This window comes from Aythya fuligula, chromosome 24, assembly GCF_009819795.1.
Source record: "Aythya fuligula isolate bAytFul2 chromosome 24, bAytFul2.pri, whole genome shotgun sequence".
NCBI classification, from domain to species: Eukaryota; Metazoa; Chordata; class Aves; order Anseriformes; family Anatidae; genus Aythya; species Aythya fuligula.
In genome coordinates, this window is record NC_045582.1 from 5,095,142 (window position 1) to 5,342,548 (window position 247,407).

General features: G+C 46.1%; 7 protein-coding genes across 11 annotated transcripts; 4 read left to right on the forward strand and 3 right to left on the reverse strand.

Moving 5' to 3' along the window:
- The first annotated feature begins 5,677 nt into the window (after window positions 1–5,677).
- On the forward strand, window positions 5,678–54,418 carry WNT3 (Wnt family member 3). The gene is made up of 4 exons (XM_032202838.1): window positions 5,678–5,757; window positions 42,492–42,733; window positions 52,693–52,958; window positions 53,939–54,418. Exons 1-4 carry the CDS (start codon window positions 5,678–5,680, stop codon window positions 54,416–54,418), a joined length of 1,068 nt encoding a protein of 355 aa, XP_032058729.1.
- A 3,747-nt stretch (window positions 54,419–58,165) lies between these two features.
- On the reverse strand, window positions 58,166–139,818 carry NSF (N-ethylmaleimide sensitive factor, vesicle fusing ATPase). The gene is made up of 21 exons (XM_032202592.1): window positions 139,756–139,818; window positions 127,432–127,517; window positions 121,913–122,012; window positions 119,041–119,080; window positions 114,903–115,069; window positions 113,640–113,747; window positions 112,926–113,001; window positions 107,362–107,517; window positions 94,490–94,689; window positions 92,421–92,586; window positions 91,831–91,905; window positions 88,671–88,858; window positions 85,301–85,396; window positions 84,686–84,842; window positions 83,376–83,509; window positions 81,201–81,267; window positions 80,930–81,009; window positions 71,941–72,075; window positions 71,058–71,171; window positions 60,179–60,234; window positions 58,166–59,693 (listed from the first exon to the last, which is right to left on the reverse strand). The coding sequence occupies exons 1-21, from the start codon at window positions 139,765–139,767 to the stop codon at window positions 59,684–59,686; spliced, it is 2,223 nt and encodes a 740-aa protein (XP_032058483.1). The 5' UTR covers window positions 139,768–139,818; the 3' UTR covers window positions 58,166–59,683.
- An 8,920-nt stretch (window positions 139,819–148,738) lies between these two features.
- MEIOC (meiosis specific with coiled-coil domain) lies at window positions 148,739–162,196 on the forward strand. The gene is made up of 6 exons (XM_032202559.1): window positions 148,739–148,902; window positions 149,029–149,133; window positions 150,573–152,430; window positions 154,022–154,156; window positions 158,064–158,244; window positions 161,539–162,196. The coding sequence occupies exons 1-6, from the start codon at window positions 148,739–148,741 to the stop codon at window positions 161,760–161,762; spliced, it is 2,667 nt and encodes an 888-aa protein (XP_032058450.1). The 3' UTR covers window positions 161,763–162,196.
- A 4,644-nt stretch (window positions 162,197–166,840) lies between these two features.
- Window positions 166,841–177,690, reverse strand: CCDC43 (coiled-coil domain containing 43). The gene is made up of 5 exons (XM_032202560.1): window positions 177,490–177,690; window positions 171,885–171,972; window positions 169,596–169,731; window positions 168,862–168,920; window positions 166,841–167,133 (listed from the first exon to the last, which is right to left on the reverse strand). Exons 1-5 carry the CDS (start codon window positions 177,688–177,690, stop codon window positions 166,946–166,948), a joined length of 672 nt encoding a protein of 223 aa, XP_032058451.1. The 3' UTR covers window positions 166,841–166,945.
- Window positions 177,691–178,005: 315 nt separating this feature from the next.
- DBF4B (DBF4 zinc finger B) lies at window positions 178,006–189,777 on the forward strand. The gene is made up of 13 exons (XM_032202561.1): window positions 178,006–178,119; window positions 179,954–180,177; window positions 180,277–180,311; window positions 181,350–181,400; window positions 181,993–182,094; window positions 183,023–183,093; window positions 183,658–183,694; window positions 185,676–185,721; window positions 186,546–186,662; window positions 186,882–187,008; window positions 187,695–187,804; window positions 188,382–188,886; window positions 189,481–189,777. The coding sequence occupies exons 1-13, from the start codon at window positions 178,006–178,008 to the stop codon at window positions 189,775–189,777; spliced, it is 1,836 nt and encodes a 611-aa protein (XP_032058452.1).
- A 3,346-nt stretch (window positions 189,778–193,123) lies between these two features.
- ADAM11 (ADAM metallopeptidase domain 11) lies at window positions 193,124–205,639 on the forward strand. The gene is made up of 26 exons (XM_032202660.1): window positions 193,124–193,262; window positions 193,882–194,066; window positions 196,835–196,911; window positions 197,411–197,477; window positions 198,068–198,153; window positions 198,252–198,318; window positions 198,459–198,507; window positions 198,629–198,696; window positions 198,967–199,041; window positions 199,122–199,193; window positions 199,275–199,441; window positions 199,525–199,609; window positions 199,684–199,774; window positions 199,854–199,905; window positions 200,037–200,136; window positions 200,464–200,535; window positions 200,611–200,703; window positions 200,801–200,881; window positions 200,970–201,020; window positions 201,566–201,629; window positions 201,802–201,901; window positions 201,981–202,100; window positions 202,183–202,351; window positions 202,420–202,534; window positions 202,690–202,780; window positions 203,198–205,639. The coding sequence occupies exons 1-26, from the start codon at window positions 193,205–193,207 to the stop codon at window positions 203,241–203,243; spliced, it is 2,301 nt and encodes a 766-aa protein (XP_032058551.1). The 5' UTR covers window positions 193,124–193,204; the 3' UTR covers window positions 203,244–205,639.
- An 11,961-nt stretch (window positions 205,640–217,600) lies between these two features.
- On the reverse strand, window positions 217,601–244,539 carry GJC1 (gap junction protein gamma 1). Of its 5 annotated transcripts, none has more exons than XM_032202784.1 (4): window positions 244,467–244,539; window positions 225,884–225,997; window positions 221,957–222,025; window positions 217,601–221,814 (listed from the first exon to the last, which is right to left on the reverse strand). In XM_032202784.1, the coding sequence occupies exon 4, from the start codon at window positions 221,793–221,795 to the stop codon at window positions 220,614–220,616; it is 1,182 nt and encodes a 393-aa protein (XP_032058675.1). In that variant the 5' UTR covers window positions 221,796–221,814; window positions 221,957–222,025; window positions 225,884–225,997; window positions 244,467–244,539; the 3' UTR covers window positions 217,601–220,613. The 5 variants fall into 5 exon arrangements, with proteins under 5 accessions (XP_032058675.1, XP_032058671.1, XP_032058673.1 ...); XM_032202780.1 differs by having other exon boundaries at window positions 221,950–222,025; XM_032202782.1 differs by lacking the exon at window positions 244,467–244,539 and adding an exon at window positions 244,114–244,156 and having other exon boundaries at window positions 221,950–222,025.
- Between the last annotated feature and the right edge of the window lie 2,868 nt (window positions 244,540–247,407).

The following is a 247,407-nucleotide window of genomic DNA, read 5'->3' on the forward strand; positions in this document are numbered from 1 at the left end:
GTTTCTAAACAAACAAAGCAAAACAAAACAAAAGCCAACACAGAAGTCTCAGTCTCTGGGTCATGAGACCTTGAGGGATATCTCAGTGAAAGTTTGGTACAAAAGAGCTTCTAGCATCTCTGGGATACAGAAAATATTGATCAAGTAATGTAGGATTTCTGTAACATGGCTTATGAAGAGTGTGAAAAAATGAAGGGAGTAAGGTAAGGGCATTTTCAGAAATAATAGTCATAAATTATTGCTAAAACACTAAAAACAATGGTGAGTTGTTTTCCTAAACTAAGAGCTTTCCATCACCATCCTTTCAGCAGCCATCAGACCTTCAGCTAAAGTCTGGCTTTTCCCTGCTTTATGCCTGTGTCTTCAGCAAAGAGAACTTTCCAGAAAAACATCAAGCAGCAACAACATTGTGCTGCTCACCTGAACAGGTAAAGATCCATCTTCCTATTGCAGTGGATGCAAGTACCCTGTTACCTTTCTTGTAGGCACCTAACAGCTTTACACATCACCTGCAGGCAGGGCTCCATTGGATGTAGCAGACAGGCAAACATGAAAGGCAGCCTTTCTGCAGCTCTGCATAAACCTTAGGCTTACTTGGAGATAGACTTAAACTTTGCCATTTGTGTCTCTAAACATAGAGATGAGGCACCTAACAGGATTGAGTGGTATGCTAGGTGGGTCCATGAAGTATCAGGATCCTGGAGCATGTTCCCCACATCACTGGTGATGGAATATGTTGAGAAGATACATGGAATTAGGCAAAAATGTTCCTGTCCAAAGACCAGAAGTCATGTAATATCTGTGGAGGTCCTTCTTTAGGCAAATCTGCTCATGATGCTGTTTCTTGTTGAGGAAAGGACATGCTGCCTTGGTGTGTCCAGCTAACATTAAATGTGAATATGAAGAACTGGAAGCAGCAAAGGAGGACAGTTTGTTAGAGCCTGAGGAAACATAAGGATCTAAAAGAGAAGCAATGTGGCCATGAAAACTGAGAAAAAAGTCAGTATTACCGATCAGCAGTAAACACTACCCTCAGAAACACATAGGATTTGAGCAGTTTAAAATGGAAGGGACTCAGATGGTTCATTCATGGTTTGGGGAAGGATTTCTTCAGCTCTTACATACTTTCCAATAAGGATTTACTTTAGGACTGAGGACTAGAGCCATCAAAAAACTAATTTGCTATTTTACCTAAATTTTAGATACTAAGACCAAAATATGGGTCTTCAAAACAACAAATTCAGAGGTTTCTGGGACTTGAGACCCCCCAAAGGTCCATGGTACTGAGGAACACTCCTTCTCAGTTTCTATTTCTGGCTATGCCCCGAACTGCCCAAATATGCAATTCAACTTCTAGCATCCAGGTAAGGCACCCTCCAGCACTGAAACAGAGCTGATATGGAAATCTAGCACTCCGGTGCCATTGCTTAGTGCTGCACCATGGATCACAGGTCTCTTATGTTCTCTGCCTTCCCCAACACACAGAATTAGGCATCTGAATCCCCTCCATCAGCATCAAGCACAGGTCATCCATCTCTTAATGTGTGGTTTGAGTCAGCCTGTTCACATCACATTGACCATGGGGTAATTCCACCAAGGGCAGCTGCACCATAGCAGGAAAGGTTTTAGTTCCTGGGTCTCACACTCATTGGTGGTTCGGTACATTGAAACACATAGTGAGAGCAAATCCAGGAGACTCCATGGTCCCGTCACCTTCCCAAGGCTCTTCATTTCTTTCTGCTGGTAGATTCTGACAGAAAAAAAAAGAAGAGAAGCTAAGAGAAGGAAAAGTTACAAAAGTTATAGCACCATTCTGGGTTATGCCAAGGGGAAAGACAAGTGTGTTTTCAATGCCATTAGAACGCTACTTTTCTGGACTGTTATTAGAAGAAACCAGAGGATCCCCTTCAGTGCCTCGGTACCTACAGCAGGCAAATTTGCAGTGGGTTGTACCACAGCATTAGCACAATACAGAAGGCCATTCATATTGATGTTATAAAGGCAACAGGAATTTTATTGAGGAATGCCTCAAGAAATGCCAGTAGACAAACCTCTGGATGCCTCTTTTTTTTTCTTTTTTTTTTTTTTCTTCTTTTCTTCTTTTTGAGCATACTGAAACTGGTCTGAAAGAATCAATATTGCCAAACCAGACAGACCAATGTGATTGAAGAGACCTCAATAAAAATAAAACTGTCACTCAGCAGCACATGGAGATACCTGTGAGTAAAAGTTTGAAATTGTACCCTTTGGGATAACTGCCATTTACTCTTAGAAAATACATTTCAAATTAATGTTTGATGTAGAAGTTAGAAGTATTTGTTCGGGTTAGTATGAAAAATCCCCGGGATAATTTTAGCATGTTCATATTGGATTTTCACTTTACAGCAGAAAAGACTGAAAGTAAGTCTGTTCGCTTCACAGACAACATATTCTTCACCCGTGTGAGATGGATCATACTCCTTGGTGAGAAATGACTGCCATTTTAACATTTCATGGAACTAAACTAGTCAACTGTAGACTTCTTTTTTTTTTCTTCATTTTTCTACTCATTTCAGTAGGAGCAAATAGGACTCACATGTGTAAAGGCACGGGGCCAACAGGGACCTTCAGCTCTCAAAATCTCACAGGATCTCCAAGCCAAAGCACACTCAAAACACATATTCCCTTTTGGGAGGACATCATGATTTCCTCCTGAGGCTGAGCAAACAGTTCAAGATTTTCAGAGAGAATTAAAAAAAAAAAAAAAAAAAGAGAGAGAGAGCAGTGGAAGAAGTTAAAAGGCAGGGAGGACCAGCAACTCACATGAATCTTCACCAGATACCTGTCAGAGTCTAAAGAGAGCTTTCCCTTGGCTTCAGTGCACTTGGAATCAAATCTTAACCAATATGCTATTCGTCTTTCAAAAACAGCCTGTGGCCACATTGATGTGATGCTGGGCAGTTACTGGGGTGTGGGTGGGTGCCATCTCTGCCGTTGTAATACAGCATTGCCTGAGGCAACACTGACATCTCTGTCCAATGCACAACTTTTCTGAGTAAACAGCAAATAAAGTCTCCAGGTTTGGGGTCATAGATTACTTCCTACAGTTGGTTGTCTGCAGAAGAATCACTTCATGGTTTGTTATTTGCTTGATTTATAAACTGTAGTGTCAGGAAGTGAATAACGAGCCCTTTTTGTTTTTTCACAGTGTCCGATGGACAGAAATTTCCCAGCCACCAAGACCTCGTTGGTAGGGAAATCCTGTTTCTCTGTTGTCTCTCCAAGTGTCCACACATGCTCTAACCAGTCACTCCATTCAGATTTCAAAAGCTTTCTCCAGTTGCATGTCTGCAGTATTTGGGATTTTTTCCCCCATGGGATGCCAATTACCTGTAGTATCACCTGAGATATCACTTTAGTCTCTCCTTTTTCCACCTCTTCAACAATTTGACATTTTAATTACTGAAGTGCTTTTATTCAGTACTTTCAATCATTATTCTGTTTGAGGAGCTCCAAAAAATTCACCAATAGAGGGGCAAATTTGTGCTGCAATTTATGGTCTGTTGTTGTCAGATAAATCTTTATAGGCTCATTAGTGGTAATTCACCCACTCCATGGCTGTATCAGTTACAGTAAATTAGAAGTATCTGTGATGGTTCTCTGGCACTGGGACCAGAGGGACAGAAACACAGGACCACCTTCACGCATCACACTGAACTTACTTGAAGCCCAGAAAAGGTGGGCTACATCTTAAGTATCTGCTGGGGAAAAGTTCCTGATCCCCAAAGCTGTGACAAAAATTTGTTCAGGACAGTAGTAGTAGGTCAGACTCATGCCAGGGTCAATGCTTCAGATCTAAAAACCTGGACAGTAGATTAAACCTGTCTATTTCCAAATGCCTGTTTGAAAATCATTGTTTAATTAAACACAAGTGACTGTATTCAGTAAAACATAGCTGGGTGTCAGGTAAGAGATTTTCCAGGACAAACTACACCTAATAAATCATTTGGGACTTGAAATTTCACAAGAGGAATGAGCCTGCTTTGACATCTCTATATACAGGGGGTCATAGAGGGCTGGTAAAGCTGTTGTACTGAGCCTGGAGAAGCTTGGCCTGATAGTGCTTGCTGCAGATGCAGGGACTGATGAAGAGGTGAGCAGAGAGAAGACAGCTATGGGATGTCCTTTCTTGGGTGAATGATGGTCAAGAAACTGACTACCACTTAGGAGAACAGCTTGGGACTACCTCGGTGTCCAAATATACTAAAATCTCTAAGTGGGTATCAAGAAACACAGTAGGATGAGGCAGGTGCATCCCAGTAATCAAATAGCAACAAATAATGCATTTGCACTCAGAGCCTTAATAGCAGGAGAAGCTCTATAACATTCAAAACCATGAGATGCATTGGGCTGCCCAAGATCTTGGACCTGTTACAGCCATTGCTCTGCACAAAATTTGCAGAGGCTCCTAAAGCAGCTAATCTACATGTGGTTATAAACTGGGCAGCTTCATTGCCTGCAACATGACTGCTGAGGATGCTCAGTGAGCAAAAACACCTTTTTTTGAATTCTCCCTTGTTTCTGTTGAGTTAAGCCCTAGATCTGCTACCCTGAAACAATAGCTCCTGTAAAAACAGCCTCCCTACATAATAATAAGGTTGTTCAAGGAAAATCTTTGCTGAATCTATTTGGAACATGCAACATCTTTAGAGAACTGACATTGCTTGTGGTTATTTTTTGTTTATTTTTACTTTTATCGCATGCATGTATTTTTTATGGTTAATATTTTCATCTTTCTGCATCCAGGGATGCACTTCACAGGAAACTGAATAATGGGACATCTTCCCTTCTGTTTCCTCCGCTCTCATCATGACATGGCATTTTTTTCTCAAAAGAAATCCGGACTGCCACTGCCTCCCTCCTCCATCCATCCCACCCACACACTTTGAAAATCCTGGGCAATGCAGATTTCATTTAAAGTTTACAACCAGTTTTGTCCATGTGACTCAGATCAACATATTGACATGCCATCAGAGGGTTATTTTGCTTCTTTGGTGCTCCTGCAAGGGTTAATGTTCACATCCCTCTCCATCTAAAGAATAAGTTGCCTATCTCACCCCCACCGTGAAATTAAGCGCAATCACAATCACCCTTCATCCTTACCTTGCAAAGTCTTGGCATGCCAAGTCAGAAGCAAAGTCTGTGCATCCTGAGTTGCTAAATGAACTTAAAAACATATATTAAAAAATTAAAAATTAAAAAAAGGAAAACACCCACCAACAATCTCACTGCCTCAGTAAGGTCTCTTGCGAAGATGGTTTGTCTGTGGAAGCGAGGGCTAGGAACAAAGTTGTGGGGTGGAGGGGGAGGAGAACATGATTGACAGCCCTGAGCTGAGACTCATCCCTTACCTTGGGCCATGCGGTCTGATTGGCTGCCTGCTGACATCCCCAAGCCCTGCACTTTTTAATAGACGCTTTTGGATGATCTACAGGGAAAAGGCTTGGAGAGGTGTGTTTCTGACAAGCCAGAAAGTCATCCGCACTTCAAGGGACTTTGTTTAACTCTTTTTTTTCTTTTTTTCTTTTCCTTTTTTTTTTTTTTTTTTTTTCCTGGAAGGGGGGCTGTTCTTCATTTTCACACTTAATGTTTTTCTGAAAACTTCGCTGAGATTTTCCCCTTGCACCAGCCTGGACTAATGGATTACCACCTGCTTGGATTAATTTTATCTTTTCTCTTCAGTGGCACAAAGGTCTTAGCCGGTTACCCAATTTGGTGGTAAGATTTCTTCCCCCCTTCCCTCTTTCTATGATTGATTAATGAATTAATTAATTATTAGCTATGGGATTTTTGTGTATGCGTGTTCCTTCCTTTTCAACCTTAGCACTGCTGAGCTGGCCATGATTGCATGTTTGATTCTAAGCATAATTTCTTCAGATTTGACTGGTAATTAATGAAAAGTTTGGGGATTATTTTTAAAGGGCAATGTCTTCGTTTCCTTTTGCTCAAATGGAGTCTTCCCCACCACTCTTAATTTCTCCATTTTCGTCACAGTAGAAATAGGCATTTGTTTTAAATGTTAAGGGATGTGTTTTTATTTTCTTGTGCAATATAATTTTTGTCTGTTGCATGACTGTTTAGCAGGTATTTTCTTCCTTTCCATTAAACTATGATCAATGTTTATTAAAAAAAAATAATTCTATTTTCTCTTCGGCTGCTGCAGTTTTTGGACTTCTTTCTCTTCTTTTGTTGTATTCTGTTATGTGAATTTAGTCCAGCAAATAAGCTGAGAACACAAATGGCACCTGAGAAAATATTCATTAGCAAAATTCCTCAAAGATGGGTTTTATTCTTTCTAATTATGGAAATGTCACTTATTTTCTTGCACTAACAATAAAAATAACAATAATAAAATAATTGGTTATATCTTATAATGTGGCTGTTAAATTATCTGAGTTGCTTATTTTAAAAAATAAATAAAACAATATAAATAACTATATAAACAAAAGGTAATTGGGAGCAGTTTAAAATGAGAAAAATAGGGAATACAACATTTGAGGTCATTTAAACACAGCAGACAGCAAGTTGCATAACAGAGTATTTCAGATAATTTCTGTCTTTATCATGTACGATTTCTCATTGGAATATATCTCATTAAGTTTTGTGTGTGCCAGGTAGGGTCTATAAGCCTAAAGATCCGTAGGGCAAAGAGGGAGATGTTGAAATTGGCACAACTGAGATTCTTCAGTTATTTTCGCCTTTCCAGAAAAGTCTTTTTTTTTTTTTTTTTATTACTGAATTAGATCCTTTCAGTGCCAACATGGAGATGGCAAGAAGTAGGCGGGAGTGAACTTGGAAATGGACTGCCATATCTGGGAATATTTAGAAATGTGAAAGGAAAGCTAATTTTTTAAATAATCTGCTTATTATTGTGGACTTTGAGAATGAAAATGTGCAGTTCCAGAAGAGAAAGACTAAGCATACAATGAGAAGTCTTCGCTCAGGAAGCGTTTAAAAGCTATGCAGGTTCATGAAATGGCTAAATCACAGCATGTTTTCCCAAAGAATTAAATGATTTCCTCGCCCTGAGCGTGGCTGCTTAACTTCAAGGCTTAAGCCTGGGGCAGGGGAGCCTACTGAAATAAAGACCACATCACTTTGATTCCTGGTATCTCTTTTTTCCTTAATCTGGGGACCAGCGTGTCTGAGTGGGGGTGTGCGGTGGGTTGTAGCACAGGTCAAAATTGCGTGGCTGGATCTAAAGGCAACAATCTGCTACTGGAAACTGGATGGTGCAATGGTTCCTGGCACTGGCGTCAGCCCTCCAGGGTTTTACTGGTCCCTGACCTGCCTCAGGCTCAGATACAAATTAGGATTTAACACCTGAATTGGGAGGAATTTGACTCTCAGAGAGAGGAACCCAAATCTCCTTGACAAAAAGGTCTGATTTTCCCTGTGAAGTGAAAATGTTCCCATCACCAAAATGCTTTTCCCTGTTTTCAGGAGAAGACACTGCAGACAGGTGTCTGCACTATGTGCCTTCCCCCAAACCACAGAAGTTCACCCAAAATGAACAATACAGAGGACACGTAAGATTGCTGGTCATGGATGGAAATACCGAGGGCATGGCAAGCAGTGTCCATGGGAAAGGTGGGAGTCAAACAAACTACTCACAGAATTTTGTTCAATAAATCTGCATCTGGCATATCTGGGGCAATTCTGGCAATATCCAAAGTGCTGAAGCATTTTTATTGCACTAAAATGGTGTGGTGAAATGCCCTGTATAGGGCCGAAGGATAAGGGAGAGGCTATGAGAAACAGCAAAGGGTTTTCAAGGTTTCTTGAAGGCTGAAGGAGCAGGAGAGAAATACTGGGGGCCATGGTTTCCTGATTGATCAGGCAGAGACAATGCTTCTTACAGCACGCAAAATTTAAAAGTCTTCTTCTGTCTCACCAAAGGTTTAAATGTCTGCCCTGTGGAGATGAGTTTTTATGTACTGTGTGCTCTAGCATACTGTGATATATAGTGTGAAAAAACACGTGCTTTTCAGGTTGTCTTTTCAATCCACCGCTCTTCAGGCAAGCATAGAGCAGCCTTTGGGGGATGAATCCCATTTGTGGGGTTCAACATGCCCCAAGACACAGGAAGGGAAGCAAAGATGGGAAATGGATCAGCCCAGTCCCCTGCACTGGGTTCCCACAGGTGTCCAAGCCAGGCAGGACAGGACATCATTAGTGCTTTCTTATCCTTGTATAAATCCATCTCTGCTTAATCCGAGATGTTCGGGAATGCTGTGCTGCTTGCAGGATCCCGAAACTGCTGACAGTGCCCAGTCATGCTAGGGCAACCTTTCTAGGTATATTTCTCCTGTATGGGAAATATTTCTGCAGCAAAATCAAAATGGATAATTTCTGCTTTGGGGCATAAATGGGGAAAAAATATTCCTGTAGTGAGGAGGAAGTGTCTGAACATGCTAAAGAAGAAGAAGTGCAATAAGAACAGGGTCGTGGCACCTCCTAAATGGGCTCAGGGATGGCTGTAATAATCCCACTGCTCCACAGTGCAGTCAGATGATGCAGGCAAGCAGGAGAGCAGTGACAGTGTGATAGAAGGGGTAAAAGCAAAAAGACGAATCTGCAGAGGATTTTTATTTTCACTGAGTGCTCAGGAAAGGATCTGTCCCCTCTGGTCATACTATCTAGAGAGTGCACAGTTCAACAGCAACCTTTCAGCTCACATGCCATCATGTTAGAGAGTGGATCCTGTCCCCGGCCTCAGTGGTGAAATGCTACATGCCAGGCAGAGAGATTTGGCATGGGAAGCATGTGGGTGAAGTCTGAAAAGGTGTTATGCAAAATAAATGACTTTGTGGTGCATTCCCAGGTCTGCAGTGCCCAGGCCTGCTGGTAGCAGCGGGATGTTGGAGCTGCTGGGCTGTAAAGCCAACAGGGACAGGGCCTGGAGTTCACAGCCCGTGGTGTTCAGTCACCTGTCCCTTAACAACCAGAATTCTTCCAGACTATGCCTGAGCAAGATCCAGGGGTAGTACAGACCGTAGAAGTAGTTTTCAGTGAGCAGGGGCTGCTATTTTGCCATAGGGCCAACTTTTCACATGCCTTTATCCTATTACAGCAGTGAAAAGGAACAAATGGGGCACAGATGGGAAAAGGTTGTCTATGTGCTACCTTTGAGAATGCTGACATGAGGAACTGAAGCCAGTAAAAGCTTCCACAGATATGTGTCCAATGCTTGCACTGTCTGGGTTACCGCTGCTAAAAGGGAGACAAAGAAGGAAAAGATGGAGAGATGTGGTGAAGCCATGGAGAGCCAGGACTGTTGTCCTTCCTGGCCATGCAGTAATGGCACAAATGGAAGAAAAGTGAGCACCGAGGCCAGGGCTGGCACATGAGCTCCACAGCCAGCAGCCTTGGGTCATGCCAACAGACCTCTTCGGTGCCAGCTGACAGGAAGATGGTGACACCAATCACACCTGCAGTCAGTTTTTTAATCCCAAATGCTCTGCTAACAGCAGGGATAACAGCATATGTGTGAGATGGGGAGGATCAAGGTATGACAGACTTGTCAATGAAGCATATAGACAGAATGACAGCTGTACCAAAAGTTTTCTGGTAATGCCCTGAAAAATTTAGATGAAGGGGAAAATATGTCCCCTGCCCAGAGCTCTGTCAGTGCAGTCTGACAGAGATATTGAGGCCCAAGAAACAGCTAGAAAGTGCTGCCAGAATGCTAATATGTGTGCAGGGGCTGAAGAAGACAATCAGGGAGACAACTCCACCCATGAATTGAGAAAAAAAAAAAAAAAAAAAAAAAAAAAAAAAAAACAACAACACCAAATGCTCTCCTCTTCCATCAGCATCATTCACCTTTGAATGGGGCAAGAATTCTCAAAACATTTGGCATGTGACTAGCCTGGGGAAAGGAGCCAGATTTGGAGCCAGTGGTGAAAACAGGAGGTAAAGAAATCAGCCCCAGTCCTCTCAGAGCTCCTGAGGACACAAAATCAATAGGTCACTGCCCATAGCTGTGGCTCTCACCTACATATACCTACATATTCCCATCCAGTATTTTTTTGCCTCTAAGTAGATCATTTGGCAATTGGCAGAATCACTTTGTCCATGATATGTTATTAAATTTTATTTCCATCCTTTAGACACATTTCCAAGAGAGTCTCGAGGCTTTGGCAGCTCTCTGAGGAGCCCGGTGGCCTTGGGCCCCTAGAAAAAGGCAGACAGAAACTTAAAATCATGTTCTCACCAGTCCCACAGTAGCTCCTCATTAGGAAAAACACATGTGAAAAGCATTTGCGTGTAGATGCAGTTTGAGGTGACATGTAGCGTGTCTTCTTTAGCTTTCAGTGTCTTACCTTTTTGGAATGAACGGGAGACTTCACACTCCTGACAGTCTCTGAAGGTTCATACATTTATATCCTGTAGCCTGTGGGTTATATGCATGCAGCCCTTAAAGCTTTGTTCAAAAGGAATACTTAAAATTGCATTGCAGAATCCACTACAAGAGTGGATTTCCTGATGCAAATCCAGCTGCTGCAGCACTACAAAGGAAATAGAAGACCCCCACATATAATCTTCCCATGGCTTAAAATCCATCCAGTTCTGGGGGAAAATGAATAAGGTAATAATGGAAAGTGTCAGTGACAGAGCTGATGGCACTTATCCTGCAAGCCCAGCGGTGCTGTTCCCACTCCTGTTCTGGCACCTGAAACCAAAGTCCCTCCACCAGCAGCTTGCACTAGCACACAAAGCTCAGAACTGGAAGAGTTGAGGCATAACCTTGTGCCACCTTCTGCTGTGTTAACACTGCCCAGCAGGGAGAGGTAGGCAGCTGGTGGGTAACACTGCAGACTGTTTCCCCTAGGTGTGTCAAAGCTTGGCTGCCAGAGCTCTAGGTGAAGCTACTCCAGGACTGCAGTGAGGCCAGAGCTAATAGGAGAGACACTGGGGTGATGCGTGGCTGCTCATGAAAACAGCTGTAAGCAACTAAGTGGACACAAGTGACAAAGATCTTATGGTTTTAAAGGCTTTCCTCAGCATTTTTTTGCAAACAGGCATGACCCAGAGGTATCCATATCACCACCCAGACAAACAGCATGATTAGTCCATGATACATAGTGAGAGCTTTCCAGGATTGTAGAATCATAATCATAGAATATCCTGAGTTTGAAGGTATCTGCAAGGACCATCAAGTCCAACTAGTCCAACTCCTGGGTCTGCACAGGACCACCCAAATATCAGACAATATATCTGAGTTTTGTCCAAACACTCAAGCAGAAATTCAGGCTTACCAGCTGTGCTGTACTGCCAGCACACTTGGGCAACCCCATACGTTGCCAGAAGAGAGATTCTGAGGATATACTGCCTTGTGAACTTCAACACATTTAAAGCCTTTGCAAAGTTTTATCATGGTCAGCGTCTCTTGTCAGTTTTCTGTCTCACCTATATTACACAGTGCAGTGCACTGGAGTCCTGAGTACAGTAACAGCTTCAAAATGCTACTAGAACACAATAGTAAGGAGCAATAAGAAAGGCATGAATTTCCCTAAACATCAGGAAGTCTCATTCTCTTGAAAACTAGCCATTCAGCTGGAGTGTCCCAGCCCCAGGGATCCACTCTGTCCTGCAGGGCCAACATGAGCTTGGAGCCAGATGGCTCCAACACGTGGAGAAATGCTCTGACTCACATATATTGACTTAAAAGTGTCTCTGCCCTTAAGTCAGGGATCTCTTAACATTCTTGTAACTAAATTTAGAAGCAAATTTAAATGGTCACAAATAACATTTAAGAAGCAGTTTAATTGCAAGCCGATTGCTTTTCATTTGAATCATTCATTAAAAGCAGTACATGACAAAATTAAGCACCTGCCTAAGAGAACCTCTGGAAAAACACTGGAAATTCAGGGGTGAATTCTGGCTCCTTGGTACTGGTAGCTCAGGGCTGCCTGTGGGGTGCTGTAGAATTCACATGGCAGCCATTCTACATTCTTGTCTTGTCTTCTCAGCTCTCATCTTGATGTGACCACTCACCTTGATGTGGTCAGGTAGACATGTCACACCTCTCCAACACAGTTGTATGCATGCAGGCAGGGAACCAAATGAGTAAGAGCAGTGGTGAAAAGGACCAGCAGCAATGTGAACTCACAGTTTTGCTTATCCCAAGCAAAATGAACTGTGTGATGAGCTACATTGGGAGAAAGAGTGTGGCCAGCAGGTGGAGGAAAGCTGTTAGCCTCTGCCTGGCACTTGAGGGGCCTGCACCTGTAATGCTGTGTAGAGACTTGGCCACCCAGTTCAAGAGGCATGTAGAGAAACTAAAGACTGATCAGTGGATGCTTCCAGGATGATGAGGATCTAGGGCACATCGCTCACCAGGGAAGATGGTGGGATCTGGGCTCATTTACTGTGGCCAAGAGGATACTGAGGGCTATTCAGTAGCAGCCTATGGTTTCTTAAAGGGCTGTTACAAACATGATGGAGACAGTCTTTTCCCGCTAGTGTCAGATGATATATCAAGGGACAATTGCTGGACATGAGGAGACCCTCCTTGCTTGAAAGGGTGGTGCAAACCTGGGCCAGCTGATCGTGGAGGTGAGGAGGCTCCATCTTTGGACATTTGCAGGACCTGGCTGCAGCAAGCCCCACCACTCTGGGCTGGTGCAGGGGAGGGTCCTGCTCTGAGCAGATGCTTGGACTAAAAGCAGGTGTTTTAAACTAAAAGAGAGTAGGTTTAGATTAGATGTAAAAAATAAATTATTTACTATGAGGGTGGTGAGACGTTGGAACAGGTTGCCCAGAGAAGTTGTGTATGTCCCATCCCTGGAAGTGTTTAAGGCCAGGTTGGATGGAACTTCGAGAAACCTGGTCTAGTGGAAGGTGACCCTGCCCATGGCAGGAAGGTGACCCTGCCCATGGCAGGGGTTGGAATTAGGTGATATATAAGGTCCCTTCCAATACATACCAATCTATGATTATATGATTCTATGACTAGAGACCTCCAGGGATTCTTCCAATCATCATTTCTCAGTCTATGATACACCCTTTTCCAGGGATAAGAGCAGTGCTACAAAACATGCGGTATTAGACAGTTCTTGTAATATGGAGTCCCCACTATATGTGGTGGTGGGCAGGAGGGGTTTCATTGGGATCCTGGACACATTTAAGCAAACTCAGCCATGTTACAGCTCAAAGCTTTCAATGACAACATACAGCCCAACACCTGTGTCAAGGAGAAACCTGATGGCCAGTCATGCCACCCCTGCTATGCACTACACATCTTCTGTGCCCAGGTATGTGTCATTACAGGTCTTTAGCTAACGTTTTCTCACTAGTTTGATTTTGGGCCTGTAGATCTCAAGCTGCTGCACTTCAGTCACTGCTTTACTGGCTCTGTAAGACCAGGAGAGATGCAAGAATGCCTTCAGCCCTTCCTTTCTTCCTGCAGGCACAATACACAGAGCCTGCAAAGGATTTGACTCTAGGTCACTCAATTGCTTCTGACTTTTACATTACACTTTCATAATTCAGGTATTGCTCTGCGGGTACTTGATTTCCACTGCTGTCATGTAGGTCCATTGAACACTACCCACAAAGCAGGGACATTAACCAGCAGGTAGAAAGCTATCTCCCATCTGACACTGGTGATAGGGTCTCAGTGATGCTCATTGGGCCCTCCCACTGCTAAGTAAACAGTTTAACTTAAACCAGTGTTTGGATTTTGTAGGAAAAGGCAGGAGAAGATCCAAGCAGTAACTTATGAGGAACATCAAAGAAAACTTTAAATATAAAATATTAAAGAATGAAGAACTGCCATGTGTAATGAAAATAAGTAGAAATAATGCACAACACTTTCCATTATCTCTGTTGTGTATTCAACTGGAAAATTCGTTCAACTGAAAAATGTCTTCATCTGATGTGTGCTATACATCTCAATTTCTAGCGATCATCAGCAGACAGGCCAGTCATCTAGAAACGCATCTCACCTAATGTTTACGCAGAAGCTGTTAGTCGATTTGCCAGCAGAAATCTCAATACGAACAAGAGTGCAGTACTCCTTTTGCATCGTGAGAATGAAGCTGCTTTAATCAGCGCATACTTAATGTACATAAATTCTGGTCAGTTGGGTTAGCAGTGGTATTAGTGTCCAGCTGCTAACTCTCTTAGCGTTGTAGATCTGATTTGTCCAAACAAAGTAGAGTTTATGGTAATTTGTCTCAACTTGAAGATGTTTAGAAATTTTTGCTAGGCCTTCATGAAGCATCCCAGTCTAGTCTGGTAGGTTGCTGGCAGCTGGTAGTTGCTGTCCTCATGCAAGTTGTTGTCTTCAAGTGTTTGGCTGGTTTTTGTATCTGACAGTGTGTCAGTGCACACTTTTGAACATTAAAATAGAAAGAATTCTGTGTTCAGAGTTCAGCCAGGCAGCAAAGTGTTTGACAAAAGTGAAGGCCTTCTTGTGCATCCAAAAAATACTTTCATATTGCTGCTATCATTTTTACACTATGAAACTCATGGTGAAGGTTTCTGAAGACGGATTCTGAGCTGATTTTATGTGTGTCCATATGGATACCATCATGTCTCAAGACATACAGTCAAACTTGGGAAATAAGAATCTTGTATGCTGGCATTCGTTCTATAATCACACTCTTACTCTCAGTTTCCTAAAGGCAATGACTCTAAATGAAGCTTGTAATGGAAACTGTGCCCAGTGTGGCATAGATCTGAAGAGTTATAAATTACTTGTGAAAATACTTATCTATGGCAAAAGTGCAATGGGATTTATCTTCCACAAAGATAGGATCCTACTGTATGCAAATCATCAAGGCACAATTTGCTGCTGTAGGAAAGATGTTGCCTCTCTATAAAGAAGACCTCAAATTAACCTACTTTAGATCTGATCTTGGGAAGGATGAAATCATCTTACTGCTCTCTGTCTATGGACAGAGCGACTCAATTTATGCAATCTAAATACCTATTCTCCACTGGCTGTTGCTGGGATGAGACAAACCTGATGTAAATCAGCTGCTGCACATGTCTATAATCTCATTCATTATCAGTTCCCAGTATCACTCAGTGGATCTATCCGTGATTTTCCTAAAGGATCTGAAATGGGAAGTATTAGTCAGAAAGTTGGCTGTATGTTTAATTTGCATATCCCATATACACACAGATTAGCTTATGTCTCTTAGTCAAAATTTAATTTTAGCCTCCTGCTGGCAGATGCAATTTAATTTTTTTGATGACCTAAGATTCATTTCGTATCTACAAATGGAAGTGGTTTAATATTACTAAAGTTTGGAGGTTAATATTAGAGTAATACTGAACATAATGAAATGCTTCTGATATGGGGGTATCAGGCTATATTATTTAAGCCTGTTTCCTGGAATTTTCAGGCTAAAGGCTACATCCAGAGTGCAACATGGTGAAAATCACTTCCTAGTACCAACCATGGGGCAAAGGCTAAGAAAAATTTTGCTATGATTAATGTGCCTCTTTAACACTACACATGCTCTGACTGCACATGAGTTTACACATTTTTGTTGATAAAATACATTTGTTATTAATAATAATAATAATGCATATCTATCTCCACTGTCACCAAAGAAAAAACTGTGAGCCACCTTTGGCTGAAAGGGCTTGAAAAAAACAGAATATTTACCCTGTAACAAAAGTGTTCATCTCCAGGACTGTTAGTGCAGTTGCTTTGCCATCTCTGAAGACATGAAAGAACTATGATTTGCTAAGCAAATTTTTCTATAGAAAAGGAGAGAAACTCTTTCTAATTCCTTTTCTAAAGATAGGTTTCCTGATTTGCTAATTTGTCTTTTTCACAGTTCTCTGAACCTTTCTGGTTTTAATTAATCTTACAAATGTAATCAAGTTTAACTGGCATCTTTCCCAGTACTTGGACCTTTTATTTTTGAAAGAGAGATACTTTTCCTGAGCCACTGTAGTATTGCTTTGGCTCAGACACCAGAGATCTTCCTCTTCCATTTCAACAAATAGATTCTTCAAGTTTAAAACAGAAGAGGTTAGTGTTAGCTGATAAATTCTTGATTTTTTTTTCTGCTCTGATCCCATTTCTATGTCTCGTAAACATCCAGTTTTCTTGCAATTACTTTCTAGCAATTGTGAAGAATAATAGTTAACAAATTTGCAGTGATCCTTGAAAACTGTCACAGGGGGCATTTCACAACTCCATCGTGGTCCCATTGGGTACCACTGAACTCCTCACTCCTTATCCCTCTCATCCTGCTGGAGACATCTGCAGCTACATCTTAGCTGCCTTACTGACAAGGGCACATTTATATCATGCTACAATTTTGTGATTCTGTGATTTTTGAATTGCAGAAGTCTAAAACGAGATGAGAGCTTGTTTTCCTCCTTGGACTATGGTGGCAGACCAGGACAATGGTCTCAGCTGAAATGTCTGCAAGTTCATCAGATGACTCTCATCATCTGCATGTGCAATGTATCTGGGTCACGACCTACCTGCAAACCTCACACAAATATTTATATTATTGTAGGAGATATTGTTTCAGCTTCAGCCAATAGTTCAGATATCCCATACCTCAGCTGTGTCGTGATCAGATACATGGTATCTTGTACTAAGGAACTACATGGTAAAGTAGGAATAGCTAGATAACAGGAAGAGACAATGATGATAATGCTATAATCTAAACGCTAAAAGGTCTGGTTCTTGAAGTTCTTGAAAATCGACCCTTCATATCCGGAGGAAAAAACAAGTCCTCCCAGATGTTCAGAAATAACATTTGCTACATTAACTTTGCTGCCTTTAAACACAGTTGTTACCAGAAGCAAGGTAGACATGGCATTGCCATGGTGGTGTCTTCCACCATACCGCTAGTACTAATGCGCTTACCTGCACTGCAATAATTACTTTTATTTAGTCTAACCCACATGTCCTGGGTCAGAGGTTTATGGACACATCCTTAACAATGATCAGTACAGCATCTGTTGTCTTACGGCCTCCAGATTTTGTGTCTTTGGTGTCCAACCCTACCTGTGTTCTAATTGTGCTTCTCTCTTACTGCATGCATTCAGCCATTTCTTGAGTAATATCAGGCTTCAGGATTCTTAGTAATAATCAACAGCCCATTTCTGCCTGACATTATGCACTGTATAACAAAATAAGAAGTTCCTATCTTCCACCAAGTTTTCCAGGGTATTCTGAACTCAGTTAAGCACAATACACCTGACCTTGGCCAGAAAGAATGCCAGGTCCCCAGTGATTAAAAAGAACAAATTTCTGGGTGAAGTTTCTCAGCAAGAATCAGACCTTTAAGAACAGATATCATTTTTCAGATTGATTCTTTCCAATTGGTTTCCTGACCATAAAATGTATGCAAGATGTAAACAGTGATGTGACAAAGCTTGCAGATGTAACACATTACTCTGGGTGGTCCAACATAAAGGTGACCACAGAAGGCAGGAATGGATGGCACTCATTGGATGATAAAATACCAGATTAATTGTCAATGACTGTGAAGTAATGAAAACTGGGATAAGGATCCCTAATCTGCACAACACAGATAGAGGTTAAACTTTCTATTACAACCATCTTGGAAATTATGTCCATTATTATGCAATTATGTAATGAACAGTTCTCTGCAATTGCTAGTTCAGTGCTCAATAATTAACGTGCAGAGTTGTAAACCATCTACAAGCTTTGCACCTTGCTGCTCAGCTTTCTATGAACATGTTTGTCAATTGACAGCAGGTCTGTTAGGAGCTGTTGCTGGATTTTTTCTCAAAACAGAAAGTATCAGCATGTCATTATTTCAGTCCATTATTGCATCCTGAGGTCTGTTTGCAGTCTGATCATTGCATTTTCCAAAAATGGTTTATGAAATGAGAAAATCACAGAGACAAGCCAACAGCAACAAGCAAGCAAAAGGGTTGAATTGCTTCAGAAGATGAGACAATATTTACCTTAGATTCTTAGCTTGGGGGAAGACAATTATGAATGAATACCATACAGGCCGTGCAGATCTTGAATGATGACAATTGTGTGCCTAAGAAAAGAAGGTTATTTCTTGGGATACAAGAACCAAAGTTTGCTAAAGAAATTATCAGCCCTTGGGTTTAAACCTTCAGGGAGGAGTGCGTAGTTAGATTGTGGAACTTGTACCCAGGCAGTGCTTTGAGGGCTACATATATCATGGGGTAAGAAATGACTTAGAGAAAATTACTGAGAATCACATCACTGGTAGCCCTTAAACATAATAGTCCAGTAATTAGCTTCAGCTCAGGAAATCCAAGGATTTCCTGAATCCAGAAAAACAGGACTGCTGGAACCTTCAGATATACATAGCAAAGATAACTTGCTAAGGAAAACAGGATACTGGTAGCTTGACCTTTGAAGCAGACCCAGTGTGTTGACTGGTTCAATATATTCTGCAATATTAGGGCATCTTTCTAGAAAACAGCACCCCTCTTCTCTGAGTGCTGCCGTCTTCTCCATGGGAGGAGAGTGGCTGAGGTTTCATTTATCACAACAATAAACCACAAGGACTAATGGTAGATCTGGCTTTCAAAAGATTCAGCTGGGCTTTCCCACACTTCATCTGACATAAAACACTTTAAGAGCGAGTTCATCCAGATGTGACAGAGTTAGGTGCCTTAGTCCCAGCTATATTGCACTGGATGAGCCCACAGCACTTGCTGTCTCCTCGTAGGTCAGGGCATATCCTTCTTGGGGTAACCTCAGGCCATTCATAAGAGTACAATCACCCCTGTTATCTTCAATCCCTGTCTCAGGGCTCACTGAAGAAGTCTCCAAAAAGAAGTAACACAAGCATACAGCTTAGATCACATCCCAAACTGTGGGACAGTTGGGTGGATATGGTAATTCCCATCCACAGTGTTAAATGGGATATTCTTGTAGTATCTGATCATTGGGCAAATGCTTTCTGATGCTGACATTGGTGCCTCACAGTGGGTGATTTCCAGAGAGTTGGTACTAACCACTTAATGAAGTCAACCACTGCCAAGGCCTCTCTAAAACAACACCCCAATTGGAGGCATGCAGAGAGGGATTGGCTGACCAACAGGGGATAGCCAGAATCCCTGCAGACCTAGCTTGAGAAGTCTCTTTTCCTTCCCTTGATTTCTGTGAGACTCCCTTCGGGAATGACTGTCCCACCACCTCCTCTTCCCTGGTAGGAAACACAGCCTTCCAATGGCACCATTCTGGGAGAAGATGCAGAAGGGAAGGCAAATTTGAGTCGTGGTCTCTCCCATTGCTGCAAATGCTTTTCAGACAGGACTGGCAGTGTGAGTGTTGGAAGAGGCAGCAGCAGCACCAACAAATGATGTGGTCTTAGTCACAGGCAGTCTATATGCAGAGCCACAGCCCTGGCAGTTTGGAGTGAGTGGATCTCCAGATGAATTTCAGCATCTCACTCTTTGGAGAAAAGATTCTGCAGTGCTGAAAAATCTTGCTGTGTTTATTGCAGGCACAGCCTGGAAGCCAAAGATTTGCATATGCAAATTATATGCATTTATGTAAATTACGGAGTGAATAATATTATCACAGCCCATGCAGAATACGTTCTCTCCCATGGCGAATCACTTGATTGTGTTTTCTAAACTGAGAGTGACATTGCTTTGACCAGGCATTACTGAACATAACATTTATATCTGATACACAGAACATAAAGGATCCCAGTTCCTGGACACACACCCTTGTCAGCAACTTTATTCAGGCTGCATTCATTAGGAAGAGAAGCAGATTCTAACTCCCAGGCCCTACCCCCCTTCCTCCAATCCTTCTAGCATTTGCTGGCAAATAAGTCAGAGCTGAACCTTGTGAGATGCCAAAACAAAGGGGTGGAGGCAGATGCCAAATCACTTTCAAGCCCATGACAGAGCCCTGAGTCACCCAAACTGGAGCAGCTCTCCCAAAATGGGCTCATCTTACAAAACTGCTGTTGCTGCAGCAACACTAATCCACACACCAGTAGGCAGAGAGATAATGCGAGGGATGCAACTGCAGATTCATTTGCTTAACGCCATGCTCAGACAAGAGGAAATGATAGTAATCTGGAGGGATCTGCTTGCTCTGTTATGAAGCACTTTGTTGTGGGGACTCCTCCAGCAAAGAGCCTCTGACATTAGAGGGAACTGGGCTTGGCACAAGCAAAGGGCTCAGGTCTGACCCTGCTCCCTGTACCTTGGCTGGGCAACCCCATGAGCTGATTTAGGTCGTGGTTTGCCAGAGTCCCCTTCTCTGTCCAGGCTAGGAGAGGACTTCTCCGCAAGGCTACTTGAGACCCTGACATTTCAGCTGGACATCGTGCCCCATGGCCTGAGGAGCACTCAGGTCCTGCCCCCAGTTCCTCCATAGCAATCACTCATGTCACCACCAAGCTCTGTGGCCAGCAGTGCTACCGAAATGACCCTCTGCAAACCCTCCTTCTCCTGGCTCCAAACCAGGGACCACCTTGTTCCCACACTGCAGTAAAGAAGGTATTTCCAGGGCCAGGCAACAGTGCTGGTACCATCACCAAAGCCTGGTAAGTGGGGTAATATGAAAAACATTTGCAAATTTGCATGTAGGCTGATGTGGGTCTGTTGAGGAAATACATCTGGAGGTTGCACAAGCTTTGGCAGATAACTGTACTTATTGCTGTTTGCTCACTCACCTCATGATCAAGCAGCAGAGGAAAGCTGAGTGTCCCACCAACTGGACTCAAATTGGCCTTTGCCAGGGCTCTGACTTGACCAGCTCAGAAAGCATTATAAAACCTCAGGAGAAAGCTGCAGTCCCCCTACAAGAAGGAAAAAGGACCACAAGAACAAAGAGTGGTCGGCAGGGTGTTAATGTAGAAGCACCAAGGATGAGAGATGTGGAGGTCAGGATCATGCAGAAGAAGACTGGCTTCAAGGGAGTAAAGACAACTTGGGAGACTGTAAAGAGGGTTGGTAGTAGAAAAGGACATTGGACCAAGCTGTTTCTTCAAGGACATGGGCAGGACAGCTGAGGATAGAGTACATCCACTGACTTCTGGAGAGAAAAACAGAGCTGGGGAGACAGTGGGAGCTTTAAAGGGAGGCAACATGGCTCAGGTGACAAACAAGAGCTGCATGAATACCAGGAGGCAGGTTATAAAGAAACAAACAAAAACTTTCAGTGCCTTGAATAGGTCTTGGAGGCAGAGAAGGGGGGAACGGGATGGTTGGAAACAGGAAAGCAAAGGTGCAGGTGACGTGAGAAGAGGAGGGATAGTTAAGGCAAGAGTAGGAGGCAAGAGGACTGCAATGAGTAACAGATCAAAGGAACGGAGGCAACACCAGGAGTAGGAGGACTGAATGTGACTGAGTGAAGTGTATGCAAAGGAAAGATATCTGTGGAATCAGAGGCTCTCCCATTAAAAAGAGAATGGATTTTAGGGTTGGATTTTCAACAGGTGATGTCAGGTGATAACTCCCCAACTGGAAACAAGAGGATTTCTAGGACAGGTGTTAAAAAAGCATGGTTTATTTCAATTTTGGTTCAGCCTTACATAATTTTGTAACTTTGTGATTTTGCCTTGGCAGTTCCCATCTGTGTTGACAGTGCCAGACTGAAGAGGACACAGGGAGAAAAGAGGAGAAATGAGAGATAGAGAGGAGGGTGAGAAGGAATGCCTTAGCAGGTTGGGTTATGCTGTCTCTGGACAAACAGAACAGATGCCAGTTCCTGCTTCCAGCAATCTAAGAAAATTCAAACAGGCAAATGAGTGGGAGTGCTTGCAAGAGTCATTGCCATTGTGGCAATGGCATTCAAACCACTTGGTACATCCTGTTTTTTGTCCTGTCTTCCCCTGCCATATGTCTCTCCATCCTCCCCTCACAATGTAATAAATCCCAGGACTTTTTCAGTAAGTTTTGTCCCAGCAGCCCCATGACAATGCTTTCAATCCATCAGCATTAAATCCATGGTGTCTTGCTGCTGGACTAAATATTTAGTCACAAAACCACAGAACAGCTCAGGTTGTAAATGGCTTCTGGAGACAAGGTAGCCCAACCCTCCTGCTCAAAATAGAGTCAAATAGAAAACAGAGCAGGTTACCCAGGATTGTGTCCAGCTGACACAATGAATATGTCCCAAGGAGGGACACTCCATGATCTCCCTAGGTAACTTGTCCCAGTGTTCAACCACCCATACAGTAAGAGTTTTCTTCTGTTCAGACAGAATTTCATGTGTTTCAATTTGTCCTCATTGTCTCTTGTCCTGTTACTAGACACTCAGAGAAGCCCAGCTGTATCTTCTCTCTGCCATCAGGTATTTATACATTGACAAGAACCCCCCAGAGCCTTCTCTACCCTAGATACACAGTTCCAGCTTTCACAGACTCTCCTCATGTGTCAGGTGCTCCAGTCCATTAACCAGCATAGTGGCCTCAAAACATCTTTGCTCCTCCATCAGCTGCACAGTTGTTTCGTTGTTCCACACAGAGTAATGAGAAGATAATTTAAATGCTCTTTATTCTTCTTACCTGCCCACACAATGTCTAGAACTGTAAGGCAGAGCTAAGCGTTCACCTGCTGGACTCTTTTAACTCCATCCATTCTGTGCCTCACCCTCTGAATCTGCTCTCATCTTAATAGAAAAGTCTTTTGTTGCTCAGAAGCTCAACTGTCACTTCACTTACCTAAATAAGTTACCTGCATAGCATTTGTGCATGCAGATAGAGGAACTGTGGTGATACAGGTAATGGTACACAACTCATGCATGGGTGACTCTGTTCACTGAGCATTGAGCATTCACGTATTTCTGTTATAGTCAAACCCACCCTGAGCAATGAGAAATGAACAGAAGTCCGTGACATTCAAGGATTCCAAAACAGCTTTTCTGAATTTTTCTGTAAACAGTGTGCAGGGCTCTGGTTTTGCAGGGCACTGCTATGGGTAAGGTACGTGTTCCTGTGCTAGCTTGTGTGAGAAACATCTCTGTGGCTTTTTAAACAGCATATTGGCTTTTCCTACTTACCTTTTAAAAAACACCCTTCGTGGTTTTTGCTTGCACCCTCATACAGCGTTTGTGGAAATCAAAAGTCAGTAAAAGCCATATAAGACAGATATGTAGGCACAATTTAAAGCCCTGTGTCTAGACTACATGTCTAGACTGTGGTCCAGAGAACCTCATCCAGAAGCAAACAGGTAAAACAGGTCAGTGCATCATGTTCTAAAAGCACATCATTTTCTCCATTTGTTACAAAGGGAGCCTAAGTGGCTAGCTTAGATGGAGATGTTCCTAATGGGGACACCTAAGGGTTAGTTCCCTCAGCCAGACATCTGTTCAGTCTAAATTGATCATTGAGGCATCACTGAAGGTGAGTTATCATCCAGTCACAGGTACTTTTTTTGGAGTGCAATGAAAAGCACCCTCCCACAGGTGCCTGTTCTTTATTGACCAGAGGAGGAACTAGCACAACCAGCTGCAGCTTTGACAACTAATATTTAGATATCTACAGCTCAGAGACAAGTGTCTGTCACTAAGAACTTCACAGCCACACTGAGCAAGCAAGCATATCAGCCTTGTGGAGTGCTCAGTGACTAATCATATCATAGAATAATTTAGGTTAAAAGAATCATCTGTAGGTCTCTTACCTGGAGGTGCTACACAAAGCAGCCCCCTGATCATCATGGTGGACTCTACTGGACTCCCATCTATATGTCTATATCTTTCTTGTTCTAGGGAGCCCAAAATTATCTCCAGATAAGACTCACGTGCTAAGCACAGGCAAATAACCACATCCGTTGACTTCCTAGTTGCTTTCTTGCTAATGCAGGCCCAGGATGTGGGGTGACCTTTTTTTCACGGGAGGACACACTGTTGACTCCTGCTCTACTTACTGCCCACGGGGATACACCAGTTCTTTTCTGAAAAGCTGCGTTATAGTGAATCAACACCCATTCTGTCCTGTTGCATGGGGCCATCCCACCCTGGAAGCAGGGCTTTGCATCTGCTTTCTCTAAGCCCCATAAGGTTCCTGTAAGCACATTTCTCAGCCTGTTGAGAATACTCTTTCAAAGACCAGCCCTGCCCTCCAGCATACCATAGTCAGCTGCCAGTTAGATTTTGAGCCACTAGCCTTTGAACCCAGTGGCACAGCCACCTTACAGTCTATCTCTCTAGTCCATATTTCACCATTTTTGCAATAGAGATGCTATGGGAGATAATCTCAAAGAGCTTAATAAAGCTTCAGTAAATGTTATTCACTGCTCTTCCCTCACCACAGAGCCAGTCACCTCATCACAGAGCTGTTAGATTGGTGAGGCACAATTTTCTTATGGTAGATCCATGCTGGATGTTCCCAATTATATTCTTGTCTGTGATGCGTCTGGACAGGGATTCCAAGAAGATTTGCTCTGTAATCTTCTGCAACCTATGCTGTAGTTTCCCACATGTGACTGCTGAAGGTGGTTCTATTGATATGCCAATTTTGTTCCACGTTTGCAAGATGTAATATCAATCATATTTAGGATCACCCAACAGAAAGACCAAGGGTCAGCTACATCTTGGAGGGGGCTGTTTATGACCTGATCAAATATGCTGAACCCTTGAAGTGTATTTAGAACTGTTGACTCATGTTCAACTTGTTGTTGACCACAACATCCATATTCCTTTTCACATGGCTACTCTCTAGCCTCTCATCTCCTAGTCTGTACATATACCCAGGGTTGCCCCATCCCAGAATCCAGGATGCAGTCCTTTCTCTTGTTAAACTTCATATGGCTGGTGACTTCCCAGCCCTGTAGTCCGCCAAAATTTCTGTGCAAGGCCTCTCTGCTCTTGAGGGAGTCAACAGCTCCTCCTAATTTAGTGTCATCTGCAAACTTATTTAGTATGCATTCAAGTCTTGCACTCAGGTAATTTATAACACTGAAGAAAACTGGCCCCAAAATAGAGCCCTGAGGAACCCTGCTAGTGACCAGCCACCAGCCTGATGTAACTCAATTTACTCTATCCCTTTGAACTTGACCCAGCAGCCAATTGTTCACTCATCATATTATGTACTTGTCTAGCTGTATGCATGGACATTTTGTCCAGAAGGAAACTTTGAGAGATAGAATCAAAAGCCTTACCAAAATTAAAAAAAAAAAAAAAAAAAAAACAAAAAACACCGCATCTACTGACTAACTAAATGGGTAGCGTTGTTGTAAAAGAAAAGTGAGTTCATTAAGAAGGACTTGCCCCTTGTGAACTCATGGTGGCTGTGACTAATGACTGTTGTCTTTCAATAACTCCCAGAATAATTTTCTCCATATTTTTACCAGGCACTGAAGTGAAACTACAGGCCTGTAATTTCCAGTGTCTTCTTTCTTATCCTTCTTGAAAATTGGAACAACATTTACCAGCTTCCAGTTGACTGGGACCTCTCCAGATTCCCACGACTGTTGAAAAACAACTGAGAGATCTTGCAACAACATCAGCCAGCTCTTTCAGTACCCTAGTATGAATCCCATCAGGCCCCATAGACTTATGTGCATTATCCCTGGAAAGAATAATGCACAAGTGCTGCAGCTGTTGGGCAGGTGCCTATGGAGGTAGGAAAGCTTCACCCTTGGAGGCCTAGTGTTAGTGGTTATCCTGCTTCACATCACAGGTTGGGCCAGAGCTTCCAGAAGTCTGTTACTGCCATCCTGTTGTGTTTTTTCACAACAGGTATTGCTCTCCTTGCCCAGCATATTAATCAGAAGCTCAGTTCTCCTCACACACATTTCCCTGTCCAGACTAATGGATAGAGTAAATATGGCCAGGTACATGGCATCCACCTTTTAACATAAGAAATATTTGTTGTTTTAACCAAACATGACTCAGAGAACCCAAAGCTGAGGGGCTATGGGATGTTATCAAGCTGCATTATAACAGTGGGACTATGTGATCAAACTGCTCTAATCTGTTAATCTAGAATTTTCTGGATGTTTTAGTATTCTTTGCTGGAAGTTATTTTAAACCATTTACCAAATGCAATCATAATCTGGCAATCCTACTTTACAGATAGATACAACCTGACAATGACTCACTGTAACAGATGAATTAATATTGCTGTAGCCTTACTGGTTTTATAACCACATTCTTCCAGCATTGGTAGTTCTTGCTTTTCCATTAGCCAGTTTGCTTCACATTCTCCTCTCTCCTTTTGGCAATGAAATATCCAGCAACACACTTTTTTCTGCCTCCAAAAAGAACTGATGGCAGTGAAGAGCTCTTCTTAGCCTGTGTGATTGAAACTCCTGTGCATGTCATTTAAACACTGCCAGTATCTTAATCTTCCTTCCGTTTGACACAAGCATCTGAACTTAATTGATTTTTTAACTATCATCACTAGATTTCCAACCACATCTACACCACTATCTCTGGTGCACCTTTGTGCCAGGCCCCTGTAAGAAGGTAAATGCTTTTGAAGACTTGCTAGCTTGAAATGATGGTTGCTACTTATTAATTCCATGTGACTAGAGACAGTGTTTGTGTCTGTACAATAAGAAACGATCCTGGGGAACATAAATTATTATTATTTTGTTCACTTTGGACTCTTTTCACTCAAAAAAAAAAAAATAGTTTAGCAGAAGCTGCAGGTCTTCCTTCTGAGGACATAACTTTGCCACAGTCTTCTCAACCACAATGTCTTGTGTTCCTCATCTTCTTGTCAGAAATTAATGTCAGCACATACAGGTGTCTGGACTGCTCTCATGAAAGTCACGTCAACTCACTCCCAGCCACGCACTCCTAGCTCCATGCTACACAACTGTTCACATGAGCTAAGAGGAGGCAACCAAAGTCCCGATCTAGGAAATATCTTAGTCTCCGACAAAAAGGGCTTTGTCTACATGGGAAAAGTGTGGAAGCTGCTTTACAAACTGGGTGTGCAGGGCATGAGCCATGCTTGTAGCACAGCTATAGCAAATGCCTGAGAAGTATGCTTTCTCCACACATTTGCTCTCCAAAGCAAATTATCCCCAGTAAGGATGGGGAACTAAAAGATGCAAAGGCTATGCAGAAAGTCTGAACTAGATCAGTTAACCGATACAAGTTTGGTCCAGGGACACTCTTCTCAGAGATGTTGCAGTTGCTACAGGGCCCAGCTTGAGATGCAGGTCTGCTCTGGGCCCTGCAGCAGGGCTCTCTGCTTTTGAGCTATCATGACTCAAAACCCAACTGAGACTATTAAGAAGGTGCTCAGAAGACAGACACTGCAGGACATGGGGGGGAACTGGCCAGTCTCCTAGCGTGGTGGGAGCAGACCCCAGTTTCCCCTGGTGTTTGCTCACTGTGGATGCTTCTGCAACACGCCAGGCAGAGCACATGAAAAATGCTTAAAGCTAACTGCTTTACAAAGCTTGTTTGGATAAAAAAAGGAATGAAGCAGATCCAGCAGAGGAGGTAGGACAAAGAAAAATCCACAGGGGACAGAGGAACATTCCTCAGTGCTCTTTGAGGAAAACACTTCAGCATCACATGCCATTGGCATGTACTGGGAGGATGTTCAGTATAGCCATTATGGGGAACACAACATCCTCCTCTGTCCCCTGCACTACGGACTCTGGGATTCATGTGTGATCTGTAGTTGTCATGTTATTTCCTATGTCCCTCCATGTGTAATAACTTAATGACATTTTACCAAAAGCTAATGGAGGAATTAACTTCAGTTTAGAGGGGAAATAAGGGATAAGTCCCCCTCACACTACATCTGTATCCAAGCTTCTCTAATGCTGCCCAAGACCATTCACTTTATTTTGCTGCTTCTGACAGCACAGCCACTATAGATCAGCACAGATGACCATTATGGCATAAATCCCACCAAAACACAGACCATCTGGGCTTTCCCTTTTTATGAAGTTGTAAGACAGAAAAGTAAAAAATAAATTAAAAAAAAAATAATAAATCCTTTTTTTGCAAAACCAGGCAGGTCTGTGTGCTGCAACCACTGAATTTGATCTTTTTACCCCAAGGGTGAGAGATTCATTTGTATTGGCTCAAACTGTTCTTTTCAGAAAAGGACAAGCTGGATCTGAAGACATCCAGTTATAGAATCTGCAACAAGTGTTTGACATTCATCTTTTTCTTTGACTTGTGCCTTTGCATTTTACTGGTCTGAATTCCTACTCGCCAGGCATTGTCTTGCCCTCTTCTGCTGGACAGAAAGTCTTAATCTTCCCGTTCTTCTCACTGTAACTAAATAATCTCTCACAAGTCTTTCCAATAGACCAATCAAACTGTCAACATAAGCCACTGCCTCAGCTCACTGCTATTGCTCTTTTGTCCCCTCTCCATGTTTAACATCCCATTTAGAACAAGGAGGAGGCATAAAACACTCTGGTTTCTGCAGTAATGGCTGCTGCTTCATTTGCTCTTGACTGGATAAGAGAGCATATACTTGGCCAGAACTCAATGAAGGCAACAGAAGTACAAAACCATCCTTAGCATGTCCAGGAGAGAAGCTGTAGGCAACCTTCAGAGCCTGGGAGCTGAGTAATCCAATTTCATAAACATGACACTGCCGTCTTCCCCCTTGGATGTCTTATTTAGCTTTACTGAACGTAAAAGGAGATGGTTGCATTCTCATAGAGATACCATTATACAAGGCTATGACTTACAGTCTACACAAGCTTCAACGAAGTACTGCACTGACTTCTATACAAGCCATCTGCTGTTAGATGTCACATTTGATATGACAATATCAATAGTACATTTACATTGCAATTTTGAGTAGATGGTCTTGTAGCAATGGGTGTAGCAGAAAGAGTGACCTTTTGTGAAAGCTGCAAATCAGGCATCAGCTGTATCTGCCCTGTCCCTGGGTTGCTGCCTACAGGTTTGGTCAGTGCCAGCAAGTCATGATGCCTTAGACCCTGTTTCTGGCTCATTACTCATCTTAGAGCCAGCCACTTCCTATCGCAGTTCATCCTACCTCCTGTCTTGGTAGCAGAGAGAGGTTTTGTCACGACAAGGAAAAAGCAGAGTGCCACAGCAGGCAGCTGGGCAATCACAGCCACATGATGACCATCACTAGGGTCATTCTTGAAGAACCTTGATATCTGGCACCTTCTACTACCCTTTCAATAGATATTTCTGAGCTTTCCATGTTCCAAATATCATTGCACTACCTAAGAGATGAATATGGAAGTTCAGATTAGGTGTCCTCCAGAGGTTTTGCATTTCTTCAGCCTCATTCAGCTGACTTCTACCTAGACAGTAGGTACCTCATACAGCAAAGTCAGTCTAACAATTTACCCCTCTCAGAAGGGGGCAGAACCAATGCTCCATCTCTCCCCTTTGTCAACACCTGGTGCTCCCTGCCAGCCATTCTCCCACCCTTTCACTTGTGGTAGGTCTCTCCTCTCTTCTGATCAAAGAAAAACAAAATTACTTTCTAAGTCATCAGAACTCAGCACAATTGAAAGTAAAGTAATTGGCAGAGGGAACACCTGGGTAGGCAAGGCAGGTAAGTCATCCTATTTTATTTTATTGCAGTTCAGCTACAACTTCTACAGTGAACGCTGCATGACATATTGGCAGAGGAGATTCAGGGGTGTGGGTGTTGGGTGGGAAGTTCATACATGCAAGTGCAGCTCATCCTATGCCCACAGGAGAAAAGGATCTAGGAACAAAATGGAATAAAAACAAGATTGAACTCAGTTCATGTGGCAAAAATCTCACTGCAGATCTGCCCTTGTTCAGGCCTTAGAGGTCTGCCCTTGGTGATTCTCCTCTATAGCTGGTCATCACTCAGAAAAACCCTTGGGCATTGAATTATTTGGGCCTCAAGGACAACTTCATTTGACCGAATTTGAAACGTCATTCCGTAAGTCTCTGTGTAGTCAGTGGGGCTGAGTATAATTTATCTTCCCTACAGTAACTTCACACCACCAGATTAACCGTGCCCCATTGGTGCCCGCTTTTCTACACCCAGTAAGACTGGGTGCAGCCACATGGAGTTTAAAGTGCAGAAGTGAACCTGGTCTCAGTGACAGAGAAAACAGGAGGTCCCATCAGTTTGGTGTGAGCGACAGCCAGGTTAGGAAGAAAGATAAATCGATGTGTTGTGAAACTTTGACCCTGCATAACAGCACCCAGCATGTCCTGGCCCTTGCACCCATCTCATCATCCAGATGAATCTTCACATGCCAAATTATTTCTGGTCTTAGTCTAGACCTGTTTGTACTGACACTATTTGAACTTCCCTAAAGGCTTTCGTATCAAAGAACTTATGCTCTTCTGAAACCTGGTAGCAATCAGTGTAAGGGCCCATGGACCTGACAGTCCCTGCCAGACCAGACCAAGGAGCACACAAATGGTAGCACTGAATTTCAGCTATCTTCAGGTTAATTCCTGTATATTTCAGAGCTGGGTGTTCATTTTTGACAGGGCTGTCTAAAGAAGGATGCTTCTCGCAGATGAGAGCTGCCACCTCCATCCTGTCAGAAGGCATGAGATATAAACCTCTGCAAATAGACTGGTGTGTGAATTCTGTGTCCAACTAGCAACAGAGTTCATGCATGTTTAAATCTGAAGTTGTTTTCTCCTTGTCAAAATACAGTCTACTAGTTTGCTTTGGCAGCAAACACAGGGAACAGGCAGGTACCACTGAAATGCTGACCAAAAGTGAGATTCTGCTGCAGTTATTTTAGAGGTATTCATCATCTTGTGTCCTCATACAGCTGTTGAGGCATAGGGATTTGCAACCTATACAATTGTCCCAGGAGCTGTGCTCTCCCTTCCTTCTCCTTCTCTGTCCCAAACTGTGTTTCCTTCTCATGCAGCCTCTGCCAGCACACTCCTGCCTCACTCCCAGATATAACAGCTGTGCCTTTGAGGGTATAGATACTTTCCATTCTGCCTTTAAATCTGAGCTTGTTACAGGCCAAGGATAGCAGTGCTGGTGGGAAGGGACCCTCAGGGTCTCCAGTCCAATTTTCTGTGGGGCAGGGCCATCCCCAGCATCATCCCAAGGCAGCTGGGGTCTTGTCCAGCTGAACCCTACAAACCCCTTAGGATGGAGATCCCCCCCCAAGGGTAACAGCACCCTCCAGCAAGGGGAATTTTTCCTAATGCCAATCTGAACTTCAAAACTCAGCTTGTTATATCACCCAGTACCATGGGAAGAGTTTGGCTCCATCACATTTGCAACTTCCCCACATACAGTTGTAGGCCTTTTAGACACCCTTCAGCCTTCTCTTGTCCTTCCTAAACTAGCTCAGTTCCCTCCTTATCTCCTGCTGCACAACATGCTCTCAACCCCTGACTATCATGATCTTATCTGTTGGAGACCAACCACTTTCTTTACTTCTCTAGTTCACCTAAAAGGACCTAAAACTGCATGCAGAGTTCCCAGTCTGGTGTCACCAACACCAAGAGAGTACCCTCAATTTCCCTCGATGTGTTAAACCCACACTGACAAAGCCCAGTAAGTGGTTTGCCTTGTTGGTGTCACAAGCAACCGCTGATTTGGGTACAAACCAGACATGTTGAGCCATTTCAGTGGTAGGAACTATGAGTGAACTCAGAAACAAACGACTCCCACAATCTTTACATCTTTTAATCAACTGTTTAAAAAATGATTTAGTGCTGCAAGGATTTTAACCCTCAAATGGCTGAACCACCATGGTGATTTTTTTCAGCTGGATGCCTCCACCTTCTTTTCTGCACTTGCTCTTCCATTCAACCCCAAAATTCACAATCTTTGAGTGAGAGCTCTGCCACTCCTTGCATCTGTTCCAATTGCTTGCAAGTCATTGCCTCCTCCCAGGCCCACCAGAGTGGATCTCCTCAGAGTGCTGTGCATCAAGCATGTTAGGAAATTCACTCTGTGCCCATACCCTGCCCAAAAAGGATTGATGCCTATGGCATCAGACAGTACCACCCTGGGTATTTACCATCCCTCCAGATAATGGCCAACTGCAATGGACAGTGTGGGATGGCAGGAGCAGTTCACAGTAAGTTTCAAATGTGCAATAATTTTGGTTCACATCTGGCATTGTTGGGACCACCATAGGCTGTTACATCGTGGAGCTGTGTGAACCAGCCAGCACACAGCTACTTGGTGACACTGCTTAGTGGTCCTAAAAGTCCTTACAGCAAGGCTAGCAGCATCAAAAAAAAAAAAAAAAAAAAAAAAAAAAAAAAAAAAAAAGGTCACAGGTATTTCCATTTGAATACATGACTCTCCAAACACCACCCAGTGGCATTTTTATCTTGCCCAAATGATGTTGGCCAATTAGCAGTTTCAGAGCACAAGGCTTCCTCTAGTACATTTTGTTCAAGCCAGATGCAGAGGGAGACAGGTTGCCTTGCATCCAGGAGCTACACAGCCAAGTGCTCACCAGGGGTTGGCTCCTACATTTGGAGGTGATCTAGATGGAGACTGTGGTGTGACTGTAAGTCAGTCTTTTCTACCAAAGATGGTCCATGATGTGCAACAGACTTCCATTGTCTGAGAGGAGGAACATGAATGTGAAAAAAGTCCTAACCTCAAAATTAGAGCAGACCAGTCTTCAGTGGGAAAACACCTGATTCCCAGAGCTTGCATACTGAGAAGCTACTTTATAAGGAGATGGTCCCCTCCTAGAATTAGTGTCCTATCTCCAGGACATTGACCTCACACAGAAGTTTTCATCTTCTTGGCAGAAGTGGGATTCAGTCATCTTTCACATGCCACACACTCACCCCAAACCAAATGTGTCAGTGGAAGAGCGCATTGTTGCTGCTCAATGCATGGGAGCTCAGCCAGGTCCTCGTGCTTACATCCTCTGACTGCCTGTAAAATAATCCAGCAGACAGAAGCTGAGGATTAGCGCATTCCTACCTTGTGATTAGCAAGGGACATTATCTGCAAAATGCAGGCATTTGAGATGGTAAATACTATGCAGATTATTTGGTAGGTCAGTGGGTTATTGAAGAAAATATATTTGGAGATTAAGTGTTGAAATAACTGACCACACCATCAATGTGTAACTTTTACTTTCAGCTAAGAAACCATTTCATGATATAAACCCTCAATGAATGTTTGGCTTCTGAGTGAAGCATCTTCCTTGCACCCCTATATGCCCTTAAGCTTCACTAAGCCTGTGAGTGTGGATGCAACTTATGAGGGGCAAGAGGGAAACCACATCTCACTCACATCAGTGACTTTTTTTAGAATAGAGGAAGAAAAGAAAAAACAAACAAACAAACAAACAAAAAACAAACATAGGACTGCGCTTTTTAGGAGGGATGCTTTATTGTTACAGGGCATCATTTGGCAATTTCTTCTAATGATTGAAAATGTACAGTAGGAACTACACAAAATGGTGGTTGATGTTGAATGTAAACATGAATATGAACACTCACAGAGGTCTACCAGAACTGAGCATAGCAAGCTCCTCCCCTGCTACCTCCTTCCAATGCTCATCTTGATGTTTCCTTCAGTCTCATCCTACCTTTTTCCTTCTCTGGCTTTCCCTTCTTTAAATATAACTATACCCATTGCCATTCTTCTCGTTCTTATCTCTCTGGGATTAAATATTCAGAGGTTAAAGTAATCCTGAAGTCTGCCTACATGGCGAGCCTTCTCCTGCCTTCTCTTCCATCCGTCCACTCACTGGCACTTCATTCATATTGCCTGAATTGGCCCCTTTTCCCTAGTGCATAATATACTTTTTTTGTGCTGTACTGTTTCTGTCAACCCACTCTTTATCAGACCCATCACCCTACTCTGATGCTTTCTGAGCCCTTAGGAAACTGGCTGGGGACCCCTCCCATCTCATAGAAATCAGAAAAATTTGTCTTCTTTATGTGTTGGTGTTGGGGCTGAGTTCACCCATCCGTCCAACTTTGAGTGGTCCAGACCTTTCCAATGCAGGACTTTGAAAGCACACTTCCCTTGGTCTTTCCTTTCCTGACAGATTTGAGGATGAGACAATTTAGCAATCAGCATTAACATAATGCAGCAGTTCATGTTCAGCCCAGCAATGCTCTAGTCTGGGCTCTCTCCTGGGTCACTGGAGTACTCCCCAGATGACTGCTGCTAACAGCTGCAAATCCACAAGCTTGGGAGTGCAGGGGGATCTTCCTCCCCAAATTTTACATGTCTGCAGTCAGGCTTGGTATTCGGCCCTTTCAGCCAGGCAGACCCACACATCTAGTCAGAGGAATCACACTCTCCATCTCTCTTCAGAGGCTGCTGCTGGCCCAGGTATATTCTTCTGTATGAAGCCAGCCTCCGGTGACCTTGAGGCAAGTTTTGTGACATAAGTAGCATTTAATTTTTTCTTCACTCTTTTCCTTCTTGTGCACTGCTTGACTTTCCAAGATCTGGCAGTAGCTCCTAGGATCACAGAGCAGGCAGAACAGTTAGTTTGGCCTCTTCTGTATCTGTCAGCAGATGCCAGTGGATTGAGTTAGTGTCCCACAGCCCAAGCTTTTCCAGCTTGCTTCCTGTTAGGCATAACATCAACAGATGACAGTTCACTAGTGCCCCTCTGTGATTTGGCAGCTCTTCATACCTAGCAGGACCTGATCCCCTAGCCTCTTGCAAAAGATATTTCACCATCTTGGACATTATTTCCAAAACACACAGATGACGGACAGGATGGAAACATGCTCACAGCAAGCCCAGGTGTGAATTCAGAGTGCATCAACCTCTGCACACTTCAGCAACAACACACTCATGTGCTTCATGCTGCAAGATTCTTGGAGAGTAGCCAGAGGCCTTGCAATTCTTTCTTTAGTGAAATTGTGGTACTTTGCCCCACTTAGAGAAGCCCCTAAACTAGTGCCATTGTCATGTGTTAGTCAACTCTAAGAATGGCTTTATTGAGCTTGGCTGCTTTGTTACTTGTGATACTTTTGAATAATAGGTCACAGGGAAATTAGACCATCACTCCAGAATGACCAGGCTATTTGGTATTCGGCCAACATGAGGAAGGCTTTTTGTTTGATTTTGTGTAGATATAGTCTGTGATGTGTTTCAGTTTCAACATCAGTGTTGATGGCAAACTAAAATAAAATACTAGCCCTTCCTTCTACTTTCTCAAACCCTAAGCAGCCTTCTTTTTAGCATCTCTGTAGCACCTGAGAAATCATCATTCTGATATCTCAAAATACAAGCACATGCATCAACGATACCTCTCTCAGAGGATCATAATCATTAAGAGCTTTCCCCTTGCCTTCTTCTAGAAATAATCGACATTTCTCTGTGAATGGAGCACGTTGCCAAATTTCTAACCAGCAGGTGCTATGAAACATATGCCCCTAAACAACATGGGCTGGCCACCCCTAGCCTCTGCTTAATCCTCCCATGGGTCACTTTCCCAGCACTGGGAAAGTCTCTCTGTCCTGCAATGCTTGGTGGAAGGATTAAGCCCTCCTTGAAGAGGATCTCCGTAGCTGTAAATAGTAGACAATGACTTCATAGAGCACGACTTAGTTTTATGGACAATAAACAAAAGTCATGTATGAGGGACCTAGAGGGATTGATACAATCCGGGATGTTCCTTTGGGAGAGCTCCCAGATGGATACTTAGCCTATTTCTAAGCAACCATGGCTTTGGGAGAAACTCTAAGTGAACATTTGCTTTTGTAAAGGTTTTATAAAGGTTTCTGGTCCTCAGGTGTGACTAAATTAAGGCAGAATCTTAATCGGGCAGAAACTGGCCTTGTGGGCTGCTTGATTTTGTGCAGATCATGCAGTTCATACAAGCTAGTTAATGAGGCAATTTGAAAACACACCAAGTGGAAAAAAGCCCTCGTGTTCAAAAGTTCACATCACTCTACCGTGTAATGTCTACAGAGCATTTCAAGGGCTGTAATACAGCAAAACTACATCCATGCTCATGCCCATGAGGCTTGCCCTCATCTGGGGGATCAGCTTCCAATGCTTAGGCAGTTGAATATCTCTCTCTCATATTAATTTTCGGTCTGCTTTTTATAGCTTAGCAACGACTGCAAAGTTTGGTGGAAAGTCTGCGGTAATTGTGATATCTCATACCAGGGACAGAAGGGCCCACTCAAGGCATGTTCAGCACAGATTAAGTAGCAGGTGATTTGTGAACAAAGACGTGGGATCATTAATAATATCCAGTTCTCTAGCAAAATATAGTGTTCCGTATTCAAATTCTGTCGTCTTTTCATCTGATCTGCCTATTCAGTCAAGACTTGGCATTTCTCAAGCTCATATATATATTGCATGTTTTTACTTGCAAAAATATCCCTCATGCTGCTCTTGATCTTTAGACAAACCCCAAAATTTGTGTCTTACTCTATTCACAAAGAGCTGTAGTCAGCAATCTGCAAGAATTAAAATATTTGAATATTATACCAGACATAATAGCCCCTCTAAGGTCAGGCAGCAGAACAGAATTAGCAGCTTGGAAGCACTTTGTATATAAGGGCACCTCTGACAAAGTCATCTGCTGGAATAAGACCCATGAGCTAGGCTGAGCTAGTCAGACAGTTAAAAATGTACCAAAATTAAACCAACAAGGTCTGGATGTCTGGCTGGAAAATTTTTGTTTAACATGCAATGTTGTAACATCAGCTTGCAGTGATTTTGTACAACCCTTTCTTACCTGGAAAGCAAGTGTGTGATGATGCCCCTGCTAGGAAAGGCAAAATACCTTAATTGGCAGCTAGGAAGGGCTCACGCAGCACTAAATACGGAGAAAGAGACAGAATGAAAACTGCTGTCTCCTAGTGTGCATTTCAATGTATCATCCCGACATCACTAAGCACTGTAAAATGGTAGGATGCCAGACTGTACAATTGTCCATTTTAAGCAGAACATGGCCCAGAACTGGAAAATGACAAAATACATCTGAAAATGGCACAAAGAAAAATCCTTCAGGCAGAGAAAGGTTTTCTCTTAGCAGGTGGCAAACAAGAAACCTGAACTGTGATCTGCTTTTGTCCTGCTGATTCCTAGTTCTCCCAGTGTGTTACATATATTGCAGGGATCCATACTGGGGCACTGAAAGGATGGTAGAGGGCACAAGAAGACATTTGCTTTGTAATGTTATGCTGCAGTGGCTTTAGTTGCTGTGGGAGGGCGGTTTAAAAGAGCCTACTTTCTACCAGGTCCTTGGTGCCCTCAAGGACTGTTTCTAGCCATGGATCTCAAAGAGTTTAGGAAAAGCACTTATTATTTAATCAGTTCTGAGACAGAGAGAAAAGGTGGCTATGCTATGTCCCCGAGCACTCACACAGCAGACCCATGAACTTGGCTCTTTGTGCAGGTCAGCTCAGGCTCCAGGATAGGAGGCAGCCAAATAAAGTCTGAGCTTCCAGGCACATAGCACTTACAAATGTATGTCCCATAGGCCCAGTGATTGCTGTGACCTCACTTCAGCACTGAAATCACCACCACCGGCATCATCTGTGATGTTCACTACCATGTATTTCTGCATGGCCCTTTAAGTCTGCTGAGAGCTCCCAGGATGAAAACACAAGTTCCTTTTACTGAGTTAGTTAAGGGAAGTGTCACAGTGTTGTACAGGATCCCCAGAGCATGTCTACATTTCCATGGGAGATCTATCAGAGGAGACAAGGAAGGGTTGCAATGTTGGGAGTGTCCAGCTCCTTAGGACAAGACGCACCCTTGGAGACATGCAGTTCTATGGCCCAAAGCTTTCCTGCCCAGCTGGCCAGAGGGCTGGTGAGGTCTACAATATGGTGGGAAAAAAATGGAAAAAAGTGCAATGTAGATTCAGCTGTGTTCAGCTGCTGAGTTTGGAGCTAGAAAGAGCTCCTTTACAGCACATTGCAGCAGCAAAACCCAGCTCTGACAGACAGCCTGTGGGGCAATGTGCGGTCCTGAGGGCCCTGGGTAATGCAGCTTCCACTCTCTTGCAGAGAGAAAAGAAGAAAATAAATGTCCTAGCAGCTTTTGCTATTGCTAGCAGAAAACCTTTCTTAGTGTTCATCCTAAAAATTCCATAACGTAGAAATTCCAAACATTGCAAACATAAAAAACTTATATGTTTTGGTGCAATTCTAATCTGATCAAATCCTGCTCCTGTCAAATACTATTAGGTTAAATTTTTCTCATTACCATGTCCAACCAGTGACCCAAACAGATGAGTTTGTCAGTCATCTCTGTAGGAAGGATGAAGCTGAGAGGTGGGCACATTATCTTCCACACTGAGGCAGTGCAAAGACATGAGTCACCTCTTCAAGGACGCACCTATCCACAAGGGTCTGCACAAGCCCATCTCCTTCCAGGGCTTCAAAAGTTCATCCCTAACCAATGGGAGTCATGGAGGGTCAACTCGAGGCTGCTGGTTCCACTGCTCTGCTCACTCTAGTGCTATTGGACGGGAACAAAAGGAGTCACTGGCCTGACAGACAGTGTCGGGACTCCTGAGAGATTTAAGGGATTAAGCAAAGAAAGAAAAAAGGGATTTCCCATGTGTTTGCCATAGGCACTTATGCTCCTTGTGTTGTGCACTGTGCTCACACGCACACACACAAAAGCCTACCTTTATGTGCACATCTGTCCACTCACACTTGTACACGAAGGGATGAAAGGGAGTCCCCCGGACAGGCAGAACTGTCTGGCTTTTATGGCTTCTGCCCTCGAGCATGCAAAATGTCTGGGTTGTGAGTTGATGCTGGGAAAATACACAAGGCTATTTCCCTTTGATGCAATGGGAACTAGAGAAATGTAGGCTCTGATAGCAAGGAAGGCTGCCAGCATGGAAAGAAAGACAGGAAAGTATGGGGTCTGTTTCCCAGAATGATTGCATTGAGTTTACGTGGAAAGGATTTGGTAGCAGGGGGGCTGCAGGGGTGGCCTCTGTGAGAAGAGTCCAGCAGCTGCACCATGTTAGATAAGGGCCAGCTCCAGCCAGCTCCAAAGGGACCTGCTGCTGGCCAGAGCCAAGCCAATGAGTGTTCTTGGCTGTGCCTCTGTGAGAGCAAATTTAATAATATAAATAAATAAATAAATAAATAAATGCTGTACAACAGCAGCTGGGGGATAGGAGTGAGAAAAGGTCAAGAGAAACAGACCTACAGCCACCAAGGTCAGTGCAGCAGGAGGGCAGGAGGTGCTCCATGCACAGAGCAGAAGATCCCCTGTGGTGTGTGGAGAGGCCCCTGGTGGAGCAGGCTGTCCCCCTGCAGCCCATGGGTCTCACATGGAGCCCCATGCTGCAGCCCGTCGAGGAGCCCCCGGTGGAGCAGGTGGATGTGGCCTGGAGGAGGCTGCGGCCCATGGAGAGCCCCCACAGGAACAGGCCCCAGGCCAGAGCTGCAGCCCATGGAGAGGAGCCCATGCAGGAACAGGGGATCTGAGGGGAGCTGCCATCCACGGGGGACCCAGGTTGGAACAGTTTGCTCCTGATGGATGGACCCGGTGGTATGGAGCCATGTGGGAGCTGTTCTTGAAGAGCTGCTGCCTGTGGGAAGCCCACACAAAACCAGTTCAGGAAGGACGAAATCTTGTGGGAGGGACCCCACGTTGGAGCAGGGGCAGAGAGTGACCATGGAGGCGTGGCAGATTTGAAGCATATAGACTAACCACAACCCCCATTCTCCGTACCCCTGCACCGCATATGGGGAGGATGTAGAAGCGGGTGGATGGGGCAAAGGTGTTTTTAGTTTGCCTTTTGTTTCTCACTACTCTCATCTGTCATTAGTTGGCAATAAATTTCATTAATCTCCCTATTCTGAGACTGTTTTTCCCATGATGATAATTGGTGAGTGATCTCCCTGTCCTTATCTCAACCCATGAGACTTTTTTCATTGTATTTTCTTGTCCTGTTATTTTGAGGAGAGAGAGTGAGAGAGCAATGTGGTGGAGGTGAGCTGCCCACTGGTGTTAAAGCACCCCAAAGATCAAATTTACGATCCAAATAAGAAATTAGGGCAAGATTTTTGTTGGTGAGCAGCAGCACCAGTAGCCTGCACACATGAAATGGGGTGGAGCCCATGGCCAGCACACCAGGGCAACCCAACACCACTGCTGCAAGAAACCTCTGCCACAGGCAAAGCCTTGTGAGCTCTGACACTAAATACAGAATTCACCTCTAACACTGTATAAAACAGTGCAGGGAATCTCTGAACAGATGAATCCATCGGCGAGAGCAGATGTCTGGGGGAAGGCAACTCAAGCACCCTGCTTGTTTCCATCATTGCTGGCTCTGCTGGATGGATGATGAGGTTAAGATTATTTACAACTGTTGCTTAGAGCTGACAGGTCTTCCCAGCAATGCTGTCTTCCCTGATCAAATTTCAGTTGGTGGGAGCTGGAAGCACAAAGCAGCTCTGGGAACCAGTCCTCGTGCATGGCCCATTATACTGTGCTGCCTCCCAACGGTATCTTCATGCCCCTCTGTCGTGTGTCCTTCTGCTGCGTGTTGGAGATGACGTCAGAAAATTATATCCTGTGCTCTGCCCTGAAGTGTTGGCAGCTGCAGAACTGTCCTGCTGTGGGGTTGCTGAGCAGGGGAGGTGCAGGAGAAATGGGCCAAAGTGACTTCTCTCCATAGCTGGTACCCTGGGATTTCCTTTTCATCCTACAATCTTTAGGGTGCAATTAATGCAACCACTTACGGGTGTCAAATCAGCAACAAGGGCTCTCCCAGAGCCATTTATTATCCAATATTGTTCCCAGCAAACCAACTTTTACTGCACCTGCTTATCCTACAACAAGTTTTGATGAAGATCCCCATGTTTCTATGGGATGTGCCTCAGGCCTAGGCATCCTCCAGGGAAAAGTGAGATGTGGGGTGAGGAAAACAGCAGAAGACACTCAGCTCATTGGGGGCAGGAGTCTCTGCCATTTCCATCTGTTTGTTTAACATGCAAAGTAATGACCCTGGGAATTGGCTGAGAATTCTACAGCATATTGATCAAGTGCAATCTCAGCATTTGAGCTGGATATCAGGATATATTAGTGCAAATAGCCTCTCTGGCTGCCATGACCAATTTGGGACTAACTGATGAGTCATTTGCAACCTCTTGAAAAGTGATGTTTGGCAGTTGTTGAAATAAGCACATTTGCTTTAACATGAGCATTTCAGGACAAGCATAGTCAACCACAGGTCCCATAAGGCAGTGGTATCTCTATCCTTGGTTGTTTTCAAATTCTAGAAGGACAAGGCCCTGAGAAACAAAATCTAGCTTTAAAACTGGCTTTGCTTTGGGCAGGAGATTGGACTGGAGACCTCCTGAGGTCTCTGCCAACGTGAATTAATCTGTGGTTATAAAATGATTGATTAGCTCACAAGCATTCTTCAGGTATGAGTGGGCAGGAAAGAAAAAAATATTGGGAGTAATGGTTCATACCCCAGTTTGTGATGCCATTCAAAGGGACCTCTACTGACTGGGCAATGGAACAGGAATGTCATGTAACAGGAATATTGTGCAGTTCAACCAAGGAATCTGGGGAGAAATAACCCCATGCAGCAATGCAGAGTGAGGGCAGGCCAACTACAAAGCAGTGTGCAGAAAAAGATACTTCATCTGGCATCCTCTATTCAACTCTCAACTCCCCAATACAAGAGAGATATGGACATATTAAGTCAAAGCTCTTTGGTATTTGCCCATGATAACATCTGGACTGAGATTTCTGTACTGGAAGCAACTGAGTGCTTCATGTTTCTCCTTTACAGAGCCACCTGCTCATTCACAGGTTTTACCACATGTTCTGGATATACACTGAAGGGGGCTTGGATGCTGAGCAGCAGTAGCTGCAGGACTATCCTTGTTTTTGTGTAATAGCAGGTATCTTTTTCAGCAAATATGTCTTCACCCTGCATTGATCATTTCTGGACAAATAAACAATCTGATCCACATGTTTTCTGCTTGGGACCCGACAGCTCCTTAGACCAGTAGGAAAATACCTGGTCCAATCTGCTGTCCAGCACCTTCACCATGCATCTCCAGCCTCCTGTCTGGCTCACAGCTGCAGCTAGAGGCTGATGTCCGTCAGGGTGGAACCATAGTGGTTCAACATCTTCTGGGACCATTGAGAGGCTCGACCACATGACATTGACATGCCTGACTCCAGACCAGCCTCTCTCCAGTATGTGGTGATGAACTCAGCATTAGACAGGACACTTTCCACACTGGCCAAATTTTAGAAACCCTCACGTCTGTGTCTCCTGACAGCCCAGCCTCCCCTTGGTACAGCTCCCTGCAGGGCACTTGTCAGATCCATCCGCCCCTTGGGGAAGTCTCAGATACTTGGGACCACTGTGAATGGCTTTAGGTGCTTCCATGTAGGGAGCTGAATCCCTCCCTCTGTGTCCACAAAGAATGATAAATTAATGCATGCACTTCTGCAGCCCAGGGTATCTTCAGGTGTGAAAGTCCTTCTGTGCTATGCAGTAAGAAGTCTCTTGTTTTCTTACAAAATCCCTCTTTTTCAAGTCTCACTCTCCCTGGATTATTGGATCATTCCGACGCATCAAATTCCCCTGGGGACTGATGCAGGGGCAGGAAGAATGATGCCACATGGTTTCCCACCCCTCACATTGTTCTCTCTCCTTTGCAGGTCCCTCGCATTAGGCCAGCAGTACAGCTCCCTGGGGTCCCAGCCCATCCTCTGCGGCTCCATCCCTGGCCTCGTCCCAAAGCAGCTCCGCTTCTGCCGGAACTACATAGAAATCATGCCCAGCGTGGCAGAGGGGGTGAAGCTGGGCATCCAGGAGTGCCAGCACCAGTTCCGAGGCCGCCGCTGGAACTGCACCACCATTGATGACAGCCTGGCAATCTTTGGGCCTGTCCTGGACAAAGGTAAACAGCAAAGTCGTGGGCTTGGGGGAGATGCAACTGCCATGGCAGAGAGAGCTGTCTCCTTTCCATTTGGTTTTCAGCCAAAACACACCCTGAACATCCTGCTGGGAACACGTTGAGACTGTTGGAAAAGATTCTGATGTCTTAGCTTTCAACCCTAATTTCTCCAGTTTCTTTCTTCCATAGAACAAAATGATTTTCCCTCTCCTCTCTCCAAACACAAGTGCTTGCTCCTCCTCATCATTTCCTCCTGAAAGGCCACCTTTCCAGATGCACAGATTGGGAACACTGGAAACATGTTGATGAGGCACAATAAGGTTGGAAATCCCAGTGAGGTCTGGGCGTTACACTGAGAAAAGTGAGATATTGGGCACCAAGATAGCTAGGCACCTATCTAGCTGCAGAAAAATGCAGTCTGAAAGGAGACTTCTGGAAGACTTTGTTGTGAGAACCAAACTAGAAATGTCTTTCTGAAGGTGACTGCTCAAATGCAAGAGGGGAGGTATGAAAGCCAGGATGTCCATCGCATGCCTTCTCTTGACTCCATACTGAGGGACAAGCGACATTGTCAGCTTGGTTTCATAGCTTCGTAAATACAACCAAAATCATTTCTAAAGTTTAGCTTCATTGGTGTCAATACACCCTGAATTACTACAATTCAGTGAAGTCCATATATTCAAAGAATTCATGTATTCAAATAAATTATTCTTACAGTGCTACTTTGGAAAGGGGAACCTCATGGTACAGCCTTTTAAGAAGCTGGAGAAATTAGGGTTGAAAGCTAGGACTTTAGACTACTTCCTAATAGCCTCCTGCAGTGTCACATAACTGTGAATCTTTACTACAAACTTACAATGTTCTGCATGTAAATAGTTTATGTTTTTTTTTTTCAAGATTCAACCTTCCAATAACAGTGCAGTTTCCTGCAATATCAGTAGCATATTTCAAAGAAAATGACTCATCTGGATTAAAATAAGAATCTTTATTGAAATGAGGATTGTGAAGTCACATTAGAGTGCTAATAGGGACCACGAGATTCAATTTCTATGTGCTTTACCAGGATGATTTTGGGATAACTGCTATATTAACAATCAAGCAATTTGTCACCAAGGCTTGTCACACTCAAACTTGCTACCTAATAAATACATGTCCTAAACTTCAGCACTTACAAGATCAGAAATTCTTAACTTCCCCTAAAACTACCATAAAAATTTTAAGCATGTTATGAAAGAACTATTATAGCATTCAGGCACTGAAAAATCTCTCACCACCATTTCTGTCATCGTTAAAGCACTAAAAATTTGGATTTGAACCATCCTCCCTTTAATGAGCAAACTGAACTTTGAATTTATGAAGAATATTTTAAGATTCTTTCAGCTGCAGGGACTAGAGCAAAACCTCATATGCTAACATGCCTCGACATTTCCATGCAGTCCAAGCTGACAAAATAAAATATCACCTATAGCTCTGAAACTCTTCTGACAGAAGAAAAAATATTGAGCATATTTGCTATACAGCTTTCCCAATCAACCCATAATGTATCAATAGTCTTCTAGATTGTATTGCTAGGAATTAGCTTGAAAAACATATTAATTCTCACGTCTTACTAACATGTAAGTAGAACAGTTAAAAATAAACAATATCATCCAGAAATCATGATACATCAAAGTCCAAGCCACTTGATTGTGGTTATTATTTACATTTTTAAAATGTGCTAATGTCTTTTCACTGCTGCCTTGATAATTAATGAGCAGAGAAGGGTTTGGATTCATTTCATCTATGTACCAATGAGTAACCTTAAGTAGTACTTAGCAGTTCCCAAGGTTTGCAGCATGAGTAGCTGTAGGGAAAAATGCAATGTTTTCAGCCATTTTTCTCAGCTGAATTAAGAGCTAATGTTGGCAATAAAAATGTTTCTGTCCTGCCAATAGAACACATTGGCTGTGATGAACCTGGGGACCAACATTGCTTGTCCCTGCTGAGGGGGCCGTGGAAGAGGTTGCTGGACACATCTGGTTTGTTCATAACATCACTGTCTCCTGGGCTGTAGTCCCACCTTCCCTAGCTGCAGAAACAACAAAATCAAGAGTTGTAAGCCCATAACCCAGAATCAAGATCTACAACCCCCACCTGTGTGTTTTACACCCAGCCAGACCCTGAGCACCTGTAGTGATTATCGCCGCATTCAACTTGTTGGCTTTCAGGTAACCACAGTCCTAGCCAGGACACACAGAGGGGTGTAGCCCCACAAATTAAGAACCATTAATTAATAGTAAAGCTCAAACTAAGATCACAATAATTATTGCAGTTTGCACTGCACACTAGACCAATAGACATCAAATAAAAGCCCAAAATAGCCCATATTTAAGCTATGATAGCTATCTGGATGGAATCACTTCTAAGTATCAGAGTGACATTTAGGTTAATCTCATTTATTTCTCCCTTTGGTAGACTGAAAAAAAATTGGTATTATAGAAAAAAAAAAACTTCAAAGGTGTATTTCTCACTATAGTAGCACAGAAAATCATGTCTAATACAGGTTGAAAAGAAATTGGGGATAATTCCATTTTAAAGGAACTATGAAAATATTAATTACAGTTGCTTCCATTTGATCAAACTTAGTCTAAAGAGCAGAACAGTGCAGGAAAACAAGGGAGCCATGTGCTGCAGCTCAGCTGCACAGACCCCTCTTATGGCACACAGGTTGAAGCCTCCTCTTGGTTGCTCTTGCCTTTGCCTCCCTCTGGGCACATCATTCAAGCGCTGGCATCCATCCTTGAAACAGTCAGGGGGATTCCTGCCCCTGCATCTTCTCACAGCCTCGCATCACATCCCCATTTCACTTCTCATTCCAGCTGAACCATAGGACTCTAATCTCCTTCTGCAGTCTCTTGTGTGGCTTCACACAAATTCATTGCCATTACAGCACAGCAGAAACCTTGGGGGCTGAAATGATCCTGTTCATGGGCTGCTGAGCACCAACCTCTGCTGAGGGCTCTGCCTTGAACAACCTGGTTTCCACCCATGTGCCACTGCCCTACCCAAAATTCCAGCTCACAGGGGCAGCAGTAGCTGGCAAGCCTTAGATTTCCTCAGGCCACTGATTATCTTCCTTAGAGTTTTCTTTTTTGCATGTCTTTTTTTTCTAACCTGGGCCACAAAAAAGAAAAAGAAAAAGAAAAAGAAAAAGAAAAAGAAAAAGAAAAAGAAAAAGAAAAAGAAAAAGAAAAAGAAAAAGAAAAAGAAAAAGAAGAAAAGAAAAGAAAAGAAAAGAAAAGAAAAGAAAAGAAAAGAAAAGAAAAGAAAAGAAAAGAAAAGAAAAGAAAAGAAAAGAAAAGAAAGGAAAAGAAAAGAAAAGAAAAGAAAAGAAAAGAAAAGAAAAGAAAAGAAAAGAAAAGAAAAGAAAAGAAAAGAAAAGAAAAGAAAAGAAAAGAAAAGAAAAGAAAAGAAAAGAAAAGAAAAGAAAAGAAAAGAAAAGAAAAAGAAAAAGAAAAAAAACAACCCCAGAATCTGGGGTAAGATGGTAAGATCATGTTTTTACAAGCAAATTCTCCAGCATGATTTATACTGCAGGTGTGCAGTCTGGGGCAGCTTTAGGACAAAGAGGGAAGAAAAACCTGATTCCCTCTCTCTCTTTTCTCTCTCTCTTTTTTTCTTAAAATAAGGTCAGTTTTTGTTAAAAGACAATGTCTGTTCTAGCCAAGTCCTACACCAAAGCCAAGGCTGAGCCAACAGCCACGTGACTCACTGCCATGCTGGGACAGCAAGCAATAATTCCCTGTGTTAGCGATGAAATCTGGGATTTTGGCTGAAGCACAGTGCCCAAAAGGAGCCTCTTGTGAGCGCAAGGGGCGGGATGGCACCACAGGCACCTGGTGACCATCTCCAGGACAGATGAGAGGCTGCGGGCAGGGCTGGGCCTGCAGGACCAAGCTCAGCAGGAGCCTCAGCGGCCTCGCCTGCTTCTCCACCTCTTGCACACCAGGGGATCCGCTCTTCCCCCATCTCCTCATGAAGCAGCCGCCCTTTGCTCGCTCTCTGTCTCCAGGAGGATGCCGACAGCTCTCCAGAGGGTGCTCCTCAGCTCTGAGGCAGGCTCAAGCCTGCTGTGGGTTCCACCGGTCCTTCGCTTGCCGTGCGCGGCCGTGAGGAGCGTGACGGCGGCCGGGCCAGGTGCAGAAAAGCAGCTGGGCCCGGGCTGCCTTCGGGGTCCTTGTGCGTTCGGCTAAGCCCCTGACACGAGCTGTGAAAAGGCAGGCAGACCGCACCAAGATAACCCATGGCTTTTCTCAGCCATGACACTTGCAGTCATTTGCATCTAAACAGGGGTGTGTGGGATCAGGGGCCGTCTTGATATAAACTCAACAGCTTAAAGGGAGGGGGAGGGAAAGGAGAGAGGGAGAGAGAAAAATAAGCTTATACTGATGAGAAAGAGCTAAGCTTCCTCCCCTACTGTGAGGCAGGGCGAGCGATACCATCCCAGCACTGCAGTCGTTTCAAATTGCTGCACCATTCACACGCCCTTTAGCCATTCTGATCCGGTGGCGGGGGGCTGGGGAGAGCCATCAATAGGGATTTCCCAGCCCGGCTGGCGGGATTGGAGGGTGACGGCAGGACAGGGGAACATTGCCCCGTTGCTACGAGGTGCTCCTGGGGAATGCCAGTGCTCTGTGCCGTGGGTACGCTGGCCGGCGGAAACATTCTGCATTATGCTGGTAATACAGTGTGACACCGCGGGAACAATGGCAAATTGAGTGTCCCAGCAGGTAACGGGCCTGGCTGGGAGACAGTCGCAGTGGTGCACTGTCAAGATCGCTCTAATCCTCCCTCGCGAGCCCCTCCCCTGGTTCTGGGAACTCTGCTCCCTCATTTCATCTCTGGGAAATTCTCCCGGCTCCTCGCCCAGACCCAGGGGAGAATTTCTAGGCGACGCATTTGTGTTTGCAGCTCGCTCCCTGCCACCCCCTCCCTGCCCCAACACCATTTGCAGGGGCTGGCTTGGAGGGGTTGGGGTCGGTGGCCATCGAGTGGCCCCTGGTGCATGCTGTGCCACTGCCCGGTGAGCACGGTGCAGCCCAGCTGAGCTCATGGGGACTGTCCACAGTGCCGACACAGCCACTGTCACACAGCCCGCTGTCCCAGTGACATGCTCTTTAACGAGAGACCTTCGAAACACGCAGTGGCTCTTCAGCCTGTGCCCGTTGCTTTCCCCTACCCTCAGGGTGCAAAGCAAAGCCACGTCAGCAAGCAGAGTGGTTGGTGTCCTCCCCCTCTGTCCTCAAGCTGTCCTGGTTTGAGGCCAGAAGGGCTCACGAGCTCATCTAATCTGATCTGCTTTAGATCACAGGCCACCCAAATAGCCTTTGTCAGGCTGAAAAATTTGAGTTAGATCAGTGATTTTCAACCTGTGGCCCACAGCCCCCAGTGGTCCCCCTATGAGCAGCAATAAAAAATAACTAAGGAAAACAGGCTTTGCCTTGACAGACAGAGGCTGGACCTGTACTGGCATATTGGAGGCAGGAATGTCAAGGAGAGAAGAATTTCAGTAAAAAAAAGTGAAAACTATGGCACAATCCCACCAGCAAAGACAGGATTGAGCAGCCCTGATTTAGGACTATGTTTGGCATCATTGATAAGAGTTCCCAACGTCAGATCAGAGACATGTTTCTTTGTCTGGCACATACCCATGAGTTGCCTCTTTCTAGTGCCTACAAGAGGTGAAATTAGATTTGCTTGAGAGGTTTGATTTTTGGATGCTCCAGGAGCTAGATTGCACCTCAGCAGTGAAAACTACAGGCCAAGGAGCAAAAACTGGCACAACCAATACCTCCCCAGGGCAGGAGGCAAGAGCATGACCCCTGCTCTGGGAAGACGGGACGGTGTCCAGAGTCTTGAGTCAGGGAAAAATTCTGTTTTCATCCCACATCCATTGAATACTGCCCTGATAACTTAGGCAAGTTACACCCATGAGTTACCTGGAAATGTCTCCTGCAGTGTACCCGAGGCACCATGCACCAGAAGCAGTACTTGGAATATCCCAGTCACTGACTATCCACCTTGATCACAACTCCACTCTCCTGTACATTGGGCCACTCGGTCTCTGAGCTGCTTAGATAGCATCCAAACATCCCTATTGCTTCCCTTTCCTACCCCACACAATGCAGAAGATAGGGCTAGAAGCTATATTTGAGGACAAGATGAAATGTAAATGAGCAGAAGGAAAGACACTTTGAAGGAGATAAAAAGAATTTATGAAAAAGTGCTAAATTAGCTGCATAAATTCACAGAGGAAGAAGACAAAGGCCTTGTGCAGAGAGTGCAAGCAGAGAAAATGGCCATCAAGGGCTGCCGAATTTTGCCTTGGGCCATTCCAGCTTTCTCAGGAAGAGAAAGGCACTTCCACTATATCCATTGGAGATGTTTTGAGACAACCTTATCCCAGAGGGAGAAGCTCTCATCTTTATGAGATGCCATGGGTGGTTAAAGCACACCAGTGTCATTCACCAGGGTGCTGTACCTATGCAGACTTTGACCCACTAGGAAGTAAGGTTCAACCATAGATGCTTTGAACCAGTGTGACCAAAAAATGTCCCTAAGGAAAAAAATTGAGAATGAGATATTACTTCCAAAATGCAAAAACATCTCTAGCAGAGCCCCGTAGCTGAGCATCCAGGTCACTAAAGCAAGACCCCAGACTCTCAAGTCCAGGGAGCAAAGTTTCATGTCACAGTCCTCAGCTGGGCACAACCATTTGCTTCTCCTCACTATGCCGGAGAGAGGAATCAAACACAGGAATAAATGCAGAGATGGGTAGACAGTCTGATGAGTGAGCAGGCAACATGTTATGGAAAAAATAAACAAATGTTGAAACATAGTAAAATGTCAGGTTTGCTCTGAAAAAAAATACCATGAAATAAATGCAAGAACCATAAAAGGCTACTTGAAGTAAAAACCAATGTGAGCTCAGGAACAAAGGATCTAAATTGACTGGGCTTAAAAAAAAAACTGATTCAGGTTGAAAATTCAAAGAAGTTAGACCTTTGCCTGCTTTAAAAGGGCTATCAGTCAGAGCACCAGCATGAGGTGGCATTAAATTCAAAGAACACATGGTAGGAAAATGCCACCATTTATTTGTACACTTAAGAGCAGACAAGGGCATCCCCTTTTCCATTGTCTAAAGCTAGATCTAGGTCTTCAGTGTTTTTGGTGGCCTCTCCCTGTTCTCTTCATTCATTCTTCAGACAACGCACTCACCTCTGCCTCAGCAGCACAGTTGCATGAGGGATGCAGGGAAGTCAGTCCTGAAGTTCTCCATGACCAGGTCTTGACTGAATAGCTGTGAGATCTCTTTTCCAGAAAATGCTCTGCAGTTTGGACCAAGAACAGACAAAGAGAACCTCAACAGGGCTATATTCATTTATAGTATTTTTTCTTTGGTGCTTCTAACATCTCGTAAGTTTTGTCTGGTAGCAGGAAGCTAGGAAAATCTGTCTTGATTGCTTCATGCCAGCTACTGCTTTGGGTGTGCTATTCGGGAGAGCCACCCACACTGCCATCTAAGGGGTGCACTTCAATATTGGGCTTTGCTCATTTCTGCCCAGAACAACTCATCGTAATCAGATTGTCCTCATGTTTCTGGAACCCATCACTGGGTGAGGAAGGAATGGCTGTGATGCTCAGACAGTGCAGTGCAGCATGCAGGACTGCTGGAGAGGTTTCAGAGCACAAAGAATGGCAGCAGCTTCTTGGCTTCAGGCACCTGATGTGAGCTTGCAGGCTTCAGGCACAGAGCAGGCAGTTTTGGTGCTGGGGGCCCAGAGCTGAACACAGGACTCCAGGTGGGATCTCACGAGAGCAGAGCAGAGGGGCACAATCCCCTCCCTCGCCCTGCTGCCCACGCTGCTTTTGGTGCAGCCAGGGTACGGGTGGCTTTCTGGGCTGCAAGCACACATTGCCAGCTCACATCGAGCTTCTCGTCCACCAACACACCCCAGCTCCTTGTCCTCAGGGCTGCTCTCAATCCATTCTCCACCCAGCCTGTGGTTGTGCTTGGGATTGCCCCAACCAAAGTGCAGGGCCACGGGTTCACACAGCCCCATCTCTCAGGCCTGTCCAGGTCCCTCTGGATGGCATCCATCCCTTCCCTCCAGTGTGTCAGCCGCACCACACAGACTGGTGTCATTGGCAAACTTGCTGAGGGTGTGCTCAATCTCACTGTGCAGTTCTGAGCCAACAAGCTGAAGCATCAAGTCAATGTAAACATTTTTATGGGTTTTGGTGTCTTTCCCATACCCATGTGCATTTTGGCTGCTGTCATCCAAAGTCCACGTCCTTTCTGGATTAAGACCCCACAGAACAACCGGAGAAGGGGAGGTCTTGAAAGTCCCCCTGCCGTGGCAACGGTTGGAAGAGGTGATGGACAGAGATGCTACAGTTCATTAAACCCCCTGCACCTTCATCTTCATGTGGATTCCGGGTATATCTTTGTTCTTCTGAAACATTTCCTCTCTCTTAGCACAGAGAATCTACACATGCTGCCCTTCCTAGCTCCCAGCTCACTCGGGCATCCTGGACATTTTATTTAACCTTTTATTCAGCATTCAGTGCTTTCAGGAGTTCTCTAGCTTTGTCCCTGTCAAAATTTATTCACTGTGACTGCGTACATGGAGAATGCCAATAGTTACAGACTCAGAATTTCGCCTCCTTTGTCACACTTGAGCTTCATCTGCTTTGATTTCCTCCAGGATTGTTTACTAATTAATGAGCAACTGCAAGGTTTTCTTCACACCCTCAGCTGGTTTTAGTCTACTACAGAGCCAGGTGGGTTAAATGTGTGTAGGTGAACAGTTAACCACTCTACAAAGGCATTTCAGCCTGGAAAGATACTCTGACACGTGAAGCTGAAGCAGAAGTGACTCAGCCAGGCCCAGCATCTCATCTTGAGCTCTCAGCCTGCCCCGTCCTGTTGTCTGTCCCCCACCAGGAGGTGAAAAAACCTCTGCTGTTACTCTCATGGCAGGCTGGACACCTCGACAGTCTCTTGCTGCCTGCAAAAGGTCAGAAGGGACCTCATCCAGGAACTCATTTTCTGGGTGAGAAAGTCCAAGCTTAATTCTGAAATATAAGTTAAAATGGGGACAGTGTATCCAAGCCACAGTGTGTGAGGAGGGCCCCAGTCTGCAGCCCCACAGTCTGTCTTTGCTCACAGCTGCTTGGGCTGGTGTGCAGCATCTCTGGGACAGCTTTGGTGCCATCATGCATGGAATTCAGTGGTGACAGGAAGGTTTTTTGGTGGCTAATAGCATCCACTGCTGTACGGTCACTTCGTTTAGTCTAGATTAATTTAACTATAATCACTAGTGCTTAGGCTTTGTTCATCTATTCTGTATCATCTGTATCTGCCTTTTCTCCATTTCAGCATGTAGAGAAGTTACTTCATCTCTCCTTGGGCGAATTCCAGGCACTGAGTCCCTTAGTCCTCTTTGGGTTTCCAGACCAGAAACAATCCCAGAATGGAATAACAGAATGGTTTGGGTTGGAAGGGACCCTAAAGCTCAAGTTCCCACCCACTGGGAACTGGTATTAGGCAGTTTATTAGTGGCAGGGAGACCTCCCACTAGACCAGGGTATTTATTAATTACTCCAGTAACTCTTTCATGAGGCCCTTTAAGCTCTCACGGTCATTTTGTTTAAGCAGGGTCCCCTGTGCTGGATCACATACCTCACTTGTGATACACAGAGCTGGAGCCACGCTTCTCTCCTAACTGCTGCTCCTGCCTACGTGTTTCAAAAAGCAATGCCAGCCAGCAGCACTGTATTCAAAAATATTCATTGCAAAATGAGTAAAATAGTGTTTAGTGACTTAATGAGATTTGGAAGACACTGGAGAATGTTGGGAAGGAAAAAAAAAAAAAAGTGCTACCATGACAGATAATCCCATGGGCTCTCTTTATTCCCAGCCACGCGAGAGTCTGCCTTTGTCCATGCTATCGCATCAGCCGGTGTGGCCTTCGCTGTGACCCGCTCCTGTGCCGAGGGCACGTCCACGATCTGCGGCTGTGATTCCCACCACAAAGGGCCTCCAGGAGACGGCTGGAAATGGGGGGGATGCAGCGAGGATGCCGACTTTGGTGTACTGGTGTCCCGGGAATTCGCAGATGCTCGAGAGAACCGGCCAGACGCCCGCTCGGCCATGAACAGACACAATAACGAGGCCGGCAGGACGGTGAGTGCTCGGCGGGCCCAGTGGAGGCCATCCATGCCTGCAAGGATGGCCCAGTCTGGCTCCAGAACTGGACCGCAACAGTGCCCAAGCAGGAGCTTTCTAGGGGTGTTTCCAGGGCACAGCATTTCCACTCTCTGTAGGTGCAGGTTTCTTAACCTGAAGGTGGAGGTTAAGGAGAGCTAAAGCACACCTCATGCCCAGCACAACCAGCCCCAGCCTGGGGACTCGGGCTGTAAGCAGGCACCTGTGCCGCTGTCTGCTCGAGGCCATTTGCAAACTGAGTGTGTTTTAACCACATTAGCTTGAGACCTTGCTTAGAGCAAACTCTCGAGATCACTGTTCCATAATACAGTAGACAGAAGTGGAAGGGCAAGAGCTCAAATCTCTAACTTGTGTTAAATGATTTGAGTTTCCTGTTTAAAAAATAAAAAATAAATTAAAAAAGAAAAAAAAAAACAGGTCTAACAATTTCAATAAAAATCAGTGATCATGTTGCACCACATGGATGAGATTTCTGGGGAAGAGAGTGTATAATTACCCTAGATTCACAATTTCATTCCTTTTCTAGTGCAAACCAGTACACTCAGGGCAAAAAATGAAGGGTTGTTAGCAAAGCCATGACAAGGGGGTCAGTCCACATCTGGGTGTCAGAGACATCCTCCAGCCCTCAACTGCTCTGGGTTCTCATTGTCCAACATATAGGACAGGGAGGATCCCAACACTTCTCTTGAAAGGATCAGACTTTGGCATTAGATTGAGGATTAGAGAAGCTGCCCACCTTAGCAGTGTTTTTTCCAGTGCTACATATCTAGCTAGAGATATTTCTGCCACGTGCCAGAGCTCCCATGCATTAACTGCTACCCTACACCTTCCAGACCAAGCTCAGATGTTTGAATCCAGGTAGCAGAGGCGGGTGATTCAAAACCAGCTCGCGGCACTGTAATCCACTGCTGACTGCCTGTTTTCTCTCCCCTGGACAGACCATTCTGGACCACATGCACCTGAAGTGCAAGTGCCATGGTCTCTCGGGAAGCTGCGAAGTCAAGACCTGCTGGTGGGCCCAGCCTGACTTTCGGGCCATTGGTGACTACCTGAAGGATAAATATGACAGTGCTTCTGAGATGGTGGTTGAAAAGCACCGGGAATCTCGGGGATGGGTAGAAACTCTTAGGGCCAAGTATGCTCTTTTCAAGCCACCGACAGAGCGGGATCTGGTCTACTATGAGAACTCCCCCAATTTTTGCGAGCCCAACCCAGAGACAGGATCCTTTGGGACAAGGGACAGAACATGCAACGTCACCTCGCATGGGATCGACGGCTGTGATTTGCTGTGCTGTGGTCGTGGCCATAACACCAGAACTGAGAAACGGAAGGAGAAGTGTCACTGCATCTTCCACTGGTGCTGCTACGTGAGTTGCCAGGAGTGCATACGTGTCTATGACGTCCACACCTGCAAGTAAACACAGGCAGGTTTCCAACTGTTGGGAGGTTGCTACAGAGCAGGGCCAGGGGGTCACCAGCCCTGGGATCAGCCTCTACATGGTGGCCTCACACTTCAGAGGATGGCACAAAAAAATCCTAGTGCTCTTGGCCAATTTGGTCGGAGCAGACACCCTCCTACCACCAGCCGCAGCGCTGCCGAGAGGACTCACAGCATCACCCAGCCTCACCCACACAAGACACTTCGAGGCTAGACCCGACACCGCAGACACATGAGATCACTTATCTGCTGACTTTTCTCATGCTGCTTGGCATGAGAGGCTGTCTGGGGAGAAGCAGGGGCAGAGCAGAGACACAACAGGCCCGCACAGCCACGGCCATCGGTGTGCTGTAACGCAACACGCACAGCTTTCAGCTCTGACCTCCTCTGCAGGTCTGGCCCACCTAGATGTTCATGCAGGGTTTCAAGTGGAAATGAATTTAACACAGTGAAAGGAGAACAACTCCATGTTCCCCCACCTGCTGGCATGGGCTGGCCTGGCCTCAGCAGCTGTGGCGAGGAGCAGGGAAGGAGCCAACCCCCAGCAGCCAGGCCCCTTCTTTCCAGCTCTAGGTTATGCTGGAGAAACAAACCTGAGTACACACACAGCCTTACAGCCAGTCTCCCCTTCACTCGCTCTGCTCCCCATGCTCCAAAGCCACCTCCCCAAATTCCCCTGAGGAGCACAGCAGGAAACCAGAATCCAGAGATGCTCCTCCAGCATTTGGCCCAAGTCCCAGGGAAGAGCAGGGCCCGTGTGGTAAAGCTGCAATCTCTCACGCAGGGTCACACCACTGCTCCAGCGTGCTCTTTGCCGTGCAGCTGCTGAGAAGATTTTTAAGGTTTTGCTGCCATGTTTCCAGGGCAGCCAAAGATGTGATCTGGGCAGGTGCACACCGCTGATGCACCCATTTACCAGGCATTCCCTAGTATGACTTTTTATGTTCCAGAGTGAGCTCAGAGCACCTCTCTGATAACAGGGTGTCTGCCAGGCTAGCTGCTACACCAGCTTTCAGCATGAACAATGGATGAGGAGACAGAAGCTATAGCAAGAAGAAATGCCTGCCCAAGCCTTCTTGCCTTCTCCCATCTGACAGACTTGTTCAAACCACTTCATCCAGCATGAGAGGCAAGGGCAGATGGGGAAGGGAGACTTTTATCCATCTGCATAGAATAGTCACAATCCCAGGCACAGCCTCTCCTTCCCTTGGGATTTAAGTTATCAGCAACTCATTCATGATGGGACCACGTCAAGCACAGAGGCTCCATGCCATTAGCAGGGATTTGGGCCCCACGTGTGGCCGCACACATCCCATAACCCATCCCAGTGCAGAAGAACCAGCATTTGTCCCTCTTCCCACTCACCAGTGCTCCTTGACCCCATTGTCCCTTGCTTTGGGCTCATGTTTTCATAGTGTATTGACATTGAAATTAAAAAACAAAACAAAACAAAAATTCTCTTTTTCCTGGCAGGCTCTTCCAATATAAGGGGACCCACATAACCATGTTCCCATGCCAATTCTCATGTGTCAGTGGTTTAACACAGAAGTTGCAAAAAATGTCTAAAACTCTATAGCTGTGTCTTCTACTCCACTCATTTCTTTGTCCACAGGAAGGAGTAGTAGATTGTCCTGCAAAGAGCAATAAAATGATGGAAGACCCCTCATATAGAGAGCACAGTACATGGCCCTGACACTCACACCTGTGATCGGACCAAAATTCTTAGTCCCTCCTCTGTAGAGCATGATGAAGAGCTACTGGGTTTGAACGCCCTGATAAGCATTAGTTTTCTAAAATTAAAGATCACAGCAGAGCTCTAAGAAACCTCCACGTTCCAGAAATCAGCCATCTTCTGACATGCATTCTATTTAACGTATATATTAAATTCTACGTCTGGAAAGACTCCAAGTACCTGACTTTAAACAAAACTCCTTTTGTGTTGGTTTTTTGTTGTTGTTGTTTTTGTTTTTAATCGAGAAAAGGTATTTAATATTAAATAGAACATTTATTGCCTTGTAATTATTTTACTGTAGCCAGGTATTCTAGCACTGAATGGAAGATCTTTTTCCATCAATCTGCTGTATCCAAAGTTTTGTATAAAGTTGTAGAGGTTGATTTTTTTTTATTTTATATTCAGAAAAATTCTCTTTTTATAAGCATTATTTATTATACAATGTATATACTTGAGTTAACTAAGATTATATATTATATAAATATATATATTTGGAGAAAAATATATTTCAACTTGCATTTTTTTGTGGTACATCATTAAAGAGAAGGTTAAAAATAAAATGCACTTGCCAGCTCGTATGGTTTGCCTTTTAAGGTGCTTTAGATTCTGCCTAATGACATCCACAGGAGTGGTGGCTGCTCACCCTGTTACACACAGGGACAGTCACATGAATGCAAGACAATGATGGCAAAATACAGCCAGTGACGAGATTTTAGAGCTGACTACTAAGGTCTTTATTTATAGAGGGACTTCCCATAATCCCATAATGCGCATACACCACTAGGTTACTAGATTAAAATAGCCTTTAACCTTCAAATTTTCCCCCCACTAAAGCAGTTGCAGGCTGTCACTGAATCACCTTTAGGACAGACTGATACCCACAGTTTGTCACTTACTTAAAACATCTTTTCCTGTGCATGAATAATTGTGTGGGTGTTTCTACAACATCTCCCACACCTTATTAGTACTTTTAAGTGCATGCAATTTTCAAAAGCAGCGGCCTAAATTCCCTATTTTAAGGCTTAAAAAAAGATGATAATAAATCTGTATTTCTATACTGATCCCCAATTTATAAACAAAGCAAACACATTCACCTTCTTGCAGTGTGCTATTTGCTTCTTGCATAGTGCTGCTTGTGGATTACCAATTCCTAGCCCTGTTTCACTGCACCACACTGGACACAGCACAATTCTGTGAGGGCCACCTCCTCCAGCACAGCAGCAGTGATACCTTCGGAATTACACAAGCATCAGCAAGGCACGGTTACAATCCACACAACTGGGAAGTCTGCCCTTGTCAGGCTTTTTGCGCTTAACAGCTTTATGAGTGGAAGCTTTGTCCATCATCCCATCCCTTTCCCCACACCATTCTCCCTCTCAAAAAGACACCCCAACACTTCCAAACATTTTTGCCTTTGCCTAGCAGCTCAGTTTGTAAGACAGTCACATTTCTGCAAGGTTCATGGGGAAAAAAAAAATGCCACAACATCAGGATAAGGTAGGCAATGAAGAATTTGGCCAGTACTGTTCAAAGCAATGTAGTTCTCACAGTAAAGCCACTCTTGCCCAGGCACAGCATCTAAAACAAAATGTGATAGGACTCATTCTCTTTCGCCACCTGCAGGAAACTCCTTAGATGGAGACCCACACAACAGGTTGTGCCCATCAGTTCTTCCTGGTTTTCCAACGTGGCCTTCTTCAAGTGATAAATCACACATGTACACATACATGCATCTTTGGGATTTCCTCAGCAGTGCAAGGTTCAGAAAACTAAAACGGACTGATTGGTTTAAAATGGTCTTCTTGGCCAACTCCTTTAGGACTACCTGTGGTCAAGCTATCCAGACTTTGGGATCTATTCAGTCCATCGATACTCAGGCACAAACTCTTTAGCATCCCTCTGGCAGCAGCAGCCCTGGAATCATTTTCTTATCTTCATCAGCGCTCTACATATACACCTCTGTTTGACTAACGCCAAAGACACAGATGTCCCCCAGACCATCACAAATAGTTGTGCTTTTTTATTGAATCCAGTAATGTGCAGTTGAACAAGATATTTATTCATCAATTCTGGACATAGACGCAATAAGGTTTACATCATTTACTCTGAAATATAAGTTAATGTGTTCTGCTAGAACTAGCAGAAGAAAGAAAGGAACAAAAAGTCACAAGATCGTACACAAAATGAGAGGAATAATAATCACTGGGACTCACAATGTCATCACAATACAACAGCACTGCCAAAGGAAAAGAAACTAGAGTGGAGTGACTAAAATACTTCGATTGCTTTAAGTATGCAATAAGGACTTGAGTACCTTCACCTTTGGGCCTTAAAGAATGTAAAGCACCCTCCTTCCCTGGGAACACCTCTTTGGGTACAAGCTGCTAGTGCTGAGCAGCATGTCTAGTCAAGTTAAGGAAACTACACTGACTAAGATCTCATAAATGGCTTTGATTTCATGCCCCACCAAATTGAGGTATGTTCCATGAACCTTATTAAACGTGTGGAGCCAAAGAACCAGAGGGGAGTATCCTCACGCAGTCATCAGCAGCAGCACCTCATTGATGCAAGATGACTATTGGGGAAAGACCACATAGCAAAGTTTGATACATTCCTTTGTTTCAGTGCAAAAAACATGGCAATACACATCTCGTGCATCCACAGAGCTTGGCTTCCTCTTCATTTCTAAGGAGGAATTTCATCCTTTGGTAACATGGCAGAAAAGTGGGATAATAAGGAGACCTGCAAATGCCCAAACTGCCATCTACACTGCACAAATGAGCTTTCAGGTTATAATCGGCATCTCTAAAACTGTTTTTGATTTAACTAGCTTTAATGCCTTAAAATACTGGATTTGAAAGTTTCCTCTACTCTGATCAACATACTTTCCTGCCATCTTCCAGTCCTTAATATCAGTAGCCAGTCTCTCTCTCATCAGGCCACAAAATACCTGGGCCTGAAAATGGGTAAAAATGGATATTAGCATGTAGGAAATTCTAGAGCTCAATTATTGTGGTCATTGACTTTGGGTTAGCAGCCTCAGTGTTCAGTGAGGCATACAACGACAAAGAAAAATGCTGAAGAGAGTGTTCATCAAATCAGAACAACAGAGTAGTACTTTAATAAGCCTTCAACACAGACTACTGGGTTTTACTAGAAGTCACATTTTCTTTCCCTATCTTAGTAAGTGGATGATGGACACAAGTGAGCATTAACTTCAAAACTTACAGAACATTTCCCTCATGCTAAAATCAAATGAGAATGCAGCCTTGCCTGCACAGAGACAGAAGCAGTGTTCTAGAAGACACTTCCACATGACATCTGTATATTAAAGACAAAGAATAAAGATACTGTATTGCACTAAACATGCAAATTCCACATTGGGTTCTTGTAAACAGGGGAGCATTTCACTTTGTCCAGTGTGTTGAACACAGAAGAGTAAAGATCCCAGTGTATATTCTCCAGGTTGGTCACTTTTCCAGCTGTTGATCTTGCACTTGGTCCATCTTCAGTTTAGGGAACTCTAGCAAAAGAAAACAAATCCATCAAGAAAGCATGCACATGTATAAAAGCACCACTCACTCACATGTAGCCAGGACAGATACTGTTGTAAGTTTCCCCAGCACAGATACTGCCCTACATGCATTAGAAGACAAAGTTCCAGATTTGAGATAAACAGATGGATTTCAATTCTAGCAGAATCTCTTTTGATTTAACTTAAATTGTTGTCCAGTCTCTCATTTAAACTTTAGAAGTCACACGTAAATTAAGAAAAGTGAAGAATTCAGGCATGCACATTCTCACATTCTCAAAAAGTCTTCAGAACCTCCCTCTCCCAAAAAAACTGGCATACAGCAGTAAGAACTTATATATAGTTCTGTAAATACAGGAGGGGCCAACACTGATATCAGATATACTCTTGTGCAGTTTACCCTTAACAGGAAGCAGCAGCCTTGTTTCTGCACAGACAATAGAGTTTTAATCAATGCTTTAACATAAGGTACTTACGTTCCTTCTTCTCTCAAAAGAGCCAAGAACTTTTTCACTCGGTACTCAGGATCCATCTACATACCAAACAAGACAGATCTTCATTAGTATATGAAGCAAGCTACCCCAGGCAGCCACAAAGACAACTACAAACGTGCATGAGTCCGGTTGCCCATGCTTTATCCTGGCCAGAGATAAGCCTGCTTTTCCAGAAGTTCTACAGGTAAGCAGTCAAGACAGAGCACTGTATCAAGAGACAAAACTGATCAGCACAAGCATAGCATGGTCATGCTGGAAATGTACACAACCATTTCTATTAGGTATTTCTGTTTTAATTGCAATCTTCACAGTAGTTTCATCCCAGCTTCATGCTGAGCAGAAGAAAAGGATCCTGGGGTGCTGACTGATACTCACCTGAACATGAGCCAGCAGTGTGCACAGGTGGCCAAGAAGGCCGATGGCATCCTGGCTTGTAACAGGAATAGTGCAGCCAGTAGGGCCAGGGAGGTGATCATCCCCCTGTACTCTGCTCTGGTGAGGCTGCACCTCGAGTACTGTGTTCAGGTTTGGGCCCCTCACTACAGGAAAGACTTCGAGACTCTGGAGCACGTCCAGAGCAGGGCTACGAAGCTGGTGAAGGGCCTGGAACACAAATCCTGTGAGGAGTGGCTGAGGAAACTGGGGGTGTTTGGTCTGGAAAAGAGGAGGCTCAGGGCAGACCTTGTTGCTCTCTACTACTCCTGAAAGGAAGGTGTGGGGAGCTGGGGGTCAGCCACTTCTCGCAGACAACTAGTGACAGGACTAGAGGGAATGGCTTCAAGTTGTGCCAGGGGAGGTTTAGTTTGGGAATTAGGAGACATTTCTTCTCAGAAAGAGCAGTCAGGCATTGGAACGGGTTGCCCAGGGAAGTGGTGGAGTCACCGTCCCTGGGGGTGTTCAAGGAAAGGTTGGACCTGATGTTTAACGACATCAGGTGACAGTGGTGGTAGGGCGATGGTTGGACCAGATGATCTTGGAGGGCTTTTACAACCTTAATGACTCTATGATCCCTCACAGAGGATTCTAGCTTGACTAAGCACAAGCCAGGCATACACTAAGTCTGCTTCTATCTGCCCTTTGGCAGAGATGCGGCAGTATAAATTAAAGTCAGAAGCAGAAGGAACTGAAGATGCACCCTCTTTTCCTCTGCCTTCCTTCCTCCTTACAGCTCCAGCAGCAAAGCACTAGAGAGGAGCTGTACATGGTGGGTTAGCATGTTAGGGAAAGCTGAATAACTGCACGAGGCTTTCAGAACTTGCAGTACCAATTTTGTGCTGTGGCTGCATCAACCAGGAACACCCCTGTCCTGGTTTCAGCTAGGATAGAGTTAATTTTCCTCTGAGTAGCTGGTAGGGTGCTATGTCTTGCAGTAGGATGAGAAGAGTGCTGATAACACGCCGATGTTTTAATTGTTGCAGAGCAGTGCTTACACCAAGCCAAGGACATCTCAGCTTCTCGCTCTGTCCTGCCAGCGGGCAGGCTGGGGGTGCAGCAGGAGCTGAGAGGGGACAGACCCAGGACAGCTGACCCAAACTGGCCAAAGGGGTATTCCATACCATTCTGGGGTCATGCTAAACAATATGTAGGGGTGGCTAGCTGGGACCGGGGGGCCGGCTGCTCGGGGATAGGCTGGGCATTGGTCAGCGGGTGGTGAGCAATTGCATTGTGCATCACTTGTTTTGTACACATTAGTAGTAGTAGTACTATTATCATTATTATTATTATTTTCTTTTCTATCCTAATCCCCCATGCCAGAGAGGGAGGGTGAATGAACGGCTGTGTGGTACTTAGCTGCTGGCTGGGTTAAACCACAACAACCCCCTAAAGATCAATCCTGCCTTTCCCCAGTTGTTTCTATCTCCATGCTGGGAAAGTGGGAAAAAAGGCTGCAAAGAAGGTAGAGATCTAAGCTGCCATCAGAAGACAGTCTGTGACTGCACCAGTCCTTTGTGCTGACGCATAGGCTTGATGATCTTCTCTGAAGTAGAAGACCATCACTGACTGCCCCAAGATACAAAAACGAAAAACATGGAACAAACCTGAGGAATCACAGAATCCTATTTTTGTTTTTGAAGATTACAGAAATTGTACTGAAGATTTCACTCTGAAATCCCTCCTTCGTCGAGGTCAGGTTACCGTGAGTTAGCACTATAAACATTTGGAAGTTGTAAACTTGGGACTCAGAGTATCTTCATGTTCACAGAATCATAGAAGGTCTTGGGTTAGAAGGGACCTTAAAGATCATCTAGTTCCAACCTCCCTGCAGGTCTCACAAAGAGCAGCACAGAGAGGAGACAATCCCCTCCCTCCACCTGCTGGCCACTTTTTTTGTTGATGCAGCCCAGGATGCATTTGGATTTCTGTTCTGTAAGTTCACAAGGCTGGCTCATTGTCAAGCTTTTCATCCACCAGAACCCCCAAGTCCATCTCTGCAGGGCTGCTCTCATGCAGAGCATGATCACAGTCTGTGCTCATGTCTGGGATTGCCCTGACCCAGGTGCAGCACCTTGCACTTGGACTTGTTGAACCTCACGAGGCTCACAAGGACTCACTTCTCAAGCTCGTCTAGCTCCCTCTGGATGGCATCCCTTCCTTCTGCTGTATCAACTGCACCACTCAGCTTGGCGTCAACAGCAAACTTGAATGAGGATGCACTCGGTTCCACTGTCTACATCACTGATATTAAATAGGGGTCTGCCTTGGTACAGGTGCTGAGGGACAACAGTATTGTATTGCAGCAGTTCATTTGGCCTAGAAGCTCCAAGTTCTGTTTATATTTGTATATTCTATCTTCAGCAACCCTTTGCATCTTTTATACACTGCCAGAAATAAAGTGGGTTCATTCTTAAAACAGTCAGTGAATAGTACTATCAAGTTGACTTGTTATGACCTTTTCCAACTCTACCACTTGGTAATAAATGAGCAAATGCTCTACTAGAAAGTAAAAGCAGGACTTATCCCAGGGAAAAATAAAAATAAATAAACAAATAAACAAATAGGAAAAAATACAACAGGCAAACACTTTGAGTGTGTACCCTGGCCTCCCACAAAAGATGCAGAAGAGGGGAATTTAGCTCCTACATCACGTTATATCCCTAAAGGAAAATTTCCATCAATTCCAGATGTGCATAAGCCATCTATTTAAAGCCATGACCACTGCAATTGAGGGCAATACAAATATCTTTAAAAACAACCTGGAAGAAAATAAATCCTAAAATAACAGCAGTATTACCGGTGATGCAGGCAGGAAAGAAACAGCTAAGGAGAATTTCTGCTTTCTGCTAAGAAAAGCTAAAAATCTGTAACTTCCTATCGTTTTGAAGTATCTCAGCAAGGTCAATACCAGCTATGAATTATTTTTAGATCAGAAAAATAAATTCACTGAAACAAGTTGATTTAATGGAACTTACTGAGGATCACTGAGCTACTAAGTTGGGTTTTTAACACGCAATGTTCAGGATTCTAGAAGAAATGAAAGGCTGCCCTACTACCTAAAGCAATGTTTGAAATGTGTGCTACACGGGCATTAAGAAAGGTACCGTTGTGCCACATAACCAGAAAGATGGTGTCTGTAGTATCCCTTCTGGCCTAACTCTTCTCTGCCATCTCTCCCAGCTGACACTTGGCCACAAAGGGAAAGCACATCCATCACTACTTCTGTTCTCTTGTTTCTGTCACAACTGAAGTGTGAGCCACATGAGCCACACATCCCGAACACGCGTTACCTGCAAAACCCCTTTCTCTGGAGGAATCCACATGTATAATCCCAGACTGTAAGACTAAGCCTGACTTTCACCTGGCCTTAGATCATCTCCATCCAAATGACTCTGGCCTGACCAAGTAGCTGGCCCTGCTTAAGCAGGAGGCTGCACCATGTAACGCCCGGAGGTCCCTTCCAACCCCATCTATCCTGTGATCCTGTGACAGCTGAACCACTTCTCTTGTTTTAGTTCTGAATATTTCCAGAATGGCTAACACTGACAGAGGTGTGACCACATCTCCAGGTGTCCACCCAAACCAAGCGCCATTTACTGCTGAAGCACAGACTAACTGGGACAGCATGATGGGCTGAAAATGGCTAAACTGCTGGGCTCAAAGGGTTGTGATCAGTGGCATCAAGTCCAGCTGGAAGCCAGTCACTAGTAGTAAATCCCGGGCACCTGTGTGGGATCCAATACTGCTTAACCTCTTTATTAGTGAGGGGGATCTGGGGACAGAGTGCACCCTCAGCAAGTTTGCAGAGGGCAAAACAGAGAGCTGTGACTGATGCACCTGGTGGTGGTGCTTTCATTCAGGGAGACCTCAACAGCACAGAGATACCGACTGCCACGAATGCCATGCAGTTCAACAGAGGGAAACACAAAGTCCTGCTCCTGAGCAGGATAACCCCACGCATCAGTAGAGGCTGGTGGACAAGGGGCTAGAAAGTGGCTTTGAGCAAAGGCCCTGAGGGCTCTGAAGGAAGCTGAAGATGAACCAGCACCAGGTCCTTGCAACAAAGATGGCCAAGAGCATCCTGGGCTATGTCAGGAAGGGCCTTGCTACCAGACCAAAGGGAGATGGTTCTTTCCCCTACTCAACACTGGTAAGACAATACCTGGAGCACAGTGCCCAGTTCAGCACTTCCTAGTACAAGAGTGATAGGGACATAGTGGACAGAGTTCAGCAAGGGGCCACAAGGATGACTTGAGCATCTGTCATAAAAGGACAGGCTGTTAGAGCTAGGATTGGTTACCCTGGAGAAAAGAAGGCTTGGGACTGGGATCCTGAGGGTAAATCTTATCAACGTGCAGAAAGACAAGGCAGGAAGGAGTAGAGAAGGCAGACTCTTCTGAGTGGTGCCTGTTGACGGGACAAGATATCACAGATACAAACTGAACTACAGGAAATTCCGTGTAAACATAAGAGAAAGCTTTTTACTTTGAGGGTGATTCAGTACTGTCAAGGACTGCCTGCAGAGGTTACGGAGTGCCCATCCTTAGAGATATTCAAGACCCAACTGGGCACAGCCCTGAGAACCCTATTTTAGTTGATCATGCTTACAGCAGGGTGTTGGATTAGACAAAGATGGGAAAAAAAAACACTATAGTGGGAATCAGGTTCAATTAGCAGAGCACAGATGTTTAGTACCTAACTGCTCTCAGCAGCATCCACTCAAAGGGCAGAAGGCCACAAACGGTCCCTCCTAGAGAACCAGACAGCACCAGCACAGTGATGGATAGCTGGGAGCTTGGTAAAGCACTCCATACAAGTTCTGGAGAGGAAGATCAAAACTGGCTGAAACCTGAAGTTACACAAAGAGCCAAAGCAAACCTGGGAGCCAGAGCTGCCAAGACCAAGCTTAAACAAAAAGTTTTACCTGAGAATGTGTACTCTCTCAACCAATTTAAAGACAGGTGGAAAAAGGAAATACTTTGAGAAGGATGAATTATATCTGATCTTTGACGAGAAGTAGAGGAGAAGTAGAGAAGTAGAGGAGAAGTAGAGAAGTAGAGGAGAAGTAGAGAAGTAGAGAAGTGCATGTGAGAAGGATCCCTGACCTTCTCAGGTAAGACCTATAGCATTTTTGTAGATACTGGCAGTAAAGATCAATAGAATCAATAGAATATCCTGAGTTGGAAGGGACCCATAAGGATCATCAAGTCCAACTCCTGGCACCACACAGGTCTGCCCAGAAGTTTAGACTATGTGACTAAGTGCACAGTCCAATCACTTTTTAAATTCAGACAGGCTTGGTGCAGTGACTACGTCCCTGGGGAGCCTGTTCCAGTGTGCAACCACCCTCTCGGTGAAGACCCTCTTCCTGATGTCCAGCCTAAACTTCCCCTGCCTCAGCTTAACACCATTCCTGTGGGTCCTATCATTGGTGTTTACAGAGAATAGGTCACCTGCCTCTCCACTCCCCCTCATGAGGAAGTTGTAGGCTGTGATGAGGTCTCCCCTCAGCCTCCTCCAGGCTGAACAGGGCCAATGTCCTCAGCCACTCCTCATACGTCTTCCCCTCTAAGCCCTTCACCATCTTCATCACCCTCCTCTGGACACTCTCCAACAGTTTAATGTCCTTCTTGTACTGTGGTGACCAGAACTGCACACAGTACTCGAGGTGAGGCCACACCAGCGCAGAGTAGAGCAGGACAATCACCTCCCTCGACCAACTAGCGATGCTGTGCTTGATGCATCCCAGGATACGGTTGGCCCTCCTGGCTGCCAGGGCACACTGCTGGCTCATATTCAACTTGCTGTCAACCACAACCCCCAGATCCCTCTCTGCGGGGCTGCTCTCCAGCATCTCATCGCCCAGTCTGCCAGCCCAGTATAGCCAGCATTGCCCCATCCCAGGGGCAACCTACATCCCATTTACCCCTACGTCCCATTTACCACAACCCTTTGAGCCCTGCCCATCAGCCAATTGCTCACCCACTGTATGATGTTTTTGTTTAGCTGTATGCTGGACATTTAGTCCAGTAGGATCCTACGGGAAACCGTGTCAAAAGCCTTGCTGAAGTCCAAAAAGATCACATCAACGTGTCCACTTCTAAAAGAAAGGACTTCTTCAGAGGAGTAACCCAAGTGGCAGCCCACCAAGTCCTCAGATTTGACTTCTCACATGATCTAAACTCTCAGATTATCCATGAGAAAACTAGAAGAGCTGGGCAAATGAACTGTGAAGAATTGCCTTGCTTGCAATACTCAAGAAAAAAAAAAAAAAAAAAAAACACAAAATTTATCATTCATGTTGGAGCCACAAGGGCCTGGCTCCTATATACTGTTGAGGTAATAGAGGCTGGTGAGATGAACATGAAGGTCTGAATTCAGTGCTGACCCTGCTTTGATCTAGATGATGTCCTGAGGCCCCTTCCAACCAGAACGATACTGTGATTCTAAGTATTCTGCAAATAAGTGAAACCAGAGAAAGGCAGCTTTGATGGTTGGAGGAACAATTCTCTACTTAGATACCTGTACCCCATACAGAACCATCGCTGAGCAACAAAATTTGTATAAGCATCAAAAATATTTTGGCTACCAGTGCCAACAGCCTAGTGCATAAAACAGCGTGTGAAGAGTCAAGACACTTACTACAGGGGCCACAAAACCAGACAGTTTACGGAGTAAAGAGAAAACCTTTCACATCTCTACCTTACCTGAGGAACCGTGAACACTGAGATGGAGCAAGGTACGACTTTTGGCCACCAACAAAAAGCCCGAAGCTGACAGAAAGACCTCACACAGAACCTTCAAAGGCCATGGCTCAATCCAAGATGACTTATCTCAGTGACCGACACAGGGGTCAAGAGTACTATCTACCTGCAAAGAAGATGCAGGTAGATAGTGCAAAGTTAGGAATCCATGGAATAGTCAGATGAACCCTCAAAACTTAAAAGCTGGAAACGACAACAAAGGACCGATCCAATAGTTGTTAAAAAAACACATCAACATAATCTGAGATGGGTCTATAAAAATGAATCTTTTTATTACTAGAATATGTGTGCTAAGGCCATCAGCTTCAGATTTGCCAATGCCACTGCTCCATCTTCCTAGTCAAAGATACTGCCCCCTCAACTCATTTCACTCAGACACAAGAAAGTGGCTATGGTAAAACACTTTGTCCATCATCTGTACTAACAGAGCTTCTACAGAATCTTTTGGGAAGAACAGTATCCATCTACCTACACAATATCTTGTCCAAAAGACTAAAGCATGGATCTGAAAGGCAACAAAGACAAACCTGATCAAACAGCTAATTCAAAAAACACAGACATGAAAGCAAAAGGTTTAGCTGTCCTGAGAGGAGCAGAAGATGGTGTCAGAGTGCAAAGGGGACACAGGTTCAGGACTCTTGAGCAGAGCCTCTAGTGACCTGTGAAAGGAGAAATGCTCCTATCAAACAGGGTGAAAGGTTTTCTAGAAGAACAGAGTGAAGAACAGCTCTGTGACACAACCCATAGAGGTCTCAAAGAGGTGGTAAGAAAACGGCTGCTCCTTCTTGGTAAATCACCATTTTCAGGACATGCCTGGGAGTCCTTAGAGGAAAAGGAAACTGGAGAGACTTCATAAATCTTCAGTCATGAGAAGAAGAGATACTCCAGCAAGATGTGCATGCCCTTGGGTAGCACAGTACTCCTGTAAAGCTATCACAAAATGCAAACTCTTAATAGGTCTCAGTATATTGTTTAGTATAACATACACTGTATTTTATGATGCTTTTCAAAATAAATTCCCATGTATGTTAAAATCATCTAAGCTGTTTGTCTGTAATGCAAGTTTTATTTCTGCTAAACAGAAAGTACCAAATCAGGAGATGCTTGAGGTTCAGAAAGGGGCTTTCTGGAGAGCTGCCTGGCTCAGTCAGGTTGCTACTCTGAGAAGGAGCAAGACCTGACAATTTAATCCAAGAGCAACAAGATGGGCAGGCAAAATAAGCAGACAGAACCAGTCCTCTAGCTGTGGAAAATGAAGGCTCATGTATGCAGCAGCACCCCAGGGTAAGGTTGCAGGGTTAGGCCAGAATGTAGCTATAGTGGCACCCGATAGCACTATGAAGAGGTCCATGTACAGCAGCCAAGGACACTTCTAAACTAAACTTTTCTGGATTCGCATGGCAGACCATGAGTGTATCCATTGATCAAACACTTCTTTTGAACAAGAACTGAACATCATTCCAGGACTCACAGTGTAAACAAGATGACCAAACTATATGACACTAAATGCAAACAGTTCAACATTAAAGTAAACAGCGAAGTAAAACATTAGCACAGTTTGAAGGAAATTAAGCTGCCAAAAAGTGCGGGTTTACAAGGTTTGTAAACAAGGTAACAAAGCAACCCAAGGCATCAAAGCAATGCAGTGGTTTATGATACTCCAAGAGAAGATATTGATACTGAGAGAAGTTGAGCAAGATTTGACTTTTAAACAAACTGGAAGTCATTTAAACAGTGTAAGAATATCTACATATAGAACACGTTAGGTTTACGAGTCTAGTAAAACAAAAACACAAATTCAGTGACCACAGAGAAGGAAGGAAGGAAGACTATTTTTGCAAAGAATTCATTCACCATGGGACCTAATCACTTGCATTTTGAGAAACATTGTCCATCACTTGGAATTATTAAGGATCTTAGGTTTCTCATCTTTCTCTTTCTAAAACGCTGTGTTCTAGCTCAGTGAAAAATTAAGTATCTCATTTAATAAAGTTCTCCTTTCCTGGAAAAGCAAACCAAATCGGGTATTACCGTGGTAATATTCTTCTATTTAGTGACATACCTGTACCGCTTTCCTTACTAATAGCAGTTCTTAAGATGGAGACACGTAAACAGCTCAGATCTTTCACAACAGAACGTCTTTGTATTTAACCTCCTTGTACTATTCACCAAAATTGAATGTAGTAACAGAAGTCACGTCACTACCAACCACCCTTGTATAGTAAACACAGGTGGGTTACCAGCCACCTATGCTGGCAGTAACAGCCCTTCCTTTTGTACTTCTTCCACGTTTCAGGAGTGGCATGAACACGGGAGTTCTGCCCATCTCCTCCCAGCCTGACTGGTCATAGGCTCGTCTACAAAATTGTTACCTGGTTCAAAAAAAAAACGCACAACACCAGTTTACCTGTCTGCACTGCCCAGGGCCTGAAGACTCCCTGTCTACAGTGTCCTAGGTGTGCAGCCACAGGGTGATGCTGTGAACAAGTCTGGGGTAAGCATCTCCACCCACACATCAGATACACAACTGTCCACAGTTTACATAACCTTCACCTTCACTTTTGACAAAAACAAACACTTAAGGTCAGAGCAGCAAAAGAAAACGTCCTGCGTCAGAAGAAGGAATCCATTGTCAAGGCTAAGTGAAATGGACTGCAAGAGAGCCAGGCAGTCCCTGAGGCCTGCACCCCTTAAATACATTTAATACATGTGAGCAATGACTTACTGACTTGCCTGTAGGTATGGAATTAAAAGCCAAGGAAGAAGAGGAAAAAGTAATCTAGATAAATGACTTTATTCCCTGAGGTGACATCTAGTCAGAGCATATCCTTAGTGCTGTGCAAGTTTTAACAGAATTGTGAATAGTGAACAGAGGGATACATGACTTATATGCTGCTAAACTACATGCCTCTTAGCTTATGCTCAGCCTCTCCTAGGAAGATCTAAGGACAGTTCACTCAGCTGCGCTAAATCCATTTGATGTGAAAAGAGAGCGTGTGAGGGGGGGGGAGGACTCAGAAGGGCGCTGAAATGTCAGCCGCAGAGGATTAGGGCTGCATGCTACACCCTCTCATTTTTAGCATGCATATACTGTCGAGCACGAGCTTGATGGCTGGCTTGCAGGCATAGATGATGGGTGCGGGGGAGGGTTAAGAGCTACATATTTCTACCCTCTGCAATTATTTTCTTTAAAGTGCTGAAAGTGGAAAATAAAGAGAAGAGCAGCTGAACAGCCTGACAGATTTATCTTCTTCAGGGAAAGAGCACATACACCTGCACAGGCACCTTTTTCTTAAAAAAGAAAAAAAAGAAAAAAAAACACAACACTAAGTGATTGCTATCTGCAAGCTTAGCATGCTGGGTGTAGAGAAGAAATTTCACAAAAGGTAAATTAATCCAATCCCTCTAGTTGCCAGATGCTCTCCTCTGAAATGCAGTTCTAAACAGCCTATAGGCACTGTGGTTTTTAAAGATCTCTCCATGGACCAAGACCTGGATATTTCTTTGTTCTGAAAATTTCTTCTCACCGAAGGTCTTTTCTCCAAAAAGACCTTTCTCCAAAGGTTCCCACCACAAAGATGAAATAGGAGTCTGCAGACAAGTGGGAACCCCTGAGACTGCTATATTTACCCCACTCCTTCCTGGACCAGAAAAATTCTTACTTGTAATGACATTTCTATCAGCATCAGCAGCTTCTTGATACCAATCCAAACAGACTTCCCTTTGACGTTCTGTGCAATGGTGCTGCGTTCCTTGTCTTTGAAGTTACCCAGGAGCTGGAAAAATAAATAAGTCAGGATACCGTCATTAGGAATAATGCTACCTAACTCAGGACAAAGCAAACAAGAAGCTAGTGTGCATTTTCTAGCTTAGAAGGACAATTTGTTGCGATGTCTTCAGACAAGGCAAAACACTTAAATTCTTTTATTCCACAATTGTTCTTTTCATAGCATCTTTTATCAGCCAGTTACTTATTTGCTTTTATGATTCATTCCAGGATTTCTCCAGATTAGAGTCCAGGAGGAACACAGTGGCTCAAGTCACAGTAAGTTTCCAAACCTGTTGCAAGAGTGGCTTTATCTGTCAGGCTTTGGTGATATTATCACAGTGGTAACAGGTTGCACAAAAGATTTGCCTGTTAAACTTATTTTAACAGCCTTCAATTTTCACTACAATTTCCACTATGGCATGGAATAAGCCATTTAGAGCGCAGATTTACAAAGAATCTGTATCTTCAGCACCAATCACCTTCATTTGACTTTCCTGTTCATGAAAGCTTAGCACCTTCCACTTTAAGTATCCCAAAGATATTCGCTAACCACTTCCATATCCTTCAAATCTTTCAATCCACTCCACAAACTTTTTTCCTAGATCTACTGTTCTCTCATTCTGCCTTCATTTTTCATATGAAAAAGTAATTCAGAGAAGCTTTATACTTGTTATGACACAGTTAAGTGGGACAGCATTCCAAAATGCAGATCTACTGGAAAATCATTCATTTCCAGCAAGTTTTGAGATTGTTTGTCATCCATTAACTTTTCTCACCTCCAAAGCCTCCATCAGCTGTTCCCCTGTTGCAATGTTGGGCACATGGATTGTGGTACTGAAAGCATTCAACATTTCCATTTCCTGCAGGACATCTTTGCGACTGGTAGTTCCAATGATGAGAAGCTTGCGACCCTGTCCACACAACAGAGTAAGTATCACAAAAGGAGAAACAAAAGAATAGAGGAACCAACCTTGGAAAGCTTCAGCTAACAACAAATGAAAAATAGAAAGTGACCATTTAAAAATACCACTTAAAATAAAATTAATAGCATTACACCTCTCAGTAAGTGAAAGTTGTCAACATCCATCATACAAGACTAGGATCAGATTCCAGAAGTCTGGCGTAATTGCACCAATGGAGTCCAAAAATTAAGATACACAGAATCCTCCAATACTCACAGCTTTCCTATCTTACCTTTTCTGCTAAATTTGTCATTATAAATAGCTGAATCCTCATTAAATTTAAAAGCATGATTAAAGCTCCACTCCCAAAAGCTCAATTACAGACAACTTCTTAGAGGATCATCCTCTCTTCCCCCCCCCCCCCCCCCTTTTTCATTTTTATTTTTAAAGAAATCCTGTGGGTTTAGTGACATTCTCTGGCACTGTACTGACAGTTCCAATGTTTTTACAACTCACACTTTAATAGCAAAGCTTGCCATGAGTTCAGAAGATTTCTCATTGCCAGTGTGGTTGTATAAAAGGACAGCAGAATGTCTGGCTGCCTCCATGCTCAAACCAAGAGAGCACACCAATTCCAAGCTGGCCTGTGCAATAACAGGGTTTATAAATAACAGAGTTAGGGAACAAAGAACAGAAAACATCAACCGCCAATAAAAATCAACTTTTGCTTGTCCATCCTGCATATGCCATGTGAATGTTACCACACAGTGCTCAGACACTGACCGGTGATGGCTGATGGAAGGCTCTCATTATTGTATCAGCTTTGATCAGTCCAACTCAGCAAACAAAAAGCCCACAGACTATGACGATGCCTGGCTGGCCCAGTATCCTTCTCATTTGCTGTACAGAAGTTCAGCTGGTGCTCAGACCCAAAGAGCAAAGTTCTAGATTTGACTTTAGGCCACAAAACATCTGTTCAGTGATCGTTAAAAAAAAGACAACAGAAAAACACCAACAAAAATTATCCCTACAGAGCAGTCAAACTGCTTTGCCAGTTTGGTAGGTTCACAAATTCCTTTGACAAAGGGTGAAAACCTGTTTAAACTTAATACAACTTTGATGAAGACCAGGCATCTTCACAGCCAGACAAATGCTTTTTCCCAACTGCCATTGTATGTCACTGACCTTTTGTGTTTGGGCAGATTACGCTCCTGCTTTGGGTGATGGACAATACAAAAGCCCCAGAACCAGTAACTAACTCAAGTGCTCACTTCAAGTTTATTTTTTAGCTCAAGACAGCACAAGGAAGAAATGTCTGGCAGGTTGAAACCAGAGCATGCCCCAGGTCACAAGCTTTGCACAAAGGCACGGTCAGGGGAACACTGCGCTAACACTGCTGTGCAGAAATCGCTGCCTACACTTCAGGAGGTACTGCACTCACGATTCAGACACCTCTTCACACGGGAACAACCTGAGAAACCTAATGGGGAAAAACAGCCAATTTGTGAGCTGACGAGAGAAATAGCAGGTTTAAAACTGGGGAGCAGAGCAAGCAGAATAAGGTCTGAGTGTTCAAAAATACCTGTAGGGTGCCCTGAGCATATGACATCCACAGAAAGCGTGGCAAAGTACAACAGTTCAGCAGGCTGCTGCTTCTCCTCTGTTCTGCAGGTCTAAAGCTTTAAAACTGCATGTTTTGTTTCCTTTTTTATGGCCATTCTATAGCCAGGGAAACATTTTTAAAGAAAAATATTTTATCACTTTTACAAACTGGAGCCAGGTCTGAGCAATTCATTAAGATCATGAATGCAAAGATGACAAAACTATGCCCTCAGTGGAGAGTAAGCAAATGGGATTTGAATCTATGCTGCTACAAGGAGCATAAACCGAGGAATTACAAAACCCCCACTGGGTTCTTATTTTAATCTGAAGAAGTTAGACTGAGAAGAATAAATGATGCTCAGCAACAGACAAGCTTTTCACTTACACACACTGAAAATTTCAGTGGTCTTCATCTTTGGAAGGGGTTGGTAAAACAGACTTTAAACGCAGGCTTGGAAGCTGTGTGAAATGAGTTCTCCAAGGACACTAAAATCCTCATCTGATTGTGCGCCACAGAAGTGTGATAACAAACACTACGGAGTGCCTCTGACATTTGCTCTGAAGTTACCACCCAAGGAAAAGGTTAAAAGGTGCCTTCCACTTGCTAAGATATACTTGGGATAACAGCACATGTGACAGCAGAACTGATGCATGTTTAAAATCTTCCACGAGAGGAATGCAGAAACAGAGCTTATCAGCAGATTTGATGGAGACAGTTTCATCTCAATTCTGATTTACTTTGCCTTCATGGCTCTTCTATAGCACACTACCCTCCATGTTTTTGTTCGATTTATAAATAATACTGACATATCTGATGTACGTGTCAGTAAAAATTATAAGCCCCATTAGGAGAAATCCTAGAATCCTAGAATGGGTAGGGTTGGAAAGGACCCTAAAGCCCATCTTATTCCAACCCCTGCCCTGGGCAGGGACCCCCACCACCAGCCCAGGCTGCACCCAGCCCCATCCAGCCTGGCCTTGAGCACCTCCAAGGATGGGGCACCCACAGCTTCTCTGGGCAGCCTGGGCCTCACCACCCTCACAGTAAATAATTTCTGCCTAAATCTTGCTATCTTATTAAAATAAAATGTAAAAAGACATATGTATGCTGTTATGCACCTTCAAACAGTTTCCTCATTATACAGGTAAGTTACCAAGATACAAAGGAAGTCAGAGAGACTCTAGAACAGAACCCAGACCTCCGAAAGATGCACCAGCCCACTCTTGCAAAACTACACCACCAAGACTATCTGCTTTACAAACTACAGCAGTTGTTTTTGTTTTGTTTTTGTTTGTCTTGTTGTTGTTGTTTGGTTGGTTTTGTAAGTTTTTTACTGCATGTGAAACCTACACAACTCTTACAATCCAGAACAGCTTGGGTAAGGGACATATTAATAACAGTTTCTCATGGACTATGAGCACTGTATTTGAAAAACAAAAACAAACACCACAATAAATCCTCAGCTGCACTCAAGCAAGGCAGTTTCTGTTCCCAAAGTACAGCTAATAGCACATGCACTGTTCATGGCACAGCAGATAAGACATTGGTCAAGGAAGTAACAAGCTTGCACATTAACTACGTGAAGGATGCTACCTGAGCAACTTCTACATTGAAGAAATACATACTTGATAACACCAAAAATGGAGTCTCCATAGAAACTTCACTAGAGACTAAAAGGTCTCACCAGAAGAAGACTAACATTTAGAAAACAGAAGACATTTCTGTACAAAATGTAATCAGTGAGGCAAATTCCACCTACTCTAACTCCATGTTTCTACATATGATTTCATTTTCTATACTTCCTTTTCGTTAACAAAGCCCAGATGACACTTAACCTCCTCCCAGAGCAGCTCTGTGCTCACACAGCAATCTGTTTTCTAAACAACTAGTTCAGCTGTAGAAAACCAAACTTGCTATGGCCACATTTATTCACATGAATCCCAAACTTGCTGTAAACCAGGCCAGAGGACAATTACTGGACACACAAAAATGACTCTGAGCGACTTATTACAGTTTAGGAAAGCCACTGGAATCAGTCATTGTGGCAAGTTCTGTGGAAGTGTCAGCTCATAGCTAAGCATTACTCAAAGTGCAAACACTTAAAAACTGTTAAAATGGGAAAAGAGAAAAACAGAAGTCATTATTCTACAGTGTGAATCCACAGTGCTCTTACTGCAGAGACGGTATGCAATCCTTGTCATTTCAAATAGCACTGAGCTGGAGAAATTAGAGGAAAGCAATGAAGATACACAGAAACATGGAATAACTTCCATAAATAGACTCTTGGTAAATTAACAGGGGAAGAGGGTAAACAGAAAGGTCCGTAAAATCAGCGGCGCTGCAGTGGAGGAGATGAGGGAGTAAAACTGCTCTTTCTCACCATAAAAACTACACAGCACTACATGAAATTATCATGCATTTGTTTTAAAGCAAACAAAAGGATACTCACTTTCACCATACAGTTCTGTTCAATGTAAACAATACCTACACTAAGAACACAAAAGCTTAACAAGGTTCAAAAGTAACAGGACAAGCTAGGAGAGGGCTGATCCCTCAGCAGGTTTCACATGACTGTTAGGAACCACACTCAAGACCCACAAGTGACTGAATGGTAGAAAACTCATTAGAACAGAGGGCTGAACCGCAAAACTGTACTTCAAGTTTTTAACTGTTCCACGCAAAGCATTCATTTTCCCTGCTTTCTTGAAAAGACACGCACTTCAACCTGCTACCTCTGAACTTCAACCACTGGAAAACCATTTACCGTCAAACAAGCGTAATCTCTGCTGTACCAATTACTAAAAGAAAATTAAGTGTCAGGAGTCCCTTGTACTTTCCAAAGTTTCAGGCAACTTGCTCAGCAAACAACTGGAAAACCTACAAGTCAGAAATGTTTTGCCCCAGGCATTGCCACGAAAGCATGCAAAGCCATAAGGCCAAGTTGTCAAAAGCTGACCTCAGCCAATTACTCTGCAGTGACAACCCACCACCATGTATCAGTGGATTTATTCTTGCTATTAAGATGCACTGCTAAATTGCCCCTGTTTTCAGAAACTTAAATTTTTTTGATCCTTAATTTCTGCAACAGCCATCGCAAAGGCCATACGCCATGTTTGGCCTGTAAAAGATCAGGATTCGAGGTGAACCTCCAAAGATTAGGCATAGCTACCACATAAGAAGGAACTTGGTTTTTCAACAGCTTAAGATCATTTTATTTCAGACTCATTATCAGGACAGTTTTAGGACTAGTTCCTCCATTAATGGAGATTAGATACAAGCACACCACCGAAGTCTGGATTCCTCACACCTGTTTTTAGACAATAGAGGTGCCTCAGTTGGAAGCCCAGGCTCCCTCCACACTAAGGAGACATAGATGTGCAACTTGCCCCCACTGCATTCTAGAAGTGGGGTAACCCCAGATTTCACCTCTCTCTACTACACGGATTTTATCTGACTAAAGGACATAACCATAACCAGACAACTACAGCGTTCAAAGTTCAAAAAAGGGAGTAGTTTTCAATGACTACATTTTCAAGCATTATGAGATTGATTCTTCTTAGCACTCACTTCCTAAGAGGCACCATATTATTGTATTGACTACCTAAGACAAACTAGATCATAAATGAATTTCATAGACTGCTACAAGCAAATGAAGTCCCAGCGTGTCAGCAGAGTCTCAAATTACATCATTTCAGCACATCTCACCAGCCCCAGGCAAAGGGAGCTTAAAATACTCTACAGCCAAGTGCTGGTGGATACTGAAGTGCCTCTGTTGGATAGTCATTGGCTGCTCACTCAACTTTGGCCCCTTCTATATTTTTAAGTATATGTTTTGAGATTCTTCACACGTAATGGGAGAAAATGCAGTTCCCCAGGTTTACAGGTGTAAGCGTAACATCTCTATTGATTGGAGTTGCTTCCAATTCATACCAAGTGACGTGGAATCGGGAATGTATGTGGGATTATATCAAACAAGGAGATTATTTTCCTCTTTCCCCCATCAACTTTCATAAATCTGCAAAAGCCTCCTGTGTCCCGGAGAGGAAAGGGTCTGGGGGCCTCTGGGAACAGTGGAAGGGCATCCACAAGAGTGTTCGAGAGCATCTCGCTAAGCCAGACATTTCATAACACTGCACAAATTGTACGTCCAGCTTAGCGCGGGGATGCTGCAATGGTCTTTCACCCTTTGAGCCAATTGTTAGCTTTTCACAGGAACCAGCAGGGAAGCACATGTGAAACCTCTGTGGGGCTGGTGAGCGTCTCCATGCCTTGTGTGACTCTGCATGTAGATGAAGCAGCTTCGGCTTTCGGAGCTGCTGCTGCTTAGTTCTCAGAGAAGTCCTTTTCTCCCGCTTGGCTCCCCGCTGCGACAGTCCTTTTCAGTTTTTCTATCCCCCCCAGCCTCTTCTCCTGCACAACACAGTGAAACTTGATTGAAATAAAGACCCAAGAGAACATGGTTTATTTTCTTCTCTTCAGTCCATTTTAGAAAAGCTTTTTAATTGGTTTAAAAAAAGATACTAAACAAAATGCAATGTTTTTCAGTCTTCTTGAACAAGTAATAGATACCACTATTTAAGCATTGCTCAGAGGAACTAGCAGTCATGAGCAGTGACTGGGAATTTAAAGCAAAATGACAAACGTTTCTAATTTATTTTTTTTTTAAAGTCTAACATGTTTACTCCCAAAACTTCTGCAAAGTACAAACAAGCTAGAAAAACAGAAGGTTTGAGAATGTGCCCTTCACACACTGCGTTAAAATAATACAGTTGCAATAAGAGGAGGGAAATCTGGGAAGCAGCTTTCATAAACCAATTTAACAGAGACATATACCTCAATGCATAATTAATAAGGTATCATCCCAGAAATGCTCTTCTTACACACATAGCCTACAGTAATTGTAGGAAGCTGCTTGCACATTAAGTATACTCTGCAAGTGATGTGACAACACTGTGTGAATACATAATCTGGGCCACAAAGATGGGAGCAGCAAAGCTGCACTGCCGGAATGCTCTCTGCTTCCCACTCATTCCTTGCTTGCACTTTCAACTGCTTTGTCATTCCCATTCTTAAGCTTTTCAAATCACCTGCGTTCGTATTTTGGGCCCCTGCAACTACTGACAGAAAAGGAAGCCAGGTACTGCCTCCCCAGCACGTTGCCAACAATTTCTCCCAGCACTGGGACACGTATGGTGTATGGTATGAGCCAGGACACTGTTTTTACAAGGAATGAGGAATGAACCTAAACCATGACCCCAATCCCACAGAGATTTGCGTCGGTTTGACCTCATGGAGCAGGTTAGTACCACTGATGCTACTCATGTACATTTAAAGCATTTATCTGCATCTCAAATTACAACCAAAACCCTTGAAACCAGCCATTCCTTCCAAATAAATTGCTCCCCAAGGGAACTAGTGATCTCAGAGGGAACTTCGAAGGGCAATGATTAACCAGCAGTATTATCTCCCTTGTGGGTTTCTCATTTGAGCTTAAAAGCCTTAAGAGTCTCCTTACCCACATTCAATCTTTTTCACAGTAAAGGTTCACAGCAGAGAACTCTTGGCCTTTTCCTGCATGAATCCACATCTTATACACAGTTGTGTTTGGTGTTTTTTTTTTTTTTTTTAAATGAAAGAAATAATCCCCAGATGACATGATTATCACAGAGAGCTCACAGGAAACAAACATGCTAGAAAGAGCCCTATGATCAGAACAGCAAAAGTAGGTCAGCATAAAAGGCCCTTCTAACCTCATGTCCGAATTTCTACAGTAGCCAATAGTGGACACTTAAAAGAAAAGAAAAAAAAGCATCAATCAAACAGTGACATTTCCTCAGAAAACTCTTTACCCTCCAACAATTTATGGCTTAAGTCACCATAATATTGGCTGTCAACCCAAAGTCTTCCAGCCTTGAGGGCATTTCAAACATTGCAAAGTACAAATCTCTAGCAACATGCATAAACTTGGCAAATATCTGAGAGCTTCAAGCCCGGCATCCTGCTTTCGGGGAGACTTGGGTGCCAACAAAAGTGCAACTAAGCAGCAAAATACATTCAGAGGACAGTGATAAAATGCAAAGCCTAATATTATAAATTCCTTGGACTACTGAGCCAAATCATGTTCTATTTTTTCCTGCTGATCTATGGGAATAATCATTTCCTAGTACTATGGGAATACCTAGCAATAGGTTAACGATTACATGAGATTACAGCTATCAAAAACAGGGTTGTGCAGCTGCACACAGCCAGCCTTTCTGTTCCAACTTACATGATAACAGAATCCAAGTTTGATATCAGAGGCTTCACATGGCACAGACAGCTCACTGGGAGAAATCTTTGTTCTCCCAGGTTGACAGCCACAAGGGGAACTTCAGGGTCTGTGGCATTACAATTTAGTTCAAAGTTCTAGATTTGAAAGGTCTTTTCACCAAACTATCTAATGAAAACAATACTCATGCATACATAACTGTTTCCAAGATATTAAAAATGACAAAAAAAAAAAAAAAAAAAAAAGAGTTCAGCCAGGCTGTGTTTCTCTACTTTTACCTGACACCAACTTTCAAGGTTTTCCTGTTAGCATGTTACTTATTCATGCAGATACTTTCACAAACAGCACAGAATTCTAGTGAATGACAGGAAAAATGGCAAACAAAAAAGAAGCGTCCCTCCATGCTCGTCTCATTCAGTGCAAGCTTCAGAAACATTATTGCTTCTGATTTTCTTAAATCTTGTCAAGTCAGAAAAGTACAAATTGACAGGGCCAGAAAGAGATGTAAAATCTGGAGCCTTACTCACCTTTTTTTAATTAACACCTGATAATTTCAAGTTAAGAACAAATTAAAACCCTAGCATCCCCAATCATACATTACTCAGAAATCAATTCTGAATAAGAAGGGAGCACATGCTTGAGCCAGGGATCAATTTGGAGTGTACTGCTCCTTAGTGAAATCAGAAAGATCACTGCTTGCATGTTTGAAGTTTACATGCTAAAGGTTTAACCTGTTTCCTTTGTTAGTATTTCTAGGGCTAACTCCGTAAGATTCACCCTTAAATAATTAGATAATTAATGATGAATCCTTTGTGGTTATCCTAGAAATGTCTAACTGAATGAACAGCAGCAGGCTAGGATTAACTTGTCTGAATCAGAGACAATAGCACTAATACCACTGGCAGCACAGCAGTTATCAGCAAGACACAAAGCCCTCCACTGTCAAAATTATTACAGGAATAAGGCATCTCCCTCCTCGATTACTTTCTTACCTGAGGGGGGGCCTTCTTTAGCAGTACAAGAAGGGCTTGCAATACCAGATTAGAGAACCGTGGTCCAATTGGAACGTAATCTGAAATGAAAAATGCATTTTAATGCCCATTAAGCAGTTGCACATATAAACCACTTGACTGTAACAGAAAGCAGTTCAAAGCTCCTAAAGTAAACAGTTCCAAACCACTTCTGGTTTGTGATATTTCAATACTGCAAATATTTCAGTATTTCTGCACAACGGACAACACACTCCCCATTGTCCTAACTCACCTAGGAGTCTCTCAATGTCATCCACAACAACACAGCTTAGCTGGGACTTGTACGCATCATCAAAGATCTAATAAAAACAGCAAAATGACTCACTGTTAAATCTCATCGGCAAAACTACAATAGTCACAATTGGAACTGTTGATTTGTTTTTAACTAAGCACAGCAATATTTAGAAGAATAAACAGAGAATAAAGAACATAAATACCACAAGACTAGACTCTACCTGCATTTAATAAAGCACTGACAATCTCAAATTCAGAGATGAGCTTTGTTTATTTACCCAATACATTTTGCAAAAAAGCCAGCTGCTGCTGCATTTGATTGTAAAGAATAGACAAAACAGAACACCCTTCCTTTGGTTTTTGGAGCTGGGGCAATACTGAGAATATAACAATACACACACAGACAAAAAAAACCCACCGCCACGATCATAATGCAATTATGAAGTTTTTATATACAGGCTGGATATTGGTTATAACAAGACCTAGTGATTAAGCCTCCATATCACCCTTTATAGAGCAGCAACTGCAAAGATTGGATTTAAACTACGAGTAGCACTAAGGACTTCAGTGGTATTGCAAGCCTACCTCCAGCATACCCTGGATTCAAGTGAAATCCAGAATGATCCTTTTAGAATCTAAATTACAAACTGGGCTTCCAGCTGTGAGCACACTGCTTCTCTTAAAAACTATGCAATCTTGCAATGGGTTATTTCTTTATTCTTAGAGTAACATATCTCATTTACCTGCCTAATCCAGTATAATTCAGCCAGAAGAGTAAATTGCTTCTGTAAATGAAATTTCTTTTCTTCCATTTGACTACTTGAAACAATCTAAGTTGTTCAATTTGTCTGCATTTCCCCTGCTCTCCAAGTTGTTAAACCTCTAATTTAAACTAACTTTGTCACCTCAAAACTGTTCCTAGTTTAATTCAGGCAGGATCTGCTCCTTCCAAGTGCAACCCTGAGCCTTTCCTATCTTCATCTTTGGAGACAAAGCTCCAGGCTTGCTCATCACTGCTCAGATGTTTTGTTCCATTTTTAGTTATGACTATATATCAGACCTGACTGGGCCAGAACCTTGACATTTTCCCTTCCAGAACCAAATAATCCATGCACAAACCACCCTGAGACTTTATTCAAAGCAATCACATGAAATCTCCTCAGCTGGGACAAAGCAAGCAAACATTTTTTTTTGAAGACACATGAGCAAAAGGCCTGTGAGCTATAAATTTATACATGCTACTTTCAGCAAGATCCTTGCCTTCTTTCAGGTCTACCCTGTCAGGCACCCTGAAAACATCCAGAACAAATGTGATTCTTTCTATCTAAAGAGCTTCCTTTGATCTTTCAGTGCCTGGAACACAATTATCAAAGCAGCTAATTAACTCAATGGCAACATGCACAGGTAGCATCTTCAAAGGTGCCACTTCTTTGCTTTCTGTTCAGCAGCAGGAGTTTAACCAGAACCCTCTGCATTCATTTATTAGCAGATTATTAATTAGGAAAATAAATTCCAAACACACAATGAACATTTCTTTGTGATCACATATGGAATTACAACTGACCACAAGCAATACCAAAAAAAAAAGTTTTCCTGCAGCTAGAATAATCTATAATACTAGTGATTCTGCCATGGAACTTCAACTGAAGAGACTTCTATTGAATTAAATATAAAGAGAAGACTACTGTAGAATCTAAAGCATTTGGACACTACACACAACAACTGACTTTACTCTTCCAGAATTCCACAGTGCACTTGCTGAGTATTTGGGTGGCCTAGTACGTTATTACAGAAGGCTTTCAGAAGATGGGGAATAGCACTGCTTTAACACAACACTGTTTTTACACAAAGCAATATATCCATTTACATTTTTTCACAACATCTGTTTGGTGATACATAGAGCTTACTGAACTGCTGTAATTTTGTTTAACAGTCACTGGCCAGTGTTTGCTGGGTTTTTCAAAAGGGTTTCTAAAGAAACTAAGTGTCATGGGATGAGTCACTGAGTGTCAGTGCCCCAAAAACATTCATTTAGTTTTATAAACAAACGTGTATAGGAATTTAGGACCTACAGAGGAAAGAAAGCACAATCTCAAGGAATATTCACTTTTCAATCTACTACAGCACACAGAATTGAATTGTCATCAAACAAAAGAGGAGGGTGCAGAAGTACCTTCTTCATAGCCTGGCACTTGGCTGTTTCAGAAAATCCAATCATCTTATCAGGAGAACAGATCTTGATAAAGGGGAAGTTGGATTCCTCAGCTATTTTTGCTGCTAAAGCAGTCTTCCCACTGTGGGGGGGACCTGATCCAAAGGAAAAACAAAATTAAAAAAAATCAAAGGAGAAAACAGTTCTGGTAAGGCTCAGCATGGATGATATTTTAAATATGATTATGATTTTTTTCACAGGTATTTGCAGTGTGAAGTGTCCTTTTCTTCTACTTGCAGAGGGAACGCTCCCTCATCTGGAGGACTGGATTGCAGAAAGAAGGAAATTAATGCAACTATTTGAGCACATGCAGTCTGATTTGCCATGAAACAAACACAAAAGAGAATGAGACATATTTTATAGAAGAGGGCACTGCAGCAAAATTAGTATGTGTTTGTATTTTGCAGAATCTTTCTGAACCACTTTCATGCCCCTTAGAGATATGTTTTCTGGAGGTACCATGGTAAACAAGCAAACAGCATGAATGCCAAGTAAATATTGACAAAGACAACTTATAATTTGTCTGAATTCACACTAGGATAATTCAAAGACCAAAACACATCTGAATCTATACACTGAGTACAAATCAATCTGGAATACAGTAAGGTATTGCATACAAGCAATATGTTGAAATATGCTGACCACAAACACAGAATTATTCAGGGGAAGCTATTCAGGGTTTAATTTCAAAGCAACAAACCACTAAGCAATAGAAGCAATCCAAACTTTTAGACTTCAGGAAAAAGAAAGAGGGAAGTAGTAAATAACGTACACTTTAATATCTGCAACAGAGATATTGAACTAGCTTCCTAGACTCTTCATAGTCAACAACAGTGCTGATGGAGGGCAATCCTCCTCTAACAGTACACACCTAAAAGTGGCCAGATGAACTGTTATTTGAACTCAGTTGATAACACTGTTGAGATCTCCAATGACTTGAAATCGAATAGTGATACCTAACTCAGCTAAAGATGTTTGAACTGTAAAACATCCACATTTAGATCAACCGCATACACTCACTTTTCTGTTGTTCCAAGACCAGGACTTAGATCATCCCCTCAAATTTCATGCTGAGAAGCCAGTGTTAATATCTAAACTAATTTCACCCAATATAGAGAAGGAAATTAATTCTATTTTTCCTCCTATATGTTACTTCTACATGCAGTTGCAGGATATAACAGCCACCATGTGGGCAACAGATAAAAATTATTTACACAAGTTTCTTTCTTTTTAAATACTTATTTATTTATTTATTTATTTTATAACTTTACCTTCTAGAAGAACGCTAACAAGTGGAGTACGGTCACTGTTCTTGGTCTGTTGAACAAGCAGCTCCCCATCATCCAATACCCTTGTTACTGGATCACCCCACTTAATAATACCATTCATGATATAACTCGCATAGTCTTCCTGGTTGGTTCCAAATGCCTATATTAAGAGAGGCAGCATTTATTTTACATGTATCCTCAGCACATATTCTAATCAGTGCAAGTCACCAATGTGTTTTGAATCTATGTCATTTAAATTCTCAAAATTTAAATTCTCAAAAACGGGGCTTAAGTCTCCTGTTACAGTCCGCATGAAAGCTGACATCAATTGACTGAAGTAGCATAAAAGGGAGAGTGTACATACAACAAGGAGAAGAAACTGTGCTGCTTTATTTGTTCTATTGCTTTTTAAGATTCTTGCATAGAAGAAAAGGTATAAAATAGAGCCTTACTGTTGCAGGCAGAGAGCAGCTCCCTGCTTTCCTTCCTACAACACAGGATACAATACTTCAGACCACAGTGAATTACAGCACATCTGATCCCAGAAGGAAGTTGCTCTCTTGCATCATTAACTGTTCTGCGTAACTCTATCACCCAAGTCGCATGCTGCCTACTCACCGGTTTGATGTCGTTCTCCAAAGACGCAAAGAAGTCTCCTCTTGTCACACGCAAGCTTTCTGCCTTCTCCATATCCACTTCCACTTTGTTGCTGGCCTGAAGAGGGCAACAAAACACAGTGAAGTGCAGCACTACTGCACCTGACCCCTTAGCAGCTTCCATCCAAGGATTCAACCCCATAGATGGTATGCAACAACAAAAATGCTTTTTAAAAGTTGTTGAACATCTGCTGAGTACCACCGGAGCAATCATCACCTTCAGATCCACAGCCATCCGCCGGCCCCCAAAAGTCATTGAGTAACAATTGTTACATCCCACTGGGTGAAAAGTGAAGAGCATGGCCATGATCCCACTGCTCAGAGAAGCAACCCCAGATATGAACAGGACAGAAGCTCTGCACCATCCTTGCTGCTGCCTTACCTCTTTAAACCATCTGTCAGTGAAGCAGACACTAGTGCCGATATGGGACTAATCTCACTTAAATTTAGATTTCTGTAATGTAGAGGAGTTATGTAGGTTCCCCTTTAGAGTAAGGAACCACTCCCCCCCGGCCTTTAGAGGCTATAGAAATATTTCTTTATTGCACAGTCCAGGTGCTAGCTAGGAAGGTGGTGAAGCCTCTTCCATTTTGTGATTTTTTTTCAGAAAGACAAATTCAGGTTTGGTTAAACCCAACTCTAAATTTGCCCACTCCATTTTTGACAACTTCAAACGATTCACTTTCCTCTCCCTACATGAAAGTCTTTAAGGGGATTGGTAAATATTAGACTTCTTACTAGTTTGTCTTTATTTGCTTCAGTCCAACCAAAGCTGTGAATGTTCCCAAGGCAGCACTATCAGCAGCATTACTTGGAATAAACAAGCTACATTTGTTTACTAATTTGTTTACTAAGTAAGCTACAAAGCTCAGCTCACATTGCTCTCCTTTTTGGGCAGTTTGGGAACAGCAGCAGCATTTAAAACCTAGTGACTGGAAACAAACATACAGAAGACAAAGCACTACTGCGATCTTTTCTTGTAAATCATTTCTAGTACCCTCTAGTTGTGACTGAGGAGATAGCTCAAAGCTGCTCAGACTGGAGCTAGAAGAGGTTTTCAAGAATTAAAAACATATTGAGAGTAGCCTTTAAAGCTGTAGGCTTCATTCGGATGTATTACTGACTATGGCTGCAGCTCTACAATATGGAGCAGCTCCACTTACTAGGATTATTTCTAGATCTGCAAGTATATTGATTGCCTTGGGCAACAATCAGGAATTACATAGATTTGAAGCAACTTTTCCACTAAGTGTCGTACAAACACTGGTTATTACAGACTAATCCTATCGGTGCAGTCTGCTGAGAATCCTGAGTGGAGTTACAGATATCAGAAAGAGGATTAGTCACAAAAGGAGGGCAGAAGTTGGTCTCAGAAAAGCAATTCATCTAACTGCTAAGTGGCAAAGCAGAAACATTTTTTTTTTAAACATATAAAGTAAATCGGAGATGAGGCAAAAGATCTAAATTCTCCTATGCTTGACTTACTGCTGTCTTGAAAGTCCTTTCATAATTTCTGTACTTCAAACTATACCATAAGAAATTCCTCTAGATTCCAAAACAACTTTCGTTGAAACTTACCTGCATCTTTCCACACTACATGCTTTTACCTGAGAGCATGATGGCCCTACATGATCTCTCTGTTCAGGAGGTAAAAACTTGGGATTTCAAGGCATTTCTCAGAAGGCAGAGAAACCTCTATCGCCTTTTCCTAAGACCAAGGTGATGGAAAAGTCAAATAATATTCCCTCTCAAACACATCTAAAAGACATTATCTTCTGACTAGCATGATCTACAAGAACAGGGACTGCACTTGAGCATGTGAAGGAAACACATTATGCTTATCTTGTAGAGTAACAAAAGCAGCTTCTAAACAGCAACTTCAGTAACCCAGACTGGCCTAAAAAATATTTGTAACCCAAGAACAGCTGAAATGATAGAGCCCCTCCTCACAAAAACGCTCACCCAGCAGAAACAGAGGATGCTAAGAATATAGAGGATCTTTAGTGCACGTTAATCACTCTTCTGTTTTGCAGAGGGAAGCAAATGTACTCAAAACGCTATTAATATATTCCTCAAGTTGTACACGTACAAATAGGAAGCTTCCTTTCTTTCCTAACCTTTAATGGATTGTACATTTTAATTTTTAACATTGAAGTATTTTGAAAGGTTATCAGAAGAACTTAAATGATTCAGAAGGATAATTCCATTTGATTTTCAAACGCTATTTGTTTTGTGGCTTCCACACAAGTGCTTCTGAAATCTAGGTCAGGCATGTGATGTATATTTTAAGTTTTGCAGTACTCATAGGAGAGAATGAAAGACCTTAGTGTATCATTTGGCTGAAGATGTCTTCATAATAAACAGTAAGATTATCCAAAAATACTGTCAAACTGTTTGAGAAGAAAAACAAGTGTGGTTGCTTGACATATGGAATACACATATTAATACATAGTAATAGTACACATAGTACATATAGTAATACGTACATTACTAAGATGTTAATCACATACACACCTAAAGGAGGAGACAGCTCTTTTATATTCATTATTGCTCTTGTCTCCTCTCCCACAGCAAAAGTTGGCACTGCAGGGATCATATCAAAATGCTAATAGTCCCAAAATTCACCCAAAATTCAAGCAAAGAAAATGCATCAATTCTAAGTTAAACTAATTATTAAACGGAAAACACTTTGCTTTTAAATGGATGAAAATATAAGGGGATGAAAATACCTCCAGATGTGATTTCTTTTTTGAGACAGAACACAAGAAAATGAGAAACTGTTCATGTTTGTGCTTTTGGTTATAGGAAACAAATTTTCTTGGCTATATAAAACATAAGCAGAAAGAACAAGAGCTCCCAATAGATATAAATGTCAAAGCAACCAAATTATTTTTCTTGCTGAAATGAAAGCATAATTTGTTTTCTTCATATCTTAGGCTGAACAGACTTTTTATTTAAAAAAAATCAGTGCTGGGCAACTAATGTCAAAGGCTCTCTTCTGCAGTAATTCACACCAATTCTTGGCCGCTGGCGAGGTTACATCCTTCAGCCTCTTTCTTCATGAACTAATCATCTCATATTTCAACACCATCGAATACTGTGTTCTTCATCTGGATTAATATAACCTGACATTTCATGGTCCTTATAACTTCTTTCTACTTAAAGATACACTGACCTCCCATAATCAGCAAAGGATGGAAAAAAGCAAGGCAATCTTCCTCTAGAATGGAGGGAGCTGAGATGACATTATCCATTTGGAAGTAAACATACAATAAAAGACTCTACATATTTTCTCTTTTTCCTTCCCCTCAACATGAGATGATAGGACTGACCTTGATATGTCTGTTCATAGCAGTAGACTGAGCAGCTCGAACTAAGCCTTCTAATTCAGCACCACTGAAGTTCTTAGTCTCAACTGCCAGCTCTGCAATGTCCACATCTTCAGCCAGCAGCTGATGTTCCCGCATCCGTACTGTGTGGATATGGAGAATTTGAAATCTACCCTTCTCGTCCGGCAAACCTGAGATTTTAAACACAGCGCATCCCAGTCAGTGTCTCAGCACAGCAGCTGCAGCAAAACCTTACCTCTCTTCAATGGTCCTGCTTCCAAAGGCTCTTTCTCAATATAAGCAATTCATTCATAAGTAGGATATTTTTAAAAAAATGTTTGAAAGTATGCAGTTTGCCCTTGGCATCACCCCCACACTACACAGAGAAACAGCCTAAATTTAATTTCCTTCAAGTTCATTGCTCTCAGGCTTCCATACCAGGAATTCACCGTACACAAGAGCAATCTGGTCAGCCTGGCATCCTTAAACGCAGTTCCACCTTGCAATTTTCATAAAATCTTAATTTTCTCAGATATAAGTGATTATTTCCCAGATTGCATCTTAGCAACATAGTGTTTTTCTTTAAAGTAAGGTGTCCATCTGGCACAACATTCTCTTGGTAAAACCACACTATACTTCAGCTCATTTTCCTCCAGAGCCTTTATTACAAGGATCCGATGTTCTAGGGAAGTCTTGCTCAGACTGCAATTTATTTAATTTAACTTTGTCAGCTAAAGATGCAAGTAATACACCTGCAACACAATAAATAAATAAATAACACAATAAATAAATAATAACTCTTACCTGGTTTTAGTAAAAACAGTTGCTCCTACACATTTGTTTTTAAGCACGAGATTGCACAAAGGCAACCACTATTATATATACAGTTCTTCATCCCTAAAACACACTTTCTTTGCTGAGACTTCCCTTCAATTCCTTGTAGCTGTGTCATTTTGTAAAGACTGTAAATGATAATTTTTGCTAGTGCTAGTTCTTTCTCATGATTATTCGTCAGCTTGGCCACTAACAACTCCATGCACTGCTCTACTCTTCTTTGTCCAAGTTTCCTTTTTTGCATACTATGCCAGGAATAGGCACAAGTCTCTTAATATTTTTTTTCCCGCATCCAACTGAATACCTTAGTCTCATAAGCCTTCTAAATTTTAGAAACCATCTGTGCTGCCTGTGCTCCACAAGATTTTAAGTCTTAGCTAGTGCTCCAGTTGCTTCTCTAGTCCTCACATCTCTGAGATATACGCACAATACTGCCTAATACAAACTATTTCCTGCAGTGATCAAATTCAGAGTAATTAGCATTAACTCTGGAGCATCGGCATCAGTTTACTGCCTAGGTTACCTCTGCGGCTGCCTTCATAGTCATCAGCTTCTCTTCTTTTGCCTAAAATCTTCACTTTTCAGCTATCACAAAATCTCTTTGTGTTTCTGGATCTTTGAAAGAGTGATGTTACCCTTTAAGGATAAGAAAAAAAATCCCTAGCAAACACTTAACATTACACTGAAAGTTCCATTTCAAGAGTTTCCCAACATTTTAGACCAATAATTACAAACTCTTATCTTCCCATGTAGTATGTCATATGATTTTTAGGGTTATATGGACATTTCCATCTAATCTTCCGCAACTGAAAGGAAACTCGCCTTAGCAATGTTAATGGCCTTCTTTGCCTGCGATTCTCATACGGTTCACTACATTTTGAGATTTTATTTATTTTTACCTTTAGACTATTCAGTGCATAGGTCAGAGTACAGAAAATATTTCATAACATTTGTGTGTATGAAGTTCACAGGAAAATGTTTTATGGACTCTTTCAAATCACAAATCTAAAACTGTGCTTCCAACCTTTAAACACCCTTCAAGACTTCATCTTCACTAATGAGACTTTGTCTGTAAGATCAGAAGTTAAGACTTGTTTTCCTGAATCTAAGCTGATGCAGGCTTAATTTCTTAAAAAAAAAAAAAAAAAAAAAAAACAAAAAAAAAAAAAAACACATAGGTTATAATAAATAATCTATTAATTTGGAGTCGGTATCAAGTAAACGTGTACAATTAAAAAAGTCCCTTCTAAATTACTAACAGATATTAACCTTTTCCAAATCACTAAAATAAATGGCTAAGAGCGCTCTTTCGCATGTTTTTAGTTCTGTTGTTGCAAGCAATCTAGACCTTCTGGAATAAGCAAGTCTGAAACGTTTAGCCAATGCTATTTAACATTTGCAGTTACTAAGGTTAAATTCACCATTATCACTTTATACAAATAGAAGGATGTTTCTCTAAGTCAAGAACTGCTCTCACACATTACAAGATCAACAGTTCTGCAGTTTCCACCTAGGAGTGGTCCAGTGCTTTCTTTGTTCCTTTCATTAGTGCAAGAGATTCAGGGTCCTGCCTGCCCATCCCTACCCAATTCTGCTGGACAGAATCTGATACTGCTTAATAGCAAGCTGAATACAACTCAGCAGTGAACTCAGGTGGCCAAGGCCAACAGCATCCCAGCTTGCATCAGAACTAGTGAAGCCAGTAGGACCAGGGAGGTGATCATCCCCCCATACACGGCTCTGGTGAGGCTGCACCTCAAACACTGTGTTCAGTTTTGGGCCTCTCACTAGAAGGACACTGAGGTGCTGGAGTATGCCTAAAGAAGGGCAACGAAGCTGGTGAACAGTCGTATGAGGAGTGGCTGAGGGGGCTGGGGTTGTTTAGCCTGGAGAAGCAGAGGCTCATTGCTCTCTTACAAGTACCTCAAAGGAGGCTGCCGCATGTTGGGCGTTGGTCTCTTCTCCCAACACTAGGACAAGAAGAAAGTCTGAAATTCCACCTGGGGAGGCTTAGGTTGTATATTAGGAAAAAAATTCTTCACCGAAGGGGTTGTAAAGCATTGGAACAGGCTACCCAGGAATGTAGTTGAATCACCATCCCTGGAGGTATTTAAAAGACTCACAGATGTGTTTCTGAGGGCCATAGTTTAGTGATAGACTTGTTATTGCTAGGTCAACAGTTGGCCTTGATGATCTTAGAGGTCTTTTCCAACCTAAATGATTCTATGATCAGGTCAATGGCTTATCAATTGGTAAATCTAAAGTGGTATTTTAATTTGCTGACTAAGTTAATGTGAGCTTATGTATTGACATATACTAGTTTGCTTACCAATCTCCATTTTCACCTCAAGTCTCCCTGGTCTCAGCAGAGCTTCATCAATCAGGTCAGGTCTGTTGGTCATTCCTAAGTGCAAAATTAAAACTGAAATAAGCATTAACTCAGCTAACTAAATCGGCCTCCATCTCCTGAATATGCTCCCTAAAGCTAACACGAGACCTCAGAGTCTCAGAAAAACAAACAGGACAGACATTTTGAGAAATATTGGAAAAAGCCATGCCCTAAAGTAGAGTCAGGGCAATAGGGATCAAACCTACCCAAGTCCTGGCATCACAACAACTCAAAAAGATAGCTAAAAAAGCCCCAGTCCTTCATATGTCAATATAACAGTGCATACTATTCTTTGCAAGTTTTCTTAATCAAACACTTGCTATTAAAAGTGAAATGAGAAAAATCTTTAAAACAGTAATATCAGTCAATTACATCTCCCTTTAAATATGCCACTGTTGCTTGTCAAATAACAGTCATTCAGATGAGTCCAAACACATCCAATACCAGCAATGGTAAGTTAGCTGACCTGCAGCAAACAAAACAGCATTTTTCAACCTGACCCCATAATAAGAAAGACAGCATTATCATACCAATCACTAGGATGTTATTGAGTTGTTCTACTCCATCAATTTTAGACAGCAACTGGTTTACAACAGTATCGTGGACTCCAGTGCTACCCGCCATGCTTCCTCTCTGCTTGCAGATTGCATCAATTTCATCAAAAATGATGATATGAACACCGCTGTTTGCTCCAAGCTATTGGAGAGAAAAACATGTCAGGAATGCCATGTCACCATTGAAAGCAATCCAAACAAAACAGTAATTTCTCAATAAGATCAGACAGAGATACAAAACATTGATATCTGCAAGTGGTTTTAGTATCACATGCTATGCATCAGACCCCTTTTCAGAATATCATCTTGCTGTCTTGTTGGTGGGCTTTGTCCTAACACAAGATTTCACAGCTGACAGTCCTAAGAGAAGCAGTGTTTCAGTGGACAGGAGTAGAATGAACATGAAAAGCACAAGCCCAAAAGGCAGAAGACACAGCTCAAAGGTCACAGGACTTGGTATCTGTGGAAGCCAGCTGAAAAAGAGATGAAGAACAAAATACATCTGTGGAAGGATGCGCCCAATGTTGGAAATAGCCCAGGTCACAAAGTTAGGAAATACACATCTTGCCACAGTAACTGTGTTCTTAGTATTTTCAAGGAGTCCATTTGTTCAGTGCCAATCAGGAATAGAACTGCTTCTTCCCAGGTTCACTCAAAGGTGAAGCAGTTGCAGCTGGTAAAAGAACAGGATACTTTTTGTGACCATATTATGAAGCTTTTCCCCTTCAAATTCTACCTCTACAACAGCTATTGTGGACAGTGGAGACCATGCTAATAATGGGTAAATGTGCTGTCACTGGCAATCTGCCCCAGACACAAGTCATTACAATACCAACCTTTTTGAGACCTTTTTAATCTCACAACTTGTCATCAAGACCATCCCCTCCAGCCAATATAAAGTCTATTTTAACAGGTGTGTTATTGCAAAGGAAAAGCAGCTCACAGCTTTCAGTTATATCGCAACAACCAGAGAAAAGGAGATTGTTTACATCTGTATGTGTTCCCATGTAAAGCTCAGATTAATTTTCTTCTGCAAAAGATTTATTAAGTAATTTCAGAACCTGCAGCACTGTCTGACATAAAATTAAGGTATACAGTCTCCTTTGCTAATGTTTTCTGAACAGACATCACTATTTAGTAGCAATTTACCTGAAAATATAGCTTCTTTACCATATTTAGTAGCAATTTACCTGAAAATATAGCTTCTTTACCATAAAATCTTAATCACAATTAAGTGACAGGAAAAATTACTAAAGCACAAAGGAAAAAAAGTTTTTACACATTCAAAGACTAGGATTCTCATTGCCAGCTCAATCGATTGATTAAAAAACAGTTTGGAAAAAAAAACAAAATCTTTGTTTCCAGTTCCACTTTCAAAGATCCATACTCTGGTTCTGAGACAATATTCTTATCCATTAGTTTTCTGCTGAGAAAAATTAAGGGTGTATTGATTATAATTCTTATTATAATACTAAAATGTACACTTAATATTATTATAATGTACCTACACTATAATCCTGTAAACCAAAAACTTGAAGACATGAGAACTTACTTGAAATTTGTCCTAGTTTATGCACCACCTGAACCTACTAGCAAAACTCCAAATGGACTGTTTCAAAAAAATAAAAAAAGACAGAAGAAAAGCAAAAAATGGAGCAAAATGTTTATGACCCTATTTTTAAGCACTTTCTGAGCAGCTGACACATTGTATAATACAAAACACAGCAGGATGGGCCCTACTGTATTATCTTAAAATAACTCCACATGGAAGTTAAACAAACTGTCTATCTTCGGCATAGCTAATAGGAAGACCAGCTACCTTTTCAGGTGCTAATGGTTTAGGTTTTATTTTTCTTCCAACTGAAATTGTGTGAATCCGTAGAATACTAATATTCAGTGACTTGCAAGGAGTAACTATAATCACAAGTGAAGCAGTGACTCAATCTTTTAATGCAAGCAGCAATTTTCTGATTATAAACTTCCTTTCCAGTCATTCTTTAAGGCACATTCATCCTGACCATGCTATTTATCTATGTTTGCATTACCCTTCTTTGTTCTTCTTCTGCATCAGCAAACAGCTTGCGGATGTTGGCCTCAGACTCGCCCACGTATTTATTGAGGATTTCTGGACCATTGACCACCTTTGGTTCTCTGGCATTCAGCATCTTGCCAATCTGTCTCGCCATAAGTGTTTTACCACAGCCTGGAGGTCCATATAACAGAATGCCTTTCACATGCTTGCAGCCTAGAACAAGAGGGAAGAAGTTTAGAAAGCAGGCTTACAAAGGAAAGAGCAATACAGTAAAGAGGGAATTGCTGCTTACAATAAGGATGCTTTTACAGTGACCTTGCAGAGATGGGCATTAGCCTGAGCTCTGCATCATATCATCTTTAGCAGTGAAATACAAACATAGAATTGACAGACTGGATCAAACTCATTCCACCAATCTGGCAACGGCCAACAAAAAATAACCCAAAGCTCATAACAGCACAAATGCTCACCCTATATATTAAGCATGCTAAATTAAGAGCTAAGGATTGAGAGCCTGAACTATAACTGCTTGTCAGCAGAATGCTCAATAAACAGGTGCCTGCTAAGCAGGTGAACAATATACTTCTCAGTTCAACAAAACCCCAGAGTAGGTTCTAGGATGATCATCATCCCCGGGTAGTGAGGGGCTGCAGAAACTTTTTTTTTTTAAAAAAAAAACATCACCTATACACCATGAACACCAAGGAAAGATGCATTAACAATTTAGGACAATTAAATTAAATTAACAATTTAGGACATCTGATTCATTTCTCTCTTCTCCTACAGGGGCACAAAACACATATGAGCAGCATTCCTTTACAGAAGAGATTCAGCTGAGTTTAATTTTCAGATATGTAAGGAAAATGAAGCATCAGATCAAAGTTACTCAACTGATGCTGAACTCTCAACATAGATGTAAGTAAAGCAGATTAATCTGATTCATGAATCAGAAAAGCATGGGATATCATGTAATAATGCCTAACTTTTTAACCCTGCATTGGGCTTAAAGGAGTCTAGGTTTTTAGAACAAGTATTGAGAAAACTGAAAAAGGCTTCTAGGAACTATTAGAACCATTAGAGGCCAAAAAAAAAAAAAAAAAAAAAGAGAACTTGACATGTAACTAGAAGACCTGAAAAACTCCAGTATTCTTACACTACTCTTACAGCTGAATACTATTCTTACAGTTGAGTATTTTATGCTCTGCCTTATACTATGCTAAGAAGTTCATGGTACCAACACGTCTGCTATGAAACTGGTTTTAGTCATTTAATGGGACTACCAGCATTTAGACAAGATCTAGCCAGACAGAAAAAAACAAATGCATCAAAACAAAACTTTATTTTTCCTCCTGGAAGCAATCCAAAGGGACTAACTAGCATTGGAAAATCCTGAAACAAGAAAGCAATGATGATGTACAAGCACCGTATTTTAAATACTGAGCACCAGACCCCTCTAATAAACAGAAAGCCACAGCTTTATAGCAAAGGCATCTAACTATGAAAACAGAAAAGAAAAACAGACATCATCTAGAGAAATGAAGACATGGGAGCTATACATGTATGTTGCCCAAATTAAAAGGCATGTAGAAGACTGAGTTAGTAGAAGAGCAAGTTTGGATGTTGTCTGGTCAGACAGTGGTAAGGAAAAAGAAGAGAGATATATGTAACTTATTTTGTCTAGATCTTAGTATTTCCAATAGACCTCTATGTTTCGATTTTCTTATTATTTTTACCCAAAACTACAAGTAAAATTATTTTGAACTTTCAGGACACAGCAAGTGTTTTAATGATTTATTTCTTCCTAGCACAGGAAGAAGTGTTAGGTCCTCACTGTCTTTCCCATGGGCATAGAAGAGATAAAGGTGTGCATGCAGAGAGTGAAACAGCCTGCGTGGATACCTGGTATTCTGGGATACTTCTGGATTATTCATGGATACCTGGATATTCTGACTGCAGACCACCCTCTCGTGTTTTAGATCCCTAGCCAGACACAGCACCAACACACTGGCAGAGCCTTCCTCCAGAGTCATCCTCACCTGCCAGACCCACAGGACATCCCAAGGAAAAAGACCTGGAGGAAGCTGTATCCACTGTCACCTATGGTTGGAATCTGCCCAGAGCAGCTTTCATCAGCAAGAAATCCCCACTTTGAACACAAGTGTTTAATTACAGGGCAAGGAATCCAGTGGCACCTTCTCCTTTGCTCTTGCTTCATCCAATTTCTGTGCAAAAACCCTACATGTGTTCTGGACAACGTGTGAGGAATACAAGATATCAGTATGTTTGAAGACAAAAAACTATGTTTCCTTTCAAGAAGATTAGATTTATCTAAAACTTAGAAACTTTCAAGTACTAATTGTTTGTGGAAAAAACACACTTATTAGTGAAAACAGTTCCATACTGTAGACAACACTCATAAGGCATTAATTTTTAGATTGCATTCTTGCCATTTGACTTTTTAAAGCATGTAAAACATGCAACAAGTGCCCTGCAGTGCTTAAGATACACATTAACAGCAAAAAAAAAAAAAAAAAAAAAAGCAAACTGATGGCCCAGAGCTCAGACTTAGGGGACCTGAGTGCAGTTTCTAGCATCATCAAAAACTTAACGAGCTTGGGCCCATCAAGTTGTCATTCACACGGAATAACTATTCCCTCCTGCTTTCCATCTCATCTTAATTACATGCTAAGTTCCCCCCATGCTGCATACCTCACTAGCAAAGTCCTCACTGCTTCTCAGACCTCACAGCAACATCCTGCATTTAAAGAATGAGTGCTTTTCTCCTTCATTAACTTACCAATGCTCAAGTGTGATTTAATTGCATTAACTCACGAATCTTAGAGCGATAAAGAATTAATTTCAATCTGAATAACTGCTCAATACAAAATGTTTTCTATTATCTGCATGCGCTACTCACTCTTTCAGGTTGTTCATACATGAAAATAAAGCCTCAAGAGAACATCACTACGAAGAGCTTCTGATCCCTACCAAAACCTCCAAAAGAGACCCTGCTGCACCAGATAAGCACAATAATAAAGCTAAAAGATTTCTCTGTGCTTCTCTGCGCAGAAAAAAAAAAAAAAAAAAAGATCTGGTTAAGAAGAATTCATCAGTCAAATTTCAGGGAATCTTGAAGTCAAAAACTACAAACACCACATACTGTCAGCAAAGACCAGTTTCACACAGGAATGAATGAGGCATAGATAAATTAAAAGCTATTCCTGTCAAATCAATGTCATGAAAGGTATTGTTAACATGTTTTGTGGAGGAACATGATCACCTATGTAGCCAAATAGCACAAAGCAGGATTTTGATGATGAGTGAAGCTTTTAAAGGAAATCCTAAGCAAAGGCAGTCACTGGTGCTCAGAAAGCTCCAATGTGCTCAAAGAGGAGAGGCCATCAGAAGGCTACCAACAAGTTGGGGCACGTGCACACAAACAGTCCTGGGAGCACCCTTACTCAAGGTAGAAAAATTGTACTGTACAATCTCATTTTTCCCTAGTATAACTTTAAAAAAAAAAAAAAAAAAGCACAATGCTACAGAGAATGGACTGCTCTAAATTTTTTTTTCTAGTTCTCTCAGTTAAGAAACTCTCCTAGAAAGACATACAACCTCCAAGAAGCATCTCTTCTACAGCTTTCTTTTACTTTCTTCTTCTAAGAAAGAACTTCTTATAGAGCCCAAATATTCTCTTTGTCTGCATGTACTAATACGGTCTTAGCGAAGGGCTCTAGCTGGATGACTCTGGGGAAACCAGACAGCCTTTGGACAAGCTTGCTTGGAAAGCCTCCTTGGATTTTCCCCTCTTCTTATTCCAACTTACTTATCCTGAGGAAGTGTTAACTTTTACCTGATAAGTTAAAAAAAAAAATAAATTAAAAATGAGTTGCTGAAAGGACAGAAACTGTTGTGGAAACAGTAAAGAAAGAAGGCTTCTCAAAGTTAGGCTGCAGCTTCAGCACTTAAATCCTCAGGCTGTGCTCGGTCATTAGCCACTCACCCCACCTGAGCAAAAAGAGCAGCCCTGGGACCCAGCAGGACCCCAGGGACAATGTAATAGTTACCTGACAAAGACAAGCCCAGCCCGTTTTGGTCCCTCCACACTTACTTTTCAGCAAATCACACATGGGTGATTCCCCACATCAGAACGTGGATGATATCACTAACCATCTGCCTAAGGCTTGGTTCACACTGGGCTCACACTGCTAGGGACCTCCAAGAGCCAGGTCTTGCTCAGGTGGAAAAGCATTCCTGAAACTGAAGTAATTAGTTCCTCTTCAAACGAAATTGTCACAAGCTACTCCAGTAGAGATGTTCCTGTATAGCTATGTTCACCTGGCTAAAATTGAAGCTTTAAACACAAGCAGGACTTTATTAAAATAGACAGGTGATGACAAACTACAAATGTTACGTCTCAAATCACAGCGGGATCCTATGCCCCACACAAGAATTTTGATTAAGTTTATCTTCACTCTGCTGATCTCACCAATGCAGCCAAATGTCAATATTATTATGAGTATCTTATAAACACAAATTATTAGCAGTGCAGACATCTAACTCATTAAGCTCACCATTCGGACTTAAAAATCAAAGGTCATTCCTGTAATGGGATACTTAATTATGCGATTGAATGTCATAACGTTAGAGGCTGAATAAACAGGATAAGGGGAACTAAACTGTACCCATATGAGAAGTCTTCCACATAAAATATAAGGGGAAAATCTTAAAAACTGGTAAGAGCATTACTGAGAGAAATTAAATACTATTTTGAACCAGAATGTCATTTACCCGGAGACAGGATGAAGTTTACTTGTTCGACTCTCACTACTCATTCTTTTAAAAGATCAGAAGAAATGTTTAAGTATAACAGGGATTTTCTACTTGGGACTGTAATTCCCCTTTTAATTAAAATCAAAGCATTCTGGTGTGATTGTATCATTCAGATGCACCTATCAGAAACCTACATCGATAGCAAAGTACTGATCCTGAATACATCAGGGAGAGATGCTTATCTTTGTACATTAATCTTCAGGCAGGTTAGAGTAAGATCACGGTCCCCAGACTTCACCTGCCACATGGACAAGATTTTCCAACTCTTGGGTGGAATTTCCCCCTCCTCTCAACCTGTAAGCCCAACATTATTTCAGCCTACATCATTGCCTACAGTTAATCTTCCTGTAGGATTTACGTGCTACTGACAAGTAGCAAGACTGAAGTAACTTGTTTCTGCTTTCATTTCAAAGACGAGACAGGCAAGGGGCTACACCTGACACAGAAGCTTTTATTTTAAGTGGACTCTCAATAGCCAGTTGCTTGACATAAGTCATTTGCCACTGTAAAGAGAGGACAACAAAGCCAGTAAGTTCTTCCTAGATCTTTGAAAGGAGTCCTTCACCTTTCTCATCATGTCTTGTTTGGCTGTGAGAAGTTTAATACTTACATGTATAAAGAGGCAATAACTAGATTTACAACAATGGCAGGACATTTATCAATTTCTGATGGAATGTGATAAAAAAGAAAATAAATCAGCTTTAGAGAAGTTTCCAACAGAATGCCTTTGGCTACACAAACAAAATCATGACTCTCTGAAAAAGGGATTTTGATAAGAATATGTACAAAACAAACCCATCTTAAAAAGAAGTCATATCTGCAACCAAAAAAATAAAAGCAAATGCCTCTGCCTCTCTGAGAGCAGAGCTGCAACAATGATGTCAATTGAAGATAAAGATTATGCAGAGTCCTTGGACAGATTGCTGAACGCAACAGCTAAGGTTTACAGTCAGATCCCACCTGCATGTTAATAGCCATAAATCTCGTCGGCATTTTCTACTTTTTGGAAAAAAGCTGGATCATTTCTGTCTACTTCAAGTCAACATGAAGGAATTTGCAAATACCTTTTGGAATACTTACCCACAGAGCACCTCTGAGTAAACAAGTACCAACATAACAGGGTCACTGGGATGTCCCAAGGCCTGGTTTTCCAGCCAGAGCAAAATTGCACTTGCCAAGCTGCGGTGACACGTGCTAAGGGACACCACAACTGCAGCCATACAAAGTAAGTGCAAGAGTCCTTATAGCTCAGTGTCTGGGGATGACCATAGTCATCAATACAAAATAGCATAAATTCTTTGTGGCAGTTTCAGTGAAGCATCCCCTTCCTTTGTTCCAAGTCTGCCATCTCTGGGCGTCATTCCACATATCCAAATCCCCAGGTTGGAAAAGCAAACACCCACTGGTCTCTTTGCAAGGCTGAAGATCTCCAAGCCAACTGATTCCATGTTTACAAGGTTTTCTGAGCCCATTATCATAGAATCACAAAATCACAGAATGTTTTGGACTGGAAGGGACCTTAGAGCTCATCCAGTTCCAAGTCCCGACGATGGGCAGGGACCCCTCTCGCCAGCACAGGCTGCCCCCAACCCCATCCAGCCTGGCCTTGGGCACCTCCAGGGATGGGGCACCCACAGCTCCTCTGGGCAGCTTAGGCCAGGGCCTCACCACTCTCAGAGGGAAGAATTCCTTCCTTATATCTAACCTAAATCTACCCTTTTTTAGTTTAAAGCCATTACTCCTTGCTTTATCACCACACTCCCTGACGAGTTGTCCCTTCCCAGCTGTCCTGCAGCCCCCTTCAGGCCCTGACAGCTCCCTGGGAGCTCTCCCCGGGGCCTTCCCCTCCCCAGGCCGAACCCCCCCCAGCTCTCAGCCTGGCCCCACAGCGGAGCTGCCCCAGCTCCTGAGCATCCTCACGGCCTGCCCCGGACCCTCTCCAACAGCTCCATGTCCTGCTGGTGCTGGGGGCCCAGAGATGAACGCAGGGCTCCAGGGGGGCCCTCATGAGAGTGGAGCAGAGGGGCACAATCCCCTCCCTTGTTCTGCTGCCCACACTGCTTTTGGTGCAGCAGGCCAGCGTACAGCTGGCTTTCTAGGCAGCAAGCACACATTGCCGGCTTATGTTGAACTTCTCATCCACCAGCACCCCCAGGTCCTTCTCCTCAGAGCTGCTCTCAATCCATTCAACACCCAGCCTGTGGTTGTGCTTGGGACTGCCCCAGCCCAAACGTAGGACCCCAAGATTCCTGAAGCATCCCAATGATGCCCTGGCTCCAGCATTTTTCCAGTTCTACTGCATCCATTCTGAGACGCAGACAAGAAATGCATCCAGAAATTCAAAATGTGAACAAATTATGGATTTATACTGTGACATATTGTTGTGATTTTTTTTAATTGCTCTTAATTCCTGAATTCAGGTAGGATTTGACTGACCCCCTACTGAGCTTTGAGCAATTATTTTTGGAGTTCCGCTAACCAGATTCAGCCACGATGGCTGCATGGAGCCACGTGTTTTGATGTGAGGTGAGCACTTATCTCACAATCACATCAGGAGAAGAAGTCACAAAGCGTTGGTCCAACTCCCAAATAAGAAAAGCCAATAACAGACAATGCTCAGTTCAAACTGCAAAACACTTCCTACTTGAGTGCTGACTTCATGTCGCATGGCAGCCAACACTAGTGTCAGTGACAGGCAGGCAGGGTCTAAGCACCAAATAGGCAGATAACCAGAACATGCCCACAGGAGCACTTGATACTTACAGGTTATACCTGGGCAAGAACTTCACCCAGGAGCACTGTGAAGCAGCAAGTGAAATCATCTTAAAGTCACTGAGAACCTGTACAGCATGGATAAGATGCTGGGGCGGGGGAAGGAAGTAAGTGTCACCCTTAACGCTACAAAGGGAAAGAAGAGCTGGGGAAAGAAAAGATGTCGTGGGGCTGGGCTAAACAATTTTGAGAGATCCCTTCCAACTTCAAATATTTTCTCATTTTGTTGTATAGACCTATAACTAACTTAATTCCTAGAGAATTCTGGTATGATGTCCTTCTAAGTAGGTAGAAGAAAACAAAGATAAGAGCAATAGCCAAAAAGAATTTATTAGATTGGTCTAAAGACAACTTCCCTCTAGTTAAGCATATGAAGTCACGCGGAGGGTTTGAAGGGGAAAAAAAAAAAAGAGCAAAATGAGGGGAGATCTAAACCTTTATAAAACTATAAAAAGGTCTTACACATCTTCATAAGCATGTATGAAAGACACTGTCTGAATGAAGTTAAAGGTAGATGAAAAGTGGATAAAAAAAACAAAACAACAACTTTGAAGCACAAAGAGAAAGGATCCCTCCTGGATTTACTACTATACAATGTTTTTATTACACTGAAAGGCAAGATTAATTTTTTTTTTTCTCTTTTTAAATGTAACTCAATGCACAAGTTTCTACATTTGGGTAGGAATAATAACCTGCATGTTGCAAAACGAAACATGTCATCATACTGAGGATTATACATAAGAATATACACCAAGGCACAGAGAAAACCTGCCAATCCACCCAGAATTCATGAGCACCTCTGACAGTTACTGAGCCCTGCTTGGGTCATCACACTGCCAAGCAGTGAAGAATGACCCAGGGAACAGAAATAACAATGATCAGTGACCTACAGATTGCGACTATGAGAAAGGGTTTCAAAATCTAGGTGCTAGTCTTCAGAATACTGAAGAGAAACGGACAAGTACGTAAAAGTCCCCTCCAAAAACCTAACAAAAACATTTCATATCTACCATATATAATAAACAGCTGCAAGGCTGAGTATAAGCAATTGGAAAGTTTTGACAGTAAGGATACTCCTAAGCAGTGGAATAGGGTGCATTAGGAAGTTAGGGTATTTTTACCATCAGTTACATGTTAGACTTGCCTGACTGTGATTTTTCATAACAAATATCCTATTTTAAAAATAGACTGCATGAGATCCTTCCCAGTGCTATTTTTCTCTTATAGCATCTGAGTACTTCAAGAACATTAGTGCATTAATTTTAAAGATACCTTAAAAGACACATCTCCAAGTCACAGTGCTTCATTAATGCCTTACTTTACCATAGCGAGCTGTACCTCACATGGAGCACTGAGACTGACCAATCCTAAGGGGTCAGAGCACAAGCTGGTTACCAGGAAATAAAAATCACCTCTAAAAAGTCTGATTGAACCTATTTATTGGTGGTAACAGGAGAGCACAGAGAATTTGGGTTCCATTTCAATTTCTCACAAAGAATGCAGTTTGTAACACCAAACATTTCTGTACCTGTTACTAAACTGTAACAACCTGTGCAGCTGAAATCTAATTTTTCTAGGGCCACTGATGTGCTATGTAAGTCATAAAAAACACTCCTCTGCTAAAAGACCATGTTTCAAATATATGGGGACACTGGAGCGTTCTTTAGAAAGGAAAACAGAGTCCAGCACTGGCAGTTTCTTTCAGGTCTGAGAAAACGTTTTTGGTCTTGTTGATATTCAGTGCCTGGAGATATACATTTCAAAAATTTTATCTAAATGGTTGAAGTTGAAGGAAGAAAAAAAAGGTCTGTTACAGTTTTAAAAAGACAAGAATGATTATAACATGTATTCAGCAACATAATAGTTATCAAATAATAAGGAGGGGCTCTAGCTTGAATGAGAGGATGCTTTTAACAGCAATAAAAGAAAAACCAAAATCAGTCTTAAGGGAACTAAATGGGGATCAATCAATTGTAAGGCTGCTGTTCACAATGTAGTTGTGTGGCTTTACTTTGAGTTAAACATCATAGAGAACCAGAAAGGGCTCAAGAAACAGGGGCAGTTCCCCACAGATACTGCTTTTTAGGCCTGTCCTTTTCCCCTCTCCTACCAGCACGCTGTTTTGACTTGAGTAACTTTGGTACCCTTTGTGCAGTTACACATAAGCACAACAGAAAGCCCTTCAAGATGTGTGAAGTGAACACACAAGTAATTCATACATTAAGTTACCTTTGTTACAAAGACTTCCACCTTACCTCTATCGGCTCCCTGCAAGTATTAGTTTCCTGCCTTAAAAGCATCATCCCTACAATACTGAAGCCTCCAGGATGGCACTGAAAAGGAGCATTCCTTTTGTTTCAAGGTACTTTCTCAGTTCTCATCCAGGTAAGAATTTATTTCCATTTGGCAGTCACATGGTTATTAAGAGCCTAGTACTAAGTAAAAAGATAACTACACCAACTATGTTCATAATACTAAAGAATCTCCAGCAAATTGAATTGTAGCCTTAAAAAAAAAAAAGCACTCAGCTTAAACTGATGAAGTCCTACTGTGATGTCCCTTACCCCTCCGGCTGCCATCTGTGTGGCTGTGTCCCAGCAAGCCAACCAGGGAACCGAATGCTGACTGCTCACACACGCACGCTTTTTTTCTTGCTTTCAAATGTTTTAGCTCTTTACAGAGGCATACAAGCCCGCCACAACAGAGGTGATGGATATGAACATGGGAAAGGCGTGGGTAGCAAAAAGGAAATTGCCCCTTTCCAGGGCAGCAGGGAGCTATGGAAATGTTTAATGACCAGCTGAGGTTGATCTTGGATATCTTTTCTTGGATAAACCAGAGATTGTAGCATCAGAGTAGCATTTACACCCTCGGATGATATGGTTAACTAACATTGATTTATATGCTGCAAACCCAGAACATTCCTTGGAAGTTAGATAAACCACACACAAATTGCAAGCAATTTTTGAAGGGTCTATACTGCCTCTGTGTAGTTACAGGACAGAAATATTTATTGCGTTTGGCATGGAAGTTGCAGTCTGTAAGCACTGGGCAAAAAACAGAAGTGGGTGAGCACCAGAGCACCAGATAGCAGGCGAATTCTTTCTTTTCCTTTCCCAATAAATTATATACAAAGGTGAACAGCTGTCACACTGACATTTCAGATCTGAAATATAGTTAAGAGCAAGTTATAACTAAGGCAAAGAAAATGAATGTCAGAAAGTTCTGTTATTTCAAATTTCAGATAAGCTCTTTAGCCCTAGGGTTAATCGGAGAGCTAGAGAGTTCTGTTTGGAGTTTAACTTCTTACCAGAAAAATTTTTCTTTACATAGTATGTGTGTAAACACGCACAAGTAAGGGTATATGTATTTATATAAATAATATGGCACACCTTTAATTCATTGCCCAGGGTAATCAAAATACTAGTGGTCCTTCAGAGAGGTTTCTTCTTCCTGTATTAAGCAACCCCAATTAATGAGAGGAACCATCTGAGCAGCACACCCTGCAAAGCTGCTCCACAACCTCATGTAGCCAGCAAGGTTTCTGACCTTTGCAAGTGCTACATGTTAGAGATGCAGGTCCTTCATGGCAAAGCTAGCTGCTGTGTGCTATTACCAAACAGTGCCCAGCTGTCAGGCTGATTCAACCACCAATAACACCAAGCAAATGCAATCAAACCTTGACACATCCCTGCTTAGCATGCTGCCAGATTGCATTCAGCCATGGAAGTTGAATAATGGATGTTATAACAAAACGAAAACAAGCTCTAATTATCTCTAGTCTAGTAGTGCATTTCTCATTACAGTCAAATGACACCAATGAGAATTCCAAGTCTTTACCTCCACGTATAGTCAAAGATTCTGCACTGCTGCTATGAACATACATGTAGCTGCTTCAGAAGGTCAAAATACTTCAAGTGAGGGGATGCTGGTCCACCCGAAGGCCAGCTGCCAGCAACATTTCTGAACAGGACAGTGTCCCAGTAAAAGAGCTTTTCTTTCCATAGCTAACACCACTTCCCTCTGCAGAGCAGATAAATACCAACAAATTCAAGCTGTTGCTGTCTTCAAGCTGTGGCAGAGACATCATGATTTGATCACAGCCACAAAAAAAAAAAAAAAAAAAAGCACAATCAGCCCACAGAAGTCCTTAACAGATCAATATGAAGTAAAAAAAGCAGTAGAGAGAATCATGCACTAACTGGATTTAGCCTACAGGGTTTCTTCAATGTTTCTCCTTAAGTGTTTAAACCACTAAGAAAAGACCTAACACACCTCACAGAGAAGTTTACTTTAACATTAATTCCACAAACACTGGAAGCGGACACACTTGATACAGCCACACACAAACAGGACATATCTTCTGATCAAAATCTGTTTTGTAATCAAAATCATGATTGCTTCATTTGTGGGGAGAGAGAAGGTGGATCAAGAAATATAAACATACTTAGAAATTATGTAGCTCCGAATTCCACGTTTAAATATGATCCCACAAAGATTATTTTCAGAGAATGAAGACTAGCTATACCATCCCTAGCTACTTTATGGGACAAAATAAGATACTTGCAGCTGCATATTGCTTAATAAAATTACTTTTAAAATCAGTACCATTTATCTGCCTGCCAGCACATGTTTACAAAGTAATGGGACTGCCTTTTCTACCCTAGACCCAAAAAGGCTATATTTAAGAATCTGTGCTTTTATTTCACAAACTCCAAGACGTGCCATGGCCTGTGCATCCTCTGCAGAATTTCAAATCAGACCAATCCAAGATCACACAGGACACTCTGTTTATTGGGCTAATGCTGTGAGAAGGACATAAGTTCATAGTGCAATTGCCAGAACAATAGATACTATACATAAGGCAGGATCATTAAGGACAGAATTTCCTTTGATTTGTACAGAAAGCCCATTGCCAGTAAGTTAGAAATGGGAGCATTCAATCTCATTGCTATGAATAAATGAAGCATGCAGAAGAATAGGCAGTGTTTGGGTTCCAACAGAAAAGTATTCAGTTAAACCATATATTTCATTTGCTCAGACATTTCATGTACAGTGTTGAGCATTCAAGTTGCTTCTTTGTCCCCCTTTTTTAGCCAAGTAACAGGAGTACGAAAGACATTCAGGAGCAACAGTGGAAGAAAAGGCTTTGTTAGTCTTTTAGATCTCTAAGTAACTGCCACGTTATAGCATAAGGTTGTTAGTTGATTTCCAGTCTTTCCAAACCAGAAATGGGTCTGCATCCTCTACCCCAGACATATTTCTCTCTATCATACTTACCCATTTGCTCTACAATTTCAGGTGGAAACACTCGTGAAGCAAAAGCTCGTCGGAAAATATCTGAGAATTCTTTGTCAAGGCCACCAATTCCCATTTTCTCAAAATTCCAGTCTGGGTTGATGATCGACTGACGGTTCTCCTTGGTCTTTGATTTACCTGTAAAAAAAAAAAAAAAAAAAGAAACCATTTCAAACATGTGGCATAGCAGAATTACATTAAATAAAAATACAAACACCAGAAAGGCTCCACCAGGTCAGACCTGTGTGCAGGTAAACCAATGTTCCCTTGCAGACATTAGTTTGGAGGACTCATTGTAACAAGCATGCTGAACCAGCTGCTCAGCTTGCTTGGTGCACGATTTCCCCAGCCTTTACCTGTTCCTGTTCAGGGACTTCAAGCCAGGAATTGTTCCTATTCATTTAATAATCCTCAATGGATTTCTCTGCCACAAATTTATCTAGGCCCCTTTAAACCTATGTAAACTCTGAACACCCTGCAGCATTTGGTTCACTCTCTTTCAGGCCACTTCAGGTAGCATCAGACTTGTCCTGAGTTCTCCTCGGTTGTACCTTTTCCAGACACAACAGTCCTAACTCACTCTTCAGTCCTTACACAGTTGCTGCTCCACACTTGAGCATCCGTGTTGCTCTCCTCCCTGCTCTCTTCTCTATTTCTGCTACATCCTTTGAGAGACAAGCAGACCCAAACTGTGCACACTGAGAATCGTCTGCATTTTAAATATAGATGCAAAATTATGCTACGCTTTGTTCACATTTCTTGATTATTAGAGGTAATACTTCTTAACATCTATGCTTAATAATTCTTAACAAGAGCCAGGCAGCTTCCGAGCACAGACCCAGCATTTCCTTCAATCTTTCATACCTGGGATCTTGGCCTTAAGTAGCAATTATATTTGACTGAAGTTAGGAATGTTTTTCCTCCCACGCATCACTTTATGTTTATTTATATTGAATTTCCTCTGCCATTTTATTTCTTAGTCATTCAGCCCCACAGGAGCAAGCTTTGCCACCTCATTACTCAGCCTTTATTCCAGCTTATTTAATAATTATAATGAAAAGCAAAGGCTCCAGCAGAGATTCATGCTGAACTCCACTGGCACTGGCTATTTACCTCTAGCTTTTCATTGTTCATCCATTTCTGTTTAGTTTCTTTTCAAAAAAAACTTCGATAAGGAATCGCTGAAAGAGTTTTGAAAAACAAGCAGACCATGTCAGCCCCTATTCCTGTAACAAATTCCAGTAGGATCATGAGGTAGGACTTCCCTTACAGGAAGATAGGCTGACCCTTCCAAGGGTATCACCTTTACATAGATACCAGTGAATTTGATTCTTTGTTATAGTTTGGGTTGATTTTTTTTTCCTGTGCGGATTTCAGGTTTAAGATTTGTAGCTTTCCAGACCTTTTGCGGAATCTTTCTGAATTCTCCTCTGCTCTCAAGAGACCCCACCAGGAGCAGAGTGCTTAGCTCTGGGACCCCCAGAAAGATGTGGAGGTGCTGGAGTGGGTGCAGAGAAGACCATGAGGATGCTCAGTGGCTGGAACAGCTCCATGGTGCAGCCAGGCTGAGGGCATTGGGGTTGTTCAGCCTGGAGAGGAGAAGACTCTGGGGAAAGCTTACAGGGGCCCTCCAGTGCCTGAAGAGGGTTTACAGGAAAGCTGTGGAAGAGGGACTTTTTGCTTTTTGTGTGGTGACAGGACAAGGGGGAATGGTTTTAAGCTAAAAGAGGGCAGATTTAGGCTAGCTATTAGGAAGAAATTCTTTACTATGAGGGCGGTGAGGCCCTGTCCCAGGCTGCCCGGAGGAGCTGTGGGTGCTCCATCCCTGGCAGTACCCAAGGCCAGGCTGAATGGGGCTGGGGACAGCCTGTGCTGGCGAGAGGGGTCCCTGCCCAGGGCAGGGATTGGAATTAGGTGGTCTTTAAGGTCCCTTCCAAACCAAACCTTTCTAGGATTCTATGACTGACAGCACTTGCCATCTTCCAGTCCTTGGACACCAGAGCAATTTTAAGCAAGGTTCCACAAAACTATTACAAGTTCAGCTATTTCACCTTTGAGTTCCTGTACAACTCAGGAGAATAAAAGCCAGTCCTGGCAAATTACCACTGCTCATTTTCCCCATTTGTTTGATTACCTCTGCTAGAGATGGTTCAAATTGAGCCAGATTCCCTAAGCACAGGTTTAGCAATCTCTGTGCAATATTCTAACAGCCTTCCTTTCCCTTTTGTTGACAAAATCCACCTAAGTTTTAGTCTTAGAGAGCTCCCTGCTCCCTTTTCAGAGAAGCTTAAAAGTAATTTAGGATGTAGACAATAAGCACAAATACTACAATAAGAGTACAGCTGAGATGCTACCAGACAGATCCACGTAGACTTGCCTTAAATTTATGTGAGGAGAATTTATAAACAAGCACTGATGCTCACATGAGTGAGATCAACATGTATGAATGGCTTTTAGCTACATCACTTTGCTTAGCTACCAGAGAAGCAAACAGCAATATTAAAAGCCCAGGGAAGAATCAAAGATTCTCAAAATATTCCTTAATTCTTGCTGACATTGAACGTCATGTATTTTCTGGGAGATGCACAGTGCTTTACAGGATTGACTCTGGGAACAAAGCATCCCCTAATTTTACGCATCTAAAAGTGCAGTAAGCACACTAAGCAGAAGTTCCATGTTAGCTGAACTAGACCAATAATAACCTTGGTCTAAATACACCTAGAAGAAACACTTCAATACTTAGCTCAACAAAATAAACGAGAGTATGCCTCTAATACAGTAGGGACAACATTTTACCAGCTCTAACATCCAGCACTAACACACAGAACCATGCAGGACAGCAGTGATCATTTGATTCACTGATTGCTATATATTTACCATCTCACTGCTCCACTGCAGTCTTCAGACTAGACCCCTCAGCCAGGCACGTTACTTTTCCTCCAGAACTTGGCCTACACTCCCCCCTTCTGGCTGCATCTGATCACAATAAAATTCTTGTAGATTGAACTAAAACATCATCATTTGTTGGGTTTATAACACAATTTCATGCTACAAACAGGAAACTGAATTAGCATTATTTTTTTTTAAACAATCACAATTCTTATCTGCTGAAGAAAATAAAGGCCATTAATGAAAGCAGTCCTCAATGACACTTATTTTTATCTCCTCTCCCAGAATTTAATTATTCACAACTTTACAATTCTCCAGAGACTAACAAAGCACATTAAGTAGCTCTACCTCAGATCAATGAGGAGATTACATAAAGTAGCAATCAGAAGGAAGTAAATTGAGGCATAAGCAACTCTTTTGTCTTGTCTGCAGGCAATGGAATAAAATCACAGTGAAGGTTTCCTATTTCCAATCAATTAACACTCCCACAGGACCACTCTTCACACCTATCCAGGCTAGGAAGAAGATCGCAGGTCATTTTATGGCTTTGAATATTGACCAAATAAAATACCACTGCTTGCTCTGATGTAATAAATTGGATTATGTTAATATTCACCTCCAGCTGTCCAATCAAAACATGGTCAAAACTAAATGGGCTGTAACCATGTAACTGCAGGCATGAAATAGCTGTTCATGCAAACTTCATTCAGTGCTCTTAGAACCTGTATCCTTGTTAATATGCTTAATTAGTCATTTACAACCCCATCCCACAGGTCTCTAGTGCTTGTTTTATTTTCTCCAGTATAGATAACTGGCTGTGCTTTCAGATAAAAATGTCCACGTAAGATGTGAGGTTACAGAACAGCTTCATGTCTTCCCCCTTCTGCAACAACTGTAGCTTATTAAGCAGACAACTACAGAGCACAAAGTCACAGCCTCACACTTGAGGAAAGATAATACTTCAGTGCAGGGTCAAAACTGCCTTTGCCACAGCTCCCGCAATGCTGAATGAGTTAAATTCTCTTGTCCTAAGTGTCCAAATACTCAAAGGTACTGAGTACTCACAGTCAAGCAGAGCTGTTCTTTGAACACAAACCTACTACAAAAACCCTAATTATTGGACAAGTCACTGAGCTGCCTGGGTTCACCGAGTCCTCACTCACAGCACCCTTCATCTGCTGCAAGGGCCCTGCCACATATCCGTGGAAGAGCAGCAGCAAAAACAAAAGATTCCTTAGTTCATGGGCTCTAGTAAAAGGAAATTTAGAGGAAAAGAAAATAAGAAAAAATATACATATTCCTGTACTGAGCAGGCATTCTTATCATACTCAGCAAGGAATACCTAGAGCCATCTTACCACCAAGAGAAGCATTTGTAACTACAGGCTTACTAAGTATTGTCGACTTCATAACACAGATAGGAAAAGGAACAGCCAGACTAAGTGTCTACCTGTTCTGCAGGGCAGCTACCATGACCCCAGGGAGTGCACACAGCCACATGCAGGGAAGATGCCCTCACTGCCCACTCTGTGGTCCAGGTCCCCTAACATTCAAGCTGGTGGGTCTGTGGGAAAGCACCAGACTCCTCTCTAGCTCTACGTGAGTTTCTTTCTAAATGAATGTAAGAAGGATGCACCAATTATTCCCTATTTGTTGGCCAGTAAAATCTGAAATTGTACACAAAGATTTGTTTTCCCGAGACCTTAGAACGTGCTTCTTAAAACAAGAAGTTCATAGTTTTAATTAATCTATGTTTTGTTAACGTGCAAGCGGTTAATATAAATCTCACATAATAAAAATGCTGTGCTTTATTTTGCAGCTGTCATCAATTTCTGAAGAGCAGGATTTTCAGAAGTCAAGAAAAATGAAGTGCTCTTCCGAAGCTACCTTCTAGCATCTTTTTAAGGTTCTCCTTGGAGAAGGGATCTCATTAGTGATGGGACTGTCAGAAGCTCTGCACTCATTCTGAAATGTTTGCTTCTCGTTCAAAAAAAAGTTTTCACTTTCCCTTTTCTCTACTGTTTAAAGTTAAACAGGTGTTGGCTTGTTAGTGTTCCTAAAAATATAATTCTCTGATGTTTAAAACCGTTAAAACATTTCAACTAGCTGCTGTATTTCACTGGAAGTCCTGGTCCATGATGCCTCTCTAATCCACCCTTATGAGTCCAGAGCAGTCAGGCTTACCTCCTCTCTTCTGATGTAATTTGTTATCGTCTGTCTCTCAACAATGGACACCTTTCTCCTTGCATCACCGTGTATTTCAGATACGCCATGGCAATAAGCATGGCAAGAGGCCTGCAGAACTGCCCTAGCCCCTCAGCCAGCTGTGGAGCTACACAGTGGGCTGACAGTGGCTTCCATACAGTCCCTGCTAGAAGAAGCGGTCTGTAGGAAGGACAGCGCCTTCTCAGCGCAGTGGGTTCCCATAGGCACCTGGCCATGTACTAACTGCATTCTAAAGGATCTGTGAAAGGCTCCTAGGGGATCAAGTACAATCATCTGCTACAAGACATTTTAAGATGCAGTTTTCAATATATTAGGTCAACTCATATAATAGGAAGAAACAAACTTTTGGTATACAAGTCCTTGAGGCCTGAAAAGCAGCAAACTTCAAGCAGTACAAGCAGTACTTGTCTCTTTGGATAAAGATGCACTTACCGATCAAATTGAGAGAGGAGTTCTCAGCTTTTTCAAAGGCCACTTGACTATTTCCAAGAACCAAACCAATCTCAATCTGAAAAAAGGGAAAAAAAAAACAAATAGTTAAATTTAAGCTATTAGACTCAACTTCAGATTCTTCTTCAGTATCTCCATGCAGATCTCAGCAGGAGAGAAACAGCTGAAAGAGATCTAGTACAAGAGTTTTTGGAAGGAACATGAAATACCAACACATCCTCTAAAAGCAATTTTATTAAATATTATTTAACTCTGAATGCAGTAGTTCATTGGGTACAAGTTGGCTTTTTTAAGTTATTTATTTAGTTCATAACCAACTGTATTATTTCAGCAAGGTCTAGCAAGAGAAAAAAATACGTGCACAGTGTACAAAAGAAAAATCAAAACTCAACAAAAAGAGTTGTTCTTCTCAAGAGAGAAGGTTTCCATAAATTAGCATATAATGTCCAAAAGATACTCGTATCTCACCCAGCTCTGCACTTTAGTGGGTGCAACTCTAAGCTCCCAACTACACAAGCACACGAGACTGCATGAAACTGAAGACAATTATCTTCTCCAAGGAAAAAGCAGCAGCCAGATGGAACCAAAATAACTTCTCCACATGTGAGTAACCTCAGTTCCTCATTGTAGCAACACCTGCTCCATACTTGAGCCTCTGCAAACCCTAGGGAATGAACATGAATCCTGCGTCCCTACCTTTTGTTTTTTACTTGCTCCAGACTCTCCTTTGAGGATGCTGGGATCCATACCTTCCATGTCCTTTACCACCAGGCCAAAAAGTTTGTCATTAAAATTGAACACAAGCTGTGGAAAGAAGAAACAGCAGTTGATTTTAAGTAATTAAAATGCTAATAAGATTTTGACAAAGCTGCTAAGATATGAAGAGAAAAAAGCTTGAGGACAAAGCTTACCACCCCACAAATTCTACTTCTTTTTATTCTGTAAAGGTTGGGCATACTGAACATGTCCTTTTCATGTCCCATACTTACGGATTACAGAACAAAACAAGCACACCATGAAGTCAAGTGGATAAATACAAAGAATTGCCTTCTTCCAAGAAAAAACTTCTTTTCTTTTCTTTGCTGCAAGAACAAATAAGCTCAAATCTTTTTGATGTTTCATTTTTCAGTTTGACAAGAATACCTCAAAAACAGTGCTAGAGTGGAACTGGACAGAATTAACTTTAAGACAAGTAACAGAATGAACATTATGAGAAGTGGGGTCCCATCACATAGAAAAGAGCATGCTGTCTCCTTGCCTCCAAGGTTACATTTCCAACTGATTTAAGATTCAGGCCCTGCATGTTGCAAACTACTGTCACAGGAAGCCCTCAATCTGTCCTAAGAATGTGACAAACCAGAGGCTATCGCAGAAGTTCTTAGGGGCAGAAACCCATCTATTACAGAGCTGAGAGGCTCTATTATAGGAACGTCAGTTTTCAGAAATCCCTAAGTCAAATGTTTCACGCCTATCTTACCACTGGAAGCTGTAGAGCAGTAATGAATGTTACAATAAAATACACTGCACACCAAAGATGCTATGGAGAATTAATTAAAGATGGCATTCATTTCTGATTTTGTATATAAGGAAGACAAAAGTTACTTCTCGAAAGATTCCAGGAGCTGCCATGCTTATAGCCAAACAGGCTAAGGTGCAGAGAGAACCCAGGTTTCTCAAGCCTCCCGATTTTCCTCACAAAGATACATTTATTTAGGTAAGAAAAAGGCAGATTTTAAACCACTCTGCTTCTGCTTTCAGTGAAAATCATGATTGTTCAATGTTTAAGAAGATACCAATTACACAGTAAACAATTTCTGCTTCTTAGCTGACCTCTGCAGCTGAAGTCTAATTACTTAGATACTCTTCAGTATTTTATACCATTGCTTATACAAGCACTTAATGTTACTTAAGATCTTTTTAGCCTTTAAAAGAAAGAACAGAACCATAAGAAAATCACACCTGCTGGCCTATTGAGAAGGCTTGGCTGTTGAACTGCTGGATGAATTCTGCAGCCATCTTGTCTGTGTCATAGGGGTTGGAGTCAATGTTCTTCTTCTGCAGAAAATCTATCTCAACCGTCATCGTGCCAATACACTGCTTCGCCTTGTCGAAAGTATATAAGGAAACTGTAAAAATAAAAATATATAAAAATATTAAAAAAACACATTTCATAAAGCAAGGTCTCCCCAGGTCTCCCCACAATCTATTAAATATGCTATATGTTTAGCAGTGTATATTCTTCCATTCTGAATGATTATTTCATAAAAGTGAATATCCCATTTCAGATAGAAAATCTCATTTCTCTTGCATCCTTCTTCTACTACAGGAGCAAAACCACAGCAAATTTATCTTTACTGAGAATCCCTGCGTTTCTTTAAAGTCTCTAATAATGTCCTTTGAAACAGCTCAAGCACAAGCCTTGGGGATAAGGACAATGAAAGCAAGTTCACACACACCGTAGAACCACAATAGCTTCCCCTCAGCATGTAAGACTTTGGAAGATATCTTCAGAAAGCCCAAAGGAAGCGTGTCTTACCTGAAAAAGCAACAACCAGAGGTCATAATTGTTTTCCAGTAGCAAGAGATTGACTATCTTGTCTGCAGACTAGGTGGCAGAAAGTTAAATTGTATTACTGCACTTGAACCTGCAGATAAATTAGCAGGCTTCTACAGCCCAGAATGAGGCACCACCCAGCCTTCCTCTCTGACACAGGGAACAACTCCTGCCCAAGGCACACTTGGGCCCATCCTAGCTTTCACCAGGACACCTCTGGCAATCCAGAACCAACTGAACAGCCCTTGGATGTAGGCAGAAAGCAAAGTGACAAAGTTACTTTGCTGCCATTGCCAACTGCCTCCAGTCCCCGCAGCTCTCAAGTTACATCAGGTCAAAACCAGGAGGACACTTGGGACCATTGCTGCTGGAGGAAGAAGGATAAAAGTAAAGAACACAGCTCACGTCAGGGCTACTGCCTCAACAGAGGCAATTAGAAAGGCAGCATCTCACAAAGCAGGCACTCCTAATAACTCACAAAGGACGGAAGCAGTTTCTCCAGAACACTGAAGTACATTACAGGCTTGCTTTGAATCTGGAGAATAAAGTCCTGCCTGCTACAGAAGTCACAGCTAAAGTAAAGCAGTAGGAGGCGAATAAGGGACATGCACCTCTTGCAGGGCTTGCTGTACCCCATCACGCCTCTCAGCAACAGAATGGTTCCAGTCAAATCCTGCAGACTTCTGGGAAGATGGCAGGTTAATACCCGCACCCACCATGCTATGAGACAGGACACACTCATATAGGGAAGGAAAAGAACCTGCCTCTTGCTTAAGATGAAACCAGAAGACACATCGGTCATCACAGCATGCACGTTTAACAGCCTTCCTGGCACACAAGGCCATCTGGAAATGAGCTACCAAAGGAGCTACCTTCTGGGAAACTGGGTGAAGAAGAAACACTAAAACTCCTTCCTGAACTGAGGTATCTTTAATAGCTTGGTAAGGGATATGGCAGCAGGGCAATCACATAAGCTGCTGCTAAAGAGGGAGAGCCGTGGGTCCTGTGAGGGAGCGCGGGGGGCTTTCCCTTCAGGTCACTGCAGGGCGCTGACTTCCCTTCACCCACCTCACCTCACCCCACAGCTTTGTCAGAAAAAAAAAAGTTTCAGGACAGAACACCCCAGAACCGAGGTGTCAGCAGGCCAGGGGCAGTCCTCACAGCGAGGGTTGAGCGCTGGGGAGGCCTGGGACAGAGGAGAACCCCACTGCGGCCCTGTCAGCACCTCCAGCACAGGAGCTGGCAAAGCCGAGCTGCACTAAAGACAAATGCCAGCCCCCACCTGAGGGGCTCAGCACTGAGTCCCCTTTCCCCAAAGACGCTGTTTTGAGATCTGCTCACCTGGGAAGCCCGGGGGGCTCAGCAGCACCATCCCACTAAACACAGGACTGCACCTTAAAGCACAGCTCTCACCTCATCGGGGGAACAAGACAGAAAGGGAGCCCTGGGGAGTCACTCGTTTTCTGAATGTCTCCCTATCTGCAGAACAGCTTTATGGATCCTTTACACTCAGCTACTCAGCAGGCAGTCACGTGACATTCAGTCACCCTGCTTGAAATTACTTCAGTTTTTTTAAAAAACAGAACACATTCCCACAAGGTTTGTAAGTTTCTAGCAGGATCTTGTACAAGTCCAATCACAAATCTGTTCTAACAACTGATCGTGCTAAATATTAGTGTTCATTTTCCCAAATAATTTTCATATCGAAAAGCATTTATCTGTAAGCCAGCTGGCACACATTACTGATCAACAAACAAATAAGGGTGAGAAAGAAGTTAATCCTGAGTCTGCCCCCAACCTCAAGAAAATAAAAGAGGGGTGATTCTTCAGTGTAAAAAAAAATACTAACTTAGCTACCAAAAGAAAAAAACCACCACACAACTTCAAAGCAAGACCTATGAGGCATGTTGTACACAGAGGCAAACAGACCCACTCCAGCTTGTCACTCCAGAAAGGGATTGACAGAGTTCATACTGCTCACCCAAGTAATGATCCATCCCTATGACCTCGCTGAGACCAAAGAAGCTGGGAAACTGACTGGAGTGAGGCTGGGTGAGCCTCCCAAACTGCTTCACATCCACAGCTTTACCAGAGTAAACTGTGTGCAAGTGAAGGACAGAGCATGCAAGCTGAGAGATACAAATCAGCCTCTTTGAACATTAGCAAAGAGGCATCAGGCTCCATTAAAACCTGAGCAGCGGAATACAAATCTTCAGTTTGCATGAACTCAAGATGCAGCCCTTTCCCTTCATCACAACACAGAATCCTTCACTTCTTGTCAAAACTGGCATAATGGCATCCTTGAGCAGAAAGGCATTTACTGCTTAACATGTTCAAAAGGGGAGTGACAGCAAGAAGCTATAGATTTCAGCCTTCCTGTGGATGGTCTGTCCATGAGCTGAGCATCAAACACAGACACGCAGACAATACCAATCAGGCACCAAGCAAACACAAAACAATGAAAAGACTCAGGGCTCTCAAAAGCACTGTTCTGCAGCACTGGCCTGTGGGTGGCATACCTTAAGCGTAACTTGCATGAGGAGACATCCTCTTTTTATTTTATTTTTAAAAAAGCAGCTGCACTCTGCAGCTGAATTTGCATATGTATTCTCACAGAGTCATTTATATTTCTGGTACACTGAAGTACCTTTGACCTGAAAGGCATTTGTTTAATAAAGTGCCTAAGCATACAGGAACTATGCACACTGGTCTCAATTTTGCAGCCTCGTGATCAAGAAACACTGAAGAGAACACAGAAGTGTAAATGCCACCCTCATCACTGACTGGCAGAAAACACTCATGCCTCCCACATTCCTGCAAGAGCTCAGGTAAAACAGGAAGGCAAGAAACTCTGTAAATGAGTATGTACAAACACCAACATTCAAATGACTCTCTGCATGAAAAATACACTGCTCTTACTAGAGTCGCCTGACAGGCACACCGTGGTCTTTTCCTGCACAGGGTCATGGTTTCCTGCACTCCAGCAAGCTTGACATTGACATTAAGAAAACCAGCATTATCTTTTGAGATTATATTCATATGTTGATGATCTGGAGGCTCTCCCTTAAGCAATATTCCTGTCAGTACCAGTGAAAACATCAGTGCTATTCACAAATCTCATCATGCCAGCAAATCCAGAGCAGACTGCTGGCCTTTGACAGCTCTTAAAACTTCCCCATTCTCAAAAGTTTAGGTGCAAAGAATATCCTCAACTATAACATCAGCTTTCTGCTAGCTGGTAAGTGTTCTCCAAAGCCACAAGGGCAGACTACCCAGCATACATGTTCAATGTTCACATCTGTGGGGACACTGACGTTCCATACAGAGGTAAACTGGCAGATGTCTGAAGGTAAGTCAAAATACTTGTCTAGGTTTTGCAAATTTTAAGAGACAGGAAGCCTGCAGACACAGGGGCAATTCCCTCTGACCAACGAGGGCCACATGTTACTTGAAGAAGGGTCAAAGGTCTGGGATTTTCTACCTCAGTTTCACTTCAGTATGGAAGCACAGAATCCATTATGATCATGCTGCGGTCTGACTTACCGTCTATCTCTTGTCCAATGGAAAGTCCAGCCCATTTTCTCTGTAAGAACAAGACAAACTTCAGAAACCTTGTCTTTCAACAGAACACATCTACTCAAAGCCAGCATCCTTACTTAACAAAACAGCTCCCACCTCCCCACCATGAGAACCCTAAGGAGAAAAAAGGACAGAACCAGACCTTATAAAGACCCTCAAATTAACAGGAAACAAGTCAAAATAAAGGAATCATTTCTATTAATAATCCTATTTTCTGATCTTGGGAGGTGATCGTGTCCCATTTCTTTCATATTATTAATCACACCACTGTCTTGGATGTTAAAGTTATCATATAGGATGTTTTAGAGTTTTCTGTGGGTTATTTTTGTTGTTGTTGAGGGCTTTTTTGGTTGGTTGGTGTTTGTTGGTTTTTTTTTTGTTTGTTTTATTTGTTTTTTTGACATTCTTCTTCTTTCCTGCTAAAACTCCATTGATGATCAATCATAGAAGAGGTAGCACAACAGGCAAGAAAGGCTACTTGTGAATTATTTTAAAAGCTTACACATAAAGAGTAGTTGCAGGAAATTGTTACAATGTGAAGTTATAACTTTAAAAAATTATTTTTTTTCAGAGAACTAGTAAGAATGGAGCTGTCCAAAATCATTAGCTTCCTTCAAACTCCTTTAAAAAGATTTGTGCAGTGCAGAACTACATGAGAATTGGGAAATGGTTCAGTAACTACGTGACATGAAAATCCATGACCTTTATAATGCCAGAAGTTATTGTTCAATAATTGCAAAAATGGTATTTTTGCAATGCTTCTTGTGATACAGGCTGGCTAGTGTGTATTTACAATCCACATTCCAAACGATGCAGTATTCACTATCTCTTAAATATCTCAACCTTAGAGAGGCACGAATCACAAAAGTATGTAGGTATCATTACACAAGGCTCTGCTAACATTGCGTTTGAAATGTTGTTCTTCATGGTCATTTATGTTTGACTTTTCATCCTGGAAGGAACAAGTGTGGTAGAAGGCGTACAATGACCTTTTTTTAAAAACAAAACAAAACGAAACAAAACACTCCCCCATGCTTCCTCTCCAATATGTTCACGGTTCAAAACTGGAGTTAGGCTTAAGGAAGTAATTCCCTTGGCTAACAGGGATCAACCTGTTAGAACCAAAGCCCAGAACAGGAAGTTTTATGTGCTGGTATTCCTGAGAAAGTAAAACCAAACTATGCTTCCATACTTAATCACATTCTTTACAGCATTTAACTGCATGGCCAGTAAGAATTCCTCCCTTCCTCTTAACACTCCAGTTCTTCAGCAAAAGATACCCTAAACTCACCTCTACCTAAAATACCAGGGACCACCAGCACAAAAACGGTGGGCCAGCACACCAGTACTCCCATGATTCTTGGGCTTTGCTTGAACCCTCCAAGTTAAGGCTATCAACAGCTTTTGGAACAGGAAGGAAAGCCAAGTTCAGCTAGAATGATTGTTTTGGATATCTCTGTGGCAAGAGATACAGCTCAATCCCTGTGTTCATCTTTCTGCTAGGAAGTCTGTCATTACCGCACTGCCCTTCATCTTTTGCTCTCTCCAGTATACAAAATTTTCCATGGTTTACTATTTCAGCTTGAGAGTTTGGTTTATTACAATCTGAAGGTGGTCAAGAACTTCATGTACATAACAAATGCAGACCAGACTTCCTTGGGGTTCTCAGAGCCTCAGTGTCCATTACGTGACCCTCCACGAATACATGAGATGGGACTTGAGGTAAATTTGCATTTTGTGTAACATTGGCTGCAGTTATCCAAAGCTTTAACAAATCCTGGAAGTTAAACCCCAGCACTAAGAACACTCAAACAGAATATACATCTACCAGCAGCTGTAACGCCTACTAGCAGAGGTGCTTTTTAGGGGCAAGCAAAATACCTATACCTTAGCAGAACTTTCTCAGATCAACAATAACTACCAGAATCTAAGAAAAAAATCAATTCTAGACTACAAATACTTTTATTTCAACTCTGTGATACAAATAACTTCTACTGATAGCTGGTTTTCAGTTTTGGCATCATAAATCTTAACTGGACATATGGTAACTTAACATTCTCTGCACCCACTCATCCGGACAAATTTGAATTTGAACAACACGTCAAAAAGCAAAAAGTGGTTTTGGGGCCTATGCCAAGTCATCTGTTGAGGAACAAAGTCTGTCTGCAGCACAGACACTCAGCAGAGACCCAGCTTCTAGACTAGTTACCAGCAGACAAATACAAAAGCATTAAGCTAGTGACCGTGTTTGTTGCTGTTCTGTATTATGCAACTCACTGTGTAAGTCAGTTGATGGCTACAAGATTAATTTTTCTACTTAGAAGTTAATTGTATCAATTATTTATCTAAGCATCATTTAGCATGCAGTAACTTGACTTAATTAAGAAAGAGGTGAATAGTTAAATCTATTTTATGCATTTAATTGCACATCTCCTCTAGAAATCCTAACACTCAACATAGTCAAAAAAACTTCCTGCAGGTCTTTGAAAGAAAAACACAGCAAAGAAAACCCTCTAAAACAAAAGAAAACCAGAGAACAATTCAAAACCAATAGAAGACATTGCTTATGCTTTTCTTTTTGAAAGTTTCTGGTGGGTTTTAAAAAGATTAAATTATACCTTTTCCAGTATTTTCCAGAATATGCTAAACATACAAATGAATATAAACAAGCTCGCTTCAGCTATAGTAAATGCCTCTTTGAACTTTTGCTTTCAGAAATCAAATTTGCAGTACACATTTATGGAGGCATCTCCCTCCAATTAGTCTAGCTCTCTTCAATCCAAAATGCAAAAGACGCTTATTCTACAGGAAAACAGTAAGTCAAACCAGGCAGTACCTGGGGCAAGCTGAATGCGATGCTGCCAGGAACAACAGAGGGATGGGTTCTCAGCGTGAAAACGTATTTGTGGTTGGGAGAAGTCTTCACAACAACATGTCTAGAAGAGAGAACAATATTTTACTCCAATATATATCCCTGTGCATTCTCCCGGTGCTAGGAGAATTCAAAAGAGATGAGCCAGCTTATGCCTGGTCCTGTAACAGGAAAAAAAATAAAGGCTAATAATTACTATTTAAATTCCCCCACCAGTAGCCTTTTACTTCAGGAATTGCTCTGTATAAACATGACAGAACCAAAATATAACCACAAAGACAAAGGCTGCTATATTTAAAATCAACACCAGGTTCACATCTAAAGCATAACACCAAAACAGTAAGATTTTACCCCAACACAAGTTAATATATATATCCCAGCTGAAATTTTCATATGAAATAGATGCAAAGCCTATAAAAGGATCTTAGTACATCAGTTAGAAGTTTGATCGCTGAAAAAAAAATAGAAGCAAGTCCTGTACTAAAGTAAAATCCAATAGGCACTGAGGCTGTCCCTCCCATTTGCTAGGACCTACAGATCCTTGCACAGGACCTGAAGACCAGAAGCACTACTGGTAAAACAGAATACAAACAAACCACCAGAAGCAGACACAGAGGCAACAACTGCACATGCCTGTCTGTCACTCTCAAAGGCTAAGCCATCAGGAAGGGAAATACCCAAAACCCATGCCTGATAGCTCTTACCATATGATAGGCAGACTTCCTTTTGGCACACGAAAGTAAAAGGAAAGGAAGGTGGGATTTGTGCGCGCTGGCAGCAGGGGCGATGGCCGAATCAGGTTTGTTCCTTGCAGCCACCTGCAGTTCGACGACCCACAGGAGGCACAAGGCCACTGACTGCTGTGACCTTTGGTGTCCCCTCTTCCTGAGCCTCTTATCCATGGTTAGAGGCAGAGGGCTAGACAGATCACACTAACAGCCAAAGCCTGTGCTCCCAGCCATCCTCCAGTGAACATGCTACACACACACACACGCTCCACACATCTTTGTTTCCACACACAGTGACTCCAGCACCGTCCAAAAGCAGATCTGCACATACATACGTTGGCTACACTGCACATGCACGACAGCTTCAGCCACGTGGAGAAAGTACGCAGTCCTCTGAGACTAGAGCAAACGAGGGGCCTGCAGACCAGGATGACCAGCCATCACTAGCTTTAGTGTGCACACCAGGCAGCTCGCGAAACCTTGCAGGAATTTCTGCACTGGTGGCACAACAGGGTAAGAAAGCATTAGAAATGCAGCAGTAGGTTTGTGCCTGCTCCACCAGGCAGACAAGTGATTTGGTTCTTTACTGGTTCTGGCCCTAAGTCACCCACTGGTACCCCATCCGCAGCAGTAGAGATGTGCACCCTTCCCCATTTCCTCCTGCCCCAAGCTTAAACCCAGAAACCTGTTAGGTAGTTTGGTTCTTTACAATCTCAGCAAGGGAGAAAAAGGCATTTAAGGTGGCTTCGTGGTGATCAGAGGACTGGAAGGCCTTCAGAGGACTGGAAGAAAGTAGATGTTACTCCTATCCTGAAGAATGGCAAGGAGGAGGATCCAAGGAACTAGAAGGCTGGTCAGCCTCACCCTACACCTGGGAAGATGATGGAGCAACTAATCCTGGAAACCAAATGTCCTGAAAGGCAAGAAAGCAGCTGGGTGTAGTCACCATGAATTTACAAAGGAGAAATCTGTCCTCACCAGCTTCAGACCAGGCACCGGCCGTGTACCCCAGGTGCCCGTACCAGGGCCAACACCGTCTCAAAGCTACCTTAAACCTGGGTGACAGGACAGAGTATCCCCCTAGCGGGTCTGTGGATGGCACAAAACCAGGAGGACAGCCTGACCCATCTGGTGGCTGTGCTCCCACTCAGCTGGGCTTCGTCTGGAGACGTGGGCTGACACAAACACCACGGAGTCCAACCAAAGGAAACGCAAAGTCCTGCAGCAGCACGGAGTGGGGCCAACTGGCCAGGAAGCGGCTTTGCAGGCAAGGGGCTGGGATCCTGGCACACAGGCTGAGCACGAGCCAGCACCGTGCCCTTGCAGCACCGATGACCGCCAGCAGGTTGGGCTGCTGTAGGAAGAGTGCTGCCAGCAGGCCAAGGGCAACCATCCTTCCAGACCATATGTTGCTCCAAGGGCAGTTTTGTTTTAAATTTGTAATAGGAAATAGATACTACATTCAGCCCTGGGGCCTCCAGCACAAGGAGGACATGGACCTACCAGAATGACTCCAGAGGACGGCCATGAAGATGAGCAAAGGGCTGAGCACTTGTGCTGCAGAGACAGGGTGATGGCATTGGGGGTGTGCAGCCTGCAGAAGGGAAGGCTCCAGGGAGAGCTTATGGCAGCCTTCTGCACCTAAAGGGGGCTGGGGAGGGACCCTTTTTCAGGGAGTGTGGTGACAGAACAAGGAAGAATGGCTATAAACTTAAAAAGAGGAGATTCAGATTAGATATAAGGAAGAACTTATTTCCTATGAGGGCAGTGAGGCCCTGGCCCTCACAAAAACCTCTCCCAGCACACTGGACAGCACAGCCTGACGGAGGTCAAGCAGACGTCCAGAAAGGGGAACAAAAAAACACGGGAAAAAAGAAAAAATCTATCAGCTTTCTGGAAAAAAAATAATATATATATATATAGCCAAATAATAAGATTAGAAAAGGTCAAATCCTGACAGACTCTTCAAGAACAGCCACGTCTCTTCTCAGCAACAGCAGAAGCAGAGAGTTTCCCACAGACTGCAAACAACTGAAGTATTAAGAACGTTCAAAATATGGCAACAGCAGGAAAATGAAAATGCACTTTCCAACATTGATGTTCACCAGGAAGAAGCTTGGAGAGCTCACAGAGACTCGTGGGGGAAATCTACACCTCTTTAACAGCTTCTGCTTATAACCTAATAAAAGGAGTAATGAGTCACCAGGGCCTGCTATTTCCCAAGAGCTCTGATGGATGAAATTGCTGCTCTAATTCACAGGCAAAGCTTTGCCTGAAACCATCAGCACCAAAGCACAACTGTAATGCAGGTTCTTAAGGGCTCCCAGGGAATACCTCCACTCAGTAAGCCTGCTAGCCAGGCTGAGCAAGCCAACAGAAACTGTAACAGGTACCAACTAATGGACACGCAGGTTAATATTATGGTGGTGAAGAAAGAACAAGGCTCTTGTACGGGAGAGGATACCTTGCACATCTTTGTAAAGAACCCGATGAACATCTTAAGAATTCAGTAAGTATCTGCCCATGTTGTTACAGGCATCCTTTTCGGGTGGATGATGGAAACCCATGCAAATTATCCAGCAAGGTTCTTCAACCCAGATAACTAAACAGGCATGAGATAATAGGAATGGTTTCCCCATATAAAAGACAGGAATAAAGGTAAGAATAGTCAGTTGCCAATGGGAAAAAAAAAAAAGCCATTCACATAAAACACCCTGGCCTCCTCCCAGACTGCTGTCCCATTCACTGTCCGGTTGCTTTCAGCATCTGCTTCTCTCTCCAAAATACTTCTGGAGTCCTCAGGAGAGAAGTATGTCACAGTAACATCAGACAGTGCTACTTACCAAACCAGCAATGTAACTACAGCAATGCATCGCATCCCGTGAACTCCTGCATCATAAAATCATGATTCATACTTCCCCAAAACACAGGGTGTGGAAAATGAAGCGTGAAAATATCTACAGTGGCATGCTGGGGATAAACCATCTCACTGATCTAAGGTCAGGGTCTCTAGACCACGAGCACCAAACCTAAGTGTGAAAACAAAGCCCTTCGTGTAGCTGTTAGCAAAAAATAAAATAATAATAAATAATCTCTGCAGCCAGTCATGGTTAGGGCAATACAAACCCAAACTGCTGACAGCACGCACAGTACTGCAGCAGATCTTAAGGATGGTCTTGCCCAGTATATCTGCAATGCAGCAGAATGACTACATCTTTCAGTAGTAGCTGAATGCTGAGATGTTTCTCTGTACTCTAGTCTTATACTTTTCCAAACAATTTATAGCATCTGTTCACAACCAAACATATGCTGCTTTCTTCATAAGCTCCAATTTCTAGAAATAGGCAGCTCTCCTGGGGAGAATCAGCTCAGCCAGAACTGTGGCCAGCCTGCTTACCAAGCAAGTCTCAGGATACCACTGCCTGCACGCTTGGATAATGAGAGTGGGTTCTCAGACTGAAAGGAAAACAGCTGGCTGCTGCAGGCCTGGAAGCTGGGTCCTTCTAGGACATCCACACTTCAGGAAATTAAGATTTTTATAATGTATGAGGTACAATGCTCAGTTCAAGTATTTTTCCAAGTGCATTACTTTGAAAAAGAAAATCTACTTGAGGAAAAACATCATTTGAAGAGAGCAACACACCGCTATCTTCGAGCAGATGCCTTTGCCTGCTTCCAACTAAAAGTTTTGCTGTTTTGGGAGTGAAGTGGTTTGTGTTCGTTTGACACTACAGGTGGGGTTGTGCAACCACAGTTCTGTTGAGCAGCAGGAGGCCAGGCCAGCTCCGTGCAATGCAGGAGCTCTCCAGGGTAGGAGCGCAGCTGACTGACAGCACAGAGGCAAGGCTGCAAACGCAGGGCCCCTGTGCTCCCTGCAGTTCACAGCCACTCATTTTCCGCCCTTAGCAGAATTTATCTGGGCCAGGTATTTTATGCTAAAGCCCAAAGCATATCATAATCATTTGTTAAACATTGTTTCCCATTTTAAAAATCCAAGCCCTTTAGCCTCCTACTATGTGTGATGCTCTCTCTTTCAGCTGATACTAATTACTTGTCTGCAATCTGCATTCGGAAGTCCTTTAGAGAGCCACCTCGCTGCTGCAGCAAAGCAAGGGAACTGAGTAATTCAAATTGGCTTCCTTCAATGCAAAGCCCTTCTGTACATTCCATGCTGAAAAATTAATGTGTTTTCTGCCTTTCTCAGAAAAGTAAAGCCCAGACTCAGCTTCTATCACTCACACAGACTCGTAATTAAAGTATCCAAATTGCTGTGCCCACACTCTGGTTGTCTTGCCCTGTTATTGTGTATGCAAACCCCTAGAATAAGAGATGGTTTCTGCTGACACTACTCAGTATCCCCGTATGATGAGGAAGCAGGAAGATGCCCCTAGTAACACAATTAAACAATAGTCTATTTGAATATTACCCGTTAGCTCAAATATTCTAACTATGTAACAGCAACAACAACAAAAAAAGTCTACAAAGGCCTGAATTCCTTCACTAAGAAGTGTTTATAGTTACTTAAGCAGCTCCATTTCCCAAGCTGGAAACATTTCACAGAAAATGACATTTTTAATATCTCCGTTGCTGATAAAGAGGCACATCCAAAGTTTTGTTTTCTAAAGGTACAGAACTTTTGTCAATTAACATACTGTATTTACGTTCCCAAACGTGAAATTCCATTTCACCTCCACCCAAATTATGAAAACAATCCCTTTTTGGTTAAAAGTTGAAAGAGCAATGCCGCACACTTACTGTCCAGATGGGAAGTCCTTCTCATTCACCACAGCACAGTTTGTTACTGACAGCTCATCGGTGGGACACCTCGCTGCTTGCATAGACTATGAGAAAGAGAGGGAAGGGGAAAAAAAAAATAAAGTAAATATCACCATTGTATTTTTCTCCTTTACTAAGGCAAGTGTCAAAGCTTCTGCAAACCCATAAAACACAAACTGGTCTCACGAGTACTGACATACTGTGAGGGCATAGTCCACCACCACTGATAAGTTCCTCTTTCTCTTCATGGTTTCTCCAAATTCATCCGACTGACAAAGAGGGTTGTAACCAAGACCTTTGCAGTACAGCCTAGTATACCCAATATTTCAGGAAAAATAACAAAAAACTACCTAGGAGAAAGCCTGCAAGGCAAATGATGTTAACTTGTTAATGAACCCTGGTGTTCATGGAACTTCCATGAACTTTGCAGCCTGCCTGAAGGTAGCAAAGTGCTCTCTGGCAGATGTTTCTTGCCAGGTAACACCACCCTGGGGCTTTCTGAAAGCTGGTACAACACAGCAGCTGCTGGCAGAGCCCTACAAGCCTGGGTAACCCCATCTCACACTGCTGTGCTGGGTTAGAGGTGCACAACATGGGGAAAAGAGGGCAGAATGAAGATGCTACTTTCCTGCTTCCCTCACATTACTCAGCAAACTAAGATCCAAGACCTCCATGCTGGAGGTGCAGCACAGGGCATCGCTGAAAGACTGCAGGAAGGCTTAGTTCTGAGCCAGCTGCTCCCCAGCTCCACTCAATCTCCATAAAACTCTTCTACAAATGCATCAAGATGCAAATGATATTTCCTACTCTATAAGAAACATTACAGATCAGTAATAAATAGAAGAAAATTAAGTTAGGCTGCCAGCTCCAGCCTATCGCTACTTAAATATTATTGCAACAAATTTTGTGGGGGTGTATACCCCCCAGCCGTTTTTGTTTAAGTCAAAGGAGCAGTCCTATTTCAAGAGACTATGTTCAGCTTTTTCCTCTACTTTTACAAGGGGATCAGCAGCTAAAATAACCTGATAGCCAATATTCTGCTGCCCCATCCCAAGAAAGCACCTCAGCAGGGTGGCCAAGGAGCACCAAAGAGAAACCTCACCCCCTTCCTACATCCCCAGCCCCATTTGCTTCTGCAGAATTATGCCAGAGAACAATGGCTGAAAGATCAAAATTGAGCTCAAAATGCCTCTAGAAATAGAAGAAACGATGGGAAGAGTGAGATCTCTATTGTTAGCTACAGAGTGAAATTTTTAATGCAGAGCAAACCTAAATTTGACTGCCCAGGATGTCTTTTTTTTTTTTTTTTTTTTTTTTTTTTTTTTTTTTTTTTTAATTAGAGCCCAACTATTTGCCAAATACAAATTTGCAGCCAGGGCAACAGAAACCATTTGCCAGTGACAACTTGCTGCTAAGGGCAATCTGAAATGGGTTTTCTCTCAAGATACCCTTAAATTCACACACACGTGCCTTGCTGATTCCCCACGCATTGCCATCCTGCTCAGCCTTCACCCCCACAGTCCTCTGAGCCACTTGAGAACTGAATCACAAAAAATTCTTCTCCACGTGTATTGGAGCAAGCATACCCTGCAACAGATCAGCTTTTTATGTAACAACGCAACTCTTCTAGAGCATTTGCTATTTAGAAATGAATTAATTCATTATTTTTACTGAGTAATGCCTAGTTGCCCTTGACATATGTGACAACAGAAAATAAATCTGTTTTCAGCCTTTAAATCATTTTATCTACCAGAATCTCAAGTGTAGTAAGAGACTTTAATTAAATATTCTTGTAATAAAAAATCGTGGATATCAGTGGACTTCTGAAATACACACCCTGCCTGTTAAGGCTCGTCAACTGCAAAAGCATTCACTGCTTTATCAGTTCACCTTTCATTTGTGAGGGGACTATTTTCCGAAGAACATGCCCTGATAAATGCATTAGGTAGGATATTTCTGGAGAAAACCATCCACAGAGCTCCTGGATTAAGCCTTTTTACAGCACTAGTACTCAAATGCGTTTTTAATCCTCGCTGACAAACTGCTTCCTACACGAACCACGAGCGCCTGGCAGAGCTGCCACTCCTCTGCGTTATTTCTGTCCGCCTCTGGGAACGTGCAAGCTTTGCTTTAAGGACCTGCATAAATATAAAGGAACGCATTTCAAATCCAGCACCAAGTGTTCCTTTCCCCAGCAGGACAACACGATAGATGTTGATGCGTGGTGAACCCTAGCTTCTTCTGCAGCAGTACCAGCACAGCCCATGGCAGCCATCCCAGCGCCTCCTCCTGCGCTTGGCACAAGCCCGTTTCTCCCTTAGCACCGACCAACATCTCCTGCTGTACCTAGCAGCTTCGCGGTGCTCCCAGCTCTGCAGTTCGTACTCTCCAGAAGCTACAAAACGATTTCAGAAAACTTCAATATGTTAATGATACACAAGCGTTTTTAGCACCACGCAGCTCGCGCAAGAAAAGGATGTCACTCGACCGAAGCAGGTTTTCCTGAGTGTCCAAGGGACAATTTGAGGAAATCCGGCCATGTAGAAGACAACTAAACCAAAAAGTACCCAGAGAGGACAGAGGAACACACAGTTCCAGAGGCCTCCTCTTACCTCCCAACTCATATCCTCAGCACCATTACAGGGGCACTTGTCTGTCCAGCAATTGAGCAAGGATGTGGGCACTGGCAGCTCCTGTGTATGGTTTCTGGCATAAAGGCACAAGTCCAGGGAGTTACAGGAGCTGCTGGAGCCCAGCGGGCTGCCCTGTGCTATAGTGGCAGCACTGTAAGGGAACACTTGGAGCTCTCACAGTTTGGGTGCCCCCAGCACAAACTGAAGGCCGTGCCTTTCCCCAGCACCGCACAGCAGCAAACAGAGGGAGCAAAATCCCTGCAAGTATGTTTAGGAAACCTTCAAGTATATTTACACAAACCCTGTTTAAGCTAGTTAGTAGGTTACTGCTAGAAACTAGTCAAGACAACACGAATCTCAGTTCCAGCAAGGCACCAGAGCTGATCTTGCAGCAGACAGCAAACGGCACCTGCTGCACACCACGGCTGTCACCACTGGCTTGAAGGTGACCCACATACATCTTCCCAGGTCCTGTGCCCACAGCAGACACTTATCAGGCTTAAAGGAGCAAGAGAAGTCTTCTCTGCCTCCAGCTGCTGCTCTGATTTATCCAGGGAGAGGACTCCAAGGACAGGGAAGCTCCATGGAGGTGACTCCAGTTCGAGGCAGTGCCTCCTTCCTGAAGCATCCACCACCCCCTCCGGTACTGCAGTACCGGCCGCCAAACCATACCTATGCAGAGCTCTACTCCAGTAACACCCCTGTTTGCCAAGAGAAAAATGTGACTGCACAATGCATTGATAAATCTTACGCTGAAAGACAGACACAAAGGACCTCACCCTCAGATTTCTGACACAGCAGCAATGTTGCCTCTATTCCTCTGCCATTGATGCTAGCCATAAAGATGCAGCACTGGGAGGCTCAATGATCCTGACATGTTTTACTTTTATAAAGTAAAACTTACCCCAAAGAACAAATAGCTTTCTAACCCAAGTGAATACCACGATGTCTGATCTTTCAGAGCCTGGTTTTCAAAGTTGCACTGATTGCAGTTTTCCTCGAGTAAAACGTGACACTGAGCTGTCCTTGTCTTTTGGGAGAGCTCAGCCCAGAAAGCAATGTGAAGTTATTTGGGTATTTTTATGCATAGATAAAAATGCCTCTTCTCATCCTGAATTGCAAGACTAGCATCCTAAGCAAAAACAAAGCACTGCACTAACTGGGAAAGAGAATGAATAATAAGATCTCTGGAATATTACAGAAGAGTAGCGTGGGTGAGCACAGAGCACAAAAAATATGGTTAATATTTGTGAATTGTTAAGGCTGATGATAGAGGAAGCTAAAGAAAAACATGCTTCCCATTACTCAGACCCCACAGGAGGTAAGTTGGTGGTACACAATAGCAGTGAGCTACTACCTGGCAGTTGTTGGCAAATAAGAGCGAAAACGTTAAATGCTAAGGCAAAGATGCTCTTCATGTGAAACAGCTTAACTCATTTAATGTTCTAATCCTAACCAGGGGATTATGAAACAGCTTCTGAAGCTGAGGCAGGTTTTGCTCTCTGCACTAGTTGTTTATATGACAAATATTGTTAAAGCATTGTATGTTTAAAATCTTTTGTGCAAAAACGTATGCACATAGAGGTCTGCACGTATATCTGTGTGTACATACACGTCATAGCTGCCATGCAGATGTTGGCAAACAAGTGCTAGGCAATGTCAAACAGCTCTGAGTAATAGAAAGTGAAGTTTCCTCTGCATCTGTGTACAAATGGGGATTGCCTGTTGCAAAAAGCATCTCAGCTCTCCCATGCCAGCTGTTAGGTGCCAAAGTACCTTCAGGCCTCTGGTCCAGAGCAGAGGCATGGACGAAGAAAGCCAAGTGCCCACTTACCAGGGCAGAAGCGGGTGCACTCCTGCCTGCGTGGGACCACGGCTGACTGAGGCAGCGGGGCTGGAAGGGAAACGCTCACTCACCACTGCAAATAAAATCTGTTGAATATCAAAACGGAAACTGAAGATACTAAAGGAGCTCTGAAGAAAAACGAGAACTGAGATGCTGCAACGTAAAACCCTACAGCAATATGTAAGACTATGCTCCTGATGGAAAGCAGGTGTGCATGAGGCATCGCCCAATGCAGTTTGTATCAAAAGATCCAACGCATCAAGTGGCAACAGAATCCAAGGAAAGAAAACAACAAAGCAATGAACATTAAAATTGCAAACAGCAGGAGCCTGCTGCACACAGATGACGAGCACCAGCACTAGCATGCAGAAAGATGAGCTGAGGCAGAGCTGGGTCAGCAATAGCCTGGGAGAAGGAGACAAATTAAGCTCTTCCAGCACAGAAGGCTGGAAGAGGATTATAACTACTTTCTCTCTAAATACACACATACCATAGAGCTAAATAACAGAGACGAAAAATGACTCTACCCTAAAGGACAGAAGAAATAGGTATAGAATGATACCAACGCTACCACTGCTAACCACTGGCAGTTAAGAAAGGGTTCCTAACCAGCAGAGGAAGGCAGCACTGTAATAGCCTGTAGCAGGAAGCAGTACAGACAAAACTAAAATTATGTGAAAATTATGAAAGGGATGACAATATGATGCCTACAACAGGGAGTACACTCAGCAACAGATGCCCTAAATGCTGTGTTTCTAAAATTAAAAATTAAAAAAAAAAAAAAAAAAAAAAACAACTCTAAAGGAGTTAATAACTAGTTTAAGGTTTTTCTGGACATCCAGAAAAATCCTCTGAAAAAGCTCCCAGAGTTCTGCAGCCCTGCTTGCACAAGAAGAGAACAAACACCTACAAATGTCCATTTGGAAAAAAAGAGTCACCTTGGCATGACAGCTTCCTTTTCTGATCTACAGCCGCGCAAAGAGCCCTGCAGCGCCCAGCGGGTCACGCATGGGGTCCCCCAGGACAGACAGCCCTGAGGCGGCTCAGCACCGTCCTTCCCATCTGCTCCTTGTGACTGCTAGGTTAGTTGGCTGGAAGCTTTTGTTCAGATCTGGAAGGAGCTGCATTCTCCCTCTGTGACAAGCTCATAAACATCGATCTTCTCCTATTAAAAGAGGAATGATTGCATTAGGGGCGGCAGCAATACAGACCCCAACGAGCCTTCTTCTGTATACAGATACACAACACACACATTTAACACATTTTCCATTTGCTTCATCTAACAGCAGATGCCTGCTTCCCTCACGGGCCTGAGCAGCAATACAGAGATTACTTCCATCTTACCACCTGAAAGCCATTTTATTAGCACAAAGGCACCTATCTTAGCAATTAGGGGATTTTTTTTTATTTTTTATTTTTTAGTAGGGTGGTGACTTCTGCTTACTTTTTGTTTGCGTAGTTTACAGCCAGGTGATGTCAGTTCTGCAGGGAGCTCTGTTAGTCCAGTGCTATTTTATTGGGTGCAGTTAAGAACCTGAATGTAGCTTTGGGGATTTGGCTATACTACTGCCAGTACTTTGCAGTGTTATCAAAACCAAAAAACATAGTTACAAGACTAAAAGGTTTCCCTGGTCAAAAGGCACATGAGAAAAAGTGTGCTAAAGGAGAACTACAAGATAACAGTATAGTGTCTATAATCTAATTAAACAGGTTGTTCTGCCCCACAAAGATGTCTTTCTCCGTATCAGTTCTTCACAGTATTATCAGAAAATATATCTGTACCCGTGCTGCTCTACCATATAATCAGAAAGCTGTTCCCTGAGCGTGAAAGCACCAGCTCCACTTTCCAATTAAGAAATAATGACCCAGAATACCTGCATTTGTAATTAACACCTCCATTTTTGGAGTTGATGTTGCCTCACATTTCTTCCAAGAGCCAAGCAATCAACTATTTAATTACAGGGAATTGCTACTTGTCATGTTTCATCTAAACTTCTTTGAAAAACCCTTAAAAGAACAAAACTTTACACAACCATAAGATATTAGCCTAGGATGCACGTCAGAGAACTGACATGCTAGCTGGGAAGACACCTGCTGGATGCAAATTCCTTCCATTTATTTAGAAAAATTACTCAATGGCAACAAAGACAAGACTAAAAATATTCTCTTGAACTTGGGATTTGCCCTGTGACAGCCTGAGATGCTGCCATCCCTTGCTTATTTCCAACTCAGCCTGTCAGTGATTCGCTGTATCCAGCACTGACCTATCCAGGATGCTGACAACTGTACCAAGTGCTCCCCAATTACAAGCAGCTCGCTTCTACAGAAAAAGCAAGTAACTTCACACAACTCTAGGGCATAACTTACTCCAGATTTTTTCTGATAGAAGGTCACTGCCTTATTGCGGCCCAGGAGACTGCAGAAACGGGTTCTGTCTTTTTATGCTGCAAATACTTAACCCTTCTGAACTACCTGCCCTACATACATACGAAAGAGCACGCCAGCACTGGAACAGGGCACAAGAGTGCAAGAAGAGTGATAAATTCAGCCTTGATTTAACAAGCAGTCGTACCAGTTGGCTCCAGCCCAGAGGAACAGGATACTGTGCTGACGGCTTTTCTATTAACCATAGTGGCAGTGTTCCTTGCTTGAATTTTTCTGTTCACAGCTCTTCTCCAACACAACTCTCCAACTCCTGAAAGTCAAGAAACTTGTGGAAATGGCCAGTAAGGAAAACTTCACAAAATCAGGTCTCTGCCAGAGAACAGCCTGGATTTGAGACAACATCCTGACGGATATGCCTGGCAAATGGCTGCATCACAGAGACCACACTCTGAACTTGGTCTCTCCAAAATATTTCAGTTACTACCTTGTCACTATCTGTCACAGCATTCAGGGGTCAGCTAACAGTCACTGCATCAGCTCTCCTAAAGCTTGTCCCCTCAGAGTGCGTTTGGCCAGCAGCCACCAACTCCCACCTGGATCAGAAAAAGACGAAGACCTACCATAAAAAGCTGTATTTTACTTTTCAGATTTCTAGTACATTTTCACATAAAAAAAAATGAATCAACAAAAATTTTATTCCACTGAAAACCACGTCCTGCCTGGCAGGCAATTTAGCAGAATGTAACCATGACTATTTTCCAAGGACTGCTTTTCTGGAGATTTAAGCAGAGCCAATGTTGTAACAGTTATGAGCTCCTCCAAATTTACAGCAAGGGCATCTCCCAGACCACAGGGTCCTCCCCTGAACGACCTCTGCGCTCTAAGAACCAAGGATAGGAAGAGAGAAGATCTTGTTATGGAAGAGAGCAGCATTTACGAAATTCACACTTAAAGGAAACCACAAAAGGATTTTTTGATTTTTTCCAGGTTTTTTTCAGCTCCTTGGCTACAGATGGCAAATTCTGGCCTGCCTTGGCAAGAAAGGAAGTGACATACCAACATCTTCAAAAGCAGACGATGAGAGGCCACACTGACATCTCCCTGTTGCATTGTATTACTCAGAATAAGCTTGGGGACACAGTTTCTATAACGCTACGCCAAGCAACAAATTAAAGGTAATCAAAGATGACAAGGTCAGATATCCCATGGCCGCAATCATTTGTGTGGTCTCACAGCTGGCAGAATTTTACTCCAAATAATCTAGCATGGGTTTTCAAAAACCAGCAGTCCTGTAAGAACACACAAGTGTATTTGCGATGAGTTCACAAAAACACAGCTGCAGAAGAGATCTAAACCATTCAGATTTTTTCTTCCATTTCCCTAAAACACTGCTAAAAAAAAAAAAAAAGTCCTTTACACTATGCTTTTTGATATTTCCAGAAGTGTAAGTGATGACAGAAGAATGAGTACGACACCAAGAAAGAACCAAGCTGATTCCCAAACGTTTCTTATGTTGTCTAATGACACCTGCACCTATGAAGTGAGGTTCCATATGTAAGCAGAAGAGGTAAGAAATCAGAATTCATAGCTTTAATAAACATGAAACCTACCCTTGTTATTTCAAAGCTTCTACCAAACTACCCAACCTAAAATTGTCCTTTGACTGCATGGAGTACAGGAGAGCATGTGTTAGTCCAGCAATGTCTCCAGCGTCACGTTACACCGAGGGGTACAGCCTGTCCCTTGCTGCCATTCCCACAACTGCTGTATTTTCTCTATCTGACAGTCGATTTCAACAGATATCTGCAATGCACCTTCCGTGCAAGTCACACGCTCTTCTAGAGAGGTTATGATACAGTTCTGCAAGATAAACTAAAGGCTACGATTAACTGAATGAAACCAAAATCATCTCCAACCAAATACAGATCGGAATTTCTTCTGAGAGGCAAACAGGCCAGTGTCTCCTACTACTGTGCCAACAGGAATACCGTGTGATGCTTAACTTACATATGTGAGTCCCAAACAGCAAATAAAAAAAACAAAGGTTGGGTTACACAAGTTGCAGCTATCACAGAACTGTAATAATCCTTCACAAGACACACACCAGTCTGATGGGGATCATCACCAACTTCCACTCTATCTGGTCAACATTCAGCACGCATGACTTCCTCTCTGAAAGAGGCCATCCTGCCAGTTGTAAGGGTAGAACTGCAGCCATGTAACCCTGCTTCATTCCCTACGCCACTCATCTACGTACCTCCTCAATCTGCTGCAGATACAAACAGAAACACAGCTCGTTCTGCATCAGCAGCCTGACACTGGCCGGAATAAGGCTGAGAAGTCTCGAAACGCGCCACATGCTAAAAAAAATCATCTGGCCTTTCTACATCCCTTTGAGAAGTAATTCCTAACGAGGTGCACGTCAACAGCCTACAGCACCAACCATCTTCCAGAGGTCCAGTCTCAGTGCAAGGGAACTGACCACAGACGCAGCCAGACAGCTTTATGCGTTCCCTCCTCTCTCGCAGATACTGACCGACGTCCTTGCATGCTCAAGGGGCTGCCTGCGTACCTCGTGACTGCATGCAGAGATACAGGACAAATTGGAACAGAAGCAGCCATCATTTCTAATCAGCATAAACTATTTTTCCTGTAAGCTTCCATCACCGTTAACCACTGTATCCGCCTTGCAACTGAGGAAAGCCAATGCAATTAAGGGAGTAGAGGAATATATCTCAAACTGCACTGGGCATTAATAATATTTGCTCTATCATTTGTATACATTATTTAAAACGTTAGCAGACGATTTTGTCTCTCTTCTACCTCAAGAAAGCCATTCATTTCTGTCTGCAGAAGTATGCATTCAGAAGTCAAATCACCTGAGTCTAATAAAATAGACTAAGCTCTAGGTTGCATTGCAGGACATTTTTTCAGGCCATGTGTACTCAGTAAAGCTTTCTCTACGCGTTCTCCAGGTTTAAGCACCTTTTTAAAATGTTGACAACAGAACAGCATCAGTGTTCCAGCATCAGACTCACCTGCTGTATCTAGAGATATCACACACCTCCATCCTCCTACCCACTGTTCCTTACTTACATAGACAAGGTTCACAACAGGTCCAGTATCACATCCGAAACGTATGCTGTTGCTTGCTCATCTGACCTCTGCATCATTTTTCGAGCTGTTGCTATCCCACATGCAAGCTGGAGGGAGCAGACAGCTTGTTTATTAATTTACATTAACAGCATTCACCATAGTGCAAGATTGGACCAGGCTCAAAAAATGGTATGAAACTCTGTGCTTAAGAACACTCCTCACAGCATTAAATAATCTGATAATTCCGCAACAATTATATTTATAGATAATTCATCAGAATACTGAATAGCAAGAGGCTTCCTGGTAACCCAAAGAAAGTATCACCCTCATGATCTGCCAGATTACGTGACAACAAAGCTCCAATCTTTCTCCTAAATTTGTATAAATCCCCCCTTTTCTCCACAACACAACCAAGTTAGCCAAATAAAGGCAGATTTTTCAGGTTCTTGCGAGCACAAAAGCACAGAAAGAGCTCACAGCAGCAGGAAAAGTTGGGGATGATCCCTCTCCTTACTCCCTGCAACCTCAGTCACCACCACTCAGACCATTCATGAAGCCTTTCCAGCACACCAGGGCAACTGAAAACTAACCCAGCGAACCATGTGGATGGTCCTCTGTCAACTCAGCAAGCCAAATAGGCACAGGATACCCAGCAAGCAGGGATAAGACAAGACGGCAGCAGCCAGATTAGTTTAGGCTACAGGGAGTATCAGAACAGTATCATTCGTTATGGCTAAAATGATCTTTCAACAGATGAAAGCACTGGGCTCCTGATTTTGGCAAGACAAGAAAACTGAAAAACACTAGTCAAACAGAACACAGATTCCTCCTAGATTAGCTCCTGGGATCACTGCAGCAAACACTGGGATGACGAAGAAAGGTAGAAGGAAGAAAGTGAGACCACAGATCTGGAGCAAGGACAGAAGAAAAACTCTTCATAATAGAAAGAGTGCGTTAACACTTTTTTTTCCTCAATTAACAGCAGCATTTTTGAGGTGGCACTCCAGCAGATCTGCTCACCTGTGACACATAGCTTATCACTGGGCCAAATTTTTCCCCTCTGCTCTACACCACAACACTGCACCATCTGCTGTTGCTTCCACCAGACAAAAACACCATAAAAAAAAAAAAAAAAAAAAAAAAAAAAAAAAAACACCAGAAAACCTATTCCCCAATCAATGAGACTGTTGGGTCAAGACAGAAGACTTCAGCCTGAAGCAGGCAGTAACGGGAAATGTGCCTTTCACAAGCTGGTGTCCAGCAGAGGATGACTGAGCTCACGGCACAGAGCTGAGCAACCTTAACTGCGGCTTGCAGCTCTTGGAGGTTGGACCTGAAAACAGAGTGGATATACCAGGCAATACCAAAGTGATTTAACAGACAAGACTGTCCTTTTATATTTTAAGGCCTTTTTGACCACTTGCTAATTTTACCTAAGCAGTCAGTCACTAACGATTTATTATTATTTTTTTAATAAGTGTGCAGTAAAACCCCGCACAAACCTTAAGGGGGTGTTTTAACACAGCATAGCTTAGACCCACGTCACAGGATGGTGCTTGGCCAGTGCCAACAGGCCAGAGGACTCAGTAGGGCCACAGAAAACCTGCCCCATATCCCACCAGGGCCTCAGAGCACCCCGAGGGGACCCAACAATCCCACCCCAAACTCCACAATCAGGAAAAGGATCACCTGGGGCACCCCAAAAACCTGCTCCTCACAGCGCTAGAGGGCCATTATAACCTTACAGCATCCTTAGGGAACCTTAAAGCCGCTCCCAAGCAGCAAAGTACCATCGGGGCTCTTAGGGGACCCAATCATCCTGCCACAAACCCTGTAGGGCGAGGGCACATCCAAACCCTCACGGTGCTCCTAGTCATCCCAGAACCTCACCCACAGCACCGAGGGTTCACCAGAGCTTCACAGCACCCTCAGGAGACCCTAAGGTAGCCCCCTGCTCCCCCGCAGGAACCCCACCGCACCCCTGAGGGATCCTAAATCCTACCCCGCACCCCAAAGGGAGAGGGGTCACCAGGCTTCACGGTACCCCTGGGGGAACCCCCTCGTCAAGGGGTCACCACGTCCTCACAGCATCCCTGGAGGACCCCACAGCCAGAGAGCCCCCCACAGCCTCACCGCACCCTCAGGGACCCCCAAAACCCCACTACCCGAGGAGAGGGCTCACCACCTCCTCCCGGCACCCCAACCCTACTAAGCGACTGCCCTGCGAGAAACCACCCCTCCGTAAACCGCTCAAAGAGGAGAAAAGCGACCCGAAGGGGCCGCACCGAAAGCGGCAAGGAGCCGCGTTCCCCACCCCCACCCCCTTCTCCTCCCCTCACTCACCCGCCCCGCCATCTTGTCGCTGCCCTCAGCCCGCAGCACCGCCTCTCAGCCGCTCCGCAGCGCCGGGCCCGCCCCAGAGCCGCCATGGGGCGGCGCAGCGCAGGCGCCGGGCAAGCAGCCGGTGCCCGGCGGTGGGCCAAGGGCTGCGGGACTCGAATAAACCCATAGGTTTTTCGTCCCTAAGGGCTGGAGGATCAGCCCACGGCTCCGAAGGAGCGTAAAAAAACCCTGGGCAGCAGCAGGGAAGTGGGAAAATGTAGAGAGAAACAAGCCCACAAGCACCGAGGGCAATGCAAGAGGTGCTCCAGGCACGCTGCACAAGTTCCCCTGCAGCCTGTGGAGAGGCCCCTGGTGGGGCAGGCTGTCCCGCTGCAGCCCCTGGGTCCCGCAGCGGAGCAGATCTCTGCAATGGAGCAGGTGGATGTGGTCTGGAGGAGGCTGTGGTCCATGGAGAGCCCCCACGGGAGATGCGGCCCATGGAGAGGAGCCCACACAAGGAGTAGGGGATCTGGGGGGAGCTGCTGCCCGTGGGGGACCCGTGTTCAGGCAGTTGGACCCCTCCGCTCTGCCCTTGTGAGGCCTCGCTGGGAGCACTGTGTCCAGGTCTGCGGCCCCCAGCACAGGAAGGATTTGGAGCTGTTAGAATGGGTGCAGAAGAGGCCACAAAGATGATCAAAGGACTGGAGCAGCTCTGCTGTGAAGAAAGACTGAGAGAGCTGGGGATGTTCAGCCTACAGAAGACAAGGCTGCAGGGCGACCACTGCGGTCTTTCAGTCGTTAAAGGGGACTTATAAAAAAGATGGAGAGCGACTCTTTGTTCAGTCAGATAATGACAGGACAAGGGGGAATGGTGTTAAACTAAAAGAGGGGGGATTTGGATTAGAGGTTAGAAGGAAATTCTTCACTCAGAGGGTGGTGAGGCACTGGAACAGGTTGCCCAGAGAGGTTTTGGATGTGCCATCCCTGGAGGCGTTCAAGAGCAGGCTGGGTGAAGCCATGAACAACCTCATCTAGTGTGTGGCATCCCTGCCTATGTCGGGGGGGTTGAACTGGATGATCTTTGAGGTCCCTTCCAACCCAGGTCATTCTGTGACCCCATAGTACAGACATGTATTGGAGGAGTTCTTGAAGAGCTGCAGCCTGTGAAAAGCCCACGTAGGATCAGCATGGAGTCCCAGCCCCATGGGAGACCCCACGCTGGAGCAGGGGAAGGGAGTGACCATGAAGGAGCAGCAGATGAAGTGTGCTGGGCTGACTGCAGCCCCCACTACCTTTGCTGCCCAGGGGAAAGAGGTAGAAAGGAAGGTGGATGGAGGACAAAGGTGATTTTTAAGTTTGCTTTTTGTTTCTCACTGCTCTACTGCTAGTACTAAGCAATAAATCATATTAATCTCCCTCAGCTGAATCTGTTTTGCCTGTGACAATAATTGGTGAGGAATCTCCCAGACCGTATCTCAACCCATGAGCCCTTTACATCATATTTTCCTTTCTCTTCCTTTGAGGTGGGGGAATGAGAGAGCAGCACTGGGGGCTGGCAGGGTGCGGCAGGAGGTCAGCTGGCTGCAGCAGGGGTCAGGTGGGGCTCGGAGACCCTTCACATCTCCAGGCCCCTGGACAAGGAGTTTTACAGAGCTTTCAATGAGCAGTTTCACAATTCTTTGTGGAATAAGAGGGACTTCAATCTTTCAAATTGCTGCTAGTAGGCAGTGCATCATTTAGCAGCAGATAATACTTTAAATGGGGTGCTGTGGCATTCTCCAATAATTGGTAAATCCAATTACTTACCTTTTCTTGAACTGCCTTTCCATTCAATTGCATATGGCTTATACTAACAGCATCTTGCCATGTTGTGGTTTGTGCTAAAAATTACAGCTGGGTGCAATCAGAAAGCCAGGTAAGAGGAGTTTAGCACTACTACTCCAGTCTTGTACAGTGTGCTGGAGCCTGGAATCAAGCCCATTCTTTGGCAGGGAGGGCCAGGGTCTTGTAAAGCAAGTTGCTTGGCCTTCGCTCCTGACATGGCTGTTTTCAGCCCATGCAAGTCTTGCTTCTACAGGCAGCTGGCGTAGTCTGGTCCAATTTGAGTACTCACTGAATCTTGGCAACCAGACTTCTGGATATGGATCTGCATGGGGGCCCCCCATCCTGGGATTTGGCTGAAGCAGTGCTTTTCTCTTAAGAACAAATCATATCGGGTAAACTGTCTCACACTGAGAGATGAAGAGAGCTGCATCCCCCAGTGTAATGTTCCGTGGGAGAATGAAATTCCAATTATGGTCTTTTGTCTTGACTGCTTTGAAGGAGGAAGGCAGCAAACAGTTGGACTCCAAAGCAAGGTTCAATACTGTCTCCAAAGCTGACCTCAATGGCCTGGAAATCAATTCTGGGCACGAGTTCTAGTGCATTAGCAACCTGTTACATCAACTTCCTGTGCAGGGCTTTGACAACATAATAAAATATTAATATTGATTTAACTGCCAGTTAGCTGCCTTGAACAGGTAGTAATGTCAGTGGTAACAGAGCGGGGAATGCAGACTTCATGCATGGGGAAAACGGGGTCCCTTCAGCAGGCAACTGTAAGCTGGTGCTCCAGGAATCTCCAACTAAGAACTGACAGGTATGGCTGCAATTTGCTATGTATTGTTGGTGAACATGAGCTCTGCCGAGTTAGATGCTTTACAAGGACATCAAGACAATGGAAATAAAAGCAGCAACTAAAAACATTTTGCAGTGGCTGTATAGCTAACACCTGCAGTAGTGCAAATAGCCTGTCAGCTTAGGGCAGGTATCTGCTGGGCAGTTCTGCTGGTGGGGGTTTGCTTCGTGGCCTCAGTTGAATGTAAAACCAGCTGTGAGGCTGACATGTAAACACCAGTCAGATGAAACAGCATTTTCCTCTGCAGTTGGCAAAGCTGCCTGGCCTGAAGGGTCCTCCTTGCAGGAGTCAGGTACCGTATTGCTGCACCCCAAGCTGTGAACTCTGGCTAAATAGTGTAACGGGGGGGATTTTCTCAGCACTCTGAGCTTCCCAAAGCTCTCTGCCCTATGGCCTTGAAAAGTCTCTTACAGAAACAAGCACAGGAAATATGACCTCCGCATCTGCAGGGAGATAGTCCTGTTATGGACCTCTCTACAGCTCACAGCCAACTTATAGTATGGTCTCGTAACACCTAAGACCCCAGCCGAAGTCCAGGCTGCTGGGCAGATTTTGATTTGCAGCAACTCTTCCTACTTTAACTGAATGTGCTTATGGCTCCTGATAAATGATTTTGCAGTGTGTGCAGCCCATTTTAATGCACTATTATTAACTTAGTAGAAAATTTGCAGTCTCCAAGACAGAAAACGCTGGTTCAGTCATGTAAAATCTGACTGCTGGCAAGTAGTACCTGTTGAGTCCCTGCTTTGCCCTTACACAGCCACTAACGAATCCATCAGGGCAGCCTTTGTGGCCCAGCTCCTCTGGAATCAGGCCGGGGCACTACTACAGAGCCCCCAGCTCCAGCAAATGGTAGAAGAATGCTCGTGGCACTGGGACCTGTGGGTTAAGCCTTGGAAATCCAGTGCCAGCCTGGTTCACTGATTGTTACTGCTCTGGATGGATAGAAGAAGGGATGGAACAATGGGTGAATGGAAGGTGGAAGTAGATGGAGATGTGGAGAGAAGGGTAGAGGGAGGGGAATAAGTGGAGGGCTTGAACTGAGGAGAAAGCAAGAGAGGGCTGGAGGTGGATGAGTGCACAGGGAGGCAGGAATCGCCATGATCATTCTTGGTGTGTTAGGGACAGCACCAGGAGCCCTTCCTTCCATCACACTCCAGCTCCTCCCCAGCAGGGCCTGCCACTCCTGGGGCTCTACCTGGCCTCTGTCTGTGTAGTCCTGTGGCTGGGGAGGAAGGATCCTGCTCCAGCTCCAGCTCCAATCTCAATGCAGAGAGGAAACTGCATGGAGATAGATTGCATAAGGAGGGAGGCCTGGGGGCTGCTGAGGGCTGTGGCTGCTTGGGCTTCAGGATGGGATCTGAGGAACAAGAGGGCACATGAGGGAATGGCAAGGGTAGGATGTCAAGTTTGTCACGTGGCCTCAGTGTCCCCATATTTCACCTTTATTTTTAGGGGAGAAAAAAAAAAAAAAAAAGCAAATCTTCCCAAACCAAACACTATGGCCACACAAGTTTCTCTTGGATTTCTGTGGGGCAGGGAGTGAGGGGTGATGATGCTGGAGAGCCATGAACGTTACAGAACCAACACCTTTGCTGCTCACCCTGCAGTCTCCCCAGGCAAAACCTGGGAGGCAAACACCTGTGGCCTGAATCCCAGGGCAGGCAGGGTGGTCCCGGTCCCTGCTGTCCTTAGGGAGGCGCAGGGGGCAGGATCAGGCCCAGCACAAAGCGTTTTGCAGCAGCCAGGCTTGTCCCAGTGACCTGCCTGTGAACCTGCTGTGGTGCGCTGGAGGCGGGCTGGGCAGGGATGGGCGTGATGCATTAAAACAAGTCATCGAGTCATAAGAAAACATCCGTGCCTCTATCCAAAAAGAGTCAGCGTGCAGTTATGGCAGCAAAAACAGCATCCCTAGATTGCACAGAAATAGCTGGAGCAGTGAAAACCAAGCTGGGTTTGGTTTCAGGGGTTTTAGGTGGTTTTTTGTTTGTTTGTTTGTTTGTTTTGTTGTGTTTTTTTTTTTTTTTTTTTTTTTTTTAGGCACGGCGCAGCGGGCGCTGGGAGGGCTGCCCACAGACCCAGAGGGCCCCGGGAATGCCCTGCTGCCAGTGCCCGGCACACAGCAGCCGCCGCGGACAGCGCCTGAGGGGGGCAGCGCCTGAGGGGGGCAGCGCCTGAGGGGGGCAGCGCCTGAGGGGGGCAGCGCCTGAGGGGGGCAGCGCCTGAGGGGGGCAGCGCCTGAGGGGGGCAGCGCGAGGCCGCCCCAACACCGCAGCCGCTGTCTCCGGGTGAAAAATTCCCTCGAGGGCCCTCATAGGCCGGCCGGCAGCCGCTACGGGCGGGAGGATGGAGCGAGCTGATTTCTCATTGGCTACTCCTTGTCAGGCAGGAGCCAATCGGAATACAGCCCCGTTTCCCCGTAACTCTCGACGCCCGAACAGCCGCGTGGAGAAGCGGCGCGCTCACGCGGCGCGGGGAGGCGCGAGGCGCCAGAACGGCTCCTCATTGGCCCGCTCCCTCAGGAACCGGCCAATCGCGTCGGGCGCGCGGGGCGGGGCCGGCGGTTGCCCCGGCGGAGGCTAACGGCCGCCTCAGGCCTCAGGACAGCCGCCATGGCGGGGCGGGGAGGGGGCGGCCGCGCCGGGGACCGGTAGCGCTGGGGGCCGAGAGGAGCCGTCCTGGGCACCCATGGAGGTGAGGCGAGCCGCAGGGCGGCCGGGAGAGCCCGAGGAGCCGGCTGCGAGGCCCTGGAGGCCGGGTCGCTGCACTTTTCCTGTCAGAACCCAGGCGGGGAAATTGGGGTGCCGGTAACGGAGCAGGACTGGAGGAGGGCGAGGCGCTGTGCCCCGCTGGGATTCCTGTCACCAGCCCGCTTCCCTCAGCGCCCTCACTGCTGGGACTTGGCCGTGGGCACCGCCTGTGAGGGGTGCAGGCTGCCAGTACTGGCATGAGGCGCTGCAAAGCCAAGCTCCAAAGAGCCGTATAAAAATTTATTTGGGAAAAATGATGGTGGGGATGGGGATGTGTAACCCGTCTGTAGGGGCTCCCCGTGTCCGTGTGTCCCTGTGTGCCCTCGTTCTCTGAGATCACACGCCGTGCAAGTACACAGTAAGTGCTGTGTGACCCTCCTGGATGAGGAGATTACTGAGGAGAAAACATGGCGTAATTTGGATTAAAAAGTCACATTTTTTCACATTGTTTCTGGTTTTGTGTGTTCTGAAGAAACCAATGTATTAAAATACATTGGTGTAATTGCGATGTAAACAAGAAAAAAGCTCGCGCTGGACCGCGTTTTCCTCTCATGGGCCTATAGATAAAACATTTTAGAGAAGAGCGCTAATTCCAAATAATTTCGGAATGTTAGCACTGTCAAACTTGTATATTTTCTGAAAGTAGAAAGCGTTACAAATGCAGGGACGAGCAATGAAGCTGGTGAAGGGACTGGAAAATGAATTGTGAGGAGCAGCTGAGGGAGCAGGGGCTGCTTGGTCTGGAGCAGGAGGCCGAGGGGAGGCCTCGTCTGTAGCTCCTGACAGGAGGTGGCAGTGAGGTGGCTGCCGGTCTCTTCTCAGGCGATAAGTGCTAGGATGCGAGGCAGCAGCCTCGAGTTGTGCCAGAGGAGGTTTAGAGTGGATGTCAGGACAAACTTCTTCACTGAAGTGGTGATGAGACATTGAGCAGGCTGCCCATGGACTGGTGGCATCCCTGTTCCTGGGGGTATTTAAACCTGTCACTTAAACGTGTCTCACACGTCTCTTAAACGTGTGGACGTGGCACTTACAGACACGTTTTAGTGATGTGTCTCAGCAGGGCAGGCTGGTGGTTAGGCTTGGTGATCATGAAGGGCTTTTCTAACCTAAATGAGCCTATGATTTTAGGTGCTCCAGTAACATTTTTAATAGTATGCAAATAACTTCATTTCTGAGCTAAGTTTTGTTGTTTTTTTTTTTGTTGTTGTTGTTTTTTGTTTGTTTGTTTGTTGTTTTTTTAGCTAATCAGTTGTATTTTAACTTTAATTTTTATTGTGTACCTTAGTGTTCTGAAAAAGGGAAAAAAAGCCAAGGTTTTCGTGTTTTCATTGCCTTTTCCTGCTGGCTGCTTCTTTCTGAGCACATCCAGTTTGTCGGTGGTGGGGGCGGTTCTTAGGTGGAGGTTGTTTCCCTGTGTTAGAGAATGGGGCACATTTCCCCAGTAGCTCACAGTGTGTGCGTTACAGTAAAATTACAGCTCATGAAATCTGAAAATACATGTATGTGTGTGTATGTAGCACAACATATCCAATAAGAGCAGCAATGAAAGAATCACCAAAGACGAGAGGTGTCTCATGGTGCATAGATGGCCAAACAACCTGTCTGCTCTTGCTGTTCAGAAGCCCAGCGAAGAACACAGGTTTCCTCTTCACCTGCACCTCCTCTGTCTTTAAGCACCTTGTGAATTTCTTATGGTTGTTGGATCAAACTTGGATATAAGAGTAAATCTGAAAGTGTTGTAATGACGTTATGTAGAGCTAACTTGCTGAGGACTCAGATGAGCAGAATGCACAGGTAAGTGAAAATGTTAGAGAAGTTAAAGTTGGTATAAGATCTACAACTTTCAGGTCTATGTATAATTATGTCCTTCTACCTCTTTGTTTTTACCCCCTTGTCTTGCATAGCCTAAAGTTGCATGCAGAGGTGGCAGTCGCTGCTGGAGTAGCACGGAAGCTGGCGGGAGGCTGACTGATGTATTCAGTAGTGTAATGACGGGCTCTGGCTCATTGTATGGTTGCTACAAATCACAGGTTCAGTTGATTATAATTTTTTTTTATATCTTTGTAAGAGTTTTTGTTGTTTGTAAGCAAAACAGTCAAAAATATTTCTAATATTTTTTCTTATACTGGAGAACACCAATTACAGTGCCTGATTTGTTCACACTACATGTCTGTGGTAGTGATGCGCACCAGAAATGGCAGTGACTCTTTTAGTACAGTCACAATAAAGGCTGTTCACTTGTGTATCCCATCTTTTGCTGCCTCACTTTTGTTTTCAGATTTTGCCTGGTACCATCTGCTGTGCTGGGATAGATTTTGAAAGCTTCCCTGTCATCCCCACTGCACCCAGAATTCCAAGAAAACTCCCCCTAAGAGAGATTCAAATTTGAGAATAACAGAATAACTGCAAATACCATAGGGCCTTCTACCCCTTCTCTCCCTCTCAACTTTCATAGTTCGTGAACTTCCCATAAACCTTTGTTTATTTTGCACTTTCTCTCCCTGTTTCATCCCAAACATCACAGAAATGGGGCTGACAGTACTGGAAAGAGGGAAAGGACAACAGATGAGTTCCATTTGAACATTTCATGGTTTTAGAGGCAGAGTGACAGAAGACACAGGCATTTATGTAGAAAGCTGATTAATGTGTAGAGGTAGCATTAACCAACAAGAAAGACTGCGGAGCAAAATGTGTGGGAGGAGAAATTAGGACTTCAGCTGCAGATGTGCTAAATTTAGCTGAATAAGTCATGGAAGAGTTAACCGCTGGCATGCTGAAGCGTGGAGTGTTTAGAGCCAGCAGAGGGAAATGGGTTTAGAGTAAAGGGACATCTGAAGCTAAAAAGCAGTTTTTGAAGTTGCTTGTACTGAGCTCACCTGGATTAAAAAAATGGAAAGTCACAGGAGCAAAATCAAGAGATTGTGACTGAGAGTTAAAGTCAAAAACAATAAAGTGTAAGGATGAAGGGAGGGGATTAGGACTTGGTTAGAGGGTGTCTAATGAAGCATTTAAAAAAAGATTGAGAGATATTATGAAGTGTTACTCAATGTGAGAGATGAAGGGGTAGTGAAGTTGAGGAAGATAATGTTTCGATGTGTGCTTTGTTCTTCTGTTAGCATAAACATTTGTAACAAGGTGAGGAACAAATGACTATTCTAAAGAAAACTGAGAAGGAGAAGCTTAGATCTTGCAACAGGTATTTGAGTGGCATGCCATAGAGTCCAAGCATTCACATAAACCAGCCTGTTGAGCAGGAGGATTAGTCTGGCCAGTAGGAAGCGCCATGATAGTTAAGTATATTAGATTTCTTTTCATTTTGCATTTCATAGCCATAAAGTTTATGGCTGATACGGCCTGGAATTTTTACTTCTATTGTTATCTGCACTGAGCAGTAGCCAGTAGCAGAAGTTACTTTTTGACATAATACTACAACCATGTGGTTTGTGTTTTTTTCTCATGATCTGGTTACCCCAGGGGTAAACTCACGTACAACCTGGTAGAATGATGAAATGACAATTTGATTTAATATTTATAAAAAGTGTTTAATATTGAAATTAATGCTTTTATTGTATATAAAATGCAGAATGAAGAAAATGTAGACCTACCTCAGACCTACAGTTCTTCCATTTCAACATCAGAATACTCTGCACCTGCGGACCCTTCCCTTCTATATGCACCGTGGTCTGTGTATGGAGATGACAATAAGCAGTCTGCCGCTTCCCAGATTAATGTGAAGTCCAGGTAGGCAGTTTGACAGAGATCATTTGTGTTGAATGAATAGATTTTTTTGTTGTTTTGTGTGATTTAAATCTAATGAAATATTTAAAACAAAGTAATTATTTCAATTTATATTCAATTTGTTCTCAGAATTCAGACTGAAAGGAATGATTATGGCAGTGAAACAGATTTATATGGTCTAGTGTCTAACATCTTGGAAGAACAAGATAAATCACAGCCATATTGTGCTGAGGGGTGAGTAGGTTGCCGTGAGAGCACTATTGTCATTCACTTTCTCTGACAAAAACTACCCTCACTGTTCTGCATCTGCTTTCTATTTGTCATCTTCATGTCAGCTGCTAGCAAGCAAGTCCTCATACTCTTCACAACTTCCCCTCCTTCACCCTAATCTTCTAGTATTTTACTTGTGATATTAGTTTAGTAGCTTTTGGCTTTCTGGTATTTATGGAACTCTTTTATTAGAAGTTTTAATATAAGTTCTTAATGAGCCTCCTAGAAATGCTGTATTAAAATAAATCTCCTTGAGCATATACCTTGGCTTAATTTTTTAGATCAAGATAGGGTTCAGGCTTTAGGTTCTTTATTAATTGATTTCAAGTCATAGAAAGAATACACAAAAATAGAAACAGTATTCTTTCACACTCTTGAATTGGCAGGAGGGAAGAGTATTTCTTTATGGATGTGCCACTTAAGCAATATTTATATATCTAAATGTCATTGATTATGCTGATGTTCTAATGCTGGAAGAAACCATTAGGTAGTTACGATAACTTGACACAGAACAATTCAGGTCCCATTTCTTTCTGAATCTGAGCTTTCTAGATCTAAGAGATAAGAAAGGAACCCCGGTTCCCAAGGCAGGCGCCATTCTTCCTTCCTGTCTTCCCCAAACTGCTCTACTGGTTTCTCTATGTTTGCTGAGTTATGTTGCTGAAGTGAAGGAAAACTTTAGAGAGAGTCATTCTTGATCAAAGTATGTACCTGGTAATTCCTTTGCTTTAGCCAGTTTTGACTGGATTTCTGTTCTCAGTGCTGCCAAATTCAGCTGGAACCAGCTACTGTTCCATTTTTCACTTAGCCTGTTTACAGCTTTCCTTGACCCATTGTGTTTGTTCCTGTGTTAATCCATGGTAATTAGTGGAAGGAAAGGAAATTTGCTGAGAAACCTGTTTTTAGTGAGTTGATTTACCTGTAAGAAGCAGCGTAAGCCAGTGTGAAACTCAAACGATTCTGAAGCAATAAGCAAGATGATACACAGAAGCATTTTGTCTGGAGAACTCTGTCGTGGCTTTGAAGGCCTGTGGGTATTTTGAGCAGTATGATAATCTTAACCTGTTTATCCACCAGGAATATGTTGGAGATAATGCATAGTAAATACTTGGAAAGAATTGGTTGGACATATTTGGTATGTATGCATCACTCGAGGCTTGAAGGCATTGTACATAGCTCCCAAAGTCTATGGGTTGGTTTAGGCAAGCCAGAATTAGCCGTCTAGTCCAGGTACAGGAAGCCGAGCAGGTTACAGGAGTAGATAGAAGTTGGAGAAAGAGATCCTTTAATCAATTAAGAGAAATGGTTGGGGGAGAATTGGATGCTTAAACTTTTTCCTGCATTTGGGAATGGAAGAGGAGCGCTACGGACAGAATCTAACCGTGTATTTCTTGTTTTTCAAGGAGTTGCTCTTCCAGCTTAAAGTCAGTTTGGCCCATGAATGCAACCAGAATTGCAGACCACCATGACTTGTCAGAAACTAAAAGACCAGTTGTTGCAGCTGTTTCGCAACAAGGTTTTTATGGTAGTGAATCCACATCTGCTGCTGAAAAACAGTACTTGCAAAGTGGTAATCTTGCATCACAACAAAAAGTAGATGAATGTTATCACGGGTTTACTGGTATAGACCTTGAAGAGCAATGGTTATACTCTCCTAAAAATGAGCATGTCAACTGTTGCAATATGCAGACTAGTGAGAATATTAAGACAACACCTATATATCAGAACTATCCATATATAAAGAACACCTTTACACCTCAAGTGGGGTATTTAGAAGTAATTAAAGACTCGGGAGCTGATGCTTACTCCTACGGAAGAGAGAAGGTCTGTCCCAAAGGAGCAGATGTGCAGTTGCACCAAAAGCGGGCAGAAACACTTCTTCCACAGTTTCACAGATACAACGAAAGTATGGATTATAGTAGATATACTGAGTATTCTCATTCTGGTAAAGCAAAGCCTAACAAGAGCACCAATTGTAGCCTCCAAGAAAACAAGAAGTTAGTAAATGGAACAACTGAGGCATCGTCTCTGGACACAGAACCCTATACTAAATTATTTCAAGTTAAATCGGGTACTCAGAAAAAAATAGAAGATACAATTCCAGATCAGCAAAACTTTACATTTCCCAAGGCTGCAGGACTTCTATCAGAAAAACAATTTTCTAATGAGCCTTCATTCTGCACTGATCTGGGACAAAAATTTGACTATGGACTAAAATCTCTTACAGCTTGTCCAGGAAATAGCGACTGTGCAAATGGTGTAGATAAGCAGCAGTTTTCCAAGTCTGATCTTCAGAATTCTGAATACTGTAAATCAATTCCTTTACTACCAAACTCAGCAAACACTTCAGCAGGTACTAATGTAAGGCCAACTTGGATGAACATTCAAAGTAAAAGCACTGCTTCTGTCCCATTTCAGAGCCCAAGTCCTTTGGTGAAACTGAATAATCATTTATCTGCTTTTCCAAAGCATTTCAGTCATCCTAATGATTCTTTTCCGTTATCATCTTCAAACCTCCCTTTAAATAGTAATTTATTTCATAAGTACTGTCAAGATAATCCTTCGTTTTTTTCAAGTCTTGATTTTCGTTATAACCCTTCAGAACGAGCACAGTCTGCTTCTTATATGGAGGCACTGGTTAAGTCTGGAGAAGAGAATCTCATTGACTATCTGAGTGACAAGAGATTAAAGCAGCCAAATGGATTCTGTGAAAATTACTCAGCTCAGCAGTTTGGGATCATTGAAAATCTGAACAAACACTGTTTTCAGTTGAAGACACAGAGTGGACATTACGATCTGGAAGGACAAAAACACGCAGACAGTTTGTTGCAGAACATGTACCAAGATCCAGTGGAGTCTCAGGGACAGTTTAGTCTCAGGCAGGGAAGCGGAGACAGTAATGCCATCAACCATGTGACTCGCCTACAGGCCTCCAGCTTTCCCAATAATTGCATGATGGGTGACTTGAGACGTAATCCGCAGCTTGGTTCAAGCACATTCCCTTTGAGATCCGCTCGTCCATTTGGCCATTCAGTTGTCCCTCTGATGGAATCCTATGACTTGTTCTCCTGTGATGATTTAAATCGCTTCTATCCTTACTTTAATGATATGATGTATGGTGATGGCTCTTTTTCTGGTTTTGTACCAGCATTTGGATTTCAAAGGCAAGTTAAAACCCGTAGTGGACCTGCCAGCGAGCTCCATCTTAGACTAGAAGAGTGTTATGAACAGTGGAGAGCTTTGGAAAAAGAAAGAAAGAAGGTAAAGAAAAAAAATGTATATTAATATGCCATAGCACAGATTTAATTAAGATCTCATCACACTCAAAGGTCAGACCCATTAGAGAACATGGGTAGTTCTCACTGTTATGAGTTGAAACACTTAAAGATTTTGCTTCCATATATATCAGAGAGTGAATACAGAAGTTTCAAAGGTTTATAGCCTGCTTTGGAGCATACCCAATGTTGTACTGCATGTTACACTTAGAGCAGGAATTTGGTGGCATTTTCAGTTTCTGTTTGGGGTTCAGGGAAAGGTTTGTTGTATGACGGAAAAAAATACACTCTAGCACAAGAAACAATGCATCTGGAAACTTGCAAGGCAAATACATCAATTCTATTTTGAATTAGGACTAAACATCAATCCTTTCAAGAATCACAGCTCTTTCAAGGTGTTCTTCTCACTTTTCTGTTTCCCTGATGTTTAAAACTTAACATATATTGTGGGAAGTGTCGTGATATTTTTTTCCCAGAAACTGAAGAAACAGTAACATTAAAACACTTAAACTAAAAAGCTTCAGACAATTCTGTAGGAAGCAGTTTCCCTATGTAAAGCAGTTGCCCTTTTTGGTAATCAGTCTAAGTGCCTTGGGTTCCCATTGTTAAATGTATAAGCTAGCTTAATTTCTTCAGCTTCGGTGGTACGGAAATTCAGAATCAAGCTGGAACCATCATGTTCTCTGAGGGAATTGTGACCAAATGTAACCAGGGAGTATTGGGGGCTGGTTATTTGGTTGTTAGCTTCTCTGTGGAACTACTGGGACTGTTTTCCCAGTCCAACAAAATAAATTTAATGGGGATGTAATGTAGATTTTTGCAAAGCAGTTTGTGACAAAAGCCAGTTGTTACTTTGAATAGAGTGGTTAGAGGGAAATAGGGTTGATGTTTGAGAAAATGAAGCTGCAGCCTTGCCTGGACCACCACCAAACTATCTAAGAAAGGCAACTTTAAAACAGATTTAGTTAGGTCTCTGTTGTTACAGATGTCTGAGAGTAACGTAGTACTGGACTGAATGAGATTGAAATTTGAAATTTTACGGTCAGTTTTCAAAGTAATTTTCTTACAGGTAAGTAATATTTGATTTGACATAAAGCAGCAACAACAACAAAAAAGCCTACATTTTGTGCAATTTGATGAAACTACAAAATCTTAATTGCTGACTTAGGCAATTATTTTTTTTTTTTTTTTTTAGATGAGGTCTATACCCGTTCGCCCATTTTTTTTTGCCTTGTATTTTTTGCTTGCCTCCATACTATTTACAGAAAAAAAAAAAAAAGGATGCAGGCTGTAATTGAAGTGAGAAGACGTGGCACTTCTGCATGCCACATATACGCCACGCTTTATCTTTCCATAATTACTCTATTTGAACTGCTTTGAGTAAACTGGTTGTTCGTTTAATGCAGGTGATTGTCATACAAAATGGTTAAATTCCAGGTGTCTGAATCTGCATTATCTACTTCAGAAAATCCAAAACCCCAGGGAAAAAATATTGTGCATCTTACACTTCTTGCTTCTATAATAAAGCACACCTCACAACTTACATTCTTAGGGAGTTATCTTTTGTTTTCCTGCAGACTGAATCAGCTCTTGCTAAGAATTACCCAGGGAAAAAAGTTTCCAGTACTAACAACACCCCAATTCCAAGGCTGACATCAAACCCATCAAGAGTTGATCGCTTAATTGTGGATCAGCTACGTGAACAAGCCAGAGTGAGTTGTAGAAAGATTATAAAAAAACTGTACTTATCACATGGATCTTAGAGTACAGCATAAGATATGTAAATTTATCAGAGCAGCTTATTTCCAAATAGCTTTGTTCTTAAAGGCTGTGCAGGGAATAATACTTCAGCAGGCACAGCTAGAATTTTTACAGCTCCAGGTTCTGTGCTCTGTTAGCAGAGAACCCACTGAGTAGCGGAGGCACACGTTTACCTATGTACATGCCAGGTGTGTTTTCTATTTCAAAAGCGTGCATGCCATGCCAGTAATCAGTCTAATCTAGCCAAGCTGCTTGCACAGCTCTGAGATGTGCCTGCATTTTGAGCTCTTCTGTTTTGAACACCTCTTTTGCCCCTGCTCAGCAGAGAAACGTTCTTTGTGGATTTGTACACACTAAAAAGCAGGTGTTTATTAACGTTTATAAGACATTACGACATATTTGCTTAAGAGTCTTGTGTATTTGTTACTGCAGAGTGTTTATTAGATGCAACTTTAGACTGAATTTCTACATCATTCATTTGCTTCTTAAGCCAAACAGCCACAACCTGTAAACGAGACTGGTGTTGTTTGGGCTGCGTGTGGCTCTGTGGCCAAACGATGGTGCCAGTGTGCAACGTCGTGCTGCTTTCTGAGGCAGCAGCCTGCGCAGAATTCTGCGAGGGAGACCAGAGGGAGGAGACAAACACACGCAGCGCCAATCTGTGCTGCCAACAGAACAGAGATGGCCTGATCCAGCTGTTCTGAGGCAGAGAGGCCAGAGCCAGGCTGCCCGTGCTGCAGGAGGAAGAGAAGTGTGTGCCGAAAGCAGAGACACTGCAGCTCGTCCTTGCTAAGGGACATGAGATTAAAGGTGGTGGCTATTCTGAAAAATGCTGGTTTTTGGAGGAACCAGTGCGACTGAGCTCAGCTGCTGCAGAGGCAGTGGTGCTAAGGTGCAGTCTCACCAGTCTTGCACAGGTAAAAATAAGCCACGGAACTGTGTTTGCTCACAGCCTGCTGAAATCAGTCTTCTGCAACCGCCTGGTTTTGTTCATATGTCTGAGTAGTGAGAATAGTACAAGATGTGTTGATAGGCTGAAGTCTTAGTGGACACATTTTAAACTACTGTTTTGTGAACCCCAAAAGAGCAGTGTTTGGAAGTTACCTCCTGAATTTGAGAAGGCTTGCCTGTCCCTGTCCTACTATTGTAAGATTTTGTCTAAAATAGGACTTAATCTTGTCCAGCCATTTGAGGAACCAAACTTCATGGTGAAGAGCCACAAATGCTTGGTAGATGGCAGCTGAAAAGTAGTTTCAAGGATGCTTGAAAGCACAGTAGGGCTGTTTAACTTGGTTTCTAACATCAAAAAGCTGAGTGACAGCCAAAGAGAAACATTGGCACAAAGGTTCAAGTTGGCTGGATCTGGGATTAGCTCTTCAGAGTGTGGAGCATCCAGTTAAATCCTGTTGGTGGTCACAGACTTTGCATTTCTCATTTGAGATTTCCACTTGCAGTTGCTCTCAGTTCCAGAACAATAGCTGTAGGAGAAGTGACAATAGCTTTCTTCACTGTGCCATCAGTAGCTATTAAAAACACTTTAAACCAGAATCAACTCTCTACAGACTCTCATCTCCTTTGTGCCTGGGGAAATGTAAATCTACAGCTCTTTTGTAACTGGAGAATGCCATCCTGCTAGGGGATACTTGGAGCCTGGACCTTCAGTCTTTCCTGGTGAAGCCTCTCTGTTCTGGGCTAACAATTATTTTTGCCAGAGAGAGTAAATATGAAGTTGTTTCTAGTCGTGAGGTTGTCTGTATGGGCTTGGTGAAGTATCATAGTCCCTGATGCACAGATGTTGTTTTGTGACGAACAGGCATCGAAGCTGGGCCTGAAACTTCAGTCCTTACTCCATGGTGTATTCTCACCTCTGAGCTGGAGGGTCAGTGCGGTGCTGGCTGTTTCCGCTGTTTCCCTGCAAGCATGCCACTCCAGTGGTCAGCCTCAACATTGCTGCTGGCTTTCTGCTGTTCCCACATGAGGATTTGAATTATTCAGCGAGCCCTGTGACAGTCAAAGGGTATTGGTTGTGCTTTACAAGGGAGGGCAGGCTTAAGAAATGCCTCTGAGGCGCAAGTGGGAGCAAATTTCTCTTTGGAGTTCAGAAGAAACTTCTGAAAAACGTGAGGGGGTGGGAATTGGAGCATTTGAGCCTTCAGTGGTTCCCCTTGGGTTGCTGGGGCAGCCCAGTTTTGATGATTTTGTGGACTTTGATTTTAGACACGTGGTATGCAGGCATAGCATAAAGAATGGAGACATTTAACTTGCCACTGTGATCCTGTTAGAAAAGATTGTGGTACCTGAAAAATGAGTCTTGCAGAACCGAACTCCTCCTGTGGATCTGGACGTAAGAGTAGCACATGGAATCATTTAGCCTGAAAGACCTTCAAGATCATCAAATCCAACCATCAACTACTCTAAGCGAGACTGGGAAATGACTGTCAGCATCATCTTATGTCATTTCACTTGCTTATATAATCCTGCTATTCCACTCCTTAAGATTTGTCTTTTTCTTCAGAAACAATTCTAGTGATTTTCAAACAGTCTTAACTTCTGTTTCCTTTCCTAGTCACTGATTCCTCAGCTGTTTATGCGAAGTTCTCCTTGCTTCCTTCGCACTTTTTTTTTTTTTTTTTAACGTAGATCATCACTTTTTGAGTTTACTGGTTGCTGCTGTCACAGTAACTCACAAAAATTATTTCTGCCTATGTTTTTTCAAGGCTTTCACATGACCTAAGGGAGAGCAGGACTGTTCTGGCAGTGGGACCTTGCTTCTTCCCAAATGCTCACTCCTGAGCCTGGTGGCAAGGAGGAGGCTGCCCTAGCTGCTATTGTGGATGCTGTTGTCAAAATAATTGTCTTGCCAACAGTCTGTTCTGAGGGTACTTGGGGCAGGTTGGACAAATTGTCCTGGTTCAAATGCTTTTGTTTCCCACTGTTACATCTTACAAACTCAGGGCTTGTCCTTTTCTTAGAAAAGCCTACAGTCTTTTTGCGAGGAAACATCAAGAACTTGGCTTTGCACTGTGCTCCAAGCCCCTGGTAATTTTTTAACCTGTGGATGACCATTAATCATCAGATTTCTTTATAGATCATCAAGTGTAGCCATTGTCCTGTAAGCATTACAGTTTTGGAATTCTGTGTTCATTTCTGCAAACCAGGTTCTGCAGAGGTCTGTGAACCACTCACCCAGGGAAAATTCATACTAATGTGACTGTTGTAAGGTAAACAAGACAGCAGAGATGCAGGTTTTCAACTGACTGAAAAAAAAAAAACAATGATTTTTGGATGCTTTTGCTTGGTATTCTCTGAGAGAACTCCTTTAGTGTTGAAGGCCCATCTTCAGTTAGTGGTTCCACATCTGGCTTTAGCCAGTCGGAATTGGGACTGCTGCTCTCCCGTGTTGCCGTTTGGTTTACACTGCCACAAGGAGATCATCTGGGTGAAAACTGGCCAGTCTTGGTGGGACTGGTGTTCACCCAGGTAGCTGCAGCATTGCTGACAGAAAGTAGGGCCATGGTGATCTTGTTTTAGAAGAGGGCATGTTTCATGGAACCACCTCCCATTGCAAATTTGTCTCAAAGTTGGATATATCCATTATTAACGAGTAAGCAGGTGTCCTAATACTTGGTTATTGTAGGTTTTGCTGTTATCGTGTGCACACCCATGTATTTTACAGCTTTGTTTTTGGAGAAGAAAAAATCCCAGGTAAGAGTTTAACTACTTCAATTATAACTTTATGAACTGTTCTCAAAGGAAAATAATGGTTATTGTTAACCTTTTCTTCCTACTCTGGTTAATTTTCATGTGAGTCTTGGTGAGTACAGCATGAACTCTTGTAACGTGTGAAATGTTCATTAGGTTGTGACTTTGCTGGGAAAAATGGAGCGCCTTCGCAGTTCTCCTCTTCATGCTAACATTTCTACTGCTCTTGATAAACACCTGGAGGTAATTCATGTAGTGCAGTCACGTAGAAAAGATGAAATTGTAAATGCTTCGAATCGACAGAGGCAAGGAGCTCCCAGATGCCAAGATGACAGAGGTATAACTATGCTTACATCGATAAGGCAACTGAAAAATTCCACAAGTGTTGCAAGTCTGTATTAAAATTTGTAAAGGTTTTTATCTTACTGTTTTATTTCATTTTAAAATAAATTACAATCTTAAATTATTTTTCAGCTTTGAGAGAGGCAGACTATGCTTTCTAAATGATGGTTTTGAGAGGACACGGTAAAACATTGGGTTTTAGAGGCAAATCGTTTAAATAAGTTTTGATTGCATTTATTTGACTAATAAACTAGCAACTAATAAAAGACAGTGGGTTTTTTATGTAATGCAGCTTGGCATTGGAGATGATACTAAGCTATTGCCTCTTTCTTCTTCCAGTCCTTCATAGTCCTGTTACCATCACCCTTCTAGTCCTGTTTGTGTTTTTGCGTACAACTTGGTATCTGAATGTTGAATCTGTGAAGAGACCAAGATGGCCTTGAGTTATGAATGGATTCCCTCTTTAAGTATTTCTGTCATAGATTGACATAAAATGCAAGTAATATTTTGGATGAATATACAATGACACATTGGTCAGAATGTTTTTATTCTTAATGGCATCCAAAATGCACAGAATATTCAGCTTAATCTTCTGCTAGTACACAGGCAGAATGGCAGCTTCTCTTCTGTCATTGTTCCCAACGTGTGTCAGGTTAAAGTCCTGCCACCTGTAATACTCTGCTTTATGGCCTTGTATTGGAACTTTGCTACATTTCTGTGACTGCACCGTTCATTTCCTGACTCGCTTTCCAAACTGAATTATCTGGATTACTTTATGCCTTTTGTGTGTCCCATCATGCAGTTCTGCAGTTCTCAGGATTACACTACAGCAGTTCCCCTTTCCGCCTCTTCACAATCATTCTCATCTCTCTTTACCTTGAAGGTCATGTCACTTTTTTTGTTAAGCCCATTCAAGTTGTTGGTGTTGACTCCTCAACCAGATCAGTGACCTCTTTGGAACCGAGTAGACTGGCAAAGACAAGATGTCCTCAAGATCAGTTCCCCAGTAGAAGAAGAAGTGGGGTTTGTACAATGGGACCTGAGGACTGAACTAGATGGGTCGCAATTTCCGTGCCTACCTCTCTTCCCTGCTGACTGTCTCTAACATGTTAGCTTGTTATGGCAACTGGGGAGACTTTCAGACAGTAGAATATTCAATCTAGTAACTGCATTTGTTGCATGTCTGGGAAAGCCTTGAGGAAAACACTTGAAGCTGTGCATCTCCTCTCTTTGGCAGAACTTCCTTGCTATGTGAGGTTTGTTTTGCTTGAGAAAAGGTGTCCTCCAGCTCAACCCTGTTTCCACTGCACCTTTCTATTCCATCTGATAGGATGTGAAGTATCTTACAAGGCAGAACCTGCCTATTGTGTCCAGTATTCTAGGACAAACAATAGTATTTTCTTCTCCCAGCTACTTCACTTTTGTTGCAACACATATTTACTTCAGTGGGAAGCAGGTGGAGCTGAGCTGCCTCTTATCTGCCCCTTCATGCACAACATGAGTCTGAAAAATTCTGCTTTTACACACTAGAGTTGCAGAACTGTACAAGCTATCTGGCAGTTGTTTGTAAATGTTCATGACCACTTAACAAATGAAGTTCTGGAAGAAGTGGTGATGAGAAAAGGGATTATACGGAGTGCCATCTGTCACCCAGAACACCCATCAAACCTTTCAGTGCAGCATCCAGAGCCATCTGTGACCATACCTCTGTTTTGAGATTGCCCTAGATGCAATGTTCAAGATCTCTCAGAAGAATCTAGATGTTACAGGTTGTTTTTTTTTGTTGTTTGTTTTGTTTGTTTTTTAAGGGGGGGAAAGACCTTTTAATGTCTGTAACTCTGACACTGCATTCAGCTAAAGACTTTAAAACAACTCTTCCTTATTCCTCTGGGATTTTCCCTTCTTACGTGGTAGTGATCAAACACCTTACTATCTTACTGCTTTGAGATACACGTTTATCTGAGTGTCACTTGTTTCTTAGCTTCTTCTAGGCAGTCCAGATGTTACCATTCCTGTGGTCTGTTCTTGATTTTACGAAGTTTGGTGTGAAAAGTTGGAATTCTGAAAATTCAAAAGTCAGTCATAAAATGCTCCCACTCTGTATTCTGTCCTTAATTTCTCCAGAGCTATCCTTTCAGAGTTCTTCGGGTGACTGACATTTGTGTTGGACAAGTGTATTTCATCTGTGATTCTTCATAGTTACCTACATCAACTTTCTTGTATCACTCCTTCCAGCTACTTATAGCGTTAACTATATAGGAATCAGTGGTCACAGTGCAGAAGATATCTCAGAATGGGTTTCACAGAAATCAGCCCATTGAGCGAGAGCCAGATGAGCTGGTGAGGAAGTGAAGTTAAGCCTTTATTTCCTGTCCTTTTCTGAGGTACCCCTCATATCTCCAGGAGAGAGATACTTTCACCTAGAACAGTGCATCCAAAAATATTAGTTGAAGGTATGTGCCAGCTTTTTGCAGTAGAATGAAACTGCAGTCATGCTTACTGAGCATCAGTGCTTGGAGGAGCAGATCTTAAATCTTCGTCTTCCACTTCTTCCAAGCCCCATGGAAGTGTGGGCAAGTACTCACATGCTTTCTGTGCAGTCCAATATGCAATGGGGTGTTAACCAGCTCTAACTGGAGTGTGCCCCTATCTCAAAATAACATGCAAGTTCTGAGTGAAAATTACAGTACCTAGAAGAGGGTATTAAATTTGTTTCCTCACAGAGGCTGGAATTGAAATCAAAGAATTATCTACGCGTTAAATGATTGTTTTAAGTGTTGAGCTGTTATATAGATGGACCACTGCATCACCTCTGCTTCGTTTTATCTTAAAGTGGTGGGTTTTGTCACTTTTTTGTCTAACATAATCTGTATGCTCTAATAAAATGCTGTAAATGAGCTATCCCTTCAGTTGTCTTGCCTGAGATATTAGGCAAGATGGGCAAAGGATCCAGTGTATTAATCTGAAGAGGTCACTGTGAGTAATCAGCAATGAGCTTGGGGAGGAAGCCTTCAGTGTGTGTATACATGGAATACTTCCAAACACTGAGGTGATTGCAAGGCTTTAGGTGCTCTTAATAACAGATGAGAGCTAAGTAGGAATTTCGACAAAATAAGTACCTAAATTCCGTATACCTTTTATTGGGGCCTAAAGGAAAAGACACAAAATGAGACTAAAAAAAAGGGCCTAAAAGGTATTGCTCTTTTTATCAGCACCAGGGTGAATTAATTCCAGTAATGCTTGCTGATTAACTCTGTAATAAAGATTAAAATACCTTTCACCCTCACAGATGTTTTTGCACTTGCTCTGGCAATTAAAGAGATGAGTGTAGCAACACGGAAAGCACGTACAACTCTCTGGTGCGCGCTCCAGATGACCCTACCTAAACCTTCAGCTGGACAAGTAGTTACGGAGAAAGCTCTGCAGGAGATAGTACAACCTGAAGAAAAAGTGTGTGAAAATCTGAACGACTGTGGCATCCTAAATCAGAGGGCTGAAATAAGCAAGCACTAATCAAGTATCAGTTGCATACGGAAGTAAACTTTGCAGTGTGTATGTGTGAAGAGATGATACATTAAATCTTCCTAATTATTTCTGAAGTTCAAACAACTAATATTAATATTTAAATCTCTACCTTGATGAGAAGTTGAATTTTCTTAAGGGCTCTCAAGTTCTGCTTAAACTGTCAACATTACAGGCAGCATCAGGATGTAGTAAAGCCTGATGAATGTAAAAACTGATGCGTTAATTTAAAACAATCAGACTCGCTAAACAACTAACAGCTAAGATATTATTTAACTTTTACAGGTGAGCCCTGGTATAAAATTCTTCCGTTAAGTTCATTTAGTATTGCTTTAGTAAGTAGGTTTTAAAATAATGAGTCTTAAAGACTTTAGTCTACTGTGGTGTCCAGCCAGTATCAGACAAGATTGTGATGTAAAAATGTTTTCCTTATCAAACTAATACCTGGAAACAGGAAGAAAATGCTAAAAGTACCCAATATTCATGTAAAATTAAATATTTAAAATATTAATATATATGAATTTGAGATTTTAGAATCTAAGTTTGTGAAAGGAAATGCACCAGGTTCTACTAAATTAATGATGATAAAATTGCTGTTGTGAAACCATGCAATTTAGTGAATGTGTTCAAATCATTTGGGCATGCTCTTGGGGAAAAAAAAAAAAAAAGAACCTCTTTTAAAGTATTTAAACATAATCAAAATATGACATGCACACAGTATTAACCTCTAGAAAGCTGTACAACAGCTGAAATAATGAGTGTTGTTTTTAATACCTTCACTTTAAACTTTGAAAAGAGGGTATCACAATGTTCTGAAATCTTTTTTTTTTTTGAAGTTAGTCTTTCACTAGTTTGGTTTGTGATTTGATTGTCGTATTTTAGATATCTTAGTTTACATCTGTGTTTTTGACAGCTATTAATACTTGGTGTTTATCTATGTATCTTATCTCAATCTCTTTGTATGGAATATAAATAACTTATTCATTGATACAAAGTGTTGTTATTATGTGGCTCAGGAGATAAGGGGTTTTAACACTTCGAGCATCGCGTTTATAATGTCTGGATTAAATTTATTCAGCTATGCTTGCCTAGATACCCAGATATTTGAAATGTCTGTGTTCTTCCTACTTCTAGAAATCCTGATACGTAAAAGGTGTAACGACACCACATAAATTGTCATTAGATGATGTGAGAAAGAAACTGAATGAGAATGCAGGAGAAAGTAGAGTAACCGTTTTGATCACTGATATGACCAAAAGTACTGCCAGAGTGATTTTATTGGGGCAGGAGGACAAAGTACATCTTGATACCACAAGTCACTGCATTAAGATTTGTTAAGTTTAACCTAGGACATGTTAATGTTAAAAACAGTACTGTACTGAATGTAGTCTGTCTGGTAAGAAATAAATTAGCTTTTGTTGAAGAGCATTTGTTCTGTGTTTTTCTTCATAGTGTCAGTTCCTAAAATATTCTCCATTAATGGCGATTGTAATTTTCAGTTAGTTATTGAAATAAGAGTTACCAAGCAGTGGTAATACTGAAATTACTCTCTTGATGCTAATAGAGGAAATGACTGTGACTTTAGACAAACTAAGGCAAAATTAGTGTAGTGAATCCAAAGTGGTGTGTGTATACATGTATATATATATAATTTTTTTTCCTCTATTTTCTTGGTTGCAAGCTCTGTACTGTCAGACAAAGCTTGTGCAATAATTTCAGTATCTGCAATAGAAATCTCAGGAGTGTGTCTGGAGTTCTGTTCTAAATTTCTTGGTCTTGGTGCCAGGACAAGGAAAGTAAAATGACAATTTTTTAGATTAGGAACTTCCTAAGCAGGGACTCATGGGTCTGCAGTAACACACTCCAGAATATTAGCCTAACATCAGCGATCAGCGCTCTGAATCAACACCAAAATTTATTGACATTTGGTAATAGCTTTGCAGCTTAAAGGATGACCTGTAACATCACAAGCTGGGAAGCATTAACTGCTGAAGTGGGCCAATGGCCAAAGCAGAACTTGTTCCTCAGGTCCTGTTGATTGACACATCTGTGCACACACAAGACTTCACCATGCTCTTAGTCTTCCAGCTCCGAACGCTGGTCAGCTGCCGTGGGGAAGTGCTTCAGGCTAGCAGGGGGTCTCTGCCACTGTGGCCCTGGAGTTCTGCTGGGTGCGTGAGGCTGGGTGCCTCCCTTGCTGCTGCTTCCCTGACAGCAAAAGGTGCCTTGCTTAAATATAGGCCCTTCTCTGTGGGCACAGGAGGGGCTGTAACTGTAGGTGCTGCTGGGTGTGCTGCCAGGAACACTGTCCTGACCCACCTGCCAGACATCGCATATTTATACCAATACCCTGCGGCTGCAGTGCAGATGATGTCAGCAGAGGTGAGCCACCCATTGTGAGAGGTTGCTGATGTGGTGTGCTTGGAAGCAGTCTCCTCCGAAAGCCATACAAGTGGCTAGTGAACGTGTATGTGATTTGATGGGTGACGTGCCGCTCATTTTTTTGTTCTTTGAAAGGACAGACTGAACCAGTAACAGGCACATGGGTGTCAGGTCCAGTAACAAGTAGGGTAACACGGGCTGTTTTCTCTTAACCTTTATAAGCAAAGGTTGGAAAAAAAATAAAAAAAAGACATGTAGCAGGCTCTGGTGTACCAGCAGCTATACAGATGGACAGCTCCAGGCTTCTAGGGAAGTGACTGTCCCCTTGTACTTGACTCTGGTGAGGCCGCACCTCGAGTCCTGTGTTCAGTTTTGGGCCCCTTGCTACAAGAAGGACATGGAGGTGCTCGAGCGAGTCCAGAGAAGGGCGACAAAGCTAGTGAGGGGCCTGGAGAACAAGTCCTACCAGGAGTGGCGGTGGGAGCTGGGCTTGTTCAGCCTGGAGAAAAGGAGGCTCAGGGGCGACCTTATCGCTCTCTACAGATACCTTAAAGGAGGCTGTAGAGAGGTGGGGGTTGGTCTGTTCTCCCACGTGACTGGTGACAGGACTAGGGGGAATGGGCTTAAGTTGTGCCAGGGGAGTTTTAGGTTGGATGTTAGGAAGAACTTCTTTACCTAAAGGGTTGTGAGGCATTGGAACAGGCTGCCCAGGAAAGTGGTGGAGTCACCATCCCTGGAGGTCTTTAATAAAAGACGTTTAGATGTAGAGCTTAGGGATATGGTTTAGTGGAGGACTTGTTAGTGTTAGGTCAGAGGTTGGACTCGATGATCTTGAGGTCTCTTCCAACCTAGAAATTCTGTGATTCAGCTTTCTGTCCACATCTAAGTTCAGTAGCAAGTTGCAGTTTGTCTTGCCCAGTTTTGGAACATGAGAAAAGGAACTTGTACCACCTGCAGGCTGCTGCCAGACCAGCTGAGGTGCAAGGAGAAGCATTAACACACACAGCTGCCCAAAACTTTCCTGTGGGAGGTACTCCAGAACCAAGGAGAAAGCGAGAACCAGCCAGCAATGCTGGGGTCAGAGCACCCCATTCCCCCGCTGACCCCCATCCCACTGCAGTGCTGCACACCGGTGGCAGCTGCAGGAAAACAACAACCCTGCAGGGCTCCACTGCAGCGCTTGAGGCTGGGAGAACCTGGTCCTGGGGCCAAGCCTAAGGCAGTGCTGCTCCTGTACAATGCAGCCAGGCTGCAGGAGAGGAGAAGGGAGGCATTACACATAGGAACAAGAGGAACAGCACCATGACGGCAACAGATATACTGAAATACTGCTGTTGGGCAAGAGGAAGGGAGGTTGCAGGACCTGGCATAAACCCGCCAGAGGGCAGGCTCCACAACGCTGCACTGCACCCCTGGTCGCCCCAGTTGCTGACCCCAGCACTCACAAAGACGCAGAGAGGAGCTCAGCTTCTTGGCCATCCGGCTTTATTATTCAAGTCCAGAGATAAAGCAGTTAGATACACTTGCAAAATAGTTAAATAGGATGCATTACCCTTTAATCAGACTGGTGCTGAGAGCAGGAGATAGAGACAGCTACCACCGGCTGGTCAGGAGCTGCCTGTTGCCAAAAGCAAACCTTGCAAGTGAACGCAGTGGCCAGAACACGAAGCAGCACAGGGGTGAGGCACAGCACTTCTGCGCCCCTGGAAGCACTGCAGGTCTTCCTTCACACACCAATGAGTGTACAGAAGTTGGTGTTCTCCTTACCAGAGGCAGGTGACCCTGTCACAAAGAAGGCTGGAAATGGCAGGTAACGAGCCCTTGCAGGGCAAGAGAAGCCTTCAACCCCTACATACAGCTCCTGAGCACAGCTGGGCCTGGGGAGCGTGACCTGCTGGTAAAGCCAGCGCATCCAAATCGCTTGCAGCCATAGCTGCTCAGCGCTGAGCCTGTATTAAAGCATTTGCCCTGGCAGCTAGTATAGAAATAACAGTCGATGTTCACCCACATGAAACATCGGGGAGCACCATTTTCCAGCTACCAGCATTAAATCTCAGAACAGCATAAGGACTTGACCCATTAGCTACTGCTCTAGCTGATACTCAAATCACTGTGGCATTTCCCTTACCAAGAGCCTGTGGGTGAAGCAGTCTCATAGCTGGAACTCATATATATTTCATACGATTTCCTTTCTCTTGCTGCAGAACAGCATTTGCCCTTGCTGAGGTCAGATCCAAACCCTGCTCCCTCAGCCAGAATGAAGACATAGCACTGTTCTTGGCAGCATACGTAAATGTATTTGCAAATACATTTTTCAGGCTAGTGTAAATTCACATTCACCCTGTAGCAGCATGTCCTTAATTACATGTCAGAAAGGGGCTTTGCTCTGTTCTCAAATCATACAATGCTGATGCTGCAAATCCTAGGCCAGCATGAGGATGCAGCCAGTTTGGAAGCCCTTTCCTACATTTCGTTTTGCTTTACTTTAAGTAGTTAGAAGTAAAATTGATCAATTTGAAACACAGACAATCACTTCACTGTTCTTTGGTACAGACATTGGCCACAATAACCGACTGGGACACTTGACACCACAAGCACATGGCACAATTTGAGTTTAAGAGGTGCTTGAAATTTCTTTTTTGCTAGGTTAAAAAAAAAAAAAAAAAAAAAAAAAGGAAATGCTTCCAGAGAACCAGTCACCAGCCACGTGCCCAGAATTTCTGCAGCTTTTTAAACACACACCATATTCTTAATTGATTTTATCGCTTGAGAGTCCAACTAGAAAACCCCAGCTATCGCTTTCGTTCTCCTTTTTGTGTCCTTTTCTTCTCCTTTTCCTTCCGCTCCTGCTTGGCTAGCTTATCCTTCTCTCGCTGGAGTTTATCTTGCTCTTTTTTCTTCTGAAACTCATCTCGCAGCAGCTCCCGTTCCAGCTTTCGGGCATTCAAGACATCCTCCACGTTGGTGTTTCGGAACAGCGCTGGTAGTGAGTTAAGGGCAAACAACATGCTCTGTCTGAGCATGCACAGTTCATCTTTTCAGCAGTATTTTGGGGCTGTACACTAGACACTGTTTTTAGCACATGGGTTGCTTTGTTTTACCTCCCCCTTCACCTAGAGCCGCACCTCCCATCAAGAGGGATGGAGGTCAGGGCCAAGGGGTGTCTGCTGTCACAGCGCAGCCCGTGGCACAGGAAAAGGCAGTGGCTGCATCAGCTCCGTTCTGCTTCACCCCCAGGTCCTGTGCTCTCCTGCTTCTTGCTGACGGCTGCACCTTGCAGGATCCCTGCCTTGCTGGGAGCAGGGCAGAGTTCTGCCTCAGTAAGCTCAGCCTTGATTCACCTAAGACAGATCTCAGCTGCTCATTTCTCACCCAAGGGCTCTGCAAAGAAAAGAAACCCTGCATGCCAGCAGCCAGCAACTCTGTAGAAAGTGCAAAGTGCAAAGAAAAGGAACATTTCTGACTCCCAATTCTCACCAAGCAGGTAAAGAATCTGGGAATAACAAGTGAGGAATGGAAAAACGAAAAGGAAACTCTGCTTGTTTTTCCAAACAGAAAAGTCACGTAGCTTAAACCTGTGCTTCCTAGAAAATGGAAAAAGCAAGTTCTTTCCTAGAAAATTCAAGTTCAAAACCAAGCCTGCAGGTTCTTTAGACTGATTTGAAAAAAAAAGTGAAACCTCTACAAACTAGAAGTAGAAAAATAACGTATTTTGGAAAGCTTCCTTGAGCAGCTTTGCTATAGCTGTATTTATGTGCATGTTTAAACATGTATGTACGTGTATGTATGCACATATAGCTGTGTCCATTATGATTACAGCTGACATCCCAGGCAGAGCTGCCAGCCAGCAGACAACGCATCCCGCTAGCTCTGTAACCATCAAACCAAAGGAAATGGCACTGCAAGGATAGTCCCACGCAGCACAGCTCTACCTGTCCTGCTCGCCATGGAGGAAGGCTGCAGACACAGGCAGAGGTGAGACTAAGGACTGCCACAGCCTCAGGTCATTTCTCCTGCAGGAACTAATGGTAAGCCCTTTAGGAATAACATTTGGAAGAGCAAGTGGGCGTCTCCTTTTCTGTCTCTTCCTCTTTTTCTGTCTCTTCCTATCAGCAATTTAGGGACAAGAATAATTTAAATATTCCACATTTTAATTCTGGGCCGTGATAAAACCTGCTTCCACCTTAAGCTTGCCAGCTGGTGAGTTCAAGGAAAGTCCCAAATTATTGCATTGAGAAAAATAAGAGATAGTTTGGTCCTTGTTCACCAACAAAGTTCAACTGCACCATGCCCTTAGGCATTTCTCAGTAATCTTGTTTCTATTTCACTTTTATTAGTTCCTGATATGATCTGGACACCACTTAGCATTAAACTAATGTTGGGAGAATTATCTTTATCAGTAGCATGTTCTGTGAAGCTTCAGAAAGGACAGGAGAGAAAAGGAAGGGATAAAGGAGAAAAAAATAAAATGAAAGGATCGGTCTTAGCTGTGCACACAAGGCAGTGGGGGGGGGAGAGCAGAAATGCAGATGAAACATTTAACTTCATTATGAGCAAGGTGAGGTTACATTAAAAAAAAAAATCACCAGCTTAAATGGTGGCCCTAAAGAAACCGTGAGCATCAACACCAATTAAAAAAAGGACAGGAAACTCACACAGATGCTGCCTTCCTTCCAAGGAGCCCAAGTCATCGAGAAGCAAAGGATACATTTCTCTGATCCAATATTTACTGCTGTCCCAACAGATCCATCCTGTTCATCGTCGCCAGTGAGAGAATTAAGGAAATATGGACATCAGTAACAAGCTTGTCTATCTAGTCACACTCAGATCAAAATACATCAAATAACAATTTTACCAAGCCAGGAGGAAGAAGCTAAAAGCTAATGTTGATGATCAAGGACAAGACAAGCATAAAGCCTGATGTTTAACTCCCCTCTGCTTCTCAAATGCCAGGTAAGATCCACTCTTATCAACTTTCTCTTCATGGAACAACTTGTTCTTCAGCACTATGAAGAGCTAACTTAAAGCTCTCCCACTCTACATTTACTCTCTCTAAAGAGGATCTTTTCAACAGATTTCTTGCCAGAAAGCAAGAGAGAAATTCAATACGTTACCTACCACGCACAGATGCTGGGAGCGGATTCACTCATCTTCTGCAATGCACCTAAAGTGGACAAACCTTACCCAGCCAAGCTGTGTTGGTGGGAGTGTGACAATGGTGGAGGACCGAACTCAAAGAAGTGTCTGCATACACGGCACTCCACAAACTAAGAGATTCCATGCTTTTTCCCACGGAAGCTACTTCACTGGGAAAAAAGAAGACTGACAAGTTCCTCCAATTCTTCCACTAGACACTGCAAAGATAGAAAGGCATTTCAGGAGATTTTTTATAATCATCGTCCTCCCAGGCACTCCATCTTGACTGGGTCAGGAAAAGGATATTCCTCCTCATCCGTCACGTTGGCATACTGGGCCAGGAGGGCAGCTTTCCTTTGCTTATCTTCCTGGGAGATCTCCTTTGGCTTCACTACAATCTTGGCCTGCTTCTCCATCATGCTGGCAATCGCTTGGATCTCATCTGGCAAGAAGAGTCAGAGCATCAGTCAGTCCCTGCAGATGCAGGCCACCAAGACCCAGCTGCTCCCTCCTGCAGCTCCCGCCTGTGCCTCCGCAGGCCCCCAAAGGCCTTGTCCTACCACCAGGGCCAAGCACGTTGCCCTCCTGCTGCCGACCTAAATGCGAAGCCACCTGGCCAAAGCGATTGGAGCAGTGGCTCCGCGCAGCAAGGAGGAGCTCCCCTGAGCACGCAGCACTGCCCAGGCACTGTTCTCCCTGGAGTAAGGGAAGCTTCATGATTCAACTCTGAAATCAATAGAACTATTAGCTAATGAAAATTCATTTCACCCCAAAGTGCATTCTCTTCTTGTTAAAAGAGGCTAAGTATGTTTATTTAACTATGTAGTTAACATCATGTTAAATAGAAATTCTGGGAAAAAAAGTTACTAACCAGTTTAATACTCTTTTTTCACCTAGGGAAATGAGCAGTTGATTAGCCTTTTAATATCACGCTGTCCATTTCTTAAAATGGCATTTATTTTTGACATTTGTTTGTTTGTTAATAACTTACAATTTTATTTCCAATGTGAAACTGGCAGCGTGTAGCAGCCTTTCTACAAGGGCAGGTTTCCATACAGGTTAGCTTTTGTGCTCAATTTAAAAGCTGGAAGATACACTCCAGGTTTTTAATTTCACACACTTCATTCTTCCACAAGAGCTAACACCTCATATGTATTTTCTAGAAGTTACAACCAGTAGATACTGACTCCGTTTGGGATGTATCCTTCTATGGAGTCACAGTGCAGTAAATCCTTACATTTCTAACAACCTAGCTCTAAGGACATATATTGCTACCTTCTTTCTGTGACAGGTGAGAAAATCCCTGGTTCACTGTGAGAAACCAATGGTATGAGCTGCAGGAGTCCAACAGCAACTTCAGCAGTTCCAGTCACTTGTCCGCAAAAGAGGGATTTGTTTTTTTAATACAAAGAATAACAGAACGTTTTCCTGTCCTCTGCTAAAGGCAAAGAGAGGCCAAGGACAGAGTACTTCAATGAATTTTCAGGGAAAGACACTTAACTGCGGTGTGCTTCAGCAGTTAAGTGAAACTCCAAGATTTAGACGAGAGAAGTGCTACTTAAATGCAGCCCTCATGACAAGGACTCACTGGGGAGAACTATTTCTAGAACAATATCAGAGATGATGTTCTGTCTGCACCTGAACTGACAAAAAAAAAAAAAAATGCAAGGCAACCAAAAACACAGATTTAGCCCGAAGGGATGTTACATTGTCACCCATGCAGGCTGGCAGTTAGGTCCGTACAGTTGGAAGACCCCTAACTGAACCATGCAGTGTGCTGAAACCTGCAAAACCTTTCAGCGTGACTTCCTTGTGCTCCAGAGCTCTGCTCAGTGACCAGAATATGCCTCCCCCAGCCAACAAGAACAAGACATTTCCACTCCAGAGCCAGCAGCCGAAGACAAGGGATGGCTTCAGAGAGGGTACAAAGGATTAGCAGGACTATATGCATTATTGGGAAAGTAGCAGCATTAGTACAGCAGCAGCCCAACAGAGCTTCCCTCCTGCAAGCATTTAGGGGAAAAAAGGACAGTATTAAGAGAAGACTTTGAAAGAGGAAAGTAAGGATGCTTTCCTGATGCCTGCTGGGGTGAGCAGCAGCACAAAGGGCTGCACAGCTCTCCGTAGGTGCAGCTGTAGTAGAGTAAAACTACTCACTTCCCAAATGAGCATAAACTGAAGCAAGCATATGCATTTTATACCATAACTGCACCTACCATTAGAGCCCTAGCTGTCATTGCTACATCATTAGCATTTAGTGGTGATTAAGCCTTTTTTTTTTTTTTTTTTTAAAAACAAAAGGGAATTTTAAAAATCCTGCAGAAAAAACAAACAACTTTTTCCTCTGCAGGATTCTGAGCCCAAAGAGCAGCAGAATGCTAGTGACAGCCAGAAGTGAAACTACTCAACCTCATTTTGTGTTTCAAGACAAAACAGTAAATAAGCATCCATGGCAATGAGAAGTGAGCCAGATCTGCAAACACATTAGCAGCATTGGTTTTAGGTCCTAACCAAGCAGACACACAATTCTCATCTTAGTAAAGCCCTGCAAAGTACTCATACCACGTGGAAGGAGACATGGAGCAGCAACACTACCTTCTTTTTTCTCTTTGGCGTCAACAATCTGAGATTCAGACCACTTCTCGACTACTTCCCTGCAAACATCGTTTAAGAGATCTTCTTCCTAGTAAGGGAAAAGAGACTTCTCAGTCTTGGAGCAAAGTTGGTCTGCTTTAAACAAGCATGAATCATATAAGAAGTACCAGCTGCAAAGAATCTGAACACCCGGCAATAAGCTCAAGCGATACAGTTTTTCACATGGACCCTACTTAATAAACACATGTAGGACTTCTGTTAACCTGTGGCAGCAGGACAAGGCAAGTCACGAGATGCACTCACTTGATGACACAGCTCAGGGTGAGAGCTCCGCACGGCTGCCCAAGCACAAGCACCACACCAGGAGATACCACATCATCACCACGCGTTACTTTTCTACCAGGTACGGCCCTAACAAATGCTGGTCTCACAGCTGCAGGCTCACTAGGCACAACAGCCCTACCATGACCGAAGAAAGGCGAGCAGGCTGCCATAACTCTAGCCAGCTACTGAGCAGCATCGTATCTCCTCCTGAGCCGGGCTGCAGGGATGCTAGTCAAAGACCACCTCCTCACCGACACTAATAAACGAGACTGGAGACGAGATGGGTCGGGCACAACATGGAACGGAACCCACTCTGGTAGTACTGGTAGACTATATCCTCCCACCAGCAACTAACGGACTGATACTGGCAGCCCCTTGACCTGCCTGGAGCATTCAACATGACTGAGAGAGGTGGCAGTGGAATGCACTTGGTCGCTACAAAGGAAAACCTGAAGCCGTGGGGAGAAAGGAAGCACGCCTGAGCAGCTGCACAGAAGTATTCCCACCACCAGGTCAGGTCCTTCATGCACTGCTCCTCCACCACTGACGCTCTCCCCACTGTCCACCTGTGGCTTCTCAGGGGTCTCACCAACAGCGTAACACGAGCACCAGCAGCAGACACACTGCTCTAGCTACAGCCAGGAGCGCCTGACCAGGAATATGCAGCTGTACAGCAGGCGGAAGGTTTCAAGGTGTTGTGGTGTGGTTTTTGTTCTTTTTTTTTTTTTTTTTTTTTTTTTTTTTTGCTAATTAAAAATAAATCACCCAACAGCAAATCTGCCCACGGCTTAGGAAAAAACAGCTGCAGAAAGTTTGAGGGGCTTGAGAAGGGTTAATACCAAATGGAAACTAGCTGGCCAGGACACAGGCAGCTGGGACTGAGCCATTCCCTCCTTGGTACCCTGGTGGGTCTGCTGAGCACATCGCAGGCGTTAACGTCCAGCTAGGTCCAGGCCTGCAGCTTCTTGCAGTCTCCCATACTTCTTCCTTCGGAAGCAGCGCTACATTTAGGCAGGGTCAAATTAGGCACCAAAGCAGTTGTGGCCTCTTACTAGACTTTTTCTACCACCCATGACCGCTGCTTACCCTATCTATGCCAAAAGCTAGCCCTAAATACTTGCAGAAAGCTTGATAACCTCTGCCTAGAAAAGAGTATCTTATAAAGGTGCATAATAACCAGGCCTCAGCTGTCCCTTTCCCTATCTCTCCCAGCTTGGCATGCAGTAACTGGCATTTGAAAGCCAATACATGAAACCCCTGCACACAGACTTCCCACCAGACAGGTAACAAGTTCACAATTCTCATCTCGAAAACTTGGCCAACAGGTACCTAAAAAACACCTCCAAGTTCCAGGACAGTCGCTGAAAACATTGCTTATTCAGCAGAGCAAAGCTCACCTGCATGGGGACAGCAAAAAAGCTGAGTTTTCCACAGCCATGGGACAGACAAGCTACAGAAACACACAAGATCTCTTCACCTTTTGCTGCAATACAAATAAAGAGTAACTCAGAGTGAAATCCTCCCACCCTAGGTCTACAACAGGTAGGCAAAAAATTCTGCATGTAACAGAGATGGCAGGAGAACACCACACAGTAATACCATTACACAAGTCTGCTGAGCACCGAGATCATGAGCACAGCACAGGAACAAGGAACAAGGACCCTGGCTTAGGGAGGAGATGCTACAAGAAGTGTGCAGGATACTTGGGGCTGTGAGGCTGAAGTGATGTGCAAACACAGAAATAGCAGAAGGATGAAGGGTTTGTGATTCACACCAACACTTGAAGTAGACAACTTGCCTTGAGTAAACCCAGAGGATGGGATGATGCCCAGTCTGCTAAGATCAAGCATAAGAACCTACAGACCCCATTCACACTGGGAGATGCTGCTCTGAGATCCTCACAGGCACACGTGCCGGATGAGCAGACCACACCAAGGATGATGTGCATAGAAACAACTCCAGTCCTCAGAGAAAAAACACAAGTTGTGAAAAGTTGTGAAAAGATAATAAACATCAACAAGGTTCAAAGACATGAAGGATTTGAAGCACTAGAAACATTCACAGTAAGAGGATCCTCCATGAAGGATGGGATACCCCAAGCACTGGGAATATGAGCCCACTGTCCATTTTGCCAGCCTTGATTTCAACTTTATATTAAACCAGGAAAGAAGGATGGGAAAGACATATTCCCCATGTGCCTGCTTTCAGCATGCAGGAAGATGAAAATCAGGTAAGTATTGACAAAGGAATAGCAGTAAGTAGGAAGGAAAACAAAGTGCAGAAGACTAATAATGATGGCAGATACCTGTGCCTTCTAATGAGGATTTGAGCAGTAAGAACAAACCAAGTATTTGTATACCAGTGTAGCCTACGTGGGGAGAACACTAAGATGAGCCATTTCAGATATCCCTGAAACATGATGAAGAAATAACTCAGCCTCAGAGCTGGACAGTCTTCATATTCCAAAAGGAAGAAACGGAAGACCAAGATGACAGCATGCAAATGGACATGAACAGAGCAACAGAAAAAGAAACATGATGGGACAGCCCAGCTGAAACCTTTACAGAAGGAAGCAGAGAGAAGCTCTGCCACATAGTGCAGGGCGTTTGCTATGTAACCCTTCTGTCTTACCGCAGTCTGGATAAAGACCTCTACCAGCACCGATTTCTGGATCTGTGGGAGATTCACCTCCCATGTATGCAACTGAAGAACAAACGCTACTAGTACTGGTGGAGTTCAGGTAGCTGTGGATGTATTTCATTCAATAATCACCAAACAAGAAATTATGTTATCTTAGAGGTCAGTACATACAGAGAAAAAATAACTATAGAAGATATACATGGACTGAGTGACCCAGAGTCTGTTTGGCATAAGGAGGGGAACAGAACGGAAACAGAACTCGATCTGAAACAAGAAGTTTGAATAAACTCAGGGAACTAATGTATGAGAGACTGAGGAACCCGAACATGAGGTGCAGAGGCTGCTCAAAATGTATTTTAGCAATGATTGTCAAAAACAAACGAAGAGATGACCTGGAATTTGTACACAGAACACAGAGAAAACAATTGTAAAGAAAGGCCCCAAATTAACCAAATGAAAGAGTGTCTCAATAATCAATAAAGAAATAAGCTTGGAGTCTAACAAATAAAGAAAAGACACACTGAGTAGAAGAAATAAAAAGGATGTCACAGGGTTCAAGAGGCAAAAATATATTTTACAGAAGTAGATAATCAAACTGACCTGGAACTTGCACATGAAGCGTAAGTCAACTGCAAGAGAGTCAACCCTGACTCAGAAGAGAACACAGAAGAAATGGGATTGTCACGAATGAAAGGCAGCCCAGAACTAGATGCACACAAAAACCGCACACCAGCCTTCAAAAACCGCACTGCTGACAGTGCGAGAGAAGGGTACCTCAGCAATAAAGAGAAAACAGGAAATATCAGAGCATGCTGCAGCCAGCTGCAGGGCAAGGGAAGGGCAACGAGCTACATACCTCCGCAGTTCAGAAAGAGCACCCAGACCGAAACACAAGGCCCACCCCAGCTGCAAGTCTGCAACCAGCACGGTCAGGCTTCAGAGATGGGCTCTGCCTTTGGCGATGAGAAGCAGCAGTCTGGCGATTACAGGTAAGGCAATTAACCTCAGCTCCAGACAAGGCTTTAGAACAGCACTTCCAAAGACATCTCACTCTGTCCCTAGCTCCAGAGGAGTTAGTGTTTGCTCCTCCTATTAGTCTAGGCACAGGGCTATGCTGACATTGTTAAACTTCTTTTAGAAACTCATGGCTGGTGCCCCACCAGGGTGGGGAAGTGATGACAGAACATAGTAAAGAGCCACGCTGAATTTTAGGAAAACTGGTTTAAAATGGCACACAGTCAGCTAACAGACGGAATTAAAGTTACCCATATTAACAAAAAGAGCTAACCCCTTTGGGTTTTATGCTCCTATACAGACGGTCTGGGGGGAAACCAGTGACAGCACCTGAGCAGACCATTACTTAATACAAGCGCGCACTTACTGCTGAGCATTTTATACCACTGAATATCCATTTATGCAACGTCCTGAAACACAAATGGTATAAAAGTCTTACAGCCCCCAAAATAGCTGACCATTGGGAAGAAACTCTTGTGAACTCTCCTAACTCTTTCCTGGCAGAGCAGGCAGGCACTGCCCATCACTGGAGGCTCCAGGCTCTGGCCAGGCAAGGCTGGCAGCACCTTCAGTCTCTCCCAGTCACAAATTCCAGCTCCAGTTGGATCCCAGGGACTGATTCCTGTACGACCGTGCTGTACTGGGAGAAATGAGACCTGTTTAAGGAATGTTAACAGCCTAGCACAGCTGTTGCTCAGCTGACAAGAGGGTGTTGAACACCACCTCCAAAGCCATGCCCTGCGCCCCTGTGAGCCACCAGCTCGCAGCCCAAGCCTCGTACCCTCTGCACCCCGGCAAGCAGCCAGGCCCTGCAGGAGCTGCAGCTGCAGCCTTGGAGCTGGCACCATGGTGTGAAGGAAGTACAGAATATTTGAATCGGAAGGGTCATAGAATCATAAAGGTTGGACAACAGCTCCAAGATCATCTGCTCCAACCATCCCCCCTGCCAGCATCACCCACTAACCCATGTCCCCAGGCACCACGTCCAACCTCTCCTTGAACACCCCCAGGGATGGCGACTCCCCCCGGGCACGCCATCCCAGTGCCTGACTGCTCTTTCTGAGCAGAAACGTCTCCTCATTTCCAACCCGAACCTCCCCTGGTGCAACTTGAGGCCGTTTTCTCTAGTCCCATCACTAGTTATCTGCCAGGTGCCACCAGGACCACCAAGCCCAACCCCTGGCTCCACACAGGGCTACCTAAAAATCGGACTGCGCATCTCAGACCCTTGTCCAAACACCTGAGCTCCGGCTGTGAGCACATCCCACGGGAGCCCATCGCAGTGCCCGATCTGGGTGCAGACCCATCCCCAACACCACCCTGACCCTGCCCCGTCCCAGCTCCACGCCGTCCCCCCGGGTCCTGTCGCTGTCCCCCTGCAGAGCCCAGCGTCTGCCCCTCCGCTCCCCTCGTGAGGGGGCTGAAAACCGCCACAAACCCGGGACCACCCCGGGACCGCCCCAACCCTCACGTTTCACCCCCGGCCTCACACCGCGACCCCACAGCCGCAACCGGCCCGCCCCGGCCGCCCGCCCCTCACGGAGCCCGGCCCGGGCTCCACAACCCGGGGGCGAGGGGGGAGACCCGGTCCCGGTCCCGGTCCCTCCCCTCGGTCCCCGGCCCTCACCAGGCAGGCGGCCAGCACCCCACGCAGCGCCTCCAGCCGCTCCTCGTCGCCCTCCTCCTCGCGGAGCAGCCCCGCGATGTAGGCGCCGTACACGGCGCGGTCGAGCCCCAGCGCCTCCAGCCGCGCCGCCAGCCACGGTTCGAAGCCACCGCCACCGATCCCCGCCGCTGTCGCCGCCGCCGCCGCGCTGGGCGCCGCCATTTTGCAGCGCCACCGCCACCGGCTGCGCGTGCGCGAGGGACCACGCGGGGCTGCACCGGGACCGGCACCGGGATCGGCACCGGCACCGGCACCGGGCTGGGCTGAGCCTTGCAGCACCGGATCCCGGCCCGCACCCCCTTCCCCAGCACCGAGCCCCGCCGCCGCTGTCGCCGCCTCCACCGCTCCCGGCTCCCCGGGCAGCCCGCGGCCCTCCGCGGCGCCGTTAGGGGCGGGGCGAGCGGAAATTTAAACGGCGGCGGCGGGGGAGAGCGGGGCTGTGCCGGGGGGCTCGGGACCGAGCGGAGCCTCCCCGCCATGGCGGGCCCCGCTGCCACCGGGCGGCCGCTCCGCGGGAAGTCCTTCTACCTGGACGTGCCGAGCGGGCGGGCGGCGCGGGACCTGGCGGCGGCCATCAGGCACCTGGGCGGGGTGAGCGGCACCGGGACCGGCACCGGGACCTGCCCCGCTGCGCCCCTTCTCGCTGCCGGTGCTCGCTGGGGTCCCCCCCCGGGGGCTGCCGGTGCCTCCGTGCGGGGTGAGGGGGGAGCTGGGGGGGGCCCGGCCGTGCCCGTAAATCCCCGCGGGGAGGACGGAGCCGGGCCCAGGGGCACCGGGCACGAAGCGGGGCCCGGGAGGTGCCCTCTGACCGCCGGGAAGAGCTTCTGTGCCCTGGCGGTGGCGGAGCTGGCACAGGAGAGGCTGCGGGGGCTCCTCTGGGGAGACCTCCAGAAGCCGCCGGGACCGGGCCCTGGGCACGGGCTGGAGCAGGGGGACCCGGGGCTGCCCTCCCCTCCCCTCCCAACCGTTCTGTGGCCCTGAGGTGTTGCTGCTTGTCTCCAGGCTGTCTCATCTCTCTCCTTGAGGCAGATCTTCTCATGCGCACCCCAAAGCTTCCAAAGTTCCTCAGTGCTACACCCGGGTGTAAAGTCTCTGCGTAGTTCTTGCCTCAGGATCAGGTCCTGGGGAGGCTGATGTATGATTTTCCTTTCTTTTTTTTTTTTAATCATCCGTTCATGCTTAACTTGCTGGTTTCCTTCTGCCCTCACCTGCATGTGCCATCAACTTCTGAGGGCTCTCCTCAAAGCCTCCTCCTTACTTAGCTGTGTGTTTTCAAGCCTGAGAAATGCTTGCTCCCAGTGGTTAGTGCTCTGCGTGGCTGCCACAGTAGTTGGATCTAATTTTAGCCTTTTGGCTGTCCCTCGGGCTTCTTATCAGGCATTGTCTCGTGTCACTTCGCTCTCTGAAGTGCAGCCCACCCATGGTGGAGTTCTCATTCCTCTGCTGCTGTGGAGATGCTGAATTCAAGAATGTGGTGCCCCTTCAGTGGTAGTATCCAAAACCTGTGCGTTCTTCGAGCACCAGGTTAAGAGCAATTAACTCTGACTTGAATGTGGGGCCTTAAATTTCACCTTGATGTAGGGGTGATAACACATCGAAGCGTTATTTGGATTGGGGTATTTTGAGTTTGTCTTTAATACCTTCAGGTTTCTTAATGTCGTGCAGTGTAAGTCACTGCTGTAGGGCAGCCTATAATGTCACTTGTGGCACTTCACATGTGTGGGTCTGGGATCCTGGTCCACAGGGACTCTGTAGGGCAGCAGAACTGGCTTGTTCAGCAGCCATGACTTCACCTTGTTCGATTGTGTGTCTTCTTGTGTGCCCCATACCTGTGTGTTAGTGCCCTGTGACTGCCTTCTGCTGCATTTCTGATAAGCCTACAGTTAGTACCCCAAATGAAGCATGTTTTCCACCTCTTAGTCTTCTACCTTCTGCACAAAGGTGTGCGTGTTTCAACTTTCTGGTTCCCTGGCGCTCTGTTCTTCACTAAGCTACTTGTCCCAGCTGTTTACTTTCTGCTTTCTGTTGCCAAAATGTGCTCTATTGTCCTCAGAACTGAGTGCTTCCAGTGTTGCATGATGTCCAGGTCTGTTTTCTCACCTGTTGGCTTTCTCTGCTTTGAAAAGTTGCCACTGCTTTTTTTCTGAAACCACTGCTAGAGGAGTAGGTGATAGCATCATGCCAAGTAAATCTCAGTTTGAAGATTCTCGTGACTATTTGCAGTTTATCTGTAGGACACGCTGTCTGCATATCATGGGTTCTCCTCCCTCTGGAAGGACGACGTACTTCTGAAGATAAGTACGTTCAGTAGCCCCTTAGCTGCAGAGAGGTTAAGCTAAAGGCAATAGATCTTGCTTAGCAGGATTCTTCTGACTCAGAGATGCTGGACAATTTTAGAGCTGCTCTGTTCTCCCTTTTTCTGCAGGTCACCGAAAGCTTCCTAAGCAAAGAAGTCAACTACGTGGTGTCCAGTAACAAAGAGGCCAAACGAGACAAAGCTGGGACACGGACTGAGAAGAGGAGCAACACAACATCAGAGGATGCAAAAGCCAAGAGCCCAATGCCTTCTACCTCCAAGGGGAATCATACCAGACTTCAGCAGAAGCCACCAGACAAGGTAAGAGCTACCAAGGTTTACGCCACCCCAAAGTTTGTCCCAAGGGATCTATAGAGTAGAACCTGAGACTGGTGTTCAAGGTAGTTGTTTCTGCTCTGAGCAACCATGTTGTGTGTTTTTTTTCTGCTCAGCCTAATCATTCATATTTATACCAATGTTCTTTATGGTATAAATGCATATCTATACCAATGTTCAATGATGCCTTTGCATCATTGTCTGCTCTAATGTGCATGTCACAGCTTTAATAGTAAGCAAATGATATCTACTCAAATGGTAGAGGAAATAGAGGGCTTGGTTAGCTTCCCAACAGAACAGGTAATCCATCCAGACACAGAGGTATATTTAGAAAGCACAGAAATGTAGGCGAGATAAATCCGCATCAGAAGTATTGCAGGCTGTGGTTGTGTGTGGACAGACATGGGTAAGGCACAGCAATTGCCGTGTGAGAGGAGAGCTGCAAGGGCAGCTTTCAAAAAGGGTTTTCTCTAGGTTCTATTCACTCTGCTGGAGCTGGGCTTTCTGATCAGCAGTGCTTGTAGCCAAAGCTCCAGTGTCCTTGAGTGCTGGGGCCTGCTGGAAGCTGTGGCCGTGGGCAGCAGAGATGTTGGCAGAGCCTACTACCCGAATCCAGGCCATAGGCATCTCTGCCAGCTGGATCTGGACCACTTGCAGCATAGCATCTCTTGGAGAAGCCTAGGCTGGTGTCAGGGGGTTCACTCATAGTATGTTTGTTCCCCACCCACTCATAGTGTGTTTGTTCCCCACCCTTGCTTGTAGCGCTATCCACTTGTCTTACAATACGCTTAACCTATTTCCTGAAATCATAGGCTATCAAACGAGACTTGCTTCCCAGAAAGGACGAGCAAGGATTGTTCTAACCCCTGCCAGCCTGTTGGCACGTGGAGTTTCAGAACTAAGTCTCTACTTCCTCTTGGCTCCCTCCGGAGCATTCTCTGCTGTTCAATAAAAGCCAAGCCTTGGCTGAATTGCTGCTTACTGTGGATATAAAGGGTGTCTGCGGTTTGTATTCCCTGGAAAAGCTAAGTCCTGCTGTCTTTGAGATGAAGTCTTGGCCAGATTCCTCTCCCCAGCAGAGAGCAGGTATCACTAGAAATTGTTATTACTGGGTATCCATGTTGTCCTCAGCTTGGTGCTGCCTGGCAGCTCTCTGCTTTAGCACAGTACTTGCCTTCTTTCTCTGCAGGCCCTGATCAGCAGGGGAAAGGAGCTGCTGCAGAAGGCCATGAAGAATCAGGTGAGCAGCACGTGGATAAGCTTTCCTGTAGCTGGGTATGTTCACAGCACTGCTGAGCTGTGCAGAACCAGTGCCAGCCACTTCTCCAGAGCCCCTCCCTGCTGACGGGAGCAGACTCTGGGGCTAGTAAAGGTATGAAGCTGTTGCTTGTGGCTCTACGGAAAATTATGCAGTGTTCCTGGACGCTGTTCTTCATGGAGCCATGTCATCCTTCCATGTTAGCTGCTTTCAAGGCCTGTCCCAGTGATTTGGTTGTTCCACATAAGAATTCTTAACGTAAGACCAACAGATGAATTCTTAGCCTAGAAAGAACTAAAGCCATATGGCTGGGGCAAAGGGCTCCTCTGGAGTCTTCACTATCACAGTGGCCAAAAGAATCTCAGTGCCCACTTAAGGAGTTCAAACTATAGCAGGGATAAAAATCTGAACTAGATGCTAGTTTTGATTTGGGGTAGGTAAAGCCATGAGTATGAGCCTTTTCTTCTGTGCCCTGATGCACACGTTTTAATAATACCTATGTATTGGTCTGTTAATCAGACAGCAAGATTAACAATAAACTAGAGCTATTGCTGCATGTACTGTGTGCTTTGAGCTGTACCTTGCCAAACCTCTCTGTTTGAACAGGACACCTGCAGTGGCAGCAGTATCCTCGCCAATGCTCGATTGTGGGGAGTCCAGATCTTGCACGTGGATGGTATCCTTCTCTGTATGCTGGAATTTAGCTTCTGGTAATCGGTGGTTTTGAAGGAGGATGGGCAGAAATGAGTGTGGTATGGGGGAAGGAAGAAATTGTGAGGAATATATGGTTCTTGAGCTATGCTGCACTGGTTAGGTTTGCACTTCAAAAATTTGATTAACTTTGTATGCATAGAACATGCTAGTGTCACATTTACAATAGCAAACACAGAGTATGTTGTAAAATACTGGGGCTGTGATTTTAGGAAATGTTAATAGCTCAGTCGGTGCCTGAATTTCTTCAAAGGAGACCACTTTTACTAATTGACCTGGAAGTACAGATCACCATAATGGCAGGACTTGGTTGTTTTTAATTAGGAAGTGCTGCTGTTTGAGGACCTGTGCTGGAAGGCGCTTCCTGCCTTGGTGATGAATGGGGAGAGGGTGATAGGAAAGACAGATGGTGAAACTGATTCTAATAATAGGTCTGGAGTAAAAGGTTCCTGAGTGTCCGATGACAGTGACATACAGCCTTGGCTGCGCTTGTCTGGATGTGTGATGGAGGCTGCTACTGTTAGTACCCCTTCCCGAGCAGCCAGCTCTGCTGAACTGCAGCAGTGTTACAAGTCTGCCATGGCTTTCAAATTCCGGGGTCTGGTCTGTATGCTGAACAATCCCTGACAGTGTCTCATTTCTGCAGAGACTCAAAGCCAGCCTCCAGCTCTGCTAAAGAGCAGCATCGGGTGCCTTCCCTCAAAATACTCTTTCTTATCTTGCTCCTGGGTGAATTACCTGTGTAGTAGTGATACTGTGCCAGGTGATGGCAGGCTCAGGCACTGCATGCTCTCAGTGCATGCAGGCAGTTGTACTTGCCCTGCAGTCAGTCCAGGGGGAACAGCTCACCTTCTCTTGCTGAGCTATGGCTCTTTGACAGCCCACCTCTACAGAAATGTTGTTGTATGCTCAACAGCTGCTGCGTGCCATCTCAGGATCGAGGAAGCAGAGCCAGAAGACAGAGGTAACTGACCTAACTCCAGCCCAGTTGGAAGTGCTTGGGATCCCTTGGTAGCTCTTGAGCACTCCTCCTAGCTCATCTAATGCCAGTGGGTTAGTAAGCAGGGTGACCTAGGTTTTCATTCAGCATTGGTGCTTTTGTTCATTGATGGGGATGGCAACAGTCAAAGAATTCTTAAAGTGGGGATAAAAGCAGAGAACAAGACAGATGGTAGTTATCAACCTCATCTGTAGCACAGCTAGTGCTGATTTTGACTTGTAGGGGACTAAGGGTTAAAAAATAAAATTGTATGTAGCTAGTGTACCGGCTTTCTGAACTATCTTTTAATGTATTGGAGAGGTCAGTGAGAAGGTAAGGCAGAAGATTAGAGAGTGGCAGCCTCATATTTAAAGTACCTTTAGGTAATTTGGGAGACAAAATAATCAGGGGGAGGTGATATAGTCTGCAATGCAAGAGCTGTGAAGTGGTGGGTGAGACTGCTGTAATCTCAGTTTGTTGCATCGGGATCAGTAATTACGGTTCTGCCTGCACTGGCTCCCATATTAAATGCATCTCTTTTTCCTTTAGGTGAAATGCCTTGCATCTGGATCAAAAATTTGCAAAGGTAAGTCTGGAAGCTGTGTTCCCCTTCACATTCAAATGTGGAGCTGCTTGAAGAAGCCTCATTTAGAAATTGAACATTTATCTGAAACTTCAGCAAAGCAAGATACCACAACTGTTTAAGGCAGTTTCTCTTGAACATTTTTTGTAACTCCTTGTCTGAGTCTAGCTACAGCCTCCTAATGCAGATGAGAATGTTATGCCTTTGATTTCAGGCAGTGTTTTTAAAATCCCATGAACAGTTTGCAGCTCAACTCCCAGAATCCCAAGGCACTTAAGAACTGTGCTGCTGGCACTGTGTGTTGAATCCGCTGGCTCAAAAGAAATTTTGAAGAATAATGCATCCTAGAGAGGAGAGCATGTTCCTCACAACCCACTCACTGCTGTTAGGCTGAAATCCGTTGTTGAGACACAATCTAGGGCTAACGCCCCCAAAGGAGGGGGGAAGCCCAGGTTCTCATCTGCAATTAGACAAGAGCCACTTGTGCCACTGGAATTGGCACCAGTGACATAATTGTGCCTATTTGTGACTTTTAGATTTTTCTCGTTGGAGAACATCTTAAAGCAGACTCCAACCTGGATTCTTTGTGGGACGCATAAACTATTTTCCAGTTTTGTGGGAAAGATGTGAAAAATAGCATGAAAAACTGTTGAGTAAGCCAGATTGTCTGCTGCAAGCTCAGAGCTCATAATTGTGGCACACTTTGAACTCTGCTTGGGGACTTGTGGTGACAGCTGAATGGTTTGTCACCATTCAGCACTCTGCCACAAGAGCTTAGGGCCTGCCCACCAGCCTTGGTTTTATCTAGGCCCCTAAATGTGGCCTTGCTCTCAGAAGTGCTAAGCATTTGACAGTATTTATGTGGAAACATTGATCCTGTACTTAAATAGCTCCTTTAGCAACATAACGGCACATTTGGTACAAGCTCCGGATGAGACTCGAGAAACTAACAGGTGGACTCTGCCTTTCTGGAGAATGAGGTTAAAATTTCTTCAGAGAAAATAGCACTGAGTTCCAGGATCACAAGAAAACAAAACACCTCACCCTTCAGAGGCAAGGAGAGAGAGAGGAGAGTGTTGGTTTCAGGTTCAGGCAGATGCTCAGCAGGAATACCCTAGTGTTCTTCTGTTTCTTAACCAGGTCTGTACTCAGATATGTGTGCTAAGCACAGTGTTATCACTTGTGAGTTGAACAGACCTGCAAGGCAAGAGGGGCAAGGTAGTTTTTCCTATCTTGGTCATTTGCCTGCCTCTGAAAACCTTTTCTCTGAATGCACTGCTGAGGCTTTTTTCTGCTTCCTTAAGATATGCCTCTGTACAAAACATAGCTGCTGTTTGACCTCCTAAGGGACCAAGCTAAGGCCAGGCACTGCTCTCTAGCAGAGTTCTCGTGGCAGGCTTGGCTCTGTATCACGTTGGTGTGTCTCCAGCAGCTCTTAGCTATTAGACTCAGCTGTCCTGGCCTGAGCCATTCTGAACTCTGGGCTGCTGTATAAAAGTCAGGGGAGAAACCAGCACTGGAAAGGCTGAGGCAGAGCACTGTGCTTATGTGACTGTAGCTGCGCTTTGTTTCTTCCAGACTTGTTTCTCATGCTTGGTGGCATGTTGCACTGGGGATGCCTGACAGTTCTTAAGATTCAAGTCCAAACTGGAGGTTTGGGGTTAGGCCACTGACTACTAAGGCTGTTGAGATGTTTGAGATGCAAACCTCTGGGGCTGGATGTTCTTTCAAAGGAGGAAAGACTCCGCTAGTGGACTGCCTGTAGGGTTTGTTCACCCTAGCGATTGCTCTGGAGGTGGGGGCTGTTGCAGATTTCCCAAAGAGCTGTTTGCTGGATCCTGTCTTAGCTGCACTTAGCCAGCACTTGGCACACATGGGTGTAAGAAGTACCGATGAGCTTGGCTCTGTAGCCCATTTCTGTTGAGGAATGAATGAATAAGTAGGGAATTTGGCCAGGGTAACTTCTAACCAGCTGTCTTTCTAGCAGGAAAACTGAAGCCCCCTTTTCTGAAGGTTGAAGACCAGAGCAGGTAAATGAGACCATTCTAAGTATCACAGCCAAACTATATTAAAACTTCAGGGCTCCCAGGGAGGGAATCTATTCCTGCTTTTCCTTATTGTTTGGCATTGAATATTCTGTCCCCAAGGCTTCTTTGAAGACCCTGTTACTCACCAGAAAGGTGACACTCTCCTAGAGGAGGCAAAGGGAGTTCAGAGAAATAATCTAGGTGGCTTGTGTGTCAGGGTGAAAGAAGTTGCTAAATGAGACTTGACAACAGAGTTTACTTCCTTGCTCAGATTCCGTATGTGATCCTTGCAGGTCACTTAATCTGTTTGAGCCCTCTGAAATGGGGAAGGAGATCGAGGCACATAAAGGTCAAGGCCTGTAATTTGATTACAGCATCCAGCACAAGGGGATTTGATCTCTGTGGTGTTTCTAACAACTCTGTAACTCTAACGGTATCCACAGTACCAACTAATTATTCTGAAGACAACATTTAAGGCAGCTACAGGGTCAAATATTAGGTTTTACATGCTGCTTGCATTGAAGTATGAGGAAGAGAAATGTGGTCTGGGAATTGAAGCCTTCCAATGCTGCAGTGTAGCTGAAAATACTGCACTAGCTGCTGCTGGCTAAAACATCCCCCCCTCAGTGCCGCTTACTGGGGATCCAGTTTAGTATTTCCCCACTCCAATGAGAAGTAGGAAGTCTCTGGAACAGCCACACATAAGGACAGCAGTGGGCAGTATCCTGTCATAACAGAGACAGTGCCTTGAGCCCCTCTGAGGGAAGGACAGCTCTCTAACCTTGCCATCACAATCACTGCCAGATGTCCTGATGTGCTTCTTTCAGGCAATTCCGGCCCTTCCACCACCAGTTTAAAAGCTTTCCCGACCTGAACTTCCTGGCACCCAAAAGTTCCAGCCCATTCGAGCCTCTGAAAAACCTCTCAAATTCTTGCAGAGCCAGGTAGGTTGTAGCTACTTCTGTGCAAGTTTTTAATCCTGCTGCCCTGCTGGCTACCAGGGCATGGAGAAGCACTTGTGAGTGTGGGTGAAAGGAGCACTGCTCTGGGTTAAACAGCTGTAGCTCAAAGGCAGCGCTGTGTCCCTGGCCTTGTGCAGGCAGCTGGGTGCCTGCTGCTGCCGTGACATGAGGGCAGGGAAGATGTTTGCTGTTACCTTGTAGGGGTGTGGAGGGCTGTCCGATGCACAGCAACGGGGAGAAGAGCCCCCAGTCCACGCCTGTCACTGTGCCAAAGAAGAAGAGGGGGTTTTGTGAGTGCTGCCGAGAGACATTTGAAGAGCTGCAAAAGGTAAAGGCTCCCCTGGGACCTGGCTCCTTGCAAAAGTTACAGAGACCACTCAGTGGCTTAGATGATCCCAATGTCCCTGTTATCAATACAAACCCATTTTGGAAGGAAGGCAGGTTTGTACAGCCTTTCTGGATGTAGTGGGATCTGCATTGTAGGTGAAAGCCATGGAATATCTACCCAGATTTCTTGGTCTGGGTAAGCTAGTTATGAAGATCAGAGCATGACATGCTCACTTCTGGGGCTAGGAGAGTCTCAGGGGTCGTCCTGTTACCTGAAGTGTAAGATGAGAACCCCATTCTGCAGCAGCTGGGAGGGATAGGCTGATTAAAAAGGTGAGAAGAGGTTTTTATCTCCTGCAAGATGCTCTGAAAGCCACATTGTTCAGCACAGCCTCTAGTGATAGACAGTACATACTTGGAATCTGCCTTTTTAGTAGCTGCTGGGGAAAGCTGTAGGCTGCTGTTAGATATAGACACAGCCTCCTCATCATCAGGTGTCTATGGGAACAGCATACTCGCTGTAAGCAACTGGGGGTAACAGCGTTGCCTACGTTTCCCAAATCTGCTTCCGAACAATGGCTCTATCTGCTGAAAAGACTGTGTGCCCTCTAGGCTGTGGGAAGTGGCTGTTACTACAAATTCTGTGAAAGGATGAGTGTTGCTAAAAGGGCTTTTGCCACTTTCCAGCATCTCCAGAGCCCCCAGCACAAGCAGTTCGCGCTGGACGACTCGCGGTATGCCCCTGTGGATCGTGTCATTTCGCAGCTCACCAATGACTTTGTGGAGCAGCCAGCCAAGTAAGTCTCTGTGTATGTGGTAACTCCTGGAGCAGAACAGCAGCACCATACTGCGTGGTGTGCTCACGGGAACAGGCCTGAATCACTGTGCTACTGTAGTACTAGATCTTAGTTTGTGCCCTGTGCCAGGGAATATGCCAGCATGGAGCTGAGGGCTGGGATTAACTAAAAAACCAACACGGTGTTGCTGGCTGGGCCAACAAGGCTTAGGCAAGCTGTGGGAAATGGTCTTTCTCAGTTTCTGTGTGTTCTTTGCTTCATGGAACTCCCTGTGGGCTTCTAGTGCCTCTTAAACTGGAAAGAACAGCTTAAACTGGAAAGAACAGACCTGTCTCCTCTGTCCCATGTCTGGCACAAGCCTGCTGCTCTGTTACACTCCTGTGCCCAGACCGTGGGCTGTTGGGCAGCACGAAGGATCTCAGCCTGCTCGTCTCCTCTGCCAGCAGCAGTATCGCTGTTTGCTGAGCCTTACCTGTCTAAAATTTCTTACTGCCTCTGCAGAAAATGCTTCATCTTGCTGGGGGGAGGGTGTCGCCAGGCCTAGGGAGAATGAGCATTAACGGATGGTTCTTTTCAGGGTGCCGCTGTGCTGCCTGACAGATGAACACTTAATGCCTCGAGCACAAGTTACTGGAGGAATTGAGAAGCTGACAGCAGAGCTGGGAAAGGAAAGCCAGCAGGCTGAGCAGGGTGCTGTGGATCTGTTTGATGCAGAGCCTGATCCTGGCCTGAAGATCAAGGAATGCTCCTCTGGCCTGCCCAGGGACAGGGTCAGTAACCCCAGAGAAGAGGGGAGATTGTCTGAGAACTGCTCCTTGGGGCTGTCTGTCAGAGCAGGACTCACTGCAGGGGTCTGCACTGCACGTGCTACCACGGAGGAGTTTGCTGTGGTGGGGGATACGGACTCAGACTTGGCTCCTGAGTTTGCCTGGGGCACTTGTGTAGCAGCCAGTCATGTCGGAGAGGCAATCGCTTCTTCCTCTGAACCTGATAACCAGCAGGTGCTTGGGTCTGTCAGCCATCTTCCACAAGCACTGCCTGTCTCCAGGAAACGCCAGCTCTCCTCCAGTCAGAGCACCCAGGTGGGAAAGAAGCCCAGGCTGGAGCTGGGTGGTGGCTGCTCGCTGTGTAAGCAGGCAAGCCCAGTGGGTGGTGGGATGGGTGTGCAGGGTGCAGGACAGACGCCTGAGCCAGGCTTGCCTGGTGTGGAGGCTGGCAGCTGGCCCCTAAGCACAAAGCTCTCCACCAGGCCTCATCACCCTCCTGTTTTGGATCTGTGCCTTTGTGGGAACCCTGTGGACCCTGCATCACAGCCAGGTTCCCTCGAAGCTCTGTCTGTGGGGTTTGATCCCACAGAGACTGCTGTAGTGAGCACTGTCAGCAAGCATGGCTGGAGCAGAGGGAACGTGAGTTCCCATGGGAAGCTTGGAGGGGAGAATGGAAATACACCCAGGAATGTGCTCAGTCCTGCTCTGGAGTCCACAATGAGCAAGAGCAGCTGTCCTGCTGGCCAGTCGCCCTCTGCGAAACTGCCTGTGGCTGAAGCCAGATGTTGCTGCTCCCTCTGTGTCAAAACAGGAGAAAAAATAGCCCCTGAACTACCCAGCCTCCCCAGCCACAGCAAGGAACAGACTCCGTGCCCTGGGCTCCTTCACCGTCTTCCGTGTAATACACAGGCTGATGATAACTTCAGAAAGAGTTCTTCTGAGTCAGACTGGGATGTCCAGCTGCTCTCTACACTAACGGGTGTCCAAGACAGCAGGATTCGGGCTGTGGACAGGGATTTGCTCCAAAGGACACATGTCAATGTGAGAGACAGTGGGTACGAGTCTCAGCTCTGCTCAGTCCTGAAGCAGAATTCAGATTTTGAGTGGGCAACCAAAGGTGACAAGAGCTGCCGGAACTACTGCACAGAGACCAAAGAAGCCCCCCTCCCTATATTTGAGACCTTTTTTGGCAGCTGGACAAGCTAAAACCACCTCCTGGCAGTTCTCTGGTCCCTTAATGGGAGCTGCAGAGTGGCTGGAAAGGGATTTAACAAGGCACCCTCGCTGTTAGGGCCAGCTGGGAGCTGGAGTGAGGATGGTGCCTGCACAGCCTCCTCCAGACGGCCTGGGCTGAGCCCGAGGGATTGAGATGTGCCAACACCTCTCCGTTGCAACGCATCCCTGTCCAGCGCTGCCTTCCCTAGGCTCTGACATCTTCTTGCCTGATTCCCTGGAGGAAAGACACCAGCGGCTGCGAGTCACAGCCCGGCTCCTTGTGGCTGCATTTCACTGGATGTGTGAGGAAGCACCACAGGCAGCTCATCATCCTGGCCTGGGTAGGGTAGGGTGACACGTGTCCTCCTCGTGCAGGCATTCAAATCTGAAACTGTTGGGATCTGCTGGGTGCTGCAGTGACTTCACTGTCCTCAGGGGCTGGGATCTTCTCTCCTCTTGTAGCTGGTAGCTTCCTTCTTTAACTCCTCACCAGGCTGCTGACGAGGTGGTCCGTCTCTAGCGGTATGTCTTCAGCAGGAATAGGCTCTTTGCCCCATTCAGGGCATGGCCTGTTCCCCCTTCCACGCTGTCTTTGGGGTTGCAGAGATGGGGAGGAGGAGGGCTGTGGCAGTGAGATCTGTGTTCTTGTGGTTTGGGGCTGCGTTGGATGTCTTGAGTGTTTACGGATGTTTGTAGCTGGTAATAAGCTGACTTTTTTTAAATGAACTTTTAAACTTTTAAATAAAGTGAAAGAGATACTCTTCTGCTGTATGTTGGGTAAAATTTGTCTGCCTCGTTTCTCGCAGCTACCTCCAAGGAGTGTGAATCTTCCCTGGCTTTGGGCTGGGTGCCTGGCTTTGAGCAGGAGCCTAGCTGAGAAGGAGCTGCAGGGGGCACTGGGTTCAGTAGGAGCCAGCAGTCCCAGAACAACCCCCAGGCTGGGGCTTGCATTAGGAATGTGGTCAGCAGGTGGAGGGAAGGCATTGTACCTCTGCTTAGTGTGGGGACGGCCATGTGTGGGATGGCCCCAGGCGGAGAGGGATGTGGAGAAATTGAAGAGATAGTGGTGGAGGCTGCTGAGATGGCCAGGGAGCGGACCTGGGGTGGGCTGCCCTTACTGAGAGGTGTTGAAAAGCTGCCTGTGCCTTGGGAAAGGGCAATTATGGGTGTGATGGAATCAATCTCTTCTTTCAGCAGTGCCAGGTGGCCCGGGGGGACCTTCTGAGCTTGGGTGCAGGTTATGAAAAGGAAAAGCTCCCTGCCCAGGAGGATGGGACAGTCCTGGGGCACTGGGGGGGCTGTCTGGCCTTGGAAATTCCCCCCTGCCTGAGTATTGCCTGGAGGTGGACGACAGCCCTGCTTTGGGCAGGAGGCTGCACTGGGGACTTCAGCCGTCCTTCTGAAGCTAAACCCTCCCTGGTGCAACAGCCAAACTCTGGCACTTCTTGAGGGCAGCTGAGCTGCTCAGTGCACCCTTGAGGACTGCCCAAGCCTTCCAGCAGGTGCCCAGCTGGCATCAGCTGGCCCAGACCCCTCCTGTGCAGCTCTTGTCCCCCTTGTCACTGCACCCACAGCCCTTCCTCCTGCTGCCACCCTGCTCTTTGGGCCCGGGGAAGGCTTTGTGGGATGTGGCAGCGCGCTCTGGGTTTGGTGGTATCGGAGGTGATGGCAAGTCCCCAGAGCCCGCTCCCAGCCTCATGGGCAACCCTTCCCGATGTGTTAAGGCTCTGTGAAGCAGCAGGGAGAGGAAATGGGGAGGGCCGGGGCAATTCGCCTCTCCCATCCCTGCTCCGTGCCCCTTGGTGTGTCCATGCCTTCGCTTCCCCTGCTAAATGCTCCTGTCCCCTTTTTGCACAGTTGTTGACCATGAGTCCCTGCTCAAAATCCTCGACAAACTTCCACCTCCCCCAGCCCCATGGATGTGCTGAGCCCCAGCACGTGCGGGGAAACGTTTCCTTGGGCTTGGCGCTGCCGTGGGGGTCCCCAGGGCCTTCCCCGCCAGCCAGACGAGGGGGGGGGAGGCATCAGCTCTATTATAAATGAGCCTCTGCCTCGGTCCAGCCGCAGCCGAGCTGTTTTCTGCTATGCTCCGGGGAGAGGAGGCGGCGGCTGCTCCCCGGGAAGCTTTGCGCTGACCCACTTGTGCAGCTCCACACCCCTCCTGCTCCACCCGGGACCCCCGCGCCGCCGGTGTCTGTGCCATGTCCCTCCTGTGGATCTGCTCCCCCCCTCCAGGCTATGTCACCTTCCCCTGCTCTTCTGCACCCTTGATCCCACGGCTGTGTCCTGCTGCGGAATGAAAGGGAATTCATCGTTTTTTTCCAAAAAAACAATTGGTCTTTTTGTCCAGGTTGGAAACGGGGCCTTGCAGCACTCCCCAGAATGGGGGCAGCACGGGAGCACCCCGGGTGTGCTGTTACCTTCCCTGCGTGTCCCCAGCTGGTGCGGGGGGATCAGGGCCAGCTGGGGTATGAGTGGGGACCCCACAGCTCCCCCGGGTGTCAGCACCCCCCGGCAGCACCCCGGGGTTGCCCCAGTTCCCCAATCACCTCCATCCTGACCCGGGCCCCCTGGCTCAGAGCTCGGACTTGATACGGGTGGGAGCTCCGGTACCGATGGGGGGCTGGGACCGACTGGGGGCTTCAGTACCGGCTTTAGGGGGGGGTGTAAGGGGTGGCAGGGCTCAGGTACCAGCTTGGTTTTGATACTGGTGGGGGCTGTGGTAGCGGCTGGGGACTCCTGTACCGGCTGGATGTGGGGGCCTGGTACAGGCTGGGGGGGTGATACTGGGGGCGACTGGGGGCTTTGGTACCGGCTTTGGGGGGGTGTAAGGGCTGGCGGGGCTCCGGTACCGGCTCTGATTTAATACCAGGGGGGGCTCCAGTACCGGCTGGGGGGCGCCTGGTACCGGCTGCGGGGGGGGCTGGTACCGACTGGGGTCTCCGGTACCGACTGGGGAGGGGTCGGTACCGACTGGGGGCTTCCAGGGGGGCCATAAGGGCGGCCGTGGCTGCGGTCCCGGCTCCCCTTCGCTACCGGCGGGGGCTCCGGTGCCGCCCGGTCCCGCTCTGCAATGCCGGGGGGGGGGCCGCGGCGCTGCGGCAGGCGGGGGGCGGGGGCGGGGCGCGGCGGGGCGGGCCCGGGGCGGGCCCTGCCGGTGCCGGTGCCGGCGCCGGTGCCGGCGGGGGCGGGAGCGGCGGGGCCCGGTGCAGTGCGCGTGCAGGTGGCGGGGGCGGCGCGCACGGGGCCGCGGCCGCTCCCTCGGCCCCGCTCGGCCCCGCTCGGCCCCGCCGCCGCCGCCGCCGCCGCCGCCGCCCATGCCCGGCCCGGGCGGAGGAGGGGCCGGAGGGAGCCCGGTGCCGCGGGGCCGCCCGGCGCGGCAGAGCCCGGAGCGCCGCGGGCGGATTATGAGGGAGCCATGAGCCCGCTGCGGAGCTGGCTGCTGGCCGCGCTCCTCTCGCTCACGCCGCGGGCAGGTAGGTGCCGCTCCCGGTCCCGCTCCCGGTCCCGCTCCCGGCCCCGCCGCCGCTGCGGGCTTTTTTGCTGCATCGACACATTTCTCCGCAGCGCCGCCCCGCAGCCGCGCGGGAGGGGCCCCGGCCCCGCCGCCCCCGGCCCCCGCTGCCCCCGGCGGACCCCGACCCTCCCCCGGGCCCGGTTGATCGCGGGGGGAGCCCCCGGGACGGGCCCCGTTCGTGTCCTCTCCCCCCCACCCCGGTGATCCCCCGGGAGGTGGCCCCCGGCCGCGTTGCTCCGGCTGCGGAGCCGTTCCCGGTGTCCCCCTCCCTGTCCCCTCCGGGACCCGTCGCTCTCCCAGCCCCGTGTCCCCTGGGTGTCCCCGCCGGCACGGGCCGCCCTCCCCACGGCCCCCGGAGCATCCCCGCCGTGTACCTGGCACCCTCGGTGTCCCCTCCCGGGCACAGCGCCATGCTCGGGTCCCCCACCCCGGGACACGGCCCCACACCAGCCCCCTGTCCCTCGGGGACACGTCCCTGCCGGGACGCAGCCCAGCCTCGGGTCCCCCCCCCCAGGACGTGTCCCCCCGGCAGCCCACCCGTGTCCCCCCCCCCCCACCGACCCTCTCCTCGCCCGCAGGTCCCGCCGCGCACGCCGGCGCTCCGCAGCGGAGGCTCCCGCGGGCCGGATGGCAGGACGGGCGGGTTGTTTCCGAAATCACCCACCCCAGCAGGTTAGTGGGGCAGAGCTCAGGAGGAGAAGTCCAGAAGCATCAGCTGGACACCAGGGTCAGGAATGAGCCTAGAGGAGGAGGAGGAGGCCCTGTAAGTGAACCGCATCCCCCCTCCGCTCTCTTTCAGGCTGGGGCTGGGGGCCCCCCGGGCGCGAGGGTTGCTCCCGCCGTACCGGGGCCTGCGGTGGCTCCTGCTGCCCTCACGGTCGGGCACAGCCTCACACAGCCACGAGCGGCCCGATGGCTGTGCCACTGCTGCCTTTCCCCCCCCGGCCGGCGAGGCCCTGATGGCTTCCATTAAACCTCGGTACCGGAGGTGCGCGTGCGGGCGTTAGGAGAGATTGAAGGGCAGCACGCTGGCAGGGCTCATGCATAATGGATGGGCTCACTGCTCGGCGCTCGAAGCTAGAGCCGTGGCCCCAAACAGGAGCTGTGGCCCCAAATTGGAGCCGTGGCCCCGCGGCACGGCCATGCCGGCCATCGACCCTCATCCTGCCAGCCCCAAACCACGCCAGGCAGGCGGTCACGCGCTGGTACGGCCGCTTTGCCTGGAGCCAGGGGGTGGCTGCATTTCGGGGAGCCGGTGAGAGCCCATCGCGCGGGGGGAAGCTTTCAAAGAGGCGGCAGCCGCAGAGACCAGCAATAATCGATTCCCCACATCCTTGCTGGATAAAAGGAGAAATAATGGGCTTAAATTGCAGCGAAGGTGATTTAAGCTTGGCATTAAGTAAAACCTCCTAACGGCGAGGATGTCATGGAGGGGGGGGAAGAATCACCAGGGGATGGCTGCAGCACTGCCGGTGCTGGTGGTTTTTTGGGAGGCATTAAGCAGAGGCATGAGGAAGTGCTGCCGTGGGGCAGGCGGCGCGGCCGCAGGCCCCAGGGGACAGGGTCGGGTGCTGCCGTGGGTCCCAGCAGAGCCCCCGCACGCTGCTCCCAGCTGCACTGCTTGGCCCACTGAAGGACACAGTCTCGGTTCAATGTCATCCACGGCTGGGACGTCCCCTCCCAGGATCAGCTCTGGGGACGCTGTGTGGCTGCTCGGTGGTGGCAAAGGGGCCAGTGGGGCCATCCCATATCCCTGTCACCCTGTGCTGAGCTGTGCCCGTGGATGGCTGGCACCTGGTGGGTGGCTCCTGCTCCGGGTGCCCTTGGTGCAGCACCTGGCAGGGCTCTGCCAGCAGCGTGAGGATGGGGCGCCCTGGGCATGGCCCCTGCAGCCCGGAGACCCCCTCGGTGGGGAAGGGTTGGGAGACAACGGGGGGACCCCACATCAGGTCTGCCAGCCCCAAAGGGGGCATCACCTTCCCTCCACAGAGCTGGAGGTGCCGGGACCATCATCCAGCACTTCAATTTTGGCTTCCAGCTTAACCCCTGGCTGCTTCTCTCCCGCACCCTGGGCAGGACACGGTGCCAATGCTGCTGCCCATGCGCCTGGCGGTGCAGGGACGCCCATCGGTGGCCAAGGAGCAGCTGTCCCTGCTGGTTTTGGCACTGTGCCCCTGACCCATGCTGCAGTCACAGCTTTTTGGTTCAGCAAAGCAGATAACAGGGGCTTTCACCCCAAAAAGACATGGGAGAAGCGTGTCCTGATGATTTGGCTTCTCCTTGCTGTGGCTTCCCCCAGGGGCTGGTGGGTGGCTCGGGACCGTGGCAGCCGGGGCGAGCGTTGTCTCCTGTGGGACACACGGGGACAGCGAGCGACAGCAGCGTGTCAGAGGCGAGGGTGCTTTGGGGCACGGTGTGGGCTGGAGGTGAGGAGCCACCGGGCAGCCCCTCACCCACGCGAGGAGTTTGCCAGGTCTCAGCCGGGCGCTGCAGAGCGCGGCTCCCGCCTCCGGCACACTGCCGCTCGCAGGAATTAGGTCACGAGCGGCGGGCGCTGCAGGGCGGGTGAAGCGCCAGCTCCACACGCTGAGCCTGGGCTGCTGCAGCCCTGCCAGGGCTGGGGGCTGAGCTCTGGCAGCCCCGGGCAGGGCGAAGGTGACTCCCCCCCAGCCACCGGTGTCCGGTTACCGGCTTGGAGGAGTTTGTCTCGGAGGAGTTTGGCACCTTGGCATCCCGGAGTGTGTTTGGCGATGTCCGGCCGGGCTGCGGGAGCAGCAGTGGCTTCCACCGAAATGCTGCTCGGTGACCCGCCGGTCCCCAGCGCTGCTGCTCCGGGATGCTCCCAGCACTGAGACCACGGGCAGCTTGGGTCACAGCTAGTGAAGTTTGGGGTGAAAAAATGATTTCCTTTCCTTTCCTTTTTTTTTTTTTTAATTGAAAGAACACCTTCAGAGATCACATGATTGAGCTCTGGTGATTATTATTTTTTCTTTAGGTAAAAATCAGAAAAGCCTTCATCAGCTCCAGGTGGGAGCCTTGGCTGCTTTTGGTGCCTGCACCCTTTATCAGGGCAGGGCTCGGTGCCATGCCACGCTGTGCCATGGGCGCAGGCTTTTGGGGCACTGTGAGCGGGGCTGTCGGAGTGATGCCGTGCTGCATCGCGGCGTGCGGTCCTTGCCTGGCCTGGGGGGTTCAGGAGCTGCTGGTGATCTCACGGCAGGGTTTGCACCGTGCAACACATGATGGCAATGTCAGCCGGAGGCATTCCTGTGCCAGCCCAGCTGCTGTGGGACCGAGGAGCCAAAAAGTCTGCCACGCTCCTTGGTGTGACACCAGATCCGTGACAGGTTTAAGGCCAGATCCTGGCTTGGGGTGGCAGCGGGCACATCAGCTGCTCCTCATTCCCACACTACCATGCAAACACTCTGCTCTGCTCAGACCTGGCTGTGATTTTTCGCGATTCCAATGGGATTTCTCCCGGCACTGGGCGCACGGAGCCGTCCATGCCTCACTGCTGCTACTCTCTTGCAGGGGGTGCACCTGGCACAGGTGAGCTTCATGGTGCGTGCCTTCGGCTCAGCCTTCACCCTCGACCTCGAGCTCAACCAGTAAGTGTCCTGGGGGGTGGGAATGGACTGCTGTGGGACTGCCACTGCCCCCACAAGAGGGATGGGGTGCAGAAGCGGTGGCATCTTGGTGCCCACTGGCACTTGGGGAAAGGGGACAGTAGATGTCCCCGCTGTGGCCACTTGGAGCCTGGCACAGCATGTGCCACTCGGCGTGCTGGCACAGGCGTCCTTAATATTTGATGGAGTCGCTTGGAGCTCTCCCAGCTCCAGTAACGAAGCCCTGAGTCTGCCTGGCTGTGGGCAGAGCTGCACTCCGGAGGCAGAGGGGGTATAAGAGGAGCCAGTGCCATAGTGGGGGGGCCACAGGCCTTGGGTTTCCTGGACCACAGGGTTTCTGCACCATGGTGATGCTGGGTGCACGGGGCAGCACATGGGTGCATGCCAGAGGATGGGGGCGCATGGGGCAGGGGCACAGCCATCTCCGTCGTCCTCCTGCTCACTGCCCTACGGCCTCTCACCCCTCTGCTCTTCCCTGCAGCCACCTCCTTGCCTCACACTACGTGGAGCGGCACGTCGGCACGGGCAAGAACAGCAGCCACAGCACAGTAAGCATCATGCCACGCTGTGCCAAGCAGCACCACAGGGCCCACAGTTCCATGCCGGGCTGTGAGCACCAATCTCCTGCCCGCTGCAGCCCTCAGTTCATGGATGATGGCCATGGGTGGCTCCTCGTGGAGCCTCTGTGCCCAGCACCAGGTGTCTGGGCACTGCCTCAGCAGATGACACAGGGACACGCATACCATGGGCACTGCTGCAATGGGCTCCCCGCTTGCCCCTGGCACGGTTCAGCACATTGCTGTGCACACAGCATTGCTCTGGGACTGTGCTGGTGCCTGTTCGGGTGCTGGGCCAGGAAGGCAGCGAACCCCAGGGGACACCAGCAATGGGTGTAGCCACCTGCGATGGGCAGGATGGGGCCCGGCGGTGCCATAGCTGCCATAGGGGGGTCCAAGCAGGGCCGGTGGCTGCAGGGAGCAGCACGGCTCCAGCAGAGGCGGTGTGAAAAAGACAAATGGGATTTCCAGAAATAGCTCCTCGGGTGGCTGGTGCTGGCCCTGCCTGTCGTGTGGAGCTCACCACACCGCAGAGGCAGTGCTGGCCCCACAGGTTCAGTGGCCTCTCCTGGCTCTCACAGGGTGCTGGGGAGCACTGCTACTACCAGGGCCGGGTCCGCGGCCGGCCCCGTTCCTTCGCCGCGCTCTCCAGCTGCCAGGGCCTGCAGTGAGTACGCCACGTCCACAATTTGGGTCAAAGCGGATGTTTCAAGGGGTTGCTGCACCCCGCCAGCACCCTCTTACACCTCTGGGCTTCCTTTGCAGCGGTCTCTTCTCGGATGGCAGGGACACGTACCTGATTGAACCCCAGGCGGGTGCTGAGCACGAGCAGGTGAGCTCACCCCTGCCTCAGTTTCCCCATCGCAGGGTCTGGCTGTGGCTCAGGGGTGTTGTGGGACATGGCCTTGGGGACACGGGGAGCTGGAGAACGGGGGCTTTTGGGTGTTGGTGACGCTTCTCTCCCCACCGCAGGACCTTCGGCCACACGTCATCCAGCGCACTCCAAGCTGCGCCCAGCCAGGTGAGCGCCACGCTCCTGAGGGCTGGCATCCGTGCCACTGCGTCTGTGCCCCCTGCTGTTCCCGAGCACGCAGGGCAGTGCCCTCATCCCACACACCACCAGCTGTCTCCTTTCCCTCCAGGCTGCCTCTTTGCTGCACTGGACCACTTCGTCTCGGGCAGTTTGCCCAAGCTGCGGCGGCGGCGGCAGGCAAGTGAGGGTGGCAGGGCTGTGGGCATGGGATGGAGGACACCGGGCAGGGGATGGGGCTGCTCAGCCCCAGCCAGGCTCTGTCCATCCTGCCAGCTGTCAGTAGGATGATGCCAGTGCTTCCCAAATGTACCTCGAGCCACAAAACAGGGCTCAAAAATCTCATTCACTGCACTCTCCCTCAAAGCGAGAGGCTCCGCGGGGCCAGTCCTGCCCCATGCATCCCCCCGGGGTGTGGGGAGTGGCTCAGCTCCTGGCTCCTACTGGCAGGTGCGACGAGCCCAGCACACGGTTCACAGCGAGACCAAGTACATCGAGCTGGCGGTGGTGAATGACCATCAGCTGGTAAGCACCGGGCCGAGAGGAGCCGAGCAGAGCGGGCAGCGTGGGCTGGCTGCAGTCCTCCTCAACTCTTCTCCCCCCAGTTCCTGCAGCTCCGCAAGTCTGTGGTCCTCACCAGCAACTTCGCCAAGTCCGTGGTCAACCTGGCCGACATGGTGAGCGCGGGGCTGTCCCCAGCGGGTTCGTCCCTGGCCCCCTGCGGGTTTGTCCCTAGCGCCGTCCTCTCGCCCTCGCAGATCTACAAGGAGCAGCTGAACACCCGCATCGTGCTGGTGGCCATGGAGACATGGGCCTCCGAGGACCGGATCCGCATGGAGGAGGACTCGCTGGAGACGCTGAACGAGTTCATGAAGTACCGGCGTGAGGCGATGCCGGAGCAGAGCGACACCGTCCACCTCTTCTCGTGAGCGCCGTGGCCATGCCGCCTCCCCCGGGGCTGGGAGCCAGCGGCCACTTTGCCCATCACCTCCTACCTCACCCTTGCAGGGGACGGACGTTTCAGAGCAGCCGCAGCGGCACCGCCTTCGTGGGGGGCATCTGCTCGCCCGGCCGCGGTGGGGGGGTCAACGAGGTGGGTGAGGAAAGCAGGCGGGTGGGCTGGGCGTGGGGTCCCCCCCCCGTGACCCCGCTGTCCCTCCCGTGCAGTATGGCAACGTGGCAGCTATGGCCGTGACGCTGGCACAGACGCTGGGGCAGAACGTGGGCATGATGTGGAACAAGCACCGCACCTCGGCAGGTACCTGTCGGGCGGGAGGCACGGGGTGCCACCCCTGGGGGCTGCGGGGGGATGCAGCTCCTCTCCTCTCTCCTCGCAGGGGACTGCCGGTGTCCCGACGCGTGGCTGGGCTGCATCATGGAGGACACGGGGTGAGTGCCCCTCAGGGGGCTGCGTCCCTCATGGACCTGTTGGCTTTGGGCAGCCCACTCCGCAGCACCGGGGTGGGGAGATGCTGCCTGGGGCTGGTGTTCCCCAGGGTCACCGCGTCCCCCCGCCGCAGGTACTACCTCCCACGGAAGTTTTCCCGCTGCAGCATCGACGAGTACAACCAGTTCCTGCAGGACGGCGGTGGCAGCTGCCTCTTCAACAAGCCCCTGAAGGTAGTGGGCCCGGCACCGGGGTGGGTGCAAAACAGGGGTGAGCAATGCTGGGGAGGGTCAGGGGGTCCCCTGAGGCTCGTGGCCTGTCCCCCCAGCCCTGTGACGCGCAAGGTAATGGTGCTGGCTTCAGCCCTGGTTCTTAATTGACTGACTGAGGTGCACAATTGCCTGCAAAATGAGAGGTTGGCAGGTCCTGCTGTCCCTGGGGGTGCAGAGCCCTTTTGAGGTGCCGGGGGGCTCACCCCACCCTGGGAGCTCTGGGGGTGGGAGTGCTGTGCCCAGCACCAGCCGCATGCCCCCAGCTTCAGCCGTCTCTCTCCCTGGCAGCTCCTGGACCCTCCGGAGTGCGGCAACGGCTTCGTGGAGGCAGGCGAGGAGTGCGACTGCGGCTCGCTGGCGGTGAGCGGGGCCCGGGGCCGGCGGTGAGCAGCAGGGCTGGCAGCGGGCTCACGTGCTTGCCGCCGGCCCCGGCAGGAATGCGCCAAGAGCGGAGGCAACTGCTGCAAGAAGTGCACGCTGACCCACGACGCCATGTGCAGCGACGGGCTGTGCTGCAAGGGCTGCAAGGTGCGGGGCAGGCGGCGGGGACTGTGTCCTGCGGCACACAAAGTCCCTGGGGGCTGCAGGGGTTTCTGTGCCGACGCGTGTGCCTTCCCCTGCGCAGTATGAGCCGCGTGGCGTGTCCTGCCGGGAGGCTGTGAACGAGTGTGATATCCCCGAGACCTGTACTGGGGACTCGAGCCAGGTGGGGACTTGGGCTGGCAGGGACAGAGAGGGGCTGTGGGGCCTCAAGGGGGCTCATGGCCTCACCCATCTTCTTTGCCCACCCCCAGTGTCCCCCCAACCTCCACAAGCTGGATGGCTACTTCTGCGAAAACGAGCAGGTGAGTCTGCCCCATGGGACACAGCCAGGGGCTCGGGCACATCCTGTGGGCTCCAGCATCGGTGCTGGGAGCTGCAGTGCATGGGGTGCATGCACTGGGGAGAGCAGGACCCCACTGCAGCTCTGGTCCCTGGGCCCGGTGAGCCCTCCCAGTGCCTGGGGTCGTCCATGCCTGCACAGCAGTGTGCGCACCTGCAGCCATGGTCCCTTTGCCACGCAATTTCCCTGTGCATGCAGTCATGGTCGCCATACCCTGCAGGTTTTCCCATGTGTGTGCATCAGCAGAGATGGCCCTTATGTCACATAAGTCTTCCTTGTGCATGTGTGCCTGCAGGCGTGGTCCCCGTGCGCTGCAAACCCTCTGTGTGCATGGGTTCTTGTGCCGTGCAAGCCATCCCCGTGCTCATGCAACTGGGGCTGTGTTTCCGGGGTCGTGTGCCCCAAGCACACGCACCTGGGGTTGCCACCCTGCACCACCCAAGCCGCCTCCTTGGGCACTCACCCACGGGTGCCAGTCATGCCGTGACACTGCTCCCTGCTCCCCAGGGCCGATGCTATGGTGGGCGCTGCAAAACCCGAGACCGGCAGTGCAACGCGCTGTGGGGCCGCAGTAAGTGCCCTGCCCATCCCATACCTCGTGCCCATCAGGGAGCATGGGGTGGCGATGTCTTTGCAGAAAGCCCCAGGGTGCTCAGAGGAGCCCCACACGCCGTCCCCTGCAGCGGGGGAGTTGCTGGGGGTGGGCAACCGGGGGCAAATGGGTGACACCTGCTTTCTCCCAGGCTCAGCAGAGCGTTTCTGCTATGAGAAGCTCAATGTGGAGGGGACCGAGAGGGGCAACTGCGGGCGCGAGGGCTCGGGCTGGATGCAGTGCAACAAGCAGTGAGCAAGCCCCCCACCCACGCCCTCCCACCTGCCACGCATCCCCCTTGGTGCCATCGCCCCCCCCCGTGCCTTGCAGGGACGTGCTCTGCGGCTTCCTCCTCTGCGCCAACATCTCGGGCACGCCCCGGCTGGGCGAGCTCAGCGGCGAGATTGCCACTATGACCTTCTTCCATCAAAACCGCTATGTGGACTGCAGGTGGGTGCCACCGCGGGCACAGGGCTGGGGCCACCCTGGGGCGCGGGGGTCCCTGCATCACCCACTTGCTGCCCTCCCGCAGGGGCGGCCACGTGCAGCTGGTGGATGGCTCAGACCTGAGCTACGTGGAGGACGGGACGCCCTGCGGGCCCAGCATGCTGTGTCTTGACCATAAATGCCTTCCAGTGACAGCCTTTAACTTCAGCTCCTGTCCCGGCAGCTGGGATGGGAAGATCTGTTTTGACCATGGGGTGAGGACGGGGGGGGTTCACAGGGGTGCGCAGGGCCATTGCTCGGTGCTGATGCTGCCCCCTCACAGGTCTGCAGCAATGAGGGCAAGTGCATCTGCCAGCCCGAGTGGACGGGGAAGGACTGCAGTGTCTACGACCCCATCCCTGAGCCAAAGCCCACAGGCGAGACGGAGCGATACAAGGGTCAGTGTGCGCTGTGCGGGGGCTCCCACCGTGTCCCCAGCTCCCTCCCCACCCATCCCAGGACTGTGCCTCAGCTGGGCACAGCCGGGTCCCTGGGGTGTCCTGTGGCCCTGTCCCTGCTGATCTGTGTCCCTGTCCTCTTCTCCCTGGCCCAGGTCCCAGTGGCACCAATATCATTATTGGCTCCATCGCTGGGGCCGTGCTGGTGGCTGCCATTGTCCTAGGAGGGACTGGCTGGGGATTTAAGTAAGCAGATGCTGCATGCTTCATCCTTCTCCTCCTCATCTCCCAGCATGACACTGGGGAAGGTGGCCCTGGTGCCATCCGCTGGGGATGCGAGGATGCCTGGTGCCCCTGTCCCCATACCCCTTTGCCCCCTGGCCCTGCCTGCATGCAGCACCGGGACCTCACTGTCACCCTGACCCCAGCTGTGTCCTGCCCATCTGTCCCCAGGTGCGGGGTTCCGGGGGGGCTTCCCCCAGCCCTGTCCCGCTGTGTCCTTGGGCACCAGCACCCCTATGTGCACAGGGCTATGGCCACTGCCCGTGGAACCAGGGGGTGTCATGGGTCAGGGGGCAGTGGCAGAGGAGGGGACATGAAATGGAGAAAGGGAGACATGGGGGGGACACTGACGCTCCTGTCCTCTCCCCCCGCCACCCCCAGGAACATCCGCCGAGGAAGGTACGACCCGGCACAGCAGGGAGTGTAGCCCCCGCCGCCTGTCCCCCCGTCGTCTCCTCGTCACCGTCAGGCACCAGCGGCCCAGCGGCACGGGACCCCCGTCCCCGGGCTGGGACTGCCGCCATGGGCCCGTCTGTCCGTGTCGCTGTGTGTCCGGCTGCCCCTGTGCTGTCTCCATCTCTGTGGCCCCCCCCATAGCTTCAAAGAGCCAGCCGAGGGGGGGGGACCAACCCTGGGAATAAACTTGCCGGGTGCCTGCAGCAGGCGAGCAGGGCTCTGGCAGCGGCCCCCCCCGGTGCTGGCTCTTTTGGGCTCAGTGTCCCCTGTGTCCCCCACCCCCCCCACCCCCTGTGTCGCATCCCCACACTAAAGCGCTCCTCACTTCTGTGTTGCAGGTCCGGGGGGACCTGAGCGGAGCCTCCCTGCCTCGTGCCCCCCCCCTCCAGCGCCTAATTAACAGCAATTAAACGGGGCGCAGCTGCCAGGAGTCCGCCTGAGGAGGGAGGAGAGCACAGGGGGGGCCTGGTTGCAGGACCCCCCCCTCCTCGACCCCTGCCGCACCACCACGAATGTCCAGGCCCCCCGGGGCTGGAGTCACTCATGGCACCGCGATGAATGTACCTGGGGGGGCTGTGCCAGGAGCCCCCAAACCCGCATGGCTCTGGGGGTGGGGGTGGGGCTGGGATTCCTCCCTCCCCCCTCCCCAAACCCACATCAGCATCTTCCAGCTTTGGGGGCAGAATCCCCCAGTTCCAGGCCAGTATCTCCCACTACCAGGCCAGTTTGTTTTTCCACCCCTTCCCCGCCCCAGAGCAGGGCCTGTTCCCCACCACCCCAGGGGCTGGATCCGCACCCCCAGCTGCGGAGACCAAAAAGCAGCCCCCTGGATGTGCAGTAGGTGTACAACCCCCTTCTCTGCCCCCTCCACCCCCCCAGTTTCTCCCCCCTTTTTACTCCATCTCATGGCTGCACTCTTCTGCCTCCTGTCCATAGCACTGGGGTCCAGCACCCATGGGTGCCAGGCTCTCCCTGTGTCATGTGTCCTCCCCCCACCTCCCCAGCCCTGACAGGTGAACCCTTAAAATGGTGGCACTGGGGAGGGCAAGGGGCCACATTCAGGTGCTGAGGTACAGGGTGAGCCCGGGGCCGTGTCACCCTACCCCTGTCAGTGGTCCCCATGGCAGGCACAGCTCGTGCCACATGTCACCCTCATGGCTGTTGGGGGGTGTACGTGTCACCCACCCCCTGTCCCTGTGGCGCCCTGCATGAGGTGTCCCCCCCCAACCACACACCCACAGAGCACTCAGGGCCTCCACAGGTCCCTCGGAGCATCGCTGAGACTCGGTACTATGGGGAGGTCCTCGCTGTCATCCCCTGGAGCCAGCATGGAGGCAGGGGAGGGTGGGTGCCTGGGGGGGGTGACCTAGGGCTGGAGTCCCTAAGCCCAGACTTGTCCCCTGGTGCGCTGTGAGAGCCCACAGCACCCAAGGGTGCCTCAGCTGTGCTAGCTCAAGCATCACTGGCTGTGGACCCCCACCCAGGGCCAGCACCGTGCCTGTTGTCCCCATGTCCCCAGCCCTATGGGGTGGGCCGGTGTGGGGGTGCAGCAGGACGTGAGGGGGTGGCTGGACATCCCTGGGCTCAGCAGCGGTGGTGGTGGCCCCTTGCATGCCTCAGCCACCGCGTGTGAATGCAGGTGGGTGCCTCGTGGCTGGGACTGAGGGCCATGGGGGTGGAGGGCGGGGGTATTTGTATCGGGACCCCTCCCTGTCCCCTCCGTCCTCCTGCACCACCATCTCTGTCACCACACTGTCCCCAAAGCTGTCAGGGCTGCAGTGGCGGGGTGATCCCCGCTGCGAGGGGACATCCCCTCCCCAGGCCCTGTGTGGAGGGGGGCGCTGTGTCCTTCCTCTGCTGCCACTTTCACAGCAAGAAGCCACATTCGTCACTGGTTTGGGGGACATTAATATATAAATATATATAAATATTTTTTTTTCTCAATGATTTTAATGCCGTACAGTCAAGCAGTGCCGCTCACGCGCTGGGGAGGGCCAGACTGGGGGAGAAAAAAAGGGGGGGGCACCCAGTGCTTCCCGAGCCCCCCCCTCAGCCCCCACCAGGCCCAGCCGAACAGCCCCGGCCCAGCTGATGCCAGGAGAAGCCCCGGGGCTGGCAGCAAGCCCCCGGCCCGCTGCTGCCCGCCAGCTGCCCTGCACCGCCTCGCTCGCACTACCCGGCCCTCCCTGCGCTCGGCCTGGCCCTCCCCGTCCCCCCCCCCACCGGCCGCACCTCGCCTCGTGCCCGCGCTCCCGCTTCGCACGCGCCAGGGAGCTGGTGGGACCCGCTGGGTGCGCGTCGCCCGGCCCCCGGGACGCCTCCTGCAATGTCGCAGACTTTATTTACAATAAAGACTTGGAAAACTCAGCGGGGTCTCTTCCTTCCTCTGGGGCACGGTGGGGTGGGAGCGGCTGTGCAGGGTGGTGTGACGTGCACTGCCCCAAATTGCACCTCTTCTGAGATGTCATGGCCATGGTGACGTTCTGGTCCCACACGTTCCCCGCCACCCTCCTTCCCTGCACCCCATGTGCCACCCCAGGTGGGCTTTGTGGGTTGGGGACACCCCAACCATCATGTTCGACTGAGGGGCAGCAGAGCAGCATGGAGGCAACAGCTGGTGGTAAGTGCCACCACACTCTGTCCCCTTGCCTGTCTGGGGACCCTGCCCCATGGCGGGGACGTGGCTGCTCCCTGTCCCAGCACAGCACTACACAGCCCAGTGCCTGCCCTGTGACAAGGACGTGGCTCACTCCCTGTGCCATGATGCAGGCTTGTGCACCAGCCCCTGCCTCCTGGGGGGGGGGCAGCATCTTGCCCACCTCTGGAATGCAAGAGCAGGCATCCCACTGCAGGGGCACATGGGCAGGTCCCTGTCCCTTTGAGGGGACACCACACCTTGTCCCCATCCCACTGCAAGCACACACGAGCAGGTCCCTGTCCCCCTCCAGGGACACCCCAGGGCTGGGTCAGTTCCATTCAGGGTCCTGCCAGTGTTCCCAGGGGACTCATGGGTCTGGAGCAGCCTCCATGGGACCAGCCCTGGCCATGGGCCCAGGCTCGGGGACACTCACGGGGCAGCACAAGGCACTGTCTGAGCCCCCATCCCCAGCTGGCCTCCTGGGGAAGCTGCAGCCTGCACCCTGGGGAAGGGGCTGGGGTAGCCCCCAGGAGAGCAGCACCAAGGAGGCAGCAGCGTCCTGCCTGGCCCTGGGAGCAGGGAGAGCTGCTGGCCCCGGGGTTGCAGCGAGGCTTGGATTTGGCTTCTGGTCTTGTCATGCAAAGATCAGCCCTGCCAGACTCCTCGGCCCAGCCAGCCTCATTCCAGCCAGACTCCTCATTCCAGCCATATTCCTTGGCACATCGGCCACGAGAGGGCTCCCCCAGTCCAGTCCATGAGCATCTGCACGCCTGGACTGGACGGCAGGAGCAGTGTGCTGGCATCCCTGACACGCTGCTGGGCCACATGCACTTTGAGGGCCTCAGCTCTGGGAGGACGGAGGCCGAGGATGAAGGCACAGACCAGGGCTAGGGCTGCAGCATGCTGCTGCTGTTTGATGTCCTTCAGCCATATGGGTAGGACAGGGGACATGTTTGTCACTGCTGCCAGCCAGCCCCACACCGGACGGCTCAGAGAACCATGGCCAGCCCCAGCAGCCCTCCGCTGGGAGGCCAAAGCGCATGGTGCCCAGCGCCCAGACCCCAGCTTCCTGACAGCACAGCAGTAACACCCCCAACAATGTGGGCACAAAGACAGGCTCGAGGTGACAGTAGGGGGAGGCAGCCACCGTCCCCTTGGCCCTGGTGGTGGTGGGAGAATCTTCCTCCGTGCCCCCCTGCAATGTCGGGCTGGTGTCTGGATACCACTGTGATGCGTGTATGAGAAATAACCCACAGGCTTTTTTTGAATGTTGAGTTACAGAACGCCCTCGGGGTCAGGAGCACAAAAAAAAAAAAAAAAAAAAAAAAAAAAAAAAAAAAAAGGCTTAAAGTCACCCCAGCTCTGGCAGCGTGCTTAGAGCAGGCTCCTGGCCGGGGCTCACAGGGAGGGTGCTGCAGCGGGGTTGGATGTGTGTGGCGCAAGGGAGGAGCTCCCCAGCACAATAAAATCTGTGAGAGGCAGCAGGGTCCAGCGCCCAGGTGTACCCAATGCAGATCCTCTGCCCCATGAGCTTCTCCAGCTCTGTTTTAACCACAGCACCCCCCTCCTTTGCCTTGAACAGGGACTGCCCCAGAGCATGCCGTCGCAGAGCACCGGCCAGCTGCATGCTGCCCCATTGCTGCCTGTCCTTCTCAAGAAGTTTCTCCTACTTTTAACTCACCAGGTTTAGGCTAAAGCCCAGTCGTCACAGGCAGCTCTGAGCCAGACTTCTCAGCATCCCCAGCCAGAAGACACTTCAGCAACACTTACTAAAAGTTAACCGTATGCTAGGAGAGAAGCCACAGACTTCCACGCCTGTGCTGCATGCCGAGATGCTGTCACCAACCTCTGGGCTTGCTGGCACTGTGTCCAACACAACGCTCCTCCAACAAGGGCAGTCCTTGCTGTGCAGCCAGTGCTGGCTTTCCAGGCCCTCAGAGGTCACTTGCAGAGCCCTCTCCCTGATCCCGGTGTGATGTGTCCTCCTGTAACACAGCACACCTGACAGCCTGCAGGGAGTAACAGCTTGGGTACGCACGGAGGGTGTGTTTGTCAGAGCAGCTGTTGCTTAGAGGGCTAAAATCAAAGTTATTTCCCTGTCTTTTCACTGAAAATAGCAATGAGCCTCTTAAGGGTGGATCCTGCCAATCACAAAGTCCATGCTGGGGAAAAAAAAAATAAAAAATCCTCTCATAATTAGTAAAACTAAAGAAATAAGAAGCCAAGTCTTCTGCAGCCTCCTCTGTGTCTGTGCCATTACATAATAGGGAACCCTTGAACCTAAAAATCTCTCTGCTCCTTTGGTTGCAGACACTGATGTTTGACCATCTGGCTGTGACTTTTCAGCTATAATCTAATGAGGCAGACCTTGCTTTTAGGGTACACGCAAGGAAGAAAATCCTCATGGACTCCTCAGGAATATGGTCGCAGCAGAGGCCACAGCATGGCACAGTGCCACGTGAGCAGCAGCTTGCACAAGCAGACGGAGGCTATGATTTTTCAGCTTTTGTACCCGTAAGAAAGTCGAGATGTTTTGGTCAGCTTTAGAGAGCAGAGGGAGATGTCAGAGGGTCATGAGCCAATGCTGCTGTGTGAAACGAAATGGAGAAATGTCACCCTGAAGGGAGTTTTTGTTGGGGGGTAAATCAAAAGGCGAAAGCAAGCAATACGCCAAATATTGGCTTCACACACTGCAACGCAGCTCAAAATCCATGTCCTTGTTTCCATGCAGATACAGCAAATAACTGGAGGCACAGAGCTGAACTCTGACCACAAACTAGTACATGTGTTTTCCATCCAGGAAGCCCGCTGAAGGCTGAGAAGCACGCTCACACTGAAGCCATGTCTTCTGCCCATCTGCCCCTTCCCTGCCAGAAGCCCTCTGGCCATGCCCCACCGCCCACCAGGAGCTGCAGCGCTACCTGCACCCACACCCTGAGCAGCAGGCACTTTCTGCTCTAGTCACTTCACACCCTGGAAGATGCTGCTCGGCTGTGCCAGCGCCTTTCCCTGGTGGGAGACTGGGGTCTGGAGAGAGAGGGGTTGGTGAGGGCAGCGCCTGATCCGGCTCTCCCCCAGGCGCACTGGTGCACGGTGCCCATACCGGGCCAACAAGAATTTGGTGCGGTCCTGCCCCATAATTCTTGCCCCATTCAGCTATGCAAGGCTGCCTCTCTGAGCTGAGGCTCTCCTTTGGCACAGGGACATTTTAGGACAATTTCCTTTTTGTCACAGGAAAATTCAATGCGACCACAGAGAAATTCTGCAGGCAAACATCTGATAAAAGGTATAAAGGAGAACGCGCATATCAAGTGAAAGCAGATCTTGGTTCTGTCTCACCTGCTGTGGGAATTTCGTTATTTAGGCCCCAGCTGGAAACAAGAAACAAATCAGTGCGCCGAAAAGAGGCAGTTCAGGGAAAAAGCAGTGAGTGTCTCCGAGCTGCCTCGGCTCTGCATGGCTTACACAACGCTGTCAGTCCAAATGGCACTCCGGTGCGCTGATCAGAGACCACGCGCTCCAGGGGAAGGAGCAGCGCTCCCAGCCACTGAGGGTTTGCCGAGCATAACTGCGCCTGCAGTGGAGGTGACTCCAGCGTCAGGTGAAGCAGCAGGACCTGGGCAGGCTGAGCTGGCCACTCCGGAGGTGCTGAGCTGAAATGGGTGAGGCTGAAGGGTGACACATGGTTTGGAAAATGCTTGTCGCAGCTTTGTGAACAGGTCGCAGAGACCACGCCACCCCTCAGGCTCCCTCCTGCTAAGTCATGCTACCGAGCACCTTGAGGGTAGTAAACACACCCAGCACTACACAGTGCTTAAAGCATTTTGCACAGGAAAGCTGAATCCCAATTTTTCAGTAAACACAAAGCTATCCATGCTAAAACGTTCTGCTGACCCATTTGAGTCACCAGCGACTCGATTTCTAATGGCTAGAAGGAACCCTCAGCAGCAGAGGGACACCTGCACCCAAACCAGGCTCATGCCAAATCCAAAATCTCTTTTAATAATTCTTTGAGGGTTAATGAGTTCAGGTGGAGGGAGCTCCTGGTGGCTCAGGTCCCAACGCAGGGCACTGCAGGCTGGGTTGGTATTCACCCCCCAGCCCCTACAACAGCACCAAACTCTCAGTTTCAGGGCGGTGAGGGGTGAGAAGGGAAGAGCTGAGTCTCCAAAGCCAGCTTAGCCACTGAAATGACAGGTGAGAGCAGTTCGGAGCCACCAAAGGGAAAAGCCAAAGGTCAGATAATACTAATAATAAGACAAAGCTGCTCATGACCAGGGCTACTGCTCGCAGAGGGGGGCTGGAGCCTCTCTGCTGCCAAGGCAGGGGCTGGGGCCTGACCCCACGCATGCCTCATGCTGAAATGGGGCGCGCACACACTGGAGGTAATCGGCAGCTCATGTGTCACCGAGCTGCTGCATCAGAAACTGCTCGCCTCTGAAAGCGGCCCCTCGGCATGCAGACAGCCCACTGAGGGCGCTCAGAATGGAGAAGGAAAGGATTTTGCTAGCCCAGAAGACAGCCAGTGGCCTGAAAATGTGATTGAAGGCTTTTTGTTCTCTGCTTTGGCTGCGCCACTGCTGCCAGCTCCAGTGGGGGTGGGACAGACAAATATCCTGGGGACAATGGGGGAAACCCAATTCTTTTAGTCTGTTATGACTGGGCTGTACAAGAAATTTCCCAATGCCCTTTAAGAAGCAATCTTCTGCTGGCCAGAATGCCGACTGCATTGCCTTATAGGTCTTTTCCAGCTCAAAGATTATGTCATTCCAGGCTTTGGCCAGCCTCGCTGCTGCTCTTTATTAACGGCCCTCTGAACGCTCGAGTTCACATTTCTGTTGCTGGTGAGCTTTAACCCATAAGGAGCCGAGGCAGACACTGGCATGACTCAAAACAACGCCTGATTGCTTCTGGAACCGTGCGCGTAAGATAGGTGCAGCCTGTTTTACAGCTCAGCAGTTCAAATCCAGGTCAGCAAAATTTAATTGAGAATACCCAGTGGGCCCATTTCACCTTGTCGGCGCTGTCAGAGCACAGAGAGATGGCAGCTGCTGAACTCCCCACCCCACAGGCTCAGGCCATTGTGTCTCAGCACAGGGCGCAACACGCCGGGACCCGCAGCTTGCCGGCCCTGCCTGCAGTCTCAAGCTAAGCATTAAACCCTCATTACCTTTACATTAAACTGTATGAGCTAGGGACCAGAGATTGTTGAGTTAAATTGGCCCCTGACAAAGAAAAGGCTGACTTTCCTGTTTTCCTGAGCATTTCTTTCCATGGTCTTGGTTTCTGGGGGCTTTCTGGGGGAGCTAGAGGGCATTGGGTGGCCCTTGTAGGCCTACGGAGGATCTAGAGTGCAGGAGAAGACTACAGGATACCTAAAGTGTGCCCAAGAGTGCACTAGAGAGCCCTGCAAGGCCTCCAGAGGCCTCTAGGTTCCAGGAGAGTCCTTATTTTACCTCTAGGGTTCAAGAGGAGGCTCGTATGGCACTCTAGAGTGCCCTGGGAGACCTCCAGGGCACTGGGGGGTCCTGGTAGACCTTCTGGGGGAGCACCACTCCTGGCTCCTCACTGGGCTGGCAGAGATGCTATAAAGGAAACGTGGCACAAGAATACTGCAACCAAATGCATATATATGGAGTTTTCTGTATTTAATTAAGCAGAGATATAAACAGATCAAACTAGTCAGAGGGAAGGTCTCTTATGGCCTGTCACCACATTAGAGGCTTGATATTTTTATGTTTAGTCTTGAAGATAATAGGAGATTAATGCCAGACAGAGGGCAAGCAGGAAAGCTTTACGTTCTGGTTTGCCCAGAAGATGGCATTTCCAAGAATTCTCAAGCTGCCCTGAAGTTTCCTTCACCAGCACGTCTGCTAGAGCACACTGTCCGTGAATATTTCTCCCTGACATACCAGGGGAGGGAGAGTAGCTCATTGCTGGAGCATCGTGGCAGGGGAGGAGCTCAGAGAATGCCACAAGGCTGTAAGGTGAAATTTGAGGTTAATGAGTGGCACTGAAGTCTGTTTTTTCATCACTTATTCCCTTTTTTTGCTGATGAGCTGGTTGGAGCTACAGTGTTATATAACGACCTGCTTTTATTTTTATGCTTTTAATAATAATAATAATAATAATAACAACAATAATAATAACAACAACAACAACAATAATAATAATAAGTTATGATCCTCTATAATGTTAGGATTTTTTGCATTTCCTATTAGTATGTATGTTCTGATGTCCAGTAAGGAAATAGGAAATTCTGATTAAGAAAGAAGATCCCAGAAAAATGGTAGAAGCCAGCCTAAGGAGATGGTTACATAAATTCTGCTCCAGTGCTCTCTAGCTGCCCCAGAAAGCCTCCCTGTGACCCCCAGTTTCCTATAGGATGCCCTGGAGGCCTCCCAGGGCACTCAAGGGTGCCCTACAGGTCTCCTCTTGAACCCTAGAGGCAAAATAAGGACTCTTCCTGGAATCTAGAGGCCTCTGGAGGCCTCACAGGGCTCTCTAGTGCACTGTCACGCACAGTGCAGGCCTCCTGTGGTCCTCCCCTGCACTCTAGATCCTCCACAGGTCTACCAGCATTTCTTTCCTTTTTTTTTTTCTTAAAAATTTAGATTTGTAACTACATACCAGCAATTGATTAAATTAGTTTTGAAGTCTCTCAAGCTCCAGAAGATCTCAGCTCTCCTCTCTGGAATATCTGCAGCACATGGCACTCCTCTGCCTAGCTACATGTAACACGCATGGTGAAGGGGCTGTTTTTATACCTGTATAGCTCCATGGTCTCCAGCCTGCCCTGCAGCATCTAGGTGATATTCTATGCAACTAACAGCCAGGATTTCCCTGACTGGAGTGCCAGACACTGTACATCATCTGAACTGTGCCAGGTGAATCACGTTCATGCTCTATGCACAGAGGCAAAACATCCAGCTGCACCTCGCTCCCTGCATTTCCTTTAATAAACCCATTTTCTGTTTGATATAGTCACACGTCTTCTCTTATTTTAGCTCTTGCCACGGAGGGGCTCCTGGCCATGCATCCTCCACTGTGTGCCCGTAAGACCAAAGCCTGCAGGTGCTTCTGGAAGGCTTGGAGCTGCTGCTACATGATCTGCTACCTCATCTTAGCAGCTGCCCAGCCATGCTACAGAAGTCCTTGCTAATATTCTTCTGGTTTTCAGCAGAAGCATTTCTGGTTATTGCTGTTTTATGGGACTGGAAACATCCTGAGATTCTCTTTAATTTGCTTGAAGTCAGCCAGCACCTGCAGGAGGGCTAAAAAGAGATACTGAAAAACAAGGCAAGACAACACGTTTCCACAGTGAAAGCAGATTTGCTTTAAGAGACTGAGAACCATACATCCAGGTTCACACCAGGTCTGTAGCATGGATAACAGAAACATCAACCAAACCTTCACTGACTTTACAAAATGCTTCTCAGTGCCACGGTACTAGTAAATTCTATTAGTACACTTGATATTTGCAGGGGAAAAAAATCAATGAAAAATATCAATGAGGAGCTGTTCCACGACTGCTCTTTTAAAGACAAAGAGCACAGCTCCTGCCCTCAGGGGGGCAATTCCCCATTCTCCCTCCTGTGTTTGCATCATGTGCTGCACTGCTCCAAGGAATAACGCACCTTTCAGCTCTCACCATGTCTTATGTGGCACTGCAACAGGACTGGGAGTAACAGACACAGAGTTTATATTTACCAATTTTCTCTTCTGAGTCATTCACCTTATCACTAAATTTACCATGTCAATCCAGCAGCCCTAATTCTGATAAACCCACTCTGTATATTTTCATGTCTGTCTTTTCACCTCATTTTAAGACCATTCACAGTGGTGTGTGTTCATACAAGCACAGTTATGTGCCTTCTCTTGGAGCTTACAGAAAGCACACGCTGCCAGGGAACCTATGTGTTAATCGCACATGCTGAACACGTTCCAGCTGCACGCCCATAGAGATTCAGCATGCAGCTGATGTAATCAAACTGACTTTTCAACAGCTCCTTCAAAGAGCTTTTGAAACGTTAACAAGTTTATTACCAAATATGGTTGACTAATCAGCCCCATTTTCTGATTCATGCTTTACATGTTAGATAAAGGGCTCTGTCTGTGCTGGAGGGTCACTCAGCGCAGCAGAACCCAGCTCATTCCAACGGGCTGGACAGCTAACAGAGGCTACTCTTTATGCAGCTTATAAAACGTCCTACATACCTGGGGGACCAGACCACTGACCACATGGGCCTTCAATTAGTGCTGGAACCGATTAATGAAACGTGCTGCTTTGCTGAGCAAACCCCAGGCGGTTTGATGGCTGTCCCTCTGCTGCCTCTCTCCCCACGCTCCTCGCGCTCCTTCAGGCAGGCACTCTGCAATGAAGCTGATCCAAGCAGCAGTTGGATCTCTCATGTGTCTCTCCACCCTCCATTTAAACCAGACAAAACAGCTGTTTGCGGGGGAGCATTTAACACACAAGGGCTGGGAGACCTCCCTGGGCTTCTAACACCAGTCAAGCTGCTTGCCAGCCAGCAGGCCCCAGTCCCATGAAAAACTTTTCTTTGTAACTTGGTACTTTCACAAAGCTTTTCACCAGGACACACCAGTGGCATTTACTGCGGTCTGTGGTCTAATTCCAGTCAATGGAAACAATCAGAGGACATAATACAAACACCCAAAGGATCTCCATCATTTGTTGTCGTAATTTTCTGTGTACAACATGAGAACATGTGCAGCAACAAATCACTAAATATTGCAGAACCACTTTCAGAGGAAAAGAAAAAATACTGCTATCAACAAAATAAAGCAAAAGCGTTTTTCCCCCATTACATTTAAATTCAGCTTCAATTGGTCTCCTCCCCTTCCTCCCTGCACAAAAAGTCAGGGAGAGTAACAGCCAAAGGTGACTTCAAAACTCTGATACACAGATATGTCCTGGCACCTGCCCATATCCATGTGTGACCAGAAACATTTTCCATATAGAACAAGGGAATTTCACGTGATTTAAAGCTCATGGAAAAAGATACAAAGCCTGGCAAGCAGTCATTAATGGCAGTACTGAATTTCTGGACAGAAGAAATAAAGGGCAAGAAAAAAAAAAGCACTCAAGTCACAATGTTTTTAAGTAAGGGCAAGATAAAAGCTTAGGAGTTGGCACAACACACTACTCATGTGTCTTCCAATATTTCCACAAAGTGGAAATATATCACTGTTTATTTGCTGACATGAAATTTCATTGATGGCGAGAGATTCAGATCTTAATTTCTATCTGGAGACCAAGACCAACCTGCAGCCAAAGCGTGCCACAGAAGATGCACGGGCCTGCACCACCTCGAACCCCAGGACACAAAAAGGAAACCCAGGTACACCAGGAGAAGTCCTGAAGGTGCTTTTCTCAGACCTGAACCAGGGTTAACGTGCACAGATCCTGGGGTGTACAACCGCGAGGCAATTTAGATGCAGCCATGGGAGCCTTGGTTCTGCTCCCAGGGAAGTGGTGGGCTTGGGTCCTCCATGAGCAAACATGAGACTCTTCGTTTGCCAAAGAATGAGAACACCCCGTTCAATAGCAAAATAAAAGGGAGGACAACAAAGTCTGAAGTGTAGGTACTGTTCCATACCACTGATTAGCATTGATCAGGTGCCTCTAAATCCCCGTTCTGAGGCATTTTTCCTCAGCTATCACCATGGAATTGAAACAACAACTATAATGTCACTCTGTAGAAAGCAAAATGTCATTTTCCAAGCAATGATGAACTGGTATTTTAAGTCTCCTCTAATACAGAGAAAATGAATGGCAAGCCCCGAAGGAGCTGAAGTCCCCGTGCTCCTTTCCACGCTGCTGTGGAAAGGTGGATTGTGTCTAGCTACACCACTAAGAGCAAAACGTAATTTAACTCACACACACAGATTGGTCTTTCAGGAACTATTTCATGGTAACTGCACAACGTGCAAAGCACAGCACGTCTGATTCACAGGAATCAGGAACGCCACAAGCGCTCTGAGAGCAACCATGCGTGTCTCAATAAACAGCTCCTTTACAAAGGAGTAACCTCGTAGCTGGCAAGGTGTGCACCTGATTGCAAGAATTCTTCACCTATCAGCAGATTAAGCTATGAGCATTGTGTAGCTGTGACAAGATTGTAGCTAAACTACCCACAGGAATGCTTAATGCTAACAATATTCACCCCCTAACCACTGCTTCCAGCAGGAAAACTGTTCGGGAGAGATGATCTCATTTATACTTACAATACCTGGTACAAAATGTCATGCTATCCTTGCTTTATAGCAGAGGACAATAAGGGGGACATGGTCAGTGACTTGCCTAGAGGTGTGAAGGGTCGGTCAGGATCACATCTGGGGGCATGGTGCTGAGATGTCCTCGCGTACCTGAGGCACCGGCACAGGGCTAGCAGATGCATTGCAGGAGCCCGGGGGACCTGTCCCTTGGCAGCAGCAGCTGGTGGCCACGTGAAACACACTGGAGCATCTCCAACAGCACCAGGCATCTGCACAGAGCTGCGGGACCACACCTGGGGTGGCTGCAGAGGATCCCAGCCCCGACCTCTGCGTTTCCCTGTGCTGAGCACAACACCGACTGCAGCCACCGCGTGATGGTTTCCATGAGGTGATTTCCCAACACACCCCATCAGCACAGCACGCTGCTCTCACACCCTTCTTTTCCAGTTATATTTAAATGCCTGAAGCACTTCAGAATTCCTCGCCACCAATTTGATGTTAAACCAAGGCTTCTGCACGTTGAAATACTTCAGCATATGCTTAACTGGATGCCTGCAGCTGGCTGCATTGACTCACACAGAGATAATCACGTGCTTAAAGATAACTGCGGGTTCAAGCATCTGGCTGGAGTTGCAGAGGTGAGGCAGTGGGAGCCCAGGCCCCATTATCTGTGCCCAACTGTGCTGAAGCCGAACCCAAACCCATGGCACAGCCGAACCTGTGCCATGTGGCTGTGGCCAGCGCTTCCCAGCCTGGCTGTGGAGGTCGCGGCCGCTGGCAGGCTGCAGGGCACGCCGAAGCAGCACGGGGCACGTGGGAGGCCGAGGCTGAACCCTTCTGAGGAACAAGCAGCTTTTTATCTCAGGTCCACGCCATCAAATCCACTTCACTCCTCGCTTTCCTGTAGCTACGTGACATGGCAAATGGGTTAATGCCACCTTATGCACGCTTCCAAGGCTGAGGCCAAATTTTCAATGAGGCCAAACAAGGGGAAAGCATGGGACACTTACAAAAGCTATCTTTTGTGACAGCAAAACAGACGGGCATTCAGCTGCAATTTTTAAAAGGAGCTGGGCAGCCAGTTCCCTTATGTTCCTTCAAAAACTGCAGCTAAATTAGGGCAGCTAATGCAGCACAGTTCACTGGACAATATCAGCACGCTCATTCATATGCATAAATGCAGATTTTTGTGTTTTCATGAGTGGTACCCTTTCCAAGGTCTGACTTTCAAAGTTTACATTTTTCTTTTTTAAATTCAGTTGTTCTTGTCACTGAAGATCAATTCACATGCAGAACGGCAGTTAGAAACTCACTCTTTATTATACTGAACAAGGTCAAATTTTTAAAAACTTCAAGCTGTATTCCAATACAAATCACTGAAATACCCCTATTCTTCACTCTCATATCCAAAGCATATTCACTGTTGGAAAAAGAAGTCGTCTCAGACAATGTTCAGTAATCCACTGGATTTAATACTTTTTTTTTCCAAACTGCATCCAAAACCAGAGAACGACAACACAAACTCAAGTTATGTTCAGTGTTTTTCTTTGTCCAAAAGACTGTTCTGAATATTTATTTCAGAATGGCTACATTAAGCCAAAGCAAGAGAGCATTTTCAAGTAATGCATGTATCATTTCTTCAAAAGGAAAAAAATCCAACCCAATACTTTGAAACTGAATACAGTCACAGACATGAACAGTTAGAGTTTCAACATACATCCTCTACTAATAACAAACAGTTTCAAAGAAAATGTGCACTTTATACACAATTAAAATGGAAATAAAACAGTAATAAAAACAGATCCATCACTTTGCATTTTTGGAATGAACTTAGTGTTGGGATTGAAATACTCTACACACTTTGCTTGCTAAGAGAATTACTTAGTGGTTTGGACAAAAGCTCACAGGACTGACCTGAGACGGTAACTTTATGCAGGTAATGGTTTAGATCATGAATTAGGAAAGGGCTCGTATAAACAACAGGTGAAGCAGCTGTTGTGAACTGATTGCAAACAGGTTTTATGCCATTAACAAGAAATGGCTGCACTGATGCAGTTTGCATAGAGAGCAACAGGGGGAAAGAATTTTAGCTTCTTGCCGTTCAGTTGATGAAAGGGAGTTCTGAAACCACCACAAGGGGTTAAGGGCAACACAACCCTTTTGGGAAGCTGAAAAGAACAACTGAGATGCAGCGCTCAGGATAATGAGTGGAATGTAGCCATGAATCTGTGTTTATCTCCAGGCTCCAAACGTCTTTCCCTAGTACTTTCTGACAACATGTTTTTCACCCAACTTCTCCATTACATGCAGCTCTTTGCTGGCAAAGCCTCTCTGCCCATCCTCAGGCAGCACACTTCTCTTTAGACTCCTGTTTAACTGGAGAAACACTATTAATAAACTTTCTCACCCCGCACAGCTAGTCCCATCTCACCAGCTAGCCATCCCTGCCTGAAACTCCACTTCAGCTTTTAGAAGTGGGTATATACTTACTGAGTTTATCATCTAAAAGACATCACCCGGAAACTTCTCTGCGTTAAATTCAGAGGTTACTCCTCTTCCAGCACAGAGCCCAGGATGTTCTGTTAAACAAAAAGCCAGAAAACAAGTTTTCTTCCAAACCTTTCTGCTGGCAGCAAACTGGGGAAGCTCTTGCTGACGTTCTGTGGAGGGTTGCACTGGCTCTGGGCACACTTATATCTCTCTAAGGCAGAGCTGAGAGATAGCTGGGAGAGATATCTATGCCTGTACACTCCGACTGTCTGGTGTCCCAGAGCAAAAACAGACGGAGAACAATTCAGCAAAATATCTATTTTCAGCAAGTGCTTGGGTAGATGATAACTGCAAGCACACGCCTGTTTATCCTTAGTTTATATTTAACATAAAGCCTATGCTTAGCTGTTCTGCAGACAGGAATGGAGTACAGGTTTACACGTTCTCTGTGTAGCTTTACTTCTCAGTCCTGCTCCTGGTCAGACTGTAACAAGGGCACTACGGACTGAGGTAGCCTTGAAACAGAACAGTCCCCTTCCCATTGGAAGCAGGCCCCCAAAATAAATTAAATACACAAAAAAACTAACAGAAGAGGAAACAGAGCAAGGCCCTGAACACTTTATAAATAATAGCAAAAAGCATACACATTTACCAGCATCCCTCAGATATTAATGCTCATCCTTGCCAAAAAGACACCGCCAGAGGCGATGAATACCGCATTCCCCTTTTTTCTAATTATAAATTCAAGTTTAATGCCAAAACCACAGAATGCCAAATCTGACTGGTCTCTCAAGCAGAAATCTAAATCATACATATTGCTCTGTCTGAACTAAGTTCCTCGGACATAATGGAAGGAAGAGGGGTCTGGAATAAGGCATTATCATTCATATTCGGAATGGGCTTTGTAACAGAACTTGTGCAGACAGCTTGTGTGTACAGAGTTGTGGGGGAAGGAAGGTTATTTCTTCAATGTAATGCATCGAGAAACAAAATTAACATGACTCCATCTAATCAGATTACTCTGGAAAATACAAAAATCTTACCCAAAAGGTATTGTAACAACGTGATGCCCTTGGGGAGTGGGGTGTTATGTAACAAGAGACCTCAGAAACATCTTTCCGTAGATATCACATAAATATGTGGAATTACTGAATACAGTAGTTTCTACTTACTTTAACTGAATGTTTTACAAAAGTTTGAAGTCTCTCTTCCCTCCTGTTGAATAAAGCTTGCAGGGAGGTCTGACCCCACTCTGCATTATGGCTGGCAGGCTTGCTCTGAACAAGTACTCTAACACACACGCATTTTTTCCCCCATTTTCCATAGGACAAAAAAATGTAGCACATAATAGCTATAGTTTGACACTTCCGTTTTGTAAGTAGCACATCATTTTTGTAAAAGATACAGTCAAGAGCACCATTAGCAGATGTTTTCCAAATCTTTCTCTGCCCTGCTATGAAGATACTGGCACCCATGGGCTGCCTGAATAACTGGAGACTCTGTGCTGTGTGCATGTTCAAGGCACTTCTGAAATGCAGCATAGAAAGTTTTTACATTTAAAACAAACAAAAAACAACAACAAACCTGCGGACCACAGTAATAAAACTAGCAAAATGCTAACAACTACCTACTGTTTTCTCCTTATTAATATAAAAATGTGTAACTTCAGAGATCCAGTGTACAAATACAAAAATTGTGCATAATAAATGTACTATAATACTGTACATACAGCATAAACCGTTCAATGAGAATGATTTAAATATACCTATTTGTCTCCTGGCTTGGAAGGCAGAAGAATAAAGTTCTATAATCCTAGAATATGCGTATAAACACTTTCTTAGAGCTTGAATCACTAGCCAACGGTATCCCTGAAAATAAGCAGAACCAAATATTTACTTAATGGAAGCCATTATTCAAGGGGTTGCTGGTTATGATAAACTAGGAGAAAAAAACAATATATAAACACGGCCAACGTTAAATCCAGACACAGTTCTTTCCGTCTCCTGATTTGCTACTGGCACTGCTTTTGTTTGAGCCTGCTTTGGACTTCTTCTCTCTGGAGCTGCTGGGATTGTTTTGGTTGTTGTAAGCCTGGATCGCAAGGTCCAGGCGTTCCTGAGCCACTTTAATTTCCCTCTGCAGATTTTCCAGGTCAGCAGGAATGTTTTCTTCATTGCTTCCATACTGCTGTTCCTGAGCTATGTTGGCTTTGTTCTGTTTGTAGGCCATTTTGGCATTGGACAGTTCAGTATATTGGATCTGATCTGGCTTGACTGCAATGTTATAGCCAGGAGGAGCAGATGGTGTATTCCAAGTAAAAGGGTAGTTATAAGTACCAGAATCTTCCAGCTCTTTTCTCTTGTTGTTTAATGTGTCCCGGATTGTGCCAAATCCTAAATGGAGCATCTCCCAGACATTCAAAAGTAAACACATACAGCTCACCCCATACATTATTAGCAGGAAAATGGTCTTTTCAGTTGGCCTTGAAATGAAGCAATCTATCTTATGCGGGCACGGCTTTCTGCTACACACAAATATGGGGCTGACCTCAAAACCATACAAAAGATACTGACCCACAAGAAATCCAATTTCAAACGTAGTCCTTGCCAGAAGCTGTAGCACGTAAATTCTCATTAGTCCATCTTCACGAATTCGTCGCCTGCCATCATGTTTAGCTTTGGCAGGGGCTGGCTGCTCTTTGTTCTCCCGTTCACTTTCCAGCTCTATTTCTGGGTACATCATTGGGTCTTCCTCGTGGTCATCTTCAGCTTCCTCTAAGCCACGGTGTTGTTTCCAGCGCGTTGAGAAGCTTTTACTTCTGATTCTTCTGTCAGCTTCGCTGTGTTCCACCATCCGGGCAATTTTGTGAATTGCGTAGCCTAAATACATCACAGATGGAGTGGCTACAAGAATGATCTGAAACACCCAAAATCTCACATGTGAAAGAGGAGCAAAAGCATCGTAACAAACATTCTCACAGCCAGGCTGCTCTGTGTTGCACACAAACTTGCTTTGTTCATCATAATAAATGGATTCTCCTCCCACAGCAGTTAGGACAATCCGAAATACAATCAACACTGTCAGCCAGATTTTGCCAACAAAGGTTGAGTGATTGTGGATCTCCTCTAACAGACGGGTCAGAAAACTCCAACTCATGGTGGTCAAATAATTTTATCTAAAAAGAAACAAACAAACAAAATCCCCAGATGTTTGAGTTTATCGGCTTAAGCCTAAATGCCACAAATATTCGGTTAAGAGAATTAGACTAGAATTTTACAACCAAACACACAACTTTTGTTTGTGCTATCACCTGCTACCGGGAAACTCCAGCTGCCAGGATTTGCTTGAAGATCCTGTGTCTCCTCTGCAGGCTTTTGAGAAGTCCACTATACATATACATAAATAAAAAAAAAAAAGAGTTATCTGCCATTTCACAAACAAAACTTGCGTTCAAAGCTATTTCCAAGCAGAAGAGAAAGACACAGCTGCTCTGTATTTCAAATGTTAAAAATAACATTTACACTTCGGGCTGAAATCTCCTAAATATAGTGGAACAAAAGCTCAGCTCCTGTGAAATTTTATGGGCACCACTGGCTATGTCCCACCACTGAAATTAGGATTTGTTTTAACTGCGTGAAGGCATCCAAGAGCTGTTGAAGTCTGAGCTGGCAATGTTGGCCTCCACCATAGACAGTGGAAACAGTTCTATCTATGGAGCAATGCCAGCTGCTGCAAGACAAAAACGAATTGCCCAGCCAAAGCCTGAGAGGCACGCAACTGCTATTATCTTTGTTCTAAGGACAGGACAACCTTATATAGATTGTGACCTGACCAATGCTGTCCTGCAGGTCTAAGCCAGAGACAGCGTGTGACCCAAGTGACATCTCACTTCTAACCTTATGGTGAAAGTGCTCATTCTGTGTATTTTGGCTCAATCCCTCAGGGAGGCCAATAGTCTCCCTTTAAGGCACAGAAGACCTTAGTATATGTATCTCGTAGTGTCACTGGGAGAGTGGAAGGAAAATCTAGTTAAAGAAGATACCTATTAGTTAGCAACCAATATAAGTTTGTAATTTTAACAGTAAAACAAACAAACAAACAAAAACACAAAAAAACCCCACACTATCAGTGGAAACTCAGAGCTGGGACACTGCAAAGTATTATAATGAACAAAAACCTAGCAACACTACAGGCCTACCTGGTGCTTTAAGTAGTAAACCTGGTAAAATATTAAGGATAGAAAGAAACATTTGACATTGCTGTAGCACAGGGGATATCTTTCAGTCCTCTGATGATGTTAAAAATGTAATAGTAATAGAAATTTTCAAGTCAGAAAAAAATGAGGAACACTTGGTCAAAGGTTCAGGATCTTGCTAGGATGAAGCAGGGCAAAAAGTAGTATTGAGACCCTGGACTTCAGGAGAGCAGATTTTGTCTTCTTCAGGGATTTAACTGGAAGAATTCCATGGGTTAGCACCCTGGAAGGAAGGGGGTCAGTATTCAAGTATCACTTCTTCCAAGCTCAAGATCAGTGCATCCCTATGAGCAAGCAAAGGGGCCAGGAGACCTGCATGGGTATGCAGGGAGCTCCTGGTGAAGCTCAAACAGAAGAAGGAAGTTTACAGCATGTGAAAAAAGGGACAGACCACTTGGGAGGAATATAGGGACACTGCCAGAGTATGCAGGGATGTGACAAGGAAGGCCAAGTCCCAGCTGGAATTAAATCTGGCAAGGGATGTCAAGGACAACTAGAAGGGCTTCTTTAAATACATCAGTAGAAAAAGGAAGATGGGAAAATGTCGGCCCACTGCTGAATGGGGCAGGTGCCCTGGTGAAAAATGATATAAAGAAAGCAGAGTTGCTGAATGCCTTTTTTCTTCAGTCTTTACTGCTACAATCAGCCCTCAGGAATCTCAGATGCTGGAGACAAAAAAGGAAGTCCAGAGAAAGAAGGACTTTCCCTTGGCCGAAGAAGATCAATCCCTATTGTTATTGCTAGACCACTCTCCATCATCTCTGAAAGGTTGTGGAGAACAGGAGAGGTACCTGAGGACTGGAAGAGAGCCAATATGACACCAGTCTTCAAAAAGGGCAAGAAAGAGGACCCAGGCCACTACAGGCCAGTCAGCCCCACCTCCACCCCTGAAAAGGCGATTCAATAGCTCATCCTGGAGGTCATCTCCAAATCTGTGGAGTATAAGAAAGTGATCAGAAATAGTCAGCATGGATTCACCAAGGGGAAGTCATGTTTGACCAGCCTGATATCCTTCTATGATGAGATGACTGGTTGGGTAGGTGAGGGGAGAGTAGTGGATGTGGTCTGCCTTGACTTCAGCAAGGCTTTTGACACTGTCTCCCATAACATCCTCATAGACAAGCTCAGAAAGTGCAGCCTAGATGAGTGAACAGTGAGGTGGATTGGCAATTGGCTGGATGGCAGAGCTCAGAGGGTTGTGATCAGTGGCACAGATTCTAGTTGGAGGCCTGTAGCTAGCGGTGTCCCCCTGCAGTCAGTACTGGGTCCAGTGTTCAACTTATTCATCAATGACTTGGACAATGGAACGGAGTGCACCCTCAGCAAGTTTGCTGATGACACACAGCTGGGAGGAGTGGCTGAAACCCCAGAGGGCTGTGTTGCCATTCAGACGGACCTTGACAGGCTGCAGGGTTGGGCCATGAGGAACCTCATGAAGTTCAAAAAGGGCAAGTGCAGGGTCCTGCACCTATGGAGGAAAAACCCCAAGCACCAGTAGAGGCTGGGGACTGACCTGCTGGAGAGCAGCTCTGCAGGGAGGGACCTGGTGGTCCTGGTGGACAGCCAGCTGACTGGGAGGCAGCAACATGCCCTTGTGGCCAAGAAGGCCAACAGGATGCTGTGCTGCATTCGGAAGAGTGTTGCCAGCAGCTCAAGGGAGGTGTTCCTTCCTCTCTGCTCAGCCCTGCTGAGGCAACGTGTGGAGTATTGTGCCTAGTTCTGGGCTCCCCAGTAGCAGAAGGACATAGAACTACTGAGTGAGTTCAAAGAGGGCTATGGAGATAATGAGAGGAATGGAGCATCTGTTGTACAGGGACAGGCTGAGAGAACTGGGCCTGTTTAGCCTGAAAAAGAGAAGACTGAGGGGAGACCTCATAAATGTGTATAAATATCCAAGGGGAGGGTGTCGGGAGGATGGAGCCGGTCTCTTTTCTGTTGTGCCCAGTGACAGGACAAGAGGCAACGGGCACAAACTGAAGCACAGGAGGTTCTGGCTCAGTAAAAGGGGGCACTTCACAGTGAGGGTGACAGAGCACTGGGACAGGTTGCCCAGAGAGGTTGTGGAGTCTCCTTCTCTGGAGGTATTCCAAACCCACCTGGATGCCATCCTGCGCAATGTGCTCTAGGTGATCCTGCTTGTCAGGGGGGCTGGACTAGATGATCTTCAGAGGTCCCTTCCAACCCCAGCCATTCTGTGATTCTGTGAAAGGTCCTAAAACCAGAACTGGATAAATCTCTGGTATTTCTAATCTTAAAATTTATTTGGTCTCAAAGCAGAGAAATTTGAGGAGACTGGAAGAAAACTAAGATTTACATCTATTCAACTTCTTTCACACAACTACAGAGTTGTTCACAGGCAATGTAACAAAATTTGAAGGGATGCAATCAATGCAGAATAAAATCTTTAACTGAAAAGGCAACAGCATGGGCATGATGTGGTTGGGCTCTGCAGAACATTTGATTTATTACTTCATAACAATGAGAAAAAAAGATAGCATGATAGAGTATTAAAAAAAGCACACGTTAAGAGAATTAAAGTTACAGATCTTGAATAATGATTCCCACATTAGAACAAAGATCAATCACTCTTAATTACAGCAAGTCCTACAAAGACTTGAAACAGGTCTGGCAACCAGTCTGCTTTTTCCCCTGAACAGAAAATGGCTGCTGACAAAATCCACAAACAGCCCAGAAGTTTGCAGACTGATAAATAAAGATAAGAATATCGGTGATGCAAAAAAACGCATTGTTTGAGAGGCTGAGTCCGCCGAAACAACAAAAAAAATGCTTTAGCCAAGCTTAATGCAAGGACATAGAGCTAAGCAGAAGAACAAGTGAGAGAGCAGTTACTCTGGACAGCAGTTAATAGGAAAGGGAGTCAGGGTCCTAATGGGCAAGGGTGTCAACGAGTACTGGCAACAGAACAAAAGTGATTAATGCAATCCTTGGTAGTGTAACATGCAAACAGGAGCAAGAAGGGTGACCTTACCTCCTTATTAGCGAGACAGCATACAATGTCCGTGCCTGCATCCTTCAACAGTTGCTTAAACGTCAGAAAGTGAATGTAGCAGTCTCAAAGCCATCCGAAGAATGGGGAGGATGCCTGAAAGTGAAAGATTTAGAGAGTTCAATTTGTTAAGCTGGGAAACATGGGAAGAAAGGGATGGATTACTGGTGATTCACTTAACCTAGTGTCCGTCAGTTGAGCATGCAATCAACCTAAGGCTTATAATCAACACTCTTCTTAGTAGGCAACTATACTACCACTATGCCATAGACAGAACTGGCTGAAAAAAAAAAAAAAAAAAAGGAAAAAAAAAAAAAAGCATTTTAATGGGCAAAAGAGACCAGAGGGGTCCAAGCCCAAGCTTCAGGCTCTGACCCCTTGTCTCAGAAAACTCCCCGACTTCAGCTTTGCAACCCTGAGTTCTACGTTACAGCAAGATGTGAGAGGCTGCTTCAGACCCCTGTGCTTGGCATTTTCCAGTGGCTCTTTTAGATTAGGACTCAACATGGGTAGCAGAGGCTGGAGATACTGTGTGCTTGAGGACACTCCCATATGCCGAACAGAGAGCTCAAGCGACACCTGTGTCCAAACCCAGGGAACAGAGTTAAGAGCCACAACACTCCCATTCGCACCGAGATGCTTTATCAATCCAGGCACCAAACAAGAACATACAATGGCACGTGCACGCTGCTAGCTGATGTGTTTTAACTTAGCAATGAGGAAAAAAAAAAAAAAGTTTAAAAAGGGGTTAATTTTCACTCACTGACAATGTTAGGGCCAAATTCTTTTCTATAAGGAAGCTACTGAGTAAACTCAAAAACAAACACTGTTGCCAGTTTTAATTTGGACTAAGGGCAGGAACCAGCCTTTAACTTTTCAGGTGGCAGTGTTCATTCCTGGATGGCTGCTAGCAGAGAAGATTTAAATTAGAGCAGTATCCATATGAGAGAGGAATCTGAATCTTGAGCTTTAGATGAGCTGCTACCTTGGGATGGCACCATGTTTTTCAAGGTACACGTCAGCCTTTTCAAGGTGTGTGTTCTACCTGAGGACGGCATCACGAATGCACACAGACACTAACAAGGCAGACATTTACATTTCGATTAACCACAGCTTTCAAGTGAGGAAGCCATATCAGCTATATATTTACTAACCAAGATTTCTGTTGATTAGAGAGCTCTTACTGCTACAATTTGAAGTTGCTGAACAGCTCTGTTTCTCTTTGATAGCAAGTGCCATTTATTCTAAAATTAGTTTCAGTCCAGAGCAGCGCTGCTGATACAAATATGGGAAAATCCACCAGCTGGCAAAGAATGTTTGGCACCTTCTTTGTCTTTTAGGAAACCTTTAGGCTCAAGAGAAACAACCTGGCATTAACCCGCTGTTCTACTGAGGTGCTCGGCCCATCCTAATGGGAAGTAACTGGAAAAAAAGTTATAAACAGGATTAGGCACTTAAAATTCTTGAGTTTCATGAGATCAGCCAAGGCTAGAGAACACATATTTCTGCCTCTACAACATGTGTACTGCAGGACCAGATATACTGCAGTAACCTTCACCTAATGTACACTTAGTGTCTCCTAGATTTGTTGTTCTGGCAACATTTAACTCAATAATTTTCCATTGTTTGAAGCAAAAGTCTATGGACACTGACACACATCTGAAAAAGGCAAAATGTCAGCAATTTTAGCTAATTTAAGTCATGCCAGAAAGTGCATTTGAGAGAGACTTTCATTCCTTGTATTTGTCATAAGCTCATCCCAGCACTTAGAGCAGAGGCAGCTCCTTGGAGCAGACAGGACGCGGGATGCAAGCAGCACGATGCTATCTCTGACAGCGAGCTGGCTCCTGTGAATTAAAGTTCTGTGCACCAGCTCCCTGCAGATACTGACATCCAGACAGGGAAAAGAAAAAAGAAAAAAAAAAAAAAAGGAAGAAGAAGAAGAATTTGGAGCAGGTAAATGGAAAAAAAAAATCATTTTCAAGTTAACAGTTTCACTGCAGGAAACCTCCAAGCTGATTTACCACATCCCTGTTGTTCAAACACTGACACAAGCACTGAACAGCCCCTTTCGTGGAGCTTCTCCTGTCCAACCCGTGTGTGCTTCTGAATGTGTTTAAACACGGGATTAATTTCACCTTGTTCCAGCTTTCCAGTCTAGCTGTAATAGCCTCCCTGCGGTCAGGGAAGAAAACGCGCCTCTGAATGGCAGATTACTCAGCTACCTTAAAATCCTGTCTCCAGGTGAGGTGACCGAGATGCAGCAGGGACAGGAGGAGTGGAGGCAGCTTGGCCCAGAGCAGCTCCTGGGAAACGCTCCCTGCGATGCCTCCGTGCCCTGTGACATACGGCACCTACAGCTCGGTGCGCCGTGCGACAGCCAGGCTTGAAGAACAGGCTGTCGAATCCCAAAAGCCTTCCATAACCCAAACCCCTTCCGAATCCAAAATGCCTTCGTGATGTCCGACACCAGGCTCAGGCTGGGCAGAAGGAAGCTACACCCAGCTTTGGCCACGGCTGGCGGGCTGCTGCCAGGGCACACAGGCAAATCCTGCGAGACCCTCCCTCGACCACAGACAACCCCAGTAGGGGCTTCAGATCCCAGCTTGGCTTCCCCTGCACGTACCTGAGGCACGGCACAGCCCCGTGCTCCTTCTTGCCCCGAGATCCAGCTCCTGGGGGAGAGCAGGAGCCGAAGCTCTCAATGCCACTGACCCTCAGCACGACACCGGCACCTCGCTTAAACAGCAGGCATAGGAGAAAGCCTCTGAAGCCAAAAGATGATCATAACCGGGAATGTTTTTATAAGAGCACTTTTTGTTTTTCTTAAAACATATCCTACCGTGTCATCCTAATTAAATTTGATTAATTTATTGCTGAAATATTTGTTTTGTTTTGTTTTTAAGCAGTGTTAAAAGATGTGTGCTGATCAGAAAAAAAAAAATCAAGAATAAATGCATGGCAATTCTGTTGATAATCAAAAGAGGTTTCATGCTGCATGAAAGTGAAATTAGGCCCAGAGGCTAATTAAAATAGGATTTGAATTAGGATGAATGAATAATTAGCATTATTCATTCAAATCTCATTTACATTGAAATGTAAGAAATTGCATGATTTACAATTTTTGAGGAAGCACAGCATTTTTGCATTTATTTTTTTTTTTTAAACCTGGAAAATGAGTCAGAACTCACTATTAAGAAGGGAGAAAGCCTCGGCCATACCCAGCACCGGCAGAGTATGAGCCCACCACGCACCCAGGCTGGCAGCATGCTCCCAGCAGCTCCAGCACCCGTCCTCCCCGGGGGCACAAGGGGAAGGACCAGGGGATCCTCCTGTGTGACAGAGCCCAGGCAGCTCCTCGCTTCCCTCACTCGCGAAGGAGGCATGCTCAGTCACCATTATTCCAGTCATCATTATTACCTTTATTCCTGTGTTTTAAAGAAGTGCTTGCAGCACCGTGTAGCTGAAAAACGGTATGAAAACAACTGTACTGATTTTTATTTTTATTTTTAAATCTGTATTATGTAACATTTTGGAGTTAAAAGCCTGGTACTTTTCAGACAAAACACAATGCTTTCCTGAGTAACTGGAAGTACCCAGTCGTCTCGTAAGCCTCATGGTGGCAAAGCAGAGAGAGCAGTTCTGAAAAAGCCACAGCATCAATGTCAATTTGGGAACAGCTTCTGAGCAGCGCCTTGAAATCCCAGGCACGTTGTTAACAAGGTTCTGCTGATCCCCAGACCAACCCCCCCGAGCCTAAAAACCCCTTCGTCGAACGATCAGACCGCAGATTCTGTGCGGAATATAAACAGCATACTGAAATGTGGGTAGGAGGTAGAGATATAATAAGATTCTTGTGCTGTCAGAAAAATAAAGATGTCAAATACGTATCTTTTTGAAAATCAACACACATATATCCACCCAAGCATTCAGCTTAAAGATAAAGTGGAATGTGCAGCTAAGACATGAACCTCCAGTAGCCTCAGAGTGCCCTCTAGGTAGTGCTAACATGGAAAGCCAAGTGACAATTTTAGCAACACTCCCCCGCAGTGACACAATTCAAACAAAATTGTTGCATGTTCTGTGCTGGCCAGAACGAGCATTTACTTCACCTACAGCAACCAGGACGCGGCGTTTCCAGGGCAGACACCTCGGAGTACACAAGATCCCTTCCGAAGAGCAGCGCCCATCGGGGCAGCTCCAGCACAAGGACAGGACAAGCTGCAAGCCCCACTCAGGTACACTGGGGACTGGAAACCTTCATCAAAAACAGAGGCTGAGCTGTCGAGTCTCTGTCACGTCGAGGGATTTTTGGAGTCCTGTTTTTGGGTCCCTGTCAGCCTGTGTCCTTTTATACAGGCTCAGCACTCAGTGCCCTTCAAACCAGCAGGGAAGAGGTGGCTCAGCTGCAGAGTGGTACAGCAAGATCCCAACTTGGGCATTTCTGTAGCAGCTCGGGACAGAGCTGTCAGACGTGCAATAAATTTAAGGAAGTTGAGCTTCAGATCCGTCCTACTGACTCGAGACACCAAGAAACTTCAGAAGCAAGCCCCAGGTGACGCTGGCGCTCTGATGTGAAATATAATAATGGAGAAAATAAAGGGGTCAGCAGATTACACAACGAGACTCGGCATATTTGACAGTCTTTGCAAGGAAACACTCGATCCTCAGGGCAGTAAGGCACAGTCTCAGACCAAACCTGGGCTGTAGCAGCATGGTACTGGGCTGAGGCTTGTATGCCAGTAAGCCTTCTCCCTTCACACAGTTTGCACGGATGAAGAACTGCTGCTGGAGCTCACACAGCCACCGGGCTCACTCTGCTCAAGCTCTCCACAGCTCTCTCTTTAGTCTGAACACCTCTTGAGTCTCACACACTTCAAAGCATTTCTCTGCAATGTAATCTAAGCCCGTGAAGCCCAGGTGACTTTGAACAGCTCCTATACGAGCTGGCCTTGTGTAGCACTGGCAGAGGCCCACCACCATTTACTGACTCGGGCTCTGCCCTGCACTGGGCCCCAGCATTGTTGTGCTTGCTCTTCTCTGCACAGGAGTTGGGAACGTACACCAGCTCCTTCCCCGTGTCAGACACTGAACACAAGGCGTTACAGGGTTTGAAAAGGGCAATTTCTTTTTGAGAAAAGATTGAATCTGGACCTCAAGCCATATGAGAGGAAACAGCCAAGCCTGGTGTTTCAAGGCCAAGTGTTTAACCAAAACCTGACCCAGAGCAGGCTGTCTGCACACAGCACAGCCAGGGACTGCTACACTCACCCTTGTAACATCCAAGGTCAGCAGTGTGTCCTCAGGAACGACTGTTCCTACCAACACAAATGACTAACCAAATTGCTGAGTTGGGCCATGATGGATTCAGGACTACAAAATACTCCTGGCTGAGCTGTTGGCTCCCTTTATTCCACACGAAATGGATTCTGCAGGCTTTTCTGAGAGATGATCAGAGATACTCAGCACTCATCTTCCAGATACCAAGTTCTCGCCAGGAGCTGCTCCCAGCTAGATATCCTTTCGATGAGATAACACGTGCTCCTTGGCTCAGGACATGAAGTGCTACCACTTGATGAAATGCTTCAGAGCTAAGCATGCCAAACACCCAACAAGTCCAACGCTGTGACAGCTTCATTTTAAGCAACAGAAGTACCCACTCACCTCAGTCATTCATTTATACTTCGACAACCTCTGGTTTTCCTTGTGCCAATATGCATTACCCTAAAAAGTTACAGTATTCTGCCAACTTGCAGTTGAAACTACTAATTCTATCTGCTGTTTTCAGCCTACTACCTCAACAGAACTCCAGGGCAGGCTCCCAAGCAATGGCTATAGACTCAGACACATCCTATGCTCCAAGGATGCATTTTTGGGGAGTTGCCTTTCACAGGCTCATCGAGTCTGTGGTGGGGACCTCTAGAGATGCCCAGCAAAACATGCTGCTCAAAGTGGCAGTGATCAGAGCGGGCAGTCAGGACCACATCCACTCGGGCTTTGAATACCTCCGAGGATGGATAATCCACAAGCTCCATGAGCAGCTGGCTCCGACATTTGCCCACACTCACAGAAAAACGTTGTTCTTCCTCTAAGTGGAATTTCCTGCATTTCAATCTGTGTCCATCACCTGCAGTCCCTGCACTAGGTGTCACTGAGAAGAGGCTGGGACCACAGCAGTAAAGCTGTTTTTCCTCTAAGAATGAATGTAACAGAGAGGAAAGGTTATACAGAGACTTGAAATACACAGGAAAGTGATATTGGGTCATAAAACCTTTTCCATCCACAGTGCAGGCTGAATGCCCATATAAGCTTGGGTGTGCAGTCACCCACAACACGCCATGTGCAGTGCTATATAAACAATACCTAACAGTACAGTATTTTTAACATTTAGTAGCCCATCACACCTGTGTCCTCAGCAGTTATTTTAGCATAAACAGCTATGGGCAGTGAAAGGGTAAAGATGGAAAGGCAATACAATGGGGCATAGCACAAAAGCCAGGTACCAAGTGACAAACAGCACTCCAAAGTGACAGCAGGCTTGGGTTACTGTACACACCTGCTGACTAATCCTACAGGTTCAGCACACTTCAGGACATTAAGCTCCTTTCAGAGGGAAAAACAGCATCTTCCGACAGGCCCAGCACCACTGCTTGGGACTGCACTGGAGGCAAACAAGTGAAGAGCAGACCCCAGGTGAACCACAACAGTTTGCACGCTCAGGATGCAAATCGGAGCACAATGCCCTACCTGAAACAGCCCTGCAAGATGGACACATGCTGCTGCAGAGCAGCCACCTTTGTACGTGCCCAGGCGTGTGAGCACTTACAGGGTCCCTCTGCCTCCCTCGCAGCGAGGTCTGAGGTTGGCCATCTTCACCCGCGCACCGTTTCAGGCAGGCATGAGAGATATTTCCCCATCGTGACGTGATCAGTGACTCAAATAACCACAAAACCCCTCTAACCACTCCTAATTCCACTGCAGCCAACAGCACCACAGCTTTTCCCCACCAGGCTCCTCTTACACGCTCAGAGGGATGAGTGTCAAAAGAAAATGACACACGCGAGGCAGCTGACCCAAATATCACTCTCACAGCCATTTTGGGGGAAAAAAAGAAAAAAAAAAAAAGAAAAAAGAGACAAGCCAAAAGAGAGCAATTCTGTCTGCTCCTGTAAGTCAGAGGCTCTCAGCTGGAGACAATGGAATGGGTATGAACACCTAATTCACCCAGCACCGTATTATGACAGGAAAAAGGAACTCTGCTAGTGCTTGCTTCATAAGGAAGCCTCAAAAACTGGCGTGAATGACACACAAATACAACAGACACCCTGTGCCATGACACTGTCTGCCACAACGCCCCCGATCAGTCACTCTGCAACATTTAAGAATGGCCGCGGTTTCACTGTGACCCAGATTCCAAGACGACTGCTCTTTCCCAGCTCTGTCAGCTGGTCTAGCAAGAGATGCCACCTCTCCCTACAACGGCATCACTCAAATCCATGTAATTGTTTCCTCAATGGCAGCTTTGTGACTTGACTGTACAGAAAAGGATGTTCTGAAGGCAAAAGAGGAGCCTGCAATGGAACGTGTATTCCAAGTCCTTACCAGAGACCGCTTCACAAGATGTCCCGCACTTAAATTAGCTCTGCTAAACCTGGTCAGGACTTCCCACCTGTTCAGACAGGCAGGACAGCTTTCCAGACCTCTGTGTCTTCACACGACTGTGAGGCTCCTCAGACAGAAAGCACTAACCTCAGGAAGATGGAAGCTGTCAGCAGCCAGCTAAGCCAGGAGGCCGCCTTCTCGCCGTCGGTTACTGCAAGTTACTGGCACACCGCAGCTATGCACAAGGGTCATGCTGACCGACAGCCAAGGACAGAGAACCCCAGACCTCCAAAAGCACTTTCAGTATGACCAGGTATCCAGCCTGCACGTGGCTGGGTGCAGTACAGATCACACAGATGCTCCTTCCAGAGTGCCACGCGAAGAGGAAGCTCTGCGCTAGAACAAGGTAACGGCAGAAACACAAGCTTGTCAGGCAAACTGTTTCTTCTGTCATATACTGCCTGCTGCGGCAACTTCCTAAATTGCAGAAATAATTGAGAAGTTTGTTTCACTTAATCTGTTTTCAGTACAATTTGTTTTGAGGAAAAGGAGTGCGGTGAATCCGAGCAGATTGCTGAACTGTAATTAAAATTTTACTCCGGCTTGAGTTCAATGGGAGTTTGAACAGCTTTATTTCGCCAAAGATAAAAAATACAGAATATTAATGTGGATAGAAACTTACTACGTGAAATTTTTTGTTGGAAATTATTTCCTAGAGTGAAATAAGAAGCCGCAAATTGTCATTTTCCCTGAAAGACCTGAATACGTTTACAGACCCCTTGGGAAGGAAGCTGAAGCATGGATTGTGCCCTCCACGCTGCTCCTCACACAACCACCACAGCAGCCATGAGCTGCCAAAACACACATACCAACTTTATTTTTTTTGCCTTCCTGAAAACAGCCACAAATAACTTTAATTTATGAAGAACTAGAAGCCCTTTTCCCGCTGTGCTTCATGGAAGAGGATGCACTAAACCAAGCACAAAGCAGCAGACAGTTCATTTCATGTCAACTGCCTGCTTCACCCCACCATACACTGCACCAGGCTCCTTATTAACAAGGATCATTAAAAGTGGCAGCACCTACGATGCACATTAGCCTCCCCAATGCAGGGAAACTGCTTAAATCAGGCACGTGACCTGGAGATGTAGCGGCATACTGAAAAGCTTGGCACTTGAGTTCAGACAGACCACGGTCCCTGCTGCTCTCTGGTACTGCTGGAGACGGAGAAAAGCACCTTGACTACTGCCAGAACCGCCCAACAATGCAGAACTTCCCCCAGCTTCTTATTTCTGAGCTTTCAGGATTCCAGGCAGGTGGTCACTTCTTAACCTAACCTTGTTAGTCGCCGAATGAGCTTCCTGCCTGTGTTGTACATGTTCTGAGCTCTGCCTGGGAGACAGCACACAGCTGCCATTTAGCAAGGCTACAGAGCCACCGAGACCCAATGTTCAGCTTCACCTCCACACCAGGTGGGCAGCAGCAGCAGCAGGACTGCAGCACGCTGGCCAGGTTAGCGGTTTGGCCTTAGAAGACCTTGCTTAGACAGTTACCTGTAACAGCAAAGGGTTATGAAAATTATTTTTGTTTTCTTTTATAGCTAAAGAGAAACAGAAAGCAGAGCATATCAGAACAGACCCTCTACCAACACAGCCTCCTTTCAGCCATCGGCTGGAGGCCTCTGCAGTCTTTGGACAACCATTTTACTCCCAAGTCTGGCTAAGGCTTCACCATCAGTTCGCTTACAATTAATTTCCCAGTGACATTACAAGAATAAAATACTCATGGGAATATACAAGCTTGTGAAAATACTGGATGCTGTGGAGGTAAATGCAGGCACAGCCTCATATACTTAAGGATGTGTCACAAACTACTCCTGTGATTGCTTTACCAGTGTGCTGACCGCTGGCAGGCACAAGCGGCCCAACCACGCTCTCGCAGAGGGGCAAGCTTGCCTTGGGAAACATCCTCACCACAAAGGACGCTCCAGCAGCTCGAGCTGCATCACTTCTCACTCCCTCGGAGAAACAGGGGATCAGCTGCCAAGCGAGGTAATTCCTAGCAAGGAACTGCCAATGATTTGGTGGATTCCCTTCCTAAGGTACCTGCCCCACGCTGCTGCCATCTGGCTCACCCATGATGACCGCAGCTCCTGTCCCACCACTGCTGGAGCCACAGGCAACCTGGGCGTCCCTCGAGGGGAGCCTCCCTGCAGGAATCCACCAGCAGGAGCAGGCTCACTTCTTCGTGCTGCTAACAGAGGGACAGTGGCTCACAGGAAAAGTGAAACGCCTTCTTCGCATTTCTACTCACGGTACAAAAACCAGACCCATCTGTTCCTCTGGGGACTCTTTGGCAAACTGGCTGACACTGAAATGGCTGGGAAAAAAAAAAGAGGTCACAAAACAAAGAACCAAAGCGAGGAGCAGCGGGTTGCCAGCCCTGGGTGGCGTTCACCAAAGAGGAAACCTGCAAGCCAGCTACAGCCTTCCTAAAACCGCCTTGGTACCTGGGGACAGCAGGGAGGTGAGCGTGATGCCACTTGTGTAAGACAAAGAAACCCTGGTGACTTGTAGGCCTCCAAACCCAGCACTCTTCCAGGAAAAATAGACAATATTTAAAATGCAGACAAGAATTAGCAGACTACTGATGTATCTGTACAAATATGATACACCAGAAAAAAAAAGAAAATCATTGAAACTTCTGTAATGGGACTCCCAGCCTCGCAGAAGGCAGCGCAGCGCACTTCAATTTTCAAAACTTGTGGCTTCCTCAAAGGCTTCTCACAAGGAATCCACAATGCCAAACCGGAACAGGGACTGTCCCCGCAGGGATAAACAACTGGGCAAGAGATAACAAACAAGGGTGGGAGTAAACAGTCACTTCCAGCAAGGGAGGGAGTCACAGCAGTTTTTCTGGGACCAGGCAATTATCTGAGTCAACGGGACAGTAGGAGGGTGGGCAGCGACCACGTACGCTGATGGTAATACCCCAGGCAAGGAAGTCAAGCAGCTGTGAAGAATAGCAGAAAAATATTATGGCTGTAAGTAACCTGGTAGTAAAGTGGTAGATGAAATTGCATGTAGATAAAGTGAGGCATACACCAGTAAGTAATAAAATCCCATTTCCCACTAAAAAGGATGAGCCCTGAGTTGACCTCAGCGCAGAGAGAGAGATGCTGAGGCTGACAGGCTGCTCCAGAAAAGCTCCAGCGCTGCTCAGCACGTCCCAGGAAGCAACCAGCACTTGACCAGTATTGGAGAAGGAAGGCTCCTGCTCAGAGCACGCTGCTGCGGCTCCATGAGCACTGGTGGCTCCCCACATCCCGGACACAGCATCACCCACGCCGTCCCCACCACAGAAACAAGAGAGCAGAAGCAAACAGCTTCGGAGAAGGACAAAACCCACCACAGGCACACGCTGGCTGATGTAGGAAGATCAGTAGGGGAAAAAAAAAAAAAAAAGGTTAAAGGGGCAAAAGGGTAGGGAGCTGCAAAGAACGGAGTAGCCTGGAGGTGGAATGCAGTCGATTACTCACTGCTCCTTCAAACCCAAAGAAAGGGACAGTTGTTCACGCAGTGGGTGAGTCTCCAAGCACAAAGCAGTCAAAATGCTGCGAGGGGTTTCAAAGATGCTTCTGTTGGGCTTTCGTCTCAGCCCCCACCGCGGGCCGGTGCCACACCAGGACGCGAGGCCAGGCGGCCACCCCGGCGCGGCTGTTCCTGTGCAGCCGCGATTTGTTTCTGCCAGCAGCTCCGCAAGGCAGCACCCCAGGGAATCAGGCCTTCCAGACATCCAGATCAATAAGGGCTTGGCTACAGGCTGCAAAAAGCACAGGAGCAGGCTGAGGAATACAAATCAAGCTGGATCCTGCTGGAGAGGTGCAGATTCCAAGTGCAGTGGGAGTGAAGACTTCAAGCAAGCCAGGGACTTCGGAAGATCACTGCCATATGGCTGCACGGGACGTCGATGTGTACATCCTCCCGAGCGCTTCAATTTTGGGTTTTGAAATATCCTGGGAATCCGTCTCTAACATGAAAATATTTCTCCTTTTAAAAATAGTTCAGCTATGCATTTGAAAGCCAAAGGAACTCTTGTACACGACTGACTGCTTTATTTAAAATTGAGGCATTTGTTAATCACCTAAAAAAACATATTTAGTGGGAGAATCATTTTTTTTTTCTATTTTTAAGTACAATCAGGAGTAAATGTTGCATCCATGACAGCATAACAGCAAGACACGCATTTTTCATACATAATTTTGTCTTTTACACCATTTAGGATCACCCTACCATCTGTACCAGCCCGGTGTGCACAAGCCACCCACCCCAAACCCCCGACCTGCACAGCACCACCCATGTAACATAACAGCAAGGCTCCCAGAGCACCCAGGGAGCCAGAAACTCCCCCTCAAGGTAACAGGGGAAGCATCCCCATGCACAAGAAATACAATCCCCCTTCCAGGCTCGACTAGCCTGTCCAGCCCCGGGATGTCACCGCAGGACCCAACACACCTTTATGCCCCAAGAGCTGCCCGACATCCCGCACACCACCTACTTCAGAAGCACACCGTAGCTATCCTTGGTTTGAAAACCACAAATCACCTTTCACATGCCTTCGTTAGTTCAGCTCAATCGGAAAAAAAAAAAAAAAGTGGAACCATGAGGTTGCGTCGCGGTGCTTTTTGGGGAGGGCTTCTGGGATTTTTAGGAGAGAGGAAGCAGCGTGCACAGCCACCTGCAAGGCAAATGCAACAATCCTCAGAGGCAGATTAATGGCTGAGAGGAACACGGTAAAAGGTACTCAAAGGAAAATCATGAAATACTATTGTCATCCACCTCTCTGGCACCGCTGAACGCTGTATTTGTACTTGAGGAGCACAGCAGGCAAAATGTGCCCATCACCTAGAACAAACGCCTCCTCTCCATACCTCAACAGCATCAGGGTCAGGTATATGCAATCCTGGCTGTCCTCTGACAGACGTGTAACTAAAAAGGTGGAACTAACATCCGTAAGAGCGGAAAGCTGGTATCGTGTCCTTATTTAGGCAAAAAGCTGGCTGGCTCCAACGATTTTCATCTAAGAAAGCTAATAGGGAGAAACCCCTCGCTCCTCTGCAAAGCACAAATCCCAGTTCAGCGAGACATTTAAGCACATGCCTAATTTAAAGCTTGAAAGAGATCCTCCTAATAACCGGGCTGCTTGCATATTTACTGCTAGGCACAGGATTGGCTTAAGTACCTGGATGATCTGGAAATACCCCATAGCCCCCGGAAAACAGACTAAACCAGCTCTGTTTCTAAATTAATCACAGGGATCCAAACAGAACGGCTAATATTAAACTGGCGGGGGGCTGTGTGTGCGCACACATCTGTTCAAGTTTAGGCATATAAAACATTTTTCAGTCCAATGACTCCATAGGAAAATGCCTCGTACATCAGCTCATCTGACTCAAATTTTCCATCGCATTTCCCTTGATACACTTTTGCCCATAAATACACTATTTTTCCAAATATAGCTTTTTATTTGTAGAGTAAGAATGCCCTGTATCTCGTGTTATTATAACCCCTGGGTTCTTTCTTGAAATGTAATCATTAAGAAATTATTATGGAGGTATGGAACGAAGCTACCTACATTTGCAGAAGGAAAAATGCTTTTTTTTTTTTTTTCCTGCACTATTTGCCATTCTCAGTACTGCCTTCAGAAGCGTGTTACCCAGAAAATACTTGGTAGCACCCTACCTGCCCTGCCACACGTAGCCGTAGACCAATTTAGCTCAAAATGACGGACTAAGGTGCACTATATTTCAGAGAAACCCAAGTTTTTAAAAATCCCAACCAGATCTTCCAGACAGTCCACAATTTGGATTGACCTGTGTTACTACCCACACAGTGATAAGGATTTGTGTTTATTGTAGGAGTAGCACAGAAAAGGAAATCCAACAACGCAGCCTTCCCTTCCAAGAAGGGATTTGATGATAAACTTATTTTTGTGGCTTCTAGTAGAAAGTGAACAGTCAATCAAAAAGATGATAAACACTGGGGAGCGAACAGATTGTTTGGGTGTTTAAAGAGTAATTCTTTCCAGAAGCAGAATTTAAACATCGAGCAATGTAAGTAAGTAAAATGTAAGTAATGTAAGTAAAATAGTAAGTAAAATCTGAATTCCTATCATTCTACCATTGTTAGCCACAGCTTCAGTCAGAAGCGAACGCAGCACAAGTACGAGGTGCTGCAATTCCAGCCCCACTGCCCACAGGAAGCCCAGTGAGCAAATGGGATGGCCGATAATTAGTTGGGGTCCTGCAATAATTAGGTGGGGTCCTGCACTGCACCTCCACCACTGCACAAAGTGCAGCCAACAGGGCTGGTCCCCAGAAGGCCAGCAGCAGTAAAGCCAGAGCTAGCATAAGGGGAAAAATATAAGAAGTGGGAAGCATTTATGAAATGTTTCTCACTGGAGTAACTCCTGTTATCTAGGAGACACTCCGAAGGTGTTTGCAGGATGAAAAACAAAACCTGGAAGCAGCATGGGAAGAAAGGATCACCTTCAGCCAGACATCATCCCTCCTCACAGAGCTGTGAGGGAACAAAGGGGCCCATTATCCGCCCAACTTTTTACTCCAACTGTTTAATGATCATTACCATTGTCTGAGTCTGCGTCACCATTCAGAGGGTCCGTCTGAGCAATCAGGCTAAAGCACAAACAAGAGACCTGTTGTAATTCGCGTTGGTTGCCTACATGCAAGAAAAAGGCTGGTGAAAATCCAAAGTGGTATCAGAAAAACAGCCACCAAATCGCCTCCCTCCCACTGGCACAGCGCAGACAGCAAGTCTGTAATCTCCCTGCTCGTCCCAGCCTCAAAAGGAGCAGCAGAGGATGGCTCATCACCCGTCACTATCTATAGCGTGGCACTTTGGACAGGCTGCTGCGAAGGAAGAGCTGTGGCATTTAAACCCCTCGTGCTGATGGAAGAAGGAACCACGAGCTCCCCAGCCCTGGTGGCCACGCTCGGCTCCCACGCAGGAGCGAGGCACAGCCCGGCTGCGACGCTTCCCAGCGGGGAAAATCGGGGCACGAGTGCCCTGCGCTGCCTCACAGCGGGTGAGCGAAACCGCGACGAGTTGGTGAAGCCAATGGAAGAACCCAGCTTCTGTCAAAGCTGTTGTAAGAGGACAAAGCACAGCATTAACGGGAACTACAGCTGTACAGCTACAGAGGACGGGGCACTGTGCACCTGTGGCTGCGTACAAGTGACCGCCGGGGCAATACTGGTGAACGGATTCAAGAACATTCACCAAAAGTCAGGGGATGAGCACAATCTGCCTGGGTTTCTCCCTTCCCATCTTCCACAGACCCCGTTTTGCTTTTAGAAGGAGCTGAGGGGTCACCACACCGTAACACGTCCTTACCCCCAGCGGGGCTGCTCAGTGAAAGCTGCGCAGGGTGCACTGAGGCTCCTGAGCAGCAGGACCCGACCCACGCATGTCCCAGGCGCTCGGTCCGTAACGCAGCCACCAAAAGAGCCACTGTCAGGAGAAAATTACTCCTGATAAAGTTTCTACGTTACTTTGTTGGTCTTAAGTGTCTGAATTACACCTGCAGACAATTCCAGGCACCACAAGAAATGTTCTGGATCTCACCCTTGGCTTGCTCTGGACGGTAAAAAAAAAAAAAAAAAGAAAAAGAAAAAAGGCTGTTTTAGGGGAATTTTGGGGACTTGGAGGAGTTGCTGGCAGTCAACACATTACTAAGTGAACAACTCTGTACATTAAAAACTCATCGCAAACTTTCCACCACCAAGTAGATTTTAGTTTAAGATTTTTGCCCTTGAATCTTGTCCTTGTCAGATATAAAACTATGCAAAGCCAGAAAAATCCTTTTAATATTTCACCTATGCAGCACAATTCCCAAATTAATTATCTTTTTAAACCACAGAAAATTCTTTAGAAAAAACGTGTCTAAAATTAAAACCGTGGAGCACGCACTAAAATCTTTCCTGGATTCTTAAATTGGTCTGAACTTGCCCAGAGTCTTGCTGTGCCTATGTTAGTCTGAAGCCCATTCTGCTGCTCCAGCTGTTTTCCCCACAAACACAGTTACCAGATTTTTTCTTTCAGCCTTCCCTTTGTTGAGCAGTGGACAAGACCCGCTGGCAGCCTTCATGTCAGATGGTTCCTGACCCCTTCTGGGCTCTTCTCTAACTCGGTCCAAGTGAGCCACAGTGCTCTCAATCTACGACCCTAATTTTTCAGTTATTTACCGATATTTGCATCACCTGCATGTTATCTGTGATGACTGGGATGTTTTCTTCCAAGCAACAAACAAGAATATTCACTTATGAAGGGCTAAGAATGGGTACTGACGGAATCCATCTAGAAAATGGGCAGAAAAGGACAATTCCTCATTTGTAATCACGCATTCAGACCTGTAAGTCGATTCAAACTCACACACCACTCAGTGCTGCTGCATCAATTTAAAAAACACTTAGTTACATTGCTTTTTTTAAATAGAAATGTTTTCTATTACCGATAATCCAAAGTCTGCTCCATCACTGATAACAAAAACTTGCAATTTTAGTCTTAAGTCCTGAAGTCCTAAAGGTAGGCACTTTGGAAGGGGTACAGCCAGTCATTACATTTTTTAATGACTTTTCACATTTTGAACTGAATTGAAACTCGATAAAGCCAGTCTTAAAAGCAAACACAATGCCGAGAGAAGGCAGGCGATAAAGACAAGTACCACAACGAATACTAACTGCACAGGTCTTTGACAGTTGGAAAAAAAAAAAAAAAAAAAAAAGAGATGGTCTCATAAAATAGGTTTCATCTTAAATATAAGCCTTCAAACGTACGTCAAAGCATAACAAAATACTTTCCTTGTTCTGGTTTGCCCCATCCTTTTGCCAGTTCAATTCAGAAACATTACTCTGGGCACTGTTTTCCGAGGGGAAAAGACACTGCAGAAGGGTGATTCTCCTCCGAGGAACCACAGAAATATTCCCAAGCCTGACACCAAGCTCAACATGAGTGACCGGCAGCACGCAGCCACGGTGCCCAGCCCCACCGCGCATCAGCTCAGCCCCAGCGCTGCTCCGCGCCCGGCGCTTCCCTTACCGCGGCTGTGTCACAGCTGCAGGCATGGCAAAAAGCCGGCGGCCGCAGGAGGGTCGGAGCCTGCTCTCAGATCCTGGCTGCCAACACTTCACTCAGCGAGGCACCGCGTTCAAACTACGGGAACACCGGGGCCATCCGCTAGGTACCAGCTTGGCCGCTGACCAGCGAGCAGAGGACGGCCGGCGAGCAGCCTGCGCATCTGTCAGATGCAGAAAATATGCAAGAGTTATCCCACCCACGGTCACGCCCTCGGGATCTGCCTCAGTCACGAGCGCGACAGCAGAGGGAACGCAAACGCTGTCCTCATGCTCCCTCGGAACCACAAACAACGAAGTGGATTTTAGGATTGCTGCAAACACAGATCCTTCAGCTCCATTCAGCTGTGTGGGAAGAATGAGGAACAGTATAATAAAGCTCAAGTTACCTCTGTATTTGTATATTAATTGTCTTTAAAAGAAAAGTCTTACTTATCTAGCTTCATACATCAGAGCAGAGCTTTCTTGTTCCCCCAGGAAAGCATACGGATTACTTCAGTGCATTCTTCAAAAGAATCCAAACCAAGGAGAAGGGCACCTTTTATTTTCCTAGCCACAACTCTTGACAACAATGTTGTTTTTTCTCATTTGCAATGAGCTCAACAAAGGTGGGTTTGGGTAACTGCACTGACAGCAGGCTTGCTGAACGTCACTGAGAAACAGCTTTCTAACAGAAAAGGAACAGGAATTTTTTCTACCAATTATCCCTGGCTTACAGAGTGCAGAAAGCATGGAAATGAGACACGGAAATATCAAGAACAATTGCCTATAAAACGCAAGTGTTTTGTTTTCCCTCTTATTGGTAAGGGCTAACTAAACATCCAGTAAAAGAGCTGAATCCAGTGCTACCAATTGTTGCTCAAGAATCCATATTGGACGTACATGCCCTAATTAAATCTATACACAGTCTCCTGTTTGCAATCAATTGGATAGTGGAACAAAATTAGCACTTCCCTAGGAAGCAAGGTCTCAACAGCCAGAAAGTCAGAATGGATTCCTCCCAGCACAAAGGGAACTGGATAAAAAAAAAAAAAAAGTAAAATAAAATACTAAAAATAACCATACAGATGTGATCCTTGCAAAATTTTCAAACAACAGGTGAAAGGCCTAGCAGAGGCCAAAACTTTGATAACAACAGCATCGTTAGCTGATGCAGGGGCTGAATTTTTCTCTTGGCACCCTGCATTCAGACTGCCCAGGCAGAAACGCCAAGCAGCACCGCTGCACAAGTCTACCTTGAGACGGGGCTAAGCGTGGCGGCAGCGTTATAAGCGTGTACCTGGCCAAGGACCGCAGGGCACTGTGCATTTCGTAGCTTGTTCTGGAGACACAACAGCAGCCGTAACGGAGAACCCAGCGCTCGGCTCAGCCCAGACCCAGCCGTGGGTGGCACGGCCACCTCTGGGTGCTGTCAGTGCCCGGGGTGCCACTGCTGGTGCCTCTTAAAGAGCCAAAATACCTGTTCCTAGGGGCTGACGCCTTCCATACGAGTTCTTACGGCACGAAACAGCCACATTTACCACCGAGGGCCGTGAAACCGCTTCAAAGTCCGCCTGCTACAGCACATCTCCAACACCAAACGCTGCGATGAGCTTCTCCATTCCTTCCCTGGGGAAAACCTCGCTCCCAGCCCCCGCCGCTAAAAGCCACCTCCGGGCAGGACCCAGCGCGGGGACAGCCGCGGGTCCCCCCCTCGGGGCACGAAGGGCGCCGGGGGCGCTGCGGGCGTGCAGCGAGGAGCCCCCCGACCCCTTCAGCCTCCCCTCAGCCCCCGGTCCCCTCTCAGCCCCCCCCCGGTCTCCCCTCACTCACGCCGCCGCCGCCCGTCTCCGCTCCGGCTCATGGCCGCGGCGGTCCCGGCAGCCTGCCCCTCGCTCCGCCGCGGCGGGCTCGCCGAGCCCGGGCAAGGGGGCGTCGGGGAACGCATGCGCGGAGCCCCGTAACCAACCCACCCCCCCGGCCCCATGAACCCACCCACGGCGGAGCTGAGGCGGGCTGGGGGCTGAGGGACCGTGAAGATGTTGGGGTGACACCGGCCTGGCTTCCCCCAGCCCCAGCCGGCCCTGGGATGGGGCACCCACAGCGCCTCGGGGCAGCCTGGGCCAGGGCCTCACCGCCCTCAGAGTGAAGGATTTGTCCCTTTGATCTCGTCTCAAGCCCCCCTCTGTTTAATTCTCCCTCACCCTGTCACTGCACCCCAACAAGCAGTCCCTCCCCAGTTGTCCTGCAGCCCCCTTCAGGCCCTGACAGCCCCCTGGGAGCTCTCCCCAGGGACTTCCCTTCCCCAGGCTGATGCCCCCCAGCTCTCAGCCTGGCCCCACAGCGGAGCTGCCCCAGCCCCTGAGCATCCTCACGGCCTGCCCCGGACCCTCTCCAGCAGCTCCATGTCCTGCTGGTGCTGGGGGCCCAGAGCTGAGCGCTTTTGAGCATTTTGAGCATGACCACACAGCCACTTCCTCATCCCCCGAGCAGCCCATCCATCACATCCACGTCTCTCCAACTTGGAGACAAGGGTGTCACACAGGACAGCGTCAGATGCTTTGGGGATGGGGACAGAGACACTGGGAACAGGGCAAGGATGGGGACAGGGACACTGGGGGCAGGGCTGGGTCACCCCAGTGGGGCCCTGTTGCTCAATGCTCCAAGGCCCCTTGGGAGTCAGGCGGGATGGGGACAAACGGGGATGATGCAGGGGCTGGGCTGTGATCGCTCTCCTGGCTGACAGCCCCATTGCTGAGCCCCGATGAACTCGTGCCCAGGACAGAGCCACAGTCCCCACCATCATGGCTGTGCCTCAGTTTATCCGCTGCACCACTGCTACAGCTCGGCTGCCCCCGTGGCCGGGCCGCTGGGGGGTAATTCCAGCCGCTCCGCAGGGAGCAGGGTCAGGCCCAGCTGTGCACATTCCCTGTTCCCAGGGAACAACCATTTCCGTGGAAAATTCCCAGCCTGTGCACGAGGCTGCATGCTCAGCCATGGGTCCAAGAGCTCGCATGATAGCCCCGGACCCGCCACAGGTCAGCGTTTTCCAGCTGCACTCCCCGTTGGGATCGGCCTGCCTGAGAACTGGCTCCTTCCCACGCTGCTGGGCCGCATCCTGCATCCCGGCCTGCGGGTAAACAGCCTGGGGGACGTGCCCGGCTCAGGGACGTGCCCACAGTGACCAGAGCGGTTGGCAGAGCAGCCCCAAGGCTCTGCTCTCTGGCAGGCAAGGGGTGATGCATGCTGATGGCCATCAGTGCACAGGTGTGCCCACTGTGGCGGCAGGACTGCTGGCCTTTACACCCAGCTCTGGAGAGGCTGGAGCTGGGAATGGAGCCACCCCAGAGGGCTGACAGATGTCCCCTTCCTAGGACAAAGCCCTCCCTGTGCTGTGAAAGAGCGGCCGAGCACTTGGCTCCAGAGCTGAGGCTGCAGCCCCCAAGCCTTGGGACGTGCGGTGCTGCGCCGAGCATGCCCCCAGCCCCACAGGCACCGAGCCTGCTGCAGCCCGGGCCCCTGGCTTGATCAATTCAGGGCTTGAGCAGCTCCAGGAGATGGTGAACCTGGCCCCCAGGGCCCAGCTGGGCACTGGGTTGCTCCCCATGCTGCCCTCATGGTAGGCACAAGGCCACCAGGCACTGCAGGAGGTGGTAGGAGCACAAGGCAGGAGCCATCATCCTCCATGGGACCTCTCTGCTGAGGCTGCACTGCAGCAAGGCCGTGGGGCCAGGCCCTATATGGGAGGTGATGGGGCAGCTCCTGGCACTGCCTGGGTGGGACGGCTGAGCCCCAACACGGCAGCCTGCCAAGTGTGTGGGCGATGCCCCTGGCCCCCAGCAGCTGCAGGAAGCCCTTCCCGGTGTTTTCCAAACCTGGTGGCTCCCAGGCCCAGCCCTCCATTACCCCCTGCCCTGTTCAGCTTCCGCAGAGAGCCAGCACACCGCGGGATGCCTGGATGCTCTTTGACAGGGCTGCTTCCTCTTTCCCTGGGCCTACGTCAGTCCAGTGCCTCCCTATTTCCACCAGTAGCTGGGAGAGGGTTTAGGAGGTGCCTCAGCTTTACCTTCTGCTCCTCGGGTGCTGTGTGCTCCCACGACCTGTCCTGATGCCTCCCAGGGATGCTGATGCTCTGTGGCAGGGTTGCTGGCCTGGACCACAAGGTGCATGCTGCCACCACACTGGCTGCTGCAGCCAAATTCAGCACAGCTCCCTAGGAAGGGTTATGAACACTGTGGAAGGAGGAAAGAGGGCTGGGTATTGTGGACAAATCCAGACCCAGATCCCAGGTTCTCCCAGGACCGTGCTAGCACCAAATTGTGCTCTGAGAGCAACAAGGTGGGGCTGGTGGTAGAGGGATGGTGGCAGGACATGAGATGTAGCTTTGTCAACACCCAAAACATCACTAGTACCCAGAAATGTTTTTGGTGGTGGTGGTGTTGTTTTTTTCCTGGTGTTTCCTGTTGTTTTTTTCTTGCATACAAGAGGATTGCCCACGGATAAATGACTTCCCTTGGCCCTACAGGAGTTAACAGCACCGAGATGCTGAACACATCTGGGGTGAGCTGTGAGCCCTGCTGAGTTCCAGTCCCCAGTGCAGGGCTGAGCACCCGATGGTCCCAGCCCCAGCCTGTGCTCACACAACGCACAAGCGGCACACGAGGATGGCACCAGAGGGCTGATACCAGGCATCTGCTCCATGAGAGCAGGGCCAGGAGGCAGATAGGCTGTAAATGACACAGGGAGATGTAAACTAGGCCCAGCTGCCCAGCAC

What these genes read in the sequence shown, in the direction of transcription:
- WNT3 (XM_032202838.1), top strand. Translation starts at nt 5,678, where the DNA reads ATGGATTACCACCTGCTTGGATTAATTTTATCTTTTCTCTTCAGTGGC. An exon ending in TGGGCCTGTCCTGGACAAAG is followed by an intron (nt 42,734 to 52,692) that starts GTAAACAGCAAA and finishes CTTTATTCCCAG; the next exon opens with CCACGCGAGAGTCTGCCTTT. An exon ending in ATAACGAGGCCGGCAGGACG is followed by an intron (nt 52,959 to 53,938) that starts GTGAGTGCTCGG and finishes TCCCCTGGACAG; the next exon opens with ACCATTCTGGACCACATGCA.
- GJC1 (XM_032202784.1), bottom strand. Translation starts at nt 221,795, where the DNA reads ATGAGTTGGAGTTTTCTGACCCGTCTGTTAGAGGAGATCCACAATCAC.
- NSF (XM_032202592.1), bottom strand. An exon ending in AAGGACTTCCCATCTGGACA is followed by an intron (nt 122,013 to 127,431) that starts GTAAGTGTGCGG and finishes TCTCTCTTCTAG; the next exon opens with ACATGTTGTTGTGAAGACTT. An exon ending in CATTGGACAAGAGATAGACG is followed by an intron (nt 115,070 to 119,040) that starts GTAAGTCAGACC and finishes TTATTTTTACAG; the next exon opens with TTTCCTTATATACTTTCGAC.
- CCDC43 (XM_032202560.1), bottom strand. Translation starts at nt 177,690, where the DNA reads ATGGCGGCGCCCAGCGCGGCGGCGGCGGCGACAGCGGCGGGGATCGGT. An exon ending in CGCCAAAGAGAAAAAAGAAG is followed by an intron (nt 169,732 to 171,884) that starts GTAGTGTTGCTG and finishes TCTTCTTGCCAG; the next exon opens with ATGAGATCCAAGCGATTGCC. An exon ending in AACGTGACGGATGAGGAGGA is followed by an intron (nt 168,921 to 169,595) that starts ATATCCTTTTCC and finishes TAATTCTCTCAC; the next exon opens with TGGCGACGATGAACAGGATG.
- MEIOC (XM_032202559.1), top strand. Translation starts at nt 148,739, where the DNA reads ATGCAGAATGAAGAAAATGTAGACCTACCTCAGACCTACAGTTCTTCC. An exon ending in CAGATTAATGTGAAGTCCAG is followed by an intron (nt 148,903 to 149,028) that starts GTAGGCAGTTTG and finishes ATTTGTTCTCAG; the next exon opens with AATTCAGACTGAAAGGAATG. An exon ending in CAGATGCCAAGATGACAGAG is followed by an intron (nt 158,245 to 161,538) that starts GTATAACTATGC and finishes TCACCCTCACAG; the next exon opens with ATGTTTTTGCACTTGCTCTG.
- ADAM11 (XM_032202660.1), top strand. Translation starts at nt 193,205, where the DNA reads ATGAGCCCGCTGCGGAGCTGGCTGCTGGCCGCGCTCCTCTCGCTCACG. An exon ending in TGGTCAACCTGGCCGACATG is followed by an intron (nt 199,194 to 199,274) that starts GTGAGCGCGGGG and finishes TCGCCCTCGCAG; the next exon opens with ATCTACAAGGAGCAGCTGAA. An exon ending in CAAGCACCGCACCTCGGCAG is followed by an intron (nt 199,775 to 199,853) that starts GTACCTGTCGGG and finishes CTCTCCTCGCAG; the next exon opens with GGGACTGCCGGTGTCCCGAC.
- DBF4B (XM_032202561.1), top strand. Translation starts at nt 178,006, where the DNA reads ATGGCGGGCCCCGCTGCCACCGGGCGGCCGCTCCGCGGGAAGTCCTTC. An exon ending in CCAGATCTTGCACGTGGATG is followed by an intron (nt 182,095 to 183,022) that starts GTATCCTTCTCT and finishes CCACCTCTACAG; the next exon opens with AAATGTTGTTGTATGCTCAA. An exon ending in AAGGTTGAAGACCAGAGCAG is followed by an intron (nt 185,722 to 186,545) that starts GTAAATGAGACC and finishes TGCTTCTTTCAG; the next exon opens with GCAATTCCGGCCCTTCCACC.